This window comes from Dermacentor albipictus, chromosome 3 (assembly GCF_038994185.2).
Source record: "Dermacentor albipictus isolate Rhodes 1998 colony chromosome 3, USDA_Dalb.pri_finalv2, whole genome shotgun sequence".
NCBI classification, from domain to species: domain Eukaryota; kingdom Metazoa; phylum Arthropoda; class Arachnida; order Ixodida; family Ixodidae; genus Dermacentor; species Dermacentor albipictus.
Window position 1 is genome coordinate 82,976,551 of NC_091823.1, and position 217,812 is coordinate 83,194,362.

Below are 217,812 nucleotides of genomic sequence, written 5' to 3' on the forward strand. Positions count from 1 at the left end.
CTCAGATCTTGCTTCAGTACCAGCATTTATTCCTTGCGGGAATGCCTCTGCAATTTTCCTTTTTTACTTTAGTACTGCAATGTTATTTTGCAATGCGACGTCTACGCTCACCTTAAAATGACCGCAGATATTTCGGGCCCTGATAAGTTCAGTGGGCAAAACACCATATGTCCCTCGTAACTTGTGCCAAAATTTGAAAATATGCAAGTGCCACGTAGCTGAACAGAACCAAGGTAACGTTTTTTTTTTGCCGCCGCCTGTAACGAGTCAGACTATACTTTAATGCGTTCGTATTTTTCGGGCACTTCAGGTAGTTCCAGAATTGGTATGTATGTATGTATGTATGTATGTATGTATGTATGTATGTATGTATGTATGTATGTATGTATGTATGTATGTATGTATGTATGTATGTATGTATGTATGTATGTATGTATGTATGTATGTATGTATGTATGTATGTATGTATGTATGTATGTATGTATGTATGTATGTATGTATGTATGTATGTATGTATGTATGTATGTATGTATGTATGTATGTATGTATGTATGTATGTATGTATGTATGTATGTATGTATGTATGTATGTATGTATGTATGTATGTATGTATGTATTTATGCAATCGTTTCACGCCTACATGGGTCACTGTAGATGCCGAACTGGGTAGGTACCGCTGTTCAATGAAACTTGTTGACGTTACTTTGAGCACTGGGCATGTGCACTCGGTATTAGGTGGTCTTGAATGAACCTCTGTGATGCCAATTTGGGTCTCTGGGTAAGTGCTGCTGTTCGAAGGTCCCCAGCGGACGTCGGCCCGAACTGCTTTAAAGACGCCAGTGCGCTTTTTAAACGAAACGGAACTCATTGAAAAACTATAGAATGTGCGAAGGGACGCGTTCCTTTTTTTTAAACTTCTCGTGCATTCTTATAATTTCTGGCCTTACCACATCCCCCTCTGCACAGTAGACAACCGGACACTTAATCTCGTCAACGTCTCTGCCCTTCGGCGTTTGCATAGCTTCGCTCAATGGACGTATTTCACGCCAACTTGGGTAACTAGGCATGTTCCATTGGGAATGTGCCGCTGTACAATGACGAAAAAGATTCCTTCAATTTCTCCTCTGCTGAGCAGAATCTAACCCACGTCAAGAGGGTTCCTCACATGCAGAAACCCGTCGCTTTAGCATGCTGTGCCCCAAATGCCCTGGGTATGTGCCACTTTAGAGTGAAAGTGTTTCACGCCGACGCTTCAGCGAACTGCGCCATGAATGCACTGGGCATGCACCGCTCTTCGATTAACCTATCGCCAGCTTGATTCACTGAGTGTGTGCCACTGGGAGCGCAGCATGCAAGGGGACAATTCTCAGCATTATCGATCACCGGCGGGCCACGCTTCTAGTCTCGGATGCCATGCGCGGACTTCTCGGCAGCATGGCGCAGCGTGTTCAGAAAGAAGTGCGAGAGAGGACGCTGATTGCTGCGTGACGCGTCCGCACGCAACGGCGTGCCATGCATGTCGGTGGCCACGCGCTGGCTTCGCGGCGGCGGCGCTAGACGGCGCCGAGTGCTTTTAGCGAATTGCGTAAGAGGAATCCTGCTGCAGTATACACGTCTCGTGTGTAACTCGTCTCGATGGTGGGAACAAGATGGGTCACTGGATTGATTCAATGCTTAACGCATTGCCGTCAAAAGCAATCGTGAGATGGGTTCTGCCGATTTTTTGTTATTTTGCCTAATTGCATAATTAGTTATCACTATTTAATTAACTTCTCTAATATTATATTCTGAGAAAAAGTGTCACCGTGAGAAAATCATAGATCATCCTGAAAAGCTCCGGATCCAGTTTTCTGTTGCTCAATAGATGCTGCATTAATGTTTTCTTTATTTTCCCGAGCCTGAAAGAAAGCCCGCGAAAAGCCAGAAAGCGCAGCGTGACTAGAGAGAACACTGGTTCTGTGCAGCTGCGTGGCACTTGCATATATTTAAATTTTGGTGCAAGTTACGTGGGATGCGGAACATATTCTGCACCTATAAAACAACAATTTTATCATCTCAATGAATGTTTTAAGAAAATTAGAAGCGCCGGAAGGTCATGGCAAGCAATGTGATCTGTCTAGATTTGAGGGTCTCTTTGTGTTCACTGTGAACGTCAAACCTTGATTTCAACGGGAATATGTTTCTTGTGACTTGATTTCAAACATGAGATATGATAGTTCATTGGGGGGGTACAGCTCACGCAACTATTCTGTAAGAAATACAACTGACGTGCAACGCTGCAACGAAAAGCGCATAAAGAGGGCAAATGTTGGGATAAACTGCTTGCTTCTCGCCATGCTACGCTAGTAAGAAAATACGCCTTCCATGATCGTAATAGCCAGCTTCTTGGGGGACAAAGGCATTTGAAGGTTGAGCATCTTCTAGTTTAATGGTAATAAAATAAACGGCAAAAATCCTTACGTGATTTGAGCAGTTGAAGTAAGTAGTACGCAAAGAACAAATGTAGGGCTCAAGCGCCTTGCAAGAAAGAAAGCCTATGTAATTAGCAGCAATACTCTTAACCCTCGGCAAGAACACGTCTATCTAGTCCAAGTAGCCACTTGGATCTGAATCGCAGAAAAACAAACATCCTTAAAAATATAAATGGGTTTAAGCGTATTTGGTGAATGGTCGCAGATCATAAATCACAACCTGAAGATATCCTTGAAGAAAGCACGTCAAGCACGTACTTCCAGAATAGCAAATAAATTTGAGAAGGAGCTACACACCACGCAAGAAGATCTGAAACAGAAAATAATTGGAAAACATACAAAGAGAGAAATACTACAGTGTCAATTTGGAGAGCAAATGGATGTAGCTGGAAAGTCCCGTGATTGGTAGGGCTAAGAACAAGCGGTCTCTGTTAGAGCAGCGGAATATGGAGCCAAGGAAATGAAGACGCAGTCGAAAATGGTAGAAGATAAGGTGGTGCGATCGAATGAGAAAATTGGCAGATGGAATCGGTTGAAGAAATGCTGGTCTCGTTCGGTAAGCACTTCACCATTCGGAATGATCTCGATGCCACGGCTTACAATAAAATGGTTTCCATTATGATCAGCGAGGAGCGTGAAACGACCTACAAGGGAACGTGGAGCCAGCTCAACCATGTGAATCCACCCTTCTATGATAGTTTCCCATCGCAGTGGCATTCACTTTCCACATATAGTAGTGTTAAAACCGAAAGCGTCGAGCTGTGTAACTACGCCCTCGTTTACCTATGGATGGATACTATGGACATGCTAACGAAACATGCTCAATAGTTTCTGCGAAACTTTGACAAGCTACGTATCAATAGACGTCAGCGAAAATCTTTTATTCTAAAACGAAACACGCTTGCATAATCACAAGCCCTGATCTGGCATCGAACAGCTAAGGTCATACAAAGCTCTGAACAATAACCTTCTCTCTTTTGATGGAAGTTTTTGCTGTTTGGCATAGCTTCATAGCTGACTCTCCATACATCGCGTCTTTCCAGTAAATTGTTTGCCCATATTTTTTGTCTTTTAGTTTAACACCTTCTTCTCTTTCGCTGTTACCGCCATAAATGTAATACTTATTGGTTAGTTTCAACGCTCATTTTCTCCGCAGTGAGGCAACATTTTTCGATAGTGGGTAATGTTTGCTCATATTTTTGCAACGCTCTGTGATGACCAAGAAAAAAGAAAGCACTACAGTAAGTGCTGTCACTGAATGCGGGCGACCAGCGAGATCTATTATACCATTCGCGAGCTTATTTTCTGAAATTATCCAAGAACTGCGTATGGCTAATGACAGCTGGTATGGAGAGGAGACAAAGGAGGGGAAAGACAGGGAGGTTAGCCAGTGTATAGTACCGGCTGGCTACCCTGTGCTGGGGAAAGGGGTAAAGGGAATAAAAGGAGAAAGAAGAAGAGGAAAAAAAGAAAAAAAAGAAAATTCACAGAGTAACGCGAAACTACGCTCTACAACGTTCAAAGGTGGTCACACAATTCGCATGTCCTTAAAAACTTCAACAAAACCCTTAAGGCCTTCAGTGCCGAAGCCCGTCTGGACCAATGTCCTAGAGCTTTTTCCTCTGTAAAGGGGCGATTGTCCAGTTTTGCGAGAGCGGTCACAAGCACTGTTCTTCGCACTGCGTAACGGGGACAGTCACAAAGGAGGTGTTCAATCGTCTCCTCGCAACCGCAGGTGTCACAAGTAGGGCTGTCGGCCATTCCGATACGGAATGAATATGAGTTCGTGAACGCCACGCCGAGCCACAGGCGGCACAGAAGTGTTGCTTCCGCTCGTGGCAACCCTGGTGGTAGGCGGAGTTGCAGACGTGGATCCAATTTGTGGAGACGTGCGTTCGTGAAGTCACTGGTGTTCCACAGATTTTGTGTAAGCTCGCGGGCGAGGGAGCGAAGACTTGTGGCTGCATCTGTTCTTGACAGTGGTATGGGTATAATCTGGGCACCATCATGAGCCGACCGGGCAGCGTTGTCCGCACTGTCATTTCCTGAAATTCCACAGTGACCCGGGATCCACTGGTAGATGATGTTGTGTCCCTTGTTGATTGTGTGATGGTGGAGTAGTCGGATGTCTGCGACTAGTTGCTCATTAGGTCCATGGTTGAAAGGGGACATCAGACACTGAAGAGCTGCCTTTGAGTCACATAAGATGGACCATGAATGTGATGATTTCTGAACAATAAACTCCAGAGCAGCACGGATAGCTGCGAGTTCTGCAGCCGTCGATGATGTAATGTGAGATGTCTTGAACTTGAGGGTGACGCACTCTGTGGGAATCACCACTGCTCCAGCTGAACTATTAGAGGATACAGAACCGTCAGTGTAAACGTGGATGCGTCCTCTGTGTTGTTCATGTAGCACTGAAAGCACGGTTTGTTTGAGGGCAAAAGTTGACATCTCTGTTTTCCTTTTGATACCGGGAATAACAAGGACAGCCTGGAGTGGATGGAGGCACCACAGCGGTTGAGATGGTCGTGCTGCAGGCGTGAAGTTTGACGGTAAAGTTCCATTGTTGGCGGCAATAATCTTGCTAAACGCTGAACGAGGTCGAGCGGCAGGAAGGGAGGCGAGATGATGCGATGGAAGTCGGGCGAAGTGCCTGATATGCATCCTCAAAGTGTCGACTTGAAGATACGTGTTGATAGGGTGGTCATGCGCGATGGCTATTGTTGCTGCCGTGGACGCACATCTAGGAAGACCAAGGCAAATTCGCAGAGCTTGAGCTTGTACAGATTGGAGGGCACGGAGGTTGGTCTTGCCGGTCCCACCCAGTACAGGTAAGCTATAGCGCAGGAGACCGAGGAACAGTGCGTTATAGAGTTGGAGCATCGCACTCACAGACGCACCCCATGACTTTCCCGCAAGAAATCTGAGCACGTGGGTTATCATGACTAATTTCCTTTTTAGGTAGGAGATATGAGGACTCCAGGAAAGGTCTCGGTCTATTATCACTCCTAGAAAGCGGTGCGTCTTCTCGTAGGCAATTGGCTGTCCATTAATTCTGATAACGTATGGTTTCATTGCTTTACGCGTGAAAGCGACTATAGAGCACTTCTCGCAGGACAGCTCCAGACCTCGTGCTCGAAGATAACCTGATATTAGTGTGGCCGCTTTTTGAAGTCTGGCGCGCACCTGAGGACGCGTCGCTCCTGATGACCAAATGCATATATCGTCTGCATAGATCGACACATGGACGGATTCCGGAAGGGTATGAACCATGTCGATGAGCACCAGGTTAAATAGAGTGGGGCTCAAGACTCCGCCTTGTGGTACGCCTCGGTAGGTTTTGCGTTGTGATGACGCACCGTCCTCTGTTTGCACAAAGAATGACCTGTCCTTCAAAAAGCTGGATATCCACCGAAAAACAAGGCCGCCTAGGCCGACATCACCCAAGGCGTCCAGGATGGCTTGATGGGTTACGTTGTCATATGCGCCTTTAACATCCAGGAACATCGCCGCTGACAGCTTCCTGAGGCTTTTTTCGTGCTGAACAGACGAGACAAGATCTATGACGTTGTCTATAGAAGAGCGTCCGCGTCGAAAGCCTGCCATATCGTCAGGATATAACTTGTAATGTTCTAGATACCACTCTAGACGCGTCAGCACCATCCTCTCCATCACCTTTCCTAGACAACTGGCCAGAGCAATGGGACGATAAGACGCCACGTCTAGGGGTGATTTACCTGGCTTGAGCAAAGGCACAAGGCGGCTGGACTTCCATGCAGCTGGAACTTCTCCTTCACGCCATGAATTATTGTACACGTCTAGAAGTGCATGCTGGGCTGTGTGACCGAGGTTTCCAAGAGCTGCGTATGTCACCCCGTCAGGCCCAGGCGATGAGGAACGTCTGCACGCTGCCAACGCCGCCTGCAACTCCTCGATGGAAAACAGATTGTCCATACGAGAATCCCGCGAGATTGGAACATCACGGGGATCACGTGTAGCGAACGATGACGGTAGACCAGCGACCTTGACACAGAAGTCGTCCGCTACGTCGAGCTCTCTGCGACCTTGGTAGAGAGCCAGGCATTTGAAGGGGTGGCGTTGTTGCGGTGATGTTCGAAGACCACGCACTGTTCTCCATATATGTGACAGGGGTTTATGCGGATCAAGGGTATCACAGAAGGTTTTCCATCTTAGAGACTGCAGGGCGTTGATCCGACGCTGGATCTTCTTCTGTATGCGTCTCGCCTCCCTTAGGTCGTAGATGGACTTGGTGCGCCTGTACCTTCTTTCCGCGCCACGGCGGATTGCTCGAAGCCGCTCCAATTCTGCTTCGAATTCAGAGAATTTAGGAATAGGCCTAAAAGATCTTGTGGCTTCTTGAGCAGCGGCGTTAATTAGCTTCTCGATGTTGCCAGGCAGACAGTCCCGGATCTCTTGGCAATTCTTCTCCATGAGCAACGTGTATTTAGGCCAGTCGATGTGATGAAGAACTGTAGTAGAGTGTGACTTGCGTATGCCGTCGATTTTAACATACGTTGGAACGTGGTCACTACCACGCGTTTCGTTGTCCGTGAACCATTTCACACTGGCACTGAGGCATCTTGAAACAAAAGTCAAGTCCAGGCAGCTGCTGTATGTCAATCCCCGCAGAAAGGTGGGACTGCCATCATTTAGGCAGCAGAGCTCATGGTCCGACGCGAAGGATAGTACACGTCTTCCTCGACAGTCCATCTTTAAGCTTCCCCATAGCGGATGATGCGCATTGAAGTCGCCGGTAATAACCCATGGTCCAGGTGTCGCTATTAAAATTCCACCTAGTCTTGCGCTGTCAAATCGACTCGAAGGTGAGATGTAGGCACCTATGAGCGTGAGTGCGACGTTCTTGCATTTTATAGTCAAACACACATACTGATTGTTGTCATCAGGTGCCACTGGGTGTAAAACATATGTGAAATCGCATCTGATATAAACGATGACTTTGCTGCGGTCGGTACAGGTGGCAGACATGAAAGCTTCATATCCTGATAGGCGGATGGCGCTCTCAACGTTTGGTTCACAAATGACAATTATTGGAAATTTGTTCTTAAAAACAAACGGACGAAGGTCCGAAATGCGCGATTTAATGCCTCTGACATTCCATTGGAAGATAGACGCTTCCTTGACCTCTTTAAGGAACGAATGTAGAGGAGCAGCCATGGTACTTCTCAAGACCGGAAAGTACCGGATACAGGGCATCCAGTATTTGAAGTGCGCCTCGAGCCGCCGGAGTGTGTATGGCGGTCAGTAGTGCTCGTAGCGTGTTCATAAGGGCCCTTATCATGGTGACAACTTGTTTGTCGTTGTCTTGGTTGCTGCCAGAAGGTGAAGCATGATTCGGCGAGCGTGCTACATCTTGTCGCTCCGCTGGTGGATCTAGCCGTGGCAATGGTGGCCACTCCTCGCTTGAGGCAATGAGATTGGAGACTTTCTGCTGAGGAACGTCGTTGCTGCTATTGCTAGTTGTATGCGGAAGTGTCTGGACTGTCAGTGGACGCGGTGCATCCTTAGCAATAGCAGTGGGTTTCCTAGAACTCCGGCGACGTGAACGTCGACGTCGCACCTTAGCGGCAGCCTCCCTGTGCGAGGAACCATCCCTGACCATTTGCCTCAAGACTTTCGCCTCATTTTTCACACGTGGGCAATTCTTCGAAGTTGCATCGTGAGAGCCCTGACAATTGGCGCACTTTTGGTTTTCTGCACGACAGGCGTCGGAGCTGTGCGACCCAGAGCACCGGGAGCACACGGCAGCGTTTGTGCAAACCGCACTAACGTGCCCTATCCTTTGACATTTCCTGCACTGAAGCGGCTTTGGCACAAAAGGCCGTACAATGTGTCGGAAGTGACCGACCTTGACGTGGGATGGTAGGCTGTCTCCTTTGAAAGTTAACTTGACACACTGCGAGTTTCCCAGGCGACGGGCTTGCAATATGGCAATTCCCTCTGTCGCCGGCTTGATGAGTATATGCAGGTCAGCATCGCTTATGGAATTATCTACGTCATACACAACGCCGGCCGTAGAGTCATGATGGTCTTGTTTATAGCAGCGTACGTTGATGCTATCCAGCACCTTAACGTTGCTTAGAATGTCTAGCGCGCTGCGGTTTGTGACATCTATAGCGAGGATGTTCTTACGGGCGTTGATCCTTATATCTTTGATCTGACCCGGAACGAGTGCCTCGAGCGATACAGATGTGGCTTGGCGGTTGATCCGGTTTAGATTGTCGCTAGCAGCCACAGGCACATATAAAATGGTGAGGTCTGATGGCTTTCGCGTCGGGATCACAGTTGCCTTACTTGTGGAAGGAGACGTCCTGACGAGTCTTCTCTTTGCTTTGTGCTTCGCTACGGGCACGAAGTCGCTGTCATCCGAGGTTTCATCACTGGTCCCTGAGTAGATCACAGTGTCCTCGCTGTAGGTGTCACTCGGGCGACTAGACCGCTTTCTCGGTGCGGTCGCTGTTGACGTAGAAGGACCACACTCTAAAAACTAAGAGAGTGCCGGGCACTCCCTTTGAGGGAGTAGCGGCTTGTCCCATATTTCACTCTCTTTTCGAGAGTAGATCGACCCTCTTTGAGAGAGAGTAGGTCAACTCCTGTTGACAGAGTTTTGTTACTCCGCCGCAAGGGATTGCTAGTACTCTTCTGCAGAGTGATAATACTCTTCCCACAGGGAGTGCTAGTACTCTTCCGCAGAGTGGTAATACTCTCACCGTAGGGGTAATGGCACTCCACCAGACCGAGTACTTCTACTCCCCCAAACAGAGTGCAACTACTCTTCCCAATACCCTCTTAGCGAAGTCCTGGCCACGCATGCAGGCAGGAAATCAGATCAAATTAGGGTCGCTGATACACCGTTCTCTAGGCGGCTCCTCAGACTCAGTGGCCCAATTCCAAGCGGCCTTCAGAATAGGCGTGAGCAATGTTATGCAGGATTTTAAAGTCATTTTTCCTGGCTATTTGCTGCCTACCATGAGTCGTGACGGCTCGTAATCGGCCTATGCGTATGTGTCCCGAACGCCACTGCGGAGAAAAAAAAGCTAATTCACATTTAATCCGCAAATATTTTCGCATATTTCACAATCAGGAGACACATAATCTAATTAGAACACAATAGTCGACGGAATCACACACTTACGGAGAACCACATTGCTCTATACATCACGTGGATTCGAACCCACGTACACTCGCATCCATACAATTCAAAGCACACATCCTAACCATTATACCACAAAGCCACCACGCTCAGTCGTGTTGTTTTAGAGCTTATATACATAACAAATGTATTTGAGGAATCGGCTGCGGTGGTTGGAGTTTCTCTGCAGTGTGCTGTGCTGTTGTGTACTGGAATAAGTTTGCGTTTGCATCATTTCCATTCCTTGCTACGACTAACGGAGGAATACAACGTAGACGACGACGTGAGAACTATTCACGGCTTGTCGTCACCCCAGGAAAATAACAAATGTGCCGTTCAGCTCACGATCGAGTGCTTTTCCAGTCCATGCATTATATGTTCTCCGAAATTACGCGGATACAAAGTATCGTGCCAACCATCCACGTATGTGAATTTAAGTCGCGCGTATACTGGTGAGCATTTCTGTTTATTTTTTCCGCCAGTTCCATTCGTATGTGGTCAACTGCGATGCCAGTACCAGGCATTTCGACGTGCCTCACGCTGCCGTGTAGGCGTTCTTTTCAGGTGCATTAGTTTAGAGTTTGGTTCAGTCCGCTGTGAGCTGTTGTCCTGCATTAGCAGCGGATCGTTAGCGTTTTGAAGAGCACGCATTCCAGCATTTGGAGACTGCTTATGCCGATAGCCGCGTCACATGCATTGGCACGCATGTTTAAATGAGTAATGTGTCCACTTGTTACGCGTGCACTGCTCGTATCCTGTGGCAGTGCTCGTTCTAAAAGCTTCGAAGACCATCTACATTCATACGTGTGTTCAATATATATGCACAGGATAGACTTGCCGGCTAGTTGGTTGAGCATTTTAGAAGAAACAGCGCAACACAAGGACGACGCAAAAACATGGACAACACCACGAAGCGCTGGTGTGGTCGATGCTTTTTTTTCGTCCTGGTGTTAGCGCTGTTTCTTCTTCCACGATACACGCACACCACAGGTACGCGAAAGTTTAGGAGTATAGGGCGTTAACTTTGTTTTCCCCGTTTCCTCTCAGTGTCAATGGCACAATGCGTTGCCCGAAATAGCGCACGCTTACCCCCATATTCAGAAATGCATCATAACTTGAAGCCCATGCTTGACTTGATCTAAATGACGCAAGTCGTGAACGCACCAAAAGAAAGTCAGTGAGCGTCTGGGGGACGTTCGCACCAGGCGTCGTTTATATAAAGTCAAGCATGGGCTTTGTATTAATATACATTTCTGAATACGGGGGTTAGTCATCTACTTCTCACAGAAAATGTCGAAGAAACGCCCACCAAAACCAGGCACATTCGTAAACCTAACTAGGCAATACGAAGCTCCATAGAAAAAGAGTGGTATTAAAAGCTTTCAGTATTTTTCTTTACTCCAAAATGGTTGCGCTCTCGTGGTTTCAATGTACAGAGATGATGCAGCGTTAGCTAAAAAGCATGAATTTCCGAACTCCATGCCAAAATAAGCTTGTAAAATTATTTAGGTGCTAGAAACCAGGGTTTGTAGCGATCCTTGAAAACCCTTTATTTCTAAAATGCCATTTTCAAGGCATTGAAAAGTCTGGAATTTTTAGAAGTACTGGAAAGTCCTTAAATTTGTACACTTGGCTAGACATACCAGACATTGCCAAGTGTTTTTTTTTTCCCTTCTGTGACATTCTTCGCATGTCACAGAGAATTGTCTGTGGAGGTAATAGAAGGAAAGCGACATCCTTAAAGTTCAAATTACAAAGGAGCTGCAGATACCAGTTTTAGGCACATGGAACCGGCGACAAATGTACTTGGAGGAGCAGAAGCAGGAAGCTCAACGGTTGAGGCATTCAAAGAAAAGCCGTGATGAGTAAATTGAGAGCTACAGACACAATAAAAGATCACCTTTCTCCGGTGCTGTGTTGTTCCGCGATCTTGAGCGCGCGCGCGCGCGGTGGAGAACTCCGAGTGAAAAAGTAGAGCGCTCGCTACGCGTTCCTTTGAACTGCGGCGGCCTGTTCTCTTAGAAGCAAAACGATGTGTTCTTTGCTCAGCGTGCATGAATGATACATTGCCATGTTCGGGGCCAGTCACCTACAGTTGAAGCAGAAGATCACGCTACGTTTTGTTCTCTATTGCCGCAAGAGTAGAACTACTCTCTCTCTCTGAAGGGGGAGAGTGAAAAGCACATTTCACTCTCTCCTTGGTGAGAGAGTGAACAATGCATTTCACTCTCCTCGACATTTTGCGAGAGTAAAACGACGCTTTGAAGAGTGAACCGGCCGCTTCACTCCTGCGATACCCTTCCTAGTTTTTAGAGTGCAGGAACCTCTCCAGGCGACTCCTCGTCCATCGCCGTAGTTAAGGGAGTGGCGTCTCCCACTAAGTAGCTTCAAATTCACAGAGACGAAAAGGCAGCGTTCCACACAGGACACTTCGTCGTCGTCTTTCGACAGCTGGTATACTCACTGTAACAACGCCTGCCGTTACATAATACATGTTACATGTTACTAAGGACAAAGTGAAAGTGCATACGTCATATCGTTATTCGCGACGCCATTAGAGCTTCCCCTCAAACATGCGTCTAAAGTTGCACGCCATTTGAACTTTGGTAAAAAAGCGTTTTATGCCGATGTTATTCAAGCCCCTCTACTAGCACTAGTGTGTTTTACTGCTGACTAAAGAAGAAAAGTGCATAGCGCAAATATGACTTATGCACCTTTTTCTTATTTATGTCCACGGAACACGTGCCAAGCTTCTCTGATCAAGATTTAAAAATTTATGTGAGGGGATTACGAAAACTGTGTTAAAAACACGTAGCAGAACAATATGCTGTCCATTCTTAGGATTGGTCCGTAGAGACATGCCAGGTAGCGATCGTATAGTTGGCGTGAAAAAATTCGTTACTGCACGGCATAACTGCCTTCACTGATGCCAGCTCCGGTCAGCCCTGCAGGCTCTCGCAGATTGGCGATACAGTATTTTGTTAGAACGTCGAAGAAAACTATTATGCTTTGAGAGATAGTGCACAACATTCGAAAGGAATGAGGTATGTTCGCGGGCATTAATAAACTTTCAAGCAAAGTTTTGTAAGCTCATTGCGGCTCTTACGGTGAAATTATATTGAAAAGGTAACTATAACGTATTCAACATGTTGTGACACAAATGGCGAGTATCGTATCGCATGCGTGCAATCTACGACTGTATTATATCTGTTCCTCATATACTTATGCTCTGATAAACTTGTACCGGCATCATGACACAACTCCAAAGCGTCTTTGCCCAGCCCAATCATATAGGCACAAGATTTCTTTACTTGAGAGAGCCTACCCATCCACCCAGTGCATAACCAAGGCCTACATCCACCCAGTGCATAACCAAGGCAGAAGATTCGCGAGAGCCAAGTCCATCCTTAAAAGGATCAATCAGCAGAAGCTAGATGCCCTCTTTGTCGATGCTGCCAGATATGACAGTGGGGATAAGTTCGCTGTCACGGTGGTAGACGTGGGGGGCAACCTGGTCAATGCAGCCTCTGTTTATACTAAGTTTGCCCATGTGGCGGAGGAAGCGGCGATCGCTCTGGCTTTTCACAGCTCAAAAGTTCCCGCTATCATCTTCTCGGACTCGCGCACCGCGGTTAGATCGTTCTCGTCCGCCCTCATATCTGAACAGGCGTACAGTATTGTGATCAAAGCACTACAAAGGACTAGGGAGAGTACCGAAGGAGGATACCAAATCTCGTGGTTCCCAGCCCATCTAGACAGCTCAATTAACCCGCTTGGATGTAATCCTAACGAGCAGGCCCACCGGAGAGCGCGCGATTTCACGCACCGCGCTGTCGCGGTTAGCCAGGCTTGGAACGAGGTCAACATCCACAAAGATCCATTAAGTACATTCCACGAAATTGTTTCTCATTATCGACTAGGCAGGAGGACATTTCCACCCCCTCACCCCAAATTGAATAAACCTCAGGCTACCACACTAAGACTCCTGCAAACCCATACATATCCCACTCCTCGGTCTCTTCACAGGATAGATCCTGAACACTCACAGTCGTGCCCCAAATGTGGTCATGACTCATGCTCCTTTGACCACATGCTCTGGCTGTGCCCAGCCCTTAACGCCTCTCCACCCATCACGAAAGAACAATGGCAGGACTCTCTCAAGAGCAGCAATCTCAACATTCAACTCCAGGCTGTCCAGAGGGCCCACGACATTGCCGCGGGACTTGATCTCCCGGTTCCATCGTGGGCGGAGCCACCGACTTGATCTTCGGGAGCCTTCGGTTTGGCTCCCCGAGGTCTCAGTCCCTCAGGACTCAAATAAAGTTATTGTCATGTCATGTCATGAGAGAGCCTAAAGATGTTTGAGAGTCTGACGAAGTTTTGTGTCGTCGGGAGGAATGCCGATCAAATGGGACAGACAAAGACGAAGATGAAACAAAAAAACAAAGATTATTTCTGCCACCTTTTCTTTTTCTTCTCTCAACTTAAACCTTGTTCACAAAAAAATAAGGCAATCAACCAAACAACCTTTTCACAGTTTCTTATCTTATTCAGAATATATTTCCTCTCACCAGAAAGAGAAAGAACTTTAGAGAAACAAAGATAAGAGTTCAGCCTGTCTGCCACTTACAACAACAACATGCCAGGTGCATTCTAATCCAGGATGACGAATGGGTTTGGGGGAACGACAGACAGAGGATACGAATGGGAAGGAAGTATGGAGAAACCGGTGATTACAACTGCACAGCCTACCGCTACTGTGCAACGCGTACTTGTACACGCTGTATAGCATATCCACAACCGATGAAGGTGTCGATGTTATTGCAGCGTAGCCACAGGGCAGTCGATAACGTCCATAATTTTCACGCTTGTTTTCGCAACTGCAACAAGACTGTAGCGGCTGCAGAGCGTGAGTTGTTCGCCGCAGCGTGGCTTTGATGACAGAGTCCGTTGGGCACGTTTCGGCGCACTCTCACTATTCGTGTTGACATTCAGAAGCCCGGTTCTTCGGTGACAGGCGGGGTCATGCATTCGAGTCCCGGCTTGCGTTGTTCATTGGGCGAAATGCGACGTTAAACCGATGTCTACTCACCCACTTCATTCTGGACCTGCACATCTGAAGCCTGGGAGCTATATTTCACGACAACGATGGGACTGCCTGGTCTGGTGATGCACTGAAACTGCCACCTCTTTGTGTGGCATAGTGGTGTTCCCCTTTCTGTTTCCTCTTTCCACCTTTTTTTTCTAATTGGGACAACCCTTGCAGCCTACCTTGTATGGTCCCTCGCAATTCGAGCATTGTATAAAAATTCTTTTTCACTGTGCATAGAGACATATCATGGCTGCCTGCACTGCAAAGACATGTCGTCGGGCCAGTGCCGATGGCACTGACATGGGTTAAGTTTAAGCACCTGTGACATTGCAGTGGTCTGGGCCCAGAAAAACACACCGTGTATCTCACATAGCACCTTCATCTGATTAGGTAGAGTGCCTACCTCCACAAGGTGCTTGACGTTTGATGAGCGGACGAATTTTAAAAAGAGCGGACTAATCAATAGAAACCGATGACCTTGACTTTTAAGACCGAAGCATTTGAAGCCCTCCGTCGCTGATATCAATCAGGATATCAGCAATGATACTTCTTCTAATGTGATTTCCATGCACGATGAATGAGCGGACTGTGCCCCAGAATGCACGCGGGTTTCAGTTTTAATGTGATTGGCATTCTTGGGGAACTTCGCCAATTTGCGGTATTATTGTCCGTACCTAACCTTTTTCACCATAGCCAGTGGCTCATGTTGTCCGCTAGATAACTAGTGGCTGCTGTCTTGTCGAGAAGACAGAATGGGTCACTGGGTACAGGCCACTAGGCATGTTTCCAAACAAACAACTTCAGCACTGAGCACGTAAATCGGCATATGCCCATTCTTAGCCGATTCCACAGAATGAATGCGCCCAGTATGCAGAAGGGGTGGGCCATGTATCCTTAAATATAATAAAGCGATAGCGATCCATTCATGTCGAGCCCAGCCGCTCCGTGATTAGCCATTGCAAGTTGTTATGGTTATCCATCACAACGCCACCGCCGCTAGATTGCGCAGCCTGTGCAAAGGAAGCGTGGGAGCGGAGCCCGGCTCCAGTACACGTCTCATACATGAGGCCAGTCCAGGTGCCTCGTTCGGTGAGCCCTCTTACGCACTCGATGCTTCGCCCAAAGATGCTGCTTACCACTAAGAGAGAGAGAGAAAAGGATGCATAGAAAGGCAGGGCGGTTAACCAGAGGCAGCTCCGGTTGGCTACCCTGCACGGGTGGAAGGGGGAATTTAAATAACGCAAGTACCACCGCTATGTGGCGGAGCCGGTAGAAGTCCGCGGTGGGTTCAGGGACAGTAGGGCGAAAGCAAACATGTCCGCAGTAGAGATTAGTAAGAGTCGATTGGAGGTTTGGTGGCAAAAGAGTGGGGAGACCACTAACAATGGATGCGTACAAAAACAAGGTTCCCAATGTTGCTTCAGAAAGCTTGATACTGGGAATCCTTTGTGTGTGTGTTTTAAAAAGGTAGGTTGGACGTTAGACACGATAAGAAAGAGAGCTTGGTGGCGCCACCCACCACCCCGTTTCAAAGGGGGCGCTCATAGCGTCCCTCCATCCGTCCGTCACAGCGGCCATCCGTCTCCCCATTCGTCCATCCATACGTCCATCCGATTCTGACGTGAGGGGGGGGGGGGGGTCCCTCCGCGAACTGTATGAGTCGAGGGGGTGGCCCTCCTTCCTCGAACCAAACGACACCCATGGGCCACCGGAAGTGGCGGCAAGAACCTGCAATACCACCTGGGAGAGAGGGAGCAGCCGCCAATCACCGACCGGACTCAGTACAAGCATGTGACGTTGGCGTGAGCAAAATCCAGCCTAAGACTTTCGCGGGCCTATTTAAGCGGTCCCGCACTGCATATTTTTGTATTCTCTTCTTTCTGTCCTACTTCTGTGCCATGGAATAAACAGTGCAAGTTTCGCAGTGGAAATCGTCTCACCCCTGCTTGGTCGCGATGGTCTCCCGAATGCCTGCCGACAACGCCATGCAACTTAGTGGTAACGCCGTCGAGGTTCAAGTAACCGGCGTCGCAACAGCTGCTAAAGACGCTGACTTCTCCTTTCGATGGGCCATTTCATGCTTTCGCATCAACATGATGATGATGGTGATGATGATGATGATGATGAACCTCTGTCATGGCTCGCACCCACTAAGGAGGATAAGCAAAGAATCGGACCGCAGGAGTTAGCTGAAGGACATTCTTATTTGAAGACGATAAACGAATGGCACCGGCAGCCGCTAGCTGAAGGCCCAGAACTCTGCCCTCCTCTTTTCTCTTTGCTAGTGATCTTCTTCACTGCGACACTACAAAACATATCCCCATCGCAATTGCATACCCATCATAAGAAAGGTTGCTAATAGCGTTGGCGTCGCCAAGAGGCTGCAAAGGATGGCTGCACCGCTAATTTTTTACAGGGTGCTCTTCATCGCTGCATCCACTCCAACTGTCTTTCTCCTGGAGTACAATAATACTTCATTAATTCATCCAAGAGCCACATTCTTTTGAGGAGCCAATCAAAAGAAAGAAATTGCAAACGGGGCATTTCTCACAAAGCTAGTTGAATGAATGATGTCTGGAACGTTATGTCGGCCTATTGTATACGTGGGCGCTTGAACTTGGTGCGCGCGCTTCGGTCTTTCGTTCTTTTCACTTTTCAACAAAGTAATTCACCCCCCCCTGCAGAAATAGCTCTCCAAAATTATATTTCGATACAAGCAGACACATGTGCATCTTCCATTAGTATTGTCCCTGTGCTGCAGATAAAAAAAAGGAAGCAGCAAGTTTTCAAGGTCTTCTCGCATGAGTATACGCTACGAGCGTAGGAAGCCCCTAGCAAACCCGAGTGACTTGCAACATCGAGAGTGGCGTGTACGACCCTGTGATAAAAATAAACGTCCAGGTGAAGCCAGCGCATAATATGTGCGCGTTTTGAAGTATACGTCTAGGCGCAGTCCTTTGCTCGAAACCCGAGGGCAGTATTTTCTGATTTGGCTCCAAACGCGGAAAAGCTAACTAGGCGTGCACGGAACGAGGCAACTTTACACCCGTATGACATGCCGAGCAGGTCTCGCATCAGTTCATCTTCCTAAAAGGAATATCCTGTTTACGGGAGCTTTGGAAACGAGCCACGCTCGTCTTTAAATAAGCCGGTACGAGCGCTTCGTGAATGACGACGGTAATGTTGATAGAGGCGGGGGATGTAAATAACAATCTCGCTCTTCTGAGCTCTTTACGTGCAAGCTACTTGTACGCCATCCCTATATGGCACACCGTTATGTCGCCCTCGACATCTTGTCTCGGCGTATAGTGAACCCTGACAGTAAGCTACTATTTTATTTTAAAACTAAAAAAGATACACTGGAGTGGTAAAAATTTTCGCGTTTTAATGTATACTACTGCATACATTTCTCCAATGGCCGTCATAATCAGGGCGTTCGCTTTAGCGCGGCTCCTTTTCACAAACGTAAAATGTGAACAGTTCGCTAACGCGGCTACCTTCGCCGCCCTTGAGACGGCAAGTCCGGATGTTTCGCTGAATATGCGGCTGCTTTTATGTGCGATTTTCATGCACACCGACTATACCGAACCCTGCTCCCATCGAGTGCTGTACTCAGCCATGCGCTATTCAAGCTGACGTTTTTCAGCCTTTTTCATTACTTTTGGGAGCGCACTTCAGCTTACTATGTACGCCAATTAGCCAGTTCCTCCTGAGGCTCCGCAACCAAGGACTTAAACTATCGCGGTAAAAATGTAAACTTGTAAACTTTTGTCGTGAACCGTTCAGAACACTGTGGACTCCAGTAGCTTACACTGTCGTTTAATATGGCCATTAGAATCATGTAGACAGGTGCGCCCTAATGTGGAATAGTCTTTTGCCGAATAGTTATTCCCTAAACACAAGTTACGCATATCCGACGGACTTGTTGAAATCTATTTCATCGCAAGCTTTAGTCAAGCCGTCTGTAAAAACGCTACTAAACGGCGCTTCGTGCCTTTTACGTTATAACTGCGTTTCACTAACTTGAATCCTTAACAACTCGCTCCATGTTCAATCTAAGGTGCCTAGCGAATTCTATTCCACTAACGGCAACGCGTACAATTGTGTTTACGTACATCCCATGCGGCTTGCAGCGACTTGCAACGTCATGCAATCTTTATGTTTATCCGTCACAAAGGCAACAACTTTGTTCCCATGCATTTTTTGTTTGCTTATGCACTACACAGCACATAAGCTATAGCAAAATGCAAACACAAAGAATGCAGGCGGATGCACAATGTAAGAACGTATACGCAACGATGTGACGAGGACGAAGACGATTTGCATGCTGCTTGGCGAAGAGAACATCGAACATTTATTGTGCTACAGTTGTCGATTTCAAAACAAAGACAAACACTCTCAATAGCATTCCGACGGCTGCACGATCGGCCGTTGTCCATGCCGACAGTACTCGAGCGCCATCCCCATCTCGCATCGGTCCACAAGGCTTTGAATGCATTTATGTGTTCCCTGAGGGCGACGACTGGCCTGTGTGAACGCTTTCGACTTAATGGTGCCCTGTGCAAGCATGCACGAATTCCCTGCGTCTCTCCTTCCTCTCGATTTCTCTCATCTTTCTAATTCCCCTTTTCCCTTCTCCCAGCGTAGCGCTACCAACCAGACGCTCTTCTGCTTAACGTCTTCGACTTCCCCCTTTCTTTCCTCCTCCTTCTTTGTTGAGGGAATAACGTTGATTACAGATGCGCAGACAGAAAATTAGAACACTTATCTAGCAACACTTATAGGTTCCGTACCTCTTGTCTCACAGTCGCACATAAAAACATTCTGGTGGATTGGCCAAGGATGGGCACGCACCCAGTGCCGCATAGCGAATTACTAAATGAAAGAGAATAAAGTAATTCAAAGAATTCCTTGAATCTATTCAGATGTTTTATCAAGAGGTCAGTGTTCTTTACGGTCGCCTATGAGGGTGCAATATATGTTTATGGTTTATGCATGATTTTTTGTTTATTACACAGTACATTGGTGCGCCAACTGGTACTACGTTATCGGTCAGCATAGAGGGGTTATATAAGCCGCTTCAGTGGTACTGGCATTCGATGCATATATAACATCGGTAATGCAGCCAAAAATATGTACATCCGTGCAGGTACCGACCGACCCAGCAGCAGCAGCTGCGCCAAAACGAGGGAGAGCAGGCAAATAAAGCTTTGCATAGCGTGTTTCCGAAAGGTACGAGCCAAATATTTCGATCCTCATTGAAAGAGTGTGGCATAAATTTTGCTCACACAATCCGGATCTCATTTAACTGTTTCTTGATGGCTGTATAGCTTATTACAGGACCACACATAACTGCCGACTATTGTACAAACCGTTTTGCAGAATATTTTAGCGACAAGTGCTAGAGTTGTGCGAAAGCAGCGTCCCCGAAGCTCCGAATTCACGGGCGCAATCATGGCCGATGCGTTTCTTCCTTTTGTTTCCTGTTCGCTTTGCCCGCTGGATGAAGATGAGCCTACACTAATGCTATACTTGCTGGCTCTAGTCTGTAGCGGTCGACACCCATACAGTGCCAGTGTCAGGAAGTCTCGTCACCGAAGCACCTAGCAAATTCTCACCGGCCGTTAGAGAGAAATTTGTCGTTTTGTTTTGCTCCCTCACTGTGCCATCTGTACGCGCCGCTGTACAGCATTGGCGCAGACGCTGCAGCCTTACGCTCTCAATATGAGTTTATTTATTGAGCGATTCAATAATTCCATAATGCTTTGGTAGTTGTCTAAAATTCTGAAGAATCGAAGCACAGCAAAGTTCGCGTATTCAGTTTACCTAAGATATTTCCATAAGAAAGACAGCAACATAAATTTTAATTGTCAAGTGAGACACGAATGGGAGATAAATAGTGCTGGAAATTTCACAAACCCTACCCCAATCACCCGGCTTCCTGCGGTGACGTGTATTGATTTGTTCACGGTCTCCAAGAGTAACACCCTCCGCTGAAATTCCAAAATTGTCCACTTCTGTCGGTAAAGAAATCAAAAGTTGGCACATTTATCTTCATGCCATCTTGCAAGGTCGAACGTATAAATAATCACCGAATCTCGACAATGTCTCCGGTCGGCGCGTATTCGTTCCCTCAAAACCTGTATCAGGGCCCAACGTTCCGAATTTCGTAGTCTGCTAGCTTCTCGAGTGCATTAATATTTACGCTACTACGTTCGCTCCAAACCTCGTACAAGACGACACCCACATGAATCTAAGGTACAGTACTCCCTACAAGAAAGGTCTGCAGAAAAGGACGTGACATGCAACCACCCGACAGGCTACAATTTCTTATTCAACGTCGCCCGGTAGAGCCGATCCGACGTGCCTCCGTATACAGTGGGTGTACGGTGCCTGGCGATTTTGTGAAAAACGAGAGAGAATTGACACCGAAATCCCGAACGTGTCTGAAAGAGCTGCTCTTGCTTCTCCGCAACTCACAATTGGCAGACAATGAAATGTCGGGGCTAAATATATCCAAATCGGATATCCCCAATTCTGTGCTTCCTTATCACGGATCTTTCGCAAAGTTTTTTTTTTATTTTTCAGGGAGAAGCGAGTGTCGAGAGAAGTTTCAGAGACAAAGAACGCCACTAAATTTTTACAGAGCCGTGTAGTAAGTGCTATAGGAGTGCTGACACGTTTGGGAACAAAGCGGGGGAAGTGGAGGTGAGCTAGTTTGTCTACTTCCTATCACTGTGCTGCTTTAGCTTGCACCTGCTTCTGCAGCAATACTCCGCAGCGCCAGCGTGCGTTCTTTCAAAAAACCTTTATCGCACGGATGCTCCTCGTGTGACAAACCAAAATGAACGTGCGCGCAAATAAAATACTGGTTCTCACAACGCAATGAAACCCGGCCTTGCAAGTGACTGACTGCGCTAAACTACGATGCGTGGGCACGACTTCAGAACTCCGTGTAAAGCATAGTTGTGAGAGGGCATACAGCCTCTGCCCAGGCACGTACGAAGGAGTACCGGGGCGAGCTGTAATTTTTTTGTTCGCCTTCCTGGTGGCCACTCCAGTAGCTTCGTTCGAAAATGGCACCGCTTATTGTGTGTGTGTGGAGCCGCGCTATTGTAAGCCAGTTAAGCCGTAGCCTAAAGTGGGTACTATACGCACACAGAAGCGCAAGTCATGACACGTGGTTAATGTACTCGTATATGACATAAAAGGTTAGTCGAGTCTAACCCCGCGTTGCTTGATTTCTTTGACTGGGAGGGCGTGAGCGGAAACGTGGTCACCCAAGTTTCAAAGAGAAAAGAAACAGACTAGCTTGAGTTACGAAGGCAGGGGGGCGGGTGGGGGGGGGGGGGCGTGTACGAAGGAAACATTTTATTTATCGTAAATTCGGTACTGTAACTACTCTGCATAACATGTATGCAAATGCATGTTTTCCAAGAGCTGGTCTGGTAGCCCGAATATCAAATAGAAATAACAAGTAACTGTGCATGGCAACCCGTCAGGCATGAAACGTATCATGTCAGCCATGAAACGTATTGGTGTTGAAGAACATTAGCGAAATAACTAAACCAGCTCATGTGCTATGGCATTTTATTATTTGAGAGAAAAAAAAAAAGAAAGAATTGGGTTCAACTCACAAAACAATATTAACGAAAAGTTTTGAAGCATATGCTTAAGCTTTGCCTTTAAGAGTGGAACGCGATAGCATTCAAAGACCCCTGACTGCTTCTCACGCTTCCCGGCAACTGCAGCTTATGTAACTGCAATGTTTACCAGGAAACGCGGGCGGCGAACGCTATGCACGAAAGCGAGTTTTCTGGCAGAAAGGCGGCCTCTTGCGTGGGCCGATTCCGAAGGTAGTGCACAGCCACACCAATAAATTACATCAGGGGCGCTATAACGTAAAACTATTCCAAACTTTTCTATTCCAATTCTGCTATCAGCCCTCCGCGATTGGTCAAAAACTTTTTTCGACCACCCCCCACCTCACCTGTCTGTCACGCGACGTTACGAAAACCGCAATACCTCACCATCTGATATGATGTGTACACACTGATTATGCATGATTTGACAGAAAAAAGAAAAACAGTTATTTCTGATTCGACCCCATTTCGCCATTAGCCCTCGGCTATTGGTAAAAAGTTTTCGGGCTGCACCCACTTCACCTGCCTGTCACGCGACGTCACAAAACCGCACGAACTCACCGCGTCAAAGTGACGTGTACGCGATAAAGATGCATTAATATGCCGAACAAAACTGAATTTTTTTCGGAATAGCCGCAGGCTGCCCCGTTCCGAAAGGAATCAAAGATGGCTGCCGCCGATCGCTGAGACGCTGGCTACTCGCACCTGCCGGAGACCATGGGTGTATTTGCGTATAATAAAACTTCTTGCGTGACCGTGTAACGTTTTCAAGCACTTTCGACACGTTTACTACCTCATTCTGCCAACTCTTCTTTGCTGAGGGTCAATTTTAGCGTCATTCTTAAGCTTCCGTTGCATGCCGCCGCGATTTTCGACCAGCCACCGCGAGCTATGTAAGGGAAAGCCGACCAATCGCAGGCGCCGGCACCACCCTCTTCATCCGGTTATCAGTTTTCAGTGCACTGGCTCTGCCCTAGTGAATCCCTCTCCACTTGAGCGTTCTCCTCGCCTCTTGTCAGCCAATTAGATACAACAAGCCGCTCAGTGTAGGCAATTTTATTCGTTTTTGCAGCAAACAAAAGGGACCTCCTATGAACGAGGAGAGTGTTTGACGAGGAGAGTGTTTGATCGGTCTGTTCAGAAAACCCTGTGGGTGACCGCCCGGTGCTTGCGTCGGTGGTTACGCAAATTTGACGTCAGGAAATTGGAATAGAAACATATTGGAATAGTTTTACGTTATAGGGCCCCAGCTTCAGGTTATTGTTTCGGACGTTTAATATTAAAGTCTGAGAAGAATAAACATAGAAGACATGCGCTGTCGGTGTTTTGTTTCATGACAATTGCAGGCTGCCGTTCTCAAAATTATGAGGAGTAACTTTGTCAACAATGTAAGACAATAGCCACGCAGAAACCACGGTGACGAAAAGCCGCCAAGGTTCACAGAGAGAAGCTTCGCTTTTAAAAACTTATTTTCTTGAGGGTTATGGAATTGCTGTCTTAATGCTTACAGTGAGGTAGTATTTAAAACACTTAAAATGATTCTATATATTATTTCCGACACAATTTTTCGCCTTTACCCGTTTACGCCCACCGCTGAGAAAGTCAGAGCAGGATGCTTCGGTTGCAGATGTTACTTTGTCAAGATCTTTATTGACGCCATTGTATTACCAGGAACTATTCAACTACCCCGCACCAATTACCTTAGCAACCGTGTGGCTGGTGTATAACTTAAAACGGCTACGCTGTAATATTTGCAATCCAACTCTCGGGGATCTGCAACTGCGCGAAGGGGAACAAACGAAACAAGGCAAAAGCGGTATTCACTCTGCAAGCGTGCCAGCTTAGTTGCTCGCACGCCTGCTGTCCGACGTAACAACACGTGAGCCAGCCACTGGCGCGAACCTTCTGATCCACTGTACCCTTTCTCACGGTTCGTTTTGTGCGTCCCTCCTCCGGTGCCTTCCCTAACCGCTTCGGAATCAACCGTGCCCGAAAGAGCTTGCCGGAACAAAACCCTCGAACCTCATTTAAATAGAACCGCTCCCACCCACCCGCTAACCTGTCTGCTTGCCTGCCTGCCACGGTACATGTCTTTCTCGCACGCCGGTGCTCGCAACTTCGCGCTCCAACTAGCCTCTTTCTGTTGGCAAACTGTCGTGACCCCTTGCTGCCGAAGCGCGCTTTGCTGAACTGAACGAGCGAACGAGCTCGGGCGTCAAGGCGCCGCTCGGCGCTAACTCCCGCTCCACCGCCGAGTCTCCCAACGAACGAAGTCGTCCCCACAGCGCCGATTTTCACCCCGGCGCCACCATCGGATTCGCGCCACGTCTGTTTGGAAAAGAGCGCCGAGGGGCCCGAGTCGCGCACGTGTGCTCGACTTGCTCGGGCTTTTCCCGCGTGCCTTCAACCAAGGCGCTTCTCTGCGACCTGACATTGCTTCTTTTGAGCACACGCGTGCGCCTAGCGCGGCCTTACCCACTCCACCTTCACTTCCACGTCAGCAGCAGCCTTTCTACATTTAGTCTCGTGAAGTGGACTCTTCTAAACAGAAAGCGTTAGCACCGGGCATGGCTTGACCTCCAACGAGCGTGCCGAAATCTCCAGCTGCGCTTGCTGGTTAACACCTTCATTGGGTCGCGTAGCCTTCTCCCTTCATTACACAAGGAAATCACCAGGGCGCTGCGAACAATAGAACTCAGAGGCAAATATAAATGGCTGAACGGACACTCATTTCTCACGGCATTATGTGTGGAAATTTGTCGAGCAAAGATGAATTTTTCTGTGCGAAGTGCTGAGTCTTGGACGTGCGACGTGCGAAACTATTTCTACTAGTATTTTCCGGCCAGCGGTATCGTAGACTGAAGATGCAGTAGAAAAAAACAAGTACTACTTTTTTGCAACCGTCTTCCTCAGTAGCTCGACGAAATCGTCATCTATGCCTTCATGCTTGAAAAAATCCCATAAAAATTCCCTGTCTACGTTGTCATCGAACCATTAATGTCTAACAATGCTATCCATAAAGGTTTATTCTGAGCTGCCGAAATCTCTATGCACTAAGTCAGTAAAAACATATCATCCTCTAAGCGTCTGCCTCGTCTGAACTGATTCTTTAGTTCCCCCAGTATATAATTTTTCTCTACTGATTTCGACATTTCTACTTTTATGGCTTGCACTGGCATTCTGTGTATCACGGGCGTTACTGTAACTGGCCTGTACGGGCTTGTCTTATCCTTGTCACCTTTGCGTTTCTCACAATCTAACCAGAATTTTTTTCATTCTAGTCACTTGGTCTATGTCATTAGTCAACAGTGCCATGCTCTTTAGACCGAGGTTATTGATTAGCAGCATTGGGATTACATCGTGCCCTGCGGCCGTGTTGCTATGGAAATTTTCTTAAGATTCTTTCAGTAAAAACTTTATAGGCCGAATTTTGATCGCTGAGGCTTCTCTGTTGTTGCTCGATCTATCTGAGTCTGAACTACGCTTTCTTTTGTGCCGAAGGTATCCCTAATAACTTTTGAGACACACCGCAGCGCATCATCTCCTTAGAAGATGCTGCCCTCTTCTTCCCTTATAGCCGCTTGAGAAAATTCAGTTGGAGCTCCGAGTGCTCTTACATGGTTCCAAAAGCTTTTTGGCGCGCCTTTATCTCTTTTACGAATGTTATGCACCCAACGTTCACTTGTGCATTTAATGTTGTCTTGCACGAGCTCACTCGCCACCCCTTTCTTTCTTTCGGTATTTGTTCCATCTAAGGAGCAGCTCTCCTTCGTGTAATCCCAACCTTTTGGCTTCTCGGTGATCCCTAGACGCCTCCTTACGCTCTTCTACAGCTTGTGTCATTTCGTTTTTCCACCCAACGAACGAGTAGTTCTGACCCCTGTGGGCCAATCGCAAAGAGCACTTCAGAACGAAAACCTTTGTGAAAATCTGAATAGATGCGCACAAGCGAGGTTTCAAATACGCTTAGGCGTGTGTGCTGCGTCGTCTGCGACGTTGCTGCTCAGCATGTGAATGTCTGCACCAGGTCGCCACAGTTAGTAGGGAGGGTGCAGCAAAATCGTGAAGCAGCCCTGACCGTTTTTTGTACCTCTTGAAGCAAACGAGGTGGTTAAGACGGCGTCATTGCTGCACCGCTGAAACGAATCGCGCAGTGCAGCAGTGTGTGAACACACACACACAAACACACACACACACACACACACACACACGCACACGCACACGCACATGCACGCACACACACACACACACGCACACACACACACACACGCACACACACGCACACACACGCACACACACACACGCACACACACGCACGCACACACCCACACACACACGCACACACACACACACACACACACACGCACGCACACACGCACGCCTAAGGAGGATTCCGAATGCGCTAATTAGATGAAAATGTATATTTATCAGCTGACTCATGAAGCATGTAACTGTGGATTGCATCCCTACCATTTGGCTGTGGGGGCCACGTTACGCGACTAAAACATCAAAGCTTCATGGCCGTGCCGCGAAACAGTAGATTGTTTGTGCGTTTTGCATGCAGAAGACTTTTTTCTATTTTGCAGGTGAACATGTAGTGCATACAATGATGGCAAGCGTGTGCAGTGCTACTGATTCGCCTGCAGGGTCTAAAAACTCAATTCCATTTCTTCTTTGGCCTTTTAACAGAAAGTAAACGAGAAGTACACTAAATACGAAGCAATGCTTCTTGCGAAAGAGACGCACGCCTATGAGCTATGCCAACAAAATTCAGTAACAAGGCATCCAGTCGTGCTGCCCACAAAGTCTTACCGAAATGAGATTAAAAGGGTCTCCACAGACGGTGCTGCTCCAAGTTTTGTTTCAAGGAACGTCGGGAAGTTTATCAGCCTCGGTCAGGGCCCTTCTAAGAGGCAGCCGAAAAGCCAGGAGAGTAGAACCTCAAGCCGATCTCTCTCTCTCTCTCTCTCTCTCTCTCTCTCTCTCTATATATATATATATATATATATATATATATATATATATATATATATAGAGAGAGAGAGAGAGAGAGAGGTATCGAGTTAGAAACCATTGAGATGGTTTCTAACTCGTCCTTATATATATATATATATATATATATATATATATATATATATATATATATATATATATATATATATATATATATATATATATATATAAGGACGAGTTAGAAACCATCTCAATTGCTTACGTAATGTCTACCCTTCGCTATGACTGCGCAACCCTGTAAGAAAGAAAAATAGCTCATGACCTTGTCGGCACCGTTTAGAACGAAATATGATTTTTAAAACTGAAAAAAGAAAGGCAACCTACACAAGTGAGCGAAGTGTATTGATCCCTCTCATGCGCTATTCTCGAGAGAATTTGAGTTCAGGGGAACGTCACAGTTAACCTCTACCTATGCAGGTTCTGGAATTAAGCTTAATCCCGCTAAAGGCACAAGGTGAGCAGTGACTGGCAATTTATATGCAGCCTGCAGATTTGAAACAATGCCTTTACCCGGTAGGGGCACTGATGGATCACTCGGCAATTTGGAGAAGGCCCACAGTATTACGCGGCCTAATCCCATGGGGTCTGCGAATACACTTAGGAACAAGACATTGATTTTGTTTGAATCTTGTGGATGGTGACTACTAATCCCATGTGTCACATTATGCCGGCGAAATGAGGCGCTTTTCCTGTACCACCTGGTCTCGATTCCGCCTCAACAGTAGGTACTTAAGCACGTTTGAATATTTCTTTTTTCTCTTTTGAAGCATGAAACAGGGGTAAAGAACTGCAGGTGGAGATATTGTGGTTTTCTTATATCATGAAAGCATTATTATAAGCTTTTCAGACCGTTCAATTACAGTATATATCCTCCGCTTAATGCAAAAAGTACCCCTCGTAAGAACTTGTTTTCTCACTTAAAAAAGAAAAAAAAGATAATCAAATCCCGCTGCCCCGCGTTCTAAAGCCACACTCCGGGCAAATGAGAAACACCATAGAGAAAGCTTCATATTAGAAACACTCTTTTCGACTACTTATTTCTTGAGAAATCGACAAATAAATTCGTGTTTCATGTTTCAAGTTGGAGGGACTATATCGGGTGTTTCAGTGAAAACTTTAAATAAAAAAAAATTGCCTGTGGCAAATAGCACAGGTCTAGTCTATGAGCTGGTCTACTCGAAAAGGCGGACATTACTTGCACAAAACATTGAAGGGCCCATAATCGTACAACTAACAAAACATCACTAATTAACCTTCTAGCTAATTACCGCATGGCAGACATTGCAATTTACAAATTATATCTGGGAATGTCACAAGGCTGATTTACTTGGAACGAATTCTCAGTATGACACCAGTTTCGAGACCTTATTTGCTGAACTTTGCCGAGAAATGCATTGGCGTTCCGGTTACTTTTGCGCTTGAATGCATAAAACGACGTTTTGTTAAGAAAGCAACTGGAATGACAGTGCATATTTACCGCATGGTTGACGGCACATACCTCATAAATGATGCAATCCACACGCTTCTTGGGGACTTCTTCCTAGGACTTCCGCGGAGCGCCTCAACAGCAGGAACCATTATAATGGCTCGAGACCATCCGATCACGACTTACATTAGCATCGACACGCTTAGGGCCCATGTTCGTCATGTTTCACGCATACAATCAAGCTCTCTTGCCTGCCTGCCAGAACGACGACCGCCGGCGTCCTTCTCCAACGAGGTCAGCATCCATCGTGCCTGTCTACCATCGGGCTTCACACCCTCAGCACGTTCAACCTCAGCTTTGTGGTGTTTAGAACAACCTCAAGTGCGTCTCACGGTACCAGGAATAAGAAAGAAGACCGACCTGCCTACCTTGGCCCTGAAGCAAGCAGCTCTGAATTGTTTGAACACTTTCTACTTTGACCGAGTCCACATATATACGGATGGCTCTTCCACTCAGACCAGCTCCACCGGCGCAGTGGTTATACCATCACGATCAATTAGCATCCAATACAAGATTTCTCACATGACAACATCGACTGGATCGGAGCTTGTTGCCCTCCGAGGTGCCGTTGATTACATTAACAACCAACCCGCTAATCGGTGGGCAATATTCTGCGATTCGAAGGCGGCCCTACAATGTCTTCTGTCATCTCTTCGTCGCGGGTCGTGTGAACAACTAGTGTCGGAGATACGAGAAATGCACCATTGTATGATAGCGAAAGGACACGACGTCGTGTTTCAGTGGCTGCCCGGCCATTGCGGTATCTCCGGCAACGACCTCGCTGACGAAGCTGCTAGGAAAGCCCACGAAGGAGCAACCCTTGTTTCTGTACCTTTATATCGCAGCTACAAAAGGCCACAAAAGCTCTGCTGCGATATTTGAAGGCTACTGGACTGAGTCAGCGTCTGTGACCCGGACTGAGTGACCGAACGATATCACCAGTGGACTTTCTCTTCTTCTTTTAATTCTTTCAGTCCCCTTTTCCCTTTCCCCAGTGTAGGGTAGCCAACCGGGCTCAGTCCTGGTTAACCTCCCTACCTTTCCTTTATCATTTGCTCTCTCTCTCTCGCTCTCTCTCTCTCTCACGCGCTTCTTTTCAAATGGATATGCCTTGCAGTCTCACCCGCTAGAATTTGTAAGTTACAATACGTGCCCTAAAGCAATTTGTTCAAAAGTTTGTGAACTTTTTTACCTAGTCGATAATGCATTTCAATTTTTATGCAAGTAATGTCCACCTCTTCGAGTAGCCCAGCTCATGGACTACGCTTGTATTATGTGCTGCAGGAATTTTTATAAACTTTTGAAAGTGTTCGCTGAAACACTCTATAAGAAAGTCTGTTTCGCCCGAAAGGCGAAGTGCCAATTGCGATAGCAAATTTACAAACGGCTATACGAAGCAAGGATAGTACGTTTGTCGGCCGTATTAACTCGTAAACATTCACATACTAGTTAAATTAACAAGCATGTTGTCATGCACGCACAGGCAAGCAGGAACGCATCTCCCTCGATGAGCGCGGAAGCTAGCTGTCAGAAGAACTTCACATTGGCCTAGTTGGTATTTACTGTATATCATAATGACCGCAAATAAGACGGGGAATAAGACAGGTCCCCGTCTTATTTGCGGTCAATATGATATAAAGCTAGCTGTCAAGACGCTGGACTGCGGAAGCGCGGCAGCACCAACGAGCCAATTGACCTTCATGCTGCGTCTCAGTTCAGCGCGAACTAAGCGTCGAGAGCACAGTGCATACGAGGCCACCAATACTCGGCGCACTTTGTACACATCTCGCAGATCGATCGCTTTCAACATAAGGCGTCTGCGCGGCTGTACGCGGCGTACGCGAGGCGTACGTGCGTCATGGGTCACATGAGCAACTTGTCGCAGAGGTCAGACAATTCCACCATCGAGTAGTTGACGAAGAACACGATATAACATATCAATAATTGCCTACTCAATATGGCGTACATGTCACTGATCAAGCGGACACAGCTGCCCGATTTGGGGAGGTGGGACTAGTCAAGCTGCCGTTATGCAGCTTTTATCCTGCCATCCCTACCGCTTTGTATATATCAGCGTACTTATGTGGTAAAAACAAACTTCTTCTTCGATTTGCCTATTACGGCGTCAACTGCGCTGCCATTCCTATTTCTAGAGCCGACGCCGCGAAAGCATTTTCCACGCTTGCGCGTCACGTAACATAGCGTCAATGGAATTCATCTTACTTCACAAGTGCACGCCTTATTCCCCTGGACCCTAATTTACAGCTCCGTCTTCCGTCCGACCTTCCACGATATGAATGCACCCTTCTAGTCCATCTATGGCTTGGAGTAACGTTTTCATATTCGTACTCTTTTCTGCTCGGAATGGCGAACAGCTCACTTTGTGACTTCTGCGCATGCAGTGAAACGATCGCACACCTTATTTGGGAGTGCCCAACACGCACAGAGCAGCCCTCTCAGCCACTCTAGACTATAACTGGACAAGCGCCCAATAACGGAAAACAACATCCCTGGAAATTGGCCTACTCGAACATCAGCGCGATCCACTGTGAAGGCGCTGCTGCGTTATTTGAAAGATAGCGGACTTTGCGACAGGTTTTGACTGCAAACTGCGTGACGCAGAATATATTAGTGGGAATTATTAGGGGCACGAATGCATTAGTGTGAACTTATTTGTGGAAAAGTACATTCCGGCTGAGCGTCAAATACGCGTCCGTTATATATATATATATATATATATATATATATAAATATATATATATATATATATATATATATATATATATATATATATATATATATATATATATATATATATATATATATATATGTGCCTAAGTATGGAATGCATGTCTATGGTATAACTGTACCCCAATAGAACTCTCACGTCACAGACCTGCCGTTTCTATCCTAAGCGCCGTGCAACTCAAGAAATGACGAAGAAGCATGTGCTTAAGCACCGCAGCACAACGGGGACGCCCGACTACAAGCAGGCCCTTCACAGCCCAATCAGTTTTATCAACATGGCTATTATAGTTTGATCTGTCGACAGGATCAAGTCTGTTCGTGGCTACTGGGCTGGTATTCTGTAAGAGTCTGCCTAACGGACATGTCCATTTCGTGCGCTGCTGAAGAGCTGATTGATTGTGGCGCCTGTCTGCTGCGGGCGCGCAACCCAGCCCAGCCAATCCCCATTTCTACAGCGGACGAAATGGACATGTCCACTAGTTAGAACCTTTCATAGTATCTCCCCTGGTACGACATCTTCCACAGAACTGTGGAACATTATAGAACAGTAATACGACTTTACGGACGCGCTTTACAGACGCACTTTACTGCTCTGGCTTTCTTTCGTACGACTTTATGTGTTTTGCTCCGTAACAAAATAGGAACTAACTAGCCCACAGAGAAGTGAGACATACGCTATCCTTAATGAAAACTGAAGATGTTTACCTGGCTGCTGGCCTGGCATGCTAACTCCAGTTGTTGCGTGAACGATGTGATGTACATACTGACCAGACAAACACAATACCGGAGCGTACGCACGCCTATAGAAACGCACACACTCAAACTGATCATATTGTTTGGTTAAAGCCCACATTTCTAAAAAAAAAAAAATCGTATAACAGCTTTCGCTGGCACCGAATGTGAAAGCAGTGTTTCGACACGAGCCAAAATCGTCCCTCAGATTTATGCTAGGGTCGGGGTACAAATGAAACGCAGCCCCAATTAGATATTGTCTGATAATTATCTACTGCAGTCACATAAAACGTGCTGCAAGTTCTCAGAAAAATTTGCACACTTCAACACGTTGCCGACGTAGAACTTTCGATATTGCGAATGAAAGTGAGCCTGCCTCGCCTGAGCACCAAGCGTGCCACAGGAGCTTTGCAAAAAGGGACGGCTGACACAACCCATCGCTCTCAGCGTAACTTCTAAATTTTTGAAAAGTAATGTGGCTAAGGCGGAAAACCATGAACAGTCCAATTTTAACGTGAAGATAACGAAAACTTGGGAATTTTGATGAAATATTTTGATACAATGATCAAATTCATTTATTTCTACATAAAACGATGTATCATACATCGAAATTGCCATCAAAAGCGTTAATACACCTAAAAAAATTAAGTTAGGTTATTGGGTTTAGCGTCGGAATGTGTATACAAGTTTATGAGGGATGCCGCAGTGGAGGGCTCCGCATTACATCTTGGTGTTCTCTAACGAGGACCACTTCGGGTTCATCATTAACATTCAACTTCAATTTATTATTATTATTATTATTATTATTATTATTATTATTATTATTATTATTATTATTATTATTATTATTATTATTATTATTATTGCCATGACATAAATGGAGAGGTTGGCATCTTAAAGTTGGCACCAGATAGTCTTTGTAGCATAGCAAAGAAAAATATTGTCTCAAAATTTGTAACAAAATGCGGCACAAAAGAATCACAATAACAGACAAGTGAGAAATGTCACAAAGTTCTGTAGATGAGACCAGGGACCCACAGCAGGTAAAGCGCATACATTTGCACATGTGGACACACGTGAATCACTTCAATACGTTCTCCTCTTCAAGTACAGTAGTTCGATTCTTGGAGTCCTAACGCAATTTTTCCCGCGCAGGCTCGGGTCTGTCTGTCACCTCTGTCATGTCAGCATCTGCAGAGATCTAGGCCCCTACTGGTAGTGATGACATAAACTGACGAGACCGCAGCTGCACAAGTACAGCTGCGTGATCGTCAAACCAGACGGGGTTTCGTTATTTACTCGCTGATTCATTTCCTTTCCCTACACTATATACACGGGCAACGACGACGCGCAGTGACATTTTTATCTCAGATTGCCTTTGTCCTGCTGCTACAAATTTGAACTTTTTTTTATGCCTACAAAGCGCTGTCAGCGCCTATTTTCCTCTTTCCCGAGCATGATTCCTTCTTGTACGCCACACCGCACTGCAGTTTTATAAAGCTGCAGAGGATTAGTAACACTATTAGGTATCACACATCTACATAAAATCTTGAAACAGTAAAGAAAGAAGGTAACTTCTATTTTTTAAACGAATGCCCCTATCGAGACACATAACCGGGTGTCGTATTAGACGCATTAGACGTACTACAGGTTTTCCCGCTCAATTTAATCCAAGCGCCAGTCAATTTAATCCGAGCGCCAGTCAATTTAATCTAAGTGCCAGTCAATTTAATCCAAGTGCCAGTGATTTTAATCCGAGCGCCACTCAATTTAATCCAAACGCCACTCAATTTAATCCAAACGCCAGCCGAAATAATCCAAACGCCAGTGAATTTAATTCAGACACAACGGAATTCAAGAACCTTTGGATTTCAAGCCTTCTGAAAATTTGTGAACATATTATGAGTTAACACCTTGAAAATGAAACAGCGAGGTGATAGACCAGTAGCTATCCTGCCACGGGACTAACGACAACTTTAGGAGGTTTTGAAGCGCAAAGCTTCAGCCGGCGTATGTCGGAATTGGCTCCGTAAGCATGTTCGGAGTCAAATTGGCTCCGTAAGCGTGTTCGGACGCGGCACAGGTGGCCACTGCCACGCGCTTGGCGTCATCGTTCGACGTTCGCCGCAAGCGCGTGTTTATCGCAGAGGCCGACTTATAACCGCTTGCCGGAGAATAGACGTGCGCATTCAACATGGAAGGAAAAGAGAGTGATACTATCGATACAGAAAGCTGTGTCTATGGCTGTACAGAAATCGCAAGACAATGTGCCCAACAATGATGAGTAAAGAAGTTTAATAATCCTGCATAACTTATGGTATATATCATTGATAGGCAATTTGCATAACTAAACAAGGCACATGTATAGCATAAACATAAGCTAACCAAAGCATATCCATAAGTGAAACCGTGAGCATAACCATAAGCTAAACCGTAAGCATATCCATAATTTAAACCATCAGCATATTCATAGGTTAAACCGTAAGCATATCCATAGGCTAAATCATAAAGCATAACCATAAGCTAAACCTTTAGCATAAAGGCTAAATCATAAAGCATAACCGTAAGCTAAATCATTCGCCTCACCGAACCTTTTCCCTTTGAGATATCCAGGCCTAACCTTAGCTAAGTCCCAGCCAATTTTTTGTGTATTTTCTTATGAGAGCGACACAGCAGATGACAATTGTCGAAATTAATTGAGAGGAAACGTCAGCATGAGTACGTCGAGTTAATGGTACACATGCGATTTGGTCATGGCTATCAAACGAAACAATAAAGGTTGATTCGATGATAATCACTAGGCCCTCGCCAGGAGGCTTCGGTCGCTAGCGAATACGATTCACTATTCTACTGCCATATCCGCATCCTCCAATCAAAGACCTAGTCATCAGTACCGTTAAAACAGTGATGAATACCATTTAATTGCATAACTGATATGGTCGAGTCACTAGTGATCACAAGTGAAATACAACGTGCAGTTCGGGGTTCTTGGTGTTTCGCGCAACATAACGTCATATACATGCAATGAAATACCATGAAACGAGTGACTCACTATGCCTATATAAACTCGTATTCTTAAGTCACTGGTGAATTTTATTCGCCTATTGCACTATCCCTGAGACAGCTTTCCCTCGTGAGTGCCGTCAGTAGTATCAATGAAGCTGCAGAAGGACGAGCATTTTTGCGTTACCACTGCCAACTGAAACCGCCGAGTTTTTATCATCACTAGTGATGCGCTCATTGCGATGTTCTCGAATTTTCATGCCGAATACCCTCATAGATATCAAATGAAATGTCGTTCAGACGGCTATTCACTAACTATAACTTATTAACTATAGGAGATACTAAGATTGATTCACAGTGACAAATAATCACTTTGTGTAGTTTGATGGTCACAGCCATCATATATGCGCGCCGTCAATAGTATAAATAAAAGTGTCAATAAATGATAATTTTAATGAGTCAACATTGCTAGCTGACATTGCAGAGCCATTAATGATCACTAGCGATAAGCTCTGTTCGGTGTTCTTGCACTTTTATGATGCATAGCGTCATGCATGTCAAATGAAACTTTTAAACAATATTCCAATCATGATCATTTACGATCAGTGAGCATTTGGTCTGCTACCATTGCTACTTGATAGTGAAGAGTGATTTATGATCACTAGTGACACAATGTTGTGCCACTAGTGATCACTAGCGACTGGTGACGTTATGTTGCGCAAAACACCAAGAACCCCGAACTGCGCATTGTATTTCACTTGTGATCACTAGTGACTCGACCATATCAGTTATGCAAATAAATGGTATTCATGACTGTTTTAGCGGTACTGATCACAAGGTCTTTGATTGGAGGCTGCGGACACCGCAGTAGAATAGTGAATCGTATTCGCTAGCGAGCGAAGCCTCCTGGCGAGGGCCTAGTGATTATCAGCGAATCAACCTACATTGTTTCGTTTGATAGCCATGACCGAATCGCATGTGTACCATTAACTCGACGTACTCATGCTGACGTTTCCTCTCAATTAATTTCGAGAATTGTCATCTGCTGTGTCGTTTCATAACGGAAGTAGAAAATAAAAAAAATTGGCTTGGGCTTAGCTAAGGTTAAGCCTGGATATCTCGAAGGGAAAAGGTTCGCTGATGCTTATGGTTTAGCTTATGGTTATGCTTTATGATTTAGCCTATGGTTATGCTAACGGTTTAGCTTATGGCTATGCATTATGATTTAGCCTATGGATATGCTTACAGTTTAACTTATGAATATGCTTATGGCTTAAGGTATGCATATGCTTATGGCTTAGCTTATGGTTATGCTTTATGATTTAGCGCATGCTTATGCTCACGGTTTCACTTATGCATATGCTTTGGTTAGCTTATGTTTATGCTATACATGTGCCTTGTTTAGTTATGCAAATTGCTTATCAATGATATATACCATAAGTTATGCAGGATTATTAAACTTCTTTATTCATCGTTGTTGGGCACATTGTCTTGCGATTTCTGTACAGCCATAGACACAGCTTTCTGTATCGGTAGTAGCACTCTCTTTTCCTTCCATGTTGAATGCGCACGTCTATTCTCCGGCAAGCGGTTATAAGTCGGCCTCTGCGATAAACACGCGCTTGCGGCGAACGTCAAACGACGACGCCAAGCGCGCGGCAGTGGCCACCTGTGCCGCCTCCGAACACGCTTACGGAGCGAATTTGACTCCGAACATGCTTACGGAGCCAATTCCGGCATACGCCGGCTGAAGCTTTTCGCTTCAAAACCTCCAAAAGTTGTCGTTAGTCCCGTGGCAGGATAGCTACTGGTTTATCACCTCGCTCTTTCATTTTCAAGGTGTTAACTTATAATACGTTCACAAATTTTCAGAAGGCTTGAAATCCAAAGGTTCTTGAATTCCGTTGTGTCTGGATTAAATTCACTGGCGTTTGGATTATTTCGGCTGGCGTTTGGATTAAATTGAGTGGCGTTTGGATTAAATTGAGTGGCGCTTAGATTAAATTGACTGGCGCTCGGATTAAATTGACTGGCGCTTGGATTAAATTGAACGGGAAAACCTGTAGACGTATTCAGACTGAACGGCTAATGTGTTGCGAACAACGGTCGTCGCAGCGGGGGCGAAACTGCATTCAATTGGAAACTGTTTTCGTTAGATTCAGTCATCCTTCCAATAATTTTGTACTGTTTTCGTTCAATTCGAAACAAATGACGTTAGCCTGGATTTCGCCGCGTTCCGAAAAACCATTAGGACGAAAAAGAACCTCTTCATGCTTAAAAAAAAAGGGGGGGGAATGGGGGGTGGGGGAGGGATGCTGCCCAGCACGTTGCAGCAAACTGCCATCGGCTTAGTAGGTGCTCTGACTGAAAAATAAAAAAAAGGTGACGCCCTCTCAGTGCAGCCATCAAAGGTTTCATGTTGACGTTGAGGACCTCAGCCATAACCACACCACGACGGATGATGGCGTTCATGCGATGAGCAATCTTGTTGAATCTAATAAGATTCTGCTGCATATACATGCATAATTAGGGTGCTTTGTTAAGCTTGGCGAATGCCGGTGGGCTACGAGAAACGTGGCCTCAATTATGAGATGGTTTATGTTATTCCATTTTTAGCAGTCTCTTCTCTTAACCTTTGCTGAACAAAATGAGTTTGCTATTACTTTATTTACGAGCACCTTACGTTCTTTGCATATCACGCAATGAGAACCACTTGACGATCGGCAAAACCGGTTGTGCCTGTGCGTTCTTAGCGCAAATGCTTTCAATGGGCACGTCTTTCGTATCGGCTGTTATAAGGAAAAAAAAATTCGTTCTTAAACTCGCGTTGCCAACCTTGGTTTTCCGGAAACGTCGAGTGCGTTACATTGGCAACTGTAGTACTTCTATCACTAGAAAAGTATCTCAGGCAAGGTTTCTTTACTTGCATTAGTACTCACGTAATGGAATGGATGAAACTGCTCGCAGACAAACGCTATACATTTTTTTTTACATGCTTAAAATACTTGTAACCGTGGTGGCCTGTGCCTGGTTTTGTCGAACTTCTGGCAGGAGCTAATGGATCAGCACAGAGAAATTGATAACATTGTCATGGTCAGAAACGGTTAGAATACGTCTATAATGCTAGCACAAGATGTCACATTCTACTCTTGGAGCACGGGAAATTTTTAATACCAGCGTGTGCACAGCCGGGTATCTTTGTTTCATCTTCGCATCTCACCCCGACTTTGCCGACGGAAAGATACCCTGCTTTGTGGGCTATGCTTGTGGGAGCAGGCGTCCCAAAATTTCCTGCCTTCCGTATTCCAATGGCTGACAACGCTGCTTGTGGTGACTGTGGTATCGAGGAGACATGTGAACACCTTTTGCACGTCTATCGTCCATGCAGAGTACAGAGAGAGAAAAACTTAAAAAATTAATTAAACCATGGCTGTTTACGTGCCAAAACCACGTTCTGATTATGAGCCATGACGTAGTGGGGGACTCCGGAAATGTGGACCAGCTGGGGTTCCTTAACGTGCACCTAAATCTATGAACACGGGTGTTTTCGCATTTCGCCCCCATCGAAATGCGGCCGCCGTAGCCGGGATTTGATCCCGCGACTTCGTGCTTAGCAGCCCAACACCATAGCCACTAAGCAACCGCGGCTGGTCCACAGAATCGCTCACCACTGCACTAGCTCTCACTGATGATATGCAATTGTCAGAAATCATCTTGCAACGCAGACCTCCGAAGCAGTCGCAGCAGATGGGCACGACTTTATTGTTGCAATTCTCAAGGACAAAAAGACCTTGACAATCTACTTTACTGTTATGATTTGCCGCGAATGACTGTGACCTAGCGCATTTGCTTTTTTATTTTTTAAACATATTTTTTAGAGCTGAACCTCAACACCACAGAAGTGAGTAGCTAATAGAATTTTTCATTCCAGTTAACCTCCCATTAACCTTCATGCTTTTCTCCTTTCTTTCGTCTGTTATTAGCAGAAGCAAGTTTTCCGCGAGGGTGGACTTTGACTTACAGGTGATGGGGCTCAGTAGACGAGCACATAATACGAATTTCAATACAATGAATCTTCAATCGCCGAAGACTTTTTTCTCCGAGAGCAGTTGATTCTCCTGTCTACGAAATTACCACTCATTTAAACATGATTTACAGTTACCATACATTCTGGATACCTAACTCAATGGCACCATAGATAAAGTGCGGTTGTCGCCTTCTTTTTCGGGACCACAGCGCATTTTCCAAAAACGATCACCTACTTCACGAAATTGCGAGTGTCGCGATACGTCGCCTACCGTACTATAAGGAGTGCCGGCGACGGAACGTGGGATGGCCAAAATTGCAGCCTTCACCGAAGAAGGCCGTCGCGTGGTTGCAGAAAAATATAAAAATAAAGGCAGGGTGGGAGGGGGGGGGGCAACTACAGCCCGACCTCGTGCCTCTGTAAGTATCCCTACGCAGGCACGAGGATAACGGTTGTTGACATATCGAGGCGCAGGAAAAAGGGGTCGGGCGGGCGGGCGAGGGTTGAAGTAAGGTCGCCGTGATTAACCCTGGAACAAGCAGCCGAAAGAAACAGCAACGACAAAGACAACCTATCAGCCCACAATGCACCAACTAGCAAAGGGAGCCACGAGCGCGGAAACAGGAACGATCGGGCAACCCTTCAAGGGAGCCGGCCCCCTTATAACCACGCGCGAGCGCTGATTGGTCCGCGCGGGAAGTGACGTCGTCAAAAAGGCGCGCTCACGCGTTCGCGCGCGCGCGCACGCACGTACGCACGCACGCACGAAAAAACTTGCGACGGAGCGAAGCGCGGAGACGGGAGCAGAAGGCGAAGAGGAGGGGGTAGAAGAGAGAGAGAGAGAAAAAAAAAAACTAAAGCGCGACGCGGGTTTCCAATATGGCGTCGGGCACACTTCCGGCACAACGCCCACGCGCACAGAGCGCGCGCGCGTCAGCCGGACCGGGGGGTACAAAAGCGACGGCGGCGGACGGCTCCGATCCCGACTCCGGAGTCAGGACCACCCCAAACGCGTGCGCGGGACGCTTTCGAAGAGAGAGGCGCGAAATCCGAGAGCGAGCCGAGTGTGCGAACCCAGTAGAGAGGCTCCTCCTTACAGGTGTCTTCGAGCGAATAGAAAGCCAGTAGGTGTAGCAAGCGAAAAGAGGGACGCAATACGGGACAAGAGCAGAACCGCACTTTGTTTCCGACTTCGTCCCGTAGTTATCATTGCCGCCTGTTGAGCGGCTCAGCGTGGCAGTATCCGCGTTAGTGACTTTCCTTTAGATCGGCAACAGCTGCGAACGAAAGCCGGCCTCTGACTCGAGTTGGGGAAGGAGTGAAGAAAGAAAGAAAGAAAGAAAGAAGTCAGGGACGAAACGACCAGTGCAGCGACTTCGCCTTGAAGCATCCCGCTCCTGAGTTTGCCCCTTCGTCCGCTGTTGGAGAAAGACCTGCCGAAAGAGTGAGTTACTTGGTGCGACGCCTTTATACCTATAGCGTAATGCGAGAGCCCACTTTGCTGCACGCGGAAAATTGTCGCACATCTTGAGAGGCTACTTGGCACGTTTGATTAAGAGTTACCCTCACGATGCAATGCAGCCTTGCGAAATTTGAGAGTGCGGAACGTCACGATTGGGCGTACCGCTAATGTTTGATAATTTTAATCACCCTCGTGGGCGACCTAGAGAAATGTGTCACAGTAATGTTACGAATAGAGAGAGTGAGAAAGAGTCGAGGGAATTTATATTTGTGAAATTTCAACGTGCTTGGATACTAACGCAGTCACAATTGCTACATTGATTCGAGGCCAAGTGCAGTGCTGCTACTCAGAACGGCCCAAGTGGCTGGTGTGTTTTGTTCAAGTTTTAATGAAACGAGTGGAACCAATTTAGGTCGAATTAGTTACATCGCACAACAAATGACCTAATAGTAAGGAAGGTGCTCAAGTATGTCACATTTTGATGTTGGGAACTTTGTGCCCGTTTGTGTGCGCGTATATCTAAGATGACAGATGACATATATCTAAGATGTATGAGCTGTAGACTATTCACAATGAACTCGTGCGCGCTTGAATGAAAATTTCTAGCATGCAACCAATGGTTCTGCCATGTTATCGCCAAGAAGTTGGATTTTTCTTTTCGCACTGTTTTCGTTTGGAACCAAACGTCGAGTTGCAGCATTGCGCAGATTTTCGTGCGACCTACGCAGTGCATCAACGTGGTCGGTGCACCTATACCGCGAAATAATCTTATTTTTCGTTTTGCGAGTTTGACGTTCAAGAAGATTCTGGGGAAAAAGTGTACTAGGACGTCTGTCTTAACCATTTTTAGCTGAAGAATATTCTTTATTAGGAGCTTCTAGTTTTCGCCTTCGGTTACTTTTTTCGCACACGTCTCGGTAAGGTGGGGCCGTATCACCTTTTGAAAACTAACGGCTGTCTCCGACGTTTCTTATGCGGTTTCAAATGGCGAATGCTGCCGCTATTCACTGATAACTATTAGCTCAACTACCTGCAATCATTAGAAGAAAATAAGAAGAACGAACAATTTATTCTTGAAGACATTTATAATGCTGGCGGCTGCTTTTCAGCATTCGCTTGTTTAAAAGAAACTATAGAAGATTGAGCTTGAAAAATGTGTTTAGAAGGTGTTTCTATTCGTTAGTTTTGTTGTAGTAATTTGCGGGAGGATGTGGCGGCCAGAAAGTGTGTACAGTTTGTACTGGAAGTCGTGAACCTGCTCAACAGCACCTCAGTCGATGAACATATACACGAACAGCTGATATATGTGTGTCCTGGGGCTCTATAATTCCAATATGTTTTATTCCAATCTACTGACATCAGATTTACATAAACGCCGATGTAGGCATCGGGTGGTCATCCGGAGCCCTGTTTGAACCACCCGATCAAACGCTGTCCTCTTTCATAGGAGGCCGCTATAGTCTGGTTTCAAAGCAAATAACATTGCCTACTTTGACAGGTTTTTCTTATTGAATTGTCTGGCAAGAGGCGTGGAGCACGCAGAAATGCACAGAGCTTCAGTGGGGCCGAGCTAGCGCAGTGAAAGTCGATAACCGAATGTGGAGGGTAGTGCCGGCGTCTGGGATTGGACCGCTTCCCCTGGCTTAGCTTGCGGTGGCTGGTCGAAAATCGCGGTGGCGTGCAACGGGAGGTTTTAAAAATGTCACTAAAACGAAACCTCAGCGAAAACTCGGCAGAGCGATGTCTTACACGTACTGAAAGGGTTCGACAACGTTACACTGCCACCTAAAATGCTTTCATGAAGCAGTTTTAGTACTGCGCCACGACGATATGTACGCAGCACGCATGGGCTTTGCGGAACGTAGCAGCGCGTGTGACGTCATGGATTTCAGTAGTCGGAAGTGCCTACGTACGTAAGCAACGAGCGTCGTTAGACGCCGGGCGCTCTCGCGCTGCGTCGGACGATATTTAGGCCTTCAAAAGACGCCACATTTAATACGGATGCAATACACGAATTACGTCGAGAAAAAAATGGCTGTGGCCTAGCTAAGGTTAAGCCCAGGATGCGAAGCATACTAGCCTTTATTTTAACGCGACAGCGTTAAGGAGCTCGTGTCGCAGTGAAGCTGGTGTCGTCGGCTCAGGCGTGCGTCGCTTGCTCAGGCGCACATTTCGTTGTCGCGCCGAACGCTGCGTTGCTCGACGCTCACCGCGTCCGATGCGGGGCGCGTAGTCGCTGCGCCGTAGCCCTTGGCGGGTCGACGGGACACCCCTTGGCGGGTCGACGGGAACGCTGTCGCGTTCCACTCTTGAAGGCGAAGCTTAAGCGTCCGCTTTGCAGTTGTTATGACGTCATATGGTAGCTACGCGGCCGCGCGCGGCGCAGCAAGGAAGAGCGTGGTTGTGCGGCTAGTATGCTTCGTATAATAAAAACTCAGCACTCACTTTCTGAGGCTGGCGCGGTCATTTGCGACGAACTGCCCGAACAGGAGGTTCAGCTTCTCGCGCAAACAGTGAGCGCTTTCTTAAAAACAAAGTTCATATTTTTTGCTCTCGATTTGAAGAATCCTGGAATTGGTTCTGCGCATTCACTTCACGTAGCAAAGCCAAAGCGCAGGACATCGAAAAGTACAGCCTTCTGCTGGTCGCCTTTGACGGCGCCACTTTCGAAACTCTTCTGTCTCGCGCTCTCCCGAACAAACGAGAACCACGAGAGTAGCATGCAAGGCTCCCGACGTACGCGCGCAAACATCGAATGCGTGCTTACTTGGCGGCCGCGTACGCATCAAGTGCCATTCGTGTTGCGTTTTGCACATGCATGCTTTGCAGAGCGTAGCGATCTCACGACGCAACACCGTTGCCTACGCAAGGTACGCAGTAGCAGAACTGTCTATTATACGCAAATAATCCGTTTCCCCAGCAGCTGCGAGTAGTCAGTGCCAGAGCGATCGGTAGGCAGACGTCTTCCTATTCCTTTCGTAACGGGGCAGTCTCCAGTTATTCCAAAAAAAGGCCGGTTTGTTCGTCATACTAATGCAACTTTAGTGTGTACACCTCATTTGGACGTGATCAATTATTGCGGTTTTGTGACGTCACGTGACAGAAAGTCGAAGTGGGCACCACTCGAAAACGTTTGACAAATAGCGGAGGGCTAATGGCCCCAAATGTGTGGAATCTGAAATAATTATTTTTACGTTGTTCGGCCTTACCATGCCTAATCAGTGCACACACGTCATGGGGAGTTTTCGCGGTTTTCGTGACGTCGCGTGACAAGCAGGAGAAGAGGGGGGTAGCCCGAATTTTTTCGACGAATTGGGAAGGGCTGGTTGCAGACATGGTATAGAAACAGTTTGGAATAGCTATACTTTATTGAGCCACTGTGTTCCACCTATCCGAAGAAAGGACTGAAACCTTGGAGGTGCACGACTCTGAACGGCAATAAAAACATGGATTGCGCCGTTAGGGCCATAGTGTCACGGCCCATAATCGCAAATGTCATGCGTACTCCGCCAGCAATAAAATTTCCGCATCCCTCTTGGCAGGGAAATGAATATTTGGGGTTTTACGTGCCAAAACCACTTTCTGATTATGAGGCACGCCGTAGTGGAGGACTCCGGAAATTTTGACCACCTGGGGTTCTTTAACGTGCACCTAAATCTAAGCACACGGGTGTTTTCGCATTTCGCCCCCATCGAAATGCGGCCGCCGTGGCCGGGATTCGATCCCGCAACCTCGTGCTCAGCAGCCCAACACCATAGCCACTGAGCAACCACGGCGGGTCTCTTGGCAGGGAGTCTAATGCGGCCAAGGGACGCCCGCAGTTTGTCGCAGCTTATTAAACTCCGTGTAACCGACGTGCAAGACAATATGCGAACGAGAACGAACAGTATCTACATGAAAAGCAAAAAAAAAAATCTCGCAGCTACTTTATTGCTCACTCTCGCACATGCTATGGCAATGTACCGCGTTACCAAAGGGCCCTCTCTCCAGTGAGCCCGAATGGGAAGAAGCCCTCAAAAGCCCGGACCTCAAACTACAACTCAAGGCCGTCCAGAGGGCCCAAGAACTGGCGGAGCGTCACCACGTTCCCGTCCCGACTTGGGTGTCGCCTACGGTTTCTGCCGGAGGAGTTCCCCGCATGGGATCTCCAACGGATTGAAACTCCTCAGGACTTCAATAAAGTTCTTGACTGACTGGCAGCTGCGACCTCCACCCGGCCTCGTTGCAGCGTTTACAACCTGCTGTCACTGACAGAACAATTTCGTTCAGAGTCAGAGCAAGAATTCTAAAAAGTGCGGAACATTTGTATTTTACATATTCCTTCAAGGTGTGCAAAGCACGGATACTTTTGAGGATAAAAAACCTTGGCAAAAGCTTAAATGATATTGCGCGACATAAAAACGACACGGACGTGAAAGAAGACGACACACCAAGTGCAACACGTCCGTGTCGTTTTTATGTCGCGCAATATCATTTAAGCAATGGATTACCAACTTGCCCGGAATGCTGCTCGCTTGGCAAAAGCCCTCGCAGCGTTATATGAGGATTAGGCTCCAGAAGTTGCCATTGTCGCCAAATAGCAGTTAAACAGAAGTTGCGCGCTCGCTTAGCAAAAAAGAACGCCTGCCTTTTTCCCGGAAAGGTTTTTGCTTTTGACCAATCCTAACTTCTTAAAAGAGGAGCAGGAGAACGCTTCAGCCACTGCGGTTATCAATGTGTTCACGCATAAAAACATCGAACAGTCCAGATATGGTTTATCTGTGGATTAATATGAAGCATAAGAGAACTGCACCTGAACAAGACAAAATTAAATGAAGAAACACGTAGGACAAGTATTTCTGCCAAACTCCTGCTCTTCTCACAACCCATTCCTATACCGACTCCCCCTTTACTGTCTTTGTGTATTTAAGGTCGATGTCATGGGCGAAGCCTGACTCACCGTATGTTTCTTAAAGGGAAAACTAACTTCTTACTACACATTTTGTACACAAAACGGAGGTTTTTGGTAGCACGCGAAGGCATTGTACAAGATGCGGGGAAAATTTGAGCTCGTAGCTATGCTTTGAGGGCAGAGTACTCTTTTTTTTCTTTAATAATATGCACCACTAAATTGCTTTTCTGCGGGAAAAAAGTCAGAATTTTTCTATGTTGGGAAAAGGCCAGTAACGATAAACCGCCGCAAGCTTCTTATTTTCTTAAACATAAATGCCTGAAATCTTGAAGCCTGCATATAACTTATATATAACACACCAGTTAGAGATAATTAGGCTGACAATAATATAATAAAAATAATGTTCTCAGTAGAACAGCGTCTTTCCTTCGGGAGAGACATGACGAACTGCATATTTACTGAGCAGGATCGATTGCTCTGTGTTTGCTTAAACTTAGAAACTCTAATTGCATCCCTTCTACAAAGTCAGGTTCATTTGCAGGCCTAACGGGAAGCTCTTTCCTATCTCACATGGAGCGCTCAAAAGGCGAAGAACCATTTGCCCCTTCACTGATTGCCCTTTCAATTTGCAGGAAGCGATGGGCTATTTTGCTTCTAAAGGATCTTTTACAACATGCCAAGAGCACTTTCAAAATTAAACTTTGCCCAAATACACCAGTAGTGTTTTCATCTTTTTCGCTAGTGTTTGTTTTCCGTCAGGGGTTCTTCACGGTTACTTAAAAGGAACTACTGTCGCTTCCAAAGAGAGCTTTGAGGAAGAGTAGCATATAGAAATTCCTCGGGGCAAGCCTACGAGAAAGCTTTGACAAAATTCTCGAGGATCCATGCGATTTGCATGCTCTAACGAGTTCCAGGTATGAAGTGCTTCGTCAATCAACGTGACCAAGTAACTTCAAGTTGGCACGATATGAAATCTTTCTTTTTTTTTATTTCATGGTGACTTGGACTTGTACACCACGAGAGTAAAACGTTAGAATATCAACCTCATCACAGCTCTCCATGGATGATGAGTTTATTGAAAACCACATCACTTTTTCGGTCGGTCTTCTTTTCACTGTTCCCGCTGCGTTTATTATATTAGCATTAGCGAATGGTAAATTGCGCTTCCGGGGCAGTCTGAGTACTTGAAGAGAACAAACCGACTGCGACAACATCCACTTTCCTTGACCAGACTTTACCATATGCAGACTCAACATTGAATGGACTATTCTCTTTTGGATCAAACCTATGACAACGTTAACGTAAAACTTGCGGTAAAAATCTGCAAGTATAACTGTTAACCCCTACAAACTGTATGCCATAGCTTATGACTGAAATTCGCTTAATTCTTCGGCAGCCTTAACAATTACTACAGCGATGAGAGAAGTAAAATGGTTAATTCCTGCGTTCCTTTAGAATGCATCGTCGTTTCAGTAGAAATGAAACAGGGTACGAAGAGTAGGCACTACAAGCGTTCGTTGTGTCTACTCTTCCCGTCTTTCTTGCCTTTACGCTACAGCTACAACGCTTTTCCTGAAATGAATTGCCCCCTCCCCCGTACCTTTTATTTTTCTTTATTATTTTTTGGGCAAGGTGGCCCAAGTACCTTGGCATTTAAAGTCGAGCGCGAAGGCGTTTGCCCACTCGAGCTAGGGCTCGCCGCATTTGCTCCGTCCACGTTTCAGCAGAGACACCAAAAAAGCGGCTGTGTGTACACGAGCTTAGCTGACCGCGGTTTAAAAGAGGTGCCCTAGTTGTCATACTCAGTGTCTTCCACGGGACACAGATTATTTACGCTTATTAAAATTTTGTTACACCAAGAAATTTTGATATGCAGATGCCCAATAGCTCAGCTTGGCTGAAAGAGTTACTTCGCACTGTTAATTGAACTTTAATTGCAAAGAGCTGTACACTATACAATTTCAACACACAGTCTCATAATTATTTAGAGGCACTGTAATGATGTATGCAGTGTTGTTCCTGTTTTCTTTATTTGAACCACGTACCGATACAAAGAAAAGCTATGTGTAAATTTTTAAGGCAGGGGACGCTTCAAAGACGGGAGTGCTGGCTTCCACTTGCGGTAACACCTGGCTACAAAGGAAGTCCATACGGGACCCTCTTAGAGAAGCCTACGCAGTTGAAGAAAATATTATCTGGTAGGGGAACTGAACCCAATACCCAGGCTAACCCGGGTGGGTAGATTGCAGGGTTAGAGTGAATCAAACGGTTACTTAAAGCAGATCTTGTGCGCACAATAAAGAAGTGAGTTATACGGAAATCCTCCAAATGATTGCAATACCTTCTAGAATATTTCTCTTGTTCTTTTTTCTTTTTCTTCCTCTTTTTGTCACCGTTCTAATTTGGCGTGGACAGGTTTCCCATTTGCTCTTCGTTCCACTAGGACAATTACTAGGTTTTCAACATACAAGTGATCAAACCAGACGAATTTTTTTTTCGGCTTCTAATTTAGATACTCGTCCAATATGAAAGGCAACACCGGATAAAAAACCCGGCAATTTTCCTTGTGTGTGCTTGTAATGAGGAAACGTTCCATGAGCACGATTTTTCTACAGGAGAACAACACAACAAATAGCAGCGAGTGAAGTTCAGAATTTCATATTTGCAGGAATCGCGGTTCGAACACAGATGAAGGGTTCCATTTCATATTGGACGAGGATGTACGTTCTCAAGGTGGTGATATTGTAGCGATAGCTTTTCCGATGGGATTCGTTCACGTACTTTTCACACTTCGTCAGTCGTCAAAGTGATGCTTCGGCCACGTTATCAATGGAATCAGCCACCCGTGAACGATGGATGATAAGTACTTCACAGAATCGAGTGGAAAGCATTACTGCCTAGATCGCGGCCCAGAGCAAATACAATGCTGCAGTTGCGCTTTCTGTGAGGTGTCGGAGGCGCTTTGACTTACTATAAAACATTCCCAAGAAACTTGTCATTGCGAAACATCATAATGCCCAGGCCCCATCGAAGACTTAGGACGTGAAGGCAAGCATTTTAGTTTAGATCACCCCACCGCACAATAATCCTTACGTGCATCTGCAGAGCCACCTGTGGCTTCGCTTGACTCCTCCACAGGCATCGACCAGCTTCATTTTTCACAAATAAACCGAGCGTTATTTGCTAAAGGACGCGCTGAGCAGAGCCGGAGATTAGTCCTAAATTATGACGGAGCTGGACAAATGAAAAAAAAATAAAGTGAGCGACGCAGCTTTTATTGCTTTGTGCATCTTGCGCAGCACCTTTATAATTCAAGTATGGTCCAACTAGTCCGCAAGAAAGTATTATTGCTTACCGCGCTTACTTTCACCCTCTCATTTCTCTCCCTATTTTTCTCCCTGTTTGCACCTCGGCGAATGTTCTGACATTCTTTGGTGCTTTTCAGTCGTGAATCGATCGCCCGGCCTGGCACACCGGCAGTCCACATGCTGGCGATGACAGCGGCATTATTAAAGGACAAGTTTTGCCACGTCATTTGGCAAATGCTAAATGATGCAGGGATTGTTTTGCGCAGCTTGTACACGGAGGGTGGCGGCCAAGGTACGCGTCGTCATGAGAGAAGCCTGTACTTGACGTTCCGCAAGAGATTGAAGAGTGCGCCGGAGCAATACACACATCTAATAAGCCGCGGTGCCACCCCGCTGACCAATGGTGCTGCTTTCGCTTGAAAGCAGCAACTGTGCCTCACTTCGCACTTCTACCTTTTTTCATTAAGTTTGACCACCCAAGAAAAAACTGCCGGGTAAGCGGAAGCCGGTTATTAACGTTTTGGCAGACACTGTGCGCAAGGATACGTACGTGTTAGTGCATACGCAATGTTGCGATGCATGTAGTTTCTTCGCTTTCTGATCAGTTTCTCGGAGAGTAAACTTCTACCACGCTTGTGCTTCTATTCAAGAAGCACCGGTTATATGAGATTATGCATTCGCCGCGGCGCTTTCATCTTTCTTTAGAATCATCGCCATGACTACCGGGGAAGGAAGATTGTAGAATGAAGCTCCATACTTAGGGTGAAATGTAAATCAGATCTCTTTGTTGAGCAACCATTGCCAGTGATCGTTTTCGTTTTTGCCATATGTCGTGAACGTAAACGTAACCGTGATCTTTAAGCGTGATTCAGATACTGTTCTTGAACATAAATACGTATCTGCAGCGGTAGCCGAGTACCTATGGCAATGTACGGCTGCGCTCGAGGTCGGAGGTTCAACCCCATCCGCGGCGGAACGCAAGTACCCTCGTGTACCATGCAATGGGTGCACATAAACAATCCCAGCCGGTGAGAATTAGTCCATCGTCCCCCTCTCCGGTGTGCGTCATAATTAGTTCGTGGTTCTGGCCCGTAACGACCCACAATTTAACATAAACACAAATACTATAATAAAACAAGCTGGATAAAAAGCTGATAGTTGTTATTTTTAAAATATTTTATATAGTTAAATACCTAAAGTCTAAGCATGCACAATGTACGCAATCGTCATGAAACAGACGTTTGTTTCATTGCACCATTCATTTAAGTTTTGCCTCACGGAATACCACAGCATGCCCCCTTGTTTGCCAAACTTGGTTTACGTATAGCCTTGCGGCGAGAAGTGTAAAGGCTTACCCTCCGTTCCTCGTCTATTTAGCGGTGGTGACTTTATATGAGTTTCACATTTGTACTCTTCTTTATTTAGGCTGCCATAAGTATTTTGTGCACAATATTTTCTCTAGAACAACTACACAAAATATTTCTTTCTCATCACCACCCCTGGCCCAGTACTGTTGGGATCGCGACGCTTAACATCTGTCATGGACATGTGTGGTAGCCGAACGTACCTACAATTTTTTTTAGTTATCGGCTCCTGTGGTTTAAGATTGCCTCGTTGCGATCAATGGTGAATCAGAAGCGCTTGAAGAAAGCCTCTACAACGAAGTTTACTCAAGAAGATGATGTGTGAATGCGCTGCGAAAGTTATGTTTATATGTACCACCGAAAAAACAAAGCCGTACGCCATACACCCACACAAACACACACACACACACACACACGTTCTCTCTCTATTCATTTATTCAGCTCCTATCGCAGCTCGTGCATGATAGAGAAGAAACATGAAAGTCACAATTCTATGTTTCAAGTCGTCACATCACGAAACTCAGCTAATGGAATAATACAACGCATCAGGAGAAAAAAAAAGTGAAAAATTTTCTGATGAACGAATATATTTGCACGAGCACGATTGAGGCATACCACGATTTAGGTTGTGCAACAATTGATTGGTGTTCAAACACACACGGAGCTTCTGTAAAGTTCCGGTCCTCCTGTTCCTGATCGCTTTTCCACTTGCTGTGATGGTACCAAGCTCCCATAAGCGTAGTGCACCGCAGAGGTGCCACTGATGGCCACCTAGCGGGCGCTTCCCAAAGTACGATCGGGAGCAGTAGCAGAGTACAACCCTTTGCAGCATGGCTGAAGTTCGCGAGTGCGATTTCTCCTTTGTTCGGGTGTCAGACTGCTTCTTCTGCGGTGACAGCTGCAGAAAAGACGCTGGCCTCTATGGAAGCGGACATGAACAGGATGTTACCGCTGTTTGGGACAACACCTTCCACATACGTGCCAGGTGCGTCCCACAGACAAGCGCAATGAACCCCAGTTACACGAAGTGGAGCTCATTACCTAGCTACTTGGTTTTATTGGGTAATGGGATGTCTCGTTCGATTTTTTTAAATTCTATCGTTGTCGTAATACTGCTTCTGTAGCTCAGTAATAGGCACACGACGTTAGTGCGGACTTATAGCTCAAACAAATGCGCCCGGTGCGATGTCCGCACGTGTCGTAGTGATCATTACACCGATGAATTCATCTTACATCGCTAAATAGGCACCGTCAAAGTTGTTTCAAGAAGAGTATTTGCGAATTTATTGATGGAAACGGGTACGCTAGGGAACGAAGTCACCAAACGCACGGGTGAACAAAAGCGTGAGCTAGCGCTGCACCACCCATGCAATTCTGCTGCATGGACGAACTGCCGTTCCCGCCCCACTTTTCGCAATTTGAAATGCTTTTCGAGAATTCGACCTGCCTGGAGAAGTACAGAACTAAATTCTGACCAACTTTCAGTAGATTTATGTTTCTCGAATGTTAAAGGAGAGAGGTCAGACATAAAATATTTAGAAGCAGAGCAACGCCAGCAGCCAATGAAATGGGCGCTGGTGGCGAGGCCAGGTTTAGTCCTCTGCGGCGTAAGCATTGCACTCCTACGCCACAAAAGATAAGAAAGAATTCAGCTGAGTACAAATGCACATGTAAAAAAGGACGACATTGTGATACAAACGTCACTTGGCGTGGTAAGTTTACTCAGAAAGCATCAATGTACAAACACACTTCCCGAACGTGACGCGAACATTTCAGCGAAAATGGAAGAGAAATACCATATGCTGCAACTATAAGCCCAATTCTCGCCTGAACTACTTCATTTCTTAACACATTTCCCAAGAGACCACAATATCGAAGATGTCCTCTGGCGAAAAGAATAAAGCTGCTAAAGGAGCACTTGCCTGTTATCAATTCGATAAGACACAGAGTGATTTAGGCCCTTTACAGACGAAGCAATGTGAAAGCCTCGCACATAAAAGAAAAACAGCAAGAGTTCTGCATTGAGCAACTAGCAACGGTTTAACATGCGCGAAGTCACGGATAAAATAGATGCAAAAACATGGAGTGCGCGACAGCTGGTGGGACGATTTACCGGGCCGCATAAAACCAACAGTTTCAGTTCTTGCAAGCTTCAGTAGCTTTAACATACAGCATGATACACTAGTGCAGCCGTGCTGCCTAGCTAGACCAACACGGTAAAGAAGCGGCAAACGGCAGAAGCCGCATGCGGCATTCAGAATTTTTGCCAAGTGCCATTAATCCCCATGCTGCACAGCGGACGAGCCAAACCAAACGTAGGCAGGCCGCGATCAACTTCGTCACTTACTTGTGTAAGCATGATCGAGAGCAAAAATCTTCGACACGAAAGAAGAAAGCATGAGAAAAACAAATTTCCCAAACATTGCTACCGTTGCCCCCGCTGATGAGACTTTGCAGGGAATGATTAGAGCCGCGTCGCCGACACGATCCTCGGGTGTTTGAGCACACCACTGTGAAATAATTCTTCTTCGACATACCTTGAAGCTTCGGCCACCACACACATGCGAAGGGTGTTGCTTATTTTGCTCTGAAAACGTGAATCACACAGAAATGCACCATGGAGAAAACTACGGCGCGTGGCTGCCTCGTTTCCCGAGAGCACTTCGCAAGGCCGTCACCAGTGGCGCGTCCATCGGTGCACAATACGCGTGTTATTCACGTGCGTATTATTCACACGTAGTTCATTCGCGCCCAATGTTGTGATCAAAGCCATGGCCCTGACACTAAAGGCCTCATGCTAGACCGAAAGGACTAGCACGAGGTATACAGTTAGAATACACTGTAACTGTGTACCTCTACGTGGTGCGTGTGACACTGGTGCTTCTTTGCGCATTAGTGGCACACGGACCACCATCTCGAAACAAGTATGTTAGAACATTTAGCAACCACCTTCGGATGTCTTCTGCATGCTGGATGCATGGATGCATGGATGGATGGATGCTATCAGCGTGCCCTTTGGAATGGGTCCGTGGGTTGTGCCACCAAACTCTTGTCATTATATTGCCTAATGTCCTACCTATATTAAAAAAAACAAAAGGAAAAAAAAACACGAAGGATTCCCATCACCAAACTTTATGTACCCTTATTGGGAACCTTGTTTTTTGCACTCCTCTATAGTTTGTCGTTTGCCTACTTTTGCACCAATCTTCCAATCAAATCTTACTAATCGCTGTTGTGGACATGCTACTTTCCCCCTGCTCTCGCTGAACCCAAGGGCTTCCAGGAGGCAAGAGTTGCCTAAATCAACCGCCGGGCAGATATCTTCACATTCTAACAAAACATGCTCCATTGTTTCCCTAGCTTTACTGCAGCAAGCACATACTTCTTCCTTGTATCTCACTTTTTAAGAGCGAGTTCTAAAGCATCCCGGTCTCTCTTCGAAAAGTAATGAGCTTCTCTTTGAGTTATCACAAATAGCTTTTTTTCCTGATTTCGCTTTTCCCTCTGAAATGGTTACTCAAAGGAGGTTTTTTTTATTTCCGCCACCCTTGAGATTATCTCAGCCTCTCCGACTTTCCGGTTGACGTTCTTTGTTGCTGTGTTGCTCACACTATAGGCCACACACTTGCTGGTTCGCTTCCTAGTTCTTTTCCTCCACAGTCGATCATGTTTTTCCTGTACAAATATGTGAACACTCTCCAACCCCATTTACTTTCTTCCATGTTCCTTAGTCGTTCTTCATAATCAATTTTACTCTCAGCTTCCCTCACTGCAAAATTTGGCCAGCCCATATCAACCTGCACAGCTTCCTTTGTAGTCTTCCCGTGAGTGCCCAATGCGAGGCGTCCAACTGACCTTTGGTTGCCATCGAGTCCTGATTGTACCCCTGACTTCAAGCAAACAACCGTATTTCAAAATGTATCTCCTAGAACCATTGCATTATTCCACATACCCCGCAGCTACCTAGCGCATCGCCATAGCACTCTGTGTTTCATCCTGGCCGCGTTTCTCTTTGCCTTTGCGGTTACTGTTTTTTCCTGCATTTCCCTATATCTATTGCCTTCGTTTATCCATATACCAATGTATTTGTATTCTTTTACCCGAGGTATTTCCTAGCCCTGTATTGACACTGTCTGTTCAATGCTTTCATTGAATGTCATAACAAAATATTTTTAACGCTAAATTTCAGACCTAAATTCTCGCCTTCCTGTCCACAGATACTAGACAAACGTTGCATAACAATTTGCTTGTTAGCTAGCAATAGAATGCTGTCCGCATAAAACAAAGCTGAAATCCGCTGCTATACTTCTACCTGCCTGTTTGTATGCGAGATTAAACCAGACATTACTTCCTTCTAGCGCTCTCTCCCTTCTCACCATGTACATCATAAACAGCAGTGGGGATAAAACGCACCCCTGCCTCAGTCTCTTGTTGATATTAACTTTCTCTTCGTTGCTCATCTCTTCCCATTCAACGCATGTGGTATTTTCTAGGTAAATTTCTCTCGAAAGCGGTACACAATCATCGCCTAAGCCTTATCCTTCCAAAATATCCCACAAAATGTTGTGGTCTATGTTGTCATACCCTCCTGTAATGTCTAAAAAAGCAACATTTAACGTTCTTATTTCTACTCCGGATATTTCAATAGACAGAGTAAGGCCAAATGAGTTATCATCCAGACGCCTACCGATTCTGAATCCATTCTGAAGTTCTCCCAATATGCCTATGTTCTCTGCCCATGCTTGCAGGTTATTCGTTTTTCGCTGCACTGATGTCGCCTGAGCATAAAGCAGTGCCTCCGTGTGCATGGCTACATCATGAGGCATCGGTCACCGATATGCACGACTGCAATGCGGCGAAAGCATAAATTGGTGGCGATGTCACAAGTGTGCGAAAAATAGAGGCGTGGTGTAGTTTCTGCAGAGGCGAATTGCGTCGCTTCGAGTGACCTCATGACGTGCACTCTGGAGGATGCAAACAAGCAATCAGAGTGAGTGTTTCGACAGAGTGGGTATTTTGGCGTCTTTAGGCACGCTCTTTAGTTTATTCTTACGTGAAAACTTAGGTCATCCGACATATGACAAGGTTAAAGTTTGACAGAGCTTGTGCCTCTCGCTATTTTGTACAAATTATGACAGAACATAAGCAAGATAAGTGGTTAGTCACGCTAATTACTTCATTTCACTTCATTTCACTTCATTTCAGCTTTCTTTGCGCATTGGGTAATTTTTCTTCCAGGTGGCTCAGGATGACGAAGTAGTTGACAGCTCACCATAGCTTAAAATAAAAAATGAGGGAATAAGTAAGTGTGTGCAGCTATCCTTACGAAGCACACTCCAAGAGCACGTGAAACTGCATAACTGTAGTTATACGCCACGGTAGCTCAGTGACTTGGACGTTGCGATGCTCTGCTGAAGGTCGCAGTTTCGATCCCGGCCATGGCGGTTGCATTCCGGTGGGGGCCGAACGCAAAAACTCTCGTGTGCTTAGATTTAGGTGCAGGTTACAGAACCCCAGGTGGTAAAAAATTTATTCGAATACTCCCGCTACGGCCTGCCTCATAATCAGATCGTGGTTCTTTCCCCTCTGGTTAACCTCTCTGCCTTTCCCCTTTTCTCTGTCTCTCTCTCTTGGGCGTAATACTCTGGAGTTCAATTTTAATTTCACTATAACACTATGGCTAATGCAAAAACTGCGGCATTTTTTTTATTCATGGGATCTACGGCAAACAATATGTGGTAAAAAAAGGGGGGGCGGAGAGAAGGTGCATCAAATAAATACATGCCGCCCTGTGTGAAGCAGGTACTGCAGCGATGTGCCCATTTGTTGTCGTTTATGCAACGGGTATAGTCCTCTGGACATGAGGCTTTGGTTTGGCCTTCGTAGGCATAGTGAGCTTGATACCTGTATCCTGGTTCTTAACTCACAAAGCTTTGCGTTTTCAGGTGATCTTTGACCATTGGCCGACTATCTTCGTTATTATTCGTCAGGAGTCAGCATGGGTTGAAATTTTCTCTTAGGAGTATATCAAGGCTGTACGAGCACAGCAGCCACAAAATGCTATGGGCATTCGCCGTAGACACAGGAGCCGGACACTTCGGACACGTAGCAGCACTGTCACTTGCAGATCCCCAGGCCTGCAGGTGACAGCCGCTGTCAGGGCTACCGCAGGCCGAAGCCTCCTCCACCCGCGGTAATGCTGCGGAGATGGAAGGCAGTTCAAGAGTGTCAGGTCGGAGAGCGGACTTGTAGGCTTGGGCTTGCTGAAACTTTCCATATTGGTGGACGTCATTAATCATGACTTCAAACTTATGGTGTGGAACCGAGAGTTTAAAGTTGGTGGAAGGGATAACGAAAAGCAGAAGTGAGAGTGGGTGGAGTATAAGCTGACAGAACGGGTGCCATGGTCTCTACATGAGAGACGGGGAAAGGAGAGAGAAACAAAAAGGGAAACGTAGGGAGGTTAACCAAGGACGTGCCCTGTTGGCTACCCTACACTTGAGGAGGGGAAAAGGAAACAGCACATAAGAAGGAGAGAGGAGAAAAATAATGAAGAGTCAGCCATTGGCAGAGTTAGTCGCAGAGGAATGCCCACTGTCACAGGCGGTCGTACAGTACAGCAGCTTTCAAGAAGTACAGAAGGACTTTTGTGGCCTTTCGCATGCAAAAATGCATAGGTCATTGGCCCAGGATCTCTTGCTCCGAGAGTAGTCGATTATCTAATCGGCAGAGTTTAGCTTGTAGCTTACTTCGTTGAGCATCAAAGGATGGGCAGAGACACAGAAGGTGCTCTAGAGTCTCATCGCACCCGCACAAATCACATGCCGCACTTTTGGCCATTCCTATTAGGAATGAATAGGAATTTGTACATGGGACGTCCAACCACAGGTGACACAGTAAAGCTGTTTCGCGACGGTGGAGTCCAGGTGGCAGGCGAAGTCGCAAGACGTGGAAGGAGATGGCTTGCAATCACTTGCGCCAACACACATTTGCTGCTCACGTCGAAGACTGCAAAATTCGATCTTTGCAGCATGTTAGAGTGAAGTCTATCGGCAGCAAATACAGCCTAATGAAGTACGTCACAACAATTCAAGTGTTATTACTGGCACCTGAAAGGAAATATGAGCCATGCGGGTGCTTGTACTACTCTTTTTATTCTTCCGAAGTGAAAAGCTGACAGGCTTTGAGTAGGGAGTATTTGTTCGCGTCAACGACTGTTTAACGCTCCTATGCTGTGTTCGAATGCAATTTCGACAAGTGTCTGTTCTTTTACATAAAACCTGTCATAAGAAACATGTGCTATTGACCACTCTGTCACAGCGATGGCGTAATAAATGCGCGATATAAAACTGTCTGACTTGCTCGCTTGTTATCTGTGACGTAACGCTAGGCTATGCGCAGTTTTGTATCTTCTACGTGTGCTCTATTTATTCCTTTGCTCTTATTAAATGTTTTGTCAGTGGCAAGAAAGCGTTTATATGAGCGGGAAACTTTATTTGCACATTCTTTTCCCACATGCTGGTGTATTTGCCACAGAGCAGCCAGGACAAGAAGCATAATCGAACAAACGACAACTGCCAAACCTAAAATGGTTATCAATCAACATACGAGGGAGAATCAGAAAGTCTTTGACCCCATTTTTTATTAGCCAAAAGAAGGTACATACTGGTAAATACAACTATATGCACTATTCTACGTACTTTACACTGTTTATTCACATACTTCCCACACCGGTTCAAACACTTGATCCATCGCAGCACTAGGTTTAAGGTGCTCCCGTGGTAGGATTCCTGCGCCTGACCGTGGAACAACGCTCATTGTCATGCAAGTCTTCACGGCCTTTTGCGATCTCACAACACCACCACCTCGAACTTCTCAAAGCGAGACACCTTTCCCCATACGTGGGCTGCATTTCCATGTGGATTTCCATGGGCGTTCGTGCCTTGCTCTATAAAAAACAAATCACACCTCGTTGCTCGTACGCCGTGGACGTGTGAAGCACAACCGCCATCATCAACAACTAACAGCAGCGCCGTGCCGCGGAGATAGCGGCAGATAAGGCGGGCCGGTCCAAGAAAGGTGCACTGCTGGGAATGAATGCGTTGACTTCGCATTTACAGCCGTATTTGTAAAAAACAAAATACGGGCAAAGACTTTCCGACTCGCTCGCGTATGTTCAATAATTTCGGTGCTAGATAAAAGTGATAAAGGAGACCAATTCAAATCTACGCTTGCACAAATAAAAGCAAAAATTGGGGATGTGTATATTAGCATTAGAGAGTGTTAATAATCCTGCGTGACGATTTCTTGTTACTCGCGGGTTCGATGGTTTGAAATATTACTTAGAATTAAGGAGACCTTTCGAATATTCAAAAGAAAGTAAAGCGTAAGGTACCCTTTTACGGAACAGAATTGTTTGAATGCTATAAAATTTCATTAGTTTTGGTCATCACACAACTCGGCAATATTTGGGCGAGGAACTTTTCACGCCAAACATTCTCTAACGCTTGTAATGTAACTTGATTGCTATGATTGCTTGGTCGACACTAGACAATCATAGCTCACAAATTATGAAGTATGGAAGTGCTTGTTCGCGCACCCCCTTGGCTTACTTTTGGCTGATTTAAGTTGTACGCACATGGTCCCCAAAACGTGACTGCCTATTTTACGTCCTTTCTTTCTTTTTTTTTTTGCTGATAACATATGTCGACTTTTGTTCTTGCGCAGCAGTTGATCAGACTTATTAATATCTCACATAGTTGTTCCTGTGTCACCCTTCGATGCTCCGGAGTATGAAGACAGGAGTGTTCATTAAGCTACTTACTGTCAACTTGCTTTCAAGTGTCAGTAACACCGAACTAATACAACTACGCATCAATGCCAAAAACTTCACCATCGACCTTTTTTGACATTTGTTTTTGATCACATGTACACATATACACAGGTAACAGGAAAGGGAAAGCGAGGAGCAGGCTGGCAACTGCCACCGGAAGGGGCACAACGCCTGCGTACTCTTCTGAAGGGAGGTGACAGCAACACAGAAATGGAAGATAGGAAGGGGGGGGGGGGAGGAAAAAGGAAAGAGGAAAGGAGAGCAACAGGACAAATCTAAAGACCAAAGTAGAACACTGCAACAGGACAAATATAAAGACTAAAGTAGAACTCTGCAGCCGGAATAAAAGTGACGCCGCGTCGAACAGCCTCCACAATTATCAACCACATCTATGGCTAGTTCGCTATGCGGCTAATTGTGTTCTCCACGATGAGACGCCAAGTAAAGCTGCACGTAATCACCGTTTCCCGTAATCACCTGCACGTAATCACCGGTTCACAATATACACTACAAGGTGTTTGAACCCGCCACCTCCCATCTTCGACATTTCCTTTGCGCTGACGAGAAACTTTTCTGTAATTCATGTTCCATTTGCCAGCGTACCCAAAGACACAAGAATCGCGCTCGCGAGGCAACGCAGGAAAACTGGGTGTAGCCGCATCAACTCTGACCAACTACCTCATCAGCCACATGATCCCTGACCGTACGTAATGCTTAAAACAAGGTACCACGGACTTTCCCTCTCGAAATCGAGAAGGTGTACCTGCATGCGCCACGCACATAGAATAAATGTGCGTCCATAACTGGCACTGAGATCACAAAACGCTCTTTGTCATTAACCGGCCGCCTTCGCTAAATATATTTTTACCACCGTCATTGCTTGGCGAGGATGCAAGTGCTTATGTTTGGCCAGTCACATTCGATAACTACACAAACACTGATATCAATAACCGGCTACCATTCTTCAAAACCACTCTGGTGTGCTCGGTGCTTGGGTTCCTAAAAAAAAATCCTGGGCCAGCATAAGGCATAGGCCACCATAATGCAATGATTCTTCTAGCTAAATTCCATGCCTTTTCTATCAACCGCTATTCACGGCCGGTTGATCGTGGTGATTAACGTAAGCGCAGTAGTTTCTCAATCAAGACATACATAGTTCACTATTAAACCGCTCCGCATTCATTTGATAAGTTCTTATTTATGACGCCGCAGTCTCCAGCTCCCTGGAAGTGACAGCGTGGCGGCCCTGTCAGCGTTCGTGAGATATCGAGCAGTCGCCCACAGCAGCTTTGACATTTGTCTATAAACGAGTATTGAGCTGTGTGCAGCGCTCATGTGACATAAAGAACATTGCGTTTTTCAGTGGTGTCTTTTAGAACATGCTGAACGCGTTTGCGTGTTGCTTGGGAACTCTACTATTTCTTATTCACATCAGCTTACCTGCACTTCCTTATTTCGCACATGCACCCCCCCCCCCTACTCTCTTAAAAATAATTTCTGGAGTCTTACGTGTTAAATCTACCATGTGGTTATGAGGCAACCCACATTTGCGGACTCCGCATTAACCTGGCCACCTCGACTTATTTATTGCACCGGCAATGGTCGGCAAAAAAGCGTTTTTTTGAAATCCCGCCCTCATCGAAACGCGGCCGCCGTGACCGGTATCGATCCCACGACTTCGAGCTATGCAGCACAGTGACATAACCACTAAGCTACCACAATGGGCCTCCCCCCTCTCTCTACCGCCCCTCGCCTCCTTCCATTCCCCTTCTAGCAGCTTCAACTCTAAGGGAATAAAAAATCCAGCTGTAAATTAGTACAATGAATTCGTTCGATTTAAATGCCTTTTTTTTCTATGCTTTGTACAATGACAATACCACGTTTCATGGTTACAGGTTGCGTTAATAATGTTAACTATTCAGAATATTCAGAATGTTGTTGAAATCCCGCAGGAATTCAATACAGTAGAGAAGCTTTCTCCCTAAAAAAAAGAATGATAACAATCAATAAAAAATAAGAATAAATAAAGAAGCCCTACTTGGTCGACCGCGGAGGGCTCAGCATTTCTATCTCAACATAGTGCATGGGCCGAACAGCATAAATAAGTTACGTAGGGCGTTTGTGTTCGCTCTGAAGGGCAAGCCGCGCATTCGGCATAGAACGTCACACCGACGAAGTTCTGGCGATCACAGTTGCAATGGCTCACAAGGCGCCAGTTTGGATTCATGCAACGGTGAGCAAATCAGTTGTTGACTGGCACCGATAAGAAATAAGTTAAAACAATACTGTCTTATAAAGCGGTACACAGGAACCAGGAAACTGAAGATAACGAAGAACAACTACGCCATAAAGAATACGGGACGGAATGAGAAATACCCTTTATTCTCCAGAGCTCCATAAAAACCATACAATTCAGGTGGATGGCTTCGTTGAATGCCAGTGGTATCACTATGAGGTATCGAGCAATCGGCGGGGAATGAAACAATGAGAATTTTATGGCACATAATGTTGCCCTGGCAGACGCTTTAGGTCATTTGCATTGCGAGCTTTGACTTATGCGTCCGAATGCTTCCTTAGATGTAGTGATGAACGAAGTGAAAAGAAGGCAACGTAGGATGAATGCGCTTCAACCTACTTGAGCATCACGCTCACGGTGACCATGCAACGACAGTTTTACGCAGCCGCCGGTTCAAGGTGCAATATAATAGATAATTATATCAGGTTAGGCTTACTTTGATTGAGTAACACGTTAATTTCACTACAGCCGTTGTGTCAAAGCTTTGCTCTTTACACGCGGTAAACGTTTTTTCTTCGAAGTTTCTTACAATAAAATTTTAAGTGTAAAATGAACAACGAATGAGCACCGAATAACTCATCCTTTTTACGTTTCTTCGGATTGCTCACTTGAGCAGCCTGGTCCGAGGCATAGAGATTTAAATTCCTTTGGCACACAATAGTGCTCCCACAATGCGCGTTTCGATATTTTACGTCACGCAGCACAGACCCTAATCCATCAAATGCGAAAGCACCTTTGCTTTTCTTGCTGCAAGAAACAGCTCTTTTCAACCCAGTACCTGGTACATGCTTGTGTGTCATTATGTGCGCAGTCTTAGAAAAGGAATGAGTTATCAGCCAGCTGTCATTAGGATAGCACGATTGTGGCGCTTACTTCAATCATTAGAAAGAAAACTCGAGCACATCATCCCATTGATAGGTCTATAGCGTATCCAGCATCTCCGTACTTGAGGCAAACTTATCACGCATGTACGAAGGCTCTGGAAAACGAAATCTTTACACCATGCATTTAGGGTTCCGAGTAGTTCGGTTTTCGAGCGCACAAACATTCGTGTTCGTTTGCTTTGCAATGCTCTTTTGTGTGTTTTCTTTTTTTTGGGGGGGGGGGAGGAGGGGGTTCGAAACCCTGTTTTTACTAAACACAAAAGCGTGTTAATCACTTTACTAACTATGGTATCTTTTTTCATGGATACACTCTTACCCACACCTTGCAGTACGTTCACAGAATGTATTGCGACTCAACAGCAATCCGCCCTCTTGTGATGGTGCTCTGTGGAATTGGTTCCGAAATTAGAGCTGGCACATGCGAAGATAGTGCCACACAATAAGACCACACAATCGGCACCAGATGCGCCTACTATTGTACAGTAGTGGGAGACTAAATATTGAAATAGAAAGCAAGCAATCAAGCAAGCAAGCAAGCAAGCAAGCAAGCAAGCAAGCAAGCAAGCAAGCAAGCAAGCAATAAATAAATAAATAAATAAATAAATAAATAAATAAATAAATAAATAAATAAATAAATAAATAAATAAATAAATAAATAAATAAATAAATAAGCTCTTGGGGCGTTGAGCGGGTTGTAGTAACTGGTTGATTTACTCGGCAAAGGATGCAAATCGAGCCCAAATGCGAGGCATCTGTTCAGCACTACACGCAAAGAGTTCACATAGCGGAACGAGTGTAACGAATATTTTTAATGGCACAGGAAGAACCGCGCCAGTCATCTGCAGAGTGAAATGTGAAAGCACAATGCGTCACCCCGATTTTACATTTTGCAGACATTATTGACTGAAAGGTAACTCGTGTTTCCGTAAGTGCGTCCTGCGATATTTCATATTGCATCCTGCTAGAATAACCCGGCACTCCTATTTAATTTGTAGCACAACTCGCGACTAATGTTATGGTAATATTTGCATAGCTGACAGTAATTTCTGACAAAACAAATTCAGAGTGAAGTAAATCATTGAGGAAGTCAACAGCGCTGTTACGCTTTTATAGGAATGCGTCCACATGTATCGGCATTTCTTTCTGTTTCGGCTGTGTTTCTCTCTAAAGTTACTTCCAATTACACTTGTTGTTCCAATTTTAAGAACTTTAGTTTCACTGTGGAAGTGTTACTAGAGCTCACTTGCTCCTCCAACATGCTCAATTTGTGCTACGTTTTTCATGCAGCGGTGTGTGCACGCTCAAAACTAAGTTTTCTATTCATATTGTTTTACATTTAAATAGACACAGAAACATCGTGTGGAGCGATCTGTAGGCTTTGTTGCACCAACTCATTATTTCAGTATTTTCTGGCCTTCAAACAAGGCGGCTGATTCGGCTTTGAGCGGGTATTTAGAACTTAACATTCCAGCGAGAGGTCCGAATAGAATAGTCGGCGAATTTCCTGCCAAACGTAAAACAATTACTTTCTTTTGTAATGAAGTTATTAGGATTGCTTACTTTACTGACAAAATAGTGCTTCAAAACGCAAGGTATAGGTTAGCTGTTCTGAGGCTGAAAACTCTTGAAACTTTGAAGCCACAATTTGCTTCCCACCACTGAAAAGCTATGTTAGAAAACAGGCCTCGTATTCACAAAAATAAAAAATAAGGAGCTGTTGGCCTAGAACAGTTTGCGAAACGCAATGCCAACCAATAGGGACTACCGGAAATATAATTAGCGAAACCGGCTGACCAATAGCAAACAGCCCTTAAGAAAAATATCTGCGTGAGATATATCAGGGCCTGATTCCCAAAAAACTCTTGCTGCAGAATTGCGCCTAAGAAATAATTCCAGCCAATCTGTACACTGGACATAATATTACCAAAAGCGGCCGGCCAGTAGCAGAGGCTCTTACGACCCCAAATCTTTGTGAAATTGGCTCCAGGTTTCCTTTACCTTGGTTTCTCTCTCAATAAATGCGAACTCAGAAAAAAAGAATTAAATTAATGCTTTTGACCATATGCCTACTTAAGAAAAAATGATGAAGGATAACTTGAAGTGTGCCTATGGATACAAGGGCTCGAAAAAAAGAAAGCACCGAAAATTTTCATTCATCACACCATAAGGTGGTTGTGGTGAGAGTGGCGGTGGTGTTGCAACAGGCGTGGTTAGCCTGGCACCAGAACTTGAACCTGTAGCACAAGGTACGCTGGCCTGTGTTGGTAGGTGTGTTTGTCAAACAGGTATTGTATTACATGTTAAACGCATAAAATTGAAGCTAATATAAACGTAGAATTTTCCAATGAGCCTCAGCTAATTGTAACAATGTAAGCATCATTAGGGAATGCAGCCAGTAATCTCAATGCCACAGGTGTCGCTGCGTCTGCACCATGGATTGACACAGCACTGATCTGTTTCTTTTGCAGTTCACAGCAATTTGGAAGTTACGGCTCTCCACGGCAGAGGGCGATGTGGCGCTATGTGAAAATTTTCTATTCTACGTATTCGACTATTCCTGTTGTTCCAGTTCTTGTGTTTCACGCACGCTAAGGCATCCGTGCGAAGCTTTAGACGTGCAGCCCGCTTTCCGTTCCTACCCGCTTTGTGTCTACCATTTGTCTTCTTTTTATATACCACATTTTAACCCTGCAGTATCAAACGGGCGCTACATCTGACTGCACATATAATAGCTGGTTCTGATCAATCAAGTTCATTATGGCTTTATAACGTGCTGCATATGCGAACCGACAGTAGTCAAGTGGGCGCACTCAATGTGGCACCCCTTCTGCCAGGTATAGTGGCACCTTGATTAACGCAGTCCGGGACAATACCACCAAAACGATGCGGTGGATGGGCTTGCTAGAGCAGCTGGGAAGAAACAAGAACTGAAATCTCGCGCCGCTTGCTGGCTGGCTTCGGGAAAATGGACAGGTTGCAGCTAGCGTCAGTGCAGCACACACTGGGGTACTTTTTTTAGCGCAACCTTCATCACAGCGCGGAAATACCGATTTACACAGAATCACCAATGCGCGTGTGGAGAGGCGGTGGAACTCCTGATTTGCTTTTTCATTTTTTTAAGTCCATGGGAGGGCTGGATGTTCGCGAAAGAGCGATAACGGTCACTTAGCAGGAGGATTTCGATTTCTTGCATCTACCTGAATCTATTTACTTTCTTCGTCACTTCGATTGTGTGTGACATATTATTGTATTTGTTGCCATTCGTTATGGGCTTAGATATAAACCCGGAAAACTTGAATGGCAACAGGCCACCGAAGAGGTCAACTCGTGCAGTGCGGAGAACTTGGCGGTCTCCGCTGTTTGGGGAAGTGAGGCCGTTGAACCTGCTTTTTAGTAGCACACTAGATATTTTTTACGGTGTTGAGTGCGTTGTAAACAGTCCCATGTAATAAAAAATATAGAACGAACAAAGCGGAAGAGGAAAGCACGGCAGAAAACTAGCAGATGACGACTGCTCAAGGTAACAACTCGTGTAAATAAATACTGTTTATCGGCGGAATCCATACCAGTTCACTGGTACAGTACTGAAGTTCCCTGGGAAACTAAACCATGCTGTCTTAATTCATCGCGAGCAGTGATGTCGACTAGAAGGTCACAAACCTGAGCAAGGTGCTGTGAGAGAATGCGATACACGAGAGAACTCGGGAGGAGAATACACAAAGCCGTGTGGTACGTTAGAGGCGTTTGCCAATGGCCCGGCATCTTCCCTAACTACACGCGCTGAACCACGAGAGATGGGCTCCGGTTCTTGCAAACGACTGTAGTATGAAAAGAGTCCTCTGAATGTGGCGGCAGAGGACTCATTTCACATTCATTAGCTGTGCATCTCCGTTACGCTTAAAGCTAATTCAGCCACGGTACACAGTACCGCATAAAAAAAAATTACTCGTATTATTGAGCGACTGCGCATCATCAACTATTTGCCAGGCACTGCCAGGAAAAAGAAATACAACTCTGATTTACAGCAACGTCGCTAGTACGCGTTCGCAAATAGCAGCATCACCGCCTGGGAAGCAAGAAAAACGAAAAAAAAACGAACGTACAATGAAGCTGTGATTTCATATGCGTCAGTACGTAGTGACGCTAGCAGTGGTTTTTAAGTCTCCTAATTGAGACATATTGCCTCCCATGGGACCCATAAAGAAATCATACGCGTCATCTACTGCAAATTAAAGAGGCATTGCGAAAAGAATGAATTTTGTTAGCCAACGGAGCGTGCGCATCCGCTTTTAGCAATTCTCTTCCCGTGTTTTCAAGACTAAGAAAGAAAAAATATAAGCGAGGCAATTTATTAATTTTTTTCTTGGAGCCTTCTTTCTTGTAGCCTGTTGTTCAAATTAGCGACTAGCTTTAGTTTACGGACAACGACAGCAGACATTCTTGGTTGTAACCATTGTACTCGATGTAGTTTATTGCGAACTACTTTTGCGATGTACGAAGATTCTCAGTTGCCGAGAATAACATTCCACGACCTCAATAGCTGAAAGGCTGCCTAAAGTATTCCTCGTTACAGAAAACTTCTTTTCATTTTCCTGCTAACAAACTGCATTACCTCTGTGCTCGACAGAGATGCTCGATCGAAAGTAGCACTATTCTGTATCATAATTGAGGGACAAGGACTTGAATTACCTTTCCGCCAAGCTACAGTAATCAGTGTTTGACATGGTTACTGCTTGCTACCAAGTTACAGGGTTTCTTTTTTGCAAAAATATTGTTTACTAGGAGGCAGACCTCGAAAGAGCATTTTCCACTAAAGCACAAAGCAACTGTTCTTTTTATTTTCTTTCCTTTTTCCAGTATTAGCACGAAACAGTTCATCAGTGCAAGACTCGAAATCGTGTACAGCGCGTGCTCAAAATTGAAGTACCTAGGTAATTGTTGTTAGGCTGGTACCTCTTAAAATGGCACTCACTCAACGACACTTTTGCTGCCGCAAGGTTTCCTTAAGTTTGTGGCGACGAGCGACCGCGTAGACCGGTGAAGACTCGGCCGTGCGAGAGAGAGAGAGAGAGAGAGCAAACCGACACGACCAATCTCGTAGCGTAGCGATGTTTTATTTTAGTTTTTAACACCCTCGAACGCTGGCCCATGCCGGGGCGTGCCAGGGCCACATGCCTCGTTATTACAGTTATTACAGTTATTATTTATTAAGTTATTACAGCATCCAGGATGCGCGAGCCTCTCTCATAGACGCACCAGCGCTAGGCGAATAAGTAAATGTAATTCTATCCTCGATGTTTTGAATCAGCCATTCTGGAATCCTAATACAAAAGAACTAAAAGCAATAACCCGACAAAGAGGGCTGGTGTAAGGTAGACCGATTCCTTTGGATCGATTCTATTCCTCTTTCATCATCCACCCCTCACGATGAGGCGATTCCAGTGATAGCGTCTCCGTTATCTGACGAAACGTGACAAGGGTAATAAATGGAATAAAATTCTTTCATTATCCCGAAACATGTTTGTTTGAAATCAGTTTCTCCGTCTTCTGAATTAGACAAATCGCCTTCAACCAGTTTGATTCAAGCCCCGGCAGATGCTTCTGCCGCAGGGGAATGGTACGTTTTCTTCATTTGTCGGGGCCCGCTATGTTGCAACAGTTTGCTCTAGAACGAGGCGCTGCCTGACCGGCAGCGACTCCCTAACCGTGCTTTTCACTATGCGTATCCACGAATGCACGCTGTCGGTGATGGGACACGCGTAGCGATAAGGTACGCCCACGATTGCGTTCGTGTCGAAGTCCCGTGGTGTCCTATTTACCAACTTGTCATTTACATGTTTGTTTGCTCACCAATAAATTTGTGGTTGTGAGTCAGCACTCGTGTAGTGCTTCATCGCGAGCATGAAATTTGCAACATTCCTTGCAGAAATCATATGAAGCAACTGGCAAATCGCTGCGACCATCTTCGTTTATCTTACGCATTTCGGGAAAAAGATATCGTCAATTGGTTCGGGGGCCCACAATTTAAAGAAGTAAGGAAGAGGCTGCTTAAATCCACGTAAATTATGTACGCCTGCACTCCCTCTGTCTTCGCGCTGCCGACATCCTCGGTCACCTCAGGTGACGTCACTTAAGGGGCACGACGCTAGCAGAAAAAGTGCCCCAGCTCTTTTCCCGCTCGTGATCGCTGATGTCATCGCAAGATGCAACCCTTGCGGTGTTGTCACCTCGTGGGGTGTGTGGGATGGCGGCATAGAAAAAAAAAAAACCAGACCAAAGACAGTCACACACGATTGGTGGACACAGACAATGACGTTTTATTATAGCGCGGCTAAGCCAATCACGGTGCGCGCTCTAGTACGCCGCACATGTGGCCGCTGACAAGCGGGTGCCGCGGTATTGCGCAATGTCGGGAGAAACACGGTGCTTCTGGCGATGTGTATAACAACTTGGGAAAGAGGCGTCGGCAGTGGAGATAAGTAGTTGGAGTAGTTGAATAGTAGCTAGAATAGAGTAGTTGTATGAGTAGTTGGAAAATTAATAGTTGGTCTACGTCCACGGAGACGAGATCCACCGGAACCTAGCCATAAACAGCTTCGCTGTAAAAACAAAAACAGACAGCAACTCACCACATTGGCGTTAGGAGCACTGCCGCGATACATGCTGTTCGCTTGAATAGTCTTCACAGGCGCCACGAACTTAAAGTTCAACGCAGATTCTGCTGAGGCGTATAGGCGATTATCATCCTGCTAGGTTAGACCAGGACTGCAAGTTTCTAATGATAGGTTTAGGAAACGACCCTCGAACAATAGAAGTTGGGTAAAATCCATAACTGAAGTTGTCTACGCAACCCGTCGGAGATACGACGCCGCCGCTTCAGCCTACAATCATAAATAATTTTTAGCACACCGGCTGGAGCCCCCCCCCCCCTCCCTTCCTCACACTATGATAACTTCCGAAACATGTCATTTACCTCCAACACTGATTCTAGAGGGAGCAGGTGAAACACGTCGAAAAGCCTGCTTACGAAATTCCGCTTGTCCTGTGGACCTTGAGATGATAGCCAAGGGAAAAAAATGCCGGAGGTCTCCTGTATTTACTCTTTATGTTGGCTACCAGAACAAAGGAAGTGCTACGAACTTTTTCCGCGCAAGTAACTACTCGTCCTAAGTCTAACTTCAATTTTTTTTTTCGTTGTAGGTTCACTAACCACGATGAAATACACTGATTCCGTTCAGCATAAATACGATCAGTTATGTACTCCCTGTGAAAGAGCGAACACTACAGATAATATGCAAGCGAATCTCAGTTGCATTTAAGAAACACAATTCTTTGAGCGCCAACAGCTGCTTTTGCTTTATTAGGACGGAATTCTTTTTCCACGACAATTATAGTCACGTCATATATAGACATCATTTAGTATGCGAGAGCTCCTTTGCTGCCGCACTAGTTTGCCAGCGATATCCACAGTGGAGTTTCCCTTCTCTTAATATTTCATCCCCTTTCTCCTTCCCCCTGTGTAGGGTAGCCAACAGCGCTAACTCTTGGTTAACCTCCCTGCCTCTCATTTATAATCTTCTCTTTCTCTCTCCCGCGCATTCCGCATCTGCTCCGGCACACAAGATCAATAGCCAGTCTTGCAAAAAAAAAAAAAAAAAGACCGCCAATGGGACTCGAGTGACAGAAATGCGTTAGCATTAGTTTTCTCTCATAGCACTTTGCGCATCTTCTCCAGTTATGCACAACGAAATCAAGAGCTAGTCTTGGAAAATTAGTCACCGCGATCAATGGGATTCGTGCATCATTATTGCGTCAGAATTAGTCGTCCCCTACAGAAGGTGCAGTGATCCTTCGTTACTATTAACTGTACAGCACATGGAGCACAAACGCAGCCAGTAACGCGACTATCGGAGCGCGCAACATGTGCAACTTGCCCGGGAGCGAAAGGCATCTGCTGACGGTCGAGTGTGTACTCAGCGAGGCCACCCTACCGCACGCTGCGCTCGCTGCCTCACTCAGCGGGCTCTCTCTTTCCACTTGCGTCAACCTCCTCTCCACTAATGTCCCCTCTTTTGCCGTACACAAGCCAACAAATGGGCTTCCGTTTGCATGACCGTTCTAATCCTTACGCATTCAATATTTGCGCTTGCATGGCGAAGCACGAACAGTGATTGCAAATGTCTAGTGCTTAGCGTAGCGCTGTAGCTCCTCGGACAGTGTTTTAACTACGCGCCGACGACTGCAACTATATACTGATGCGGCATACGGATGCATACGGATACGGATGCGGATGTGCTCAAATTTCTGTCACTTTTGAAAGCCTTAGCATGCCTTGAAAGGCTTGTAATTCACCCTCCCCCTTATAGAATTTGTCAAGGGATCGAATACATGAATAATAACTGCATGGCAGTTGCCAAAGATGCTGTAAACGAATTCTTAATATGTTTTTTCATAATATAATATATTCGTATGTCTAAAAAATTGTGCCCGAAATAACTGATATCAATGCTTCCATGTTTATGTCTATTTAATAAGCAAATGAAATATCACACGAGCTTTAGAACTATATCATTTCGAAACCAGCAAAGCAGTGCATGCCGCTGATACGAAAAATGTAATGGCCATGAAATGAACAAGTTGAGGACAAATATGCTAAAGAAACTTTGTCATTCAAAAACTTTGTTTACTTTTTTGTACATATGCAACGGCCAGGGAAAAATCTCTTACTCTCTTGCTCTCTTGCTCTTGCTCTCTGGTCTCTTGCTCCAATGTATTACGTAGGAGCAGCTATCACTGGTGGTGTATTGTGAGTAATTACAACGAAATTATAGTCGCAACAGAGAGCACGTATAAAAAGCAAGAGTTCTGCAAAATATACGAGGGCGAGTCAAATGAAAGTGAGCCAATGCGAATATATGACCAAAGGGGTACTTTATCTAAAAATAGCCTCCATGAGCATCTAGACATTTGTCCCGCTGACTGACGAGTCACGTGATTACCTTCTTATAATAGTACTCCTTGGGTTGCGGCTTTAAAAAGTCTGTAACTGACTTATTCACGTCACTGTCCGACACGAATCATGGTTCCCTTAAGCTGTTTATTCATTTGCCCCAAAATGAGGAAGTCGTAAAGCGGCAGGTCTGGGCTGTATGGCAGACGTTGCAGCGTTTCCCACTTGAACTTTGCCAGATTTGTATTAACTCCATCGGCGACGTAGACACGGGCGTTGTCGTGGAGCAAGATGACCCTATTCGTCAATTTTATGCGAAGCATATTACTAGAGCTCAACCCAGCTCCTCAGACGCGGTGGTGTCGCCTTCAATACCACGTGACACCGTGACGTCACGACAGAGGATAAACGGGGCTCCAACTCGCGCCGTCGCTCGCGGCGTCGCCTTCAAGGCTGTTTTGTTTTTATGCGAAGCATACTAGCCGCACAACCACGCTCTTCCTTGCTGCCCCGCGCGTGGCCGCGTAGCTACCATATGACGTCATAACAGCTGCAAAGCGGACGCTTAAGCTTCGCCATCAAGAGTGGAACGCGACGGCGTTCCCGTCGACCCGCCAAGGGGTGTAAGACAATGGGCTACGGCGCAGCGACTACGCGCCCCGCATCGGACGCGGTGAGCGTCGAGCAACGCAGCGTTCGGCGCGACAACGAAGTGTGCGCCTGAGCAAGCGACGCACGCCTTAGCCGACGCCGACCACACCGGCTTTTCTGCGACACGAGCTCCTTAACGCTGTCGCGTTAAAATAAAGGCTAGTATGCTTCGCATCCTGGGCTTAACCTTAGCTAATCCACAGCCATTTTTTCTCATCATTTGTTCTTGATTGCGACACGCAGCCGATCCGGCATTTCACAATATCAGAAACGATTGATAGACTATCCAGGTTTAACAAATTCTATCAGCAATGGCCCCTGACGAACGCAAGAAAAGTCAGCAACACCTTTCAGGGGAAAATGACGTTCTTTGCCTTCTTAGGGGCGGCGAATTCAATGTCTCCACTGTAAGCGTTGCCGTCGCGTTTCAGGCTCGTAGTAGTGGCGCCATGATTCGTCCCCGGTCACAATTGCAGATAAGAAGTCGTCTCCCTCATTGTCATACCGCATCAAATGAGTAAAGGCAGCGCCGAACTTCTCCGTCTTCTGGCAGTGGTTCAAAATCATGGGTATACATTACACACATAAGAGCCCATAACTGAGATGTTCATGAATTATGGTGTTAACTGAACCATGACTGATGTTGACAAACACGGCCAGTTCATCCATGTTTATCCTTCGTTCTTGTCCAATCAGCTCATCAACCTTTGCAATTGTCCTGGGGGCGATTGTACGGTGGCTTTGGACCAATCTCGAATCGTCTTTCCAATTTTGACGGCCTTCTTTGAACCGTTTCCTGCAACGCTTCCCAGCGCCTAATGAAATTCAAAGTTCAACGAGCACGGCCGCCATACGGCGACTAATTTCTTTTTGGGAAACACCTTCAGCTGTCAAGAACCTCACGACACCACTCTGTTCAACTTTTGGAGCGTCCATTATGTCAGGCAACCCAGTGTATGAGAGCATTAAAAATATTTATCCTCACACCAGTGTCACTTTCGTAAATGAGAGATGCCTGTGTGCTACACGCATATATCTCGCAGATAATGAACCAACCCATTATTGCGCGGGGTGCGTTGGCTCGCTTTCATTTGACTCGCCCTCGTACATTGTAAATGCGAAAACACAATGGAATATACAACTGCGAAGATACAGCTTTTTAAAGCGCAAAAAAAGTGTCACTGGAAAGAAAGTTCACTGCACGTACACACAAAACCTCGCAATCAGATATTTAAATATACGTATAAGTCAATAAATCTGCGTATCTAAGAAAAAGTCACTGTATATAATGCGTCAAACAACACAAATAAACGTGTTGCGCAATCACATATTCACAGATCACAGATCCTTGCGTTATGTGACTCCCGGTGCATGGGCGTTGCCGCGAAATCCAGCCCGAGTTACAATGAGCGCGTTGAAATGCTTTTTCGAGCGTGGGAAAGACATTCTAGACAAAATCCGGAATCCTCGCGTTAATAGCGCAAAACGTAGACGATACACGAGACGAGAAGACGACACCACAAGCGCTGACTTTCAACAACGTTTATTTGAAGGAAACACGGCGTCTTATACCATTGCCCACACGTGTCACAGTAACGTGATCGCACATCATGTGAAATACGCACTTTTTCTTTTTTTGCACTCAAGATATCTTGAGTGCAAAAAAATTCGTCTGCTGTGTCCATGCAGTTACTGTCGCAATAAGAGGACCTGCCCAACGAAGGCTAGCCTTCCCAGCCACCGAAGACACAAAACCTGCACTCTTCGGTGGATAACCACGCAACGGTACCGAGTGAGTGAGCGAAAACTTTTATTGAGTCTTTCAAGATTTTCGCGGTGACGAGGTCTCCGTCGTCTTCATCTTCTTGGCGCTGGCAACTTGAGACTTCTCTTCAGCAAGGGTGGGCCCCTATTCCAAGGCTCCACTGAGTCGTGCTGCATCGCTCGCGTGCTGCACTAGGGCCCTTTGGGCCATGAGCTCGCTGCTGGTGAGCCGACTCTCCCATTGCTCCGCACTCGGGTGTTCGTGTTTGTGGAATGCTTTGTTGCGTTCGCACTCCCAGGTGATATGGTAGAGTGTAGGTGTGGCACCGCACCAAGGGCAGGTGGCCCTGTATTGTGTCGGAAACATCTTATTGAGCACAAGTTGGCGAAGGAGTTTGTTTGTAGTCTGCGCCAGCTGGTCGCTTCCTCCTTTGTGAGGGCTTTGTGTGGTGGCGGATATCTAATTCTAGTTCCTCTATGTAAGTTCAGGGTCTCTGCGTATCCCCCTTCGCAAGCCTGTAGGTGGGTCTCCGGGGCATTCCACCGCCCTGCTCGGAACGCTTCGCCTCGAGCTAGGCTGTCTGCCCTTTCGTTCCCCCCTATGCCTACGTGACCTGGGATCCAGATTAGGTTGTGCCTGGGCTTTTCCTTCTCAGCGGAGCCACCTCCGCAACGGTAGTGAGAAAAATTCATCAGCCCTTCCACTCAGTGAAAAAGGACGAGCAGCGAAGCTGTGGTGCGTTTTACCTCAATCTATGTGCGCTAAGTGCAAGTGTGAAGAGACCATCAGTCATCTTCTGTGCAACTTCTCGCTTTGATAACCAACGTCAGACTCTCCAGTGTGCCTTGAAAGACTGGATGACAGGCCATTTACAGAAGCAAAGATCTTGGGAGCCTGGCCTCCCAGTTCATTAGCCCAGAAAGCAGTTCGAGCGCTTCTTCACTATCTGAAGGCAACAGATTTGAGTTCCCGACTATAGACAACCTACACTTAACTTAGTGCATGTGAAAGTGTTGTATAGACTCATGCTTTCTCTCTCTCTCTTTCAATCCCGATTCCCCTCCCCACGTGTAGGGTAGCAAACTGGACTCAATCTGGTTAAACACCCTGCCCTTCCTTCTTTCTTTCTCTCTCTCTCTCTCTACCTCAATCGACGCATCTATGTATCCTAGGTATTATTATTATTATTATTATTATTATTATTATTATTATTATTATTATTATTATTATTATTATTATTATTATTATTATTACTACTACTACTACTACTACCCACTGTCGAAAGACACGGCAAAACGAATACAACTTTTGACTTTTGGGTGATTTATTCTTATTCTTTTATGAAGTGACGTGTGCATGCAAGTGCCACCGCATGGCAGACAATTGACTTCATGGTGAACTACGTAATCTTGGAAAGTAGATGAAACTCGGTGTACTGTTCGAGTCGTCTCAGCGCCTAATTGTCATACAATTTCTTTCAGGATACTTTTGATAAACTAAGAGTTACAGACACTTTCTGTAACCATACACCCTCCGTAGACGGTCATGTATTGACAGAAGACGGGAAGTCCGTAACGTTTACAACTACAATGTGAACTAACTAATTAGGACAACTAAATGAAACTCGGCTTAATGAAAAAAGTCGTTTTGGCGGCGTGTTTCCGTTTAATTTTTTTTCAAGATAACCACATTATATTGAGAACTACAGAGCATTCATGAGAAACTCTGTAGCCACTCAGAATCTCTGTAGCCACTCAGATGGGAGTGGGATCCCGCTAGTGTAATCACGACACAGAAGCCTTTATGTCGCGTATCACCTGGTATCTGCGGGATGATTATTTTTACGTTTTACGAAATTTTCGAAAATAGCCTGTCCCACATAACATAATTCTAGTCCTTGAGCTGGATTATTCAGAGAAACAGACCTTACTTGCACGAGAAATCGAAACACGTATTCAACTAATCACCAAAATCCACTAATTATCTTTGGAATTCATTACTTGACGGCACATATTGCCATTTGCGAATTGTCGCCGGTGAGTTTGCGAGCCGTATTCACTTGGAATTAATTCCCAAAATGACGCTGGTTTGCAGATATCCGCCATCAAACTTGTAAAATTGCGTTGTTGTTCTACTTACTTTTAAAAAAAAGCACTCTTTTGTGCATTGACGCACAAAAGTAACTGGAAGACTCATGCATTTGATCCCGCACTTTGGGAAACAATGTCTCGAAACTAGTGTAATCCTGGAAATTAATTTCAAGTTTAAGACACGTCTTGTAAGCTCATGGATACAATTCGTAACTGCAATATGTGGTGTAAAGTAATTAAGAAGTTAGTTACTTTCGTTATGTATTTGTCTGAAAATTTTGGAGGGCGCTTAAGCTTCGCTTTTAAGAGTGGAACGCGATAGCATTCAAAGATTCCTTAGTGCTTCCCACGCATCCCGGAAAATGCAGCGTATGTAACCATAATGTTTACCAGGAAACCCTGGCGGCGAACGCTATGCACGAAGGCGAGCTTTGTGGTCCTTTTATTTTTTTGATGGTATGCAAGAAACCGAAGGGGCCGCGCCGCTCCTACTAAGATAAAACGTCAAACGGCCGCTGGAAAACATCATCGCGTTGAAAAGGGTTTGTGTTTGAATTACCGCGTAACAGAATCATGTGTTCTCGTATATTCAAATTACATGCCGACGCTATCATGCCTATAGGTTGTGTGTAAGACGTACTTTACAATTTTTCTCGTGCCTTTTACTTTGAGATAATCAATTAGTTCAATAACTTCTTTGTGCTACGTGGCGGGCCTGCGTGGCTGGGTATGCGTGGTTCGTAATGATTACTCCCGAAACGACGACGCCGGAAACGACGAAGCGGGACGCCAATGCCGGATTTTCCGCGACATGGTGCCCTTAACGCTATCGCGTTATTATGTGTTTAGATTTCCCGTGCTGGCAGTATCCGCCTCTTTGAACCATGTAGCTCAAGGACAAGAATTATGCCATCGGCGACATGCGATTTGTAAATATTCCGTAAAGCTTAAGAATTATCACCCAGTATATTCAATGGACAACGTACAGGATAAACCGGACGCGGGATAACTTTTCTAGTTATATACGCGGATTCACTTATTCTACCTAAAACAAACACTCGGCACTGTCCCACTAACATTCATTATGAATAAGGACCCCTAGCAATCCCGAAACACATAGACGTTTTATTTTTCAGCCATAGGTGAGTGTATGTTTTAATTTCACCTCGTGCCACCCTCGCCTGACGAGGTTTCGGCGCGTGGGACTAATTATACTGGAAAGATTTTGCGCCAAAAAACACAACACACGCAAGAAAGACGACAACACCACGGGCGCTACTTCAACTGTTTAATGAGAGTGAAAGCACTCGACATATATAGCCATCCAAAACACCGCGCATGCGTACAAGGCAACATGGAGTACATATTTTTATCAAAGTAGGCGTGATAGAAACTTCAGCTCAGCCTCGTAAAGAAAAACCGATGTATCACTAACACAGTTAGGACCCGCTTTCTTGATGTAGAATGCTTCCAGTGTTTCACGCGATGTCTGATGTTTGCCTCTACCCAGAATCCTCGCTTCGCGGAACCGTGGAACGCAATCGGTGCAAGCCCTGCAGTGATCAACAAGTCGCTCACCTTCATTATTTTTTATACCTTTTGCATGTTCCCTAAGCCGGTCGTTGACACAACGCCCCGTCTGTCCAATGTAGGATTTTCCGCAGGACAGTGGAATTTCATACACGACGTTTGTGGCACACTTTACGAAACGCTGGCCATGCTTCTTCTGACAGCCAGGCCTTTGGCTTTCGCAAGTTATGCGACGGCTTAGCTGGGCAAGCTTTTGGGGAGCGGAGAACACCACCGGTACATTATACCGGTTCGCCACTTTTTTCAGGCTGTGCGTGACTTTATGGATGTATGGAACCACTACAGGCCACTCTTTCTTCTTCGGCTCTACCCTGCTTACCCCAGCCTTCACCTTCTTCAAAAGCGTTTCTGCCACAGGGACCAAGACCGACTCAGGGAAGCCAGCTGCAACGAGCCTGCCCAATTGGTTGTCAAAACTTCCTTGCATCTCATGCACACACGACTTCCGGAGCGATGACTCCAGGCAGAGGTTGGCGATGCCTCTTTTTACTACCTTTGAGTGGGCCGAATTGTACGGCAGGAGCCCTTTTTGCGCACGAGGGGAGTAAGCCCAACAGATGTGCCCATCAGAAAACTTTAACTGTAAATCTAAAAACTGAAGTAAACCATTATCCGGTAGCTCATAAGTAAAACATAGCCCTTTCCCCAGGTTTCTAAAATCATCTAAAACACTGCTCACTGTAGCCTCATTCGAAACGGAGCACTGCTTGTTTAAAACCACTAAGAAGTCGTCCATGTAACGAAACACTTTAAGGACTTTGTCATTAATAAAATGGTTAAAACGATCGTGTAGAGAGCGATCGATGGATGATAAAAAGATGTTGCAAAGTATGGGGGCTATGCAGGAGCCTATGCATATGCCTTTCTTCTGCAGGTAAGGTTGCTCGTCAAACAAGATAAAAGTACTTCTGAGGTAAAATTCTAAAAGGACTAAAAAGTTATCAACAGTGATACCAGCGGCATTTTGGAAAGCCACAGGGCCGCTCTCGTCTATGCAATCTTTAACAGAGGCAAACAGGTCCGGATAAGGCACTGAATAAAAAAGGTCTTCTACATCAACAGAAAAAGCATAATCTAGGTCATTCTTTTCTTCGAAAAAATGGGCTACTTCCCCTGAACGTTTTGTAAGGAAGGGATCAGTTATTACTAGGCTATTCAAACTTTTCTGAAGGAACTTACTCACGCAATGTTGCCAGGTACCAGCTTCACTCACAATGGTACGGAAGGGAGCTTCGGGTTTGTGCGTTTTAACGGAAAAGAAAACATTTAACGCCCCCCTCTCACTCTTAGTTACATCTTTAGCTAGTCCTTGCAGATCGAGGCGCTTACAAAGTTCAATCGCTTTGCTCTTAATTCTCGTTTGAGCTTTCTTCACAACCACGAAGTTTTTGTTCACCGCCTGTGCTGCTTTCTCTCTATACATGGTTCTAGGCAATACTACAAAGCCTGATTCTGAGTAGAGGCAAACAGGACATCGCGTGAAACACTGGAAGCATTCTACATCAAGAAAGCGGGTCCTAACTGTGTTAGTGATACATCGGTTTTTCTTTACGAGGCTGAGCTGAAGTTTCTATCACGCCTACTTTGATAAAAATATGTACTCCATGTTGCCTTGTACGCATGCGCGGTGTTTTGGATGGCTATATATGTCGAGTGCTTTCACTCTCATTAAACAGTTGAAGTAGCGCCCGTGGTGTTGTCGTCTTTCTTGCGTGTGTTGTGTTTTTTGGCGCAAAATCTTTCCAGTATGCAAGAACACCAACTAGCCCAGCAGTTAACTCTTCTAAAGGGACTAATTATTTTCGTTGATCCCTATGATTTCTTTTTATAGCAACCAAATACATTCATAGTTCCAAATGGCGTCTACATTTCAGATAAAAGCAAAACAATAATACCCAATGCTTATTCGCCATCAGAAGCAAACACAATGATACCACATTCCTTGAGGTTGGTCTCTTCGCAAATGTGCAGTTCTTTCAACCTATAGCCTTTTCACCGGCTAGTCCAGTGGCTCCATGAATGTTTGAACAATTTCCATTCTTGGCAGTAAGCAGCCTTTCTGCAAAAATGGGAAGAACGAAATGGCGGTGGCAGCGAAACCCGCGGTTGTCACAAGGCTGTCACTGATGACATGAATGCAATATTTATAAGGTGCTTTAACGCCCTGAAGGGTACATAGCAATCATAGTGTGCAGGCACTCTTTGTTCGCTTGTGGACACTAAGTAACTTTCCAGTTCAAGCTAGTGTTTAAGCGAAGTTCAGGTCGTAGAACGGCTCTCTAGGTAAAGTCGAATGGCTTACTGTCAGCCATTAGGACCGTCAATTGCTGCCACCTGAAAATAGTCGCTCTGATGTCGTCATAAAAGATACGATGGGATGTTGAATATTTGAGGCCAAAATCATTGCGAACGTCGCTGTTTGTTACAAGGCTTAGCTATTTTTGGCAGCGAAAGCTCGGCGAGGAAGCTGTTCCTCTTGCCCTACATGTAACAAGCAATCAGTGCTGCCCATTTCGAGTAATAAGAGAAAGGCGAAAATTTCGTACGTGTTGTGCTGTATAATGGGCCCATTTGTATTTTCGATGAAGTGCACGCAAGCATTCTGCGACATTTATGTCCAGTTCTTTTACTTTATTTGCACTTTTTAGCCGGCCTAAGCGGGTACTGTATTTTAAGGCGAGAAATAGCAGACATCATGAGTCATGATGCCAAGGCCTTCTAAACAGACTAAATATACATGTTTTCCGGTTTTTGCTCGTTTTGAGCCTTAAGCTTCTTCTGAGAACGAGTTTAGTTTTCAATTCATCAAGTAAGCGCCGCCCCCCTCCCTCCACTCCCCCTTAACTTAAGTTCTGCCCTCTCAATTATTGATTAGTCCAAAAGCCCGTGGAAAGGTGGAAAGTAGTCAGTCAAGTAGATTGATTCAACCCTCAAGATATCTACGTTGTTTGATGCGACCATTCGCAGGTTACAAAATATATCCTGCGACAGTCTGAAGGCGATAATTACGCGCCTGTGTCAGCCAAGCGATGTAGTAAGCTAATGTGAGCGTTTGCTAATATGATCGTAAGGTTACCACTATCTAAACATAATGTACTGTATGATGATGATTAGTGAGATTTATTGGTGCAAAGGCCAGATGTGTTCAAAGAGCGCCAAGGCGATGATAATGGCTTGTCAATGGTACATGAACTGTGAACTACGACGGGTGGATGGAATACGGCTGTATACATAAAGGCCTGAAAATATTCGCTAAAGGATGTGCAAAATATATACGCATTCAAGCTATGCCAAGTACAAGACGTACTGCACAGCGCGATAGACGCGACGCTAGAGAAGGACAGCACACAGACGAAGCTCCAGGTAGCGCGACTTTGTGTGAAGTCAGTAACAACTATAGCCATTCTTTTCGTCACTGTCTTGTATCAGTTTAGGCCTTCAGCGATGTGCTCCGCAATGTAGCCTAACAAATTTCTTCCCTGTGGCGGTTACGTGCGTGACTTGGCGAACAACGAATGTTTCAACGAGGAAAAAATGCATCGATAAGTGATGCTCTCAAACAAAGTAAATGGCCCCAAGAGAGGTAGTTTAATGAATGGAAAATGTAGAGAGGTCGGCTGGATAATGGAGCATCTGGCCTGCTACTCTACGTAAGGGAAGGGGAAGAGGGGAAGAAAAAGGGTCACAATGGGGGATGATAATGGGAGGAACGAAGTGAATGACACATTACACAACTGGTATCACAGGCGTGAGTCCAGGCCCGTGTCACCTAGGAAACGTGAAAGTGCACGCATTGTCTCTGTCGTCTGCCAACTCTGTGGCCACGCGCCTAGCAAGAGGTCCTCTGACAGTGGTCCATTGTGTAAATGTCTCAATGTACCTGCCAATGTCAGTCTTTCTCGTGCATACTCAGGGCACACCACGAGCACATGCTCTATAGTCTCTACCGCGCCACACACTGAACCGTCCGGGGAGTCTGTCCGTCCAATAATGTGCAAATATTTGCGCGTGAAGGCGACGCCTAATCGCAGTCTGTGTATCAGGCATGTATGAGGGCGTGGAATTCCACGCAGAGTAGGAAATTTCATATCGGGATCCAGGCTTTTAAGGCGGACGTGACGAGCGTCTGGCTGGGCCTAGTATCTCCTCGTCGCACTCCTCATTAATTCCGACAGGAGGCATGTGATGTCCGGTCTGGAGAATGGCACTACAGTTCGCAGGCCATTGCTGAGGGCGCGCCTTGCTGCAGCATCGGCCATCTCATTACCGTTGAGCCCACAGTGTCCCGGGATCCATTGGAACAGTATGCGGTGGTGTTTTATGCGAAGCATATTACGAGAGCTCAACCCAGCTCCTCAGGCGCGGCGGTGTCGCCTTGAATACCACGTGACACCGTGACGTCACGACAGAGGAGAAGTGGCTTTGGCTCAACTCTTGCAAGATGGGCTGGGTGGGAATCGAACCAGGGTCTCCGGAGTGTGAGACGGAGACGCTACCACTGAGCCACGAGTACGATGCTTCAAAGCGGTACAAAAGCGCCTCTAGTGAATGCGGTGTTGCCTTAGAAACGAGCTGTTGCTAAGGCTCAGGCGTGCGTCGCTTGCTCAGGCGCACATTTCGTTGCCGTGCCGAACGCTGCGTTGCTCGACGCTCACCGCGTCCAATGCGGGGCGTCCAAGGCGAAGCAGAGTAACGCATGAGTTGTTTCTTCGTCTAGCCGAACCAAATATAGCCAAGCAACAGCAGTTCACCAGGCTAAACAGTGGTTCAACAACTAAAATAAAGGCTAGTATGCTTCGTATCCTGGGCTTAACCTTACCTAAGCCACAGCCATTTTTTCTTGAGCGTATGAAAGCAGCTCGGTGATCTGCAGGGCCAGAACCTGATATGCGGTGTGGCGCAGGAAGCATCCCAAAATTTGCAGCGCGGGTTTTGAGTCCGTGAAAATGCACCACTCTTGAGGTCTTTCCCCGCAGATGTGGCGAATCGCTTCCCGAATAGCCACAAGCTCTGCAGCGGTTGATGTTGAATTATGGTCTAGTATGAAACCTCGAGTCATCTGTTGGGCTGGTATCACCACAGCTGCTGTCGATGCCTTAGGTGACACGGAGCTGTCTGTGTACACATGAACATATGTCTGGTATTCTGACCAGATGTACGCGAGAGCAAGTTGTTGTAGTCCACTGACGGGAACCAATGATTTCTTTAGTATGCCGGGGACATGTACGCATACGGAAGGTTGAACCATCACCCATGGTGGTTTGACGGGGTGATATGGAAGGGCATAGCCTGTTGTTATGTGGGGTAGATGGCAGCGGAGTGCACTTGTGAAACTGCTTTCCGGACGCTCATGTAGAACCGACGTCAATGGATGGCAATGGTGTCGTGTCAGTAAGCGTAAATACACACGAAGTGGTTCGTGGGACAGGTATATCGGTAATGGGCATACGTGGGCTTCCTCAATTGTGCCTTTGTTGGAGGCACGCCGTGGCAACCCGAGGCATATTTTGAGTGCCCGCGCTTGGACGCTCTCTAATGTCCGTAAGCTCAATGCTCAAGTTTGAGAGTATCGGAAGGCTGTATCGAATGTAGCCCACGAAAAGAGACTGATAAAGTCTTAGTAATGAGCCTTCCGTGGGGCCCCATTTCATGCCTGTTGCGAAGCGAAGAACATGGCAAAACAGATTAAGATTTTGCTTCAACATATTAACATGCCTCGTCCATGACAAATCGCGGTCAATGATAATGCCCAAGAATCTGTGGTGGGAGACATAAGGCATTATGACACCGTTAATGGAGATCGGGTAGCGGCAGACGGATTTGCGCGTGAATGCAAGCACAGCACATTTTTCGGCAGCTAAGCACAAACCCTGATGCCGTATGTATCGTGAAGTAGATGACACAGCCCGTTGTAATTTCGCACGTAGTTGTGGGCGTGTCGTACCAGAAGCCCAGATGCAGATGTCATCTGCATATGCACTGATGTGGATGTGAGGTGGAAGCTCACCCACCAGGCCAATCAGTGCCACATTAAATAATGTTGGGCTGAGAACTCCTCCCTGAGGAACTCCGCGGCATACCTGATGACGGTTAGTGTCTCCGTCAGGCGTGGACATGTAAACGAAACGGCCGCTGAGGTAGCTCACAATCCACAGGTAGAGCCGGCCGCCAATACCCAAGTCATCTAGGGCATCGAGAATGGCTTCATGAAGGATGTTGTCGTAGGCAGAAAACAGCTGCGACGAGTCGGCGTTGACGTTTTTCATGTTCCACTGTCGTAACGAGGTCAATGACGCTGTCAATTGAAGAACAACCCCGCCGAAAACCGGTCATCATGTTCGGATAAAGATCATTTCTTTCCAGAAACCATTCGAGCCTCGCCAGGACCATTCGTTCCACAACTTTGCCAACACAGCTGGCTAATGCAACTGGGCGGTATGAGGTAAGCTCATAAGGAGTCTTTCCAGGCTTCAAGAGAGCAACCAGGCGGCTGATCTTCCACTGCTGCGGAACAATACCGGAGACCCATGTGTCGTTGTAATAATTGAGCAGTGCAGTGCGACCAGCCCTGCCAAGATGAGACAGAGACGAGTACGAGATCCCGTCAGAGCCAGGAGCAGATGAATGCCGACACGACGCAAGAGCCGCCTCTAATTCGGGCATCGTAAAGAGCAAGTCGTAGTGCTCACTTGAGGAAGGTGGCGCGAAAACTTCGAATTGGATAGAGGCTGGTTGAGTTGTGCGCACAATCATTTTGCAGAAGTCGTCCGCTACCTCTACATCATTGCGGCGTTGGTAAAGGGCCAGAGCACTGAAAGGGTACCTGTCTTGTGGGGGAAAACGTAGGCTCCTGACTACATGCCAAATACGTGACAGCGGCTTGCGAGGATCCAGTGATGAGCAGAACTTTCTCCAGCGCTTCCTTCCTAATTTCTCGAGATGGCGCTTTATTTGTCGTTGAGCTCGGCGACAAAGGGCGAGATCGTACGTGGATTTCGTCCTTCTATATTTCCTTTCAGCGCGCCGTCGGACTGCGCGCAACCTCTCGAATTCCACGTCGATAGGAGACCCCGATGAAGGTGCACATATGGTCCGCGTGGCCTCACCGAGGGCGGAGGTGATCAAGTCTTCTATTTGCGTTGGTGACTCGAGATTCACACAGGAATTCTCCACGAATGTCTTAAAAGTGGGCCAGTCAGTGCACCGCACATGAGACGAAGTGGTAGGTGCAAACCACGTGACGCAGATATACGTTGGGATGTGATCACTGCCATGTGTTTCCACATCATTGAACCACCTAATAGAAGACTGTAGTTGTGAGGAAACAAACGTCAGGTCCAAGCAGCTACTATAGGACGCGCCACGCAGAAACGTAGGAGAGCCATCATTAATATTGACGAAATCCTGTGAGTGCATAAAGTCGGACAAGGCTTTGCCTTGGTTATTCATTACTGTACTTCCCCATTGGAGGTGATGAGCATTGAAGTCGCCCACAATAATATGGGGAGCTGTGCAACTCTGGATTGCTGAGGACAGATACGAGAAATCAATGTGATCTCTGGGTGGAATGTAGCCACCGAGGATCGAGAAGACCCGCCCTTTAAGCGTTAACGTCAAGCAAAGGTAGTGGTTCGAGTTATGGTGCTGGAGGGCAAGGCGGTAGTGTGGAATATCTCGGCGTATGCACACTAATACCTTGCTGGTTTCATCAGCTTCTCGAGACCACAGCAGTACATATCCAGAAAGGCGGAAAGCAGAAGGCATGTTGGGCTCACATATAACAATCACGGGGAAGCGGTATTTCTGGACGCGCTGTCGGAAGTCACTTAGGCGACCACGCAGGCCTCGGGCATTCCACTGCATCACTACACTGCGACGTATGTGCATCGACACAGAGGAGGGGTTGTGTGGTAGCGCCATAATGAATCACTGCAATGCCGCCAAGAGCGACTCAATTGCATCCAAAAACTGAACAACAACCCTTGCTCTTGGCGTATTGAGGCCTGAAAGCAGCGTGCGCATGGAATGTAAAAGTTCTTTTAGAAGAACGTTCACCTGCTGGTCTTCCGGCTTGTCCTTAATGTCCACTGGACCAGCACGGATTGATGGACGCGTTGGTTCGACGACTTTTGATGACAGAGCAGGCCATTCCACATCAGAGGAGGTGGATAATGTACCCGCATCTTTCTGAACCACCGTGGTAACATGGGGCGCTGCAGCAGGCGGCGTCTTATCATTCTGCAGCTCAATACGTTGAGGCAACGGAGCTGAGAGTTGCTGTGAGGGCGGCTGAGACAGACTAGTGACGTGTGACTCTGGGCGTTGGTGTCGGGAACGACGTTTGCGGCGACGAATAGACGCGGCCGCTTCTTGGTGACTTGAGTGTTCTTTTACCATCTTCTTCAGGATAAGCCTCTCGTTATTCATCCTAGGACAGTCTTTAGCCGTCGCCTCATGAGCGCCGAAGCAGTTGGTGCACTTGACTGTCTCCGTCTTGCAAGTGTCATGCTGGTGTGATCCGCCGCATCGACGGCAGGATATTTCGTTTCTGCAAACAGCACTCACATGGCCAATCCTGTTGCATTTGCGGCATTGAACAGGCTTTGGAACATACAGACGGACAGGATGCCGCACATAGCCCACCTTGACGTGGGATGGGATAGAGTCGGCTTCAAAAACAACTTTAACGCACTGTGATCGGCCGAAACGATGAATGTCGACTATCTTGGCCGTAGATTTGATCAGTGTCCGCAGGTCGCTGTCCGTTATTTCAGGGTCTACGTCTGTGATAACTCCAGTGGAAGTCCGTTTTCCGTGAGAGAGATAGGGGCGGACCGGCATACCGCCTAACACTCCAATTTCTTTCAGTTTGTCCACGGACGCCCGAGATTTCACATCTACCGTAAGGACATTCTTCCAAGCGTTGATTCTGACCTCTTGGACTTGTCCCGGAATCAGCTGGTTGAAGAATTGGAACAGCCGCTGTCTGTTGATGGTATTCAAATTAGCCGTCTCCGTTGTGGCTACGAAGGCCACAGAGAACCCGTCAGGTGCATCAACATTCTCTGCAGGCAACTCCCTCGCTGCTGATGTCCGGCGTAACGCGCCAAGTTTGTCAACAGTCTTTGTAGTCGACTCACCAGCTGTTGATGTCCGGCGCAACTTCCTTTTCAGGCGGCGCGATTCAACAGGCATGAAGCTGCTACTGTCGGAATCCATCTCAGTCACCGTGGAGTCATCGGCCGAATCTGGAAGCGCCACGTCGGTGACGGTCGTAGCACAGAGGGCACCAACCGGCCGAGCAGCAGCTGGGTCAACTGCGTCGACGGGAAGCTGCACGGCACGTGTGGCCGCCATCCCGAAGGACGACGCGATGACTGTGTACACACAATATTAAAAAGCTACAGAAAAATGGAACAGCCGAAAACACAGATGCCCCAAATTCAACACAGGACTACGCTACGAAAGTCGACCCTGTGAAAAACTCGAATAAATGTTCCAACCAGCAGTTGAAAAAAATAAAAGAAAGAAAGCACCGCGTGAACGAAAGTGTGATCGCGTGTTTCGTACAAAATTGCACCATTTGCGAACGTTGCCTTAGTCATGGTGTTCGGACGCAAAGTTTAAAGTGGCCACTTTGCTCTTTCTGGCTCAAGGCTTGCCGACGTCATGTACTCATTTGCCGCTCAACCCTATAGCAATAAAGGTCCTTGCCCTTTTGTCTGAGTTATTTTTGTTCCACCCACTACCATGTTAGCGTTATACCAAGCCAACGAAATCGGTGCTTCACCCCATAAGAAAGAAAAAAAAAAGGAACAAAAGAGCAAAAAAAAATTAAATTATGGGGTTTTACGTGCCAAAACCACCTTCTGATTATGAGGAACGCCGTAGTGGAGGACCGTGGACCGTGGAGGACCGTAGTTTACCGTGCACCTAAATCTAAGTACACAAGTGTTTTCGTCTTTCGCCCCCATCGATATGTGGCCGCAGGGGCCGGGATTCGATCCCGCGACCTCCCCATGCTCAGCAGCCCAACACCATAGCCACTGAGCAACCAAGGCGGGTGACAAAAGAACAAGAAGGCAAAGAAGAAGGATTGTACTGTGAACAAACGTTCTCCGGGAACTGTGAGTTCTGAGCGCATTTTTAATAAGCTCGTGAGGCAACCTCGGTCAGACAGATCTGGGTTGCTACCGGTGTCGGAATGCTGAAAACGCAGGTTATTCGGGACACAATCATGGATTTACACGCGAACAAGCGACGCTTTTATACCGCATCAGGACCGACTCCGCGTACACCCCCACTTGGTTATTCAAGACTGGGCTTCGCGCTTCCCCACTCTGTGTTTTCTGTGGTGACATTGGCGACATCGAACATTTCATTTGGCTATGCCCGCAGTTTGACACAGAAAGAAAAGCGATGGTCGACAACCTACAAAAAAGCGGTCTCACGCACAGGACCTTTGAAGACGTTGTTTTCCCCGGAGGGCCCGCGGCATCCAGGAAGAGAGCGCAACGACTGCTGATAGCCTTCCTGCGAGACACGGGGCTCATCGATACCTGGTGACACACTCCTGATCTCAACTCGAAGGAGGATCAGGCGGAACAATTGCCGGCTATGTATGCCAGGCTAACCCCAGCTGCTTCAACATCACCACCACCACCACCACCACCGTAAATGCGAAATAGATTATTTGCAAGAGGACTCTGGAGAACTAAAACCCCTCAATATACGCGTATATATGTCATTCTTATTTTGTTGGCGTAGGATAACAGGTTGAACGGGATAAAGATCAACAGGTACGTCCACTCCAGCGCACTACTTGAGGACACACCGAATGTTCAGTTGGCTATAGCACTGAAATTGAAGGATTGCGGTGAGGAGAGTGGCCGAAGTTTGTGTGATTATTGGTTGGCGCTCAAGAGTTTCTGCGAACATGATCAGCACAGTTTTATTCTGGCTTCTTTAGCTAATTTCTCTTATGTCTTTTGACATGAACAATAACTTCGAGTGCAACTGCTGTTCTAGCTTTTTGAATACACCGGTAATGCGAAAATTCCTTCTCACTTTCTCATTAGACAACCACCAACTCGAGTTTAAAAAAGAAGTGGTTCTCATAAAATTGAAGCTAAAGTCTGACGAGCGAAGTATCAGAATTCTTATTCAGTATATGCTATTAAAATATTGCAGAAAAAAAGTTCGCAGCTCACCCAGAAAATCATTACTTGTAGAATGTGCATAATGTAGACAAAAATGACACATTAGGAATATATTTTCACCATATCTGCATTTTCAAAACAGGACTTGTAAAACTCGCGCAACTCATGCAACAGCTTCACGTCTGCTGTAATTGAACATTTTGATTTTACCATCACTAAAGGTTATATCATATGTGGCTTACCGACTACCTGCATTTGTCCTTGCTGTGCAAAAGAGTGTTCGCAAACTTGCCTCTCCGATAATTGTGAAATGTCTTTTTTTTTATTTTTCGACCTTTCTTGCAAAATTATGTGAGGTTTAAAAACAAACCACCGCTTTCGTCAGCTACTATCGATTAATATTTTTTCTTCAATTGAGGCACAATACATCTGAATGGGAACAACGGTTCTCTAATGAAAAAAATAATTGCGACATCCGAGTTGCTGTTAAGACGAATGCACAGAGTCCAAAATGTAGAAGAAAAAAAATGTTTGCTCACGGCTTTTGTTCCGTCGCAACGAAAGTGCCCCGCTGTATCAAATTGTCTTGTGACGAACTTTCGTTACTTTCACTGTGGTTGCAAAGAATTTTATTCAAACTGCTCCCACGCGAAACTTTCCAGCAAACGCCGAAGGTTCTTTGTTACACCAACAGCCCTCTTCAAAGAAATAAAAGATGCTCGTCTCCGGGAGCTGAGGCGTAGCACGCCATTGATATCGTGCGCACATATTTCGTTAGCCGCTGTGTTGGCACAGGAATAAGACACACATGCTTGCTCTTCCAACATACCAAAATACGGAGAACTCGCTCGACATGAAAGCTGCGGCGTCCTTCCACCAAGAGAACAGAATGGGGGAAAAAGTACACAGAGAGAGATACAGAATACGAAACAGAACGTCGTCTTGCTCCGTCAACAACAAACTGCAGCCGTCGAAGTTTCAATTCACAAGCCCGCTTTTAAGCGTTTCCCTGTGGCGGCGTCAAGTGAAACTACAGATGCCACCGAAGTATATAGCGCTTTTGTTTTCTCGGAAGTGAACCAGGGTGTTATGACCTTCCGGGATGGTGGGTTTATAGGATCAATGTTTTCCGATGCTATTTAGGTTCCTCAATATTCACAGGGAGTATGAAATTTTTTCTCGATGTCTAGACCTTGCGCAGAGACAAACTAGAACTACCGCTCTAAGAAAGCACATCTGACAAATTTTGAATCCCGTTTTCTTTCCACCTTCAGCTTTTGTTCTTTCTTTCTTTTATTGCGAGTATTCCTGATCTAACGTTAAGGGTCATAGCAGAGTGGCGCGGATCGTGTATCAGAGGACAAGAACAAGTTGCCCCATATGGATACCCTGCAAGCAAGAAGCAGCAGTAACCTATTTACGTACTTTTGGCAAAACACTTGTGCTACGCACGATACGGCCAGGAAATAATTACTGCGTGGACATTGCACTCCGTTTTAAATTTATGAATTGCAAGTTCCTCTATGTGCCACAAACATCCTAGGCGCGTATTGTCGGACGATCCCTTCCGGCGATACTATCTCTTTCACATGACGCAGTGCTCAACTAGCCAATCAACACTTCCGGTTTTGCTCAAACAGCCAATACGTGCGCATTGAAAATGTTATCACCTAAATTGCTCAATTAAAGACAATCCAACATCAAGTATAGACTGGACAAGCGTGACACCAGGCAAGACAGTGCGTGGACAAACGTTGAGACCATGCGCGTCACTATTGCGTCATCAACGAGGCCAGCAAGAGGACACCAAAGATCACCTGCAGCGAGCTGTACAGAAGTGTTGCACCGTAGTCAATAAGTTGGTAAGCATTGCTATCCGCTAGCCGCGTACGTGATGGTAATGATGACGTTGGATCTTCTAAATTCGCAACACTCTCATAGCAAAACCAGAGCACACGGACAAAGTAGCAGACCACGACTTCACAGCAGCCGCAAAGCGCGCTATAATTAGCTTGCGAGTTTGTTTCTGTGCCATTTATTCTCATTCATTGTTGCGCATCCTAAATATTGTTGCGGAGTGCTTGGACATGAACGTGCGCGCAAGAAAGAGACGAAGATGTGGTAGACTATCTACGTGAGCTGTGATCTGCCTCCCACCCTGCACGACTACCACTATCGTAATCATATAATCAAACCCTATAATCAATACTATAGTCAAGAACAAGGAAATGTGATCTTTTCTTCCTCCTTAATTACGTTCATGGCACAGCGTAATGATGAACACTTGTCAAACAAGGAACTTGTCTCCGTCAGGGCAGTGTCAGTACGCTGCCCTGACGAAGGCATGTGCTCTTGTCTAAATGTAGGCTCCTACGACGTTCCTAGTTCGACCACTGTTAACCCTTTCGAGGCCCCGTCCTTCTGTTAACTTTTGTCGGGTTGGGCTTGCTACAAAGTAAGTAGCGCCTGGGATTGTATTTACGAGCATTGTTCTGCTGCACACGAGGCTGTTTCCAAGACTGCGCTCTGCTCGAAATCGTGACCGAGACTGAGCTCGAATTTTAAAAGACGAAACCCAGACGCGGGATACAGCCGAAGCGGATACGCCATCGTGGCGCCTTTCGTTAGTCGACGGCAGCCTCAGTCCAGCGCCGAAATAAATGTGCAACAGAATTTTACTTGTACGTTGCTTTATATTAGAAAAATTCTAAACCCACTCCCGTGAACTCCCATCAACATTTGTGAAGCGTTTCAACGTTTGACTAACGGTGCGTCTCGTGTGCACAAAACTCGGGCGTGTGAGCCCAAGTACGGCGCGTGAAGTTCCGCGAACGTTTCCATGCGAAGCTCCAAGCAGGAATGCTAGCCAGAACGAGAGGGAAAATAAATATGAATCACAGAAATGATTGAAGGGTCGCGATTAGCGAACCGCATTCGCGTTCGACACGGGCGAACCAACGGAAACAATAACCGCTGCACACGCGCCCATGTGCGTCACTGCGCACTTATTCACAGCCGACGTCAAACATAAGGACCCTTAGTAGTACTGCAGCAAAGGCGTGCAGTGCTCCGGTGCTTCGCGTACACGCCATGCAAAGGCTCGCAGGTTGCAGAGGGGGGAACGCAACAAGCGAAGCGAAATAAATGGCCGTAAAGTGTCGCGAACCCGCAGCACTCCCGACGCAGTATACCGACCCTTCATCGGGACCCAAATAAAGGGAACTCGGAGGCGGAACGTGCTCAGAGCCCGACTCTGTCCCCTAACCTCAGCGCGCACCGGAGCCTTCTTTTTTTTCATCTTTATTTTATTTCATCTCTTCGCCGTACGTTCCCGACGGAGCGAGCCCAGGGCCGTCTCGCGAAACAGGCACGGGAACTTTAGAACGGGAACAAGAACGAACGACGACGTCGATCATTTGGCTACGGCCGCCGTGAAAGGATAACGACGCTGTTTGTTTGACGTAATGCTTGTCTTGCATGCATTCTTATTCTATCCCCAGCGAGCCTTCCCCCGAATGAGCCTTTCTTTTTTTTTTCTCGGGGACCCTTCTGCGATACCTTCTTCGTTTCATGGAGGGCGTACGGGCCTTGTTTGCCTGGATTATGAGACCCTCGGCGAATATATACGTACGCCGGCGATTCATGCCTCCCTTACTTCAACAGGCGCGCCGACACGAACAGTGCAATTGTGAGCTTGAATGCGTGTGGTGTATAGTACACGTACGCACAGTGCATGGTTATCTCGTTCCACAATTTTTTGTTCACTTTTTTTTCTATCTTTCCCTTCGTCCCGTGTGTGGGCGTGCAGGTTAACGTCGAGTAGATGCACAACAATGATTGTACACCGTCGTTAAGCAGCGACAAGTGCTACATTGCGCTGATAACGGCCTGCACTTTATAGATAAAAAGCAAACGTTGTTTAGACAGTTTCTACAGCTCGCACGGTCTCCGTAGGCCTGGTTTGCGCTGGCACAGAATAAATTTACAGTGAAGCAGTTCACCTCTCGTTGGTCGGCATTTTTCGAGTCCACGTCCGTGGCCAAAAAAGTGGGCCGATCCCGGCGGTTGTGCACTACCGGGCCGACCCACGGCGAAGGTGAAGCAGGCTTCAAGCACTCAGCAAAGTGAAGCGAAAAGTGCATACATTCTTTGAAATAGCGCATACAGCATACATAATAGCCTTCTTTTCATTGATGAACAAGCACAAAACAAGCATAGGGACCACATAATTGATGATAAGGCACTCCTGACAGGAATGCGAAGCACGCAGCGCTATCCACATACGTTTCCCGGTAACAATTGCTGTTTGCGCAAGCTGCAGTGCCCCCCTCAGCAGTTGTAGTACTGGTTTTACACAGCTCCGCTGGACATTCACTATCGCAGCGCCGGGATGGTGAGCCAATTTTTTTTTCCTAAGAGACTGTAATGCACAATTAGCAGGCCAGAATGCATAAGAAACACGTGATAGTTTGTGACGTGAAGTACATCTCCTACGATATATAAGCGTTACAGTCTATATTGTACTCACGACTTCTAAAACCATGCGCTGCTATCCGCCACCTTGACCATGAAGCACGAGAAATCATGCTGCGTCATCTCAACGTCTCATGGAGTGACGGAGTTGTTCCTTCTGAGTGAAAGCGTAGCCGCCTTGTCCCAATCTTAAAGCATGGAAAGTCTCCCCTTGAACTGACATCATATCGAACTATTGCTTTCGTCAGCTGTGTTGGCAAGTTGATGGGAAGGATGATCCTCAGGCGTCTACGAACATTACAATGTTTATCCAGACGCGATGACAAGTTTTCGACGTGGCACCGTTCGTGGGTCGACAACGTCACTGATCTTGTGGCATCGATTCAACAACAGAAGTCATCCAAACGCCTCTCTGTAACGCAATTTTTATATGTGAGGGGCGCTTATGATAATGTTTCTCACGACGCCATTCTTGAACCGCTCGTGGCTGTTGCAATCGGAGGCCGCACTTTCGATATGTTCGGAGATACTTAACTGAAAGGAGTTTCTTTGCAGTCACCTAAGATGGTCAAACTTCCTACCACTACACCAGCCCTGAAGTTCCACAGTGTGGAACTTCACGGCTGAATAAGACGCAGTTCCACAGTGTCTTAATCCTCTCTCTCTCACTCTCTCTCTGTCTCTTTAAGAGTGTGTGTGGACATCTGAGACCACGGATGTTCTTTTCTTTCTGCTCACAATAATAGTTCCGCGAGAACTCTAGTAGTTGCTACGCGCGCGGCTTCTTTCCAGGTAGTGGCAGTGGACGTTCCCGTACCGTAATTGGAACGACTATCTGAGAGCAGGTAATAGCGACGTTAAGCGCCAGCTATGGAGTCATAAAATCCAGACGCAGAAAGCGTGCTCGTGAAAGGTCCCGGGAATATATCGCCTTCATTTTCTCCTATACAATGTCCACTTTACCGTTCACTTTACCGTACCGTACAAGTGCGCTTTCCATCCCTCCCTCTCATCTTATTATTCGGGTCCATGGCCACGTCACGAAAGAAAGCTAATATTGCGCAGTCTTCCATGTTTGCTGCAAGCAGGGCAGTTTGGCGCAGTTGAGTATCGTTCAAGTAGTGGTCAGAAACACGACAACATCGATCTAGACTCGAGTGCTGAACCTTGTACAATTCGGGCTCTCGGGAGGGCGTCTGCTGGACGTCCACTGGTTAAAAATGAAAGGCTTCCCTCGCCGTCACTTCAACGTGGCTATATCAACTAATGGGCATGCGATTGACGGTAAGTACGCGTATACTGGAGCAGTATTTTGTAGCAATTTGCCTCATTTTCCATACATTTCGCCCTGCGCCATTAGCTAGGACGCGGCTTCACTGGCGCCATCACCAGAACCGACCACTCGACGAAACGCACGACAAAAATTAAGACTAAATTAGCCGGTGCAAACGCGGTCTTAGGCTATCGATGGCGTTAGTCTTGATTTACTCGGTTCTGAATTATGCTAATGCGTCCTTCTTTTACTCACATTTTGTGGCGTTATGTATGAAATAAAATCAATATGCAATTCCTTTCTATGACCTGAAACATCGTACGTAATAACATTTGCGTACCATAATTTTAGGTTCGTGATACCAAGTGACGAAATATACACTCCCCTTGAATATACTGCAGCGCCCACCAGGGTTTTCAAAGTTTCTCGTTCAGAGGAGCGCGCAGCGCAGCCTACGGTGGAGATGACGTCGTTATGTATGCTTGTGGATCTGCTAAAAAGATTTGATTAATTATGTTTCCTGGTTTTGTTCACATAAGCCATACCGATGTGTTACGATTATCGTATAGTGTATGACTCATCATTGAGCTAAAAGAAACCACAGTGCTGTTTCCAGCGCATCTGAAAGTACTGATAACTATTCCCTAGATTAACACATGACTGTATTAGTTGATTCACAAACGCCGTTCCAGAAATTGTCCGCCATATAAAATATTTTATAAAGTTGTAGAAGCTCCAATTATTTAACATCTCATTTACTACGCTTGGTAATTCAGATCCGGAAACATTATTTACCACTTGGGTTTCGGCACACAAGGCCTTAATGGGTCTGCTGAAGTTTTTAAGGGCCTATGAATTGCGCTACCATCCTTGAATGTTGTAGCGCATAGCACCACGCCACTGTGTGAATTTTTCTCAGTTTTTTTTTCTCTTCTTTTTTCCTTTGATTCCCTTTACCCCTTTACCCAGCACAGGGTAGCCAGCCGCTACTTACACTGACTAACCTCCCTGTCTTTCCTCCGCTTTTGTCTCTCTCTCTCTCTTTCTCTCTGCCTCTTTACAAGGGCGCATACCCTATTTCTATGCGGAATGAGTAAGCCTTTCTAAATGCTACCCCAAGCCAGAGGCGGCACAACAATGTTATTTGTGAGCGGAGAGCTTTTTATGGCACTTGTAGCTTTAAGGATCGATCAAAGCCAATAACAGAAACTAGTGAACCTATCTTGTGCCTCCGTCCCCGGTACAACGTCGAGCGTGAGTCTCGGTGGACATCACTGAACCGAGGCACTCAAGACCATTTTCCAAAATGAAGGTCCTTGGATCACGGCGATATGCATCGGTGGCACATACACAAAAAAAAAGGGGGGGGACACGAAAGCGTTGTTGCAGTACCTTAAGCCGACAGCTTTCTGCGACCGTTTATAGACTCAGTGGGCACCTTCAAATGTGTGCGAAACTGTGCTCTCTCTCTCTCTCTTTTAATCCCTGTACCCCCTTACCCCAGTGCAGGGTAGCAAAGTGGACATGCGTCTGGTTAGCCTCCCTGTCTTTCATCTCTGCTCTCTCTTTCTCTCTCTCTGTCTAACTTTTTACGAAAGAAAATCGAATGTCTGGACAAGAACGAAACTCCTACAACAGCAGATTGATGAGGTTTCACTAAGTAGTTTGCCCTTATCAGTGGGCTGTAATGAATGACAGTACTTTGTTTTCTCGTACTTTACGCCGCATATGCTATGAATAAGCTAAAAATTAAACTTGGGGGTTTCACTTCTCACAATTACGATATAATTATGAGGCAGACCGCAGTGGCAGACTACGGCTAATTATGACCACCTGGGGTTGTTTCACGTGCTCACAGTGCACGGTACACGGACTTTTTTTTGCACTCCACCGAAATGTGGCCGCTGTGGCTGGGTTTTGATCCCGCGACCTCGTGCTTAAGCAGTGCAACGCCATCGGCAGTACGCGACCCCGGTGGACATCAATGAGTTAATGTTTCGTTGGATAATTTGACTAAATACAAAAGAAAGGGCTGGGAGGGGCCGTTTGAGGGCTGTGAATAACAATATCGCACGTGCACAACATAATATGCGACGACTTGCAATATCTTAAGAACTGTAATACTGTTCCCAAACGCGAACGTTGAGTATGAGCCTAAGATTTGTGTATTTTGCATAAAGAAAGAAAGAAAGAAAGAAAGAAAGAAAGAAAGAAAGAAAGAAAGAAAGAAAGAAAGAAAGAAAGAAAGGGAAGCTTCGTTTAGCTGTCGGTGCATAGGAACCGTAAATTCATGTCTGGCGTCTCACAGGCTCTTTTACGGATAGGAAATGGAGGAAGTCGCGTCAAGGCGGGCCGAAGGAAGCGGAGAACGCACGCAGTTTATCATTCTGTTAAAGCAAACGCCCTACCTATAGGCCACTTCCCTCGCGCGTTCCCCCCTGCGGCTCTACCGGTCGCTTCCGCTCCGGAAGCCGTCTGTAATCTTGCCTCCGGCATTGTACCTCCTCGCCTTCCTCGGACTCCACCCAGTTTGAGCGTTGCCCTAAAAGAAAAGTCAAGGTCGGCCGTGTCCCACCTGCTGGCTTTTCCTGGCCGGTCTGCCCCAATGCGAGGATATTGCCGCACGGAGGATTTCGCTGCCGGTTAGGCCCGCAAGGTAGGCCGTAGCCCCTGGGAGGAAAGCGCGCGCAGCCGCAGTCGCTGTGGCTCGCACGTCTTACCTACCATTGTTGTACAATATCTAGCGCATCGAGTTCCGTCCCTACAAGAACTCTTACCATTTCCCTGATTGGTTGGGCCATGGTGCGAACGACAGCCTCTTCTCTACTATAATGCGTGCGAGGTGAGTGTGAAAGCTTCTTTATCGAAGAAGCTGCCGCCTGTATTCGCAAAGACGTTCTTATGCTAGAGCTGCTCGAAGCAAGTGCCATGCACTTGTGGCGTTCGATATATTATTAGTGGAGTCGACCCGGAAATAAACAATAGCTCTTAAGAACGAAATTCTTTGTGAATTCGCACATGCATTTTTTTTTCTTCTTTCTCGGCCCGTCCTATATATGCACTCCTAGATGGGATGGGTGGGCCGGGAGTTTTGCGTCTTGCAAATGGTTTCTTCTTTTGTAATATTCATTTTACTTTTTTATATTTCTTTCAATTTTTTTTGTATTCATCTTTCACCCAAATAATTGCGATATGTATTTACACACACACTTAAAAAAACGTTTTTTATACTAGAAGTGTTCGTCAGTGCAGATGTAAGCCAATCGTGTTGCTGGACGTATTATTAGCCAAGGTGCTCGGGCAACGGCAAACAACTCTTACGAACGAAGAACTTCGCGAGTCCAGTCCCTGGAGTAGCATACAAAGTGTCCCGGTAAGCCAGCCTCTTCAGTTTTTGGTCAACTATAATTCCACTTACTCAATCCCTATTGCTGGATTATTACTTTTTTCAATTCTTTGTGCTAAAAGTTCTTATGGTTCAATGAACGGCATGCGTCACATTGTAAATAGTTGTACGATCGCCAGTAGTAAGACAACAGTATGCGTTTGTTTGTGAAACTGTAAGAAAGTTAACCGTATACATAGGGCTTTGTTTTCCAAATCTCGTAGGGTCGTTTCCGAAAATTTTGCTCTTCGAGATGGTTAATATACAGCGAAATAAATATTTTTTCCCACGATGCACAGAACGCAACAAAGTGCGGAATAGAGTGAATGTGAAAAAGAGAGATACTTTCGTTACCGCAAGCTTTCTTCGTCTCACAGCTGTCAATGCGCCATGGTCGTGTTATGAAACAAACATGCCGATTCAGTTCCCATTTGCCGCGTGCTCAGAAGTACAATTGTCTACTTACTAGAGTTAGTGAACAAATTGACATGATGGGTTTGCATATATGGCAAAAGACCATAAACTTGACCGAAAGAAGAGAAAAAAAAAGAAACTCGAGTGAGCAAATGTGAGAGGTGCTTAATACTATTTAAAGCTTTAAGCACTGCAAAGCGTTACAAGCTATGGGACAATCGTCCACTCGTCCATCTTGCCCTTGCCTTTTCATGTCTTTTCATTAAAGAAAATGAAACGTGTTTGGCGTAAAACCACGTAACCTCCTCCAGAAAGATAATTCTGAAGCCTTCGCATGGTCAGGAGCTCTTCAATTTAAAACTTAGACACATCATTGATTAGCCACGTGGGAGCCAACAAACGGTTCTCGCTGTATGCAGCCCTATACCATCTGCAGCAGTGTTATGCATAAATAAAGGCATGTTTTCTATCACATACTGCAAATGGTCACAGACGCAGACAACCGTAGGGAAAAAAAGCAAAAAAAAAGACAAATGGTGGGCTGTTTCAGTGTTGTATCACCTGCGTCTAACGACTGCGCCTAACCAATGGCGAACAAAAAGTTGCTCGCGTAACTGCTCGTAAAAAAGCAAGAATTGCGGGCACAACGTTAACTTAGGAAACGGCGCAGTTAGCTGTGAAGAACTTGTGTGCCAGACAGAATCGACGTTACTTTTGGAGAGTGGGGAATAATGATCATCCAGGAAGGCAGACAGTTATGCGAGGTACGATCAAAACTTGTGGGTTTCGATCGGTGGCGGTTCTCAAAGCAGACGTGCTGCAGACAACATTGCGGGCACAGCCGATCTTTCCACTGGAAAACTGCGCATGGAAGTCCGCTATACGAGCCACCGGCAAGAGCCAACTAAGCGCGCTGGGCACAGAACGGCACGCCGCATGAATAAACTAAATCAACGTACAATCTATAAACACGCATATAATGAATGTCTAACGTAATTTGTAGGGCGAAATTAGGTAAAAACTTTATCTTATTGGGACTGTTTGATGGGAAGAGTTGCTCAGGCAGCTACCAACTTCATTTACATGGTTAGGAGCACATTCTTTCAAAATTAACAAGGCCGGAAGAAATTCTGGTTTGTAAAAAGGTGCGTAGCAGTGCCATTAGCTAAGGTCTGTATTTTTATTTTCAAGCACGTTCTTTGTGCACGCGCAACACGGCAACTATGACATTTGTGTCTTTCAAACCGCATTGGTCACTAAAACATGGCGTCCCGAATGCTGGCGACAGTGCACCTTTCGCCTACGGAAGTGCCTATATTACCAATTATCAACGGTGTATATATAACGCAACTATCTATATAGCGCAACTATCAACGGTGTAAGAAATAACAGCTGTTGTGCGTGCAATAAGAAGATTACGTCGATGACACATGGTTCCTGCAAGGACCTAAATATGTGTCAGAATAAGGAACGGCAGAGGCATTGCTAAGACACCGCTGTTTGTCGACCATGTGCACCCTCTCCGCAGTGACGTCAGAGCCTTTTTTTTCGTAACATACGTAGAGAACGTTTACAGAAAGAAATGAACGGAGTGGGCATGCTTTGTTTCACAACAAGAAACATGCCATTTTACTCATGAAACTCGAACCATTACAGGAAATACTCGTCGTACGTTCCGCAATATGGGTCTAAGTAAAACTCTTGCTTGGGCTATAGTTGGTTCATGCTTGAAGTAGTAAAGGCAAGGCGCAGAAGACCAACACTCAAGAAGAAGAACCTGTCGCTTGTGTTCCTCTTCTTGAGTCCTGGTCTTCTGCGCCTTGCCTTTACTACTTCAAATATGGGTCTGCCACATCAATATTGACTCATTGATATTGTTTCTGGAGACAACACATATAAGGCGCTACACTTTCCCGCGTTTGTGCTAAGCACGGTGTGCCGTGTGACATTTCTTTTAGAAAGTACATAAGAATAGTTTTCTGGTGGCTACTAAAAATCTGCTTGCCCTGGTACACAGCTTTGCGACATCGGCCTCCATCTCACCGGTGCACAAAGCTTCCGTCTGCCTACTTTTCGGGCGTCCGTTCGATGGACCATTTTAAACTTGTGTGTTTTCGATGTCACCTTGTTGCGCACTAGAACTTCATTAACTTTCGTTGGAATATTGATCTGCACCGCGGGGCTATTTAAGGGTTCCACTTTGCACACTTGGCTCTCTTATTGCCACTGCGGAGCAGCTCGCAGTACGGACAACAAACACCCCGTGCTTGCAACAGCAAGAACCGAGTGCGTGAAACGATACAAGTAAAAGAAATTTCAGTACTTCGCACACTTTCAAGCAATACAGAAGGCTTCCATTCAAACAGCCATCTCTTATGCCCATCACATCATATATGCATAGAATGGCCTAAATGTTGATTTTGATGTGTTGATGTACTGATAGATTTGTGTGTGCTTCATTTTTAAAATATTTTGTTCTGTAATAATGTTGTTTTCTTTCTCCTTTTCTTTTTCTTCTTTTTTCCTTAGTGCTAGATCAACAAACAGTCGTAGCATTTACGATAATGCATAACGTCTGCGCAATTTACGCACAGTTAAAGGGCACTCTTGTGAGCACGTATATGTTGCACGCAGAGGCTGATTTATCGTTCGCTATTACTATTATAAGCTTCTTCGTGATGTCCTATTGCTTCTAGTATGCGATATTATGAAGCCATATGGGAAGCATTTTTACTGCACGCAACTGGGTGTGATGCGACGTTGCACTGTCAACTTCATGTTGTACGTGAGGAGGGGAGGGGTCTTTCAACGCGCCTTATGCCTTGCTACTCCGTAATATTATAGAAAGAAAGAAAGAAAGAAAGAAAAAAGGAAAGAAAGAAAGAAAGAAAGAAAAAAACAAAGAAATAATGAAAAAGGAAGAAGCAAACAAAGCGAAAGAAATTCTCTATGAATTCATTCTCGGCTGCTGCGCCGTTTCTCGGCGGGTGCAACTTCGGGCGCCGCCCTATTCTGATCAATACCATGTATGCCGCAGCAATGTGTTGAACAAGAATTGAATTAACTAAACCGCGGGCAAGCATATATGACAGACAATCTTCGTAGAGTCAGCCTCTACGACCCTCTGCTGCCGAGCGCGGGGTCGTGCTTAGTATCACGTCGTGGGAGGCCAGGCTTCTATTCCATATATACGGTGCAATAAAAAAAAACTAATAATAAAAAAAGTAATAACTAAAACCTTCAGTGTGCATAATTTCAACGCCTTTTCAATAATCTTTTTGCGAACGTTGCACGTAAATGTGTCGTTGCGCGACCATGCGCATGTGTCGAATTACATTGGCAAAATAGGGAGTATCTGGATGCACCGCAAGACACTAAGTGTCTCACTTGTACTTTCACACATTCGCCACAAAATAACAAGCATAGGTAAATTGTCAAACTAGGTTCTGTGCTGAGGAAACGCAGCATAATATACTAGCGACGGTGATTAGAGGCAATAACGCAAACATCCAACCCCCCACCGAAAATTTGATGAAAGAGACACACGGGCAAACAGCACAGTGTTATGGATCATTTAAAAGATATCCATCTAGATTATGCGGGCGTATGTTTCCGTGTACTGTCGTGTCATTTGTGATGTGTGTGAACGCAAATACATAGGTTTTCTTTCTTTTATTTCTTGCCACGTTTGCTTTCTTCCTGTATTTACAACGCTGCTCTTGGTAAATTTCAGATTGTTTCAATACATGCTTCGTTGCCTCTTTCCCGCTTACTGGCCGCGCCGCTTTTTATTTGAACGGAGCATCGATTAACCACAATGATTTCCTTCTAAATGGAGTGCTATTCGCTGTAGAAAACCTTACCTGCAGCGTGAGTGAATACAGGCCACTTATCATTGATCAGTTGACTTCGGACATGTCACCAATGTGCAGACGCATGTGCTATATTAACGGCAATTCCGGTATTCACATACTATTTGCAATGTTTTCAAGTTAAATACTAATAGTATTAGTAAGGAGATAAGGCTGTCGGCCACTCGCGTCGTGCTTCCAGAACAGCGCCGCTTACGTATGTCTGTGGGGACTTCGTATGACGCATTTTCCCCGCTTTTCCTTGCCTTTCGTCTACGTTCCAGTGTGTCCATAGACATGCATGAAAACTCAATTTTCTTTACCTAGTTAGCTGCACTCTAAATTTTTCTAACCGGCGACGTTTATTTTCACATAAAACGATCTGAACACTTTTTTTTATTGCTTCTGTCACGAGAAAAGGAGCAGCCGTCATCATATATGGTGACGAACCACCGCATTCTCCAGCCATTCTCGACTCTAACCTCTCCTCCAATTCACCCAGCCTAGCAGAGCGCCTCCCGTCGAGTGAAGAAGACCTTAAGCCTATCAAGATGGCGTAAATGCGCTTCAAAGATGACGAAGATAAGTGAAGACGAGACCCACATAACGCAATGGTTGAAGCTTAATTTACTGGAAAAAAATTGATAGCAGTTTCTTCACCGCCCGATTCATTGGTATGTGCAATTTCACTAGGGAAGAAAAACAAGAACAGGGTGAAGCATGGCACCTATCGTCCTCGTATTTCAAGCCCATTTACACCATCGTCATGTCAAACCAAGTCGCCCGACTACATGTGCTTGAATTGCTGTTGAATGTCAATGAATTGTATAGTGACCACTTCTGCCGAGGTACGGCGCTACCATCTACTTTCTTGAGTCGTGGTGAAGTGTTGATTAGAGGTACGTTGTAGAATCCGAGGGTAAATCTATTTCCCTTGTTTTCTATTGAACGAATGACGCACTTGAAATAGACGTTCGGAACGACCCCTGCACTATTCTGCTGGGAAATGTAGGCCATCATGTACTGCCACTGTACTGGTCTGCCAAGTACTGACCAAGCACAGTGTCATATTGCCTGGTGATCTGTAAAGAAAGAACCGGCGCATTGAGCATGACATGTTCATTAGCTAATAATTAGTGTCATATTAGGGTAACGTGGCTTGATGTCTCTTCTTGACGACCGCGAGAAATACATCTATCGCACTATTCTGCCGAATCACTGCAAAATTAGACAATACATATTTCAAGGCGCAATATTAAAGACCCTGCCTTTCTTCCCAACACTAGATTTAAAGAAAAGACGTTTACATTCACCAGCTGTAAATGGCAAAGCCGGTAGGCAACCCCATGAAATTGTTCTTTTGTCGTGAGCGTGTTCATGTTCCTTCCCAAACTGCCTTCGGGCTCAGTTTACTTACGCAGTTTCCGGACTATATCTACCTTCTGGGTAAGTTCAGGAGCTAAATAAGACAACGTAAACGCTTCAATGAGTGCACGCCAACGATTACTCGCGCTTGAGTTTGGAAGAAAGCAATGAAGCGGACTGATTGAGCAGTGGCTCGTCGTTTTAGAGGGTCGTAAAACGTGTAGAAGGCGAAACAGCGCGGTCGAGTTGCTGGGGGGCCAACGCTGTGCACTGCGGCTAAGAGGGAGTACAGAGCCGGCATTGGCTATAGACGCCTAGCGAGTCTCCCGGCTTACAAGCACAAGCCTTCTGACGCAACTGTTCGTTTTACAATCATGTGGCACTGCAAGCGCCGTGGCTTCATCCCTGTAACTTCTCTTCTAACGACGTGGAAAGTTAAGGTTTATTTTTTGCCCGCTATGCCGACGCTACAAATTCCCTCCTGTAAGGGAGAGTACACGAAACAAACATTCTCGAAATACGACAATAATGTCCGTAAGAGGGTATTGTGGGCCAGTTTATTCGCGACTAAGAGCAAAAGCAAACAGCGCGAAGCGAACTAGAGCGCGGAAAGAAGCGCCTGACAACGGGCAAAAAATGCTTACTGTTGGGTCTGATTGGCCCTGAAACACGGAAACCGTTTCAGCGCCTGGGACACGAACACAAAACCAAAGAACACGCCATTGTGCGCCACTAACACCTGATTTATTGTGAGAACCGTGGCCAGACCGCCCTGTCTTCTTCCCCTATTTCCGTGTCCCTCAACCTGTGCACAGAATGCTGTCCCCGTGTTAGACCAACAAGGTCCAAGAGTCAGCACTTTCGCCCGTTGTCATCTTCTTCCTCTTTTTGTGTCCTCGTTCGCGTCACGCATTTGGTATTCCTGATTTCCAGTCTACGGCGTCGTACAGTCGGGTAGAAGAGTATATAAAACAAGACTTCCGTAACAAAAAAGAAAAGCTGAATCGTCAGGTCACGGCAATTAATTAAGTAAATTAGGCAATTAAGTAAATTCATAGCTTTGTGGGCAGCCCGCGAAGAAAAAGATTATTTATTATTTGTTTATATTCTATTTATAGAATAAAAACAAATACTGATTCTCTATGACACAGTATTTGAATGGAGAATCAGTAGTTCATGGAGAATAAGAACAAATTCTGATTCTCCATGAGAACTTTTTCTGTCTGTTCCAAACAGAAAACTATTTCTGTTTGGAACAAAGACAGAAATAGTTTTCATGGAGAATCAGAACACCCTGAGCAGAATGACTTGAACGTGAAGGTCGAACCTACGAAGCTGCTAAAGAAATTATATGTTTTTTTTATTTATTATTTGCCATTGGTGCACGTTGTAATGAGATCTTTGTTTTTATCTTGCTTGAGAATACCTTTCATTATAAGGCGTACTTGACGAAAGCAAATGTTTAAAGCGAGAGGTATGAAGAATTCGGCCGGCTAAATAAAGGGCGGTTTTGGAATTCCTTGAGCTACCAAGCTCGATTCGGACTCGCAAAAGTTATCGAAAAGTTCTACAACCGGCACCGCTCCTAACATGCACCATTTATCATTTTCATTAGATAGAAATATTTCACAAATTTAGCGTTTCGGCTGGAATGTGCCTAATATACACCTATCACATCGCAATGGTTTTCTCGAAACTTCCGTAAGGGAGCTGTTCTCGCTTAGAACGGTCAATGAGAGGACAGAATGAAATTGTTAGGAGGTTAGATACTTTTTCACACACACACACACACACACACACACACACAGAACACACACACAAAAAAGAACCTGAAGTCTGGGCTTAGCTGCTACTTAACGACTTTCATCTACCTTTTCTTCACAATACTTGTCGCGTGAATTATTTGTTTCAATGCACAAACATTAAACCTGCCCCAATACGCGAAAATCTGTCGGTACCGGCGTGACTGAACGATAGTACCAAAAATGGCCGACAACAATACATAAAAAATAAAAATAAAAGCAGTCAAGAAGGACAAGCTGAAGAGTTTGGCTAGTTTGTGATTGCTTGTTTGTAAGTGTGCAGCGCCAAGGAAACATACACAAAGTAAAAGTGAATACAATACAGAAGTTATACTAGGAAATACAAATGCGCTTTAAATATATTCCCATGGCATTGCTATTTAATGTGGTACGCATTAGAAGTCTACAAAAGGACGAGCATTTGTGTCCATAACCGAAGCACTGCATAGAGTACAATCGCCAGCTCTTCAGGAACGACGGTTCTTAATGGCATACCATATCGCATTCTTGTCCGTGTGATATGAAGATTGTTCTGTCACGTGATATGTAGATTCCTGCTCTTAGAAAAAAATTCATCTGTGAAGAAGGACGAGCAGCGAAGCTGTGGTGTATCGATCGGCACAGCTATGTGTGTATAGGTATTATTATTATTATTATTATTATTATTATTATTATTATTATTATTATTATTAAAGGACACAGACAAAAGAATACATCTTTTGACTGTAGAGTGACTTATTCTTATTATTATATGAAGCAGTGACGTGCGCAATATATCCCGTTCATTATTCCACAATATCTACAACTTCACTGTGAACTACATAATTAAGAAAAGCAGATGAAACTCGGCGTAACGTTAGAGTCGTCTTAGCTTCTAATTTTACGCGCCGTACGGTTGCTCAGTGGCTATGGTGTTGGGCTGCTGAGCACGAGGTCGCGGGATCGAATCCCGGCCACGGCGGCCGCATTTCGATGGGGGCGAAATGCGAAAACAATCAATCAATCATTTTATTTCAGTATCAAAGACACTTGGTGGGCACAGACAAAAAGCCATTGATCAGGCTTGACGAGGTCTGCACCCCCGAATACTGGAAGACAAGGCGCATAACAAATACAGCACGCCTAAATAAATAAACCGAACAGTGTACAGAAGTCAGGTGTGTGTGCGTTTACAGTCCTAAATCAGCTGCTATTGTCAGAAATCCCGTGGTACTTAAATTTAGGTGCACATTAAAGAACCCCAGGTGGTCGAAATTTCCGGAGTCCTCCACTAAGGCATGCCTCATAATCAGAAAGTAGTTTTGGCACGTAAAACCCCTTAATTATTTTTTTAGCTTCTAATTTTCATGCAATTTGTTTTGAGATGGTGCTGATAAAACAAGAGTTACAGCCATTTTCTGTAGCCATACACCCCTGTAGACGGCCATGTATTTACAGCAGACGGGAATCCTGTCACGTTTCGCAACTTCACTGTGAACTAACTAATTATGACAAGTAAATGAAACTCGGCGTAATTACAGATGCGTCCTAGCGGCCAATTAAGTGCACATTTTTTAAAGATATCTACATTAGGTTGAGAGCTACAGAGCGTTTGGGAGAAATTGGAGGCGAAATCTTTTTTTTAATGCCGACGCGACGCGTAGACGGACGGACATCGACCACCGCCGGAGGGTAGCCATATAGAGCTTCGCTGTAAAACTGTTCTTCTGAGAAGTGAGTTCTACAATGCTAAGTATTATGATTTATGTACCGCGAGGGATATTATACATTGAGCTTGCCGATCAGATACGGAAGGGCTCAGCTGAAGGTTCTGTGCTCCGAACGGCGCGCAGTAAATAATAAACAGTTTGTCACCGTTCTAGATGCGGAAGCAAGCCAGCTCCCCTGTGTTTGGTCTACGCTCGATAGCCTTTGAAAGCAGTAATATGAAAACCAAGTCTTGCAACCGTAAATTGCTGGGGGGCGGGCGGGGGAAAGGGGGGGGGGGTGCCCAATCAATTGGCAAGAACCGGCACGCTCGGTCGATAAGCTTAGCAGCCTTTAGGCTCATGCGACAAGTTATACTTGAAGCATGCTTACTCCGACAAGGACTCCAGTTTAGAATGTATCGGCTGTGTTTTGTTTACACCTCTTTTCAGTAAAACTGTTTTGGCAGTTTGATCTTATCGCGCCCTTAGTTTGTAAATGAATGGACACTATACGCCTGATGCCATGTTTCGAAATTGCGCAGACCTTTTGTCTTTGGCTTAAGAACACTCGCGCGGAGCCAACAGGCGTATCTAAAGACTAATGCTCACTAATGCTGGGAAGGTGATTATGCAATATAGAACCACTAAGAGCATGGACGCGACCCAGTGAGACAGAAACTATTCTGCAGGTAGAGAGAGAGAGAGAGAGAATACAGAGAAAGGCATGGAGGTTAACCAGAGGTAGTTCCGGTTGGCTACCCTTCACGGGTGGAAGGGTTAAGGGGGATAAAAAGAGAAAGAGAGTGGTAGGGGAAGATAGAGAGAAAGCGAGACGAGCACTAACAAAGCGCGTGTACTATAGAGCGGTAGGGTGCGGCGTTCTTAAAGTCTATCATGAAGACCCGTAGGCCGCAGGAACCTTAATAACGCGAGTATGGCCTTAAACGCGGATGGTCTTTCCAGAGCACTGAACTAAAGCTTTATCAACCGTTATCTATACCAATTTATACGAGAATGACAAAAATACGAAAGTACTGGACCAGTTGGACAATCGCATTGTTGTAATTATCGCATAAATGGGTATAGATAACGGTTAAATGGGGTCCGAATTGAGATGTCCGAAGTAGTACCACTCCGGCTAGTTTAGTTCACTCCTACAAAAAAAAAACCGTTTGCTTGAAAAATAAATATAAAAAGAGAAATAATGGTAGCAGAAAGAATACTTTGCCACGTGCAAACACCAGCACATATACGAAAAAGAAAAGACCAAAGATGGAAAACGAAGGCAAGTCACTGCATAAAATCGTACCTATAGTATCTCAAGCACACGTACGAGCTGTCAACGAAGATAGGTGAATGTTAAAAAATTAAATTTTGGGGGTCTAGGTGCCATAAACATGATCTGATTATGCAGGCACGTGGTAGTGGAGGATTACAGAATAATTTTGACGCCCTGGGCTTTTTAAAGTGCGCCCACTGCACTGTATACACGAGAGCTTTTGCATTTCACCCAGATTGAAACGCAGCCACCGCGGCCGCAAAAATGGACCGTGGCCAGGCACTTAGCAGTGCCCCGCCACAACCACTGAGCCGCCACGGCGCATCCGTAAACGCTCGAAGGGGAAGAAGACGCTTAAAAAGGAGAATGACAGGAAGGACCACGACTCACGTCCAGTGTGCTACTGCGCGCAGTGGCAACGGTCTCGTGGGATCAAAAGAAAGGAGGCAGAGAGTACGCAAAAGTGGCTCGCATTGGAAGACGCACATCGAAACTCTACAGGCAGTCGCAAAGGTTTGTCGACTGCAGGAGTGGCGCTAATTCGTGCGTCTCCTTGTGACCTTGAGATCCGTGTGGCCACGGTCCAGGTATAGCTTTTATCATCGTGATTAGCCAAAAACGCACAGAGGGCCTACGGGAGGAACCGCAGTAAAAAAAGTCAATACTACAGTTTTAAGACCCAAAACCACGAAATTATTATGAGGAATGCCCGTAATGGGATACTCCGGATTCCTTTCGACCACCTGGGCTTCTTTAACGTGCACAGAAACCTAAGTAGACGAGTGTATTCGCATTCCGACTCCCCCCTCCCCAAGAAAAGTGCGGCCGCTTGCGAGTGTGATGGAATGCATGGACGACGCTAAGCTCAGCACCTCAATTTCATAACTACAAGCGACCACGAACCAAGTTTTCATCTTCTAGCAGTTTTCATGTTTCTATTAAAACGATCTGACCTATGCTGTAGTACTAGTGAGTACGGTGTGTATATAAACACGAAGAACATTTCTTTTATTTAGTTCTTACGAAATGAATGGGCTACCGCGAGTAGCCATTTAGTTGGAGCAGGTGGCACTTTAAAAAACGATAAAGCGAGGGGAAGTACCTTCTTTAGGAAACAAGCCTTGTTCACGCGCAAATATTCTGCTGGAATATATTTAGCTTTGATAAAGAAGGAGTTTAGCTGCTTTACTCGACCACGTATTTAAAGGCATGATAACTTGACTATTATAATTGCCTCACGCGAGAAATGAGTTTCCACTGATGTCCAAAATTTATTAGTGCTACCACGTCTCTGTCCTCTTAGAGTGGCCTAAAGTGGCGAAGCTATCACAAGACCTCATACACGGACCTCTTGGCGATTCAGTTCTGTTTTTGAATGCTGAATAGCTGCCGATTATAGTTTTTTTTGTTCCAGCCCGCATTTTTTTTAATCGCGCCAGTTACTCCACTAAGACCACGATGGTTCGTTATGTGGTGTGTGTGTTTCTTCTCTTCTTTCTTTCCTTTTCTTCTTCCTGAATGTTGTGGCTCAAATAGTGCGAGCACAAAATGTCAGATGTTGAACCCAGCGAGTGGCTGCAGTAGTTTTGCGCATGAAACGATTTTTCTTGGTACCTCGTTTAGTTACTAGCCGCTGGTGAACGTAGAAATAAGATATACCCGCAGGCTGGGTATTTATTATCTCAAATATTTGAATTTAAGGTACACAGGCTAAATGAGGCTATTGCCTTCATTCTTCGCGGCTGCGCGGCTTCATACAACGGCAGAAAAACAGAAGGCGTGGGCTTTTAACATTCAGCCCCTCTTTTAGGTGCAGGATATGTTGACTGTGCCAGAAAATAGAAACACCGCGACGAACGCTTTACGGAGCGTATCGGCTATTGGTGACTCCACGTAAACTTTCACACTTGCCTTGCGTGAGATTAATGCTCTCAAACGGAAAGACCACCCCCACCTCATTCTTGCTGTGGTGGGCGAATCCGCTGTGGCGCGCGAATGGCATACGTGCCCTATATATTTTGCACTTGTCTAAGTGTTACAGTTCGTTGACTTCGCAGAATAAAACTTGCGCATCTCTCTAAAAACTCCCTCTAGCCATTAGACATATTGAACGTACAGTTAGTGAGGTGAATAAGCTTCCTGCTTCCTTACAGCTTTGCATGCGGTGAGCCACAAGAACAGCCTTTTCATAGAAGTCTTTTGCCGCTGGGTCAATTTAGCCTTAAAAAAAAGGGGGGGGGGGGTGGCGGGAGGACTTCCCGTCCACCCAATTGTCTCCCCGTAAGGTTGGTTTGCTTTCAAAGGCTGCTTTAGGGTACATTACCATTAAGTATCGTCTCGCATAAAACAGGTTCATCGTCGTTGAGTTGCATTGTGCTTTAGACATTCTATTGGTCCTCATAGTAAATGTAGAGGCATGAAAAATGGCTTTCATCTCAACGCATCGGGTACAGGCACATCAATACAAACATCCTCTGGATGCGGAAGACGTACTTTCACGTGTCTGTGTTGAGGCCTATCGCTGCTTTCAGCGCCAGAAATCGTGGACGTGTTCCACATAAGCGTTTTCGATGATGGAACATCATCGAAAAGCCTAACGAGCACTTCTGCAAGCCACAATGAGCAGCCGTTAAAACAGCTTTCGGAAGTTTCGCTATAGTGCTCCGTGTACTAAATTGAACCAGGAACACAGCACCCAGCCGTACCAGACGGCAATCCCTTCGGTGTGCTTTCTTTATTACAGCCTTGTATAGTGTGCGGCTGCTAAGCGCAAGGTCGCGGGATTGAATTCCGGCCACGGCAACCGCATTTCGATCAGGACAACATGCATGAACAGCCGTGTACTTGGATTCAGGTGCATGTTAAAAAACCCCAGGTGGTCCAAGTTTCCAGAGTACCCCACTACGGCGTGCCTAATAGTGATATCGTGGTTTTGGCACGGCAATGCCGAAAGTTCAATTTCGCAGCGTGTACACTCTAATTTTATTTCACATCCGAATTTCACTTTATATGGCAATTTCATTTTCACTGTAATTGCTTAGCGTCTGTACATGACCATTAAGTTCCCTTCGTCAGAAAATAGAAATTCCTGCTTGTCTTAACCCAGGCATAAATCCCATGTCCGTGATGCCCGAGCCTTCGTTCTCTCGTCGAAATTGCCGTTGTCATGTTCCCTTCGGCGCCTCGGCTTCATTTTTGTGCGTGTGCTGTAGATGTGTGGTGCGTGAGAGAGAGAGAGATAATAAAAAAAAGGTAGGGAAGTTAACAAGATGGAAGTCTGGTTTGCTACACACTCAGGAAAATTGCACGCTCGAGCATAGAATGCATGCCGGAACACTGTCTCACCACCGCCTATGCAGATTTTCAAAATGGATACACTTCTTAGCAGGACAGTGTTATCGAACCCTTTAAATAATTTCAGGGTGCTAAAAGGGCTTTTTGTGCGGCACATACACCTTACGGAATGTAAGGGTGCTCGGGCACTTCAACATTTCGAGCTAGCAAAAAGGCATGTCTATTTGCCATCTGCTTGCATCAATCATTGTCCGAGCACATCACATCGTCACACTAGGCTATGGATGACAACGTGCTACTTCATGTAAATGGAGTCTCCGGTGGTGAACTGGAAAGAGAGCTTTTTTTTTATTTCCTACCCTGCCTTTGATTTTTTACAACTGACTTTGATTAACTTCTTTAAGATCGGTGTTGTGTTATAGATCAGCTTCCAATCGTCAGCGAATCATGGCGCGTCAGCTAATCATGATTCTCCGGCGCATATTTGTTCTGCTGTAATGTCGGGACCAGCGCAACACTATGCTCAGTAAGTCTTGCTGTGATTTGTACAGTATCGGTTAAAATCAACATTAGCAGGCGCATGGCACAGCAGTCTAATACCGATAAGCACACCGTGTTTATTGTTGAGGTGGAGCTCCTATGTCTTCAAGTGTAAATACGCATCTGAATAAAGGATACCAGCGAAAAACAAAGGACGGGCACACAAGGAAAATGCGTTAGACAGCTGGTCCGTCCGTTTCTAACGCCTTCTCCTTGTGTACGTGTCCCTTTGTGTTTCGTTGGTGCCCCTTTCCCAAGTTCATCGTGCATCGATTGGCCCGAGAGCTTGCGCTATAATACACAACTGCTTTGTCCTCTTCTCTCCTTTCTGTCTTTGAGATATTACTACAAGCCTCATTAAAATCGTTTTACTTTGGTGGAGATTTATAGACAAACTTAAGTAATGAAGAGCGTGGTGTCCACCTTTCAGAATGGCTAGAGTTGCAACTGCACTGTTAGGAGGCAGTATTATTTCCTTTGGTTAACTTGGCGGAGTGGTCGAGAGGCAACACTTCCGACTGGCAACGTGTGGGCCCACAGTTCCTTTTCTTTGCTTCATTTACCTATAATCGTGCCGGGAAACACTTCAGGATTTCTTCGGCGGACGTTGGAAAAACTAGGGTTGTGGTAGAATAAAAAAATGATCGTCAGCCTCTTTTTGTGTGCACTGCAGGACGGAAGCTGCGATCCAAGGGATCTCCGATTACCCCTGTCTTGCGCTAGGCGATTTAAACCTTGCGCCTGTAGATTTTCCTAATTTCATCGCCCAGCTAATTTTCTCCCGTCCTCGACTGCGATTGCCTTCCCTTGGCATTCATGTTGTGATTCTGATGGTCCACCCGTTATCTATCCTACACATTATATGGCCTGCCCAGCTCTATTTTTTATGCGAAGCATATTACGAGAGCTCAACCCAGCTCCTCAGGCGCGGCGGTGTCGCCGTCAATACCACGTGACAACGTGACGTCACGACAGAGGAGAAACGAGGCTTCAACTCGCGCCGTCGCTCGCGGCGTCGCGGCGGTATATAAGCAGCTGCGCTTGCCTCTGCTACACTCACGACGCGAGATGCCTCCTGGAGGCAGAGCTGCTCGTTGGAATGAGAAGCGAAGGTTGCGGCGTGCTACAGAGACTGATTTTCTAGGTGGCTTTGGCTCAACTCTTGCAAGATGGGCTGGGTGGGAATCGAACCAGGGTCTCCGGAGTGTGAGACGGAGGCGCTACCACTGAGCCACGAGTACGATGCTTCAAAGCGGTACAAAAGCGCCTCTAGTGAATGCGGTGTTGCCTTAGAAACGAGCTGTTTCTGGCTCAGGCGTGCGTCGCTTGCTCAGGCGCACATTTCGTTGCCGCGCCGAACGCTGCGATGCTCGACGCTCACCGCGTCCAATGCGAGGCGCGCAGTCGCTGCGCGGTGGCCCACTGTGTTACACCCCTTGGCGGGTGGACGGGAACGCTGTCGCGTTCCACTCTTGAAGGCGAAGCAGAGTAACGCATGAGTTGTTTCGTCGTCTAGCCGAACCAAATATAGCCAAGCAACAGCAGTTCACCAGGCTAAACAGTGGTTCAACAACTAAAATAAAGGCTAGTATGCTTCGCATCCTGGGCTTAACCTTAGCTAAGCCACAGCCATTTTTTTTCTCCAAATGTCAAATAGAATATCGGCAATCTCCGTTTGCTCTCCGATCCACACCACTATCTTCCTGTCTCTTAACGTCACGCCTAACACTCTTCGTTCCTTCGCTCTTTGCGCGGCGCTTAACTTGTTCTCGGAGTTCTTCGTTAACCGCTAAGTTTCTCCCCCATATCTCGGCAGCCGTAGGATGCATCGATTTTACGCTTTTCTTTTCAACGACAGCGGTGAGCTTCCGCTCAGCATTCGGGAATGTCTGCCGTATGTACTCCAATCAATGTTTATTCCTCTGTAAAAAGATATCAATAAAAACACATCACGGTAAAAATACAACGTAGTGGGAATTTCGGAAAAAAACATGTTGGGGAAAGGGCTGCAATTTCAAGAAATCACCCTTTCAAATGCATGTATTTGTTTGTTAAACACCCCTTTCTAACGGTGTAATGGAGTGAGCTATAGACAAAAAAAGAATAAACGTTCTTAAGGGTGCAATTCTTAGTTGTGCTCTGCGAGGAAAAGGGGGAATGAAGGAGGTCGCCGCAGTACCGACAAAGTCCTGCCATCGCCCATGTCGTCGCTATTTCAGATTCAACTTCAGGCTTTCTAGTACACTGACCATTTTTCATAAAGGTCACTCATCAATTCAGCTTAGATAGAAATATATCGTTCAAAGCATTCTTTTCCCTAATTTTGCGATAATACGTTGATAAGTATAAAAAAGAAAGAATAAACGTCAATCTTTATTTATTTATTTATTTATTTATTTCAATTTCGTGCTGTAACCTCGCTTCGGTACGTGAGTCTGACGTCACAAATTGCAAACTATATTTAAGTTATGGATGGTGAGGCTACGCAAAATTTTTGTGTATTACGATGTATAGTATTTGACTGTTCTTGAAAACATGTAGTCGACGTTTATCGATAAAAGAGAGAACTATAGGCCCGAGCAGGTGTCGACAAAATTTATGATGGTCATGGTGTGCTGGTGCGTGAACTACAAGGCGGCGTCGCCAGTCTTCTTTTTTTTTTCGTTATTGTGCCTTTTCAGGCTTAGCAAGCTCGTTTCTTATGGTAGAATATGTAGTAGAAGGGCAACTTACCAATGCAGCTCAAATAATTTTTTCTTTTTAGTGTCCCTTTACGATACCAGTAGAGCTTGCGACAGAGCGAATGTTTTGTTCGTTCTCGTATCTCTTCTTTGACTCCACTTGCGTTGCTCGTCATTCCCTGTCCTTTTATAAAGTCTATGGCGTAGGAGCGTAATCGATCTTCAGACATCACAACTCGCAGCCATCGCCAACTCTGGTGCCAACAAATAAGAAGGAATGTCGAGCAAAAAAAAAAAATGATCCAGGATAAACATGTTTAGGCTGGTCCTGCTAGTGAGACGTGATCGGGATACTACGCAGGGTTCCCTTTCTTTTTTTCCCTTTCTCTTTCTTCCCAGCTAGCGCTTTACAATATCGATGTCCTGCCGATGGGAAGCCTGGACCTTGAGGGCTTTGCGATTTCTATAACAAAGAAACCCCTCGATCTCGCTTACAAGGTTCCTCTTTAAATGGCTCTTCAGATACGTACGCAGAAAACAATTATGATGCATCGAAAAGCGCATTTCTGCTTTTTATAATTTTTAAAAGAAAAAGAAAGGGACTCATCGAATGATTTCTTTTACTCAGACGTGTTCGCAACACCTTCGCCCGTAAAATAATGTTAAGATAAATATTGCGTTTTGAAAGTAAACACATGCGTGCAGGCAAATGAAACTAAAGTGGACATTGTCTATGCTGTAATTTTCCTTAAGAGCGTGAATACTTGAATTATTGAATTATGTGGTTTTACGTGCCAAAACGACTAATTTATTATGATGCATTCCGTGGTGGGACACTCCGAATTAATTCTGACCACCAGGGGATCTTTAACGTGGCCCCAGTCCATGGAACATGGGCGTTTCTTGCATTTCGCCTCCATCCAAGTGCGGCTGCCATCCCGTAACGTCGTGCTTAACAGCGCAACACCGTAGCCGCCAAGCCACCGTAGCGGGTCAAATATTCGGGTCCGCGAGCATTTCGAAAGAGCGAAATGCAAAAAAAAGAAACGCTCGTGTACCGAGATTTTGGTGCACCTTAATGCACCAGTCACTACACCCAGTGGCTCTCGACTACGACGTCTCTCGAAACCCTCTGCGCAGTTTCGGGATGCTAAACTGTGTAATTTTTTTTAATACCGACGTGTTCTTATGGTAGTGAATGAAAATGTTTTTTCTTTGCGTTAAGAAGTACAAGGGATTTTATCAAATGAAAGGCAGAAAAGTTTGCCTGAGCTAGTGCGCTGTAGCCTGCTACTCTGCACGGGGGAAAGACGAGAAGGGGAAAAAGCCCGCAGATCCCACGGCCTGTCGGAATTAGAGACCTTTAGCGTGTTCGCTATTCCGGCAAACCGGGGCGGTTTGGGTGGATTACCGGATGGTCGGGGGTGTAAACGTGAGCGGCCAGATTGGTGGCGCCAGCTGGTGGTGCAAAGCTCAACCACCTAAACACAGATCTAATTACTATATTTTTCTTAGCTGACGTGTAAGTTTTGGACAGCGGCGTAATTGGGAACACAATTTCGCCGCTGCCGAAAATGAGCGCCAGCAGCGAAGCCGAATAAAGTAGGTTACTGCAATTTTAGCTCTGTGTTTGTATGATTGAGGTCTACAACGCCAGGCGGCTGCACCGCTCCAGCCGCTCACGTTTACGCCCCCGACCATCCGGTAATCCGCCCAAACCGCTCCGGTTTGCCGGAATAGCGGACATGCTCGAAGTCTCTCTTGATGTTATCTGAAGCAGTGAGTGCGGAGCCTACCAAGTTAACGAAACGACCATGAGTTACCGAAACATTGGTGGTTGTTTCATAACCTACATGACATGCATGCCATAACATTCATGTAATGACCTGTCATTTATGTTCGTCATGCACTCTTGTCATACTATGCCAGTTTTGGTACCTACCAAGTTAACGAAACGATCATGAGAGCACAAAGATGTAGGCAGCTGTTTCATAACCTACATGACACAGACCTCACGACATTGATGCCATGACTGATAATGTATGTTCGTCATACACTCTTATTATACTATGCTAATTTTGATACATACCAAGTTAACCAAACGACCATGACAGCACCAAGACGTAGACGGCTAGATTGATATTGTCAAAGTGGCACATGTTCACCAAGAAATACTCCGCATTTAATAGGACGGTATGAATGATGATGACGACAGACTAGAGCTATGCGAGACACAGTATCCTGTAGCACTGCTAATTTCACGGGGCCCATATCGATGTTGCGGAAACGTTCCTGAATATCACTTAACGAAGAATGTTGCATATCTTGTCAAGCGATCACTGGTACAAAGGGAAGGTCCTCAAAGACCTCTCGCGCATCGCTACGGATTGAAAGGCTAAACTGGTAAATAGCACTCACTCACTGGACGTACGAAGGCGCATAAAGCCCGAGCTTCGTAAGCTGCTACAGAATAACCGCAATGAGCGGCTTCAGTACGGAGAGCAGCTGTAGAGCGGACTTAGCAGCTGGTGTTTGGAACTCAGAAAAAAAAAAACATGGTCATAGAGTTCAGTAGACTTTTCAGCACTCTCGGAATCGCCTCTTTAGCTTCAGTTTTAGACCCCTTCTGGCTGAGAGCACCCCTAGGTTCGTCGGTTTGTTTGTTCGCCTCCTTGTAGAATGGTTCGGTGCCGTGTGGGGTGGGGTGGTGCGTGCGGGTCTGGAGGGTAGTTAAGGCCATTCTACGTCCGAAGTAATCAATTGCAAAGAATAATGGCCTTGCATTGTCATTGTACCTGTGGGTGAATCGAATTAGGTTTATCGTCTTGCCTGACGGAGGACGGCACACGTGGGTGAGTAGGCTGATCTGGGAAGGACAGTGCATCTTGACGGGGTCATGAACGACGCCTTCGGTACCGGAGAGACGTTGCGGCTCCTATGTGCTCACAAATGTTCCTGAGTCATTTGCCAAAATAAGCTCACTTAATTTTTAATATTCAGGCATATTGTTAACGTTACCTCGTGGTTGTCGGAGCACTTTGAACAGTTCAGAGCAGCCTGACAGTTGTCAAATAATACAACGTTATAGTGAATACTTGGAAGATTATTGACTTACGCGACAACATCCCGAACTGTTGACGGCAGCCGAAAAAAATAAAAGAAAGAGTTGATGTTGACGGGATTACTTTAATATGATTTTTGCCGCGTTCAACTTCTGTAAATCTTTTTCTTTTTTCAGTGTGATCATTTTCGTTTTTTCTTCGCAATATATTTATTGCATAAATAAAACAAAGCTTCCTAATGTAGTCTTTTGAATTGAGCTATATTTCTAAATGCTACAAGTTTCATTAAATTAGACTCATTGGCTTCCTAAGCAGAATATTTCTGGATTTTGCATTTATTTAGATGGGTAGGGTAAGATCAAGAACATCTTCTGAAGTAGAACGTGAACCAATCTGACTCATTACGATTTATCAAGCGATATTTGCTGGAGTAAACAAAAAAGTTAAAACAGCACAGACGTCCAAACTCTTGAGTACATTGACTCAAGTTTCGCAACCGTATTTTCGATTTAGGATTATCGTAAGTTTCATCCCATAAAACTGTTAACTCCAGCAATTTTAAGCGCTGTCCGGTAGCCTTTGCGCGGTGTAATCTACTTAGTAATGTGTCCCCGTTGGCCTATCGAGGGTATTAGAACTACGTTGTGTCCGAACCAAGCCGCATCTAACGCCTCCGCTGTTTTGTCAGTAGCCGTATATTCTGCGCAAGCACATAATGCATAAGAAAAACTGAAATGACCACGCGGGTGCTTTCGTGCGATACATTAAAGCTTATCTCGTCGGTCACCGACCAAACATGAGCGTTTGAATATCTCAACTCCTTAATGACCCTACTTTCCTCCCTCTTTCTACCGGCAGAGGTGCCTCCGGAGGGAATGAGGGTGTGGAGAAATTTCACTGTCAGAATCTTTCACTTCTCCCTCCCTTTGCTTTTGTTGATATGCATGCGTTTTGTTAACATCAGTGTCATCTTGTTCAACTGCATGTCAACACCACCGTAAAAAAATATAAAAAATTGGAGAACGCTTAAGGTTCGCCTTTAAGAGTGCGACGCGATAGCATATAAATACTGCTTCTCACGCTTCCCGGCAACTGCAGTTATGCAACCGCAATGCTTACCGACAAATGCTGGCGGCGAACGCTATGCACGAATGCCAATTTTCTGGTAGAAACGCAGCCCCTTGCGCGGGCCGATCCCGGAGGTAGCGCACATCCGCGCCGAAAGGAATACATCATTTTCAGGTTTCTTTGATTGCTTCGCACTTTTAACATTTCAGTCTAGGAAGATTTAACATAAAAAGCATTTGCTGTCGGTGTTTTGTTTCACGACATTTGTTTGTAGGCTGTCAGTCTCAGAGTTCGGAGAGAGAGAGAGAGAGAGAGAGAGAGAGAGAAAACATTTATTTATCATCAGTTTGGGCGACTTCCTCGCAGGGTGGAGCCCTTAGTTCAGGGCCCCATTGGCTCGCGCCACTCCGCGTGCCCGCCGGATCAGCCGTCGCTGCTCTTGCGGGTCTGAGCTGGTCAGCGCAGTCTCCCGGGAGGAAGGGGAAGGTGAAGGAATGGGGGAGTAGCCCGGAGGGTGTGGGCACTCCCAGGTGCAATGATATACTGTGGGTTTTGCTCCACAATAGGGACAGTATGAGGGATAGTGTGTGGGGTGGAAGAGGTGAAGATAAAAGAGGCAGGGAAATGAATTAGTTTGAAGCTGTCGCCACGCGACGGCATCTTCTCGATTAAGGGAATTGTGTGGTGGAGGGAAGTGTCACGTGGCCCCAATTCCGCGGAATATGCACCCTGACCGTCATAAAGGTCGACGAAAGGCAAGAGCACAAGCCCTGGCTCGCCTATTTGGCGATGACAAATCAAACACGCCAGTCCTATACACCGACGTGGCCCGCTACCCACAGAAACGCGCCCTATGTCTGGTCGTACTAGATAGTGCAGACATTCTGAGAGCTTCGGCCACGCTCAACACTGTGGACAGTGGCACGGCGGAAGAGGCTGCTATTGCCCTAGCCATCGTACACGCTTCAACCATGCCGGCGCCGGATGGACCTATCACAGTGGTCACTGATTCTCAGACCGCCTGCAGGACTTTGGCACAAGGGAAGGTGACACCCTACACACACCGCATCCTTACATCATTACACCCCACAGCGTTACACAGGGTGCGTATCGTCTGGACACCTGGGCACGCCTCTCTCCATGGTAATGAACGCGCTAATGCGGTAGCCCGAGAGCTCGCTAACCGGGCGCCATTGGAAGAGCTGTCCAACTCAGACGAGGCACCGACAGAACCAATGAACTACACTGAAACTCTACAATATTACAGAGACATCAGAGTTCGGAAGAATACCTTGTTCAAGAATTTAAGACAATGTACGAGAAACTTTAGGGATTGAATGGTGCGGCAATATAGCGCGCATATACCACATGTCATACAGCAAGGCATGGCATATACATATACCTTAAAATATACGGTAATTTCCGCTTACGGGGACGCCGGCATCGGACGCCGACACCGGATTGTCTGCAACGCGGGACCGTTAACCCTATAATTAAAGAAAGAGGAAGAAAACATTAATGTTAGATCGCGGACACCTCGCGGAAATAAAGAACAGGCTTAAAGAAACTGAAGTTATGCTATGACTGTGCTACTGCCTGCAAGTTCACCATGTGCAATCTTGATGCGGCCGTAACAAAGTATTTAGCTATACGTGCTCGATCTTTTACGTCTCTTGCAGCACATAATTCTGGGCATATGAGATTGAGAGAGAGATAGTTTATCGGAAGGCAGGCAGGCTGACCTGAAATTTAACCAGCAGGCTTTGACCTCTTCCTCTGCAATGGGTGAGAAAAAAATTGGTAGTAAAATATTGAACGAAGGATGACTGCATACAAAATGTATGCATAGGAGAACGTGTAGCCCAGTTCAACGTTGTGGACATCATCTTGTGTGCCTCTTAGTACCACAGGGTTTCATACGTATTTTGGATGAGGCCATCGATTCAAATTAAACTAAAAAAACACGCAGAAACTCCTCTGGGAATTGTCTAAGTACGCGTAAGCATTGTGCCACTTGCTCATGTCTATGCTGCCTGGCGTCATTATCAATGTTATGAAACTTGCGCCGACCAACATAAAGCTTAGCAACCCTTAGCAGACGTTATCAATCTTATCGTACTGGATCCGACCCTTATCAATCTTTATCGGTTGTTATCAGCCTTATCGGACTTGATTCGATCTTTATCAACCCTGATCTGTCCTTACCAAATTTATCGGACTTGATCCAAGCCTTATCAACTCTTGTCAGTTTTTATCAACCTTATCTGACTCGATCCGACCATTATCAGCCGTGGTCAGTGCTTCATCCTCATGATCATCATCAGCCTGGTTACGCCCACTGCAGGGCAAAGGCCTCTCCCATACTTCTCCAACAACCCCGGTCATGTACTAATTGTGGCCATGCTGTCCCTGCAAACTTCTTAATCTCATACGCCCACCTAACTTTCTGCCGCCCCCTGCTACGCTTCCCTTCCTTTGGAATCCAGTCCGTAACCCTTAATGACCATCGGTTATCTTCCCTCCTCATTACATGTCCTGCCCATGCCCATTTCTTTTTCTTGATTTCAACTAAGATGTCATTAACTCGCGTTTGTTCCCTCACCCAATCTGCTCTTTTCTTATCCCTTAACGTTACACCAATCATTCTTCTTTCCATAGCTCGTTGCGTAGTCCTCAATTTGTGCTCAATTTGGATCAGTGCTTACTATAACATTATCAGCAGTGATGCAACCATTATAAGCCCTTATTATCGCTCTTGAGCACCTTATCCATCAACGTCGTGCCATTACCAACCGTGGATGAGGCCCATACAAATCCCTCTTCACTCTTTATCCTTATCAAGTCATTGACTGCTAATATATCTCTGTTGCGCGACGTGAAACGCATGAGCCCTCATAGATCAGTGGCATTTCGGTCGCCGAAGTGCAATGGGTATGTGGCGTGTTTGGTATATAATTTTCACAAAATCAGATTTTCCTTATATCTACAGTACACCGCGTCTGCTCTACATGTGGTGCTAGAGATGGCTTTTCCACCATCACCACATATTTCAACTTAGACACCATAGAAAGTGTTGTTTTATGCATTTATTTATTCATAGCGATTTATCTTACGTGACAGACAGGTTTCCTCGTTGCGAAGGCATAGAAATGATAACGCATTAAAATATAAAGAAAGAACAGTCGCTACGAAAAAGGGCGTCTCGTCCTCTCTTGCATAAAGTATGTAGAGGCGCTAAGCAATGGCTTGATAGTGTGTTCATAAAGCGGTGTGATTACTGGACTCCAGCATGGCTGGCGCAGTACGGAGCTGCTATCGGCCGATGTCTGGAGAATTTTTCTTGTTCTGATTACTGCCGGATTTAGCGGTTCGATCGTTCGCTTCTTGGCGCAGACGTATACGACATGGTGCCGTGCACTGAGGCATTAAAGATAACGAGCTCCATTGTACGTCCGCATAGCATCCACCCTGCGTTGTCAATGTTCTTGACTATTCACGGAAAAGAGGGTCTGTGTTTAGAAACAATTCTAACAGATATCATCGGTAATTATTGTCAAAGGCAGTGCTAGCTTCTTTGAAAACCATTGAAACTTTTCCTCATCCCTATACCCCGTCTGCTACACTCTCGCGCCATTTTTTTTACGCTCAAACGTACAGGCGCGGTCACTGCTAGCGAGAACAGGAAAGCCCGAATGAGCGCTCCGCAAAGCGCCACCACCGGCGCTTCGTGAAATCTTGGCAGATCACTCACCATAGCATACGACCCTCCAGGCTTTTCGTCAATCGCTTTGATTGCGCCTGCGCCGCAAGTCGTCATGAGGTACCAGTGGTGGGACACTCTGCGGAGCGATTCCTTGGGTACCGTGTTCCCATTAGCAGCAGCCGCGCCTGTACATGCCCCGTCTGTGAAATCGGCGAGATTATGTGTGTCGCCGCGAGGCAAAGCGAGCACCGGCGCAGGGAGGCGCCTGGAGCTGGAGAAGACAATCGCTCGCTGTGCATTTCCAAAGACCGTGGGTTTCCTTACAGCGCCTTACCATCTTGCCTAATGACACTTTACACTTCATAAATATCACTGCCCAAGCACTCTGTGCAGATGTACGAGCAGCGAAGCTGAAATGTGTGACCTCGGTGTTTATTACTGAGTCAATCCGGATGGTTCATTAAACGACGGCCTGGTAGGCTGCTAAATCCTCAGTACACAGTTGTTGCTTGTGCTCGGCTGCACGAACATGTTCTTGTGCCCGGGGAGCAGCATCGGCACGGCGTAGACGAGCTCCCTCCCGGTTCTGCTCACGGCGTTGCTGATCTAAAGCTGCCTGCTCCTCAGAAGTACGTACGACGCGTGGCCTACCTATTGCGCAGACGGAGAGAAACTGCTGCGCGTGCTCATCTGCGGCTGAGAGCAACAATGCCACCACTGGCGAATCCAATCGCGCGCCTCTATTTCTCTCTCTCTCTCTCTTTTTCTTTCGTGCATGCTCAAGAGGTTGCGCAGGAGGAGTTGCGCTGGAGGAGTAGGAGGAGTTTTTGGCGTACCAGTGACAGATGGACAGATGAACGATTCGGCTAGCCACATACAGGTTCGCGTAAAAATTGGAAAACGAGCATGAAACAGCAAAAATAAAAATTAAACTTGAAAAAGTCGTCACACTAAACGCAATCAAAGCATTTTGAAAACCTTCTACGCGCAATGCACAAAAAGGGAATAGCACCCATACGCTTGCGCGTAACCGATGTTCACGAAGTGAAACATGATGAAATGTCACTAACTTTTTTTCTTAGTTCTTCAAAACCACATCACCGTCCTCAGCCCATATCTCGTCGCACGCCACCATAATGACTGATTAACGGCTTCCATTCATGCACGTCGGATGGGACGGGCCGGTGCCCTTTCATGTCCAATCATCGTTGCTCCTCAGGCCTATACACCTGTCTCAAAGAGTAAAGGCATCAGAAAATGCAATAAGCATCGATACTCATAGAACAGAATAAACCTATTTCCCCTTTGGCACATATATCAAAGCATAATTTTCTCATTTTAATATTAGAAAGAACCATAACTAACAAAAAAAAATTCGACTCCTCATACCACCAAAACGTTTTGCCTTTCATATTGCGGTAGCAATTACATGGACACTCGGGCCGCGTTAGCGCAGTCGGCCCTGCCGTAGTTGTCGCCATTGCTGTGCCCACGGGCCATCCGGGTATCGACGGTGTAAGAGTGGTTCGCGCATCAAGGTTTACAAAGTCTCCAGAGAAGAGAGGCGCTCAACGCGCTCGCCTGCAAAGACGACAAAGCTAAGCAAGTGGACGCACCCTCGCGCACACTGCTCAATGTGCTTTGCGGCGGAGCCAGGGAAGTGCTCTGCCTTGCAAGGCATGAGCGCTGTGCGCTCACAAACTAGCGCGCCTGCAGTGCAGTTGCGTGCAGGATAGCACACTGGTATGCAGACACGCTTGCCGGAGTGGAATAAAACAGTACGCTTCAAGCTACAAGCTCAGATGGTTTCCATCCGTTCTCAGATTGAGATGCGACGCATGCAACGCAGGCGCTGGTTCTCTCCATAATGTCCGCGTTGTGAGACGTCCGGTAGCTGCCAGGGTGCTGCTGTGTCTGAAGCACAGAAGTTGGTTTGCGCGCTGTGTGGCGCCAGCATGTAGCCCCCGGGTATCTTTAGGACACCATCTGAGGAGCTTCAACGCAATGGGGAAGTGTTGCATTGCTAGCGCATGCAATACTTCGCCCTTAGGGGCGAAGCTTCGAAATTGTTGTCAAAATTATTCGAAATTCTGGCGCATGGATTGAAATGTTCACATAATTGAGATTATCCTACTGAGCTCATGATTGCTAACGGCACGGAACTAAAAAAAAAATTTCTGGAGTTTTACGTGCCAACACAACGATCTGAACTTGAGGCACGCCGTTGTGGGGCACTGCGGATTCATTTTGACCACAGGGGGTTCCTTAACGGGTTCGGAATGCATGGTACACGGGCAGTTTTGCATTTCGCCTCCATCGGAATGCGGTCGTGATTTGATGTCACGTCTCGGATTTGATCCCGTGACCTTGTGCTTAACAGCACAACGCCGTAACCTCTAAGACACCATGGTTGCTTAAAAACATTGAACTGCTTGAATCGAGAAGAAGGAAATATGACTTGAACATTTTGAGCTTTGCTTAATTCCCAACGGTGAACTGTCTGTTGAAAGCACAATATGCCTTCCATCTTTGTATGCAAGAACTACGTGACATTAACAGAGCCGATTTCCAGCACCGTATTTAGCCAGAATGAATATTTATCAGTTTTCCTCCTTTCCGCGTTCTGCATCCGATTGTAATAATCCGACTGAAAAAAAAAGATATATTCTAAGGTTTTACGTGCCAAAACCACGTGGGAGTATAGGGCACGTCGTATAGTGGGGGACTTCAGATTAAGGTGGACCAGCTCGGTTTCTTCGACGTGCACTCAATGCACTGTACACGAGCTTTATTTTCTTTATGCTTTTCGCAGCCATCGAAATGCAGCCGCCGAGGCCGCGAACTGCACCCACAAGCGCGTGCTTAGCAACGCAACGCCACAGCCGCTAAGCCACCACGGCGGGTGATCTAACTGAACTTCTTGAGTCACTGCATCAATAGGCGCCCATGTCATTTTTTTTAATACTATTCGTTAATTCTCCACAATGCACATATTCGGTTATCTGTGTTGCGCGTCCTGCTTCGACCAGTTTGATCAGCAGTAGGAAATAAATAAATAACTAAATAAATAACTATATAAATAAATAAATAAATACCAATTCCTGATAACGGCTCTTCTCGATAAGGGCATGCGCAGATAACAAAATGCGCTAGGGTCCAAGCCACCGAAAGACTTATAAATATTGTTACGGGAGTATAAGAAGGCGCTGAGTAGGAGGGCGCAGAACTTCCGCAAATTTTCGGATAAACCAACGGAAGTAGGAGCAGAGGTCCAGGAAGCTGCGAACGTCCTTGGCGCACGTTGCCACGGGACAGTCTTTCAGTGGCCATGTTTTCCCTTGACAAGGGCGTACACCAGAAGAATCGACGAGATGTAGACGAGTTGTAGACAAGTTGTAGACGAGTTGTAGACGAGTTGTAGACGAGTTGTAGTCCCGCCTGACAAAAGTCAGATAGGTTCGTCGATAGGCATTCGAGGTGCCTCGCAAAAGTCGGAGAAAAAGCGATCACGTCGTCCATGTAGCAGAGGCAGATGGACCACTTGAAACCGTGTGAGAGGGCGTCCGTCATACAAACACCGGGAGGCATCACATTTAACTGACGAAAGCAGTCAGAAGTAATAAAAGCCGTCTCTTCACGGTCCATGTGATCGACGGCAATTTGACAGTAGCCGGAGCGAAGGTCCACGGACGAAAAATATTGTCCGCCATGGAGGCTATCCAGGTCATCGTCAATGCGTGGCAGCTGAATTTGTTGAGGCACCGATAATCCACGCAAAATCGCCACCTGCTGTCCGTCTATTTAGGTAGTACAACATGACATGCCCATGGGCTAAAAGAAGGTTCAATGGTATTACGAGAAAGCATCTTGTCAACTTCGTGTTTGATGTGTCGCTCAGTAGGGGAGATTCGGCAGAGCCGCCGATGGATCGGGCTCGCATCACCGGCCTTAATTCGACGCTTGACAACAAATGTTTGTCCTTGAAAACCACCTCAAAGGTCAAATATGTCCCAGTACGAGGCGAAGAGGCAACGTAGTTCATGAGCACACTAGGGGGAAAGGTCGGGAGCAATGATTCTGATTAACGCATTCAAGCCTGAAGAGACAGGAGGCAAGAGTTTCACACGAGGAGCTGGGACAACTTAAAGCCAAAATATGGTAGTCCCAGGCCAGCGGGATTTGCGCAAGCGATATGTCGCGCGGGAGAACTTGTGCAAGATTTTCAAAGTTCACAAGCAGAAGCCTTGTCCGTAACGAAAATTACAGTGTGAGGAAACGCGACGTTATGCGAGAGCAGAAGATCCGGATAAGGGGATACCATTCGTCACCGTCTGGTATAGGTGGAACGGGTGCAACACTTATGTAGGTAACGGCAAGATAAGGGGGGCGAATATGTTCTGTGGAACATAGACGTATAGGAGCGCTATCGGGAGGGTCAATAGCTCCAGTATATTCAACCTATAATGTTTTTAGTTGCCGCATGGGAAAGATGAGCTGACATCGCGGAACGGAGTCTCGCAATGTCCGAAGTTTGTTTCAATGCCAATACTGTTTCTTTTTTTTTCTTTTTCTTGATTTAAGATGGAGTTAGAGAACGGAAATCTGCAGAATTAAGTAACCGAAAAGTAAATCAGAGCGCCTCGGTCGTTCTGTCGATACACGACACTTTTCAGGCGCCGCACTCTGTAGCAACATCCGTGTTTTCGTTTCAGCATATTTGAGGACCCCTGAGGGTCCAGGAACGACAGTTTAAAAGATGCAGTTTCTTAGATATTAGGTTTAGTGCTCGCAGTATTTTGCCGGAGAGACAGCGCGCTGCACAAAACACTGGACACACGGTAACTTCATCGTACGCTTGCGGTGAACAAGGTTATAACCCATGCGCAGTTTCAATAGACCTGGTTCGATTTTTTCGTGGTACATGCGTGAGCACGTGTACGATAACAGACTACAGCTGCAGGCCAATATTTTTACGCAGAGAGACAGGGAAGGGAGGAAGGAGGGAGGGGGCACTGTATTGAACCCTGGAAAGGATTGCGTGGTGGCATGCCTAGCATGCTACTGCAGGTGTATACGATGAAACATTAAATGATATGCACAGTGCACGCCACAGATGCACAACAAACATAAAGCACGTCACAAGACTCAACAAATTAAAGTACCCCATGGGGACCAGTGTCCCTAAGGACGGTTAAAAGTTGGGTGTCGAATAAAAAAAAATACTGGTTCGGTCCGAGTTCGGGTTCAGCGCGCTCAGAGTTCTTTTCGGTCCCGTTCCGGCTCGGATAACTCAACTAATTATGACCGTCCACAAACCGGTTCAGCACAGTAAACATTGTCCTGCCCTATGGTAGGTTGCGGTATAGTGATATTGACTTGAAAGAATGGCACGTGTGCAGGCTTTGTCTGGAGGTGAAATAAATATGCTTGCTGCCAGATGAGACAGAAATCAATGTTTCTTACATAAATATCAATTATCTTAGGTAGTGTTGTCGCAAGAGAGAGTCGCACGTGGTGCGGTGCCTTGACACTTCCTATCTCTTCGCCTTTTTTTTTTTACTGTCATCTGTACAGAGCGTGGGCCGAACAATAGTAATTGATAGGGGTGTTCTAACAGCAACATTTTCCAATCATATTAGGAATACGAACGTTCTTGAGAAAAACGACCGCCCAATTTCGAAACACAGTGAATGAGTAAGATTCAGCGGAGCCCGTTCGTCAACAAAAGGTTCGGTTCCATTATTCTATATATGTGGATCGTAGTACGATCACATCTGGTGTATGGTGACATCGAAACTAACAAAATGAAAAAAAAAGCAATATGACGCACCAAATGCATGTAAGGGTGTACAGTGCTCATTGGAAAATGCAAAGGACCATAATAGCATTTTGAAGGAATCGAAACACGATGACATTGGTCGAATAATAAGGTTATTTGTCTGAACCAAGAGAGCTTTTCATAACCTGCCTCAGACGAGACATGTTTACTCAACGGCTGGTACCTATTGCGCGTATGTGACTTCCTCCACGTGCTCCGTCAGGAACTCGGTCGCTGTTTTTGTGCGGTGCTCTGAGTTTTCTGGTTTTTGGACATTTACAGTTACAATTGACGACGATTGATTAACAAGACGTCGGGCAAAGGTTCAACGAGCCAGGCGCCTTACAGGTACGACATTTCTTTTTTAAGGACCTGGCCATTACCCTGCCGCTACGGTGGTCGGAAGCCGAGAACATCGTCACGAGCCTTATGCTCGTCCAAACGTGACAAGCCATATGAATGATGCTACGGGCCGTAATGAAAAGCCTGGGGCCTTGCAAGCGTCACAAAGCTTCATAAAGCCAGCACGTTTGGTTCTCCACAACTCGGAATCAACTTCAGCGAATTCAGGAATGATGGCTGACGGTGAAGCCGAGAGCAAGAAGCCTCACCTAGAAGACAGCAAGTACGATGACACAACATCGAATTATGAGCTAAGTGATGAAGAAGAGATGGGTGAAGATGCACCATTTACTTGGGTCACGTACAAGAAAAAGCGAGCCGAAGGCATTCCGGCTGTCTTTCGCCCAAGTGAAGGTACTACTTTTTGGCAAGTAAATCCAAACCGAGTGTCTGCCGAAATAGTTTCCACTGCCAAAGAAAAACTACAGTCTTTCAGGACGAACAGAGATGAAAGTTTCAGTGTAAGCGTTGCTTCCTTAGCGTCAGCGAAACGCCTTTTGATGCTCTCAAGTGTAGGCGGCCTGGAAGTCAAGCCCTTCATCCCCGGGTCATTCACGCGAAACGTTGGGAAAGTAAAACATGTGCCTCTGCAGTATACGGACGAACAACTCCTAGACTTCTTGAAAGACGCAGGAGTTATATCGGCACGCAGACAGATAAGGTATTCCCGCCAAGAAGATGGAGCAGTACAGTCTCATCCACTTCACACGGTAATTCTGACTTTCAGAGACGATCGCCCTATTCCAGGTAGAATATACTTGGGTTTCACCAGTCACCCTGTCGAGGAATACCTAGGACCAGCACTTCGCTGCTATAATTGCCAGAGATTTGGGCACATGGCAAAAACCTGCTGCAGCACATGTCGATGCAAAATCTGCTCAGAAGATCATGACCACAAGGAGTGCAAGTCAGTTCTTCAATCTAAATGTGCAAACTGTGCGGGGAACCATGCTGCCTCCTTCTCAGGCTGCCCTCAGAAAAAAGCAGCTGCACAAATGCGTCGACATGAACTACTCCATGGAAGACAACCGCGACGCAATGAACCCACCCCAAACCTTGAGATTGTCCATCCAGTGCCAGATAACTTACCTCAGCGGGCACCGGAACCACCACAGCCAAGAGCACCAACAATCTATTCCTCCTCTAGAGAAGAACCAACAGCGCAATCAAGAGACCAATCAAGAGGATCACAGTCAAGTGCGCAGTCTTATGCATCAGCGCTACGGAAACCCAAACGACAACAGGCAGAAAGTAATACACAAAAAAGCTCCAGTACTCGCACACATTTCTCTCAGCGACCTTCCTCATCTACTGCAGAAGTAACACCAGCTAATAGCTAGCATACCACATCATCGGTAACACAACTGATTTTGCCAATGCTTTTCGCAGCTCCTAAGGCAATCCTATCTGCTCTGCCGGAAGCAAACAACCTACCAGAAGTGAAAGCCTTGTTGCCTCTAGAAGAACTTTGTGTCAACAATCCGGGTCGAAACTGCGGCAGGCAGTACATGAATAACCGCTACAAAAATGTCTCCATATTTCAGTGGAATGCCAACAGTCTTCGAAGGAAGTGTGCTTACTTTCGTAAACGGCTTGTGCAATACAACTTCCCAATACTTTGCATTCAAGAGGCGGGAATCAATGACGACTTTCGCGTCTCAAATTATGTGATATACAAGACTTCTCGTCAAGGTGCTGTTAGCAGAGTGATCCTGTGCGTCAGAAAGGACCTACCATCTTATCAAATTCAGTCCAGTGATTCAGACTTCCCGGAATTCATTGCATGTAAAGTATCCTTTGGCGAGCTCTGTATAACACTGAATTATTTATACCTACAACCTCCAAACCGGATTTCAGTAGAAGCGCTAGTGGATATCTTCAAAATAGCTCATTCTAATGTATTTATATGTGGCGACTTCAATGCACACAACACCATCTGGGGCAGTGATCCTTGTGATGCACGGGGTAACGTTATTGAGTGCGCCATAGATAAATGCAACTTGACTGTTTTAAACGATGGGTCGCCAACATTCCTTCGTGGATATAATTACTCAAGCTGCATAGATGTTACCCTGTGTTCACATGATCTAGTGAAAGGTGTGGGATGGACAACACATATGGAAACGCGCGGAAGTGATCATTTTCCCATCCTTGTTAACCACCCTAGCATGCACTATATCAGGCGTTGCAGCAGACTAACCAACTGGCAAGCTTTTCGGTACCACCTAATGGATCAAATTAATCAACATGCAACAATGGAAAAATTTACAGAACTTTTGCAGGACAATATGAACATATGCACAAAGAAGGTCCCAATTCCAAAAGATTAGGCTGCAGTTGACAGAGAATATGAACACCTAAGAGCCATCCGACGCCGATCCGAAAGAGCTTACCGACGGAGTGGAAGTTTAGAAGCATACAGAAACGCTCGGAAAATACACAATGTAATGCGCAGACGAATGGAAAATTTTGGCAAACGGCGCTGGCGCGATTTCTGCGGCACGCTGCCTCCTCACACGGCTGTCCCACGAATTTTTCTAGTAATTCGTTCTTTAAGTGGACCTGTAACACAGAGCTTCCCATTTCGTGCTCTCGCTGTAGCACGGGACACGTGTTAAATAATAGTTGCAGATGAATTTTGTGAGCTTATTTCCAGACCTGCTTTCTCATCGCAATGTGCAGAATTTGATATTTCAGTAGTGTTGGCTAAGCGAAAAATTACGGTTTGCTACTGGGCCCAACATACTTAATTAGATCATCCTTTCACATTAAGCGAGCTTCAATGTGCAATTGCATCATGTCGCCAAAAGTCCGCTGCTGGGCCGGACGGCATTACGTACAATATGCTAAGAAACCTCGGACCGACAGGTACAAATGCTCTCTTAGACATCTATAATAACTTATGGATAGAGGAAACTGTACCTGACTCTTAGAAAGGCGCTCGAATCATACCAATTTTAAAACCTGGTAAGACACCCTTGTGCCTTGAATCCTTCCGCCCTGTTAGTTTGACAAGTTGTTTATGGAAAGTCATGGAGAAAATGATTGACGCGTGACTTCAATGGTGGTGTAATGAAAGGAAGGTGTTGTCCAACTACTTAGTAGGTTTTAGAAAACATAGATGCACAGTGGATGCAACATTAGATATAGTAACCTGTGTGGAGCACGAGCGTGCACGTGGGAACGTGACTATAGCAGTATTCCTAGACATCAAGAGGGCATTTGACACGGTTAGTCACGTTCATGTTTTGCTAAGCATGTTGGAACTTGGTGCCTAGATGTCCTCATAAGTGCCTAGGTGTCCTCTGTATTTCCTTTGCAAACTCGTTCAAAGCACGATGTGCACTGCTCAGACGGCTCAAACAAACGTTTCACGCTGCCGCCATCACCGCGATTCTAGCAATAGCGTGGTCAAAAGTGACCTGTCGGGCAGCAACAGAAGCAGTGCTCCTTCATAAGATTGAGTGACGACATTTTCCTCAACAACCCGCAGCTTACGAATGGATTGTACAGATACGGCGAAACTTTTATGTACGTATCGCAGACACAGTTAATTGGTGAGGGCGTATTTGTCTCCGTGGGGTGTGGGCTGAGTTTCCCTGCCTTGACAGCAGCGTAGAAAGGCAACTTTTGTTCAGCTTCAAATAATTATTACTGTCTTGGCGTTGGGCGAACTGTGGTATGATACTGTGCAAAATCACAAACATTTAAACTCCCAATTTATAGCCTGCATCAAACAAAGTATCCAGCAAATGACACTTTGCTCCGTTTTTTCTTATTTGATTCACCAGCAGGTTAAGACAATGATGCTTCTGAGCCATGAGCGAGGACAGTTTTTGCGATATTTCTCACGCAACTGCATATGGCGCAGAGTCTTGCGTTCATTAAGCACCGATAAAGACGGCCAAATCACGCTTATTGTACCGGGAAATGGTTTACAAAAACTGAAGATAGTTTTTCTTTGCTTGGACGCGCTTAACATGCATTGAACTATGGCACTCAATAAGGCACATTTGCTGTGTCGTTTACAGTCGTTGAGAGACAGCGCACGGAGAACTTGATGGTGTTCATTAGTGACCACAGTGTTATTCTACGCTATTCTTCGAAGAAGCCATGCTGATGAAGTAGTTAGTTTTAGCATTTTCTCTTCTCGGGGGAGTGTCATTTCTCGTTGCCGCTAGTAATCCAGTCGTACGACCAACGTTAATAGCACGTTATAAAAGTGACGGATGCTGTAAAACGTATAATAATTGCAACTGGAACAATAAACAAGTAAGTAAGCGCTTATGAATACCTTACGTACAGAAAACCTCACTTTTCATGGCACCTGTTCAAATTTAGTGGTGCCACCAGCCCGCTACCAAAAATACTTTTCAACAGCCGTCTCCTCATTGCACTTTCTTTCTTTTTGGATCCCCAAACTTTCGAAGTAAGACAGCAGATCATACATCGCTTGCCAAGGACTGGTAAGTTAGTTCATCAACTGTAGGGCTGAGTTTTAAAAGCAAGACAAGTCTGAAATCAAATTTTCAACTTGGCGTCTCGCACCAAGGACAATAGCTCTCCTGGAAGACGTAGCTATAGAGTCCCGCTTTCAATTTTAGACCTCACTTTTACACGCCTCCATGTGAAAAAAATATACAGTTGAGTTAATCCCGTGTGACGCAAGTGCATAGAGCATCAGAAAATAATAATAACAAATGTCGCATGGCGATAACAGAAAAAAAAAATGCATGAGGTGGCAGAGTCTTTGGCCCTCAAGAGGCAATGGTGCAGAAAGTAAACGTACACTTTCACAGTTTTTCCTCTTTCCTTCGTTCAACATCTCATTTTCTGTTTCTTTTCTTAATATTTTTTTCTCGAAAACAAAAGAATGAGACAAGGACGATCACCAGAGTTGTCACAGCCGATTACTGTGCTTTCTCTCTACGACGACTGCCTTGCTGAAAAAGAACTATTAGATGGCACATTCGCGCCTCCTTGATTGTAATCCAATGCGACTTGTAGTTCCCCATCGAACTGCGCGAACTTAAAGCGCAGTTGGGTGCTTTTTTCCTTCTTTTTCCACAGCGTTGACAATCCTGTCATATGCAGTCACGGTAGTACTCCTTTTGTGTACTGAATGAGGTCAGACAACGCTTCCGCTTTTCTCGAACAGTCGTTCCCGCCGTCTTAGGCCACAGTACATACTAACCTCCAAGCACGAAAATTGACGCGAAAAAAAGAGAAGAAAATCAGTTGCGCCACGGTAGAAATGCATACACTGTACAAATATGGCACTAAACTGAGAAAGGAAGACGTCTGGATATGAGATATCTTTTTTCTGCCGGATCGCCCGCCAAATTTTTCGGAAATCAAGTAGATGCTTTGAAGAGAATAGCCGGGTGCTGCGGTTTTTATTACTGGATACTATACGTATGCAACAACTCAAAATATATCTGCAGACATGCCATTCTATCAAGGAGCCCTTTCGCGAAGCAAGGACGTCTTTTTTCTTTAATCTTACGCTCACTTTGCTTAAAGAAGCAGAAGAAGTGTCCGGAACAAGATGCGTGGATGGAGGTGTTTTAATGCTCTTTCATGTAAAAATACTGCGTTATCAAGAGAAATTACAACTGTCTGTTTCGTTCGTGCAAACGGCCACAGATTTGGCTCCGCGCTGCAATTTACTCAACTGTCAGCCAGAGAACCCTGAACGATGGGATAAATCTATGCTTTACAGAAACAGTTTTGAAAAGTTTTTGCCAGAGGTTGCGAACACCTCTTAAGTTGCCGAGAATGTGACTGTCCTTTCGTGGATAGCTTCATTACACAGAATAATGCACACAAAACTTGTTTCCAAGGCAGGTGGTTCTGTGCAAAAAATTGTCTCGGTAAAAATCGCTTTTTTGGTACACGTTCGTATACTGTCTCATATCTTGTGGCGGAAGAGTAGTACACAGTCTGAGAAGCTTTATGGGGAACACTTTTTGGCGCTAAGTGAAATACCAAATGGCAACAGATGCTACGAACAGACCATCCTTGCAGCTCTTTAATTTGCTCTGTTACTTGCGCATACAACGAGCCTTCTTAACAACGGGAAGAGAATATGCTAAACCAGACATTGTTTAGCCAAACTTGCATAGTGGAGAGGTTGTGATCATTTTTTCAGAGAAGTAATTCTTGCCGAACTACTCGGCCACAGTTCGTGTTTTAAATTGTTCAACCAATGAGCAGTTCTGTATATATACGCAGAAAAATGTCGCTGTCATCACCGTTTTCGTAGACCTAACCCGACTTTATTTTTAATAAAGGAGGTAAACACAAGGATGTCCGGGTCACTTTCGATTTCTCATTTTCCTTGCTTCACGCACGCTATCTTGGGCTGTTTTAATGCGTTAACGTTAGGAGGTTTAAAGGGGGAACAGTGTATGTAAATGAAATAGGGGGGAGCCGTGCACGTGGTAGACAGGGTATGAATGACCTTAGAGGTATATATACATGTCGCAACTGATGGTGGTTTGCTTTCGTTCCTCGAAGAGGCAAGATATATATCGAGTGAGCTCCTCAGAGACATTTCGCAATGTGGCGAACGTGGTTTAAATCATGGATCTAGGACCTCAAAAGAAGTAGGACGTAATGCTAGCGCATTGCATTCACATTTACCATGTCTACATTTACCATGTTTACATTTACATTGATTTCATATTTACGTTTCCTGTTATAATCGAAAACAACTGTAAGTGTTCTGTAAGTGCAGCTGTAAGTGTGGACAACTGTAAGTGTTCAAGTGTAAGTGTTTCGGCCTAGCATGAAGTGCCATTAGCGCTAAACTAGCTAGATTGGCTAAACTAGGTCAGGACGGACGGGTTGAGCGTTCGCAGGTGCATCGCCGCAAATGGTTACTAGGCCTACATCGGAGCACTGCGTCGTGCGCACGCTAATGCTTATTCGCGTAATTTATTATCGCCTCTCTACTGAAATGTTCATCATGGTGTTCTGCAATATCACATGTTTTGCGTGCAACCACTCCGTTAATTATGGAGAACTGTGACGAAAGCATTGTCGATTGTGTAATATCCACACGGAACGCCTATGGCGTACTTGTGGAAAGGTCGAACTTCGCGCACTTTTCCTTATCTAAACACAACATATGCAGGTCCCACATTGCGGCAGACTATCGCCGCCGATTACATAAATGCAGAGACAACTAACTGTTGACCAAGTGAAGACTGGCTGTGAATGGCAAATATCCCTTGTTCTACGCTCCTTCGGCGTTAGCAAGCCCGGCAGCATGACGCGATCAAAAAGAGGATCGAGGATCCCTGCGAACCCGCCGCGCCGGCAGTTAATTATCACGCGATCACAGTCGCAGAGAGAAAGAGGGAGAACTTACATAACAAGCGCGTGTTTTGTGCACGGCCTTTTAAGTGACGAGGATGAGTCCAGCAAGTTGGAGCCTTTAATTATCAGCGAGAGCAGACCCATGGAAGCGCGCCTACTCTTGAAGGAGCTGAGAGTTCGATATGGCAGCGGGCACACAACCTACTTTAGATATGCCCTGAGCGCTGTTCGCTTTATTGTCGGCAAAGCGACCGGACCGGCCTGAAATTGCGCAAGAGGCAGGAAAACGACGTTCGCGGTTGACCGGGCAACACAAAGCGCCAATTGAAGCGCATAACTGGAGCCACGACGCATCTTCACCGACCGACCTCTTGGGCGTGTGCTGATCAGGAGGCAGCCAGGGCCTTGCTCGCTGTGACGTCAGACGCCCGCTCGCAGAGGGTCAGAGCCGCCATAGGGGTCCCACTGTGAGAGTGTGCGTGGCTCAGTTGAAGAAGGAGACCAATGACGAGGCGTGCATTTCGTTGCCACTGTGCGAATGTAGTAGATAGAAAATACTGGATGGGCGTACAAGCGACGCTGTGTGGAGTTTACATACTGAAAATTACAACCTATTGTTACAAGTGCAGACTGTTCTTTGTTGAAGAGCATTTCGACCCTTTCGTACATTCAACATCTCCTGGAATCGTGCTTCAGGTCCGAGTTTGTTAACGAGTGCAAGTGCACAGCGAGAGATCCCTAATTTGCTCACATCCTTCAGCAGGACGCAAGGCTTTGCGCAGTTATTAGGTGAAGCTTGATGACTGAGTGCTCTTTTGAACGGGAGGGGGAGGCGATGAAGGGAAAAGGGCGGATCAACTTTATTTAGAAATGGCCTTTTGTCCAAGCCGGCCAGCGATGGTACCACGTGGTCAAGCGAAAAAATTATTATTATTATTATTTGTTTCTTTGAGCAGAACAAAATGCGAACAACCGTAGTGTCTGCCGCAGTAAGCTCGGTGGCATTGAAAGAGAGCACTGAAAAATATTAAAAACAGACTGAAGAGTCACATATTTTTGTGACGTTCTGACATCCGGAGCTCAGGAACAAAAAGAAAGTTAAGCGAAAAAAATCGCCGCCCCTTCCAGTCCGTGAAAATGGCCAAAAAGCGAGGCTGTGTTAGTTACACCGAGTGTTACACCTTGCAAGTCAAACTTCGCAAGCAGTCCATATATTGTAAATCTTTGGTTTTACCATTCTTGCACCTCATTTACGCTTTCGCGTGCTTTGCGTGGTGAGCATGCTTAAGCACTGCTTTTTGCTTTTGTTTTCTTTTTACGGTTCAGACTGTCGCAGACCTTGCAACTGTGACCAAAATCAAGATCAAGAAAGGGGCTGGCAGATGGAATGGCACACTGTGGTATAAACTTTTTTAAAACAGGGTTGAAGTACCTCAGACAGGCTGGCCAACGTTTCGATAGGTGGACCTATCTTCGTGCCCTTGAAAGACCATGCCGCTGCCTTTCAGTCTCCCCACCATTGCACCGCAGACTCCCCGTCGCCACCTTAACTATTTCAAAATTACTCGACCTATTGCTTGACCGGCCGTTCTAATGCCTCAAAAACATGCCGCCAACGACTCCCCCGGATTACCTCCTAACCCTTCGCATCCCCAACACGCTCCCAAGCCCCCGTATTTCTTAAAGATTTCATTTTTCTCTTTCTTTTTCTTTCACCCCCCCCCCCTTTGTTGTGTCTTGGTACGGCCCTGGCACCCCCCTGCTTTTTTTTTTCCTTCTTTTCCCCTTTTTTCTGCTTCTATTTCTTTTCTTTCCTCCCCGCGTGCCCACTCTCACGCTCTTGTCCCTTCGTCTTGAGAATGAGGCTCACAGACGTCGGACGGCAGCGCCTGTTCCCTCTTGTAATCTCTCTCTTTAAAACCAGCCGCCAGCGACAACACCCGCACGTGACGTCACTGCACTAACCCTTTAAAACTAACACGCCGAGGATGACGAGGCCGCCTTTGACGAAGATAGGTCCACCTATCGAAACGTTGGCCAGCCTGTCTGAGGTACTTCAACCCTGTTTTAAAAAAGTTTAAATCAAGATCTTGGAATTCCTGCTTGAAGCGAGCATTGGCTCACCGTTCAGGATGGTCGCTTCTCTACGTTGACGCCGTTCTAGAGATTCTCGTTCGCGGAGCCCCGATTCTTCATTCTGACGCCACCGATGTGTTTCTGCGTCTCGGGCGCACACTTGGGGATCAGCCTCCCGGCGCTGCCGTTTAAACCCGGCATCTCTGGCGCGCAGCTCGGGGTCGGCGCTACGACGACGAGACCATTCACGAGCCAACGCTCACTGGCACTCGCGGTAGGCAGCTTCTTCCTCAGGAGTACGCACTACTCGTGGTGTTCCCACACTAGGAGCTGGGATAGACTGTGTGGAACCACTAATAAAAAGCGCCGTATATTGGGCGCAAGGCCCACCACTGGAGATGCGGGCGTTGCAATCGTTTTGACGATTGGTTGGATTGGTTTGACGATGACGTGGCTGCCGGCACTCCTTGCGCCAGCAGGAAGTGCAGCACCAAATAAATAATAATTCGATGGAGGAGGAAGACGAAGTGCTTCTCTTGCGGAACACATCTCGCCCGTCTCTGTGCTTTTCTGGACTTCTCACTGCACCTGTGGGGTCTACCGCCCCCTCCATCGCGGTCATCGATGTACAACACCCCGAGGATCCTCCCGGTTCCCGTTCACCCGCGGACATCGGTTCGAGGAAGCGAGGAAATACATCGAGTGGTAGCGAGGACACAGAGCTGTACTCCGCATCAGGTGACGAGTCCTCGGAAGACAGCTTTCGACTTGTCCAGTACCGCAAGGCCAAACGAAGAATTATCAACTCATCTTCGGCGTCCAGCTCGAACACTGTGAAAACAGCGCCTCAACGATGGCCTCACTCCATCCTGTTTGTGCCACAGAACGCTACCGACAACCTGCGCGTCCTCAACAGGCAAGCACTCTCCGTGTATCTCGAAAACACTGTGCCAAACGAGATTAAGGATGTCAGGATAAACACTAGGCGAAACATCCTGGCAATTGATGTGATGAACCCGAGCGCGCTAACCATACTACAACATGTAACGCAGCTGGGAAACATCAAGGTCCGATCCATCATGCCAACGAATGGTGCCACAATAACAGGAGTCATCTATGACATTGACAATGAAATTCCTAATGCAGACCTCCCAGTTCTTATAAAACCAGCAAGTGAACGCAACGTCATTGTGCATGTTTGTCGCCTCGGCAACACACGTTGTGTGAGACTAACGTTCAAAGGCGACTGCCTTCCACCCTACGTGAAGGTCGGCCACTTTCGCCATCAGGTTCGCCCATTTATTCCAAGACCAATGCAATGCTACAATTGTCAGAAGATAGGCCATGTGAAGGGTGTCTGCAGAAATTCGGCCGTGTGCCCTCGATGTGCCGAACCCCACTCAGAAGACAACTGCAGCGCAATCAAGTTGAAGTGTCCTAACTGTCAGGGTGATCACTGCGCCTCCTCCAAAGACTGTCCCCAGATCAAGAAAGAGATCACCATTCTTAAACAAATGGTGAGAGACAACTCTACCCACAAAGAGGCTGCTGTGAAAGTACGGCGAAGACGACGTCACCGTCGAAGGTCTTCACGACGGAAAACATCAAGTTTTCAGGAACAGTCAACTCGTCAAGCAGCACCACCAGCGAAAGTTTCCAGCCCTCCGAACACCGATGTTGGAAGGGAGAAAACTGCCAGATCTCTCTCCACAAAGGAATGGCCGCCACTTCCATGTACACGACCGCCAGAGGAGCCGCAGCAGAAGCCGCCCCCAGTGCAGCAAGGTGCTGTACCCGAACAGTCGCAGAACACAGATGAGCAAGTGATAGCACTTATTAGGCCTTTAATGAATGCCATTCGCGTGCTGCTGAGCAACATGCACACACCGTCTGCCAGAAGTGCGCTTCAAGTACTGGACGCTCTGAGTCCGGTGCTTGCAACCCTTGAGTAGATCATGGCTCCACAGCCACGGTCTTTTAGGGAAGAGGTCCGACAAGCAGCTATTTTCCAGTGGAATGCACGCGGACTCAGAGCGCGCCTTTCGGATTTCCGTCGCTTCGTGTACGCCAATATGATTCCCATTATCGTCATTTGCGAGCCGAACTTAACGAACACAATCAGGCTTTCTGGATATGAATTATTTATGTCGTCAACTGTTTATGAAAACAGTAAGGTTTTGGTGTGTATTCGCCGTGACCTCACCTACACTCGTCAGCCTGTACCACCTAATGACAATAATCAATATATATGCCTAAACGTAAGGAAAAAGAATTTGGCCTTTACTTTTGTGGGCGCCTACCTATCTCCGTCAAGTCGATTTGATTACAAAAGACTGCAAGACATCCTTTCCTCAACCTCCAATCCCTGGGTCATCATTGGAGATTTCAACGCCCATCATACACTCTGGGGAAGTCCGATGATCAACGCAAGAGGCAGAGCTCTGGTATCTTTCGCCTCCAGTAATGAACTTTGGCTGCTGAATGATGGAAGTCCTACCTTCTTACGTGGCTCCACCTACAGCAGCTGTCTTGACTTGGCTTTCGTCTCACGAAGCCTTGTCAGACGTTCAGGGTGGTTTGCGGACATAGAGACGCACGGAAGTGACCATATCCCCACGTACATCAAGATCAGAGGATTGTCCCCTTCCAAAATACGGGATACGATCCAAAGAGTGGACTGGCCTAAATTTCAGTCTATAATGGAAGAACACTGCGACGCCAATCCATCTTTCGACTTGGAAGAGGCAATTAAGAGCGCGGTGCAAGACACTATGCGCACTCTCACATGCTCTTCGAAACTGAACGAATTTGACGTGGAACTAGAAAGACTTCGAGCAATCCGACGACGTGCTGAACGAAGGTACCGACGTACGAAAACAATGGACGATCTACGGACCGCCAGGCGCACGCAAAAGAAGATACAGCGCCGGTTAGACAAGCTCGAATCGCAACATTGGGCTGCCTTCTGTGAGTCGCTAGATCCACGCAAGCCTTTATCGCAACTATGGAGAACGGTGCGCGGACTGCGGACACTTCCCGTACAGCGATTCCCATTCAAGGCACTTGCCCTCTCTCAAAAGAGATCGGAGATTGACGTGGCAGAGGATTTCTGCGCCAAATTATCCGGCCAACTCATAGCTACCAACATTCCGTCGCCTTCGATCAGCTGTCCGCCACCACGTGATCACCGGTTGGATCTACCATTCTCGATCCACGAACTTAAGGCAGCATTAGCTTTGTGTAGCCGCACATCAGCGCCAGGACCTGACGGAATTTCCTACCGAGCTCTGTGTCACCTGAGGGAGCGAGCGAGAGGTGTTCTTCTTGAGGTTTACAATGAATCTTGGAGAAATGGCACGCTACCAACAACCTGAAAGACAAGTCGCCTTGTTCCACTGCAGAAGCCTGGCAAGTCGCCGTTGGAGCTCTCATCATATCGCCCGATCGCGTTGGCGAGCTGTGTGGGCAAAGTAATGGAGAGGATGGTCCTAGGACGCCTGGAGTGGTACTTGGAGTACCACAACACCTACCCAGATGCCATGGCGGGCTTCCGACGCGGTCGATCATCGATCGATAACGTTGTCGACCTGGTCACCTACATTCAACATGAGAAATGCCGTAAGCGTCTCTGCGCGTCTTTATTCCTCGACGTTAAAGGGGCGTATGATAACGTTACGCATGAAGCCATCCTCTCTGCTCTCGCAGAGGTAGGAGTGGGTGGGCGGATGTTTCAATGGATACGGAGCTATCTATCCATGCGATCCTTCTTTGTAAGCACGGAGGAAGGCCATACTTCTCTACATTATAGCTACCGCGGCGTCCCCCAGGGCGGTGTACTTAGCCCCGTGTTATTTAATCTAACACTAATTGCTCTCCTTGAGCACGTGCCAGCCACAGTCAGGGTATCAATGTACGCGGATGACATCTGCATATGGACATCTGCAGTAACACGCCTACAGCTGCGAGCGAGAATCCAGAAAGCCGCCACACAAACTGTTCTCTGCCTTCGTAATCGAGGCCTGGAAATTTCCTCAGAGAAATGCGCACTAGTGCCATTTACGCGCAAACCCATGGCCAACTACAGTGTAATGATAAATGGCCAAATAATACGACGGGTCCGATCGTACAAGTTCCTAGGTGTCATAATCGACAGGGACTTGTCATGGAGCCCACACGTATCATACATGAAAAAACGGTTGACAGGCATCTGCCACTTGTTCAAGTTTTTCGCTGGCAAGACCTGGGGAATGTCGCCAAGTGCGATGTTGCAACTGTACAGGGTGCTTTTCCTAGGATTTCTGCGATACAGCTTGCCAGCAATAAACAACACTGGTAAAACAAATCTACGCACAATACAAAGTCTTCAGGGTCAAGTGCTCCGGATCTGTCTAGGCCTGCCTCAGAGTGCTTCAACAGTGGCTACGATAGCAATCGCTGGAGATCACCTTGTCAAGACCCACATTGAAATTGAAGTACTCAGGACCCATATAAGGCATCTGACCAGGACTCCTCGTCACCACCTGGCTTCCCTAACAGCGGACAGACCACACACATCTTTCAGCCGGACGATAACCGCATATGACGAATCATTGCCAGCTTGTTTTACCCCGGCTGCGAGACCTTCGATTCCTCCATGGTGCCTCGCTCAGCCAAAAATCAACCTCACAATACCTGGTATCTCGAAAAAAGCTGATCTATCATCGCCAGCCCTTAGACAGCTCACGCTACTACATTTGTACGAGAACTACCGTGATTCTACGCATATTTACAGTGATGGATCTGTCCTTCCAAGTAGCACCGCGGCGGCAATCGTCATACCAGCGAAAGCTACAACAATCAAGTTTAAGACGACCCACGCGACGACATCGACGGCAGCAGAGCTCGCAGCGCTCTTTACTGCCCTTCATCACATTGGTGATGAACCACCACATAAATGGACAATATTCTGCGATTCGAAGGCGGCACTGCAGTCTCTACTGTCACCTCTACGACGTGGACCACACGAGCAACTAATATTCCATATTACAGAGACTTTGCAACATATAAGTAAAGCAGGCCATGAGATAACCTTTCAGTGGCTTCCAAGTCACTGCGGGATTATCGGCAATGAACGGGCGGATCACGCTGCCCGCTCAGCCCATACACACGAGCGCTGCGTCCCGATTCCTCATTCTAGAACTGACGCAGCACGGAAGCTCCGCCTACTTGCTCGGCAGTGCACCGCGTCGCAATGGAATGAGCCACATTTAATAAACACGCGACTATACTCACTTGACCCAACATTAAGTCTTCGAGCGCCATCACAGCTTCGCCGTAGAGACGCCACGCTTTTATATCGACTTTGGTTGGGCGTTGCCTTTACTCAAGCCTATGCATTCCGCATAGGGATGACCGACAGCCCAACCTGTGACCACTGCGGCCATGAAGAATCAATTGGCCATATTCTGTGTGCCTGCCCGCAGTACAGTACACAGAGGGCATGCCTTCGCCACGAACTTGACAAACTGGACGACCAAGCGCTATCCGAAAAAAGAATTCTACAACATCGAAAGGACCTACCGTCACAAAAGAAGGCCGTGCAAGCGCTATTGCGCTTTTTGCGATCTACCGGCCTGAGTGAACGACTTTAACTGGAACGCCTTTCTTGTGTGTGTGCCTCCATGTGTGCGTGTTTTTTTTTCCTTTTTTTAGCGTTTTCCTCTCTGTCATCTTTCTAACCCCTATCCCCCATCCCCAGTGTAGGGTAGCAAACCGGAGACTCATATCTGGTTAACCTCCCTGCCTTTCCTCTTCATTCTCTCTCTCTCTCTCATAATTCGATGCCAATCTGGCTCGATCGCCGAAAAAGCACCGTGTGACTGACCGTATAAGATTCGCAATAATATAGCATTCTCACAGGGGAAAAGGGGGTCACTCCAACCTCTCTTCCCCCGTTGAGCTCTTCTTTTCCTCTCCCGCTAGGTCACGTGGCCCCTTCTTAGCGAAGTCCGACAACGATGCCACAGGGTCCGCATAAACAGCTTCGCTGTAGAAGACATTTAGGCGCAGGTAATAGGGAGTTTTACAAAATAGTACAACCGAGCGTTCTTTGTTACCGAAAGACCGATGCCCTGCTAGCGTTCTCCTGTGCTCGGTTTGCGTTTTTTTCTTCCTTTCTTTTTTTACGTATAACTTCTTGCACGCTGTCGTGCGCCCGGTGGTTTGCGTCCCCAATCGTGTGCAAAACATAGGACACTCTCATATGTATTGCGAATTTTTCGTGTGGATGCATTTTTACAGCTAGTCTTTCTATCACCTCAGCGCATATGCTAAACCTGAAGAACAGAGCATGCTTGACCAGGTGAGCTTTTGCCATTTTGGCAACACGCAATGGTAGTGAGAGACTATTTTATACTCAGTTCGTGAGGCTGTCTACTGTACATTGCGCATTAACGCATACGTTTAATTTGACAGAATGAAACCGACACTAAGTGACCGAAAATATATGACGAGTAAAAATTTGCTAAGAAGACCGCGGCTTCGACTATTTGATTACCGAGAAGAAAGAATAAATGGATCAAAACAAGGTGACGAACTCAGCGCGAACAGCAAGCGCAAGATATATCAACTAAGCTTGACTCCAACCGCAATGAAATTACGCAAGTGCAAATTCTCTTCGGTTCAGGCAAACCAAGTCAATATAGAAATTATTACCATGGGAATCCGATTGTGTTCCTTGAAGCACACACAAAAGCAACGTCGACCTTGATCCTTGAGGAAAGCACACTCTGACATGAAGCGGACGATCACCGTGAAATATTGTTTGAAAAAAAAATTCGTGACGTGAGAGTGCCTTGCATGGTAAGCCTGTTGTTGGAAAAGCAGTATGTTCACCGCCGCCGACAAAGAAGGAACAGATGAGACAAGCGCGACTGTCGGCTAGATTATTTGAGGAAAAAATAAATTGACGCAATTATTTCACCGTCACATGACCACCCTTGCGGTGGAACTGAAAACCACAAGGAAAATCTAAACGGAAAAGAAACGCCATCGATACTTCAGCAGGCCGAAGTTGCAAAATTGTCAATTAAGTTCAATGGGCATCATGACACGCGATTACGCAAGAAGGCAAATTCTTTATTTAACAATGTCATGGAGAGAGAGAGAGAGAGAGAGAGAGTAATATGGGAAGGCAGGGATGATAACCAGTCAATAGTCTGGTTGGCTACCCTACGCTGTGGGAAGGGAGAAGGGGAAGCGAGAGAAGGGAGAGAGAAGGTGTAGATAAGCGTACGGACAGCACTTGAGTTAAAGAAGCTCGCGCAAACCAGAAGTTCTGAGAAAGCTCAAAAGTGCCTTCACTGCCTTCTGAGCCGATGATCGGTCGGGACGGGGCTCCAGTAATGTCTGTTCACTCAGAGGACGATCATCTAATTTCCTCAATGTGTTGGACAAAGATTGTCTTTGTGCTTGAAATTGAGGACAATGGCACAATAAGTGTTCAATGTTCTCCTCGCATCCGCAAAACTCACATGCAGAATTATCAGTCATTCCAATTGGTAGGCATTCGTGAAGGCAGCTCCAAGCCATCACCGACACAGAAGAGACGCTTCACGTCGGTGTAGACCGGCTGGAGGTCTCAGTTGAAGTGACGGATTTAGTTAGTGCAGTCTAGTGCTTCTTGTGTGTGCGGTATTCCACTCTTCTAAGGAGATCGTGCGTGCTAGAATGCCAAGTTGTCTCGCGGCGTCGGTCCTCGAGAGAGGAATAAGGACGCAGTGGGCTTCTTGGTTTGATGTCCGAGCTGCCTTATCGGCGTCATCATTTCGAATGATAACGCAATGACCTGATATCCACTGAAAAGAGATATATGGCCTGTCTCTGTAATGGACAAGTTCCGCGATTTCGCACGTGAACTGATCGTGAGTTCCATGTCGGAGAAACGACTGCACACATTGCAAGGCCGGCCTTGAATCGCAGAAGACTGCCCATTTTCTAGGACTTTCAGCATTTATCACTTGAAGTGCACCGCGGAGAGCCGCGAGCTCTGCAGCTGTAGACGTAGTGACATGGCAAGTCTTGAACCGCTTGGTTATTCTCATTGCTGGTATAACTACAGCGCAACCGTAACTGGTTGATGTAGTTGATCAATCAGTATAGACGTGTGTGCAGTCGCTGTATTTCTCGTACAAGAGAAGTAAAGTTAGTTGCTTGAGGGCTGATGATGGCAAGTCCGACTTTTGCTGAAGACCTGGGAGTGTAAGGTTTACTTGAGTACGGCGCATACACCATGGAGGAATGGAAGGCCTTGCCGCAGGTGTGTAACCTGACCTGAGAGAGGCACGGTGCGCGAAGACAGTCGCACTGAATGTCGTGTGGGGCCTATCTACTGGTATACTTGCGGAGGTGGTGGGTAGGGGTCCGGGCGATGTGTATTATGTGCACAAGCATTGTTTCAAGGCTAATGTGCGTTCTACTAGTGGAATCTTGAGCGACTGCAATAACTTTAGTTGTTGACGCACGCCGCGGTAGACCAAGGCATATCATGAGGGCTTGGGCTTGGATGCTTTGGATTATATTCAGGTTAGTTCTGCAGGTGTTGGAAATGACCGACAAGCTGTACCACAGGAATCCAATAAAGAGGACCCTGTACAGTTGCAGCATGGATTGTATTGGTACTCCCCAGGTCTTTCCTGCAAGGAACTTGAACATATGGCAAATTACTGTCAGGCGTTTTCTCACATAATTCACATGAGGGGTCCAGGAGAGATTTCTGTCAATGACCGCCCCCAAAAATCTGTGACTCGTGCTGTACGAGATCAGTTTTCTGTCAACGGGTATCACGTGTGGAGACATTAATTTCCTGGCAAACGCCACCACTGCACACTTTTCGTATGATATATGAAGTTCTTGTTCTCGAAGGTAGGATGATGTTAAAGTGGCTGCCTTCTGAAGCCGCGGGCGAAGCTGCAGTCGTGTCACACACGACGTCCATATGCAAATGTCATCGGCATAGATGTAGAGCCTAACAGTGCATGGTAGTATGTCGGCAATGCTAATGAGTGTTAGATTGAAGAGTGTTTCTCCGCCCTGAGGCACCCCATGGTTACTGTAATGCGGGGAAGTCGAGCCATCCTCGGTAAGTATGAAAAAGGATCTCTTATGTAGATAGCTACTTATCCAAAAATAGACTTTGCCGCCAAGTCCTACAGCCTCTAAGGCATTGAAAATTGCTTCGTGCGTTACGTTATCGTACGTTCCTTTAACATCCAGAAACAGGGCAGCAGATATTCTTTCGCAAGACTTCTGGTGCTCGACGTACGTCACCAAGTCGATAACGTTGTCTATGGAAGAACGGCCACGCCTGAAACCGGCCACTGCATCTGGGTATACCTGGTAATGTTCGAGGTACTATTCTAGCCGTGCTAGAACCATCCTCTCCATTAGTTTTCCGATGCAACTGGCAAGCGCAATTGGTCGGTATGATGCGATGTCTACAGGTGACTTGCCAGGCTTGAGCAGTGGAATTACGCGACTTGTCTTCCATTCTTGGGGAACCGTACCTGTCTGCCAGGAGCTGTTGAACAAGAGCAGGAGCACTTTCCGAGTCTCTTCGCCTCATCGAGGGCTGACTGACACATACGTCACCCTTGTTTATGATATGAAACGCCTCTAATTTCCGTTTTTCTTTTTCCGCAGTCGTAATGATGCGCGTGCTCGTCCACCAAGGGTTACAGACGCAAGAAGTTTAAAGTTTTTTTTACATTCCATTCGCTGCTAAAGTGCGCTGGCGCTTTTGTTTCGATGCTTTAACAGCACCTCTGAAGTCAAATTCTTGTTTCCATATTTCTGGTCTTCTATTTAGTCGACTACTATGCCCTGTAAATGTGCCGTAAGTCAGTATTGTGGTCGAATGTTTTAAGTTAGCCAACATACCACCACAATTTCTCGTGAAAGTCATACGCGCCTCCTAACATAGTCCACCTGAACTTGACGAATGGGGCTGTTCGGATCACAAAATTCTTCTGGCCTGTTTCATATAAAAGAAACAAAAAACTGCTTATTTCCTTTTGACATCAGTATAGGTACTACAATATCTAAACTAGTGGCTTGCGCGTAACTATCAGCGACACCGATACACCAAACGTTTACTTCTAGAGAATATGATGTCTCCGCGTCGCACTTTATTGCATAATTTGTCAGTGTCTTCGAGCCTTACGACTTCATCTCTCGCTGACTCGCCAGTTCCAACTGTGGGACGCCCTGCGGCCAGCATCCCGGCACTTTGTCGTTTCCAGTGCCCTGAGAGCCGCACGCAAATGTACACAAAATTTAAGGTATACAGCCTCAGAATGCCTTCCTGGGAATGAAATAAACACCTCGCGCGGGCCGCAGGAGCTCGCTACCAGAATACAAAGTGGTTCGTTGCGCTAACGGCGGAAATGGGCGAGATCTTGCTCGTTTCCGTCGAGCCTGAATTCCTGATGCGCTATCGACAGTGTCTCTCTTCCGGGAACTCATTTCCTCCACTGCGTTCGGACAGCAGCTCCCGTTCGGTGACGCGTGCATCAAATTTAACAAGCGCGTACTTAATTAAAGAAAAAAAAAGAAGGCAGAGAACCGAAAGTACCCGGCAAACAATTATTTTCGGCTAGAGTCGTAATTACCTTTTTTTCTGAGCCCGACACACTCTCAAACTGTCTCCTGGCAGCGAGGCACCATGATAGGTAACCTTCCAGGTTCCCTGCAAACCTGAGAGATAACCAAGGCTCAATAGACCATCTCCAATGAATATCAATTAATAATGCGCGCAAATCAGTAGCCATATTCAGCAAGCTTCGTGTTGCTCGGCGCTGTTGGCTATTAGCCGACCACCTCCGCGAATAATAGGTCCTGCATTAAGCTCGATTGAAATTTAGTCTTACGAAAAGTAGTAGCGCAAGGGCTTTATGCCGAATACGGGCTTTCACTGCTAAATCAGGCAACAGGAAACTGCTGGTTCTATATGTAAAACTGGCGCTTACATAGAATATTTGTTGGCTTTGTTCTGTGCAATGCGCCCATTGTTCGGAAGATCTCAAAAACCTCGCTCCGAGCACGAAGTTGTTTATCGTCCTGGGAATGGCATGTCTTCGCTAATCAGAAACTTGATTGACTGATTCCTTGATTTCTTCAGTCTGTAATTGGCCGGGTAACTATTTCATTACGTGTGGATTGCAGAATAACAAGATCCCCGTGCGAACGGTAAATAAAACGTTGATTAAAAGCACCAGGCAGGTATGGAGACGTAAGAGCAGAGAACGGCAGGAGGTTAATGGGAAGAAAAAAAACGAATTTCTTTTTTTTGTTAACCTACACCGGAGCTCCAGAAGCCGCTGCTGTTAGTGACAATCATAAGTATTTTTGTACCAGACATAATTTTCAGTCCTATAGAAGGAGAAAGAATGTATTTTGTAACGATTATTATCGTTCTTCATTATTTTTTAACTGTACCACTTGCTCGCGCAGTACTTCGTCTTCAACACCGTGGCAGACGCTCACTCGGTTGGAAGCGTAAATACGAAAGGCAGAGCGCCAAAAAAAAAGAGATACTTTTCCGACGCTTAAAAACTTTTTGATGTCAAAGAAAGAAAGAAAGAAACGCGTGCTGCAGCCCAGAACAGTACTTGAACCACCACGTGACAGTTAAGTTTCAGGAGCGGAATCAAACGGTCGTAGCACAATCACGTGTTAGTTCACATTACTCAGCCTGTGTTCGTTACAATTGTTCTGGCTTTTAAAACACACAAACCGAGCCCTTGGATCCCCACATTCTTCAACGCTACAGTGTTTGTTGGTCGTCAAGGAAACAGAAACCTCGTCTCTTGCGCCACGAACGACCGGCATCCCGCATGCTAAATGTACGAGCGATCTGAATTTTGCAAATACATAATGCAGCCACGCAAACTCGGCTGAAGCCCGGCTACTGCTTTCGGTATCTCCTTGACCGAAACAACAATGTAGGAGCAAAAGAAAAAAAAAGTGAACGCGTTGGAGAACGACACACGACCAGCGAGAGGCTCATGAATAACGCAGGAAAAGCTCGGCGAGGCGTGTTTTCAGTGGCCCCTGTGCGCTCGCTGACCACCTGTGCCGGCTTATCGAAGAGGCTCACCTCGCACCAGTGGCTGCAGTAGGCGGAATTGGCGCTATGTTTTCGAAGTCAAAGATATGCCCCTTCTGTGAGAGCACTCCCGGTAGCAGGAGGTGGTGTGTGAGACAACAGAACACCGCGTTCCCCAGCAGACCACAGCTATAGAAGGTGAATAAGTATGAGGCAATGTCGATTGGAACAAGGTGGCACGCGCTCGCTCGATTCAAGGAGATCAAGGCGGCGAAACAGCAATCGAAGTGTACAGATTTCGCAGCTGCGGTCCCACCGGGGTTCTTTGTTGTCATTGCATTTGAAATCGGTGGCGAAGCTGCTCTAGCAGCAGTTGTACTACAAGCTTTGCCTGAGCAAGCCGCGGGTGCCTGTAAACGTGGCCTATAGGAACAGTTCCATTTCTGCTGCATCCCCGGCGTTTGTTTGTTTCCCGCCGCTCTCAAAGTGAGTATGAAGAACAGCCACGACGAAGCTGATTCCAACTGGAACCTCGCCGTGAATACTTCGCTATAGCGATACCTTCACGTCGATGCCTATTTTACCCTTTTTTTGTATGACACGGCTCATCGCACAGCTGGAATGCATTCTCGTTCGATACTGAACATTTTTTCCGCACAGATCTGTTTGTCGGTACTTCTGCATGCATGCACATTCTGGATAGTCTCGCATTTCTGCAATGCGTGTTAGCATTTGCGCGTACCGTTTTGTGCGTGTAAGTTTGCCGAGAAAGCTGTGAATGGTACGCGACCTTAAGCAACTACTTCGCTCATTATACCATTTCTTCGTCACGCTTCATCGCTTCATCAATGGATTTAGCGCCACAAACACGACCACAGAGAGAGAAGGACATGTTTATGACGCTGAATTCGTTATTGTTCGACATGACCCAACTTACCCAACATCAAGTACTGCTAGAGAATATTTCTTCGATCTGCGCATGAAATTGGTCAAATAGTCTTCATTCCGCTTTCGAGAACAGGACGCTGCGACTGGGCTTCGATTGATGTCCCGTGATTGTACTTTGCCCCTGTGGGACTCGAACGTTTTCACCACGCGTCGTTTGTGTTCGTTGTCTCCGGACATACGGATGCACCTCCCGCCTGAGTTACCACGACGTGAACAGACCATGCTGTAATGTCTGTGGCTAGGCGTTACCTTTAGGAACTGATATGCTTTCCTTATTGGAATGGCCAAAAGCCCCACGTGCGACACATGCAACAGCGATGGGACGCTCGAACATATTATCTGTGTCTGCCCGCGATATCACGCCCAGAGGCAAGTGATGTGCAGAGTACCGGACCAGTTGGACAATCTTCCACTATCAGAACTCAAAGCTTTAGGTCAGTGCTCCAGAGGAACATCCGCGTTGAAGGCCTTGCTCGCGTTATGAAGGTTCCTGCGGTCTAGGGGGACTTCAGGATAGACTTTAAGAACGCCGCCCCTTACCGCTCTGTAGTGTACGCGGTTTGTTCGTGCTCGTCTCTATTTCTCTCTATCTCGCCCTCCCACTCTCTTTCTCTTTTTATCCCCATTCATCCTTACCCCCGAGCAGGGTAGCCATCCGGAACTACCTCTGGTTAACCTCCCTGCCTATCTCTGTATTTTTCTCTCTCTCTCTTCTTGGCTTTTTCATCTGCTCTCCTTCTCAGGAGAAATTAACTGCTTCCTTATAGTGTTCACACCACCTCTTTATTTTTCTTGTCCACAACCACGTTCATCGTAACTAGTCTTCTCGGACCTATGTTAGGGTGACGACAATCACAGTAATGATCAACAAAAACATTACACTGATTAGCTAAACAGTTTATCCTACCATTGATAAATGTTTCCGTTTCCAGGCTTCTAAAACTCAGTTGATTGAGAATATTTAGCTTGGTGGTTAAAGCAGTGATTCGGACTGGCGCGCCAAGTACCGAGTAGCATATTGCCAGTGTTAACACTCATCGCTAGAACTTCTTTTTTTCAATCGGCAAACCATGAACGAAAGCTCTATCGACAAACACACTTTATAAGGACCTAGGAGCAGCCAATAATAAAATAGCAAATGCAACGCCTCCTATTCGACACACGGAAGTGATTAATCTCATGCAACCACAATATTTCATTCGAGAAACAAGCGTTAAGGGCTGAAGCGTTAAGCACTATACGAGTACTTGGAAGTGAGCTCTTCAGCATGGTTGGTTGCGACTTCTTGCTCATCAGTGTCTCTCAGTCATACCTGAAAACACAAGACATGTTTATTTTCGGAACAGGACCGCCAGAGGTTGGCTTTTTATTCGTTTATTTTTTTATTGGGGGTTTTATTGGTGCTTCCAATCTCAAAAGCTCTTAGCTGCAAGGTCAGGCGTTCCGAATCATTTCTAGGTGTTTGTGTGCCAAACCATCATCTAATCATGAGTCACGCTGTAGTGAGAGCCTCCGAAATAATGGTGACCACCTGGAGCTCAATAACGGGCTCCCAACAGACGGTACGAGAACGTATTTTCGTTCCACCTATACCGTGGGATGCGGCCGCCATACCAGGGATCGAACCAGTGACTTCGAGCTAAGTATCGCGATGGCATGGCCACCGCACTACCGCGGCGGTCAGGCGTTCTTGATGTCATTGTCGAGACACAACAGCACACATGCTTTCCTGCGTTTCGTTAACTCGGCGTCGGCAGCCGCCTAAACAATCAGATCAAGAAAAGGGAACAGCTGAGCCTACACTTGTTATTTTGCGCCAATAAATGGGCGCTTTTTCCAGAGCCAATAATAAACGAGTCGGGGCTCCGAAAACCGCCTCAGCAACTAGGAAAAACAAAAACGCCCGCCTCAACGCGGTTCTTTGCTCGAGAGAGAAACAAGATTTCAACTCGAAGCCACCGCAGAATCACCTTTTCGAGAAGGAGCGAGCGAACGACGGCACCAATAGATCCCTCCAGCAGCGAAGTGAGCCCTGGGGACCTTTTGTACAAACATTTAAAACGAGCCGGCCTGCTTTCGCCTCGACGTATACGGCGTCGATTCCCAAGTTTCGCGCACACCGCAGGTCCCCGAGGCCTCGTAACATTGGCCGACTATCGTAAAGATATAATCGCATCTCACGAACGCTCGATCACGATACCTCCGCATTTCTCCGCTCCTCTTTATCAATGGCGATAAGGCCGCTCGCCAGTTTTACCTGCTATATTCAAACGCCTCGCGTAACTTGCTGAAGCTACTCACTCTCGTAGGGCGAAAAGAGAGAGACGTACGCGAAGTGTTCCTGTTTCTTTTCTCATTTTCCTTTTCTTCATCAGCCGAAGCACACATTTGATGAATGGTTAGCCTGATAAAACGCTGCTCGGCGAATTGCACCTCATTCGTACGCGCGTGCGCTTTGGTGTCTTAAGACGGCCGTAAAAAAACAAGAAAAAAACAAGGAACAAAGGCGATATTTGGGACGCCTCTATCGCACCCGTGCCTTGGATCTGACGCCCCGCGTGCGGACGCCATTCTTTCGCGATTCATGCAGTCTCGTTGCGGTCGCAAGCAGTGCCGTAGCTCGTTAATCAAAGAAGTGTGGGTGCAGCCCGATTAATCGAGCCCCGACGAGGTGGAAAGAACGCTACGAGTCGGAAGCGCGCAGTTCGTACCTGTAATGATACCGTTTTTCGCAACGCTGATAATCATTCAAGCGCCCATATTTTTCAGTAAACGAGAAATGCTGAAGAAGACTGGCTAGGAGAAAGCTTTAGTTTGGAACCATAAATGTGAGTGCTGGATCACATAGTGATAGCCAGAAAACGAAAACTAATAGACGCTTTAAAAAATCTCACCTTAATCACCCCTTAAGAAGCGAAGGAATAGTAACTGTTACTCTTTTTTTGTGTGTGTTTGTGTGATTAAAAGTGCAACGCTCTTTCGTCCCATCGTGCCTGGTGTCAAATAGAGAAATCATAATCCCGCGAAACTTTTTTCCAATGCAGCAACAATGAAAAACGAATGCAAGGGCAATAAAAGCCAGCGTATGTGATGCCTTCGCTACACGGTGCAGAAAAAAAATCTTTTTTTAAGCATCGGCACCACCACCAGCAGTACACAGAATCTGCGGAAAAGTGTTTCTGGGAGTAAGAAGCTTTAAGCATTGAGTACCCCCTCAAAGCGTGAGCCCGCCGAGACAGAACGGATTCGTCGGTGAGGTAAAGTTCGGAGGTTTGGGCAGTATTGCGACGTGCGCGTTATTGGTCACTTACGGATGCCTGCAGTCCAACAGCAGTTCGAGAGATGACCCAGCTACAAATCTCAAACTAAGGTTGCAACTCGGTAGTGGCTTACCGACGGAGTCAAGTTGCGGAATTCTTTTAACTTTCTTTGGCTGGCTCTTCCGGCTCAGCGGTTTGTATGCTCCTGGCCATTTATGGCCGACCTGGGACTCTATATATGTCACTAGTTGCCACTGGAAATAACCAAATAATAAATAAATGAATAAATAAACAAAAGTTCGATGTTCGATCTCGAACCTGGTTCTCCAACAGCTGTAAAGGCGGAATAAACTCGTTCGTGCCAGTGCCTGAGATGCTGGCCCGCAAAGCGTATGATGCTAGTTATTTAAGGAAGGAAATGAAGCTTGATTCGCGTAATAAAAGTAATCGCGCGCACTTTCTAGCTGACGACGAAGAGAGAAGTGACCAGACGCGTTCGTCTACGAAAATCGCTGCGCGTCTCTCATCGCGCTGCTGCACCGTCTCACGTTTCAGCAATGTCGAGCACGTTGTGTATTGTGAGTGAACGCGCTTGAATGCTGAATGAAATGTTGAATGCTGAATGAAAACTCCGATTTCTCGGCAAGGTTCACCATGGTGGTTGAGGGACGTGTTAGTCACTGAAATCCGCAGTGTGTCTCTTGTGGTCATACGCAAGCGGAAAGACATCAACCCGAGTTTGGTTCTGCCGCTTTTGTTAGGAAACCCGGTGCAGTCTCATGGCAACTCGGATGGTTGGAACCGTTAGTTGTTGCGCAAGGCACGCTTCCCTTCGTTATCGTGTACCAGTACGCCACGATTTCGTATAAGTGGGGACCATAGTTAGTGGAGAATAGGGTGCTTGGAGGAAGGAAGAAAGGAGAGGGCATTGCGTCTCGCAATCAACCTTGGCAAGCGTACGTTCCGTGAAGCCAGTCCGTTTGCTCAGTCGCGACCCAACATTTGATTTCTGGCGTCGAGATCACGGAGCAAGAATCGAGATTTGGTGATACGTTTGGTTCGCACTAGCTCTGCCAGCAGTTTTTTTTTTTTTTCAAGCGAAGCTTGCATTGGCTCAAAAGTTTCGGCGGCGATACGGCAGCGGCAAAACCCAGCTGCTCCCAGAGCAGGGTAGCCGCGGAAAAGGGCGCTTTTGTGAGTTGACAGCCGCGCTGGCGCAGGAGCGTGCGTCATCAGCAGGGATTCCAGCTGCGTAGGCGTGCGCTCATGTCACGCGCGCAACCAATCAAAGTCGTTGCGCTTTAGCCCGGCGAGGGAAAGGGCAGGAAAAGGCTTCGCGCGCGCTGCCTCGGCTTCGTTTCCATTCATCTCAGTCTCAGAAAGCCGATGGGACGGACACACGTTGTGCGTTCCCCTGAGGAATGGGCAGCGTTCGACGAGTGACTGCAAGATTGTTTTAGGCTTGTAGCGCAGCTCGGAAGAGCAAAAAAGGAAGGAGGTAGGGGTAATCAAAGGGAACGGAAAACAGAGTGAGCGGTCTATTTCGTGACACAAGACTACTTATACACTCGGCAAACCATATGACATCAGGAGATAACAAAGAAACCAAGCAACAAAGCCGATAGTAACGAAGTGGCAACATATTCAGACAGCCTGTGGCTGCAGTCGGAGATACGCCAATTCATTGCTTGATAATGATAATGAAGGTGAGCTTACACATGCATGGCCCAGACCAATGATAGCCTTTGCTTCGATGATTTCTCTTGGGAGCTGATTACGACTGCGACCAAGAATGACGCATTCCTCTAAGACAGGTTCGCAACCACACGTGTTGCAGTGTTGCGCAAGAGACCCCCCAGCTGTAACACAATTCTTGGCATTGTAACCATGTTCGCGCAGCCTGTCATTCAGACATCGGCCAGTTTGACCAACGTAACGTTTTCCGCACTTGATTGAAAAAAAATAAACAACACAATGTGCGCAATTAACAAATTTATTTTTGTGGTGCTTGTCACAGGAAAGAGGAGCTACCTTATTGGGATTAGTGAGTTTGCAAATCCTCATTACCTTGTTAGGGGCAGAAAACGCTGCACGAACATTCACTCGCTGGGCAATTTTCTTAAGATTATGTGAGACGGTGTGAATATAAGGGATGACGCTAGTCCTACCCCGAGTAGTTCCAGGATTATCTGCGTGCTGGCTGTCTTTTCTACGCTCTCTTAGAATTCGTTCTGCTATTGACACTTGTAGGGACACGGGATAACCAGCCTGCGAAAGCCGTTTGCACTGAAAGGCAAGGCTAGACGAAACAGTATGGTGGCACGACTTTTTCAAAGCATTAAGGCAAAGGTTAGAAATGCCTCTCTTGATCAACTTGGAATGGGCAGAATGAAACGGAAGAAGTGGTTTGTTAGCACGAGGTTCATAGGAACAACACGTATGAATATCCGAACAAGCTAAGCGCAAATCCAAAAACCGGATCTCATGATCCTGTGGGAGCTCGTAGGTAACGTCAAGGGGCGCAAGGCATTCTTGGACTATTGGCCCTACCGAGGCAACCTCAGTCTCAAGGTCAGCCGGAGAACACTGAACACAAAACAAAAAATCATCCACGTAACGAAATATTTTAAAAATGTTAGTCTGACAAAGGTTGACTGACACGGCGACGTCTAGGTGAGCTAAAAATAAATCACTGAGGAGCAAGGCAATGCACGAACCAATGCACACTCCGTTTTTCTGCAAATAGATGGTGTCATTCCATGTAATGAACGCAGATGACAAATAAAAGCTCAAAAGTTCTAAAAAGTGATTACTAGACAGCCCAGCATTATTTTGAATATGGGTGACGCCAAATTCATCAATTGTCTGCGAAATAGCTGACAGCAGGTCATTGTGAGGAATAGAATAGTAGAGGTCCCATTCCCCATCTCTCTACAGAGTAGCATGCCAGCGGTTGTATACGCGCCGGCTAAAATCTCCGTTTTTTTCTAATAAGGAGTCTCTCTGTCTCTCTCTCTTGATATAATCATGCTCATTGTACTACACAATGTGTGGAGATGTCGTATAGATGTCCGAAATGCAGATGTTGGCGCCAGAGCAGCGCGCCAATATTTGAAAGAAAGCATTCACAGATATGTATAAGTACAAAAGTCACACGTAGCTGTGCCAGACTGGTTGCTTCATGTAGAATTGCTTTTTAATATAAAATTTATTTAGAATTTCGTTCTACAAGACAGGAGAACGTCTTTTTAGCATTTGTCTACTTTTATTTATTTCTGCTTTGCGATCCCTGTAACTAGTATTAAGGAATAAAAGCGTCTGTGGCGTAATGGTTTATTTCCAACAAATGTGTTGAAAAAAGAAAGGTTTCTTATTCTGATCCTGGTTTCAATATCGGGCAACTGTGCAAGAGGCTGTGTGTTCGAATCCTGCCGTCAAACAATTTTATTAATGTTTATATAATTATTTACTAATCATTCCTTTGATTAAAATGACGAGATTACAGAGTCGCGAAGCTGTTTGAAGCCAGAAGCACGATGTTTAGGCTAATCCATGTACTTCCCATAATTACCATGCTTGCTGAACTGCCCCCATTGCAGCTCCCGTAGACACTAGCTCCAGCATTAGAGACTTTTAGCGTGTCCGGTAATCCGGCAAGCGTGGGCGGTTTGCCGGTTTAGCGGGGGCGTAAACGTGAGTGGCCAGATTGGTGGCGCCAGCTGGTGGCGCAAAGCTCAACCACACAAACACAAAGCTAATTACTATATTCTGCTTAGCTGCTGGTGTAAATTTTCGACAGTGGCGTAATCGTGTTCACAATTACGCCGCTGCCGAAAATTTGCACCAGTAGCGAAGCAGGATATAGTGGGTTACTGCAGTTTTAGCTCTGTGTTTGTCTGGTCGAACTTTACGCTACCAGGCGGCTGCACCGCTCCGGCCGCCAACGTTTACGCCCCCGCAAATCCGGCAATCTGCCCAAACCGGTCCCGTTTACCGGAATAGCGGAGAGGCTAAAAGTCTCTATTCCCTCTAGTCATTATAGCATGCAACTCTATGACTAAAAGCCATCGAGCACTTTAACGTGTCATCACGTGCTGGGCCAACAGGTTCGGCTCCAATCGCTTTGAGCGATGCTCCCTCATAACTTATTCCTTTCTCCATAGAAGGCGCCTCGATGTGCTCCTCGCCGGCGGCTCCGTGCAGTGTGGAGACAACCGCCGCCATTCTCATGCGCACTCCGAGGGGCGCCACCGAAATGCTGCAAGCGTTCACGTCTCGACACGCGAGCTCGGCATGGCAATGGCGGCTTTAGGGCCAGAGCCCCGTCAACGAATATATCCGACCTGCACGGAGCGGCGGGCGAATAGCTAATCGACGCACCCAAGTGGGAACGGGTGATACCGCACCTTGTGTGACACCTGGGAAGCAGAAGGGGAAGGTTGAGCTGGTGAGGGAGTTTGCAACGTCCTTTCTTATGTGGTACACGGATGCTAGACATTGGCGCGCAATAAAAGGGTTTACGATTGATTGTGAATTCTGTCGAGGAACGTAAGGAGAAAATAACTGTTAACGAAACAGAAATTACGCGGACAACATAAGCAGAGTGAGAGGGATGCACACTAACGAACCAGAGACACTATATCCTGGGCCGAATTCAGAATTTTTTTCGTTCTTAACTGCTATTTGCCACTGATTGGTCGTATTCACTAATAATATGTCCGACAGCACGATTGGCCACCATTGGCCCGTAGGAACAACTTTAGCGTAAGAACTTTCTGTGAATAGGGGCACAGAATATTCTCCTCTCGAATAAGGGTTTAGGGCAAGCTAATCTCGACTGCAGTCGCCAGCTGTTGGTGCAGGCCACTCTGATCCGCCAATTTGCTGACGCGGCGCCGCAGGCCACAAAGAGCTTGCACTGAAGGCAAGCATGTGATACGAACAGGCTGAGCGTTATCGCAGTTGCTCTGTCATTCTTCCTGACAATTACTGCAGCCCCGGCAAAAGCTTGCTGCTCCGCGAAATCCCTGCAAAGTTCGGCTCTATGAAGTGGAGCTTCCGTCGCTCCAGCACCGTGCGCACGTGGCGATGCAAAATCCTCCCGACGACGAAAGAAGTGGCGCAAATCACCAGTTCCAAAAAATCACTGTGAACTTGGCCATTTTCGCAAATGTCGTGTAGTTCCATAGTTCGAGCATCACGGTCTGTCTTGAATAGAGTGCCGCGAATACAATACCCCTGCATGCGTGAGGCGCCAGTGTAGTACATATCGGCCTCGGCACTATTTTTCTGTCGAGTCAGCGATTTGCGAGAAACAACGTTTTTTTATAGAAACTGCGCCTCCTCTCGGCTCCCGGACGCTATAGAGGTGCTGGTTCGTTATTCCTTGAAAACCCGTGCTTGCCCTAAAGCTGAGCGAACAAACGTCACGAAACGAAAGCAAAGGTCGGCGTAAATGCGCGCGAAACAGGAGTGTTAATGCCACAACGCAGCGAGGCAGAATAAGCCTTTGCATGCTTTCTGTCACTTGAAATTCAGCTGCACAGCAGGGCGACGAAGGCTCTATAATATGCTAACTTCATTAAAGGTTAGTTTCGAGTCGGCACGTGCCCTAGGGTGTGTTATTCCATTGTTGTTGTTATTGCTGCTGTTTTGTTTTGTTTTTCTTCTTGTCGTGTGGTAAGCTAATGCTACCATTGTCAAAATCAATGGTGGCGTTATCCTATTGTGCATCTGCAACGCCACTCTGTATTGTGTACCGTTCCACGTAAAGAGATTACACAGTTCGTATATTGTACTGCGTTGTAAATTAAATAAATGTGCGACAATGACGGCTGACAGACGTTGGCAATGCTGTAAAGAGCACCGACAAGAAATAAAGCGATTTTTTTTTGTTTCTTTGTTATGGCCGTGCCGTGTGTTGCTCCGTTTACTGTGACAGAGTGCCTGCTTAGTGACAAAAGTCGGTTTTGTTTCGTATTCGTTACCATCAACTTTAGGCATACAAGCGGCTGTTTAAAGTCTTTTAGCTCGATGGGGGCGAAATGCGAAAAACACCCATGTACTTAGATTTAGGTGCACGTTAAAGAACCCCAGGTGGTCGAAATTTCCGGAGTCCTCCACTACGGCGTGCCTCATAATCAGAAAGTGGTTTTGGCACGTAAAACCCCATAATTTAATTTTAATTTTTAAAGTCTTTTAGAAGCAGACAATTTGCGCGCAGATTGACTCTTCGAAATTCGTGCAGTGCTATAAGGAATTCAAGCTCCTCCTTTTCAATTTTCAACTCACCGAAAATCATATTGGGCAGAGTGCTCAGTTTAGAAGCGCCTCAAAGTTCCCTAAAATTTTTCCGTTGCAGTTTTCTGCAACACACATTTTAAAGCATTAGAGTGCGTAGTTTCCTATAGTTCTTTTTTTCTTTAAAATGGTTTGATGTGCTGCTTTTAGCACTTTTAACGCCGTGTTAACACAGCGAGCTCAGCATGTGTTAAAGAAAGAAGGATCTTTTGTTTTGCCTTAAATACGTGCTTCGTGAAACAAGCGATTTCCGAGAAATCGCAGACGCGCCACCACCAGAAATGTCCTCCATTGGCTGGGTTCTTGCCCAAAACTTGCCGCCATTACGTAGCAAGCACTACGGTGTCTGCGCTTCCAGTTGAGCTTCAAAGGTGACATAGTTTGACCGTTAGGTGTAGCTTGTAGGTGTGCATTGATAGCTACACTTGATAGCAGGCAAACAGTTAGGCTTACTTGAAACTAAATTATGAGTACTCATATGCAATGCATTGTGATGTGCGAGTGGAATGCGAAAAGAAGGTTTGATTGGTTTTTGTTTTTTTATATTATTATTTATTTATAGATTACATTGAAAAGTGTGTTTAGACAAATATTTATCGAAAGCCAGAATTCAGAAGATCAGAAACTCTCAAACTCGAACTTCTATAGGACCCATAGAACTCGACTGTATGGGACTGGGTAGGCGCACCGTATACCTTGAATAAACAATCTCCTTTTTTTTTCTTATTCGTGCTGGCTCTCTGAAATGTCTACTCGTACTATTTGTCACGAGTAAAAGAATTTTGCACTTTAAATTACTACGACTACTGTTGCAGAGTTAAAGAAACGGCATCTGCAGTTCTGAGGGTTGCTAATTTACTATATAGTAAATTAGTAAAGAGTAACACCAGTTCTCCCGTATTAATCGCGTTGCAAAACATTTCAATTTATTCCGAATTTGCTATGTCGTCCACCCGTTTCCTTTCTAACGTTTGGCCATTAGATTATAGGCATTTGTCATTTCCCACTTTTTTTTTCGGGTTGCCCTATTTTCACATTGCTCCAACTTCAGCCTTCGTATAATGCATTCGCCAAAAAGCGTCATTGAAGCGAATCGGCCTTTTCCTTCGAATATCAGCGATAACTAACAATCAGATTTTGCTGGCCGCGTAAACTTTTTGTCCATGAAAATGACGTGGCCATGACCTTCTACCAATTGCAAAGAGTTATCCGGATCATCATCGCTGTCGTCATTATCAGAAAAAAAATTATGGGGTTTTACGTGCCAAAACCACTTTCTGATTATGAGACACGCCGTAGTGGAGGAGTCCGGAAATTTCGGCCACCTGGGGTTCTTTAACGTGCACCTAAATCTAAGTACACGGGTGTTTTCACATTTCGCCCCCATCGAAATGCGGCCGCCGTGGCCGGGATTCGATCCTGCGACCTCGTGCTCAGCAGCCCAACACCATAGCCATTGAGCAACCACGGCTGGTTCTTCCTTATCAGTAAAGGAGTGGAGGAAGAAAAGTGCCGAATTGAGGCGCATTTATTTAGTATCCGAGATACGAGCGAATAATGCAACTCACCTGGGCGTCCTGCGCTTGTTCAACCTGCTAATACCGGTTGACTTTGCGCTTAAGCGACAGAATGCAGCAATTGCCTAAACTGCGCCTGTTGTGACACTTCACCGCCAAGCAGAGATGGCCGCGACGGCCATGCAATTGCAATGAGCGTGTCATTACACATCGGTCGGCATACGAACTCCCTCATGTTTGATACCGGCAAGTAACCGCTAACCGTATCGCGCTAAAGAAAGCACAAACTGCGTAACTGTTCGGCATCAGCGCATTGCAGGTAAAGCTTTCTTTATTTTTTTTAATTTTCTTTTCTACCACACTGGCTGTCTATGTCTAACGCAGAGCATTGACGTTGAAAACATTACATTGTTACGGCGCGCTGTTCAAACTGGGGCTTCTTACGTTATTACTCTGCGCTGAAAGAAACAATGGGCCGTGATATTGAAGGCAGCCTGTTTAACCATGCATAATACCTAATTGTATATGTTTACATTGCTCATGCGACAAGGGGCAACCGGCACTAGTTCCCGGCACCTGCAATATCCGGCGCGAGATTATGCACTGGTTCTTTTTCTCAATGCCAGCGGCAACTCGCACACTACAAAGCTAGCACCAGAAGGAACTCCAATACGCTAAGTTTCCTCAAATTTGTGTCCGGCTAGTAAGCATTCTCTACACATAGGTCCCACAAATTTAATGTCTACCCAGCCCCTCGTACACAGATGCGACGGCCGATTAATGGCTCCTGGCCAGCCATAACCTCAACCTTATGTCGATGGCAAACGGTAGATCATCTACGTTAACTAACGGCCCTTCAATATTTCCTGCACAAAAGACGGCACTCATGCGGGCTGCTATCACCGCCGCAGCGTGTCGAATCAGCACACGGGGAAAATATTTGTCGGCCTATTCGGGCGCGCCTTTGTTTGCTCCACGGCAGAAACAAAAACACGCGAAAGGCAGAACAACTGAAGCTGACCGCTGGCGCAAATTCGTTTGCGTTCACGTGTAGTCGATCACAACGCCTGCCGCTTGCGCTGTTTATGGCGACCTAAAGACCGCAGTGACAGAAACAGCCGGCTGCACTCGTGAGTGGGCCCGCGGTGTGTCATGGGCTCGCAAAACTAGGAGGACAGTGATATAGGAAAAAATAAATAAAGACGCACCCGCATAGCTGCTGCAGAAGGGATGCCGGCTGAACCAAGTAACCCGATTAAGGCTAGGTAACACGTCAGCGGAAATGGGCCGCGTAGCGCGCTCAGCATGCTGTCATCGCGTAATAGAGTTAGCCAAAACTTCCCACCGAAAAAAGGGGGGCCATCGACCCTCAACTCGGGGATCCCTTGCCAAGGAGTGGCTTGCAGGAACCTCAGGTATAGTCGTCGATGGCTTGAGATACGGTCCTCTTTTTGGTGCTAACTTAATATGGATAATAGCTCGGATCCGTGCCTATGACCTCAAGCCGACAAGGCACACGTTCGTCGAGGATTTCGACACGTTTTGCCCCGCTTGATCCCATTGCTTCGCGTCTCGCCTTCGCGAGGTCATTTACTTTCTCCCGTTCCGAGGCTCAAGGAACCGTCTCTTATCAAGACAAAGCGGTACATACAAACTGCTATATTTTATTCTTTCGAACGCGCCGTGATCTGAGCAAGAAAAGATTCGTGTACGCTTGGGCTTCTCAGACTAAGTCGCTTTGAAGCAGCGACGCATCCGTCAGTAGCAAAGTAGTCGAGTGGCGAGAGCCGGCTGCTGGCACTTGACAGCGCATCGTAAATTCTAGCACAAGACATGCTGCGGAAAGGAATGTCCGCTCAGTGAATGTCAAGTATGTTAACAGGTCTCGGACGATGTTACTCGGACGTTGTTCAAAGGATCACGCGAAGGCACGCACCAAATGGCACCCATAAAACCGAAAAGCACGACCCCTTGCGAAACCCGCTTGCAGGGCACGTTCAAAGCGATGTCAAGTTATGAAACGAAGGCTTCAGTCAAGCAGGCTACATCTGTGCAGTTGTATTATCTGGTTATCCAGGAATAAACTTCGCGGCGGCACACTCTTATCAGCAACCGTTTCTCTCGTCTTAAGGGCAGACTACACGTACGCGAGCCGACGCGTGAAAGTTCGCGCCTGTGAGGCCTGCGTATGCGGCGCCTCGCGAGCAATGGCGGTTTGAACCTACAACACGAGCGCCAACGCGCGTTCAGTTGGCTCACATTTTCGTCTTGGTAGACATCGTTTCGTATATCGGTGAGGCAGCCAGAGCACCGATCTTTGTCTGGAGAACATAGACAGGTTTAGAATAGCGTTTTCCTACTTACGCGTGCATTAAAAGCAAGCACCTTTGCGGGACGTGTTGGTGTGCATCCCTTCAAAGAGAGAGAGAGAGAAAACAAGGATAGGAAAGGCAGGGAGGTCAACCAGAACAGCATTCGGTTTGCTACCCTACACTGGGGGTGGGGGAACATTTAATTTAAGCGGGGGCCATGGGTGCCACTACGTTGGACAACGCAATTTCTTAGCGCGCGTAAACACTAGATATGTGTGCTCGCCCTTAGTATTGTTGCTACACTACATCGAGCTTTACTTAACACCGTAAAGTTACATGCTAAAAACGCCACGTGGAAAGCAGGATATGAAGCCGTTCAATAAATATACGAATCGTAACTACAACTGATCGCAAAATTACAATTGAACTATTTTCTTCTGTAAAAAATTAACGCGTTTCTCCATCCAACCACAAGACTAAGAGTGTGAGAAAAAATTATTCTAATCGAGGCATGGTAGCTGTACGGGACTCAATTTTTCATTCATGATCTAGCCTGTTGAGGCTCAGAACAGCAAGTTTCGTCCAAATTGTGAGTTTCCCTAATGTACCAACAAGCTAGCACTAGCCCAGGCTGAGTCGCTGACCAAAGCCTGCTGGCCAATGCATTAGCAAACCGCCACTAGCATTGTCCACGTGAGAGTTAGATTACTTGAACATGTGATGAAAGCTGACTTCATTTGCAAAGTATCATTTAGGTTTTCTTGGTACTCTCTTGATGTACCGGTTTTAGATTGTTTTCATGCCGTCATGTACGTATCTTCAAGGTCGATATCGCTGTGCACATCGTATATCTTTTTTTTTTTGGGGGGGGGGGGAGGGGCTCTATAAGTACGACCGATTCCGGAATAAATTTTGTTGTTAATAGTTGGCGCTTGTCTTCGTCTTCGTTTCTTCTTGTGTCCGCGTTTTGCTACGCCATCCAGATACCCTCCCAAAATGCAGCTGAGTCAACATTGCGATTTCGTTGCTCTACCCCAAAACAGTAGTGGCTTCACGCACTGTTGTGTGCCCCGGCAGCGTATACAGTTGGCACGGGCCGCTCATTCTTCTCGCTTGGATTTTTTTTTCCGAACATTACGGCGACGGCGAAAGTTCGCCGAAGCATGCACATGATTGCTCTCGCATCGAGAGGAAATCGTGCACACTCGTATCGCGCAGGTGATTTGCGTGTTTTAGCTCAGAAATCGTACTCGATGAATCGACCGGTCAATGACCCCCCTGACGGTAGTGTATCGATTCCCGCAGGCCATGCACGTCGGCAACAGCCGCAAGAGCCCGCTCGCCTGGATCCTGCGCGCGTCGCTGGTGCTCCTGCTGCTGGTGGCGGGCCGCGAGGGCGCCTACCTGACCGCCAAGGAGCAACCTGGCGACGAGGAAGGCCGCGCCGCCGCCGACCTGGGAGAGTTCGCCGGACTGGCGGCGCTGCTGCGCGAGTACCTGGCCGGGAGAATGCAGGAGCTGCCGCCGTCCAGGACGCACTTCTCGTCGGACTCCACCGCGCCACAGCTCAGCGTCGCCAAGAGAGGAGGTAGGCACTCGTCGGCTCTGGCCACAAGGCGTCTCCGTAGGAAACTCCACGTAGTGCGATGTTGGCGCGGCAGTATCGTGAGTGACGTAAGAGGGGCACACGGAATTCGTTTTAACCGAGAATTACTCGTCATGCGCGGATGCCAGTCTCACGTGCTAGTTTGTGAGAAGTAGCTTTCTCGTTGAACATCTGGTGCTACTGCAAACGTTTCTGTAGAGCACGTGTATTTAGTCGCTGTGGTCTCTCGAAAACACTTCGCGTCCTCCCTTTCACATCATTCGAGAGAAAACAGTACTTCACGAAATATTTCTAAGCTAATGCATGCGTGACGCAACCTGTCGGCGCACAGCACGCTTGGACCTCTCTCGGAAGTATCCGATGCCCCGAAAATTCGCCTACTGAGTGTAACAGTGACGCCCATGCTAGATAATTGCCCATCCTAAAGTTCTTTACGGCATACTAAAAAAAAATATGCCTCTTAGCTCTGGTAGTTACCGATACAAAACCGATATGATTCTATGAAGTCTTTAGACATGTAGTGGTTGTGGGGCATATCGGTGTTTTAAGTGATGCAGGCTTTAACAAAGCCCTAAACCAGCCCCCTGGAAAATTGTGACAAAAAGAAATTAGCTAACTTTTTTTCTCTAAACCTTTGAATAAGAAAAGTTAACGTAGCCGAACGGTGTTGTTTCTCTTGAAAGCGGCAGCGCTTACCCCGCATGATACTCTGTTCCAGTACTCTTCCTATACTTTCTTTCGAAGTAATATGCATTCTTGTCTCTAAGCGTTCAAATGAGAATGTGCAGCGTTTATCCATAGTCTTAGAGGCACTTGGCGAGGTGAAAGGAATGTCGCCGAATACATTTCCAGAGCCCCCGAAGCGCATTCTACACTCGTAAAACCAGGGCTTATATTCACAAAAGTTCTTACGCTAGGACTGTCCGTAAGAGCTTACGCTAGCAAATCGAGACTTTTAATATAGTATAAGCAAAGGCAGCCGGCCAACACCAAAGAGCAGTTATGAACGAAAAATTGAATTTGGCACACTGGGAGTAAGCAGCAATGCGTAAAACAAGCGTTCACGCTTGGTTCATCATACAGCATAATCACAGCTGCTGGTGTGATTGAGTTGCACTTATCACGAGTTCGTACAAGTATAGCTTTTATTTTTATTTTGTGCTGAGTTCGATGACCTACTTGATTACAGGTAAAACGCTGAATGAAATAAAAGCAAGTTAGTTGCGTCCAATGTTCGACAGAGGTGGCAGAGTGAAGGAAATCACCTCTCAATATAGTGAGTTCATAATCTGGAGGTATGCCAGGTTTCTTAATGCCTATTACTGTATTTGCTGTACATGTTATGGGGAAAGGACTGTTTTCGCAACGTTGGTCACTTGTTTCCGCACGTGAATTGTATACTTATTGAGGAATAATCTACCTTAATGTTCATAATTTGACAGATAAAACTAAGATGGCGTGTTAGTAAGCGGCCATTACATATTCCTCGTGTAAAATTTTTTTTATGCTGCATGCACGATGCCGCTAGTGTACCTGGCTGAACAATAAAATCTGAAGGCCATCGCGTTTGCACATCGCGTTCTTGTATATCCAGTGTAGAAGTAGTTTTATTGCAATAGTAATTTATACGGACACACACGCTCCCCCAGTGTTGACGGTGTAGGCGCAGCTAGCGCGTGGAGAGTTGAAAGGTCTCCAGAGAGGCGAGAAACGCGCCGTATGTTTGCTTGCAAAAACGATGAATCTAAGCGGATACACCCATACAGTTTCATACAGTACCTCCCAGAGGGAGCTGTAGCACCAATGTCAAGGGCAGTGACACGCAGGGTGGTTCAGTCGGTATGGGAATGAAAGTACACGAATTTTGCCAATAGACTTCGTTCTTTTTAATATTAAAAGTATCCTTGACCTTGCAAAGTGTTCATTTGCAACGAAGTAGTGTGTTATAAATAATTAAACGAACACAAATAAAATTTTACGACGACAGGATTTGAACAGAGAGCCTCCATAGCACAGATTCCCTCCTTCCCCGGACTGGCTAATTCTCGCCAAGGCAAATCACGTCCATCGCTACCTGGTAGACTACGTCCAGAAGTGCCTGTAAACGTTCACCTTGCGGAACCCTTGAATGAGGGCTTCCTAACGTAGGGGCTCCTCTTAATAACAAGAAAGTATTCATTCTTTCTAGCACAGAAGCCCGATAATGCAACCGTTACGCCAGGGACGCATGCGTCCAGGCGTTACATGCGTCGACAAGTGCCAAGGTACCAAGGAAGTACCTATTTTGGTTCAGACGCTTGGGCGCGCTGCCGGTTTGCCCATCTCGACAGGCAGAACTGCTGCAATTAGTAGGGATTATGCGTGTTCCCAGAGTCGTGTTGACTTACGCTTTTAGAAAAGTAAATGCTACTTGGAAATACAGTCCAATAAAGGCAGACAAAGCGTAAGAAACAAAGTCACATAAATGTCTCGAGCCACAAATATCATACATATACATGTACTCACAACCATTGTTTCCGTGGTGGCTGAACAACTGCAGCGCCACCGTTACCTCTGGTAAATATTGGAGGAAACCCTGTAGACGCTCCCCCCCTCCCTCCCCACCTACACCCACCCTGCTCAATCGCCTGTGTGGCGTGGCAGGGCTGCGTTCTGGCTTGCGTTGCTGACGTGAGAGCTGTGCGCTCAAACATTAGCGTTCCTTCTGTGCAGCCATAGACGCACTAAACCGTGGAGCTTGCGGGGGTCTGAATGGAACGGAGAACAGAAGTGCTGCAGGTTTTATTGCGATGGCAATTATATGGACACTTAAAGCGAATTTTTGCTATCTTTGTCGCTGGCGTCGCCCGGTGGTTGCATATATATTTAGGTATATATCTATACTATATAACATGCAGTATATACGGGTTATATTGCCACACTATGCTATCACTAAAGTTTCTCAGACCAGCTCTTGACAAAAGCATTCTTCACAATTTTGAGAATGGCAACCAACAAACATATTTCGGGTAACAGAACAGCGACAGCGCATGTCATTTATCTCAAATCTTCCCAGACATAAATATTAGAAGTGCGAAATGATAACTCAGCTCAAACCATAAATTGATGTAATTTTATTCGCGCGTCTGTGCACTACCACCGGCGTCGGACTGAGAAAGAGGTTTCTGACATACCCGATATGGAAAATTGGTAGTAAAGTCGCCAAGAAATACTTTAATTAACAGGCATAAATTAAATTGTCTGATGGAAAATTCATAGAACCCATAGCATAAGATCTCGTTTACACTTAGACAGCTTGCGCTTACTTCAATTAATACCGCAACTACAGCTACGACTCTTACGGTGACACTGCACAACACTGGGAATGCCTTTGCAGCCTACGTGACAGTGTACACAGAAACAGTTCGTGTGTATCGTGTGTGCGTGAGCGTGTGCCTGCGTGCATGTGTGTGTTTTCCATTTTTTTTATCCTTTTCTCTCTCTCACCTATCGCATCCCTTTGCCCCTCCCCCAGTACAGGGTATCCAACCGGAGATAATCTATGGTTAACCTACCTGTCTTTCCTTTGCCTATCTTTCTCTCTCACTTACACTTCGTGCAATGTTCTAACTTGTTGCTACCGCATTCACTACTTCGCCACTATGGCTAAACTGCGGGATTATCATCATCTAGCACGACGGCCGATGTGACCTCGCAAGCGCTAGGGTACTATGCCGTGCGACTGAGTCAGATTGTCGTAGCCACCCTGCCCGGCATATCATATGAATCGTCCTTCCCTCAAAAACGTGATGGCTTTCGACGAATGGTTCCCCGCCCATCTTGGTCGGGTGCCGGGCGCCGCGCCTATCCGCAACGAGATCGCCCACGACGCAGCGTGCGCGCTTACCGTCCCCGGGCAATCCCATCTCGTCGAGCTAGAGGACAACCGGGACGCGCTCGTTATATACGTACAGAGAAATCGCAAAACACTTCTACCTGGGGCGCCGCATCTTTCCGCCACCACACCCCAAACCTAACAGGCCGCAGGCGCTAACACTACGCCTGCTAGCGACGCACATGCACCCAAACCCTGCCAAACTTTACGTTTCCTATCCCGACGCGTATCCCAGCAACACGTGCCCCTCGAGTGGAGGCACGGCGACACTAGCACAGATGCTCTGGGAGTGCAGAAACGCTCTTCCCGACTCTACTTCGGACAGGTGGGAGAAGCCCTCAAAAGCTCACTACTCGCCGAGCAGCAATCACCGTCCAGCACGCCCGCGAAGCGGCCGCCAGGTACTCCCTGTCGGTCCTATACTCGCGAACGACTTCCTGTGGCAACGAAGGGAAAGCTACGGGCGCGTGGCTGCTGAGCCAAGTAGTCCGCCAGCGTTTGACAGTGCTTTTGGATGCTCAGAGCAGGCACTGAATCGACGCAGCTTCACGTGCGACGGTTTCGCGTTTGCCCAGACGCGGAAGGGAAAAGCCGCGAAATAATTAAACTTTTACATTAAGTGATGTGTTTTATCTTATTTAACTGTTGCCAATAAGGTGTTTATGTTTTCCCTTCCCCGGCTTAACCTAACGTGGATGAAAAGGCAGAACTCTTTTCAGAAGCGCTCTCACGTGTGCGCGCTTTGCCCTCGTAGCTTTCCCTTCATTGTCACAGAAAGCTTTCCGCGAGTATACGTTGGAGACGCCCGCTACGCGCGAAGCGCGTCCTGCTGGACCGTAATGATGATGACAAAATGTATTTATTAAGGGATGGCGCGAAGGCCTATAATGGGGAATAGGAAGGGGAGGGGGGAGGCGTACTCAGAGCCGTCCTAGAAGCTGCGCGTCCTTGGCGAAAGCCAAGAGTGAGTCCAGAATGGCCCTATAAACTTTTCCAGTCCGGTCCAGTTTAGACAAATGGCGCGCTGCTTTCGATGGAGCCGTCACTCGTGAGTGTGAAAAACAGATATATATATCAAAACGTTTATTTAAAAGAAAAAAAATGCAGAACGCGAGTGGGTGGAGCCCCTAGTCCAGGGCCCCACTGGCTTGAGCGGTCCGCCGTGCTTGGTCGAGAAGCGCTAGTTGCATCTCCCGATCCTCGCTGGCGAGCCAAGTCTCCCACTGCTCCCTTCCGGAAAGTTTGCCGGCTATTTTTGGTGTATTAATTTTGGGTGGCCTGTTCTGGCAGTCCCACGTAATGTGGGCGAGAGTTGGCCGGCCTCCGCACCAAGGACAGCGAGCGCTGTACAGCGTTGGGTGAATGGCATTTTTCAAATAAAGGTTTGGAAATGTGTGCGTCTGTATTCGGCGCCAGTCATAAGAGTCCTGCCTGGATAGGTCAGGGTGTGGTGGACTGTACTTTCTTCGCTCGCGCCGCTGGTGCTCAAGGATGTCTCGTGGTAAAAAGGGGTTTTCGTCAGAGTGGTCGGCCGCTCGGTTGACAAAAGCACGAGCTGCGCCGTCCGCTCTCTCATTGCCCTCGAGTCCTGCGTGACCCGGGCACCAGATGATCATGTGTTTCTGCGTTAGGTTGGATCCTAATAGGTGAGTGGTGCTGTGTGGTAGCCTCCCGGTGAGGAATAGTGTACATGCGACTTGGGAATCTGTAAGAGTTATTGACGATTGTCCCAGAGCGTCCTTAGTTTTAATAGCTAGCGCGATGGCTGAAGCTTCTGCGGTATTCGCAGATGCAAGTCTAGCCAGATAACTAGCGATGTGTACACTGTATACGTTCCTGTTACCGACACTTATGTTTTGTAGTCAGCGTGAGATATGGACAAACGGTCGACACGGCCTGCAGCAGAAGTCGTGCCGCCTAGAAACTTCCTACGCGTGTCCTGCGCTAAGCCCCGCACGTCTACCCTTCCCGTGGTGCCGGTAAGACAATGTAAGCACAGGGTTGTCGGCATTGCGAAGGAGGTCTATAGCTGCCTTGGTGCTGTGTCTGCTACGCTTCAGAAGCTACCTGACACGCTGTGTCACCGCCGACGTGTCACACCTCCGAGTGTCCTCAGAACCCCGCCTCAGGAGCTTCAGCGCAACGCTACACCTGCTATCGCTTTCAATACTTCGAATTGCGTGCGAAACTGCACAGTTTCTTCTTGCCTAATCACGTGTCTTTGAAGGAAAGGTAGGTGTCACTGGATGGCCCCGATGGCTTCTCGTCGTATGGAATACGAAAAATCAAATAACGAAATTATCGAATGCCAGTATCCTTAAATGTCGGAAGCGGCTGTCCGGATGAGCCAACTGCATCAGCGGCGCAGGATAACCAACAATTATTCAGCTTAAGTTGATATTTGTTTTAGTGTGTCTTCTTTCACTGGGCGTATTCTTCTTGTAAGCATAAGTATTCGGAGAGGCAGAAAGTTAGAAAGACACACCTCATTGCGCATTGCGAAGACCTATTGCAAAATGAGAACACAGTAAAAAGCATTCGCGGGGCGCATCGTTTAAATATACTTTTCGGCCTAAACCGGGAACATTGCAGCTGGCATACCCAAATCTGGATTGTCTTGGCTGCAAACGTCTCAAAGGCATATTGTTCATGTAAGCTCTGCCTCTTTGACAATTATTTCGTTTCAGCCAGAGTTTTATAGGAATGACAATTTTGCGGGTGATATTATATGATGACTATGTTTCTCAAGTACGATTTCTACAATTTCTTTCTGATAGAATATGGGCGCTGCAAGTGCGCGACGCTGAGGCTAGTCGGGAACTAAAAGGCGTCGACGCGAGGCTGACCTGGAATCGCAGAGCGGTCGCAGGTTGGAAGACCCTATGCTTGGGGCGTCTATTCTAAATCTCGCTCTTGATGAAGAGCACAAGAAAATGGGAAAGAAATCGTTACGAGATGCGGTGCCACGGCGTGTTTTCTAAGGCAAGCATTCAAAAAGAGCACGCAAAGAAAAAAATTACGCAAGGCAAAGGACACAATAATGTAATCGCTTTACGCACCTATACAGTTTTGTAAGCTGCGCAATGCACACAAAGAGAGAGAGAGAGAGAGAAGGAACTTGTGTGTTGACCCTCATCTGTGTTTTGCAAACTTGTGAGCTTTGAAATAAATAACGGCAAAAGAGATGCTTCTAATACATCATTAGGAAACAAGCCATCGTGCAGTAAGCAAGCAATGTTGCCTGAAGGAGCCCAGCTCCTGCTTTTTAGCATATTGAAGAACTTCACAGATGCAAGCAACGACTGTGGAAGCATCTGATTGACGAAAATACAGTGTAATATGGGTGCACTACTGTAAATACCACTTTCTCACTTAAAATATCACGTTCACATCGTTTCTTGTACATCCCGTCTTGCCCTTATTCGTGTAGAACGAGAACTAAACAAAGCAATTTCACAAAAATGATAGTCAGGCTCGATACATCAGCGTTCGTTTGCTTTGTTGGCTATTTCTTTCTTTCTTTCTTTCTTTCTTTCTTTCTTTCTTTCTTTCTTTCTTTCTTTCTTTCTTTCTTTCTTTCTTTCTTTCTTTCTTTTTTCTATTTTTCTCTTTCAAATGGGCGCCTTGATGGAGTGCTTCATATCTTAATACACATGAACATTTAGGTTATTGCGATTATATTTAGCTTCATCTTCCATATTGAATTATCCCTACATTTGCTGTTATTTCCAACTATGCGAGACGAGAAACTGGAGTGAAAATTACGGGGCAAAAGGAAAATGTCAAAGTTGGGCATTGTTGCACAGCTGAATGCCTTGTCGGGATACACACAGACGAAAACCATAGGCAGCTTAAATTTAATCAAGGCTGCCGGGCGAAACCAAAACATGTGAGTTTACTGTCAAGTACTTTGTTGCAAGAAAGGCGGAAGTAAACTCAATAGACTGCATTGAAACAAATCATTACTTAAGGCACCTAGTGTAGAAGGGTTTCGCTATTATCGATTTTTCGTTCCTTAGGTTCAATAGTGTAGGCCTGTGTTTCTAAGGCAAAATACTTCCAAGTATTTCTCCTCTCGAAGTAATCGTGAACACAGCAAATACTACAGATGTTTTCTCTCACTCTCTTCAGTTTCGTGCACCAGTCTTGTGAAAAAGTGGGAAATGCCGACACTAAAGCGACAAAACTGGCAGTGAAACAAAAGACCACTGGTTTTACGAAAAAGCAAGAATATACACATCTCGCTAGTGAACTAAAACAAAGTAGACGCAGAATTTTCCGATTTTGAGCACTTTGTTTGAGAAATATATGAAGAATTCAACTAGGTGCTCAGTTTTTCAAAACTCCAAAATCGGTCGCATATTGCAGGTGCTCGCAAAGTCCTAAGTTTGTGGAAGAGCATGATTGGTTGGTCAAGGACCTTACGCGTCTCGACAGCGCACCGTTGTCGGAGGACGTTATTTTAGGCCCTTGGCCAGACGCTCAGTGGAGTTTCAAGGCCATTAAGGCATTACTGAACTTTTTAAAAATTACGGGCCTGGATTGCAGACTTTGAGCATGCCAAATTGCTTGCCATATGTTCTACATCTTCCTTCTATCGTCATCGTCACCCATCATGCACCTCTTTCTTCCCTATTTCTTTCCCTCTTCCCCTTCCCCCAATGCCGAGTAGCTGGCTAGAGGAATATACCTCAGGCCGACCTCTCGGCATTTCGTGTCACTAAACTTCTTTCTCTCTCTCTCTCTAAAAGCATTTCTAGCCATAAATTATTCGCGAAAATTTGCAAAGATTCACTTCGACTACTAAGTAAACCAGAACGTATTTCATCTTTTTTCTGACTTCCTCAAGATGACTTCCAACATACACCATCGGTGTCGCCTGCTTAGAAATTTCATTCTGGGGCATTACTTGTCAAATCGACGGCATCTTTCTGAGGCAAGACGTAGTGGGGAACTGCAGATTCATATTGACCACCTGTGTTGCTTTAACATCCACCCAACGCACGGCACCCAGGCGTTTTTGTCTGTTTCTTTTTTTTTGCATTCCTCTTCCATCGAAATGCGGCTGCCGCGACCGGGATGCGATACCGCGTCCTCAGGCTTAGCACTTCAACGCCAGAGCCAGTAAGTCACCACGGCTGGTAACGTCGTCCGTTTAGTGTGCCATATTTTTTTCAAGTTTAGTCGACTGGTCGGCTCCTAGGGCTCCAAGAAGCCCTTAAATCTTAAGACTCTCTTCCGAAATATGCGAATAAACAGAAAGGACCCGACCAATAGAATGCCTGAAATAACACACGTCCTCCAGCTCAAAGGCACTGAATTCGATGGCACTGCTCAACCTCCCACGCCTAGAAAGGTTTGCCATTCCTGTCGTCAATTTCTGCCGAAATGATACCGCGTCGGCTTCAACACATACTGGGAAAAGGAAGACCCACCAGCGACGAGACGCTTCCTTTAATCTGCGAAAGGAAGACAGCCGTTCGCACCTGACTCCATCTGTGTTGTCATTGTCGTTGACAGCGAAGCCAGAAGACGCGATGTTCTGTATCAGAGGACATCAAACGGGGGATTCCTTTTCGAAACTAAACACGAAGGGACTGAAAAAGGCTTCACGCCGAAGCTGAAGGCAAACAACTTGTTCGGCTTCGTAGACAGCGGCTTTGGCAGGCGCAATTCTCATCAGACGTCACGTACTGTACATCACACACCGAGGCGTTTCATAAGACATAGAAGCGTTCACTGTGCCTGTTTAAGACTGCTTCTCCGTCGGGAGAGGCAGCCCGCGGTAAGGCTTCTTGCGCAACGATTAAAAAGGAATGCTATAGAACCCTGTTCCAGGAAGAACTCCAGTAATTCTTACACACGACGCAATGCTTCTCAGCAACGTTTTGTTATGTCACGCGATTTAATATGATACAAAGAAATGCTCTGCTTTCCTTCATGGTAAACTCTGGACCATTGTCAGTTTATTCTTGATTGTCAATATCAGCGGCATTATTCTTGCGTGTTCATATTATACATATATATTATATATATTCCTGTTGTACAAAAATGTAACGCCAAGAAACTCTACTGCTGTTGTAAATGTCATTTGCAAATGGACGTTCGTGCTGCTATACTGCCCTCGTTTTCTTTCTGTCTTTTTCAATGCGGAGTGTTACACAGCAAGCTCTACGCAAGGTCACGCAAGGTCATCCAGCAGAATAATGCTACAATCTTAAATTATACCTTATTACGTCTATAATAGTGGGGCAAAAATACCGTGTATATGCATATGCGAAGGCTACGTCACCTGCAACAAAGTCCCAAGCTCCGCCTACTTGACGCCCTACAGGCGCGCAGCTAACGCGCACTTGGCGCGCACTTGGCGTGGAGACGTGCGTTCACTGACGCAACTATTGTACAGAGGGCGCCGCTCGCCACTGTGCACAATTTTTGTAGGAAACTCTTTGCTGGGCACAGATGCTTCTGCGGTCGCGATGACGCTGGCGTTGCTTCTTCGTGGTGCGCTAGAACAGCCAGGGATAAGCAGCGTTACCCTAATCTAACGGAAGAAGTGAAAGCAAGAACGTTGAGCTCTCAAACGCGCAAATAAGGAGCCACTTGATAATGCTTCGTACCGCGATTATTCCCCTTAAGGAAATTTCGATTGTATGTCTTCTTTTTTTTCATAATAAGTTGTCTCTGGGGGGTCCTAAAAGCAGACAGGTGAATAACATTAAAAAAGTTGAAGAACTTCGAAGTTCATTGCACCGGTACAGGAGTGCTCCTTATCGCAGACGTCTGCAATAAACTGCCACTTATGCGGAAGCAAAACAAAAATCTAAAACAAGAAAACACTTTTTAGTTATGTCCAAAATTGTATTCCGAATCCACGTAACCCTACTAATATCCTACAAAATTAGCTAAACCAACTGGCCGAACAACATTTTCAGCTCACTTAAAAAAAAAAGAAAGAAAAAGGTCGGTACCTCGCTCTCAGCTCTCGAAACAAGGCTAGAAAGAAGCCATCTTTAGCCATCTTACGCGACGCCCCCATGATTTCCTGCGCGTCTTCACGTGACTCGAGGCGCCCGTCACCATAGGTCGTCAAAATTAACAGAAATTACTCAGAATTATTCGACTTATTCATTTAACTTAGGACTATCTCGCTCTGCCACTCATCGAAATCGGGCTCGACCTAGTTCACTCGAAGTCAGACCTCGCGAGCTAGCGATGCTCGCTCGTATTAAACTCGCCAAAGGTAGATTCCGGCAGACTCGATGACGTATACGGACTCGTCGGTCGGCGTGAGTCTGAGTGAGTCAATTTGTGAGTCTGCGAACTGCTACGACATTTACCGCGGCCATGTTAGACGCGTTCCGTAAAGCCACGCGCGACCTGTAACAAACTCAATGCGGGGGTTCGCGACGGGAAGAGGAAACGCATGTGACAGCAAAGCACGTGTGCGGTTAGAATGCACAAAAAAGGCAGAAGTCGCGCCGAAAAGAGGTCATGACGACACTGGCTCCGACACTATGCCCGAAGACGCAGTTGAAGCGCATTGATCCCTTCAAATCGCTTGGTTTCACTTCGCAAGTGGAGTGGGGTCGAACTTTCATATCGCCCACCAGTTGCGCGATCATCCTCAACATCACGTTGGGCGAGGGACTCGACGAGCAAATATGAAACATCCTTTTCCCCTTTCGCACACATTGCCGCAACCCCTCCCCTCGGCCTCTAGCTACTAAGAACAGCAGGCCGTCGCCGTGCCCTTATACCATATATTTCAAAACAATTCGTCTCTCATGCTTTCTCTCTCTCTCTCTTACCTTGCTATTTCCGTTTTTTCTCTTTTTTTTCAACTCCGTTTACGGTTTCTAGCCCTTTCAAATACCACTTTTTCCGAGCGTAAGTTGACATCATGATTATTTATGTGCCTAGTGCACGTACTATATATCCACAAACTTTGCCACACTATATAGCGCGAATTTTCAAACACAAGCACAATTTCCTTTAGCAAAACCCATCCGGCAGACTTCAAGAAAAAAAGTCGAAGACGATTGAATTTGGTGTTTTCAGCAATACATGATATTTTCTTCAAGAGCTTTACTTTTCCGGCCTTTCTTCACTTCAAGTAAGTGTACGACTGCATTGTTCCTAGAAAGTTGCAAATTTAATAAGCTATGTTTCTTGTAAAGCAATACCGCAGGGCTTGCGTAAGAAAAAAACGAAAGAAAAGAAGAAGTTGATATATAGCGGAAACATTGGCACACCGGAAGGAGCGAAACGTAAGCACTGCTCGTGGGAACTTCACATTCAAGAGACGTTCAGCGAGGCTTTCGTACATAAACAATGCATGAAATACCCGCTTCACGTTAAAGGTCTGATATCGACACAACGCACGTTTCGAGGTGCACCTCATTCAATGAAAGCTCACTGAATAATCTTGTTATTCGTAAGGCCGAAGTCCAGAGTTATCGATCATGTACAGCTCCAAAGAGAGCCCTTGCCATTGTTTTAGGACTAAATTTTATAACTCCACATTCTGTTCTGTCGACTCGTACCTTTGAAGTGGCTTTCGTTCTATTGTCTGATTGAACCACCAAAGTATGTATGTATGTATGTAGTATGTATGTATGTACACACACAAACACACACACACAATATATATATATATATATATATATATATATATATATATTTATATATATGTGTGTGTGTGTGTGTGTGTGTGTGTGTGTGTGTGTGCGTGTGTGTGTGTGTGTGTGTGCTCTTCAGAACATTTTCTCATTTAAATTGCTTGCATAAATCGCAGCGCTAAAGAACCCCAGAACACCTACGTATGACTTTTTCCGCTCTTGAAACGAATTCTTTTACGAGCGTGCTTAAAACGGGCGGCGCAGGATTTCACCAAGCTTAATCAACGGGACACCTCCTAGAGACATCGAGTCGCTCAGCGCCTTCTGAAAGTTCAAGTTTTCTGCGCAACTGAGAGAAATGCCCAAGAGTTGAGGAGCATAAAACCGTGGCCTCTTGAGACGTACTTTTATCATTGAGCGTTCTTGATAATACCTAATACTGATGTAAATATGCAAAACCCCTAGAGACTCTCATAAGGCTAACACGTGTCGCTTGCGACAAATGTATGCTCTGAAAGAGAATTGTATAGCGCGGCTGGGAATTTACACAGACAACGGAAACAACACACAGGCAACGGAAAACTCCGTTTGTCTTCGCTCTCACTGAAATATTCAATACGGTCATTTCCACCGTCGAAAATAGCCTCTACATGTCACATATAAGAGCTTTACAAACATTCGTTTTGCTTGTTTGATTTAGGGAGGCGTTCATGAACCTTCGCCCTATTATGATGGCCCAGCATTGGGATCGCAGCTAATTAAAAAAAATTGATTCACGGGCCATAATGGCGCCCATATCAAATCTAATTTTCAGCAGTTTTCGTAATGAAGCAAATAAGGCGTTCGCGCTGCATGATTCGAAGTTGTCACGAAAGAAAAAAAAAATTAGAAGTATTCTCCGTTTTGTGAACGTCTGTCCCTCGTCATTGTGAAGTGCATCGACACAGTGTCTTGTTTGAGCACTGGACGGAGTCGGCTCAGGCAAAATTACGCCTGCATTGACACTATATATATATATATATATATATATATATATATATATATATATATATATATATATATATATATATATATATAGAGAGAGAGAGAGAGAGAGAGAGAGAGAGAGTCAGGGTCCAGCACAATAAGCGTATAGACAAGCACTGACGACTTTCAAAGGCGCCCTGCACCACTTTTCATTGAAGTGGAGAAATTATGCACTTGAAGTTAAAATACACTATATTTCATACATACCTTGCCGCAAAATGTACTTAAATGCGTGCAGCAGAAGCGGGTTTATTGGCAATCAAGCATTGCGCCCTTCGCGATGCTTCCGCTCCTTCTACAATGTCTTGCACTGCGGCGGCGACGGAGGAACGGGGGCGTGCCGACAGCGATTCGTCTACTGAACGTCACCGTGGCACGCAGTTGAAATTTGATTTTGCACGTTAAAGTAAACATCACTACTTTCGATTTCGGTGTCCACGACCCGTCAAACGTAAGCGAAACGCGAAACACTGGTCCTCAACGAGGACCAGCGAGGACCTCAACGAGGACCTCAACGAGGACTGTGCGCTTAGCCAGTGGACTCGTCGCGGCATCTCATAGTGGTCGTGGTGTTTATAGGCTACGTATAGCTGACAGCAGCTGCATGCAACTGCAGTGCGTATGTGCAGCGTTTGTTTTGTGCACAACAGGGCTTGAGTGAGCGCTCGTACTAGTATACTCCAGTCTGACCGTGCTATGTGGTGCGGACCGGCTTTGTCCTTCACCAGCTGGACCTACGGATAGTAGCCACATGCAAGTTGCGCATTTTGAAGCGTTATCATTAAGTCTGCCAAGGCGTCTAACTAGGGGCGGCCAGGAGATAGCGAGCGCTGGCAAGCGTGCATGTGGTCTGACCTTAAGTTTCGCGTGGTTCGAGGCTATAGTCGAGCGTTCAGAGGTAGTCGAAATTCGCGAGACCCGATGGTTACGACACCGATGAACAGGGTAGCCAAAATTGGATTCCTACGCAGACTGAAAAGGCGAAGCGCGAGCAGGCGATGGTCGGCTTCCTCCGGAAGTAATTAATTAATATCGAAATTCGAGAGCAGATTTTCACTTACTTCAGCCTTAAGTTAAAATTGATCAATAAATGCACTCAGTAACAATAGGAAGAAGCACACTGATCCAAACACCTTTCTTGATTGATGTCAGCGATTGGCCAATGGCAGCCGCGTATGGGAATCTGCTATATTACGAAATAAAGCGTCCAAAGAAGAGTGAGCAGCGGGCATCTGTTGAAAAGAGAGTGTTTGAGAGAAAGGTGAGGGAGAGACAGAGAGAGAGAGAGAGAGAGAAACAAGGAAAGACAGGGAGGTTAACTAGACTGAGCCCAGTGTGCTACCCTACACGTGGGGAGGGGAATAGGGAGTGAACATGGGTAGAGAAAGGTGACTTCGCGCTCCGCTTGCGAGCTCCACGTGCCGAGAACGACTGCAAAACTTGGCTGAAATACTCACAGCAGCGTATACGCTATCCGTGGACTATGCTTTTTCACCAAGCACGAGGGATGGTTGAGGACCCCTTTAAGACGTGTGACTCCTGAAGACGTAGCATCACAATCAGATTCAATTATAGTGCTACTACCCTGATCCATTCTTTTGTTGTGAGGCGTAAAGAACATGACTACTATGTGTATATCTCCTTCATTATTTTTTTAGTTTTTTCTTTTTTTTTCCTCCTTTGTTTTAAGTTGCGGATAGTTGCGTGCATCATCACCAGGAAGTAATCGCTATCAACGTGTGCTGCGCTTAAGATTTACGCGTCCCATGATTACCTACAGAGACAAAACAAAACACGTCACAGACACCCACGGCCAAATGGCGCGCTTTAAAACTCCCAGAAATATAATAATGTACTTTGTACTGTACATGCAATCAGTGGCTCGCCACGCGTAATTAAACGTTACGAAAAGATTGGCATATCACTGAAAGTCGCAGAAATAATTGAAGTTACCGATCTTAATGAAATCGGCTGACTTGCGACTACTTGTTTCTCCGCTAAGAAGTATTTGTCAAGTTTCCGAAAACAGCAGAATCATCAGTTCGTGAAGGCAATTTAGTTCAGCGAAGGCTAACACAATACTGTGCGTACTCATACTGCCGTATGCAGTGACAGCTTGGCGAAATAGTCAACTACAAGCCTATGTAGACTTAATAACAACAGACGCGCGAGGCAGGTAAGCTACACTTTGACGACTACTGGTGTGTTCTAAGTCATGAATTCAAGAAGTATTTCCATTAAAGTCTTTACTAAAACATTCACGAGGCCATGTCTCCAACTTCTCCATTATAGAATCCTAGCCAGAACCCATGGTGTACGAAGTAGCCCGTTACGATGAGGGCAGTAGACCTAAGTTCCGAGGTTTTCCAATGTACGTGTGCAAGCATGTGAGACAGGTTTACCCACGACATGTTCGGGCCCAGGGTAAATACTTCCTGCATTGTGCAAAGCAAGCAAATAAATAAATAACTTTATTTATTTATTTATTTATTTATAGCATATACGAATGGACTAGCCGAGGTGCTCTCTACCTCAGTAACTCCCCAGCAACCTATGATATCAACAGCGGACTTTCTCTTCCTCTCTTAATGTTTCTCTCTCCTTTCCATGCCCTCAGCGCCGGGTAGCGAATCGGGCTATGTCCTGGTTAACATACCTGCCTTTTGTTTATTATTTTCCTCTCTCTATAACACAGCAGCGGAGGGCCGACATTCGCAAAAAACTTCTTATTCTCGAGTTGTTCTTAAGGAAAAATTCTGGCCAATCATGACCTTGGGGATACTATTAGCGAAGGCGCACGGCCAATGGCAAAGAACACTTACGAACAAAGCCTTTGTGAATACTGACCCACATGGCTAGCTGTGGCACGTTCTAAAGTGTATCCTGTACACATCGGGAGCTTTCCCTGCCAATAGCTTAGGGCCCTAAGTATGCGATCATTCTTGTTCATGCGTTGTTTACAGCGAATCTCTGTCCACTATTGTCCCGATTTCACCACTTCTTTCTCATCACTACGTATATGAATGAAGACGTCTACACGTGGTCAAGCTCAGACACGTAAGGCCTAAAATACCTGTACATCATTACGAAGCATCAAATCTCACTGCGTGGAGCCATTTTTTGACTCTCTGTGCTTGATCTGTTTTTCTTTTACGAATCACTGTTGGGTTACCCATGAGCTCTTCTAACGTTATATTTGTGCTTTGCAAACTTATTTTCCGATTCTTGAATAGCGAAACTTTCAACGCTGCATACCCGTGAAGTTGCGGGCCCCTCACAGTTACGAGCAAGCGTTTCTAGCAGCATTTCCGCCTTTCTAGCACAGTTCCCTGCAAGAGGAAATTGCCTGGCCAGCCTTAACGTTCCAATATGTCGGTGACATCAGTCGAAAGTTAGACAGATTCGTGATTAATCTCTCAAAGCACAAACACCGTTTCGCATGAAAGAAAATTATACCGGGTGTTTCTACGAAGATTTTAAGTAATATTTTAAAATAGCCGCCTTGAAATAAAAGGATGGCTTTTGCGGAGACAGGCTGTCAGTGGTGGGGACCACAGGGTGACGCGTGATGCATTTTAATTATACATCAATTTACAAAAATTTCTTAATTAGTTTTTAAGCTTTTAGCTTCCACGGGCTCATTGCAATTGGGAAATTGAAGCGAGCTCTCCGTATGCGAACATATCAACTCTTGGATCTGAAAAAAAAAAAAGATAGTGTGGCACGACGTATTTCGACTACCAAATCACGCGAAACCGAAACTGAGAGGCTGCAGCGAAAGCAAAGCCGCGCCCCTCGACAGGGGCACAGCTTCTATAACGTTATATTAAGTCCTGTTACGTCATCCAGCAGCGGGGCTGCCAGCGCACTGCGACAGCGAGGAGCACGGAGCCGAAGTGCGCTTGCTTCAGGATATCAAAAAGCGCTACTCTAGGCATTTCGTTAACTTTCCTGCACCTAAATGAAAGTTTGCAGGGGATAAGTTGAGCGAGAAAAAAAAATGACGCATTGGGCTACGCGTGGTTAAAGGTCTGCATAATCAATCAGGATAATTAATAGTGTTTGTTAATATTTTAAAGACAAGTGTACGGGCTCCACCGACAACTGCGCATTTCTTCTCTCGCAGTGATGATGGGTGTCGACCTTCCGGACTTCATCCTGAACCGGAACCAGCCGTCCCTGAAGAACCTGCAGGCTCTTCGGCAGCGCCTGTTCGAGAGCGGCCGGAGGCGGTGATTCCCAGGAAGAACCGCGTCCAGGAAGCACCCCCGAAAACTCCTCGGACTGCGCCAGCCGCGCCTCTTTTCTCTCCCGTGAGGTGCGACACCCAAAACGTGCAATTTTCATTCCTCTGTATGATAATTTTTTTTTGCTAAATTGTACTAGTGCCTCCGGGACACTGCCTCTGAACCAGACGCTCTAGACGTTCCTTACTGTGTGGGTTCGATGCTCGTTACCGTGTTGGTTTGGTGCTGGTTACTGTGTACGTTTGTGTTTGTTACTTGCGCATGTTCAGTGTCAAAGTATACCGTCCATGTATGAGTCGGTCATTTGATGCATCACCAATGTCATTTGGAGTAGCATGCCAGTCGCATGACCATGACAAACATCTCTAGCGCTTATAACAGAATGTTTCTCTCTCTCTCACTCGGTTGAATATTTATAAAAAATTTGTGGTGGTGCATGGCCGTTCTTAGTTGGTGGAGCGATTTTTCCGGTTAATTCCGATAACGAACGAGACTCTAGCCTATTAAATAGGTGTGGGGTTCCCAGCACCTTACAGCCTTCTTAGAGAGACAAGCGTCTCCTATCCGCACGAAACAGAGCAATAACAGGTCTGTGATGCCCTTGGATGTCAGGGGCCGCACGCGGGCTACACTAAAGGAAGCAGCGTGTCTTTATCCTTGTCTGAAAAGACTTGGTAAACCGTGGAACTTCTTTCGTGATTGGGGTAGGTGCTTGCAATCGTTCCCCTTGAACGAGGAACTTCCAGTAAGCGCAAGTCATAAGCTCGCGTTGATTACGTCCCTGCCCTTCGTACACAACGCCCGTCGCTCCTACCGACTGACGCTTGAAGTGCGTGGCATTTTACAGTGCCGTGGCTGTACCATGCCGGAGGCTTGAGGCGAGTCTGTGTAACCTGCCTGGGGGCAAGACGTTGATCATTCCGCACACGAATGTAGCCGGACAGTTTCCTTTACACACGGCTTACATCCAAGGAAGGTTACGAGCAATGTTCACCAGGGCAATCCCACGCTGAACACACACCATACTGAAAAGGCCGGGGGTCTTGGCGGACCCCTGTAGTCCAACTCCACGGAGGCCTCAGCATGGAATGGCGTCCTTGTGAGAGAGTTCAAAACCGTGCTGTTAGGGCCGGAGGTAGGTTGCGCGCCCCTGTCATCCAGCCTACTAGAAGCGACAGTGCGAAAGTTGGTACATCTCGTAAGTCGATCATGGGAAAGTCCGATGACCATTCATGGTCCAGAGGTGTCTGAACGATGCGGATGGTAGCGTGTCCGTCTAATCCAGCTTGGGTGTAGTCGCGGCCTCTGGGATCTGAGCTCTCCCCACTTCCTAGGGGTGCGTCATGGGCAACGTGCGGGTGGAGTCGGATGCCCGCACGGCTCCCGCACGGCTAAGCGGTGGAGATCTTGCAGCAGCCTGGAATCGGAGGGCTTCGGTTGCGGAGAGGGGAAAAGTAGTGGAAGCCCTTTTGAACGACACCTGACAAAACGCCCCGGTTGTCAACCCCCTCCGGCTATCCCGGTGCAGGGAATGTGCCCTAGTAAGCAGAACTGACCTCAGCTGCGGCAGGTCTGGTCAGCTTAACAAGGGAAATGGCGACTGAAGTCGCACGCCCCGTGCCAGCGTGGACCGCTTGTATGCGATCCTTGCGGCTGAACCGGTCCCTGCTGTTTGCAGCTTGAAAAGGGTGAACCCAGTGCCGGGTCGGGCGTGGGGCTACCGGCTTCACGACAAGGGAAGTCTTTTCTTTGTTAAGCCTGGACAATTCTGGGCCCAACTGTTGATGTGAAGACAATTCCAGGCACAACTCTTGTTACAGGTGAACCCTGTAACTACATATGTCACCGGTAGCCCGGCTGTACCCCCTCGACCACCTGAGGTGCAAATAAGAAGCATTAGCCGGGAGGTGAAAACGCGGTCCTGAGCACATCGGACTGTGCTGAACACAGGTCGGGGAATGAGGAGACCCGTCGCAGCTGCGGTTCCTCCATGGACGGCTGGCAGTTATTCCATGATGAAGAGAGGCCCTTCAGATTAGAGCTGAAAGCCGAAGCCAAGTTCGATATGGACTCGACTTGCATCGCGCCCAGCTCATTTCCTGCGGTAGGTCGGTCGGCGCAGGGACACACTCCTGCTCAGATTCGTCAGAATCGCAGGAGGATGACCGTCTCCATATTTATAGAAAAATTTCACGCGTGCAAGGTGTGCCATGTGTGTGCTTACAATTTCGCGTTTCTTCCCGCTTCCGTCTCCCACACTGCAGGGTAGCAAACTAAGCATAACCTTGTTAGGCTTCCTTTTTTTTTTCTCGCTCCGTTCGAAAATGCAATTCCTTGAAATTTTCTTATTCATACCACCTGATTTGCTCATTGTTTCGTTTTCCGTCGGCTAATAATTATTGTCGTGTTCATTCCCGCTCTTTCTTCTTTTGTTCTTATTTTATTGATTGATTTATTATTATTATTTTGACAAATTATAGCAGTTCTATCGCCCAGACGTGTGCTATGCAGGGCCGGTGACAATGGACGTCGACCTCGCACTTTAAGCCTAAAAGTTCCTTTTCTTCATTTTCCGGATCTATTCCGTGATCCGTCTGAAAAGCGCGACCTGAAGCTTGGGACACTTCTCGTCCACCCTCGGGTGCAACAACTTCTCTATCCTCTTTCTTAAGATTTCCTCAGCAGGAATATTTTTAAAGATAACAATAAAACAAAAACAAATAACGATATAATAGGGAATCGTGAGAATACAGGTCTAGACAGTTGAGCTCGGAGCTTACGTGGTTATATTGAACCAGTGTTCAGCTGCCATTCTACGCTGTTTTCCTTTGTTTAAGGCATGTGCTTAGCTGCGGTAATGTAAAATATGAAACATTTTGAGTGGGAGCAAGTAAAAAGAAAACATGGAAGCGACTGGAAAGTCCGAACGACTACTTTGGAAAGCAATTTACAAGCCTGAAGATCTAAGCTTCCGGAGATTCATCGCAATGCTCGAGACCTAAAGAAATCTAGTTGCATTGGCAAACGTATACGTTCAAACTACAGCGACTGTGATGATTTTTCCATTATATACGGTGAAGTATGGGCGTGAACGGAGGTTCAATTTCTGAAACCTGGAGAGATGGTCTATTCCAACTGTAGCTTTTTTTTTATGCGTTAAGGTTGAAAAACGCGTCTTATCAAGGACAATACTGATTATGTTGAAATTCAGAGAACTCAGCTTAACTTTGGTTGGATATACTGAAATCATTGACGCAAGGTTGAAACATAGCAAAATACGGGCATTCTTTTGTTCCAAAGAGTCCATTATGCGGGGCATATGGGTTTTGGAATCTTCTACAATACGAAGGATCCTTTTAGAAGCGTGTGATCTCTTGTGCTAGGTGTTACTTGGAAATACATTGCGCTATTAGATACATGACTTTCGAGTGACAAAATTAAATAACGAAATGATGCCCTACGTTTTTTTTTTTTTGCTTCAGCTATCCAACCCGCTTCAGATATTTTTCTCACATTGAGAAGTCTAATGCCTTTCCTCTACGAGAACCTCCCCATTGTCCCGATTGAGAGCTGACATCAGCGAAGATTGTGTCTAAATGGTTTCGTGCATCGCCTCAACGCATTTACCTGCAAGATCATCGGTAGTTCAAAGTACGCCGATCTAAGTTTTAAGACCACACGTATTACAAAGAGCAAAGTGCATGTAGGTCACTGCAAGGCAAATTGCCATGGTCTAGAAGGCACAAATCGTCGCGTTCGTCCTCTAATTTCATCTTTGATTTATTATACCGTCCAACGTGTACGCACTGCAGTCTCTGCGGGACATTTGGGCACCTGATGTTGCGGTGTCCCATTTTCATCGCGCAGCGCACGCCGCTGGTGAGGGACCATCCTCTCCATGGCCTGCGGTGTACGAGGCTCGAACAATGTTTGTACCCCGTTGGTTGTGTGTCTCGACGGGATCAGGCTCATCACGCTCTACTTGCTTTTCTAGTGGTACCTAACTTACGTTCACGTTTGTACCTCATTTCTGATATAAAATGACAATGCCTCGCACATACTTTCTTCTGTTTGAACATTCTTAAGTAGCGTGACCTGTACTGTGCGTTCTGCTTTATCATTTGAGATTTGTCATCTCGTTCTTTCTTTCCTCCCGTTCTTCCTATCTTCCGTTTCAATGTTTCTCTCTGTTCCTTTCGGATGATTAGGCAGGCATTATGCCTTTTCCGGTGGCAGTTGTCGTATGTTTTGAAAACAATTATTATATTATTATTATTATTATTATTATTATTATTATTATATTATTATTATTATTATTATTATTATTATTATTATTATTATTATTATTATTATTATTATTATTATTAATCACGCACACTGCTACCTACACGTGAAAGTAAAAAAAAAGAAAATAGACATGTGACCTTTCAAATTAGGTGCCATAAAAAGGAGGGTATTGAAAGCTCGTGCACGCACATACGTGCACATTAGGCGCACACAAAGGTGTGCAGGCACACGGATACGGAAATGAGCCAGTCAGATCATAACGCTGCACAGCTAGGCGGAACCGCTACCAATACGACCTGGTTGGTCTCTGTGCGAAGGAACGAGGAAAAAAAAAAGGCAAAAAGGCATGACGACGGCGGCGGGCAACGAGCTTTCGATTTGTTTCTGGCGTGAGTGGTAGTCGCGCGCTGCGGCAATTTCCTGTTTGGCCGGCGCCACCGAAGCCGTATTCGCGGAGGTCTCACAATGCGCGCAGCATCATGTCTTTCCCGGGAGCCTCGCTAGCTGTAAGGGCTCGCGCGAGTCCGTCTGTAAACGGCACGCATTGGAGCCAGATCCTCCCGCTATTGGTTACTGTGGCCATCAAGGCTTGCACGTCTGGCAGCGAAAGAGCGCGTTATTGCTTCTCTTTTCTTAGATTACCTTTTTTTCTTTCTCCCCCTCTCTCGTTAGGTCACTCGGGTTGGTGGCATGAAACAGGCATTAAAAAAGAAACGGGGAATCGAGCTGCCGAGTTTGGTATTTAACGCACGCGCGCTTTTCAGCCCGCCGAGTTCTCTTTAGCAGCTCGTAAACTGAACCCGTTACGACGCGCAACATTGCATTGCAAGGGCCCTCGCCCCTTTGCAGCCTCGTTGCAACATGAGGGCCTCGCAATAGGCAAATGTATGAGTCAAAAAAAAAGAATGCTGGGAATACTGTAGAAAATAAGATCAGATCTCCTGCAACACTTTCTCGCATCTTCTCTTCGTGTATACTTCAATGAAACTTCAAATTGCAGTATCTATCGTTCCGTGTTGCAGTAATACGTAATTTCTGCGTCTGCCCTTCCTGCATATCTACGTGTAACGGTGATATCTGTCTGCTCGTTTTTTTTTTATTGCGATAACAATTATATGGACACTACAGACGCATTTCGGCAGTCACGATCGCCGTCGGCGCCGCCGTGAGGTTCCGTATGACTGAAAGCGTGTGAGGGTGAGCTGGCCAACGCGGTTCAATCTCCTGTGGCGCAGGCCAGGAACGCGTCCCGGATGCGTGGCCTCTCCCGCAGCGCGAAGCAGGGGAGTCGGGCCAGGGAGGAGGGGCGTTCTTCTCCGGCGGCTGCTAGGGTGCCTCAATGTCCTCCTTCCCTGTCGCTCCATACCACGGAGGAAGGAAACTAAGGAGAGGCCCTGACGTCACTCTTTGTGAGGCAAAAGTGAAGCCGGAATTCGGCGTTGCTCATGGCGATGCTCCGCCTTTTGTGCCACCCTCCTCTCTTGTTTACATCTTTCGCGAAACCACGCAGCGCTGCGCGTGGTATCGCGCGCGGAGCGCTCGCACTCGCGCAACATCCGGCAGAGCACGGTGCAGGTAACACAGCGCAACAAGACACGGTGACTAACGCAAACCCGCCCACACAGCGCTTTTGCCACGGCACGAAACCCTACCAGAGCAACACGTGTGCGCGCTCAAAACCATAACAACCCCGCCATTGTGGCCCAAAAGGCGTGGCCATACAACAACAAAAAATAAAAAAGCGGCAAAAAAATGAGAACCTACTACGTCATGTCCGCCACACTTTTCTCCTAGCGCGCGGAGGGGGTAGGGCCTCTCCTTAGTTTCCTTCCTCCGTGCTCCATACAGAATGGAGACAACTGCGGCGTCTACTACGGCGTTGGCCACGCGAATCGCGGACGCCGTAGTAGACGCCTACGGCAGACGCCGTAGGGACGCGTTGCCGGAGCTCGTGTGTCTTGAAAGCCATCTGCGACATGGCCAAAGTGCGCCGTCTTCTTCAAGGCGATCTGTGGTGTTTGCAGGGTGCGCGTAGTGCCGATAGCTTCCTATGCGCTGCGCTTTCAACGTTTTGTTCGCATTGAAGCGAGAGGTGCATGAAGGTCCATTCGCTTGCTGCTGCCGCGACTCCTCACTCCAGAATTTTGACGGCGAGTTTCCGCGCTCATCGAGCGAGATGATTCATGTTTACCTGTGTGCGTGTGACACCGTGCTGGTTAATTTAGTTAAAACACGGTGGCAGGCTAGTTGGTTTGAATCCATGATAGAATGTGTAAGCGCGACTGAACAAGTACGTAGAAAGAAGCAGACACACAAAGACAGCGCCATCTCTGCGTGTTTGTTTCTTTATACGTCCTTGTTGAGTCACGCTTACATATTCTATAATTGTTAATTTAGTTAGTAAGCGAATGTTTACAAGTTTATACGGCCGATAACACTACTCTTCTTACTTCTTAAACTAGTTTCCTATCGCAATCGGTGCTTCGCCTTTCGAGCGGAACTGCGAATTTGTTTCTTTTTTTTCGCGAAGGTGTTTTAGTACACGTTTTTTGCTTCTTGTTGGTTCTTTGGTGGCTCTTTTTGTTGATCTGCAGTTTACGCTCTCAAATGTTGTCGTCAAAGCACGTGCAAATCACAAACCTAAATATGACGACGGTCAAGGTGCATTTCAAGTTACACTCTGAATGGTGGCCTACGCAATCAGCTTGGGGCAGCCCGATGCGCTAAATGGGAGAGCCTGGGAGAAGACCTGTTGTCTCGCAGTCTTCAGACAACTAACTGCCTTCGGGGCAGCAAAAGGTGGTGCTTCGCGCCGCGAGGAGGGTAAAGCAAGGTCGTGCTCGAATTATAGCAACATGAAAAAAAAAGGCCAACATACAAAAACAAGATGACAGAATAAGAAAATCCTGCAGCTCCGTAGCATCTGCGCATACTGTACTTACACGTCGGGGGATTACATTCCCTTTATCGCCTAATTTATTCTCACTTCGTTGCTCCAACATGTGTCCTATGCAAACCTATGCAGACCTCGCAGACATTCTTGGGAAGCAATGATCGCGTGTGCCGACATAACGTCATTCCAATAGCAACAATTCCACACAGGTATGGAGTAGGACAACAATGCGTATAAGAATGTAGCATTTCTGACATTGATAACATCAACAACCTTACAGTGCACATGTTACAACACGCATCATCTATGTAGAGATGCACACTTACGTCTTAAAGACTATAGAATATGCCTTCTCTCACAGTCAGTAACACTGAAGAATCGGTAATTCATTCTGTTTGTGCTGTGTAGGCACTGCCCTTTGTGCATAGTAGGTTGAAGGTCCACCAGAAAGCACACAATGAGGCTTTATTCACTGACTTTTCCGCGCAGTCGAAGCACAATTGAACCTATCGTAATAGTAAACTGTAAATAAGTTACACCACGTAATGTAAATAAATTAACGACCATCGCTGCATTGTGCAGTCGTTGCTCAGTGGCCGCGTGCCTGGCGCCGCTCCAGAAAGCGTGATCTGAGGCCAAATAGAGCGTTTGAAAGCGCCTCATAAATCGGAGGTCTTGTTTCCATAGGAATAAGGGGTAACTGCCTAAATAAGAGAACAAATAATTTTTTTATTTTTTCAGGAAACGAAATGTATCTGAATTACTCCTGCTGCAGTACGCTGTATGACGTACTGAATGAAATTGTTCGGATCCATTGTTCAAAGGCTAGCAGTGAAAACAGTGCAGCTTGATACATTAAAATGCTTTTACGACCAAGTACTCGGGACGTCAAAAATTCTTCCTTATGCAGGTCAAGTTGCGCAGCATACCGCTCACAATCGAGCAGGCTTAGCACGCTCAACAAAAGAAGCGATTTAATTACCTTGAATCATAGAGAAACTGAGTGAAATTAGACGCTGTTTGTTTGCTGACTTTCTCTGTCAGAATGTTCGACTGCAACCAACCTACTGTACCGATGTTCACAGCATGACCTGCGATAAAACGCAGGAGCTATACACAAAGTAAACGTGCAGATTGCCGAATGCCGCTGTCTACTGCCTTGCCGTCACAAAATTTCTGGTTCATTTATAGGACCTTTATCACCGTTTTCTCCGTTAACATTGGCATCCTTTCCGCCTTGGATAGTTTGGAATACGCCAGTGGTCATCGGTTATAATTACATCCTCACATCGTCATCAACTGCGACTTACTCGTCGGCTGTCGCATCCGAGAATGAGTTACAACAAACGGTGATACGAGTCGAGCAGCAGTGGAGCGAGGATATTCTGATTATCCGCACGCTCGTCGAGTGCGACGTTAGTGCTGCCGTGAGCGCTAGCGCAGAGTGCACCTTGGTGACGTCTGCGGGGGACAGTGGTGGCATCGCAACGCGTTCGTCGTAAAGCATGAAATCAGCCATTGGGGGCGGCTGAATTCCTTCGTTGTACAGTCAAGTACGCTCTACCGTCTCCGTTAAAATGGCGTTCACAACACATATAAAATATGGGAATTCGGCCGCCGCATAATCAACCCTTCGTTATACAGATGCTTTTGCTGTAGAGGCGTTCTACTGCATCGGTAACTAAATAAACGTGAGTGACTCGGCGTTCTTTGAAATTTGCACCCGTTCTACGCATGCTACGTCTGGTCGTGCAATGCATTCTACTTCGGGTTCCTACCGAATGAGAGTAGTTTGCGTCGAAAACATGGCTGTCGTGACGTGTTTCCGGTTCGGGTACTGTCTTCCGGATCGTGTGGCCCACAATATCACTGCCCTTGGGATCAGTGTTTGCTACTTCGAAGGAGCCGTCGCCGAGGAATGATTGGGACACGACCTATACGGCGCTATCGTCCTATCCCCTTATTTAATACGGACTCCAGGGCATTGGTTTCGGACTTGAGAAATGTGGCGGTCGCAAGTTCGCCCATTTTGATGTATGTGTACATTTAGCAGCGCGGCGTCCTGAAATTCCCAATAAAGATTCGGATTCCAAAACATAGGAACATTGCAGTGTTTTCGTACTGTGAGAACTGCTGTTTTCGGAAAAAGAAAACGGTATAAATAGGGGCGTTTATTGCACTCTACTTCAGCTTAAACCCTTTCAATCTTGAACCAGCGGCTTTCGAGCTCTATTCTGCATCAACAAAAATCGCTCAATCACTGAAATTGTGGTGTGTGATATTGCTAGCACTGCCAGAACATCAATTCACTTGCCACCGTGGTTCACTGACACATTCTTTTCCTAAACATGAGACTACATCGGCCAAATTGTGGCGAGGACAGAATGCGGACACTGGGCATGTGATGCATCGGGAGGCCAAACTAAAGCCAAATGTCCAGTAGGACTTGACCCGTTGGAGAATAAATAAGTGCATGAATTCATTGCTGCGGCATCTGCATCAAACAGGGCTGCACGCATTTATTTGACGCCTCTTGCTGCATTTCCTTTTTATGTATACCTTGCGGTAAGTACAACTAAAAAAGAAAGAAGAAGAATGCGCGAGCGAATGTTTAAGCAGATGTGCTTAGATGCGAGATATGCCTGTTTAGGAGCACTGGAAGTCCGAAAGTCAAGTTCGTGGCTCTGTCCGGTCTTATTTGTAATATGGTGCCTGGCGCCTACACGGATGATGATGAAGAAAAAAACGTATCCTATCAGTGATGCAATTTCATTTGAGCGCAGGCACACAAAAATCATACAAACAATTGCGGCAATCGGTGCCTGCCTTAGTATAATAGCACGAGAGAACTCGAAACTTTCAGGAGCCCGATTCTTGGCCTTATGCGGGATTACCATGACAGACTATTCATCCTATTTCGCGGAATTCGTTCCCTGTGACCATGTTAACTTTACCTTACTAGGCTGTCATCTAGAAAAATGTGTTTGAAGAAAGTCCGCTGTGTCAAGGAAGTTGTGAACACATATTTAAGAGCTTGCCAGGGAAGCTGTTAAATATGTCGTTCTTGCATTTTCTAATAAAAAAAAAAGGGTTGAAAGCAGCGCGCTCCGCGTAATTGTGACATTATACTGCCTAAGCACATTTCACCGACCTCGCGCGAGCCCCTGTACTAGGAACGTCATGGACAAATGACTTATCGTGTATTTCATCAATGTGAAGAAAACTACAATGGCGTCTTTAACATGTATTCAGTAAGCCAAAATTAGAGCTAGTATTTGCGTTATGGTGTTTGCAGAAGCCTCTTCACGCTTTGCTCATTGCTGATATTTTAATGCCTTTGTCGTTACCGCATAAGTTCCATTCTCCACGGCCGTCTTATCCGAGAAGACATGCGCATCCATGTAAGGAATGAAGACAAAGTCGGTCCAGACATAAGGCAAGAATACAAACTAAATTGCTGCTTATGCTTGTCGTCTTGTGCGACGGCAAAGTATATAGCTGGTCTTGTCAGGATTGCCAAGAAACCAAACGTACGATAGCCTGCGGTCATGATAAGACGCAGTTTGTCCCGATGGTGGGGCAAACTGCACCTAATTTTTTTGTCGCTCAAGAACAAAAAATGTATGACATGTCGCCAGAAATGTGTCTCAAACACGTCAAACAATGTCTGCCGATACAACAGAAAAATTGGCTGTGTTCTGCTTTCGCTGGGTAGCTCATCCCGACTTAACCTCCCTGAATATTGCGAACTCACCGCTAATATTCGAAGCGTCGGTTTCGACGAAGCCCACGCTTCGTTGCGCTGATTATATGGTTGTGCTGATTAGCCCAACAACGTTGTTCGTTCACGTCATGAAAAGAGGAGGAACTTCTTTTGTGCACGCCAATAAGGGACGACACCGCAGCCGCGTTTTAATAACATCAGGCATTGCATTTGTTTAGATGTGCTATCGAAAGGAAAATGGCGCTCTTGTGTGGAATGTTAGTAGTAGAATGGCTTTCGCTTATTTACTGACGTTTGCATGTCTCTGAGGGTTCTTGTACTCATTACTATGCCTTTCTTTACCCATGCGATGGTTCGCACTAATACGTGCTCTTAGATTGCCTGGCATATTTTTCAGGGCTTTGTTTCAGTTCATTCTTTTGTTCGTACCTGCGACAAGGTGTACCAAGTGCCATTAAACGCGCCAACATCCCCTTTATATTCATTTCAACAAAAAAAAAAAGCCACAGAAACGCTCGCACCTACATAAGCCCCCCCCCCCCCGCCCTCCCCCTACCCCCTCCCCTTAAGCTTTCTCTTCCACGGCACGCTCATCAGCTTTCTTAGAATCAGTTCTAGTCATAATACTGATTAGTTAATGGTTTGGGAACTTGGTAACACATAAAATTTCTCTAGGAAACAGAACTCGGTGTTACAACAGTTACAACTTAAGAGATGAACTCGCAATGATATTGATACATCGTCTATTTTTATTTTTATTTTTTCCAGACATGGCCCATTCCTTCGAAAACCACTTCATTTGACAAAAAGCTATCAACGTGGATCAGCGATGAAATCTTCTTGATCAAGATTCTTCATTCAGAGGGTGCGACCCTGAAGAAGGGAAATCTTTGCACATCCGAGAAGAGCTACCTAGTTCTTGGATTCTATTTAAAACAAAAATACGTAGCGTAGGCACGACAATCGATGCGAGACGAAAGGGCACACAGCCGTGGTCGCTAATAAAGATCGACGACGTATGTGATAAGAGAAAACAAATGAAGAGTACCTTTAGGGACAAGAGTAAGCCAGTTCTGTTGCTGAATATAGTTGTTAAATTATGGTTCGGTTGAAAAGAAAAGAAAATAATAGTGTGTTGTGTACTGCAAACTGAGTATGAAAGTCTGTTTTGTGCGGCTCTTGTAACTATGTGCTTTGTGTTGCGGTGTTGTGTCACGTCAAGCGGAGTCACCGTTGTGTGCAGTGCTGAGTAAAGTCATTGTTTTGTTCTTGTTTCCATTGCATTGTGAATAAAGCACCAATTAAACTATTGTTTCGAAACTGATCCGGTCTATATGCTCTGTGTCTTAAGATCAATGCGCGTGTTTCCCTGGCGACGTTTCTGGCGATTGTGAGCCCCTGTCATCATCCAAGAATACAATAAAACAGTTGTGCTCTCGAGTGCTACAGCTCAGTTTAACGTTTCCTCTGAACGCCATAGCATGACAAAGCAAGATTTTCTCCTAGTTCAAGAAAAAAGAAACGGACGTACTATCAGTCATTCATGTCTAAGAAGGGCGTAAAATAAGGAGTGCAACAAATAATTTGTCCATACGCGCGAGCTATGTTGCATCGAAATGTCAACTCCGTGACAGCACAGGCAAGCTCCATCGTCCAACGTTGTTGAACTTTAGTTGAGCCATAATTTGTTCCATAATACAAGGATGTTCAACTACAAATTATAATGTGTAATATAAATTGGCAGCGCGTTATTGACAAAATTTTATCGTGAATGCACATGGCATAGTTAAAATGCCTGACTTCACATCGTAGAGATTTCAACTGCAACTATAGGAAGATCATTACAAATATTTCAATAAGAAGGACAGGTACCAGGCAGTGAGCGACGTAGCAAAAGATAATGTTCGTGTTATGCATGGTAACAATAGGTTGAGCAAAGTTTGGCAACAGTAATAGCAGGGACCGCCAGGCGTTCTGACTTGCATGAATTTAGAGTCAAGCTATCATTCTCCTATGGTAACTATGTTTGTTTCTATTACAATTAAGGGGCTTAGGAGCAATAAGGTCTAGAAATTTAAAACTAAACAGCATCCGTGTTAAATAATACTTGCACATACGTATTTTTTATTTATTTACTCGAGAGCTTGCGCGTAACACATCTCTCTATGTGTTATAATGTTGCCACCACACTAAGACTGCACACAATTTCTCTTTACGTATTTACTCATACTACTACAGCTTAGATGTTACAAGCCGCTGAAGTAAGAAACACGGAAGGAGAGGTTTAAACTCGTACTTCAATGTGCACTGACACAAACTTATGGAATGACAAAATCAATTTATTTATAAGGTTTCATGTTCCCAAGCAACACTGGGGCTATTGGCCACACAGTAGCAGAAAGCTTCGAATAAATTTTGATCGCCATGCGTTCTGTAATGGACGCCTCATTTTTGCATGTCGCCCCATCGAAACGCGGCCACCGCGGCCGGTGATCAAACCCGGGGTGTCGTGCTCAGTAGCATCATGCCATAGTGACGGATTATGGAAAGAGGAAAATACCTTTGCCAGTGAATAAATTATACGGCACTTTAAAAACTCCCATGCACCATGGTCAAGAAGCAACAGAGATGCCGCCTGGCCATGACAGTAAGGAAATGTGAACGCTAACAGAACCAGTTATATATGAACAGATTGAAGTAAAGCTGTACTGTGAGAAACTCAGCAAGGCGATTCTATTGAGAAAAAAAACTGAGCCGGCTGGCACCGGAATCACCGCGTTTCGGCCGACTACTCAGCTGCAAGGATTACAAGATGGGCTAATAAGAAAATGAGTCCACCTGCATCATAAAGAAATTATAACTGAGCAATGAAGATAAGAATGACAACGGAAACGATGAATTAAGTCATGTGCGAAATATAAGAAGCTGTCCTTACAGCCACTTGCCAAGTAGGTTACCTTGTGAAACGTTCACAAAGGCCCGTGTGGCCTGGTGAGTATGTCGTCAGCCTGACCAGTTGACCCAAGAAACCTTTTAGTGGCCTACTGTACAACCTCGCCAAGAAGGCGGACAGTGACTGTTACTATCGGGAGTACCAACGACAGATATGAAGTACATGCTCTGTGGTCGCAGTCATGATGCATTTGTAGCGCTCATCCTTTCTACCAATTCGCAGCTTGGTACCATGCAATAGGTACGACGCTAAGCTAAGCGTCAGAGAATATAGCACGTTTTCATGGCTTCTGTGGAAAGTAAATGGCGGCGTTAACACATGATAAGGGTCAGGTTAGTGACGATGGCAATCGCAAATGCCCGCTGCGACCATGATGACATTGTGACGTCAGGCATGACAATAGAGTGAGTGAGTGAGTGAGTGAGTGAGTGAGTGAGTGAGTGAGTGAGTGAGTGAGTGAGTGAGTGAGTGAGTGAGTGAGTGAGTGAGTGAGTGAGTGAGTGAGTGAGTGAGTGAGTGAGTGAGTGAGTGAGTGAGTGAGTGAGTGAGTGAGTGAGTGAGTGAGTGAGTGAGTGAGTGAGTGAGTGAGTGAGTGAGTGAGTGAGTGAGTGAGTGAGTGAGTGAGTGAGTGAGTGAGTGAGTGAGTGAGTGAGTGAGTGAGTGAGTGAGTGAGTGAGTGAGTGAGTGAGTGAGTGAGTGAGTGAGTGAGTGAGTGAGTGAGTGAGTGAACAAACTATTTCGGAGACCAAGCTGCTGATGCCCGAAAGTGCGTGGACATCCTACTGCAGGTAGCCGTGGCCCTGTGTTGATAGCCTGGGCCTGTTCAACAACCAAAGTTGGTCCTCAGGTTTTGGGCTTGCCACCTGTGCCTCCCACTGGTGTTCTGTTGCTGTTTTGATAGGCGTTGTCCGCAGGTTATTTTTGCATTCCCAGACCATGTGGCAAAGTGTCTTTGGTGTATTGCAGAAATGGAAGTCTCTTATAAATGTCCAGGGGTACATTGCGTGTAGTAGAGTGCCGCGGAGGTACTTGCCCATCTGAAGTCGGCGTAGTACGACGGCTTCTTCCCTGTTAAGCTTGATGGGTGGTGGCGGATATGCCCTCCTGTTCTTCTTGACAATAAAAAGCATTTTATCAAGAGCACCATTAGGAAAACACAAACTAAATAAAGGAGGCTGCGTCGAAGGCATTTCAGCTTCTACAAAAATATCCGCACCTGCTGAAACAGTTGCGCGGTCAAAACTTCACACGAAGATGTACAAGTAAAAAACGAAGGGAGATTGAAACTAACTGTAGAAGCAGTCGTGGACGCCGTTCTACCTGTGCGCACATAGCGTGCAGAAGCACCCGCTGATGCGAGAATAAGTGTTGTCTTGAAGCAACCCAGTGACGTATACATATAGTTCGGTCATCACAGGAATGCAACATTGTGCAAGACATGCATAAACATTCACGCTAGTTTGCTCCTAACTTCTTCACGCGCAAAAATATCCGTGGTAGCTTGCCCAAACTAGTCAAATACACTTTAATTTCCATCTACCTGTGCGCAAAGCACCGAGCTCGGACAAACAATGAGGCTCATATGGGTTTACCAGACGGAGTTGGTTTAGCAGATATTTGCGGAAGAAGGCAAATTCGAATGCACAATCGCGCGTTCGTACACTTCGGGTGATAAATCTTTCTTAGATTAAAGCTAGAGCTCGTATATGCACAGGTGCAGTTCCTTGGCCTTGCAAACTTTTCAACATCCAAGCGACAAAAGCCCAACACAGCAAAGCAGAACTGCGCGAACTTGCAGGACGACAGCCACATCTCCAGCGAAGTTGTTTCTTTCAAGCAATAACACTAAGAATTTCACGAAACACAAACGGCTGCACTCTTTTAGTACACCTGGGAGGTCCGCGAGCGCCTGGTATATGCCATAAATATAGCGAGAAATCGGTGGCTCTCTTTTTATGTTCAGCTATGTTCAGTTATATTAAGTTTTATTTTGAGTTCGAGTACTTGTAGAGGATGTAGTTTATCCACACACATGTAAATTGGCATAGTCATTCACCATAATATAATATAATATGCGTCCCATTTTCACCAAATGTTACCATCATGCAAGTTGCATTTCTTTCAGGACAGCGCCCTAATTTCGGTGTTATTCGTAAAAATACGCTTTTAAGGCTCCAGTCCACTCAAACACACAATTCAAGGCTAGAATTCGAAAAGCTATAATTACTCTACACACTTCACACTTCGCCTACGCAGTACCCATAATCGTCTCCTTATTTTCACCAAATGTAAACGAGGGCTCTTGCTTAGCTTTTTGCTGACGTCGGGAAAATGTCACCGTGGACAGTTTCGTCATTTTTCACCAAATATGAACTCGCTGTGAGCGGGAGTTCTCCCGGGACAGAGGTAAGGATAGCTCTTAACGACCGTAAAACTAGTGAGAGCACTTCCTCAAAGAAATTTTTGGAAAAGGCTTTAACTAACTGATGCTTTTGAAGCTTTGCCTATGCATGGGGAAACGTAAAAAAAATAATCAATGCTGGCACTGTGCAGAAAAGCAACCTATCCGCGTATTTGACTAACAGCTGGTAACTGCGTCTTGTATAATAATTATATCATCACAACACGAAATCAGCTGTATATAAAACAATACGGAGATTTTCAACAAGACGCGATAGAACACTGAATAATATTACGTACGTTTCTGTCATATGCATCGCATAATTAAAAAAATCAAAGGCAATTGAACCACACACAAACGCAAAGTACCGAAACCTGTAAAGTCGTTCACTATATAGTCTCCTGACTTCACCGAGGCGCGACGCGATGCCGGCAATTGTCAAGCGACGTTATACGATCAAAGAAACGTGCCGTTTCTATAAATCACACGTTCCGTGCTAGAAAGCATATAAACAAGCAAATTATCTATCAGTTTTATCCTGACAAACAGACACCCTGCAGCAATTGGTGCAATTTGGCTCTTCGCTTTCCGATGTTTCACAAGGGTAAGTCGTAGGCCCAACACGCTCCAGGCACGGCGTCGCTTCGACAGAAAGGCGTCAACGAATTCGGCAGCGTCAGGTCTATTCAGGAATGACAAAGCGATGCGACATCTATTGGTCGCAGCGAGCACGCACTCGAATCCGCTTGAGCAAGCAGCCGCTTGCTGACGCGCTTCGTCGCCCACAATGATCGCTGCGACGTCGCTCAGCGCGCAAAACGCTATCGAGCTCAGTGTAGTAGCCATATGTCAAACGCCTACGCGCACGAGGGTCACGGTTATTTTCGGACTCAACCCGACAAAATGCAGGGGCCCCGTCTTTTTCCCTTAGCAACTGAAGTGCAAGTTGGCATAGCCTGAAGGCTAAGCAAGAGTAATGCATTATTTATCACCTCGATCGGCATTGTCACATGGGAAGTTTGCTGTGGCCATCGGTGCGATTGCCGAGAGAGTCGGGCGCTTCGCGTTTGAGTCTCGTTATCTTTACCAGCAGCAGCCTGTGCTTGACAAATTAGTCCTCCGTTACCGTAACGAGATCTGCGTCAGATTCACACGCTGAAAGGACGTGCTTCGAACGCAATAGAACAATCACTTTTTCGATGCCAGGAACTCAGCTATAGAAAGGACAAAAACGGTTACCTCACTTTGTGGGCTTCTACAGCCAATATTTTATTTTTTTAATTAAAGGAAGAATGTATGTCGCTCATCGTCTTTTCTAAAGGATTGCAGTTTGCTTTTAGCGTGCAGGCTTGACTTCATTGAAGAGAGTGCCGGTAATTTATGTAAACGACGCAATGAGCTCAACGCTGCACAGTGGCTCATAACCTGAGAGGCGGCTATATTTGGTATCAGGAATGAGAAGTGAGAAAATAAAAAAATGTGAAAAATGTTTAAAAACCTGGTCACATAATAAGGAGATGTTGAAAACTCGCTGTTTGACGCGGTGAAGAGCGCCAATGACGGGACCACAGATAACGGGTCATGTGCACGCTGACGTCCAGCCGATTTTCAAGATTGAAGATACTTTTCTTATCCCATGTACGCAACGTACAGCAATATTTAATCCAGCAGGCTATAGTTAACCAGTTCCTGGTACAATGCTGCTGTATGTTCCCGCTGTGCAGCGCAACACTCTGCAGGCAACTGCCAGGCAAAAACTTTTAAGTGTCCGAACTGTCAAGGGCCCCACGATGCCTCATCAAAGGAATGTCCTAGAGTTCAGTGAGAACTCTCCATCTTGAAGAAAATGGTGAGGGACCGGTCGACTCATCGTGAAGCAGCTGCTGACGTCAGGCGACGTCGTTCTCGTCGCAGACGCTCATCAAGGAATTCTGCTCTCCGCACACAGAATACGCGTGCCGCACAGCCTCTTGCTGTTAAATCTGCTCCAACCTCAGTGCAGAATGTTTCCAAACCATGTATAGATAACGGAGCATCTCAAAAGAATGCCGTGGATGAGGAATGGCCACCACTGCCAAGGGTAAGCGCTGTGGAAAAACCGCAACAAGGAAAGGCACCACAATGCTCCACCCCTCACCCAGATGAGCTGACAGAGCATGACCGCCGAATTGTTACAATGCTCAAGTCTTTGATACATGCGATTCGCACGCTTGTGGGCAACTCGAATACGCCAACAGCTCGAAGCGCAGTGCAAGTGTTGGATGCCCTGAGCCCAGTGCTTGCAAATCTTGCATAAGCACAATGGCTCTTCCACTGCCTTCATTCCGTGATGAAGTGCGTAGCGCGACGATTTTCCAGTGGAATGCCAGAGGACTTAAATCACGGATTTCATGTTTCCGCCAATACGTTTTCACGCACCAATTTCCTGTAGTGGTAATATGTGAACCGAACGTGTCCAAAGCGCTAAGACTCTCTGGATACGAAGCCTTTATGGCGTCGACGTGCGGGCAATCCAGCAAAGTAATTGTTTACATCCGTACAGAACTGACTTACATTCCCCACTCCGTGCAGCCTCATGATGGAAACCAATACGTGTGTCTCCGCATTACAAAGAATAAAGTGGCCTTCACCCTTATCGGCGCCTACATATCCCCATATAGTCGGTTCGACGGCGACCGATTGCGAGACATCCTGACGGTTACTACTGGACCCTGGATTATCACGGGAGACTTTAATGCTCATCACTTGGCTTGGGGAAGCTCCAGAATAGATTCGAGGGGCCGGAAACTTGTGGAATTTGCTTCCGACCATGAACTTAGCATTATGAACGATGGCAGTCCGACGTACTTGCGTGGTTCGAACTACAGCAGTTGCTTAGACTTGACCTTGGTGTCACGGCAACTTGATCAAAATGTTCGATGGTTCTCTGACATCGAGACTCATGGTAGTGACCATATTCCCACCTACTTAAGTATCACTGGATTCGGAAGCTTCTCCTCTTGTACTTCCCGACAAGTATATATAAGGTGGTCAACGTATAAGACAAAGGTGGAAGAGGCATGCAAAGAAGGATTTACCGGCACCATTGAGAATCTTATTACAAGTGTACTGGAATCGTCTAAGTACACATTTACATCCGCTAAAAAACGTACGGATTTTGACATGGAGCTTGAGCGACTTCGAACCATTCGCAGAAGAGCCGAGAGGCGATACAGGCGCACGAAGTCAATTCATGACCTTAGAGTCGCTCGACGTATACAGAAGAAAATCCAACGTCGTATGGACAGGCTGGAGGAACAACGGTGGAAGACGTTCTGCGAATCACTTGACCCCCGCAAGCCACTGTCTATCATATGGAGGACGGTGCGCGGCCTTGGCTCGTCTCCACAGCAACGACACCCATTCTCATCCCTAGCCCTCTATCAAGGCCGCTCACAGGTCGATATAGCCGAAGACTTCTGTGTGAAGACTGCGGGCAGTGTGGTCACCATCAGTGGCGAAATTCTGGGTGAGGTTCCTGCGACACGCTTCCCGGAATTGAATGTGTCCTTCTCACTTGAGGAATTGGACGCTGCTCTGGCCTCATGCAGGCGCTCATCGTCGCCAGGACCAGACGGCATCACCTACGCTGCTTTATGCCACCTAGGTGAAGATGGCCGAAGCAGACTTCTGGAATGTTATAACCAGTCATGGACTGATGGCGTCGTTCCTGAGCGGTGGAAGTCCAGCCGCTTGATACCACTCCTGAAGCCTGGAAAGTCGCCACTTGACCTAGCGTCCTACCGACCCATTGCGCTGTCCAGCTGTGTTGGGAAGGTCATGGAAAGAATGATTCTCACCCGCCTAGAATGGTATCTTGAGCGCCACAACGTATACCCCGATGCCATGGCTGGTTTTAGAAGAGGCCGTTCGTCTATTGACAACGTCATCGATCTAGTCACGTCTGTACAACAAGAAAAACACCACAAGCGTATACCGGTTGCACTATTCCTCGACGTGAAAAGCGCCTACGACAATGTAACGCATGAAGCCATCCTTGATGCCCTGGAAAATAATGGAATTGGTGGACGCATGTTTCGGTAGATTCGGAGCTATCTATTCAAAAGATCCTTCTTTGTGCACAGTGCAGATGGCCGAACTACTGACCATTACACTTATCGTGGCGTCCCTCAGGGTGGGGTTCTTAGCCCCACTTTGTTCAACCTTGCAATCCTTGGCCTTGCCGACGTTCTACCGCATACAGTAAACCTCTCGATATATGCTGACGACGTATGCATATGGGCCTCGGCAGTTACACGTCTCCAGGTGCGTGCACGGCTCCAAAAAGCAGTGACTCTAACATCATCGTACCTGCGTGCGCAAGGCCTAAGCATTTCGACCGAGAAGTGCGCCTTAGTCGCCTTTACCCACAAGCCCATGACCTGGTACCCCATTTCTATTGACCACCAACCAATTTCGTACGCAAAAACTCACCGATTCCTAGGCGTTATTATAGACAGAGACCTTTCATGGAGCCCCCACATCTCATACTTGAAGAAGAGGCTTACTTCTATCTCCCATATACTAAGGTTTCTTGCCGGTAAAACGTGGGGCACATCCGTGGCATCTATGCTTCAACTATACAGGACGCTCTTCCTAGGATACTTGCGATACAGCACACCAGTGCTGTCCAATGCTAACAAAACTAGCATCCATGTCCTACAGAGCATTCAAGGCCAAGCCCTTCGAACATGTCTGGGGCTACCTCGAAATGCTTCAACCGTGGCAACAATTGCCCTCGCGAGAGACAACCTAATAAGGACCTATATAGATATCGACACACTCCGGGCGCATGTTCCCCATATATCCAGAGTCCCTGACCACCATCTCGCTCACTTGCCTGAGAAAAGACCCAAGGCAGCGTTCTCCAGATCGATTGCGGCTAACCGGCACTCTTTGTCTTTGAGGCACTCACCCGCAACAAGAACGCCATCCCCTATGTGGTGCTTGAAGAAGCCTCCTGTGTACCTTGCTGTTCCAGGAATAGTGAAGAAAGCTAGCCTGCCCACCGCGGCTCTCAAGCAGACCACATTGGAACTTCTACATTTTTCATATGCTAACCGGATTCATGTTTACACGGATGGTTCCGTGTCCGAAAATTCTACGGGCGCCGTTGTTCTACCATCTCAATCGGTCGTCATCAAGTTCAAAACTTCTCACGTAACGACATCTACAGGTTCTGAACTGGCCGCTCTTCGCGCTGCTGTCGAATACATTGAAAAAGAACCGCCCAACAAATGGGCAATATTTTGTGACTCGAAAGCAGCCCTCCAGAGCTTGCGAAGCTTACGACGTGGCAATTATGAACAGCTGGTGTCACAAATCAACGAAACCTGCCATTGCGCATCTGAACGAGGACATGACATCATATTTCAGTGGCTGCCGGGACACTGTGGCATCGTTGGTAATCACCTCGCCGATGACGCTGCCCGACGTGCCCAGGCTGGCTCACCGACAGTCCTTATACCTTTATCCAGAGTCGACGCTGCAAGAGAGCTTCGCAGTCTTGCTCGTGCAATCACATTAGGTTGCTGGCATACACCACAGAACTCTAAGTGTCGTTTACACAGTCTCGACCCATCACTAAAACTTACATTACCAGCGAACCTTCCACGACGTGACGCAACACTGCTGTGTCGGCTGTGGGTAGGAGTAGCATTCACCAACTCCTACAGCTACCGCATTGGAATGGCGGATTCACCAATGTGCGCTAAGTGCAAGTGTGAAGAGACCATCAGCCACCTTCTGTGCCACTGTTCTCGCTTCGATAATCAACGTGAGACTCTCCAGTGTGCATTAAATAGACTGGATGACAGGCCATTCACGGAAGCGAAGATCTTGGGAGCCTGGCCTCACAGCTCATTGGCCCAAAAAGCAGTTAGAGCGCTTTTTCGCTACCTTAAGGCGACGGACTTGAGTGCCCGACTATAGACAACCTACACTTAAGTTCTCTCTCTTTCTCTTTCACTCCCCATTCCCCTCCCCACGCGTAGGGTAGCAAACTGGACTCAGTCTAGTTAACCTCCCTGCCTTTCCGTCTTCCCTTCTCTCTCTCTCTCTCTGGTACAATGCATAATGTTTCAATTTGGAAGGAAGATGAGGAGGAATAAACTTTTAATTTGGAAACAGTATTCCGGGGTAAGCCCCGGTTCTGCTCTCGGTGGGAGGTCTCCTCATTCAGGAACCCTCTGGCCTTCGCTGCTTCTTTGGCCCTGGTGACGAGACGTCGTTGTTGTTCCAGGTCCTCGGAGACGAGCTTGGCCTCCCACGTTTCTATGAGGTCTTCGCTTTGTCTGGCCTTGCAACAGTCTCTCGGTGAAGGCAATGCGTCTTTGTCTAGATGTCATGGACATTCGAGAATCAGGTGCGCTAAGGTGTCCGGAACGCCGCACATTGGGCAGTGGTATCCTTGTAGCGTTGGGTACAGTCTGTGCATGATGATTCCATGGATATAAGTATTACTTTGCAGTCTTCTGAGTGTAGTGCTTTCTTCTTTGTTGAGCTTTGGGTGAGGTGGTGGGTACACCCTGCGTTCCAGCCTGTGATGCTGAAGGATCCCTGAGTACGTGATGGGTACGGTCTCTGCCTCCACTGGCGCAGACCGGGCGTCTCGAGAGTAGGAAGGGTTGGCCTGGCAGGCAGGTGTGGCCTCGGGCCGCGGCGTGTGCCGCTTCGTTCCCCTACAGCCCCTCGCACCCAGGAATCCATGTCACTCAGGTGTAGGGGATCGGAGTACTGCGGTGCTTCAATAGCTTCAGTGCTTCTGTCGACACGCCTTTATGGGTGAGGCTGTCGACACGCCTCACTGTCGACAGCCTCACCCATAAATTATCGCGCGCCCATGCTGATATTAAAATTAAATTATGGGGTTTTACGTGCCAAAACCACTTTCTGATTATGAGGCACGCCGTAGTGGGGGGCTGCGGAAATTTAGACCACCTGGGGTTCTTTAACGTGCACCTAAATCTAAGTACACGGGTGTTTTCGCATTTCGCTCCCATAGAAATGCGGCCGCCGTAGCCGGGATTCGATCCCGCGACCTCGTGCTCAGCAGCCTAACCCGAAACGTCATGTCTTTTATTTTATTTTTTTTTATTCTTGGCGAGCGCATGTTTTCCTTTTTCTTTTTGGCACCAGTATGTTTCTTTGTAAGACGAGTTTTCGTCGAACACTTGACGAAATTATCAAAGTTTCAAATGAATAACGTGTATGCCTATGCAAAGCAAGCGTACAAAAAAAGCTCGAGCACCAAAGACCACGCAGCATGTGCTTTTATGCAATAACGCAAGTTAAAGTTCTGTCGTGTTACTACACCAGCCACTGCTCTAGCGTATGCAATTTTGGAAGCAACAAAGTTCATTTCCATGACTCAAAGTCTAGAAAAATGGGCTGCGTGCGCAGATTCACAGTTTGCACTTGAGCTGTTCTGCACCGCATATGAAAAAAAAAATTCACAGAGCAATATTATTGGAAAAATTTGGCCACATTTATAACCCTACCCTACCAACCTACCTGTACCATTTCGACAATACCATAAAATACTAAAACATTTTATACACTATATGAAAAACAAGATTTCATCTTATTCGTAAACAGCCTGTTCTGTAAGGTAAAACGCTTTCGATGGCAGTCTAAAATTAGGAAGTGGTGCAGTTTGAAGAAGTGAAATGTATATAGTGACACACATATTACAAGCCTTGACAAACAAAAGCAAAACTCTGTCGAAGTCAGTTGCCTGTCTTGGTGGGCCAACCGGCCTGCACCTATCCTACTTCCGGTATACCACTGTCGCTCACAGTGCGGCCACTACATCGTTTTTGTCGCCTGACATCCGAACTAGAAATAGTTTTCTTGCCATCGTTTAAATAGTTCGTATGCCAAGCGTTCGCGCCGTCGCGCGGTTGTCCTCAATCTCATTCCGACCAGCATTCATTGAGCGAGCCATGAACTGGCAATGCACTTCGAATCAACAGGGAAAAGCTTTGTCTAAGGGAGGATCAAGGCCCGTTAGAAAAGCAGAGACATCCCATGTGAGTCTTATCGGACTCAGATCAAATTTCCCGAAAGACATAAATTGCAATCTACACGTACACTGCAACTCTGACTCACCCTGGCTTGAATTAGCATATTTATTTAACAGGCTAGCGCTTGGGCCTGTTTCATGAAAGTGTAATGGGAACGTACGCTGCATCTTCATAATAAATTAATAGCCCCCATCCCTCCCTCCCTCCCTCCCTCCCTCCCTCCCTCACTCACTCACTCACTCACTCACTCACTCACTCACTCACTCACTCACTCACTCACTCACTCACTCACTCACTCACTCACTCACTCACTCACTCACTCGTTTACTCCCATGAACGTGCCTCCTGCTCACGCCAATGCATCTTGTGTTCGAGGTTCTTCCGAGCCATGTGTTCCTCAGTTGCACCTTCGCCCTAGAAACAGCCGTCCAACGGGAAACGCGGATCGTTCAATTGCTTCCTAAATTTCCCAAAATAAGGGTCGACAACCAGACCACGACCAATCAATATTATCGATCAGTCAAACATTCTTTTCGTCGGAAGAATTCTCCTGACAGATTACAATGAAACCTGCATTTGAGGACGCCGTTCGCTTGTATACTTATATTATTGAAGTCGCTTCCGCTCTTTTTGTACCCAAGTCAGGTGTTACTGCCAACCTGAGACCTATAATTCAAGTTTTTACGCTATCTAATTCCAGTTTCGGCGTATTAAAGCTTGATGAGTTCAGCGCCCTGCAAGCTCGCATGACGCAGCGAGAAAACGCGCGCTTACCTTCCGCGCCTCCTGCCGCTGACTTGCGGAACCGAAGAACTGGACCTGTCACATTTCGATAACAGGTGGCGTTGGACAACTACGCCCGGAAACAACCTGGATGGGGAAGCGGCAATAAATTACATCCGAAAAATAACAGCCGAATCTTTCCAAGGCAACGACGAGGCTGTATTTGAAGAAAAAAAGAGCCTGAAAGAGACCCAGGCGGAAAAGGAGCTGGTGCTGACAAATTTCAACTGGAAGAAAGACGACGAGAAAATTCCTGAGCGCACAACCACAGGGTTAGACGAGGTTCCCGTTAGGCTGATTAATGAACTTGGACGAAAAAGTAAGGAAGCTCTGGTGAAAGCAGTGGGAAAACTTTAAAATATAGACGAATACCAGACAGCTGTTGGGGACAAAGGAGAAGGTAAGGGGGAGAGAGATAGAATGCACTCGTATAGACCATTGACCATTACATCGGTAATATACAGGCTATCAAGGAAGGTAATCAAATCAAAGCAGCAAGCATGGGTAGAGAATAATGGCATTTTGGGAGAACTTCAGAATGGCTTCAGAATAGGTAGGCGTTTAGATAATAACTTATTTGTTCTTACTCAATGTATTAAAATATCAAAAGTAGAAAGCAGACCGTTATATGTGGCCTTTTTAGACATTACAGCTGGGAGCCTACGACAACGTAGACCGCAACGTCTTGTGTGATATTCTGGAAGGGGAAGACTTGAGTGACGATTGTCTACAGCTTTTGAGAGAAATATACCTAGAAAATACCGTTTGCGTTGAATGGGAAGGGATAAGGAGCGAGGAGAAAGTTCATATCAGCTAGGGACTGAGACAGGTGTGCCCTTTATCCCCACTGCTGTTTATGATTTACGTAATGACGATGGAGAGGGCGCTAGAAGGTAGTAATATCGAGTTTAATCGCTCATATAAACAGGCGGGTACAGTAATAGAGCAGCAACTCCCAGGTTTATTTTATGCGGATGATATTGTGTTGCTAGCTAACAAGTAAAGTGATTTGCGACGTCTGGCTAATATCTGTGGACAAGAAGGCAAGAATTTAGGTTTGAAATTTAGCGTTAGAAAATCAGGTGTTATGATATTCAATGAAAACACTGAACAGACAGTGGCAGTACAGGGCCAGGAAATACCTCGGGTAACAGATATAAGTACTTTGGTATATGGATAAACGAAGGCAATAGATATATGGAAACACCGGAAAGAACAACAACAATGAATGGAAAGAGAAATGCAGCCATAATGGAGCACAGAGCACAATGGGGATACGATAGGTACGAGGTGCTCCGAGGTATGTGGAAAGGTGTAATGGTTCCAGGACTTACTTTCGGAAATGCGGTTGTTTGCTTTAAATCACCGGTACAATCTGGACTCGATGGGAACCAAAGGTCAGCGGGTCGTCTCGCATTGGGCGCTCACAGGAAGAGTACAAATGAAGCTGTGCAAGGGTGATATGGGCTGGACTAGTTTTGAAGTGAGGGAAGGTCACAGTAAAACTGAGTATGAAGAACAACTGAGGAATATGGAAGAAAGTAAATGGGCTGGGAGAGTGTTGAGGTTCCTGCACAGGAAAAATCATTGATTCAAAGTCGAGGAAAAGAACTAAGAAGCTTACCAGCAAGTATGCGGCCTGTGGGGTGGGCAACACAGCAACAAAGAACGTCAAGCGGAAAGTCAGAGAAGCTGAGATAACCTCATGGGTGGCGGCAATGGAAAAGAAACCTGCCATGAGTGACTACTTAAAAGGAAAAAAACGAAATCAGGAAAGAAACAATTTATGATAACTCAAAGGGAGGCTTATTACTTTTCGAAGCGAGATCGGGATGCCTTAGAACACGCACCTATAAAGCGATATATAAGAAGGAAGAAGAAGCATGTGCCTGTTGGGGTAAATCTAGGGAAACTATGGGGCATATTTTATTAGAATGTGAAGATGTCTGCCCAGTGGTTGATTTAGGCACCACTGGCATCCTTGATGCCCTTGGTTACAGCAAGAGCAGTGGAAAAGTAAACATGTCCGCAGTAGAGATTAGTAAGAGGCAATCGGAAGATTCGTGGAGGAAAAGTAGGCAAACGACAAAAAAACGGAGACGTACAAAAGCAAAGTTCGCAACAGCGGATGAGAAAATTTGGTTGTGGCAGATGATAGGTTTTATTTTTTTTTAAATCTCGGTAGGAAATTAGGAATTATAATAGCGAGAGCTCGGTGGCGCCACCCCCCGCCCCGTTCCGAAGGGGACGCTAATAACTTCCATCAATCCATCCGCTGTTCCATTTCAAGCGAGATTCCTTTATCTTTTACGTCCTCTGGAAACTTTAGTGACAAACCTCCATCACTGCAATAACGAAATAACAGATTCAACAGCGACTAAATGTCGACTTTTTTTCCCGCTCATAGTGGTACATCTTATTTGGCTTTTCGTTCGGCCTTTCTTTAATAACAGAAGCGGGTTTATAAAATTTTACCAAAAGTGCGGGTCTTTTTCAAATTTGGTGTTTCAAATTGTTAGTTCTTGTGCAGGCGCTAGCCACTAAAGACCTCTATACTACCCATACGGGGCTAAGTGATGCCTTGTTGGTGTTTGTCATCACGATGTATTATCCTCCCAGTGGTGCGGGTACAGCCACTAGCCTAAAGAGATCAAGTGACTCATGAAAACCTAATTACTGGCTGTGAGGTACAATAGGGCTCAAATGTGAAAGAGAAACAGTAGTCTACTGAAAAAAAGAACGTATTCTCCATAACTCCTTTATCAAACGACATCACATGACATACGAGCAAAACGGTCTTTTATATGGGCTCCTATGTGCCTCATATCGCATTCTTGGATATGGAAGATATGAGACACATTCTTTATTTTTTTTAATAGGGCAGGAAGAGAGCGAGACAGAGAGAGAAAAGGCAAGGAAGTAAACGAGATCCAACGTTTCAATTTTCTGCACGCCACGTGATTGGAGGAAAAAGAAGTCAGAAAGAAGGAAGTACGAGTGACAAACACAAAAACAAAACAAATGATAAAAATGAATAGGAAATACCTTAGGTGATCGCAGAGTCCGGTATATCGCGAAAAGCGCAACAATGATTTCATGTATTGGTGATGAAATGATGATTCAAGTCTACGTTGAAGGATTATCTCTTCCGAACCACCAGTCATTCGTCTCGTCGAGCACAGCGGTGAGTGATCGTCTCTGTGTGAAATACTGATGGTACCCGCACAGACTGTGACTGATAGTTTTCCCTCCACCACAGCGGTCACAGGCGGTGCCAGGCCGAACCATGGTCTGCATAATATGGTCGCATCTATTTCATGAAATCGTGATGGCAACCAAAACCCTAAGGTATATGGTCCAGGCAATGAAGTTGGGTATGGCTTAAGTGCGAACCAAATCCACTCAGATGCAATGCATCGGTGTGCAAATATGCGGAGCTCTCTCGCAGCAACCGTCTTAAAACGTGGGACTCATTGATTGTGGGTTTGTTTCCCAAGTGGGTTAATCGAGCAGCATCATCTGCGCGTTCATTACCAATAATGCCACAGTGCCTCGGTATGCATTGAAAAATGCCCTGATGACCTAAATTATTCTTTTCACAGTAAGCTGAACAGCGACAAATTATTTCCGCCTCCCTCTATAGCTCACATACGAAGACAACAGGTGTGTCACTGTCATAGCATCTTTATTAAAAATATTTATTGTCTAAAATAAAACACCCTCTATAAGAGGTGGAAGTAAGCTGCTTCAGAGCCGATGATGAAAATTGTGCTTTATTCTAGACATTAGTTGTATTCTGGTGGACTTGGGGCTGAATGAGGCACCAATAAGGCGTCGGAAGTTTCACTGCAGGCGTGAAGTCAGATTGAAAGGTCCCACGCTCAGCACAAATTGCTCGGCTTGACGAGGTACTACGTGGCTTGCTAGCAGCTAGAGAGCTTAGAGGTGACAGTGGGTCAGCGCATATCTTATGTATGTCATTAGGGAATCAATAAGCAAACTATTTGACACAAACTTTAGGCCGGTTTTATTATTGGTCCCTCCCGGGGCCGTAAATGAAGAAGTGGTTGACAAGTGTCTGCCACACTTCCGTGCTCTTTGCCGGTGAGACATGGGAAATGTTCGTTAGTGCTAAACCGCAATTATATAGGACGTGTATCTTATAAGTTTTCTATGGCACCTCGTGCATTACCTACCACGTGCAAAAGAAGCCTATACATAAAATCCAATGTATTCAAGCTAGGCTCTTTATATTTGCCTAGGCCTTCCGTGAAGTGAGTCGACGGCTGCAACTATGGCGATTGCTCGAAACTACGTCATCACGACTCATATTGTAGTTGAGGGCAGTGAGCGAAGCGCAGTATTTCTATAGCGTGGAAATATTGCAGCTAGAGAAAATTACATTTCTCCGTGCCGCGCTTATGATTTTCGAGTTTTTCGAGATACGGAACACATCGTAGACGGTCCACTGGAGCATTGAACTTCCATTCCTGCACAGCGCACTCACTAGGCCGCCGCACCTACGTGAATGTGGGTGTTGTTTAGAAACATTTCACGCATTTTGCACTTTCATTGCGAATAGGAGCGCATGCGTAAACTTTCTCGTATATCATGTTAGATTTTCTTGAAGTTCGCTGCTTACCATGTAGTCCCACGTCGCGCTTCATGGAGGCAATAATAAACAATAAATTATCGCAAATATATTCTTCTTCTTCACAACTCACCCTTCTTTTCGCGTTTCTTCAATAAGAGCAGTGAGTGTAACATGCTTCACTGCGCTTTCATGTCGATTTTCCGTGCGCGCCACAGCGCGGTATGTCGTAACAAGATACAACAATCCACATGCTTTGGCCTACTTGTGACATACTCGTGCAGAAGTAGGCTTGAACACCTATGGCCCATTATAGCCCTTAAACAATCTGCCTAAGCTGCCATCAGCCGCTCCCCAAGAAGTAATTTTCACGTGCTTTAGCAATTGAATTGTTTGGTATTGATGTAAGATGTCAGATAGAAAGTGGTCTGAAGTGTAAGAGGCTAATGTTCAATTTGTTTTAATTTCGACGTCATGATTGGTGCTTGACAAGTTACCTTGTTCTAGAGCAATGAATGTAGATCCGTTGAGTGTGCCGGTTTACCCCTCTTACGTGGTATAACATTCGCCCTGCTTTTAATATGCGGCATCCTTAGTACAGCCATCTCGACGTAGCATAGTTTCAACAGGCGTACCTGAAGGGTGTACCTAATACATAATCACAGGAAGCTAACTTGGAAATACTTGACCTGTATAACCCAAAGTAATGAACAAATTTGTGCTAACGAATAGGACGTGAACTGGCAAACGTAATTTCGCGTGGGACTTGTTTATTTACGTAGTGGCGCTACATCTGTAGAAAACAGCACCAAGCATAGACCTTACATCTCAGATTCGTTACCGGCCGCTTCCAACGCCACAACAGCACGTGTAGACGCAACAACTGTTCGAATTCCCGTTCCTGTCGAATAATTAGACGCCAGCACTTTAGAAGGATTCAACGGTGATTAATAGTGGAAACCAGGAGTGTGAAAATAGTCAGTATGCCTTCAAAATTGTGAAAGCCTCGGCTCAAGTGCGAAGTTAGTAAAGAACAGAATGCCCTGCAGCAGCTCTGGCGAAAGGACTAAAAATTATCTATTGTACCGGCCCGAGCCGCAAGATGTTACGGCTCCCAAGAATTCATGCTCCACCTGCTGCTCAAGTTAGTTTCTCCCACAAACTCGCACGATAAATTGCACGAGCGACAGAAACCATGGAGGCAGATCTTTTCATTGCCACCACTGGCGTAAAGAAACATATTGCAGAGGTTTGTTACATGTGACACTTCGGGGCACCGCATTTGGGCAAGAGTGGTGACATTTAGTCGTACGTTCCTTCCACTCACACCCGCGCACCGTGTAAGAAAATATCTTCATTGTTTTCAGCATACAACTGAAGTGCACTGTTTCAGCCTGCCAAAGATACTGCTTTCTCTTTTCATTTCCTTTCCTGCAAGCTAACTAAACCAGTCGTCGCCTTACTAGGATATTGAAAAACAAGTGACCGCGAGCAAATATTGCACATGTGCCTGTGCGCGCACAGCGCCAAGCGCAGTCTTGTGAAGTTATGTGCAGTCCGTCCATCCGTCCGTCTGTCTGTCTGCTATCCGGCTGATATTGAAGCTAGAGCAGGCATAAAAACGAGGGCCTATTGCCCCTTCATTTAAGGTGAATAGCATTCGTCGCATTGTCAGGCCAATGGCCCTTTAACGTAAAGCCATTCCAATCTCTTTTTATTCCGATCTGCTGACGTCAAACTTGCGTAACCACAGACGCAAGCATCGGGCACGGGATCCGCAGCATTGTTCGAACCGACCAATCAAACGCTCTCATTATTTACAGGAGGTCCGATTTGTTTGCATTGTCTACTTAGAACATTTGACTGAATTGGCTGACAAGGGGCAACAACTGCGCATAAGTAGAGAAGGTTTCACTGGGGCCTAGCTTTCGCAGTGAAAGTACATAGCTGGGTGAGGATAATGGTGCCGGAACCTGCGATTGGCTCGCGTATTCTTGCTTTACTTAGCTTGCGGTGGCGGATCACAAATTGCGGTGGCCTTCAATGGAAGGTCAGAAATGCCGCTAAATGAGATCCTCAGAGAAGAATGGTTGATAGAACAATGTCCTATACGTGCCGAAAGGTCTCAACGTTCTACTGCCGCATAAACGTTTTTATTACACATAAATAAGTCAGTTCTCTCCGGCAGCTCGGAGTAGCCAGTGCCATACTGATCGGTGGGCGGCCTTCTTTTTCTTTCGAACAAGGCAGGTTAAACCGAAAAAGATCTTCAGTTTTGTTCGGCATATTAGTGCATCTGTAATGCGTACACGACACTCTGACGTGGTGAGCTTTCGCGGTTTTGTGATGTCATGTGACAGAAAAGCGAAGTAGGCGCAGCCCGAAAACTTTGTAACAATAGCGGAGGGCTACCGGGGAATAGGTGCGGATTCAGAAAGGATTATATTTTTTGTTCGGTTTAATCATTCATGATCAGTGCGGCGCGTAATGCAAGATGGGGAGTTCTTGTTGTTTTCGTGATGTCGCTCGACATACAGGCGAAGCGGGGGTAGCCCGAAAAATATTTGGCCACCCGTAGAAGGCTGATTGCACAAATAAAAGAAAAACAGATTGGAATAGCTTTACGTAAAACCGGCCCAGTTTTATTTCCTGCTAGCTGTTTAGCCACTTTTCTGAGCCTATCTTGAAGATGGTGCAGTCTATATAAACAATGTGGGAAGATGCCGCAAATACTGCAGCCTAAAAAATATGGGCCTAACTGCTTTGACGGTGCTATTCCAGAAAAAAAGGTGCTGTGAAAATTCTCGGAATTCATTTTTGTCTCAAAAGAATGCTACTAGCATACCTGGAGAGTATAATCGCAGATGAGTTATACCCTAATTTCTTTTACAAGGGGTTCACTAATCCCGACGGTTTCTTGTCGGTCTCCTCTCATACACTATCGAGGGACGACGCCTGCAACGCCACTGACGGCGCTCATTACGCCAGTGTTGGGAGACAGCTGGTACGCTGTTCCTTCTGCCCATCAGGAGTTGTCTTTCATGCGGAATCGCGCTAAGAGGTCGAGCTCGCCTACAGTTAGAACACCGTTCGAGGAGCCCAAGAGCAACACTAGTCTTTGCTATCACTATCAATGCCGTCTGGTGTCACCCCTTCTGGTGAAATTTCCTATTTTTCTTGCACGTGAAGCCACGCAAGATAGGTAACCGTTAAAGAGGTGCCAAATTAAAGCGAGAAGACAAGAGTTACGGACGAACACATTCACTACAGCATTCCGACGGTAAGCGTGACGGGCATGATTGTAGAAGTTGTGCGCAGCTTCTTTTACCTGGCGTGAAGTGAATCTTTACATTGATGTGCCCATGACCTCATTCATGTCCGAGACACATTCCCGCAACACCAGCAAGCAAGCTCACTGAAGTGGAAGCGCAAATCCAAGTAAGAACAAAATTATTATTGTGCCTCTCCTCCTTTTGTGACTAGCAGCCGATTCATGTACACTTGAAGAAAGGCCAGCTCTAGAAGCATTAAGTGACCCTGGCATCTGTACACCGTGTACTTGCACCAGTAAACGAATCTTTAGGTGTTCTTACATCGTCAATGGAGGTCCGTAGAAATTCGTGAATGTAACACCAAGATTTGACATTTTTTTCTACTGATTCGCTATCACTGCATCCATCCATAAATCTCACATGAAACCACATCTTCCGCTTCACTGCCAGCACCAGGTCCACACCGCATATGCACTGACCGAGGACGTTCTTGCAAAACGGCTTGCCGATCTACAGGATGATGTCAGCATAATATATATAGATGGCTGACTACGAGAGAACATAATATATACATCATATACAGAAGGCTTACACATGCAACGCATCCTACGGAACTGCAGTGGCCAGCAAGACAAGACAGGTGAGCACTTGCTCGCGTGAAAGACACGCTCCTCCCCATGCGGGATCTTGCGCGTCGGGCTTACGTGTAACAAGGATGTGAAATGTATCACTATATTTATAGTGATACAGTTTACAGGTTAGTCTTTAGACACACGAGTGCTGATTGGCAGAGTCACTATTGAGCAGCTCTCGCATCGTTCCACGTTCCCAACTGACTTTCGGCACTAGTCTATGGCATTATTGAAAATGGGCAATCTCCTCTGCACACTGGCGAATCCAATAAAACAACAGCTGAGGCCAAG

At 46.3% G+C, this 217,812-nt stretch overlaps 1 protein-coding gene and 1 long non-coding RNA gene across 8 annotated transcripts; one reads left to right on the forward strand and one right to left on the reverse strand.

Annotated features, from left to right (window-relative positions):
• The first annotated feature begins 40,383 nt into the window (after nt 1-40,383).
• Nucleotides 40,384-196,266, forward strand: LOC135898906 (uncharacterized). Of its 6 annotated transcripts, XM_065428126.2 has the most exons (6): nt 96,961-97,034; nt 97,123-97,220; nt 97,631-97,751; nt 165,854-166,136; nt 183,802-183,993; nt 195,595-196,266. In XM_065428126.2, exons 2-5 carry the CDS (start codon nt 97,210-97,212, stop codon nt 183,909-183,911), a joined length of 525 nt encoding a protein of 174 aa, XP_065284198.2. In that variant the 5' UTR covers nt 96,961-97,034; nt 97,123-97,209; the 3' UTR covers nt 183,912-183,993; nt 195,595-196,266. The 6 variants fall into 6 exon arrangements, with proteins under 6 accessions (XP_070392724.1, XP_070392727.1, XP_065284198.2 ...); XM_070536625.1 differs by lacking the exon at nt 97,631-97,751 and having other exon boundaries at nt 96,970-97,034; XM_070536623.1 differs by lacking the exons at nt 96,961-97,034; nt 97,123-97,220; nt 97,631-97,751 and adding an exon at nt 40,384-40,833.
• Nucleotides 136,154-138,452, reverse strand: LOC139057861 (uncharacterized). 2 transcript variants are annotated; one of them, XR_011513050.1, is made up of 2 exons: nt 138,178-138,452; nt 136,154-136,518 (listed from the first exon to the last, which is right to left on the reverse strand). It is a non-coding gene; the product is annotated as an uncharacterized lncRNA (long non-coding RNA). The 2 variants fall into 2 exon arrangements; XR_011513049.1 differs by having other exon boundaries at nt 136,154-136,583.
• Nucleotides 196,267-217,812: the final 21,546 nt, after the last annotated feature.

Bases quoted from the DNA above. Each gene is read 5' to 3' on its own strand.
- LOC135898906 (XM_065428126.2), top strand. The intron at 97,752-165,853 runs GTAAGCCAGCCT...CGATTCCCGCAG, and splicing joins GTAGCATACAAAGTGTCCCG to GCCATGCACGTCGGCAACAG. The intron at 166,137-183,801 runs GTAGGCACTCGT...CTTCTCTCGCAG, and splicing joins CAGCGTCGCCAAGAGAGGAG to TGATGATGGGTGTCGACCTT.